The sequence below is a fragment of the Heloderma suspectum genome, chromosome 5, assembly GCF_057233095.1.
Source record: "Heloderma suspectum isolate Gila_16-S chromosome 5, 16-S_ref, whole genome shotgun sequence".
Classification (NCBI taxonomy): Eukaryota; Metazoa; Chordata; class Lepidosauria; order Squamata; family Helodermatidae; genus Heloderma; species Heloderma suspectum.
In genome coordinates this window covers 115,140,944-115,429,301 of record NC_139462.1, presented here as the reverse complement: position 1 = coordinate 115,429,301, position 288,358 = coordinate 115,140,944, and the positions used below count along the sequence as shown (strand labels likewise).

General features: G+C 45.0%; 1 long non-coding RNA gene across 1 annotated transcript in view; it reads left to right on the top strand.

The window, feature by feature from the left end:
* The first annotated feature begins 278,634 nt into the window (after window positions 1-278,634).
* LOC146344285 (uncharacterized) overlaps window positions 278,635-288,358 on the top strand; it is a 14,935-nt gene continuing 5,211 nt past the window's right edge. The window contains exons 1-3 of the long non-coding RNA XR_014792604.1: window positions 278,635-278,663; window positions 286,448-286,648; window positions 287,689-287,727. This is a non-coding gene — a long non-coding RNA (uncharacterized LOC146344285). The remainder of the gene's footprint in view (window positions 278,664-286,447; window positions 286,649-287,688; window positions 287,728-288,358) is intronic.

Here is a 288,358-nt window from a genome sequence, read left to right as displayed (position 1 = left end):
AGGAGAAAGCTGTGGTTTCAGTGCATGTAAGAAATTATCAAGTCATTAAATGATTTGGCTTGTTCCAGGGGTGGAACTGTAACTGAAGAAGAAAGTAGGTGCCACAGTTTAAATGAAGACTCCACTATCAATCCAACATAATCCAGAGACTAGTACAATGTGCCACAAGCATAAAACAAGATCTAGAAATATGAACAAAGCCAATAATGCAAGCACATGATCTCATCCATAGACCACACATCAAATCACAAAACATATAACATGCATATGAAGGAATTATCAAGGAATTAAATATTTGTAAAAGGAGTAACCAGCTAGAAAAATTACCCATTTTACTGATTGACTGCACTAGTGAAATTTAATTTTCTAAACTTTTATTGTTTACTGTTAACCAGGCATAAGTAAAAGTTTACATATGTATGCTAGGTAAGATGGACCTTTAAAATATTTAGGTAGGCCAGGGTAAGGTTACTGATTGGATAGAGGCTTCTAAGCATGTTCAGCCTAGGATAGCCAGTTGCCAAAAAAGAGGGCATGTCATGTGGCACCACTGAAAAAGAAGATGAAAGCGGGCACCAATCTATATAGAATATGTGTATGTTAATTTATATGTATATATGAAAATCTGCAAATAATTACCAGTATTTAAATTTCACAGAAGATAAACCAATTAATTTCTCATCCAAACCATTTCTCATCCAACCCCTCAATCAAATTAAATTCATGATAAATAGGGTTTACATTGCAATTCACTTCTGGTAGGTGAAGTGGGATACTTACCATGAGATGAGAACCCAAGGTGGTTGGCCAATTGGTCTACCTTTCTTTCTTTTTTTAATGTAATAAAGCCAGACAAAGGCAAGACCCTGCAGCAGCTGAGCTGAGTTGCCTGTTAAGCAGCACAAATTGAGACTTCAAATGTCTCTGGGTAGTGAAGGAAGGGAAATCACATTGTTTCCATTTCCTTTACAGGGACAATTACACAGAAAAAGAAATGGCTGCTCATATGACCAGGCTACAGGGGCGACAATTTCTTTTTCTAAACAATTGCCCCTGTAAAGGAAATGGAAAGAACATAAATAGTCAAACTTACAGTAGAGGCTAGAGATTACCTGAAATAGCTTTTGCCATTTCAGGTAAGTTTTGATTTCTTTTTTTAAAGGATCACCAATTTTCACAGCCCTTTTAATAAAATGATGAATTAGTTAAAAGAAATACAGATCCGCTGTAAGTGGCTGGAGGCATGGCCTTTAAGGTTCACCATGGGCTGACCACAGGGGTGATATTAAATGAAAAATTAAATGAATGCAGTTTTAAAATCTAGTAAGTCAGGCCCCCTCCATATGTCAGTGTAGTGAGGGAGCCACTTTACTAGGCAACATGGCAATGTTTGACAGGCCAGAATCATGTGGGTGGGGTCAATCAGAAACACTCTGCTGTTGACCAGCCAGGGAGGGACAGTGACAATGGGGGAGAAAAGACTGCACACAATCGATCCTGCACACCAATTTCTGGACTTACTGTGGCAACATCACAGTCTCTGGGAATCCATCTGAAGACTTCATGGCTGCCATGACAGCCAGCGGGAGCGTTGCCCACTCCTGGATTAGGTAATGGGCTGGATGAGGGCCAATAAACTGAAATTGAATACTGACATGATGAAGTGTGGGAACTGGGTGCGCCACCTGTTCAAGATATGGTTACACTCCATCTGAGAGAGCAGCTATGTAGCATGGGGTACTCCTTGATCTAGCATTTTCACAGCTAGCCTTAGTGCTAGGTGTGCCTTTGGCTGATTTGCCAGCCACAAATGTTCCTGGACAGGAATAGTGGTTCATACTCTGGTAACCTCCTGATTGGATTACTGTGATGCATTATACATGGAGCTGCCCTTGAAGATGTCCCGGAAGCTTGAGCTAGTACAGAATGTCACTGCCAATTGGTAACCAATACAGCCAGATGGAATCATTTTAAACTGATTCTGAAAGGGCTGCACTGGCTGTCTCTTGGTTTCTGGGCCCAATTCAGGGTGCTTGTGCTTGCCTTTAAAGCCCTAAACAGCTTGGGACCCAAATATGTGCAGGGGTGCCTGTCCCGATATCAACCTGCTCATTATTTAAGATCATCAGGAAAGGCTCTTCTTTAACTACCTTGGGTACATTATGTGACAGCCTTCTCTGCTGTGGCACCCTGATTATGGAATACTCTCCCTGTGGAGGTGTGACTGTTGCAAATATTGCAGTCATTTGGGCCTCTGCTCAGAACCCAGGCATTTTAATTTTAACTAGCTGTTCTGTTGTATTTGCTACCTTCTCTGCTTGATTATGATTATGCTGTTTTAGTATTTCTATTGCATTTTGTCTTGTTTTAATTATCTTTTTGTTCACTGACCACCAGGATGAAGGATGTTTTAATAGATAAATTAAACAGATAAATAGATAAACGTGAGATGATGGCCTCCATGTTATTATGAAATGTTCCCCGAATTACATTTAAACCATCTGTGATCTCTGTGCCTTTTGTTGTTGTTCAGTCGTTCAGTCATGTCCGACTCTTCATGACCCCATGGACCATAGCACGCCAGGCCTTCCTGTCCTGCACTGTCTCCCAGAGCGTGCTCAAGTTCATATTCATTGCATTGGTGATGCTATCTAGCCATCCCATCCTCTCCCTCTGTGCCTTTGTTGTTCAGTCGTTCAGTCGTGTCCGACTCTTCGTGACCCCATGGACCATAGCACGCCAGGCCTTCCTGTCCTGCGCTCTCTCCCGGAGCGTGCTCAAGTTCATATTCATTGCATCCGTGATGCTATCTAGCCATCTCATCCTCTGCCGTCCCCTTCTCCTTTTGCCTTCAGTCTTTCCCAGCATCAGGGTCTTTTCCAGGGAGTTTTCTCTTCGCATTAGGTGGCCAAAATATTGGAGCTTCAGCTTCATTATCTGTCCTTCCAATGAGCACTCAGGGTTGATTTCCTTTAGGATGGACTGATTTGACCTCCTTGCGTAAGACTCATAAGAGTCTTCTCCAGCATCACAGTTCGAAAGCATCAATTCTTCGGCGCTCAGCCTTCCTTATAGTCCAGCTCTCACAGCCATACATTACTACTGGGAAAACCATAGCTTTGGTTAGATGGACCTTTGTCGGCAAGGTGATGTCTCTGCTTCTTACTATGCTGTCTAGGTTGGCCATAGCTTTCCTCCCAAGGAGCAAGCGTCTTTTAATTTCATGGCTACAGTCACCGTCTGCGGTGATCTTGGAGCCCAAGAAAGAAAAATCTGTCACTGCTTCCATTTCTTCCCCTTCTATATGCCAGGAAGTGATGGGGCCAGATGCCATGATCTTCGTTTTTTTAATGTTGAGTTTCAAACCAGCTTTTGCACTCTCCTCTTTCACCCTCAACAAGAGGCTCTTGAGATCCTCTTCGCTTTCTGCCATTAGGGTGGTATCGTCTGCATATCGGAGGTTGTTGATAATTCTCCCAGCAATCTTAATTCCGACCTCTGATTCATCCAACCCGGCATTTCTCATGATGTACTCTGCATATCAGTTAAATAAGCAGGGTGACAATATGCAGCCTTGTCGTACTCCTTTCCCAATTTTGAACCAATCGGTTGTTCCATGTCTGGTTCTGACTGTTGCTTCTTGACCCTCGTACAGGTTTCTCAGGAGACAGGTAAGGTGGTCTGGTACTCCCATCACTTTGAGAATTTGCCACAGTTTGTTGTGATCCACACAATCAAAGGCTTTAGCGTAGTCAATGAAGCAGAAATAGACGTTTTTCTGGAATTCTCTTGCTTTCTCCATGATGCAGCGAATGTTGGCGATTTGATCTCTAGTTCCTCTGCCTCTTCGAAACCCAGCTTGTACTTCCGGTAGTTCTCGGTTCGCATACTGCTGAAGCCTAGCTTGTAGGATTTTGAGCATCACCTTGCTGGCATGTGAAATGAGCGCAATTGTGCGGTAGTTTGAACACTCTTTGGCATTGCCCTTCTTTGGAACTGGAATGTAAACTGACCTTTTCCAGTCTTGTGGCCACTATTGAGTGTTCCAGATTTGTTGGCATATTGAATGCAGCACTTTAACAGCATCATCTTTTAGGATTTTAAATAGCTCGGCTGGAATACTGTCATCTCCGCTAGCTTTGTTGTTACTAATGCTTCCTAAGGCCCACTTGACTTCACTCTCGAGGATGTCCGGCTCAAGTTCAGTGACCGCACTATCATGGCTATCAGGGACATTCAGATCTTTCCTGTATAGTTCTTCTGTGTATTCTTTCCACCTCTTCTTAATCTCATCTGCTTCTGTTAGGTCCCTGCCTTCTTTGTCCTTTATCATGCCCGTCTTTGCACAAAACATTCCCTTGAGATCTCCAATTTTCTTGAAAAGATCTCTAGTCTTTCCCATTCTGTTGTTTTCCTCGATTTCTTTGCATTGTTCATTTAAGAAGGCCTTCTTGTCTCTCCTTGCTATTCTCTGGAACTCTGCATTCAGTTGGGTATATCTTCCCCTTTCTCCCTTGCTTTTCGCTTCCCTTCTTTCGTGAGCTACTTGTAAAGCCTCATCAGACAGCCACTTTGCTTTCTTGCATTTCTTTTTCTTTGGGATGGATTTCGTTGCTGCCTCCTGAACAATGTTACGGACCTCCGTCCATAGTTCCTCAGGCACTCTGTCTATCAGGTCTAATCCCTGAAATCTATTCCTCACCTCCACTCAATTTAAGCCAAAATTTTGCAAGAAGCAGCTCATGATCTGAGCCACAGTCAGCTCCAGGTCTTGTTTTTACTGACTGTATGGAGCTTCTCCATCTTTGGTTGCAAAGGACATAATCAATCTGATTTTGATATTGACCATCTGGTGACGTCCATGTGTAGAGTCGCCTCTTGTGCTGTTGGAAAAGAGTGTTTGCTATGATCAGCATGTTCTCTTGGCAAAACTATATTAGCTTTTGTCCTGCTTCATTTTGTACACCAAGGCCATGCCTGCCTGTTATCCCGGTGATTTCTTGACTTCCATCTTTTTTTGGTGTTAGTTCTAGAAGGTGTTGTAGGTCTTCATAGAACCGATCAACCTCAGCTTCTTCGGCCTCAGTGGTTGGGGCATAGACTTGAATTACTGTGATGTTGAATGGTTTGCCTTGGATTCGTACTGAGATCATTCTATCATTTTTAAGATTGTACCCCAGTACTGCTTTTCCCACCCTTTTGTTGACTATGAGTGCTACTCCATTTCTTCTAAGGGATTCTTGCCCACAATAGTAGATATGATGGTCACCTGAATTAAATTCGCCCATGCCTGTCCATTTGAGTTCGCTGATTCCCAAGATGTCGATGTTCAATCTTGCCATCTCATATTTGACCACCTCCAGCTTACCTTGATTCATTGATCTGACATTCCAGGTTCTTAAACAATATTGTTCTTTACAGCATCGGATTTTCTTTTCACCACCAGACACATCCACAGCTGAGTGTCCTTTCGGGTTTGGCCCAGCCGCTTCACTCTTTCTGGCGCTACTTGGAAATACCCTCTGCTCTTCCCCAGTAGCATATTGGACACCTTCCGACCTGAGGGGCTCATCTTCCGGCGTCATCTCTTTTAGCCTTGTGATACGTTCCATGGGGTTTTCTTGGCAAGAATACTGGAGTGGGTTGCCATTTCCTTCTCCAGTGGACCACATTTTGTCAGAACTCTCTGCCATGACCTGTCCATCTTGGGTGGCCCTGCACGGCATAGCTTATGGCTTCACTGAGTTACGCAAGCCCCTTCGCCACAACAAGGCAGTGATCCATGAAGGGGTCTGTGCCTTTATGTGGTAGGAATTGGGAGTGGGGATTCCTCTGTTCCCATCTAGCAGAACAGGTGCTACTAATAAAAATGGGCGTGGGGGGAACAGTCAGGTTTATCAGAATAAACATATTTTGTGATCATAGCCAAGTGGGAATAATTTTCTCACAGAAACCCAATATTTTAACCCCAAATTCAGGCTGTACAACCTAGTCCTGTTTTTGTCTTTTAAGACTAAATACCCATCTTCTTCTGAACCATATTATACAATGCATCTTTCATAAAAGATACTTTGAAACGCCCCTGAAACAAACCAATATTTATTATTCTGGTATTCCAAGTGGGTTTGTTTGCTATAATGCAAACGTGCCTGAAGGCAAAAAAGAATCTGATGCAACCTCCATCAAAGACCTAATAGTTTGTCTCCAGGGTTCAGATGTCTCCAGTCACACTGTTAGCTGAGGATAAAATGACATGAAGTCTTTGGTGTGCTTTGGGGGACAGTGAGCTTTGAAAAGGTATATTTTTCATGCTTTGAAAGTTTTAAGGTGTGAAAGACTTGATACATAAAACGGCATTCTTCTCGGGGGATATGCATGAACGCAACACTAGAATTTTACCCTCTGTTTTTCCTAGGCTTTTCTAGATAAACTGAAAACAGTCTGCAAACATTTACAATCACTTATCACCACAACGTGCCACCAGGAGTAGCCATAGGAGACTACTGCAGTACCACAATAATTGCTTTTTAATTCGCTGTGTCTGTCATTTCAAAACTCGGTCCCAGGACATGATAGTGTGCCATGAGAAATTAAATATTTAAGGATGCTTGCTTGCTCCCAGCACCCATCCACAGATAACACTGTCCACTGTGTCTCTGTAACATCTACTGTGTGGCCTCGACTCCTTCTAGAGAGCCTCTGCTGCAGGAAGGGGGGCAGTCATTAGGTGTGATTGGAGGCATTTCTACATGAGGCATTTACCGTGCCCATCATCCTTACCCACTCACAGTTGTTTATGGGTTCTTTAGACAATGTCGTGACCCTCCAGTTTCGCTTCTGTGTCTAAACAGCATTTTCAGCTAGTGTTTTTGGAGCAGGGGGAAACTCTGTATTTAATTGTAAAAGTGAAAGAAAATGCTTTTTTCACTTGTGTGTTTATGCTATTCCACTATACCACAGGGCTGTCTAGAGGATATGTCATGGAAAAAGCAGGAAAGGAAAAGCCCTTCGTGTAGTGCTCAGATCTCAATTCCGCAACGAAACCGAAAGTAGATACAGCCAATTAACATCTGATTAACAGCCTTGTGTAAAAAAGTTCAGAATCATTGGATCACTCCTGATGCAGAGACACAGCAGAATTACCCACCTCCAAGAGGCCACCTCTTTCAACTCTGCATGAGTCCCTGGTTTGGGCTTATCTCTATCCAAACTGGGAGGTCTGTTCAGAATAGTAAGTCATGCACAGACGTGGGTGAACTCTCCCAAACCCATTCTGAATTGTCTTGGAAATAGTACAATTTAACATACACACCACACACACAGCTCAGAGGAGTTATATCTTCTTTTGTTTTTGAGACTTTGAGCCCTTGCTGCCAGACCCTCCCCACAAAACCCACTTCTCCCTTTCCTTCACTTACCTGGCAAGCAGTTGCAGTGAGAGGAGCCATAGAAGGTGTATGAAGATGCTCCATCCTTCTCCATCACCCTGACACCCCTGTGTTGGGGTGACAGAAAGGGGGAAACCCTCCCTCTTCTTCTTTCCCCATGTGTTATGCGTGCTGCTCCCACCACTTCCACTTGCCTGGGAAGGAAAGGGAAAGGTGAAAGTACTGTGAGTGGTAGAAGGCTGGCAGAGATGGTGGGGAGTGGAAGGGACAGGTGGTGGACGTGGCAGTTCTTCTCCAGTTTGGATGAAAATTCGAGCCTGAGAAATATTCAGGGGCTTGAAAATCTCTCCTCTCCATTTGGAGAAGTTCACCAGCATCTCTGCTCATGCAGAAACTAGGGCCAGGTTCCTCTGGAAGTGGATGTACTTGAAAGTAGAGTGTGAGGTTTCCATTCACTTTTAATTCATTAAAAAATGTGTCTCAGTTATCAGATGCCTGAAAAACTCTGCCCTAGCTAATTAAAAGAGAGAGAATGCTAGAAATGTTACTCTTTCATTTACTAAAGTGGGGAAATGGATGCTTGCTTATATTAGTCACAGCTGGATCACAGACAATCCTGTTACTGTCTCTCTAATATTCAGATACCATTAGCATCCACTGGCTAATGTGAAACTGATAATAAATGGGAAAAGCAGAGAAAAGCCACCATAAGGGAGAAAGACATTTTATTTGCAAGTCTTTACTGCTTGACTTGATTTAACCTGAACTAAACTGTGGGTAGCTTAATGTTTTTCCATGAATTATTTATCATCAGTGGTACATGGGCATGGCAGTGATTCAAGATCAGTGGAAAATAAATAGAGAATACCAGTTATCAGGTGATAATTTATCAAGATGTGCTTGTCCACCTCTCAGTAAGTCAATCATCCAGTCTAGAGAATGGGTTATATACAACCATTGTGCTGCACCTGATGTATGATAAGATGTTCTGTACCACTTGGTAGGATGTTATAGTCGACAAAGCTACATTGGATTGAGAAAGCTCACTCTGAGACAGTTTGGTCACCTGTATGTACTCTATGTAGTGTCTCACCAGTGGTGAGAATTTGCTTCTTGTTTCTGTAGAGCTCTGCTCAGGTGCACAGATAGGTGATAACATTCTTCTCTATGCATGGCATGATGTTACACATCTGGCTTACCAAGTGATAAATTGAACATTGTGGCAAGTTACCACCAGCAAATTGTTGTATTCATCCAATGGCAATTAGAGTTGCGCTATATCAGGGGTGAGGAACCTCTTCCATGTCTGAGGGCTGAATTTAATTTTGGAGAAGCTCCTGGGGGCGACAGTCCAGTGGTAGATGTGGCCTAAAAGCAAAGGGGATAGATTCAAAGGCAAAGGGGTGGGCCAAAATACATATGGTAGCTTAAAGCTGTTACTACCAGTAACTAAGGATAGGTATGCCTACTTTTTAGGATGGGGGAAAAACTATGCAAAAACTGGGAAACCACCAAACCAACTATGGTTGGGGAAAAGAGGGTGGGGACAGAGGAAGGGGTGGGACCATCTGGGGAACTCTGGGACCACAGGAAGGCCAGATTTGGTCCTCAGCTCTGAGGTTACCCACCACTGAACTATATGATTAAAAGATTCAGATGATGTAGCATTTTCAGGCTGTAGGTGGAGTATTGAATATTTGAAAGGCTTCCCCCATTTTTTAAAAAACATTTTTTCTCCAGGTTAGAAAGTAGTGATATGGTCTTAATATGTGGAAAGGTCTGTGGACTAAATAAGCACTTGTGGTGGTGGTGGGTTAATCTTACCTTTCTGTGCTGTTTCCTCCCTTTGCTACTGCTTCAGTGCCCATTAATCTCATTCTCACTCAATCAGGGATCCTAGAGTGGAAGTGCTCACATCACACTACGTAGCCAGTCAGTTCGGACTCTTTGCTGACTTTATTAAGGGCAAATGAAAGTCATTAGAATGACAGCAATGCTTCCTAAACAGGTCACATGGGCACAAACAATCAGGAATACTTGTTCTTAAATTAAACCACAGTTCCAAAAGCATGGTTTTCAACAGTCCTAATAAACTGTAAATAGTAACTCCAGGAATTTTCTGCTCTTCTTATTTGCCACAGAACATCTGTATCCCCTAAGCTGGCTCTTCTGCATTGTACTTTTCATACACCATTTGAAAGAAGCTGCCTTATCTATTCTTCCATTTCACCCACCCAGTAATGCAGTAGCAGTGCAGTAAAAAGTGCTAGTATTAGGTGACCCATCAGCTGTTATCCAGCCTTCATCCAGAATCCAGCCCTACCTATCCATAGAAGTTTCATTTGCTAAGACTGAATTGGCATATTCTGCTATAAAATGAGCTCCATTTGTCAAGAAGCATTTACTATAAATTAGCTGAGGGACAGCTTTTCAGAAACCAAAGACCTTTATTATTCCTCATTACTTCCTGTTCCACCTGATCTAATCACATCTGCATAGTATGAAATTGGCCTTACTCTCATTATCCCTGTTTGTATTATGATATTCTTGGTAAAACTGTATTTTAGCAATGTCACTTCAGTACCTGGCAATGTTTACAACTACCTATGCCTTCTTAATTCAACATTCTAACATTGTATTTCAGAGGATGTAAGAACTGAAGTAACAAAAACATAAGGATTGCCATACTCAGTTGAACCAATGTCCGCCTGCTCCAGCATTCTGTTTCCAATTTCCATCAGTGGCCAACAAAAGCCCTTAAAAGCTTACAAGTGATGGCCAGCTAAGGATGCCACAGGCATTTGATCAGGGATGCTCTCACAGGCGAGCACCCCTGAGAAAAGGCTTGCAAGCAGGATCAGGGCTTGCAGGCTTTGCTTTCTCTGCTTTTGTAAGCCACTTCCCCTTTCTCCTGTCCCAAGCCCTCTTCACCCTGAAACTTACTTTGGAGCTGGGAAAGGCAGAGGTGACCGTGGCAGAGGTACCTTTACGCACTTCCATGCCCTAGTGAAGCATCTTTTCCTGCCAGGGACTGGACTGGGATTACACTTCCCAGCACTCCTGGATGAAATTTGTGCCCTGAAGTCATGGTCCTCAGTGGAAATTGCACACAAGAGTATCATTTCCCCACCAGAGTGAGCTGGGAGGTAGGGCAAAGATACTGTATTGGGGATTGGGAGAACCCAAAGGCATTGCCTCCACTGCCACCTTCCTTTTCCACAAAGTCTGTTCCTGGGCTATGGGGAAAGGGCAAGGGCCTTTTTAATGTATTTAATTCTGACAACCAGAATCTTGCAAAGCATATTTTAAGCTGCTATGTGCAATCTTAGGTATGTTTAATCAAAAGCAAAACTAGCAGGTTCAAGCATTATGAAAACACTGGACTTGCAAACTAGGAATGTTCACGTCTACATTCCAGGGATGGAGTAATTAATCTGTTACCAGGCACAGTCTGATCCTTACATTACTACAGGAAACATGGACCAGGGCAGTTTGTTTTGGAATTCACAAAGACCCAGTTCCTAAATCATTCCATCCTAGTAGATTCTGAAGTTTGAATTAATTCATGTTAAACAACGCCAACTTGCTGCAAAGACCAATCCTGTGCATGTTTACTTATAAGTACAGGATTTACTCACCCCCTCTTTTATCATGAGACTTGTCTGCCATTGTCTCATGATGAAATGGGCATGGGTTGCACTGCCTTTCTGCTCCCAGTCAGTTTCCCCCTCTGCAACCTCCATCTATCGACCTTGTTGTCCCCTGTCCCCATGCCACCTTTACAGCCTGTTGCTACTAATGCATTCAACTCTGTCAAAACCAGGTGCAAGCATACCAGTAAAGCATGGGGTTAGAGTGCAGCTAAGTGGCCACTGTTCCAGTAGTGTCCTGAGCTCCAGTGTTGTCCCCAGTCTACAGAGGAAGAGGACTGGAGCTGAAAGAACAAGGGAAAGTGTGGGTGAATGTTGGATGTGGGCAAAATATCTGGGACTGTAGAATGTATTTACTATTTACATATTGTGGAAGTTAAGACAGGCACCTTAACTTACATGTTTTAGAGTGCAATCCTATGCATGTTTAGAGAGAAAGAAGTCCTACAATTCCCAGCATGCCCCAGACAGGGTGTTTGAATTAGGTGCATTTTTTCTATTTTAGGGTTTAACATGGCAGGCATATTTTTATACAGAAGCTCCTGCCAACAAAATTGGGTTGGGATTACGTCAGTTTGGATTCTTCTAGCAGTCCTGTTTAATAAAGTCCAAGTAATGAGATATGTCTCCTCTACTGAGAGAGGACATGGCCTGTTTGTTAAGGTCAAACATAATTACAAGTTTATATTTGTGACTCTTACACCTTACTGCATGATTGAAGGTATGTTATTTCAAAGTAGCGTTGTCTTGGGGGAAAGGGACATGTTAATGCAGTGGATACTTAATTAAATTTGACACTAGAACCCATAGATTTCTTCACCACTTTTCTCTAGCTAATCACTTGATTAAAACATCAACATTACCTTTAAGATGTCATGCATTCACATTTGGTTTTTATGATGTGTACACACTGAAATGTATTTCCTATTTACATATTGTGGGAATTGTAGGACTTTTTTCTGTTTAAATATGCATCAGATTGCACCCTAAAACATGCAATTTAAGGTGCCTGTCTTAACTTCCACAATATGTAAATAGGAAATACATTCCTGCATTGAGCAGCGGGTTGGACTCGATGGTCTTATAGGCCCCTTCCAACCCTACTATTCTACTATATGATTCTACGAAATAAAAATCAAGAAGTGCACCTCTGTTTATGCACTTGTTCACAACAGAAGACTAACCCCCATTTCCAAAAGTGCAGGTATGTATCTTGCATCAAAATACCTGCCCAGGCACTTGCCATTAATAGAAATTAAGTGTGGACTTTGAACCCTGGTCGAAGTCCAACACTTTACTCAGTACCTCACACTGGCTCTTTATGTAGAGTCAATCATGATGTTCATCACTGGACATTCCAAAACAGTGTCTTATGCTGAAACTACCCTAAACCCAGGGGTCTGAATGCCATTTTTGCCCCCAGTGGGCCACGTACCACAAGGCACCCACAAAAAATAAATAGCTGTTTTACCAATTCAATGGCAAACCTATACGATGCTCCACAAAGGTCAATTTTAACTTGTCCTGAAGCTAAATTTGTTCCTTTTAGCACACCCTAGTGCTAAAGCCACCATTTTTAAAGCCTTTTTTGTTGACTTTTTTCCTGGCAAATTGGGGGGGGGGGTGTTCACTGGGGGGCAGGGCCACATGTAGGCCATGGGCTGCGTGTTGCCCACCCTAACCCTAAACCCATGGCTACCATCAGAACAGAAGCTTCATGTCTTCTCCTCTACTTTGTAATGTTCAGGCCCTCATATGTTGTTATTGATGAACTTCTTCCCACGCTCCACATCATTGGTTGCCTCTGGTAAGGGCAGGGAGACATACAATATTGTAACATCAGAACACCAGGTAAGTTATGCGAAGTATTACAGAGGGGTGGGGGCGGAGTGACACACAAGTACCTTTTTTTTTTTTACAGCAGCAGTGTATGTCAGATAATACGAGCTTCCAGCCTTTGCGCATGGGACTGGTGGAAAAGGTCTGCCAAGGAAAGCCATTTGCAAACTTCCAGCAAGTGAAATATGCATATTTTAATGCTGAAGAATTAAATGTGAAAAGTGACATCATTCCAAAAGCATTTAAGTCAGTTACTTTAGTTCTTGGGAAATAATAACTTGCGTGCCAACAAATCATGGAAGTTTTATGTGCCTCTTTAATTTGGAGCTGGGGGGAGGGACCCCAGCTATGATTCTATGGCATTTTAATACATAATACAGTCAGCAAGGTCCTTTGGAGAGGGATGTGCTTGAGAACAGTCCTCCCACACAACATGTGCATTTTTGTGTTCATTCTTCCTACAAAGCCTACAAAACATAGGCAATAGTTAGCTAATGTGCTATTTACTAACATATTTTTGCCAGATGTTTTGGGGGCTTGATACTAATGGCAGTTTCCACCTCTCCTTGAACCCCTTAAGATTTTTTTTAAGCCCTTCATATTTATGAAAAGAAATCAAGTTTAGAAATATTACATTTGGCAACTTCTCTTTTTCTGCCAGTGCATCATGATGGTGCTGGGAGCACTGCAAATCCTCAAACCATGCTCATGCCTTCAAACTTGAACAAGACCTTTCCTTTTAAGGGAAAAATCTATGTCTGCAATGCAATGAGTTGTTGCTTTTAAATGAGACCCCTGTGCCAATTTGGACTCTGCAAAATAATTTTTGAAAGCAAACCTTAATTCCTAACTAAAATAAATATCTCAATAGAAGAATAGAAGCCACAAAAAGATTTTTAATGGATATCAGTTGAGTGTCATATGCAGTCATACCCCTGTGTTTGGAGTAGACAGTTTGGGTGAAAACCAGTGCTCTGGAGATACACAGCAGTGGCAATTTCATTTTGACATTTTTAGAACATGTAAAGTATCTCAACTGCAATTTTGGAGGTATCCAGGATATAGCATCATAAAAAACAATCCTGAAGAATTGCTGGACTATAATGATTTATTGAAGATCTCATGAGGAATTAATGAAGAGAATAAAATCATCATAAAACCAGAGCAACTGCATGGGAAACACAAAGAGTTTTAGTTTGAGATTAAAACACACACAACACACACACTGAAAAAGGAGGCCCAGTGTCTAAGGGCACTATTACTACCACATGAAAGCACAGAGGGGTTGCCTTAGGGCTCAGTGGGGTCCTTCTCCCTCCTTCCCCCCTACTTGGCATGCATGCTGGCCATTACACATCTGGAAGGAAATTCAATTCAAGTTTTGAGTTTGCATAAATTTCCTGCTACAATTGGGTTGGAGATGGAATGCTGGATGGGAGCACAAGGAATGCACTGGCCTCCTATTGAGGGTAATGGCTCATACACTGTGCCTACGACCTGCCTGTGGGAACACTTTGAGGAGGAGAGGGAGGGAGGGAGGAAGACTCGGTTGACCCCTATGGTGACGCCTTCATGCTTGTGTCAGGCTGGATTTTGCCCCATGTTGTTTTGAAGATGTAAAAGCTTCAGCTTGCCCAAAGAAAAAGCAAAACCAGACTGCTAGTGTTATGCAAATTGAAGAGCTGCAAAACCTTCCATTTTCTTTTTGCAGATGTTTCAGCATCACTAAATTGTGACCTTCTATGATCAGGGCATTTATCAGCAAAAGTGGATATGCAGTTTTTGCGAGGGTAGGTTTTTGTTTTAATTGCACCACACACATATTTATACACATTCAACTCTTCGTTAAATTAAATATTCGGAGGATATAAGGAGAAGTGACATAATTATGCATGATTCCCATTTAAAATATTCATCTGCTTACTAAAGTCCACTCTGCCATGCTGATGCTCAAATTTGTTCCCCAACCACTATCCATCCTGCTTGCTGTTGTGCAAGACTATTGCTTGCATTATTATAATTGCTTTCACATTAAGGCTACTGCTGGCCAATTTTCAACTGACTTCTAATGCAATCCTAAACATGTTTACTTGAAGTAAGGCCTAGATTTCAGCACATAACATGTATGTTTGAACCGAACATATTTCAGTTTAAGGCTTGTTTATATCATATCATGTTTAACTGGATTTTGGGGAGAGAAAGAACTTGAGATTTTTAAAAAAATGGATGTGGGAGAAAACAAAACTGACAGATTTGTCCATCCAAGCCCACAGCTTTCAGTACTTTCCTCCTAAAAGTCTGGGTTTGCATCCCTGTATATTCAACCACACTCCTCATCTTTAACAGTTATATGGTAGGCAGGTACCCCATGGTCCTCTCTATGCTGAGAATAGCTGTATCTTGAATTTGGCTGGTGCAGATGGATGAGAATTTTATTTCAGGTCATTTAGATAAGAATTACTGAAATTCACAAATGTCTTCGTATTCAGGGGGAAACTTGGGATTATAAAAAACTGAATGCAGGAAAAAGTGAAGCTGACAGGTTCACCCATTCCTACTATTCTTATACTAATATTATTATTTGATAGAACAATGTATGATAGACCAGTTGGGTGACTCCTATGCATTATGTTTCCTAGGTTTTTAACCCCCTTATGTATAATTTCTTTGGAAGTGATGTCATTTTCTTCTAATTTCTATGATTAACTGAATCAGAAGTTGGAAAGATATTTTTTTTAATTTCCTTTCTGATTAATAATGAATGACACGTAGGAATTAGATAGTAGGAAGTAGTTGCTTCTGCCATCTGCTGCATATGGGAACAGAAGAAAGATATTAGACTTCAAATTAGGGATTGCTTCATAGAATGTAAAAGATGAAAAGAAACCAGGCTGATCACTTGGACAGTATTAGCAATGTCTATCAATCACCCTCTTCTGAGAAAAACTCAAAGTACCAGGAGGTCCAGCTGATGCACAACTGAAATTGTCTGTGTAGGAAGTAGAAAGCAGGTAACTAATATAGATAGATTCTAGATCACTGTTCTTAATTTCTTTGCAGTTTATTTAGTTGCACCAGCCAGGCAATGGGTTGCATTTCCTGCATTTCCATCAGCCACCACTAAGGGCGCAATCCTATGGAGACAGTCGGCAGCCTCCAAAGTCAGAGACTGGTGAGTATCCAATGCAGGGTGGCCATAGCACAGAGGCAATCCTCGCCTCCGTGTTCCAGCTGCCTTGCATTTTGGGCTGGATTTATTTTTATTTTATTTATTAAATGTCTTAATCGGCCCTCTGGACAGTCACCCAGCCACTCTGGGCGATGTACATCAATACAAACAGTTTTAAAACAATAAAATTTTACATTAAAACATCATATTTCCAAAAATACCCTAACCCACCCCAAATGTCTGCCTGAACAACCACATTTTTAATGCGTGACAGAAGCTCATTAAAGAGGGAACATGGCGGAATTCCCTAGGGAGGGAGTTGCACAGAGTGGGGGCCACCACAGAGAAGGCCCTCTCCCTCATCCTCACCAGCCTAGCTGTCCTGACTGATGGAACAGAGAGAAGGCCATCCAAGGCTGATCTTGTTAAGCGGCTTGTCTGGTGCTGCTGGAGGCGCTCCTTGAGATAGGCTGGGCTGGAACCATATAGGGTTTTAAAGGTCAAAACCAACACCTTGAATTTGCCATGGAAAACAACTGGTAACCAGTGCAACTCCTTCAGCACCAGAGTGATGTGATCTCGCCGGCGGCTGCCTTTAAAAAGGCGAGCCGCCGCATTCTGCACCAGCTGAAGCTTCCGAACCGTCTTCAAGGGTAACCCCACGTAGAGTGCATTACAGTAGTCTAGAGAAGAGGAGACCAGGGCATGTACTACCGATGGGAGCAGATGGTCAGGAAGGAAGGGGCGCAGCCGCCGTATCAGATGGAATTGGTACAGCGCTGTCCGGCTCACAGCTGACACCTGAGCCTCCATGGACAGCTGGGAGTCCAAAATGACCCCCAGGCTGTGAACCTGGTCTTTCAAGGGTAGCCATACCCCATTCAACACCAGGTCAACATCCCCCAACCTCCTCTTGTCTCCCACCAAAAGTACCTCGGTCTTGTCAGGGTTCAGCTTCAGCCTATTCCTCCCCATCCAGCCACTCACCGTCTCCAGACATTTGGACAGGGATTCTATGGCCAACCTTGGTGAAGATTTGAACAAGAGGTAGAGCTACGTGTCATCCGCGTATTGATGACATTGCACCCCAAACCTCCTGATGATAGCCCCCAGTGGCTTCACCTAGATGTTAAATAGCATCGGGTAGAGGATGGAACCCTGTGGCACCCCACAGGTGAGCAGCCACGGGTCCGAAGTCTCGTCTCCCAGAGATTTCTCTCTGGTACCTGCCAGAGAGGAAGGACCAGAACCACTGTAATATGGTCTCCAATGCCCAACCCCTCCAGGCAGTCCAGGAGGATACCGTGGTCAACAGTATCAAAAGCCGCTGAGAGGTTGAGGAGAACAAGGAAGGAGCATTTGCCTTTATCCAAAGCCCTCCTCATATCATCCACCAAGGCGACCAAGGCCATTTCTGTCCCATGCCCAGGCTTGAAGCCTGATTGAAATGGATCTAGATAATCGGGTTCTTCCAAGTGTGCCTTCAACTGCATTGCCACCACCCGCTCAATCACCTTGCTCAAAAATAGCAGATTCAAAACTGGGCGCAAGTTGTTCAAAACTTGGGGATCCAAGGAGGGCTTTTTTAAAAAAGCAGTCTTATCACTGCCTCCTTGAGAGCTGATGGCATCACTCCCTCCTCAAGAGAGGCATTCACCACCGCCTTGATCCCCTCACCCAGCCTTTCTCTGCAGCTCATAATGAGCCAAATTGGGCAAGCGTCAAGTAAGCAGGTGGTCGGCCTTACAGATGAAAGCACCTTGTCCACTTCATCAGAAGGAAGAAGCTGGAACCGATCCCACAAAACCGTTTTGCCACAGACCGCCTCTTGCTCACTAACTGTATCCACAGCGCATGGAATAACACTCCTAATCCAATTGATTTTATCTTAGGGATGTCAGAGAATTCCGCCACTGATCTCGGTGAGGCCGAATGTCAGTGCATTCAGCCCCCCAAACTCCGTGGCGGAACGGCCTGCCACCCCCCTGCCCCCCACAGATCCCCCCCGGGACGAGACTTACCTGGGGCAGATGTTCCGGACAGCAGCGGCTCCAGCGGTGGCTTTGGCGGAGGTGGCGGCCGGTCCACCACTGCCACCATTTGCAGTCTGTTCCCCCCCCCCAATTCGAGATAGGCTACATAAAGACTTACGTAGCCTATCATGTCTGGGTTAAAAAAAAACAAAACCGTACGCAAATGGCGGCGGCTATGGCCGCCGCCATTTGTGTTCCCTATTTTTGGTTGTCTTAGTCTACGTAAATATTTACATAGACTAAGACGGCAAAAATAAGGGGAAACGCAAATAGCGTAGCGGACGCTATTTGCGTTCCCCCTTATTTTCGCTGTCTTAGTCTACGTAAATATTTACGTAGACTAAGACGGTGAAAATAAGGGGGAACGCAAATAGCATCCACTACGCTATTTGTGTTCCCCCTCGTACTAAGACAGCCAAAAATAAGGAATGCAAATGGCGGCCGCCGTAGCCGCTGCCATTTGCGTACGCCATTTTTTTTTTTTTTACCCAGCACCAGCCAGTCCGCGGCTGGAAATCCGGCTGCGGACGGCCCTGGCCTGGCCGGCTGCTCTGCGAAGTTGCCGCAGAGCAGAGCCGGCCGTCGAGGATTCCGGGGGGAGGGACGGAGCGCCTGCCCCCTTCCAGCAGACTCCACCACCAGAACAAGGTAAGGGATTTGTACATCCCTAAAGAGACAGCTCTAGCCCATGTCTGATCATCTTCGGAGCGAGACTTCCACCAACGGCGCTCTAGCTGTCTCACCTCCTGTTTCAGAGCTCATAACTGCGGATTGAACCATAGTGCAGTTCGAACCTTGTTCAGGGGGAGAGGGCGTTTCAGAGCCACCCGATCTAATGCCCCAGTGATTGCGGCATTCCAGCCACCCACCGGGGTCTTGACTGAGTGGCCATTTGCGTGCTCCAGATAATCCCCAAGCGTGTTCAGGAATCCATTCGAATCCATAAGATGCCTGGGGCGGATCATTTTAATGGGTCCTCCACCCCTGCAGAGGGGTTGTGGAACCGAGAAGTCCAACATCACCAGATAATGATCTGACCATGACAAGGGGGTGGTGGATATACCCCCAACTTCCAGATCACTCCCCACTTCCCCAGAAACAAACACAAGGTCTAGTGCATAACCAGCTACATGGGTGGGCCCAGTTGGAATAGGGTGCAGCTCCCAAGAGGCCATGGTCTCCATGAAGTCCCGAGGTGCCCCCGTGAGGATGGCCTCTGAATGTACATTGAAGTCCCCCAACACCAATAAGTTAGGGGACTGCATATGCACATCAGAGACCACCTCAGGCACCTTGGCCAGGGAGCCAGTTGTGCAGTGGAGTGGGAGGTACACGAGCAGAATCCCCAGACTGCCCTTCATGGGATGGCCCAGTTTGGCTGTCTAGCCATGGCTTAGGGGAGGGAAGGAGGCCGCATGGTGCAATGTGGCTTCCGTGGTCTCCTCCTCACCCCTGGGACCACCCCATTTTCTCCATCTCTGTGCTCCGTTTCTGAGCATGGAGACATAGCTGGCACGGAGAGAACCGCACCAGCTACAAGGGGGCAGGGAGTGCGGTTTCTGGGAACTGCATTTGGAGCCTTGGCTCCAACCTCGGTTCCCAAACCGAAACATCCTATGGGCCTCTAGTCGGTGTCTAGTAACCATAGGATTGCTCCCTCCACTTTGTTAGTCATATAACAACTGCAGCTCTGGACCATCACATTTTAAAAATAGGTTGCTACTTACAAAGTGTGTGTGTAGTAGGGATGGCAGAGAATTCCGCCACGGATTTCAGTGAGGCCGAATGCACTCGCATTCAGCCCCCCAAAATCCGTGGTGGAATGGCCTGCCCCCCCACCCCCCGCAGATTCCCCCCGGCGAAGCTTACCTGGGGTGGATGTTCTGGCGTCGGCAGCTCCGGCAGCAGCTCCGGCGGTGGCTGGTCTTTCGACCGGCTGCCACAGCCGCCATTTGCGTCTCCTGTTTGCCATGATAGGCTACATAAGTATTTACGTAGCCTATCACGGCAAGCAAAAAAACAACAACAACAGCATACGCAAATGGCAGCGGCTACGGCGGCTGCCATTTGTGTTCCCTATTTTTTGCCGTTTTAGCCTACATAAATATTTACGTAGGCTATTGCGGCGAAAAAAAGGGGAACGCAAATAGCGTAGTGGGCAATATTTGCGTTCCCCTTTTTTCCCCACTGTAATAGCCTACGTAAATATTTACTTAGGCTAAAATGGTGAAAAACAGGGAATGCAAATGGCGGCCGCCATAGCCGCCGCCATTTGTGTATGCTGTAGTTGTTGTTTTTTGCCTGCTGTGATAGGCTATGTAAATACTTACGTAGCCTATCACGGCAGCTATAGCGGCTGCCATTTGTGTCCGCACCAGCCAGTCCATGGCCAGAACTCCGGCTGCGGACGGCCCCGGACGGCTGCTCTGCGGAGCCGCTGCGGAGCGGAGCCAGCCAGGCAGGATTCCGGGGGGGGAGGAACGGATCGCCTCCCCTCCCGTCGAGGATTCCAGGGGGAGGGACGGAGCGACTCCTCCCCCACCGCGAATCACATCTGCGAAAAGGTAAGTGACTTTCGTACATCCCTAGTGTGTAGGGGGTGTTTTTATACATAACATATATCTTGCCAATCTGTATTTATTCAGCAATTGCTCTGGGAATTCTCCTGAGAATCGAAAGTAAAACTGCCAAGCTCATACTCCCCTTATACAAATCTATGGTGCGACCACACGTGGAATACTGTGTACAGTCCTGGTCACCTAAAAAAGGATGTTGTAGAGTTGAAAAAAGGGCAGAAAGGGGCAGCTAAAATGATGAAGGGGCTGGAGCAACTTCCCTGTGAGGGAAAGGTACAACGTCTGGGACTGTTTAGCTTAGAGAAAAGACAAATAAGGGGAGACATGACAGAGGTGTACAAAATGATGCATGGTGTGGTGAAAGTGGATAGGGTGACATTTTTCTCCCTTTCTCATAATACTAGAATCTGGGATCATCCCATGAAGCTGATTGGTCGGAGCTTCAGTACAGATAAAAGTACTTCTTCACACAGCACATAGTTAAACTATGGATTTCATTACCACAAGATATAATGATGGCCACCAATTTAGATGTCTTTAAAAGAGGATTGGACAAATTCATGGAGAATAAGGCTATCAATGGATACTAGTCCTGATGGCTATATGCTACCTCCAGTATCAGAGTCACTGGAGAACATGAGTAGGAGGATGCTATTGCACTCAGGTCCTACTTGTGGGTTTCCCATAGGAAATGTTGAATAAAATGTCGGGCTACATGGACCCTTGATCCAGCAGGGCACCTCTTATGTTCTTAGTTTTCCTCAAAAGCTCACTGCTGCTCACAGAGTCCACCTGGACCACGGGATTATGGAGTCATGAAATAAACACAGATACAATTAGAGATGGGTGGACTTCTCCCAGCTTGCCTTGAAATGGGCTCCTTTCCTAAGAGCTCTCTAAAATCCCTGAAAGACACAGCCCTCTGCTATAAGACCTATGCACACCTTTGCTCTCTTTCCTTTTCCTGAAGAGCCCTCATGGCCTTTCCAACCTGCTTGTGAACAGCCCTGCACCTTCACTTTGCCCAGAAGGTACCTCACAGCAGGAGGTGGCCAGACCAGAGGCAAAGGGGAAGGCTGCTCCTCAGGCCGTCTTTAGGCTAGGGATGTCAGAGAATTTCACCACGAATCTTGGGGAGGCCGAACGCCAGCGCATTCGGCCCCCCGATATCGGTGGCAAAACGGTCTGCCCCCCGCCCCTCCCCCCGGGACGGGACTTACCTTGTGTGAATGTCCTTGGAGGCGGCGGCTCCGGTGGCGGTTCGGCAGCGGTTTGGTGGTGGTGGCTGCAGCGGCCGGTCTTCCGACCACCTGCCGCCGCCACCATTTCCAGTAAAAAAAAAAACACCAAAAAAACGTGATAGGCTACGTAAACATTTACGTATCCTATCATGGCTAGATTTTTAAAAAAATACCATGATAGGCTACGTAAATGTTTATGTAGCCTATCACGGCTGAGTAAAAAAACCAAAACCAAACCACACATACGCAAATGGTGGTGCCCATGGGCGCCGGCATTTGTGTTCCATATTTTGGCACATGTAGTCTACATAAACATTTACGTAGACTACGGAGAAAATAAGGGGAACGCAAATAGCGTTCCCCTTATTTTTGCCATAGTACGTAAATGTTTACGTAGACTACACGTGCCAAAATAAGGAACGCAAATGGCGGCGCCCATGGGCGCCGCCATTTGCATATGCATGGTTTTTTTTTTCCCACTCAGCCGTGATAGGCTATGTAAACATTTATGTAGCCTATCACGGCTGACTGCAGGGACAAATCTTGGGCGAATATTCCTGGCGGCGGCGGCTCTGGCGGCGGTTTGGCGGCGGTTTGGCGGCGGTTCGGAGGTGACGGCGGTGGTTGCAGCGGCCGGTCTTCTGACCAGCTGCCGCCGCCGCCATTTCCAGTAAAAAAAAAACAAAACACCAAAAAAAGTGATAGGCTACGTAAACATTTAGATTTTTTAAAAAAATACTGTGATAGGCTACGTAAATGTTTATGTAGCCTATCATGGCTGAGTAAAAAAAACAAAAACAAACCACACATATGCAAATGGTGGGGCCCATGGGTGCCGCCATTTGTGTACGCATGGGTTGTTGTTGTTTTTTTACTCAGCCGTGATAGGCTACATAAACATTTACGTAGCCTATCATGGCTGACTGCAGGGACGCAAACGGCGGCGGCTATGGCCGTCGCCATTTGCGGACCCGGCCAGCCAGGATTCGGGGGGGAGGGACAGAGCGCCTCCCCCCCGGCCAGAATTTCATGGGGAGGGACAGCGCACCTCCCCCCCACCTCGAATCACATTTCGTTAAAAGGTAAGTGACTTTCGTACATCCCTAGTGAGAACATGCTTCTCCCAGCCTGCCAAACAGTTGTTAATGTTGGGAATACTGCAACAGCATCTGCAAGTTACCAGAAAGGGGCAATGTTGCAGTTAGTTAGTTCATGGGAATTTTGACCACAGCTTGCCTTAGGATCTGTATAACCTACAATGTGCTTTCCTGTGATCTCTTCCTTTTGCTCCTCCCTTTCCTCCCGCACCCCAACTTCCACCACTGCTGGGAGCATGTGTTTGCTCTCTCGCTCCTGCCAGTGTAATGGAACACAAAATGGACTGAACCAACTCTTTTTTGAAACTCTATGCTGTACCTGCATTTTATATGTAAGAATATTTGTGTGAGCAAACTATTTTACCCTTTCTTCACTAAAGTATGGTGTGGTCTCCTTGTATTGTTATAAGATAGCCTGTGTGCACATAGGACTGTTAAACGCTCATTCTGCTTTGCCTTTTTGTTTTTCTCTGCTAATTGCCTTTCTAACAGGAGGCATCATTAAATAATCCCATCAGTAAAGTGGATTTGTTTTGGCAGACTGGAGGAGTGTTATATAAAGGGGGAGGAAGGCACACATGGATGAGTCAGAATACATTCCTCCCCCATACATTAATGCTCCCTCCAACCCACTGATCTGCTATTTGGTGGGCTAGGAGGAGCACAAGCTGCAGGAGAAAGGAAAGTACTAGGATCTCTCATCATATTTACATCTGGGCTCATTCAATGAAGCTGAATGGTAGGAGATTCAAGAGCAAGACAGACAAAAAAATTCTTGAAAACAGTTTCATGTGGAGAATCAGTTATATCCCTTCCACATTCAGAAGGTGTCTTACACTCATAGAAGGGCTGTTTTTCAGTTCGTGCTAAATCATTACTTAAGAAAAGTGAAACTAAATCCAAAGCTGTTTTTCCAGTGGTGCAGTTTTGCAAGACACAGAAGCATAAGTGCTCCTAATTGAACCTATCTACTATGACATGGTGGTTGCTTTTGTGCAAGTCTTTGCTGGCCAGCATTATTTTCCTTTTGCCCATTGTTCTTTGGATCCAGCCCAATATCTTGTACACACTGGACTATCTACAGATTCAGCTGTCCCTTCTCTGGGGCAATTCCCATGTTTGTGGCAGTGAAAAAAAAAAGTGCTACACACCAATTGCAGCTGTATATGTGGAGATCCTGGTTCATGCAAAGCATTTTCTGAATAAAGTGCATCATATGACGGTGAAAGTGATGGTGTAAACTGATCCTTCCTTAGTGGACATCTTGTGTCTAGAACACCTTGTCATGTGGTATAATAGGGAGCACAACTTACATAGGGACGGCAACTGCAGGAGGACGCATGGCATCCTAATATGTCAGCCCTTATTTTAAAACTATATTCTAGTCCATATGGATTCTAAGTCCTACCTCAAACCATTGGTCCTACCTCTAAACCATTCTGATTTAGTCCAGCTGAGGTGAAGGTCCCTTCAAAAAATGGCCTTTTTCATACAAACCTCTCAGATAGGTTCCATTTTGCTGGCTCTTCAGATATTTACCAATTGACAAATCTGAACTGTAAAAACAAGCTTTTAGACATTGAACAAAGTCCAAGGGAAAGAAAGCTCTATCCATAACAAATGTTGGCATCAGCTTATCTATACATTCTTAAGCATAAAGAGCATTAAACTGCTTTTAAAGGAATCTGGATCTGCAAGCTTTCTTGTTTAGCTCAAGGATATATCCAAATATCAATCTTACATTGTGACCCCAGACACAAATGCATTTCAAATGGGCTTTAAATTTATTTGATAGAACACTGCCCTTAAGAAAACTAACACTGTCATTAAAGAGTAACATTAATGGTACACTGACAGATTAATACGTGGTGGCAGGAGCTGGAGAGCATTATGGAAGGTCTACTGCAGTGGCTCCCGAACTGTGAGCCACTACTCGTCCTTGAATCATTAAGCCATTAAAGTAGAAGTATCCACCTCTTCGTGCCCTTCACAGTGAGGAGGCCCTGCAAAGCATCAATCTTCCCTTTTGTGTGCCATTATAAATATGCTGATGAATGGACCCAGCTTCACACATTTTGGAATATTATTTATTTAGTTAGTTTCTATACCACCCAATAGCTGAAGCTCTCTGGGAGGTTCACACACACAAAAAAGAAAGAATAGCCCTTAGTTTGATACAGCAAAGCCTTCAAGCAAAGTTAGAATCATAGAATCGTAGGGTTGGAAGGGGCCTACCAGGCCATCAAGTCCAACCCCTTGCTCAATGCAGGAATCAAAGTCAGAGCATCCCCGACAGATGGCTGTCCAGTCTCGTCTTGAATGCCTCCAGTGTGGGAGAGCTCACTACCTCCCTAGGTAATTGGTTCCATTGTCGTATTGCTCTAACAGTCAGAAAGTTTTTCCTGATGTTCAGCCGGAATCTGGCTTCCTGCAACTTGAGCCCATTATTCCGTGTCCTGCACTCTGGGATGATCGAGAAGAGATCCTGGCCTTCCTCTCTGTGACAACCTTTCAAGTACTTGAAGAGCGCTATCATATCTCCCCTCAGTCTTCTCTTCTCAAGGCTAAACATGCCCAGTTCCTTCAGTCTCTCTTCAAAGGGCTTTAGTTAGGCACATGTCAGAGTTTTACACATTCGCCCACCTTGTCAGAGTGAAACCAAAGCCACCAGCAGCCATAGGCACAGCTCCTGCCATGGTGCTCATAGTCCCCTGAGGGAGAAGTCTTTCCACTCCATTTCCCTGAGCAAGGGACTGCCCCACAACAGGAGAGAGGGGCAGCTGTATAACTTGCTCCTTCAGACTGCCCAGTGGCTTCAAACTGTATCAACAAGGCTATCTGTTTGTTAGGGAAGTCTGTCACCCTGTGACTGAAGATGGTACTGCGGCCTCCAAACACATGGACACATTAAAATTAATTAAAATTAATTGATGCATTAAAGAATAATAACCCTGAGGTGCACACCTAGGGTGCTCATAGTATGCATATGAAGTTTCAGGCAGCTAGGTTGTATGGCCTTGGAGCTATAGGACAGACAGACAGCCATTCTCTATTATTATAGACAGGTGAATGGACCCAGATTTGCACAGGTTGGAATAGCCCTTACTTTGTTATAGTAAATCCTTCAAGAAAAGTTATGCAGCTGTCAGAGTTGAACACACTGTGCCTGGCTGCTGGCTCCCCAAGCATGTCCCCTGTTATGGATGATGTATCCTGTAGCCCCCTGAAAGAGGGGTCTCCCCACTCCATTCCCCTGAGAGAGGCTTCCCCACAGCAGGGGAGAGGGCAGTTATATAGCTCTGTCCCCCAGACTACTCCACCCCCCCCCCCACACACACACACACACACACTTCAAACTGTTTCTACTGCAAAGCTATGTACTGGTCAGAGAAGTCTGCCATGTAGTAACATTTCCACATAGCCCAATGTTATCACTTGATTTTACTCAAAGTGAAATGTGGAGAGAATCTGTGGGTTCTTCCTCAGGCAAAATAGCTGAGGAATTTCAAAGAAATGCAAGGGTGTCCACAAGAGTAATGAAATTTCTCAGAGGGACTTAATATATCCCTAGCATCAATAAAAGTTATCATCTATAGGAAGTAGTTGAGATGAGCCAAGACCAAGAGTTGTTCCCGGGCCATCAAGGGATGAAGCCAGACATCAGGCCTGGAGAGCAAGTCAGAAGCAAGACAGAAGTTAGGACCCAAGAGCAAGTCGAGATTGAAGGACAAACCATATGGCAATAATAACCAATGAATACAGGAACACACCAATGCTTGGGAAGACTCTGTTGCTCAGGCAAGGCTTGATGGGAATAGGAAGCTCTCTTATACTACTTCACTGCCTACATAGATCCTTCAGTTTAGAGTTTAATGGTTCACCACTAGGGAAGTGCGAACCCCCCCGGGTTTTCTGGGCATGTGCCTAGCCCCTGCCCCCACTCACTGGTCCCCAGACCATGCTCAAGCCCCTCCCACACTTGCGAGCAGCCCGCACTCACCCCAGCGGCCTCGTCGAGTTCCGCTGTCACCATTTTTTGAAAAATAAAATGGCAATCGCAAAAATGCTCATTTTTGTGAATGTGCATATTTGCATACGTGTGAAAATGCACATTTTTGCAAAAATGCACATATTTGCACATACGCAAATATGTACATTTTTGCAATTGCCATTTTATTTAAAAAAAAAATGGCAACTGCAGAGCTCGCTGAAGCCACCAGGGTTAGTGCGGACCACTGCCAAGCAGGAGGTAAGCAGGGGCAGGGGCTCGGCAAGTGGGGCTTGGGGGTGTGGGTGGGGGGGTGTTCTGCCAGATTCCCGGATGGAATTGGACATCTGTGCCATCCCTACTCACCACATGGGAAAGCTCCACACAACTCCACAGAGGATCAGTTCCAGTCCTGGCAAGTCCTGATACAATTCAAGAAAAGTGGGATTTATCTCCCAGGAGATGGCAAATATATTTCTTGGTGGGTCTCCTTGGGCAGGGCATTCCATCCGTGGGTGCCACCACAGAAGAAAAAGACAAACATTTAGGGATATACGAAAGTGACTTGCCTTTTGCGGATTATGTTGATGGTGGGGGGGGAGGTGTTCCGTCCCTTCCCCCAGAATCCTGGCCGGGGGGGAGGCGCTCCGTTCCTCCCCCCGGAATCCTTGAACGGCCAGCTGTGCTCCGCGGCAGCTCCGTGGAACAGCCAGCGAGGCCTGGCCCGGCCCGGCCAGAGCCGTCCGCAGCCGGATTTCCGGCCGCGGAGAGCTCTGGGTAAAAAAACACAAAAAACGGCGTACGCAAATGGTGTCTACGGCCGCCGCCAAGGGGAATGCAAATAGTGTAGCGGGCGCTATTTGCGTCCCTTTTTGATTCCCCGTTTTAGCCTACGTAAATCTTTACATAGGCTAAAACGGTGAATCAAAAGGGGACGCAAATAGCGCCCGCTACGCTATTTGCATTCCCCTTGATTTTCACCATCATAGTCTACGTAAATATTTACGTAGATTAAGATGGCCAAAAAGAAGGAACGCAAATGGCGGCGGCCGTAGCTGCCACCATTTGCATACACAGTGTTTTTTTTTTTAAACCCACCCAACCATGATAGGCTACGTAAAGATTTACGTAGCCTATCACATCTTTTTTTTTTTTTAAAACCTAGCCATGATAGGCTATGTAAATCTTTACGTAGCCTATCACGTCTTTTTTTTTTATATATACAAGACTGGTGATGGCGGCGGCGGCAGACGGTCGGAAGACCGGAGCCGCTGCCGCCGCCCGGAAGGTCCACCCCAGGTGAGTCTCGTCCCGGGGGGGATCTGCGGCAGGGCGGTGGGGTGGCAGGCCATTCCGCCACCGAGTTCGGGGGGCCGAATGCACTGGCATTCGGCTTCACCAAGATCCGTGGCGGAATTCTTTGACATCCCTACAAACATTGCACAAATCCTCAAAGCACAAACATTGACATACTAAATAAAATAAGCCAAATAAATAACACTTGTCCTGTGTTAATGTTAATATTAAACATGTTCTTCTTGCACAAATTACATGTTATTTTAACATGTTTTTATATCAGATACCTCATTGTTTCAAAGCATATTGAAACAACTTGTATAATTACTAAATATTTCTGACAAAAAAATTTCTAACCAAGATTCATCCATGACGTTAAACGTTTAAGTGGAGCCCAATATTTTACCTTATCAATCAGTCCATTATGTTATTACCTGCATATTGACTTGACTCCAATATTTTGTGTATGCATCATTTTAAAAAATAATTTGTTCCTTTGGGATACCATAGGCCCATTTAATTACTTGTAATAATAATCACTCTGTTAATTATTATAATTACATATAATAATAGTCAGTGTGTAGAATCAGTGGGCTATCCAGCAATATAGGTGCTCTTCAGAAATAATTGCATAAGTGTAATACATATGGGGGCACATAATGTCCTTCCCTTGGTAAATGGCATCCCTGGGTTATTAAATATGGGTTTGTAAATAACATATATGGATTAGTGAAAAACATATTCATGACTGGCTGTAAGATTAACACAGAATACCAACAGTTTAGCAGAAATCCGCTAACCTAATAAGTAGTGAACTAAGATTTACAAATTGGGAAGTAATGGCTCCTTCACAGCTGCTATATTCTGTTGCAGCAAACTGTGCCAAATATTAGCCTTCATCCCCATCAAACTTACCCCATGGGAGTTCTATAGAAATGAAACTATTATCATGAACATATGGCCTGCTATCCCAACTTTTCCCTCAATGTCCCTTATCTATCATTATATCTACCATTTATTCCACATTTCAGACCTTTCTTCTTTTCTTGAACCAAATATTGCTTCCCCTTACTATTTAATTTTCTTTGTATTTGCCATCTCTCAACTTCTTGTGCTCATTTTATTTCTTCATCTGCATTCCTCCCCATCTGCTCCAACAACTTTTATTTCAACAGTTCTCAGATCTTTTACTTAGAGAAATTTCTTTTATTTTACTATCTAATCTGCTTTCTCCAATCATTAATTTTTCAGCTAATCTGAATCTAACAAACCATCCTTCCAATGCTTTCCAGTTCCTTTGTCTTATTTCCTTTCCCTGTCTATTTCCTACAAAATCTTACCCTAAGCTATCTTCAGTTCACAATAATAGCTAGGTTTTCATCCCCCCCCCCCCCATTTTGCTGTTCATTAGCAGCCTGGAACTAGAGATGAAAAGTCCATTTGAAATCCATTGTTTCCAGAAATAATTCCCTAGTAAATTATGGGAGTGTTTTTTCCCCAAAATTATTTTCCCCTTTCCCCAAACAACCCTTATATCTTCAACAATTTGCACAGCAACTGTGATAGCAATCCTTCACATAAATCAGCCCACTGCCAACTTGTTCTAGCTAAGGAAGAATTAAGAAACTCTCTTATGTCATATTGCTATTAAGACTGAAACAAATTTTCTCCAGGTACTTTTTTTTTTTTTACTTCAAATCAGTAATGGGGGGCCTTAACCCTCTTCCCTGAAAAAAACCCTTAAGCCTACATTTTTGTGGTTGTTCCTATTGTTCACAGAAACAAACACACATACACATTGCTGCTATTATAGTCTCTATTTTTCCCTGTTTTTCATTCTTTCTCAAGTGATCCCAGGCAATTAGGGATTATGAACTAGACATGATGACACCACATTGCAATGTACTCAGTCAGATTTGGCTATGTGCTAAGAGTACAAAAGGCAAATAAAGCCCATTGTGAGTGAGGGCAATGCTTGTTACATAGGACACATGGGTGATCGTGGCCAATCAGGGATCAGAAAACAACATGTTTTTAGTCATGTTGCAATAATCCCTGAAACTCCTGAACTCCTGAAAAGTGGAGAGATCCTTCACTCTCTCCACTCCTGAAAAGTGGAGAGATCCTTCAATTCTAAAGAAGATTTTTGTGAAGTGAGTTCCTTGTGTCAGCGAAGCCCTGTTTTTTGTCCTTCTGATTGTCCTGCTTCTCCTCTTGTACCACCATTTTAAGTTACACTCTTGCTAGACTGTCAATACTACCAGTTCTAATGAAATATGCAAAATGTCTGTGGGTGCTTGCTTCCGCACATATGGATGCATAGCTGATCATCTGCGAACCACAGATTCAGTGGGCCAAATTGTCGCTAGTTAGATCAGCGGGGAAGAGGAAGCTACTATTGTGCCAAAAAAGCTTCAGTAGCTCTAAACATCCAAAAGAAGCACCCTATGAGCAATATGTGGGAATGCCCTTAATTTAAGGAATAAAGCCTCATACAGTGAACATTTGGAAGTTGGATTCTCACCTAGTTAAAGAATTTTAGTTGGTTAAACATCTGCTTTTAATAAAGTATATTTGCATATTACCCAACCCCCAATAAAGGTGCCTTTTTGACATATTGCAAGAAGAGCAGATGTCGCTTGTAGACATAGCTAAGGAACATTTGATGTGCCTATGTCAGTTCCCCCTTCAGTACAGGCACACATAGATATGCTGCCTTCATTTTAATGGATGAGGAAGCCCTCATACGGGTGGAAGCTCCATGTGAACGCAGAGCCTTCTGGGCATAAGAAATTTCAGGATCAACGTGGCTTTCTCTGTCATTCCTTATGAATTGTACGAGCACTTTGTATAGTTTCCACATATTTTTTAATGTCCAGTGCTTTTTGATATATTTCCGTGCATGCCAATTATTTTATGCCCTGTGGTTATGACTGATTCTCCTGTAGTGTAGAACCTTGCAAACTGAGAGCGACTTCAATAAAATCAATGGGGCACTGACTTCAGTGACATAAGAACTGGACTTACAATTTTCAAACTACACGTTCATTTTATGGCTGTCATGTAAAACAACAACAGCCCAGATCTGTGGTATATTCTCTACTTTAAACTTTTTTTATTTTACTTATAGTGCAAAAAGTGGAAAGTTCAAGAGACCTAATTAATGCTGGTAATTCCTCTGGAACAAATGGCTACAGGGGTTCTTCTGCTAATTAATGGTATAATAATGGAGTTAATGTTTAGACCTAGGATTCCAGTCCTACATATACTTTTGTGGGAATACGCCTCACTAAATGCAGTGCGGTTCACTTCTGAATAACTTGCACAGAATTGCACAGAGTGTTAAAAGCACTTCACATACACCGTCTCGGTAATTTGTACAACTCTCCTGTAAGAGAGAACATACTTATTCTCCTCATATGGTGCTGGGAGAATAGTAGCTTCCCTAAGACCTGCTAGTGATCTGTGATTGAGGTGAGATTTGAACTGGGAGCTTCTCCCTTACTCACAGTCTTAATGATTCCATTACACGGTTTATCCTTCCTCATCGTACATACAAAACACCCACATCTTATCTAAGTCTACCTCAACCAGCTCCAAGGACATTTTTTACCTCTGTCCTTTACTAACTAATTAGGACCATTGTATACAGTATACAGTCTTTAGAAGCATTATTTTCTTCAGATGCTGGAGAGAGAATTGAACTATAAGAATGAAGACTGAAAGAATGCCAAACCCCATTACCACTTTGCCACTTTACCGAAAGAATGTAAAACAGAAATCCAAACACCTTTTCCTTGTTGCTACACTACTACCAATCAGAGCAGAGCAAACAAGGGTAAGAATATGAATAATGTACAAAAGAATTTTAAAGAAAATACCTTTAGGCTAGAAAACTGAGACTAATCAGGGTATTGTTTTTCATGAAAGGAAGGCTTTCTTTGAAGTATTTAAGCTACTTCCTTATGATTCCCTTGTCTGTGTTTTGTGTTCATAACATTTATTCAGTTAAACTTAGTTATTCTTGTATTTATCTACTCTTTATCCTCCCTCCCTCTCCCACTAAGCCATGACCCCCCCACACACCCCTTTTCTATTCATGCATGTTCAGTTTTCTCAAGTTGATTTATCTCTTCAGAAGATTTCTCAGTTTAATGCAGTGGGCATTAATCCATTTCTTCTGGTATGTCTATTGCTGCTGGGAAATGTGTCTCATGTGGAGATTTTTCTCATTTTTGAACAATATTTTCCATTCATGGAACATCAAGACTGATTTTCAAACACAGCCTAACCACTGAGTTAGATTGCTATAAATGTTAAACCTTTATCAAATAAATATTTAGATATGTAGATAGTTTGACGGAGGGGAATGAACTATGGTAGATTAGTTAGGATTTCTGGAGACCTCCTGGACTCTTGTACATTTTTGCAAAAAAGGAAGTTCATACTTAAGGCTTTTCAGAAATTTAAATATTTATTCAAATTTCTACTACCCTTATGATGGTAGAGGAAAACCTAAACCACTTGGGTTTTTTTGCTTTCCAGAATGAAAGACAACTAAGCAGGAACATCATGGAGATATATAAAATATGCATGGTGTGAAGAAAGTAGACACATTTCTCTCTCTCTCTCTCTCTCTCTCTCTCTCTCATTATGCTTATAACTCAGGGAAACCCACTGAAATTGATTGGCAGTAGATTCAGGAGACACAAAATAAAGTCCTTACATAACTGGATACATGCTGGCAAACTTCTCTAAGTTCAGGCTGGGAGAAAAACTTTGGGAGCTCATAAAAGACCACCTCAAAGAGGAGGAAGACTTTCAAGCCCCCAAGTTCTTAAAATTCTTAAAAATCTGGGTCAGAGTAGAATTGCCACCTTTACTACCTCATCCCCATCATCCTTTGTCACTAGCCATCCCCCCTGCCCCAGCATTGTTCCCTCCCTCTAAGCAGCAGGAACAGCACTGATGATACGTGGGGTAAAGAGGGTTTCCCCACTTCCTCCTTCTTTGTCACCCTTACATGCCTAGCAATTGCATCAGGGCACAAAACTTGCTGGACCATGGGAGAGGAAGTTCTCCATAGAGCTAGAATGTGCCTTTGTTTCTTCATACACAAGTTTTGTTTTCTTGTGTTGACTGTAAACTTGTGTAGAAATAACTCATCGTAATTTGCACACAAAGCTATTACACTACAGAACTGTAACGACTTCATGTTCATTTCCAAAGTTATCTGATCTTGGTTACAGGAAATTAAGGGCAGTAAAGAGTCAGTATACCTTTAAAGCCTGTAAGGTCGCTTATTCACCTGGGTGTAATTCCTGTTTACTGCTGATGCACCAGGCAAAGTAGTTGTGTGCAAACCTGTGGTACTGTAGTCCACATTTGCACAATGTACTTTTAACTAAGGATGTTGGAGAAATCCACAACGGATTAAAATGAGTTTAGATTTCTATAAATCCAACCTGAGTATTCCACAGTGGGCTGCCTTTTTGAGTTGTGTGGAATCCATGGCCTTGCAGCACACTTTTTTTTAATTTGGGGGGGGATTTGCTCTAATGCACACTTGTGCAAGTGGAATACCATTCTCATACATCCCTTAAAAAAATCCAATTCCATCAATGGGTGGATGACAAAAGACGCTCTCACCTATTGGTATTTACCCAAGGACCAATATAACTTCTTTCAGAGTGATCCCCACAGATCACTCTAAAAGAAGTTATATTGGTCCTTGGGTAAATACCAATAGGTGAGAGCGGAGGACAGGAAGGCCTGGCGTGCTATGGTCCATGGGGTCACAAAGAGTCGGATACGACTTAACGACTGAACAACAACAACAAAATACAGAGCAGGTTGATATTTGAGGACGCACCTCTGCCTATATATGCCTGCCCAAGGACTGAGATCTGTTGGAGGGGCTCTCCTCTGCATCCCACCAGTGCGAGACATACACTATGGTGGGAGAGGGCTTTCTCTGCTGTGGCACCCCGGTTGTGGAAAGCCCTCCCCTTGGAGACCCAACTGGTGCAGTTGTTGGTTTCATTTAGGTGCCAAGTTAAAACATGGCTTTTCACCAAAGCCTCTTAGGGCTAAATGCATTTCCTAAAGTAGCACACTGTTTTAACTGTTTTATTGTTTTAGATTTTAATTAGTATTAGTGTATTTAATGATTTAATATGTTTTAGTTGTTTACATTATTTATTGTTTTATACTGTTTAACTTGATTTTATCTGTACGCTGCCCTGAGATCTTAATGATATAGGGCAGAATACAAATGTTTTAAATAAATAAACGAATAAATAAATAAATAAATAACCAATAGGAGGGGGTCCTGCGAGGTGGCCACATGTTATTGTCCAGAGGCTGTGGCCAGCAAATAACAATAACAGGCCAGATAATAGCACTGTTAGGGAGCAGTTGGAGCTGGAGACAGGCAAAGAAGAGTCTGGGAGAAGAAGATGACAGAGGACAGAAGGCTGAAGGAAGAATAGCCAGAAGATGGGAAGAAGACTTAACACCTAAAGAGAACCTAGATAGAGAAGGGCTGGAAGAAAGTATGTGGTGACAGAGTTTCAGAAGAGCTGTAATTAAAGAAGCTTCAGCAAGCATGCAGCTGAAGATCTGAAAAGTCAGCAGTCTTCAGTGTGGTGGCCCTGACTCAGCTGAAAACTTCTCTTCAGAAAGAAGCCCTCATTTTAGCTATACATCCATCAGGCCAAAGAGGAGCAGAGCAATATCTCAGTCCAGAAACCACCTCTGTTCTGTAAGTACAGGCTGGGGTGGAGTGAGATGGGAGAACCAGGCCCTTGATTTAAATAGGGGGTTAACTAAATAAAGGTTACTTGGCAAAGTGTAAACAAGGCAGAACATCTCAAGTCATAACATTTTGTCTTACAGCGACATATCTGTGCAATCAATCAATAAATCTATTTGTACATATGTTAATCCACATATAAGAAATATATTATTTTTGTTCTTGTTTAAGTTGTCTCAGTTGTGGGTCAATCTCACATCTAGACTGTATTAACCAGACTATCACAAAACAATGTGAAATCAAGGGAGTTCATTTGGATGTATGTTGGTGGCAGCCAGAACTTATTAGCAAGGTGAAGTTAAAGCTCTCTGTATGTATTTATATAGTTTTTGCCACAGTCTTGGTAGCACTAGGTGAAATTATAGGAACACCAAGCCAAACCTTCCACACACCCCTTAGAACAGTGCCATATCATAAGGTAGCATCATGCTGGGGGCTCTAGCGGTTGTTCCAAGGCAGACACTGTGGGGGGGAAATCACCACCACTGGTCACAGTCGGTACTCTGCTGCCACCACTGCTTGTGGCTGGGGTAAAAAGAAACTGAAAAAAGATAACCAGTAAGTCCCTACTCCAAAATGTATAAAAAACATTTCCTGAAATTTGCAAGGAAGTTTCACACACACCATTCTGCACAGACCCAAAATTTGAGCCCAATTTCTCATATTCTGTACTTCAGACTGCAGGCTGGCTTTCACAGGATTGAATGTTCCTCCATATTGAAAACAACAACAACTCCTGTACATAGAAAACAAGCATGTCAGAGAACATGTGATCTGTATTATCCATTTTTGCATACATTCAGAGCCTAGGCACGTCGGGAAGTACATACCAAGGTCCTTATGCAGAAATTATGATTAACGTATGGAGCTTAGGACCGGGCCCTCTCCTCATGGACATTTGTATCCAGTTTGACCGTTTGCGTTAGGTCTCTGGTCAAAACTTTTGATACTGATTCTAGATTTTATTTTTTGTCGTATCATGGAAGGGCTAGTGTTTCCCTTCAGGATCAGGGCCTCTGGTGTTCAAACAAAGTAGGCAGTACTGCCTCAGTGGATATTCCCAAGCGAAGAGTGCAACCCTATCCATGTTTAGACAGAAAAAAAGGCCTACACTTCCCAGCATGCCCCAACCAGTGTAGGCCTTTTCTCTGTCTAAACATGCATAGGATTGTACCCTAAGGCATCAAACTTGAGGAATGACATGGACACAAACTGGGAATACCAACCGATGTCACTTCCAAGAAGGCAGCCCAAGCAAGGAAAGGAAAGAAAGGAAAGGAAAGAAGTAACAGGGCCTGCAGAGATAAGGAGCAGGGGGAGGACTACAAATTTGGGGGACTGAGGCACGAACAAGACAAGGTTTGGTATCTGAGTTGCACACAGAATACATTTCACTGTACTGCGAAATTTCACTGGTAGGAAGCAATGAAGGAAAGTAATTATAGAGGATGGGTAAGGACAAGCAGAAGGTTAGTGAAGCTGCTTAAGTCCCAGAAAAACCTGAAGCTTTCAATGGACAGTGTGACTTGGGGAACAAGGCTCCAGTTACTTCTCATAAAGGTTTGTCTGGACAAGCCCACATTGTACAGTGGAACTCTAGCCACCACACTCTGGGCAGTTTAAAAATATCTCACTCACTGAAACCATAGCGGTTACAGACTCAATTGTTGCAAGAACTGAGGTGGGTGAAGGCAATTGGTTTTCCTGCATTCACCTAGATATTTGCCATTTCTGCACTCACTGTATATACTTTATTTTGTATCTTGCTGCAGAACTGCTGTTCTATAACTACCAATGGGCAAACCTCAGACTCTGTTCTGAACCAATATTTACAAACTTCCTTGGTGAATGTTCAGAAAAAGCTCATCTAATCTCTCAAGAGTTTTCTCCCAGATCATATTGTGGGCAGATCTGTGGACACAGTGCCGTGCACAGGTACATTATCACGTTGCACCCTGGGAATTGTAGCTTGGTGATGGCTACTATTTTAAAACCACAAGGCACAAAATACAATTTAATATTTGTAGTAACCTTTTTATGCCTGTTGATACATTTGGCAATTTGAGAAACTGTCTTGAGTACCATAACAAAATGGCTGCTTTTGGAAGCATGGCTCACTACAAAGGACAAGGAACCTGCCCAAAGTAACCTGTCCCTTTTCCTTTTTCCACCTTCTTTTTCTTGGTGGCTTGGCATGAAGTAGAGGAAAGCATTGGCCAGAAGCTGCCTACCATCTTTATTTCCTAATACTGTGTCTGAGCCCATTGTCCAGAGGCATTAACAGGAGATGAGGATGACAGTGGCTGGAGGCCCTCACTTTGCTTTGAAGCAATCTTACCTGCCAGTAAGAAAATTTCTTAGTTTTGTTTTTAAAAAAATAAAAAGTGGGAGGCATAGGGCACCAAGAAATGTGCCCCCGTGGGCACCATGATTCCTATCCCCAATTTAATGTATTGTTCTATCATTGCTTGGTTGTTGTAAAATACATGCATGCCTTGTGTATGAGATTTTTAAATTTGTAATGCTGGCCACATGTGTAAGTGTAATAACTGTAAGTGTTTTTGGAGCATGGTATTGCTTTCAAAATACCATGCCAATTTAAAATATCCATCTAGAACATACAAACATAAGATGAGCCATGTTGGATCAGACCAAGGGTCCATCCAACATTCTGTTCACATGGTGGTAGGGATGTTGGAGAAATCCTCCACGGACCCCAGTGAGGCCAGATTCTATTGAATCCGGCCCCCTGAAGTCTGTGGAGGATCGGATCTCCTACCTCCTCCTCTGTCGCGAAGTCCTCACAGGCGGATCCTGCCTGCTGCCGGCTCTGAAGACCCAGCGATACGGCCACCATTGCCGTATCGCTGGCTGGACTGACTAACTGCAGACGCAAATGGCATCCAGCATAGCCAAATACTCCATTTGAGTCCCTGTTCCTTTGCGTGATAGACTACGTAAAGATTTATGTAGCCTATCACGTCAAAGAGCAGGGACGCAAATGGCGTATTTGGCTACGCTGGAGGCCATTTGCGTCCGCAGTTAGTCAATCCAGCCAGCGATACGGCAATGGCGGCCGTATCGCTGGGGCTTCAGAGCCGGCTGGTGGCTCTGTGGAATCGCCAGCCGGTGAGGATTCAGGGGGGGGGAGAAATGGATCGCCTTCCACCTCCGGCGGACCCCCCACGGATGACGAGGTAAGGGATTCGTACATTTCTACACAGTAAATCAGGACCCCACAAGCAGGACAAGAGTGCAACAGCACTCTCCCATCCATGATCCCCACAACTGGTGTACCTACGCTCACTGCCTCTGGTATTGGAGGTAGCATCTAGCCATCAAGACTAGTAGCCATTGATAGCCTTTTCCTCCAGGAATTTGTCTTACCCCCTTTTAAAGCCATCCAAATTGGTGGCCATCACTACATCCTGTGGTAGCGAATTCCATCGTTTAACTATGCACAGTGTGAAGAAGTACTCCTTTTATCTGTCCTGAATCTCCCACCAATCAGCTTCATAGGATGACCCCGGGTTCTAGGATTTTGAGAAAGGGAGAAAAATGTCTCCCTATCCACATCCTTCACACCATGCATCATTTTGTACACTGCTATCATGTCTCCACTTGCCCTCCTTTTTTCTAAGCTAAACCATTCCAGCTGTTGTAACCTTCTCTCATAGGGGAGATGCTCCAGCCCCTTGATCATTTCATTTGCCCTTTTCTAACCTTTTTCCAGCTCTACAGTATCTTTTTTTTAGGTGTGGTGACCAGAACTGTACACAGTATTCCAAGTGTGGTCGCACCAAAGATTTGTATAAGGGCAGTATGATATTGGCAGTTTTATTCTCAGTTCCTTTTCTAATTGTGCCAAATAAGGAGTTCTTTTTTTTTTCCTTTTTTTTTTTTTTACAGCAGCTGCACACTGGGTTGACATTTTCATTGAGCTGTCCACCACAACACCGAGATCTCTTTCTTGGTTGGTCACCACTAGCTCATATCTCATCAGGTTATATTTGAAGTTGGGATTTTTTGCCCCAACATGCATCACTTTACACTTGCTTACATTCAACCATATTTGCCATTTAGATGCCCATTCTCCCAGTTCGGAGAGATCCTTTTTGGACCTCTTCACAATCCCTTTTTGTTTTAACCACCCAAAATAATTTGGTGTCATTGTCAAACTTGGCCATTTCACGGCTCACTCCTAATTCCAGATCATTTATGAACAGGTTGAAAAGCATAGGTCCTAATATAGATCCTTGTGGGACCCCGGTATTTACTTCCCTCCATTAGGAGAATTTACCATTTATTCCTAGGGATGGCGGAGAATTCCGCCACGGATTTCAGTGAGGCCGAATGCACTGGCATTCGGCCCCCTGAAATCCGTGGTGGAACGGCCTGCCCCCCCGCGGATTCCACCCAGGACGAATCTTACCTGGGGCAGATGTTCCGGATGGCGGCGGCTCCGGCGGCGGCGGTAGCAGCAGCGGCTGGTCTTTCGACCGGCTGCCGCGGCCGCCATTTGCATCCTGGTCTTTGCCATGATAGGCTATGTAAGTATTTACGTAGCCTATCATGGCAAGCCAAGAAAAAAAAATAATAACAAAAAACGGCGTACGCAAATGGTGACAGCTGCCATTTACGTTCCCTATTTTTCACTGTTTTAGCCTACAGAAATATTTACATAGGCTATTACCGTGAAAAAAAAGGGGAACGCAAATAGCATAGTGAGTGCTATTTGTGTTCCTTTTTTCCCCGCTGTTTTAGCCTACGTAAATATTTACGTAAGCTATTATGGCGAAAAAAAGGGAACGCCAATAGCGCCCACTACGCTATTTGTGTTCCCCTTTTTTTTCACTGTAATAGCCTATGTAAATATTTATGTAGGCTAAAATGGTGAAAAATAGGGAATGCAAATGGCAGCCGCTGTAGCCGCCGCCATTTGTGTACACTGGTGTGTGTTTTTTGCCCAGCCGTGATAGGCTACATAAATACTTACCTAGCCTATCACAGCAGCCTGGCTGGATGCAAATGCGGCCGCTACGGCAGCCGCCATTTGTGTCTGCAGCAGCCCGTCCGCAGCTGGAAGTCTGGCTGCGGACGGCCCTGGCCGGCTGCTCCGTGGAGCCACTGTGGAGCGCAGCTGGCCGGGCAGGATTCCAGGTGGGAGGACCGGATCGCCTCCCCCCACATCAAGGATTCTGGGGGGAGGGACGGAGCGCCTCCCCCGCCACGAATCAATTCCGCGAAAAGGTAAGTGATTTTCGTACATCCCTATTTATTCCTACTCTCTGCTTTCTGTTCTTTAACCAGTTACAGATCCATAAGTGGATCTGTTCTCTTATTCCATGACTGCTAAGTTTGCTCAGGAGCCTTTGGTGAAGGACTTTGTCAAAAGCCTTTTGGAAGTCCAAGCAAAAATGTCTACTGGATCACTCCTGTCTACATATTTATTGACACTGTCAAAGAATTCTAAAAGGTTAGTTGGACAGAACTTACCTTTGTAGAAGCCATGTTGATTCTTTTTCAGCAGGGCTTGTCTTTCTATATGCTTACTAATTTTATCTTTAATAACACCTTCAAGCAATTTATCCGGAACAGACTTTAAGCTAACTGGCCTGTAATTTCCCATGTCCCCCTGGATCCCTTTTTGAAAACTGGTGTTACATTAGCCATCTTCCAGTCCTTTGGTGTAGAGGCTGATCTTAGGGACATGTTGCATAGTTTGGTTAGAAGATCAGCAATTTCATATTTGAGTTCTTTGAGAACTCTAGGATGGATACCATCTGGGCCCAGTGATTTATTTGCTTTCAATATATCAATAAGGCTGAGAACTTCATCTTTTGTCTCCACTATTTGCCTCAGTTCCGCAGAACTATTTGCCTCCTTCCTGAAAGCTAGAGATGTACGGATTCCCCACCGTCCGTTCCAGTGGGGAATCCGCGGGGGGGGGGGGATCCGTTCCTTCCCCCAGGAATCCTCGTGGAGTGGCTCTGCTCCACGAGGATTCTGCAGAGCTGAGGGCCACTGCTTACCTGAATCAACTGGAGCCCTTCGCCTCAGCGCCGATAGCCATTAAAAAAAAAAAAGCAATCCGCAGAATGTCTCCATAGACTTATATGCAAAATAGAGCTGTGAATCTTGCATATAAGTTTATGTAGACTTATACGCAAGATTCACAGCTCTATTTTGCATAAAATAGAGCTGTGAATCTTGCATATAAGTCTATGTGTCCATTAATAAAATTAAAGATTAAAAAATGGCAATCGGCAGGATGTCTCCATAGACTTATACGCAAAATAGAGCTGTGAATCTTGCATATAAGTCTATGTAGACTTATACGCAAGATTCACAGCTTTATTTTGCGTAAAATAAAGCTGTGAATCTTGTGTATAAGTCTATGTGTCCATAGGCTTACACGCAAGATTCATGGCTCTATTTTGCGTATAAGCCTATAGGGACATCCTGCCGATTGCCTTTTTTTTTTAACGGTGATCGGCGCAGAGGCGAATGGCTCCCAGTGCAACAAGTAGCCATTCCGTCCCGCACAGAATCCTCCAGGAGAGGAGGTAAGTGGGGCCGATCCGCCGTGGATTCCTGAGGCTGGATTCTTTCTGTTCAACTAATTTGAATCTGTGGTGGATTTCTCTAACACCCTTACTGAAAACATCCGTTCAGGCACAGGTATCTGTCTTATATCTTCAGCAGTGAAGACAGATGGAAAGAATTTGTTGAGCTTCTTTGCAATCTCCTTGTCCTCCTTCAGTACTCCTTTAACTCCATTGTCATTCAATTGTCCAACTGCCTCCCTAGTTGGTTTTCCTGCTTCTGATATATTTAAAGAATTCTTTACTGTTGGCCTTGATGTTGTTAGCAATATGCTCTTGAAAATGCTTTTTTACATCTCTTATTGTATGCTTGCATTGCTTTAATGCAAGCTTGTGCTCCCCTTTGTTTTCCTCACTTGGGCAAAACGTCCATTTTCTGAAGGAAGCTCTCTTTTCTCTAATAGCTTCCTTGACCCTGCTTGTTAACCATGCTGGTGACATCTTGGACTTGGTGCTTCCTTTCCTAACCTCTGGTATACTTTTTAGCTGGGCTTCTATTATTGTGGTTTTGAGAAGTCTCCAAGCATTTTGAAGGGATTTAAACCTCTTGACTCCCCTTTTTCAAATTCCTTTTCACCAGTTTTAGAGAGGTTTCCTCTTTTGAAGTCAAATGTGACTCTGTTGGACTTCCTGGACAATTTTCCACATAAATATATGTTAAATCTGACAGCAGTATGGTCACTGTTTCCAACTGGTTCAACAACATTTGTTGTTGAACAAATGAAGCAAGTGGAATTCCACAGCAATCCAAGAGTGCATTATTCAAAGTAAGGGTTAACTTTTAATAACATATGCGCATGGGTCTAGAAAAGCAGATGGTTTGAGCACCTAGTCTGCTAAACATTTATTGTGCATACACAGAATTTCATTTAACATTATGGGGTGAAGAACAAGTTCTGTGGGAAATGGCACTTGATTCTTAATATAACAGATCATTACAAGTGAGACTAATTTGTACATCTAACCAGCACCAGGACTTCACTATCTGTAACAATTGTCACTATCAGTAAAAATTGCTTATTTTTCTTTAAACTACTCCCCCTGCCACCCCCCGTCACCCCCCCCACACACACACACATCAATTATTCAATGGAGCATATAATGGTTTTTCATGCAAATAAACTGTCCATGAAAAATAGTGCTGTGCTGTAGGAACTAAGGATTTATATTGCAACTACGATTGCAAAAAGTACAAATGCTGTTGTCTGCCTCGTTCACACTTCATTCATATTTAAATTCAAATCAGGTTTGTAGCACATTTTCCATTAAGAGGAGCAGTTTGTGGTTCCTAAGGAGTCAAACAGGAAATGTTAAGATTCATGTACTGATCTAGGCAGACAATTTGATTATGCTGCTCACATAGCCAGAGAAGCTTTTCAGTAAGTTGCTGGTAATTCAGCTGAACGTTTTAACTACAAAGATGGTAAGCATCTTAAGTAATGAGACTTTTTCCTCCACAACTGTCTCTTATATAAGCTTGAGACAACTGGTTGAAGAAATCAGTTAGCATAGAAAATATAGTTGACCATATTGGATGAAACAGAGTCTGTGAGATAAAGTAATTGTAAACTGAGATTGCTACATCTCAGTGTAATCATAGTGTCCGGAGGTTGAAAGGAACTACTAAGCCATCTAGTCTAGCTGCCTGCTATGAGAGTGGATCATCTGCCCACCATAGATCAATCATGCACAGTGTTACATAGATCTCATTTAGAACAGCAGCCAACACTCCAGCAGATACAAGCCATTTGGTGGAATTGGGAGTACTTCAATGAGCCTCATTTGAGGAAAGAGGGTTTTGTAATAGGCAGGAAAACAAATCTCACCATGGGACAATCCACATATGCAATTTAATGGAGAGTGCACAGGATATTCCTCCTTCACACACTTTAATAATCTTTTGGTTGCAGGGGTCCAAGTGGCAGTCAGGAATGCTTCTATTCTTGCAGAAAGAGCAGCATGCAAAGCAGATATGCCTTAGTCAGTTTAATGTATGGAAAATGTTCATATCCATTTTACATATGGACATTTCCCTAAAGTTGTTTTTGCACCTTATCGGATCCCTGGTGTGCACATGGGGAAAGTATTGTTGCTGTTTGGCATTTAATTAAACTAATATTCTGAAAGTCCTCAGTAGGGTTGCCAGGTCTCCTGCTGTTCAGACGCTGAGACTCAAGGGAGTCTGGGTGTTAAAAGGTGGGAGATCAGAGTTGGAGCCCAGTAGGATAGGGGGAAGCACCAGGCTTTGCTTGGTGCCTCAGGGCTGGGATGTGATATACATGGGCTGGAGTGAATCATAAAAGCTCTTAAGCCACGAAGAAAATAGCCTGACCACTTGGATTCTGTCCCCTTACTCTGAGATTTTGCTCCTTCTTCTGTAGGGATGTGCAAATCGGCAAAACTCTAGCTCCTTGAGGTTCTCCAAATTCCGTCTTGAAGCTCATTCTGACTTGTGCCCATATCAGATTGTGAGCTTTCTTTTTTTCTCTTTGCACAAAAACGTGTGCATATTTTCAAGCACATTTTTCCAAATGTACACATTGATAGTGCACATTTTTTAAACATACCCATTTTTATCCCATTGATTAAAGTGTGTTTGTGATTGTGTCATTTTTCAAAATTACGTTTTTTTTAAATGTATGCATTTTTTACACATTTTTTTAAATCTATGAATTGCATAACAAGCTTGGAAATGTATCAACCAACCACAGATTGCATTCAGTTCTGGGAGGTGCAAGCTGGGTACATTCTGGACAAAAAGGCATTGAAACACATTTTTCATACATTCCTATTCCCCTGGAAAACCTGGAAGAAGACTGAAACCTTACATTAGGGGCTGGCAATGTGAGGCCTATGGGCACACCTGCATGTGCCGCGACCCCCCGGTGCACCCTTCCAACCCCTCACAACCCCCTCCTCTCACCTGCTCTCTCCTCTGCAGCAGCTGCAAGGGTGGCAGGGAAGGGTCATGGCAGGAAGGAAATTTAGGGTGGGAGGAGCAAATGAGTGCAGAGGCAGTGGGAAGGACAATTTGAATGGGGGAGGAAGGAGGAGGTGGAGGTGAGTGCCGCTGTGGCACCAGCAGGAGGAAGGTGTGACAGTGGCAGTAGAAAGGGCAGTTTCAAGCAGGGGAGGATGGAGGAAGTGGAAGTGAGCACAGTGGCAGTGGGCAGGAAGGCTTGCATTGGTGGGAACGCCATTTTGGGTGAGAGAGGAAGGAGGACATGGCGAGGTGGATGCAAAAGGAACTCTGGAGAAGGAAGAGAAAGGGAGGCAAGAAAAGAGAAAATGCAAGCAAGTGGAGCAAGAAGAGAGATTCCCCAAAATAAATGCCCATGGGCCCAAATGCCATGGGACAATGTGCCCTTGGCCCCGGAAAAAAATGACAAATGTATCCGTGTAGCCAAAAAAGTTGCCTACCTCTGTTCTACATGCTTTGGGCTCAGGGACTCCCTAAATCCATAAGGCATTTAGTCTGAACTGAAGTCTACTTGTCTACAGTTACAGATGGGCGAGAAATTTATTGAGTTTGGAATCTATGTGAGAATATCCAATTTGCAGCTCCCGAGACTGAACGCAGAATGGAACGCATCTTGCTAACGAAATCCAAACATTTTGAAGGCTTACAGTGCGTTGGGAGGGGAGGTTGCATAAAAATGTGTATGTTTCAAATGTGTTCACCAGGAATGCATACATCTGAAAATGCGCACAAAACTTCTTGTTTTCAATGGGGGAAATGTGTACATTTAAGAAACATGTACAAGTAATGTGTACCTTTAAAAAAAGGTTCACGGTCTGTTGTGGACCTGAGTCAGAAGGAGGTTGGCAGTGGAAAAACAAGAACCTCAAGGAGATTGAGTTTGGCAAATTTGCCCACCCCTACCTAGAGTGCAGAAGGAGGTTCTGCGCACACATCCTGAGTAGTCTCAATATTTACTTTGTTTGGAAGCCTTGGTTCATACAAACATTCAAAGTATGTTTGGGGCTGGGGGCATGTTCCTTCGCCCACTCTACGTAGAGCCGGCATTCCAGTGTTGCGTGTGAACCAGTGTTCAGTCAACTTAAAGGCAAAATAACACTGGAATAATTTCTTCACAATATTTCTTTCCTGAACATGTAAAATCAGTATTAAGATCCCAAATGTACCTTTGAAACCATTGACTTTAAATATTTTAAATCTGATTTATCCAGCCATAGTCATTGCTCAACATAGTTTAATTCCGGAGAAGCAAAAGCAAAACAAAAGCCATCAACCTTTGAGTTGTTAGTGATCCAACATTTATTTTGTCTGACAATCCATGAGGTAAAAGAAACACTAATAATCCAGTGTGGCAAATGGAACATAATCATGTTCTGTGTTCCATATTGGAAGGAAGACAAAGGCAGACAACCAGCCCTACACAAACCATCTCACTGACCTTAGGCAGGGTCATGAATAAAGAGATTCTGACCTCAGATGTGCTCATGTTCAGCTGTTTGGTGGACCTATCTGGTAAACTGCTTTGGTTATTTAAAGAAGGGAAGTGAGATGTAAAATTTACCAATAACTAAAATCAAGTTTGTTTTACTGGATATCTCTTGCAGAATTGCCATAGCAAAAGTCATACCTGACACAGTGCCTCTCTTGGCATGAACCTACCTATTTACTATGCTCAGCATCTAAGGCCCTCCTTCAGGTTCCTCCTCCAAGGGAGGCTTGGAAGATGGCAACGAGAAGGCCTTCTCGGTGGTGGCTCCCTAATTATGGAATGATTGCCCCGATGAGGTCTGCCTGGTGCCAACATTGTTATGTTTTCACTGCCAGGTTAAGACCCTTGTCTCAGACATTTAGCAGCATACGGTTAGGTTTAATCAGATCCTGGACTTTTCTTATTGTTTGTTAAAAAAAAAAAAGGATATATGTGTGTCTGTGCTGCCTGTCTATACATTAGTATGTAAATGGTTTTTACACTTTGTATAATGTATTTTTAATGGTTTTTAATCTTTGTAAACCACCCAGAGAACTTCAGCTATTGGGTGGTATAGAAATGTAATAAATGAATGAATTTGACTATTGATCCAATTATATGTCTGTAGTTGAAGATTTGGCTAGTTATTTGAGATAAATGTGTGAATTTAGTTACTTGTGCAGCATCAGGCCATGTTTACTTACCTGAATCTTACTATTCTTTACAGAGGCCCTTCTCCGACAACACTCTCCAAGTGAAGCAAGGTGAGTGGCTACTAGGGAAAGGGTTTTCTCAGTGACACCCCAACTGTGAAACAGCCTTTGCAGAGAGGTTTGCCTGGCACCTTCTTTATGGATTTTTCCGTGCCAGGTGAAGACCAGGGCCAGGTCTACACCTCATGTCATATCGCTACGAACCCATCACAGTGACGCTATATCCCTCTTGCACATTTATACCTTGTAGCGCACACATCTGTTACAGTATTTTGGATAATACAGAATAAAAAGCAGAAAATAATACTAGAAAAGTGGTATACAGAATACGTAATGTGCCCCAACAGTTATCACTGCACTTCAATACCGATAAAAAGCAGTAGTGTCGATCCAGCCCATGTTACTTATCAGAGCCTTTTAAATAATGGATGAACTAAAAATCTGGGTTTTCAATTACTGATCTGTTTTCTTGTACATGAGTTATTTTTTATTATTTATTTTAAACCTTTTTAGCCTGCTCTTCAGCCCCCAAAGGCTCCCAGGGCAGCATCAGTTTGCACTCTGAAAGGCATGGCACAAAGGAAAACTTTTGGGAGGGAGGAGGAAGGAAGGAAACTCAGGCTCTAGATTCTTACAAAGTTCAGCAGATCTTGAAGCTGGATCTGGCTGGGCATAATGGAAAGTCTTCTTCTTGTAGCCTCAGTGGTGGCAGTTAGTAGTTCAGATGCCTGTCTGCTTCTTCCTCTCACTCTGATATTTTTTGTGCTGCTAACCTGACTTTATATTTTCCTCCACTGGTTAAAAAAAATGCTGTGATCTATTTTTATAATACTGTATTTTAATGTTGTATTTTGTTCTTTTTATTTCTGAGAGCTGCCCAGATGGGGTATATTATTAGGTGGCCTATTCAAATATAGTAAATAAAATAAATACTTCTTTTGGCTTTCCATGCTCTTCCCACTTTCTCCTCTTACTGACCTTGCTCTCTTCTTGCTCTCACTTCGCAGGAGCATTAATTCTTCCAACCATCCTTTCCTAGCCAGACAACAAAAACCTCTTTCTGGGCCAAATTTTCAAAATGTCAAAAAGGTCCTGAAAGAGACGGAATGAGTGAGGTGAATGCCACTTTCACATTTCAGGGAAGGGTGATCTAGCTTCTTATCAATTTCCATTTTCAAAAAAACACTTCATAGATCCAAGTGGATGCTAGTCCTCAGGAGCTTAACTCTGCCTGTCTTTAAGGTGCCACAGAACACTGTTCTTGGTTTTGCTGCAACAGAATATCATGCTGTCCATGTGGAATTTGTTAATAAGACTAGCAAAACTTCTCATGGGGGTTCTGTGCATCAGAAATGTATTTGAAGATTCCTGTTCAGGCGAAATGTGAGAAATTTCAGGAGAAGCCAAATGAGTTTCAGTAAGCTAGCAACACTGGGGCTGGAGTGTTCAGACATCCTGAGATTCAGATACAACTCCAGTAGCAGGCAAAAAAATAGAAAGATGGTTGTGTTGCTACATTTCCATAGTCATGCTGGTGGTGATTATATGATTATTACTACACTTTGTGCAACCTTGTGCAACTTTGGATCTTGTTGCTATCTGCTGTTCTGAGGCACCAACCCCCTTTGTGAGGAAAAAATAAAAAGTTACCAGGGCCCCATCTACATGGCACCGCTTTTACCCCCCACCCCATCACAACTACTCAGCAATTCAGCTTCTAACTGGCATCCCCCACAATACACTCATGATTTACTGCGCACTTCCCTAACAGACCTCTTTTTTTGCCGTTATACTTAAACGTGCAGCTGTGCAGTCCCGTGAGCATGGGGGTGCAACACTTCATTAGTTGTTTTGTAATTTAGGGGTTCTGTTGTGTCTTTCCCTCCCCCATTAGTTAGAAATTGGTTGTTCTGTGCTCCTTCATTTCCACACCATCTGTTTGTCAGTTCCCCAGCCCGAGACTCTCACGATGGTTCGCACTCAAAAGCATGAGCGGTACGTGCCCACCTGTCACTCCGAAATGGTGGCTGGAGTGAAGATGATCCTCCCCCAAGACACCCCCCTCCCCAGGCCTTGAGCACTGAGTCCGAAAGCAACCATTGCGAAGCTATGAAGCTGCAAAAATGTGCGAAGGTGTGATTAAATAACTGAAAACACCTCTCTGTGCCTCTGTAACTGTGCAGCTGCAAAGGGACGAGGGGGGAGTAAAGGGGCGTCACGGAGCGACACAAACACTACGCAAACCTACAACACACCCACTGCAAATGCGAAGTCCGTTCAGGGAAGGGACAGACAGCCGCGGGGAAACCCGCAGCAACCCCCCAAAATCGCAGCAAAATGCCACCTTGGAAATCTGCAGTTTCCAGGAGAAAACCATGGATGGCTGCAAAGTGGCAACTGCGTAATCTCAGATGTCCCAGAGTAAAAGGCTCATGTAGATGGGGCCCACCTAATTTGTTTTACAATTGTTATTTAAAGAATTCTGTTATTTTGGAGATTACACTATGACATCATACTTATAGCTCTTTTAATCAGGAATGTTTAGCTTTCCTTGTGTCCATTCTCTACATTTTTCAGTACGCTGTAAAATGTGAACATGCAGCTCAATCAAAATGAAGGAATCTGAAATATTTTGTAAAGCTTTGAAAGCTTAGAGAGCTTAAATGAGTATAGAAATCCTCCCTCCCAAATGTAAATGTAAATGAAATGGATTATATTGCTCTGGAATTCACAAAAAGAGAAAGTGCTCCAGCAGATTTTATTTCCAGATTTAAAAGGCTGATTTTCAGATTGAAAAAAAGCCAATTTCATTTTTTGTTTTTGTTTTAACAATTCAGAAGACTTTTCCTGAAGGGCCCTTTTCCACAGAGCTGAAATCATTAATTAACAGCTTGCTGCAGCTTGATGTTTAAGGTACCTTACATAGTTTCAGAAGAGTTCAGAGAATGCCTCACAAAGCATGTTATTTTTTAAAGTTACATGATATTATACTCAAAATCTTTTAAATGTTATTTTTTAATGTGAACTTACCAGGCAGTTTATATTCCTAAACACACGTACTGCACATGCTGCTTCTCTAAAAAAATTTCCCCACAAGTGCTGCATTTTGGAATTCCTTAATTTCGAAATATGGAGTGCACAGCTTTCCTAGATCTCCTAACTTCCTGCTCAGTTTCCCAACAAACATGGCTGCCAGAAAAGGAGCCTACCGGTGGGCAGCTGAGAACAGACTGAGCAGATCCCCCTCTCTCTGCTTCGTAAAAAAAAAAAGCCTCAGCACCCCGCTCCTACCATCACAAAGCTGACTCACTCTATTACTATTGTTACTGTTATTGTTATTATTCCTTGTGCAAGTCTGTTCTTCTGGAATGCCACTTACATACATTTATATTTTTTTCAAATGACAATGACAAAGTTGAGTAGGCAATTTCAGTACTGTGTTCCAGGAGTACAGCAGCAAAGGAAACAAAGAATTAAGTGGCTGCTAATTCCATAAGAACTCAGAGGATATCGTACCAGTTTCCTTTTTAAAGCCCTGAGCAGATCCGCCTTTTCCTCAGCAGCACACATAACGGCTATGTAAAAAAAAAAAAAAATGGTCCCCCCCCAACACCATCACAAAACTGTCTCATACAATTTAATTTTTTTAAAAAATTATCTATAGTCCTTGCACAAGCCTGTTCTTCTGGAATACCACTAATACACACACACACACACACACACACACAGCACCAAAGCAAACTATAACGTTCAGCAAGTGATTTCAGACTGTTGCTAAACACAATGCATTCTGGATGAGGGCTAATAAACTGAAACTTAATCCAGACATTATACTGAGATGCTGTTTGTGGGTGGTTCTGCTGACCAGATGGAGGGTACTCAACCTGTTCTGGACGGGGTTGCACTTCCCCGAAGGAGCTGTTTCATAGCTTGCGGGTCGTCCTGGGCCCCATCTTTGTCAGTTGAGGCTCAAGTAGCCTCAGAGGCACAGAGTGCCTTCTACCAGCTTTGGTTGGTGGCCCATCTACGCCCCTATCTGGACAGGAGTAACCTGGCTTCCGTTGTCTATGCTGTGGTAACTTCCAAGTTAGATTACTGCAATGTGCTGCATGTGGGGCTGCTGTTGAAGATGGTTCGGATGCTGCAGCTTGTGCAAAATGTGGCAGCCAGACTGATATCGAGGACCAGAAGGTCTGAACATATAAGAGCAATTCTGGCCTGCCTGCACTGGCTGCCTATATACTTCCGAACCCAATTCAAAGTCTGGTTTTGACCTATAAAGCTCTACATGCCTCAGAACCACAGTACCTAACAGAATGCCTCTCCTGGCATGAACTGACTCGTACACTATACTCTGCATCTAAGGCCCTCCTCCTGGAGCCTCCTCTGAAGGAGGCTTGGAGGGTGGCAACAAGGGAGAGGGCCTTTTTGATGGTGGCTTCCCATTTATGGAATAATCTCCCTGACGAGGCCTGCCTGGCTCCAACATTGTCATCTTTTTGGCACCAGGTTAAAACTGCCCTCTTCTCTCAGGCATTTGGCAGCGTATAATGAGTCTCTTGATTGTCTCTGGCTGATTGTTTTAAACTATTTTAGAAATATGTTGTTGTTGTGTGTGTTGTTTTATGTCATTATGTGAATGGTTTTTATATTTTATATAATGTATTTTAATGGTTTTCAATTTTTGTGAACTGCCCAGAGAACTTTGGTTATGGGGCAGTATAGAAATATAATAAATGAAATGAAATGAATTCTGGGAGTAAAGCCACAAAAGACACAATTAATGGGGAAAGCAATCCTGCAGCCACTAGACAGTGTCTAGAGGGCCATAGGGTTTCTCAGTTCCTGGGAGCCGTTGGTTCCCAGAAATCAAGCTCCTCGCCCCCTCGTAGTCAACGCGGTTCTCACTGCACTGACAGCTTCTCCATGCTTGCAAATGGAGCATGGAGAGGGCAAAAAAGGGGTAGTCCCTCCAAGTTCGGAGGCTGGCAACTATCTTCATAGAATGGCGCCCTAAGTGGCTGCTAGTGCTCTTTTGAAGAGCTCAAAGGAGTTGCAGGACATGACTCTAGGACAGGAAATAGACAGCAGGCAACCAGGAAAGGAGGGGCACCTGTACGACCTCACACACCTTCCCCTCCCACCCTGCTTCCGTTCCACATTGTCCTGTCCACACCATCAAACAAAATGTGCTCTTTCCCTCCTTAACAGATTTGCTGCATTAGGCAAAAAGTCGGCAGAACTGCTGGGAAAACACGGGCAGATTACAAAAGGACAGTGATGTGGATCACCTATGATTGTGCATGAATGTGCCATCATAATTCCTCAGTAAATCCTCATCTGGAAAAGCCCTCATTTAAATGTGTGCCTTTATATCCAAAATATTAAAGGCACAATTCAATATGTGTGCTCTCACTCGTTCTCTGCCTCCTATGTGCTGCTCCCTCCCACTGGGCCTCCTTCCCCAACAGCTTCCCTCCCATATATCAGGCATGGACTGGATCATGTCTGTAGCATCTAAGCATGCTATTTGCATCTAAAATGATTGAGTTATTATGTATAGTTCAGAATTAGCTGCCATTACTACATTCTAACCGCTGAAGAGTTTTGTCTGATTTTCAGACTTACTTCCAATTTACAATTCCTAACAGGAGTTGGGTCATGTCTTGTGAAAGTGCCACTACAGCTTAGTTCTAATGCAAACTGATTTATCTCTACATCTTAGGACGAGAATATTTCAGATGCCTACACTCAGTTTGTACCATTTTCTCTCATTTTCTCCACTTAAAAGAGTTGTTGAGCCTCAATTTAACATTTCAGTGCATCTACACAAAATGGATGTAATAGCAAATCAGTGAGGTTTTGTTGTCTGATAACTGGTTGGATGAATGTCATTTGAAATTTTGCCTACAGTGCAGGCTGAGGACGGCGTAGCTATTTATCTTATTGTCTCTTTTTAAAAACCAGCTCTTATATTTTATCGTAAGGGATTTAACAAAGTGTTTGCTTTCCTTCCATTCAGAATATTATACATAGGCTTTCATTCCATGTGAATGAGCAGTTGCACTGGCAAGAACAGGATCTTCTGTCTTGCCTTCAAGGAAGGCAAGCTAGGGCTAAAACAGTCATTACCTTTAATCCATATCTAGCTAGGGTTGGGCCCCTAGAAGTCCTAGGCGAGTTCTAAAGAGACAGCCTAGACATCACTTTTGTCACAGGTTTTGATCTTCCTGTGATGAGTTTCCCATCTCCCAGTTCACCAGTTGTATCATGGAGGAGAACTCAACCTGTGAATTGGCGCCATCATGCAATGAATTTTCCCCGTCCTGATCCGTCTCAGTGGTGGCCAACTGACATATCCACATCTGAAGCAAATTTTAATGAACATCCAGATATGGCGGGATATTTCAGCAGTAAAAGGGCTTAGAAGAAGTCATCACCTTTCACTTAAGTTACATGTAGTGATGCTTCTTCTACACACAGTTGATGATGGCCATTCAGGTGTGCTTCCATTTGAAAGTGATGCAGTGCAGATAGGTCAGACCTGCATTCAGAAATACATTTGAACGCGCTGAGTTCCTGATCAAACAAGTGATTGCAAGTGCAAAAAGATACCTTCTTGTGCAGATCTCCTTCTCTGGATCGGGGCATCAGTTAGGTAGTTCTGTGAATAATATGGCTAGTCAGCGGGGAGAGAAATCTGTAGCCATGGCATTTTGTGAATGCTTTTGTCAGAAGGCTAAGTAAGACAAAATTTATTCAAATGAATAAAAGAAAAGAAAAAGTAATATATAAATTTCAGCAACGATGATCCCCAGGCATGTCCCCTACGTTATGCAACAAATACCATTTCCCTCTAAGCTGAATCACTCTGAGCATTCTTAAATCTACCTTACCATTCCTTGGTTTTCCTCCTTGATCAAATTTCAGGCAGGAGTGCCATTTCAGAATTTGTAATGAGGGAAGTGATTTCAATAAGATGCCTAATTACTGTGCAAGAACCACATTAAAAGGTATTGAAGATTAAATTGTTAAAGAGCAAGAGCATTCATAATATATATGTGATATCCAATAGTCACCTTAAAAAATGTCCAGCGGGGGAGTGGGGTATGCTTTTGACATGGTTAGCTCTGTTTAAATAAGATCATATAATAGCTTATAACAATAGTGACTATGGGCCTGAACCAGTCTCTCCTGAATATGTACAGTCTTCCCATGAATGCAGCTATTTGTGAATGGAAGGGGAGAGGATTTCTCTGTGGACCAGCACACAGTAGCGGGAGGGAGGGATCATTTCCCTCAGAGTAGAACCAGTGCTCTCTTCAGTGGTTGTTAATTCACTGGCTTGATTTACAGGGTGGGATGGTGCAAAAGGGATTTCCCTGGACCCTGTGTGTGGGCAAAAGCACTTAAGCGCTCTGCCAGATAGGTGATGGTTTCCTGAGGCAGAGTGATTCATGTAGGGAGACCCTAATAGTCCAAAGAAAGAGATAGGGGAGGAGTAAAAGGAGAAAAGGAACACTTCCATCAAGGAGTTTCTTTGTGTACTCCCTGAGGGAGCTCCTCCTTAGCCCTTTATTTTGGGCTTGGGCCTGGCAGTACTACATGGCTGTTCCTATCAGGCTGGTTGGATGTGGTTGGGATAAGGCTCTTCATTTGGTTCCAGCGGGATGCACTATTTACTCCATAGCAGCTCTCACTCAGTCTTCTCAGCTGTCTTCTCCTTTCTGCTGCTAGCTGCACTCCCTTTCTCATCTTCCCCAGGAAGGAAAGGATTGAGAGGTTAAGGGCAGGCAGCAGCCCCACTCCTTGCTTTCCTTCCTCTGTAGCACTTCTGGTCACCATGGCCAATTCCACCCCTGAGTTCCCAAAACATAAAATCAACCATACAGGATATCTCAGCTCATCCAACCAGTGGAAAGGGGATGCTTCCACTCTGGGCCCCACACAAAAGGGTTGATGGGGGCAGGATCAGTAGCTAAGGAGGACAGTTCAGCACTAAGATGCTACATTCCCTCCCCTTAGCACTGGAATCAAGGGTTGACTTACACATTCTAGAGAATGCATTGGCATTTTGTTGGATTTTGGTAGACCATACTGGTTCAGTGGCAAAGACATGTGACTGCAAAGCTAGATACCAGCAATAGTGGAAAGTGATGATGGCTGGCTTTATGGCAAGGGCCTCCTTTTCAGCTGTAGGAAAATGACACTGGGGGGAGGGCGGGTTGCAGTTTTTCACGAGTGACAGTGATGAGGCATTTCCACTGCTCTACCATCTACTGGGTCAAGACAGCTCCTGGCCATGAGTGCAAGGCATCATCTTAGTGTTATATACATTTTGGATCTTTGTAAGGCTTGTTTGCAGATCCTGGTATGCTTGCTCCATTAGAAAGTTTATTCCCCCCAAAAACAAAAACGAACCTCCAAAAGTTCAGCTAAAACCCTCAAAATGCTAGATTGGTTATTTGGGCAAGTCATAGGAAGCTCATATATCCCTAGTCTTTAAGAGAGCAGTCCTATGGTCCCTGAGAGAGCATCCCAGGGACCATAGGATTGCTCATAAAATCCTTCCTCTCTGACCTCAGAAGGGGGAGTTGGAGAACTGACACCCTCCCCTTCCCTCTCGCAGCTGATGCAGAGAACTGCGCCTGCTGCCTCTCCAAGGTCAGAAAAGGGAACCAGTGGATGGGGAGGGGAGGAGACTGGGGAGGGGAGGATATGGGTTAGACTGAGCCTCTTCCAGCCTCTTTCCCTCCTCCTTCAAAGTGCCCTCACTAGATGGGCTAAAAAGCATCTAGCAAAATCTGCAGGGCAGGAGGACAGGGAGGGGAAGATTGCCTCCTCTGCTCTTCCTGCCCTGCATTGGATGATTGGACGTCTCTGAGTTTAGGGGCTTCCAATCACTGGGGGCACAATCAATACTATTGCCCTCTAAGCTTTTACTGCTTGACTAGTCCTTCCATCTGTGGATGAGAGTGGGAGGCCTAAACTGCATGGACCCCCATTGAATTGAGGAGTACACACTACACATGGGATGTAAATGATGGCTCCTGATCCATTCTCAATAGGGACCCCTTCCCACAAGAATAATGGGAACTGGGTTACAAATACTTCATGGGTAATAGGAGAACCAATGGATCCTAGTCATGAGGGGCAGGGGCACTTCAGAGGATATTCTTTGGTTATTCTTCATTTATATGAAGAATGCTCAGGCACTGAAATGAATATATCCATAACTGAAGCAGGGGAACCAAGGCTGCCTTCCTGGGATGCAGCCAGAAGCTGGCATTGAGGACAGGTATGGAAAAACTGGGCCAACACCTCATCATGAAATAAAGACCAAAAGAAACAAAAGCAGAGTAATTGTTTTTCTCATGGGAGTTGCTCAGCATAGGTGTTGCTGTAACCCACTGGTATATTTTTCTTTAAGAATTCTGAGGGAATATTCCTGCAAGTGCTCAGTAAAGGAATGAGACATGGAGTGGCCACCATTTTAGGCAGTTACCAGAATTGCAGTGTAGAAGAAACTTGCTTTCTCCTCCCTGTAAGACCATGAACCCATGAGACAGGGCTGTTTAACAAAGTTCCTGTGTTGCTGGATCCTAGGTATGTACGAAAGTCACTTACCTTTCTGCGGATTCTGTTCATGGTGGGGGGGGAGGCGTTCCGTTCCTCCCCCCAGAATCCTCAACGGGGGGGAGGCGAAACCTTGATGGCTGGCTCTGCTCCGCGGCGGCTCCACGGAGCAGCCAGCCAGACCCAGGCCAGGGCCGTCCGCAGCCGGATTTCTGGCCGCGGAGGGCTCTGGGTAAAAAAAACCACGCGTACACAAATGGCGGCGGCTATGGCCGCCACCATTTGCATTCCTTATTTTTCGCCGTCTTAGTCTACGTCAATATTTACGTAGACTAAGACGAAGAAAAGAAAGGCGAACGCAAATAGCGTAGTGGGCGTGTATTGTTTTGTTTTTTAAACCCAGACGTGATAGGCTACATAAGTCTTTATGTAGCCTATCACGTCTATGGGGGGGGGGGAGAAAAAGACCACACTGCAAATGGCGGCGGCAACAGCCGGTCAGAAGATCAGCCACCGCCGAAGCCACCACTGAAGCCCCCTCCATCCAGAACATCCGCCCCAGGTAAGTCTCGTCCTGGGGGGGGGGATCTGCGGGGGGCGGGGGGGTGGCAGGCCGTTCCTCGATGGATTTCGGGGGGCCGAATGCACTAGCATTTGGCCTCACCGAGATCCATCGCAGAATTCTCTGACATCCCTACTGGATTCTGATCCAATTTTGAGAAGATTGATGCAGTGCTGGAGTGAATGGAATAGAGACCGTCTTCTTTCTTTGGCCAGCAGAAAAAATCAAGCTTCAGAGAGAAGTTTTATTTATATTTTTGTTGTGGACTCAAGCTGAAAAAAAAGACAGAACTTGTGGAGGGCTGTGCTCTGTTTTATGGTTTTGGTGGGTTGTGCATGTAAAATTATTAGATGTGCATTATCATCGTTTTAATTAAGATATTAAAATATATGTTAATTGTCCCAGTACAAAGCCTTTGGTGTGAGCCCCTTTAGAGACCCTGAAGAAAAAGTGTGACCTAGATAAGATACCATGAAGGGCTCACTATTTGGGCGGCCCCACCTCTGTCCTCCAAGGAGCCTCCCCATTGCATGGAACCACGCTTTGCTGCAATTCAGTGCCTACTGTTCTGCCAGCCAGTCATGGGTCAGCTTCTTAAGATTTGCAGTGACGTAGTCCCCTTCCCTCAGTGGGCATTCTTGCTGAAAGTGCCCCAGGTGACCAGACGTGTAATTTGGCTCCTTAGCAGGGCCAATGTTCTGTTCGAGGTTTCAGCTGCGAGGCCGCTCCCAGGAGTGATATAAGTAATAAATAAAAATAAAAAGTTGCTTTCAAAATGTCAGCAGTTTGATTTTCTTATTTTCCTTTTGCTGAGAGGGGTTGAGCTTCAATAACAATGTGAACGTTGGGATTTCATTACTCTTTGCTATAGAAACCTTTCTAGCTCAAGGCGTCTTGCTGTATAAATAAAAAAAGGACCACAGGAAGGAAGGAACGGGCCGCCTCTAATTTGTATGTTGGAGAGTCATTCAGTGTGTGGTCTAATAGGAAGAAAATCAATTGCTTTCTTTATGGAGAGCTGCTTTGAAGAACAGTGTCTGAAGAGCTCAGTAGTTCACAAGTTTATCTAGCTGGCAGCAAATACACTGAAAAGAACACAGTTGCTGATTTGAATTGCTGAGTGCTTTGTGTTTCATGTACGTTGAGCACTTCCTAGGAGGAAAAAGTACAAGGAGATCTGGCTTTGCTTCTTGCTGTCTTAGACAGCAGGTAAGCCTCAGGACAAATGTTTAAAGTATGAATGCTAATGTAAAGGGTCCCATATATAATTATTTGAGTTTGGGACATTTCCACATAATATAGTCATAAACACCCTTGGTGAGGAAATTACAACTAGGACTCAGCTCTCTGTGTGTGTGCATGCATGTGTGCTGTCTTTCCCAAAGTTTTCATAAGAAGCACAAAATAATTGCCCTTTTTCAGTAATCTTTCAAGGGGTCCAGCAAAGCAGAGATCTTTGGCAACTGGACCATATTAAAATGTAATAGATAAATAAAGTAGTGATGCATTTCCTCCCCTAATCCATTCAGAGTGAGTGCTGTGCAATTGCCTTATTATGCCTTCTCCATCCCACCACTGTCACTGGCACGTTTAGTGGGAACCCGGGAGAGGGCCTTCTCAGTGGCTGCTCCACAGCTGTGGAACACCCTTCCCAGGGAGGCTAGGATAGCTCCCTCCTTGATGTATTTCCGGAGGCAGGCCAAAACATTCTTGTTCCAGCAGGCCTTTGGGACATAGCTGGAACTTGGGGGTAAGCTGCTAAAATGCTGTTTTAAAATGTTGTTTTAATGTTTTAATATAATTTTAATTGTATTGTTTAATTATATTTTAACTTTTGTATATTTTCATATGTTTTAATTTTTGTAAGCCACCTTGTGTCCCAGTACTGGGGAAAAGGGGTATAAGTAAATATAACAACAACAACAACAACAACCACAATTCTGTGCAGGGTAGGGATGTACGAAAGGCACTTTCGCAGATTATGTTTATGGTTGGGGGGAGGCGCTCCATTCCTCCCCCCCCCCCCGAATCCTGGCCGACCGGCTGTGCTCCGCAGAGATTCTGTGGAGCCGCCGGCCGGCTCCGCCAGCAGCCGGACATCCAGCCGCTGGCTAGCAGAGACGCAAATGGCGGCGGCCGTAGCTGCCGCCGTTTGCATCCCTGCAGTCACCCATGATTGGCTATGTAAATGTTTACGTAGCCTATCACAGCTGACTTAAAAAAAAACCAAAAACACGTGCGTATGCAAATGTTTGTTTGTTTGTTTTTAACTGGAAATGGCGGCGGCGGCAGCTGGTCGAAAGACTGGCCACTGCAGCCACCGCCGCCGCCGAACCGCCACCAGAGCCGCCGCCGGAGCCGCCGCCACCAGGAAGATCCGCCCAAGGTAAGTCTCGTCCTGGGGGGTGGCGGGGGGGGTGGCGAGCCATTCCACCACCGATTTCGGGGGGCCGAATGCGCTGGCAGTCGGCCTCCCCGAGATCCGTGGCGGAATTTTCGTACATTCCTAGTACAGGGCTGAACAAAGCCTTCCCCCTGCACCACCTTTGTTGGGCCTTTCTTCCCAATAAAAAGTGTGCAGGTGGGAGACAGACATTCGTGGGGGGGACACATTCTTGGTGGCTGAAGTTGCTTAACATTCAGGAGGGAGATATAATTAGTCACATAGGTGGTCCAAAGGTTTTTGTTTTCCAATTTTTTAAAATGTTCTTTTAATGTTGGTTAAATGTAAAGGCCGATGCAAGTGGCTAGGAAGCCTGGCTACCACTCCACTGTGCGTTTTCAAACTGGGGCTGGGTAACATTCTTGAGAAGGATTCTACATGATGACATAGTGTTGTTTCCAGGGGCATTGTATGGGGGGGGGGAAGATGGCTGCCCCATAAGACCATTGCTGCACAGCCAAATGTTGTTAGCTCTATGGGCCTGCGATGTTATCATGCTTACTGTGTGGTCCCTGATTGACTAGTTTCATGTAATGAGAAGAAAGAAACTCTTAAAAATGGTGCCAAAGCAGCAGGAGACTGGGGCTATGAGCAGGTGTGCAAAAATGTGAAAGGTAACAATGGTATGGATTTGGGAGGAAATTTTCAAAATCCTCTGAAGTGCATTTTTCACCCCCAAAATGTTCACCAGCAAAAATCCAGCACTTATGATTCATAACATAAGACCATAGAATCTGTCTTCATTCATTTTGCCTTGCTCACAAAAAATAAAAATCTAGCTAATTCTTTATCATGTTTTCCCCAGAATCTAGTCATTTTTCCTGTCTGTTACAAGTTGTGCCCAAAGTCCTGCAGCCAAAGTAACAGTATGGAGGTTTTTGTGTTCATTGCATAGTTGACTCACTTGACATATCTAGTTTTCTAGAGAAAGTGTGCTTACCTTGTCCTGCCTCCTCCTGATTCCATCTTCTCTCTTTTCTAAGAGAAAAAGGACATCCTTTATTTATATCTATCTGTCTGTCTGTCTATCTATCTATCCTGCCCTATAGCTGAAGCTCACTGGGTAGTTCCTTTGGATGTTCAGTGATTCAAACCACCAAAGCTGAAATGTAATGACTTCGTGCTTGGTTATGAAGCACTGGGTGGGTATGGATGGTCTCTCCTTAGCATTTATGTGAAATAAAATTAAACACTTGACACTGAATGGGATAAGCTAGGAGTTTTCAATCTGTATTCCAGGAAACCTGCAATATCCTGGAAGCATAGCAGGGGCTCCTCTATGAGAAGATCAGTAATGGCAAACAAGCTTTCCTGAAAGCCCATGTGCCCACTATTGGCCAATGTGCAGATGCAAGGGCATACTGGGTGTGTTCCAGGCCATGTTTTCTGTTCGCATGATTCAAGAGGGAGGCCCAGCAGGCCTGGCTAGTGTGCTGTGTACACTGAATGTGGGCCATGCATGCCCAGTGGAGTAGTGGTAAATTTTGAAGTGGACATGTTTATCATGACAGTCCCCATAGTCAAACCCCGAAAGAGTGCCCAACATTGCAGACAGCTCTGTTGATCCCCACCAACAAATCAATTCTAGGAGTTTTCATCTGCTAAGAGTAAGTTGTTTGTAAAGCTCATCGGTCTTAATTGTCCATATTGTACCCCAAACTACTTTACACTACAACAACTAATAATATACTGTTTCTGGGAAAATCCATTTTCCCCTAGCTACTGTGAGGATTACAGCTAAACAGTTTACAGAGGGATCTGTTTAGGATTACAGAGGGAACAGGGAATTCTGAGGGAGGAAGATAGCAGATGACATCAGCATCCCTGCTAATTAAAAAAATGCCAGCGCTGCATCCATGAAGCCCTGGCTCCATTACACTGTTGAACATGCCCCAGAATTTTCTGCAATATGGAGGGGTTGCAAGGCAGATGCACAGGGTTTTCTCTGCATACATGGCAGTGTTGAAAGTGTTCCCTGTTAGAAGAATGTTTGAAAACCACTGGGTAAGGTAATGCTTAGCTTCTCTGCTATGGATGTATTATTGGTTATTTTAGTTAGAGAGAGGTACGAAGGCATTCTTGTGAAATTTTGCTAGTGTTATTGAAACTCCTTTGGTTTTCCTTGAAATTCCTCAGATATTTTTGCTTGAGTAGGAATGCCCAAATGTGCTTCACATTTCACCTTGGCTAGATTTCATTGGTAACTCTAAATTTTAATCAGCTGTGTTCTGTTTATCCATTTTAAAAGGGGTTGAAAAGACAACAGTACTTCCCATCCTAAAACAAAGCATAGTATGCTCATTGAAGAGAATGCATGATTGTATGGTTTTTAAAGTAGAAAGGGACGAGTCAGGAGCTGGCCATTTCATTTTGAAGAGATCACGAGACTGACACCATCTGGTTGTCATCAGTATATATCCACCACCAGCACTAGCCATGCAGTTAAGGACCTTGAAAAATCCTTCAGATGATCTTGTCAGCTCTGTAATTAAGAAGTTATGCACTCTAAAGGGAGTACTACATATTCAATGTCCATGTATCCAGGCATAAGGAGAGAAATATCATTTCCTAACGAAGGACAGGACAGAATTATTTACGAAATGGAAATGTTGCCCTGCTGTAGTTGAGTTACAATAGTTGGTCCAGTTCACATGACATGAGGGTGGTTAATAAGCCACAGTGGCATGCTGGCCCATTTCCCTAATTACCCTCACTGGGCATGGGTTGTCATGACATGCAAGCCTGGTGAGGGGGTAGCTAGAGTTGTTAACAAACCACCCAGCAACCCTACAACAGCAGATGGGTCCTGGGTGGTTTGTTAACCACCCCAGCCACCCACCCTCACTGGATTTGAACATCATGACAACCCGCAAAATGAGTGGGCATGCGATTGGCACATGCTTGGGTGGTTAAAAAGTCACCCTGGGCTACTAATCACCCTGGTGTTGTGTGAACCTGGTTAGTGCTGTTATATGACTGAAGAAAATTCTGTAGCCATGACTGTTTGGTAAAATTAATCTCTGGTATGATCTAATTATTCTTGATAGTCTCTTCTCCCCCCCCCCAACTCCCCCCCACCATGAAGAATACTTACATTACATTATGGCAGCAAGACTGAGAAAGAAAGATTGGAATTGTGTTCACCAAAAGTTCCTAAAATGTTTCTTACACAGTTGCTTTGAGATGAAATGATGGCCTTCTTTCCCTTCCATTCAATTTGCTTCCCTATTGTTTTTTTTAATCCAAGGGACTCCAGGCATCATATTGGGAAAGTGGAAAAGGATATCTTAGAAGGAGATCACCTCTCAGGTAATGTACCTATACACTGTCATGACTCATGCCAGAGACACATTACAGGGACTGGAAAAAGGATTAAACAAATTCATTGGTCCATCAATTGCTATTAACCATGTTCAGAGCAGCATATATCTAGGGATGGCAGAGAATTCCGCCACGGATTTTGGGGAGGCTGAATGCCAGCGCATTTGGCCCCCCGAAATCTGTGGTGGAACGGTCTGCCACCCCCCCGCCCCCCCGCGGATCTCCCTGGGACAAGACTTACCTGGGGTGGATCTTCTAGGTGGCGGCAGCTCCAGCGGCGGCTCCAGTGGCAGTTTGGCGGCGGTTCGGCAGCGGTGGCTGCGGCGGCCGGTCTTCCGACCGGCTGCCACCACTGCCATTTCCTGTGTAAAAAAAAAAAAAAGACGTGATAGGCTATGTAAAGATTTACGTAGCCTATCATGGCTAGTTTAAAAAAAAAAGTGATAGGCTACATAAATCTTTACATAGCTTATCACGTCTGACTTAAAAAACAAACAAATGTGTGTACGCAAATGGCGGCGGCTACAGCTGCCGCCATTTGCGTTCCTTATTTTGGCCTGTCTTAGTCTACGTAAATATTTACGTAGACTAAGACAGCGAAAATAAGGGGAATGCAAATAGCGTCCGCTATGCTATTTGTGTTCCCCTTATTTTCGCCATCTTAGTCTACGTAAATATTTACGTAGACTAAGACTGGCCAAAATAAGGAACGCAAATGGCGGCAGCCGTAGCCACCGCCATTTGCGTACGCGCATGTTTGTTTTTTAAAGTCAGACGTGATAGGCTACGTAAAGATTTACCTAGCATATCATGAGTGACTACAGGGACGCAAACGGCGACAGCTACGGCCGCCTCCATTTGCGTCCCTGCTAGCCAGCGGCCGGATGTCCGGCTGCTGGCAGAGCCAGCCGGCGGCTCTGCAGAATCCCTGTGGAGCACAGCCAGCCGGCCGGGATTCTGGGGGGAGGGACGGAGCGCCTCCCCCCCCCAGCGGAACCCGGCGGAGCCAGGTAAGGCCAATTTCATACATCCCTACATATATCAGATGCTGAATAAAACAACAACCGGGGACAGTGATTGCTTTCATGCCCTGCTGGTGGACTACCTGGAGGCATCTGGCTGGCAACTGTTGGAAACACGATGCTTGACTAGATGGAACGCTGTGGTGATCCAGAAGAGCTCTTCATATATTCTAAATGGATCCTCCATATTCAATATTTATGTAGCTTATCACGGCTAAAGTGGGAACGCAAATGGTGTCCCCTACTCAGGACACCATTTGCGTTCGCACCAGCCTGGCAGCGGCTGGAGGCCCCGCTGTGGGTTGGCCCAGCCGGCGGCTCCGCAGCCTGGCCGCAGAGTGGAGCCGGCCGGGCAGGATTTCAGGGGGGAGGAACGGATCGTCTCCCCCTGTCGAGGATTCCAGGGGGAGGAATGGATCAGCTCCCCCCACCTGCAGAACCCAGCGGAGCCAGGTAAGTGGGGTTTTGTACACCCCTAGCTTAAAGTATTTTGCTGAAAGAGTGAATTTCAAAGATGCTCACTTCAAAGGTGTTCGTAAGAACTAGTGCTATTAACTAGTGAGAAATAAATGCCCTAGTGGGGAGGTTAGCACATCCACATACCTCTTCTCCCTTCAGATTTCTACTTCTGTCTTCTCTTTCTGTCCCCTGCCCTATAGATGTACACCAAGAAAAACAAGTGCATGATGCATGAATTCCACTTACTAACAGATTTTCATTCATTCATCCAGAGTTAGTACCTGAAATCACTCTTCCCTCCCCATTCCTTTTCCCTTTTTATCTTGTCTATTAGGTGGTAAACAATACTTTTAAATTGTAAACCACCTCAAGTGCATTGGCAGAGAGATAATGTATAAATGTAGTAAGCAAATAAATAAGAGTTTATCTAATCAGTGTAATTAGTTTTGTTATCTTTGTTATCCACCTCACTCAGCAATGCTGACTTGTACTAGCTCACAAAACTGCATACACAGTGAGGTCACCCATCACTCTCAAGAAGATTTGGTGGGGAATAAACTGGTTTTCTCAGTCTGGATTTCTCAGAACCCCAACTATGTGAAATATCTTTTCTGTTGTGGTAATGTTAACAACTTTCTCCATTGTGGTAATGTTAACTAAGCAAGTAGCATCTCCCCCTTTCTAGAGACCTGGGGCCGATCTACATTGCGCCTGCCATTGCAACAAATTCAGTGTCCTGTCAGGTTAAACGCTCTCGCATTAAAATGTGATTATCCACACTCAGCCATTTTCCCTGTTGCGGTGCTTCATTGAAAGTGTGAGCTCGGCTCACACTTGAGCGCTGTGCTGTTTTCCTGCTCTTAAAGACGGAGGCTCTCATTGGAGGATCAGAAACTCTTTCTGTTTTTGCTGATTCCACGCCCACCATGCTCACAGCTCTCGATGGCCCGATGTCATCTTCCAGCTATTGATCACATAGCTTCCTCAGCACTCAATGTTTCGTCAGCAACAAGCAAAGAGCTGGATGTGCGCGCACTTGTCTGGTCTTGGAAGCTAAGCAGAGTCGGCCCCAGTCAGTAGCTGGATGGGGGACCACCTGGGAATCAGGCTTCCTGCACTGATGAGACTACGTTTCACCCCCTCCTATCCCCTATTTTGGATTTTTTAAAAAAATTAAGGCATTATCTTCGAAGATTTGTGGCTTCTCCATGATCCCCCCCCCCCATTGAGGCACGATCTTCAAAGATTCAGAAATTCGAAGATTTGGAGATTCAAAAATTCGAATTTTCGAATCTTCGAAGATTTGAAGCTTCGAATCTTCGGATTTTCGAATCTTCGAAGATCATGCCTGAATTAGAAAAAAAATCATGGAGAAGCCACAATAGGAGGGGGATAAAACTTAGTCTCATTTGAAGGGATAGAACAACCCCCTGCTTAGTGCAGGAAGCCTGATTCCCAGGCAGTCGCCCATCCAACTACTGACCAGGGCTGACCCTGCTTAGCTTCCGAGACCAGACAAGCACGCGCACATCCAGCCCTTTGCTTGTTGCTGAGGAAATGGGGGCTGCTGAGGAAGCTATGTGATCAGTAGCCAGAAGAAGACATGGGGCTGTCGAGAGCTGTGATTGGACAGGAGGGAAATACAAACACCGCCGTATATGAACAGGCAGGGGAGGGGACTATGACCAGATATGGTAGCAAAGGCAGAAAATCAGAGCACATTAAGGGGAAATACCGGGATATCAGGGTTTTGAAAGTGGGAGCACGGATGTGGGGAATTCTGGTTCCTATTTGAGGCGGGTACTGCGTAGTGTGAAAGACGGGCAGTGAAACCTCATTGGAAGCGAAAAAACCTGTAAGTGTAGATCGGCCGCTGGAGTCAGCAGGTCTTATGTTTTAGTAAGTGCCTTTGCCATTTTGTTTATCATTCCCTCTGATGGTGAACTCAGGTGGTTGAGTGCTGACAGGATTGGAGCCAAGTGAGGCCACTGAGAAACAAGAGTGATATATCAGCAGGCTCAGGTGAACCCTAGTAGTTCTGAATGAACCTCAGGTCCATTTGGAGTCTACTCAGAGTAGAGCTTTTTGTGTACTGGCTCCCTCCCTGTGCAATTCCCTACTGGTTGATGTCAAGTAGGTGCCAACATTGCTTTGTTTTCCACATCTGTGAAATACATTTTTATTTAAACAAGCTTTTCCTGACTAGCCAAGGTTTTATTGGTATAACTCGATTTGAAATACTTTTATTCTTTTGTATTTTGATTCTTCTTTCTTTAGTATTCATAGCTCAGAAATATTTTTTTAGATCTAGAGCAGTTCATAAATTTTGCAAATAAATACCCTGGGGCATGCAGAAATGTAAAATATTTTAAAAAACCCAAATGTGAATCCCTCCCCCCACCAGCTTAATGAGGATAAAGCATACTCGGTGGCCTTCAGGAACCATGGAATGTATGTTTTGTTTGTTGAAAGTGTTTGTTGAAAATTGATCTGTTTGACCCTCTTACAGTTTATAGTATCCTTAGGGATGACGGAGAATTTCTCCCTGAAACTTTGGGGGGCCGAGTGCACCCCCCCGCCCCCCGCACCCCCCCCGGATGGGACTTACCTTTGCCGAATGTCCCGCCCGGCGGCGGGTCCGGCCGGCGGTTCAGCGGGTGTTCGTGCGGGGCGGGAGAGGCAGCCGGTCTTTCGACTGGCTGCCGCCGCCGCCATTCCAATCAAAGGAAAAAAAAAACACCCCCGTGATAGGCTACGTGACGATTAACGTAGCCTATCACGGCTAGATTTGCAAAGTCAGCCGTGATAGGCTACGTAAATCGTCACGTAGCCTATCACGGGTGACTTAAAAAAAAAAAAAGCGCGTACGGATAATGGCGGCCCCCATAGGGAGCCGCCATTCCCATTCCTTATTTGGTCGCTGTAGTCTACGAAAAGATTTACGTAGACTATGGCGAAAATAAGGGTAACGCTATTTGCATTGCCCTTATTTTCGCCGTAGTCTACGTAAATCTTTACGTAGACTACAGCGACCAAATAAGGAACGCGAATAGCGGCTCCCTATGGGGGGCGCCATTAGCGTACGCGCTTCTTCTTTTTTTTTAAGTCACCCGTGATAGGCTACGTGACGATTAACGTAGCCTATCACGGCTGACTTTGCAGATCTAGCCGTGATAGGCTACGTTAATCGTCACGTAGCCTATCACAGGGGCGCTTTTTTTAAAAAAAACAAAACTTTGGAGTTCGCGGCCGGGCGAGGCGGGAAGCCTCCTCCCCGGCCTGAATTTCGGCCGGGCGAGGCGGGAAGTCTCCCCCCCAGCCTGAATTTCGGCCGGGGCGAGGCGGGAAGCCTCCCCTCTGGCCTGAACTTTGCGGGGGGAGCAGCGAAGCGCCTCCGCCCCACCGCGAACAAGCTTCGACGACAGGTAAGTGACTTTCGTCCACCCCTAAGTATCCTGGACAAGGGCATGGCCAGCTGGCACCCTAACCATGAACACTGCTATTAGGGGGTGAGGTGACACTGCAACATTTTGTTGCAGTTCCCACTTGTTTCCCTTAAGTCTGACATGTGTATATAGGGGCAGCGGGGCAGGGGTTATTGCACAGTTTGATCCAGCAGTTCAGTTTGCCTTTGAAACTGAAATGTTCTGCCTTTCTCTTGAAGTGTTGCCTTATCCATGGTTTTACCACTCCATTATTGCTCAGACTCTTAGAAGGAAACAGGAAGAAAGAGCCCCCAAGGAAGATGAGGATCTTAGGCTTCTTTCCACTGATTTTACAGGTCTCTTACCCACCTGCTATGAAGTGGAGAGGTGAAGTGGGAGTGGCAAAGTTTGTGGTGTTCCAGACACTGAGGCTAGTTTAGGACAAGCCTGGGCACAATCCACAAATCAAGTAGTATTGTGTTGACACTCATACCAGGCAATAAAATGTCCGCAACAAACAGCAAGGAATGCAGACTGCAAGGTAGAAAAAAAATCACATCATAGCTGAAGAAATGTATTTGTACCAGTTCAGTTTACTGACAAAGGAAAATGTCAGGACAATGTGTCAAGGTTGGATGACCTAATTCTTTGCATTTCCAGCAAGTACACCTTGCACTGTATCTGTTACTATGTTCAGTCTGAACTCAGGGAAAGACGGAAATGTACCCAGGAAATTGGCAATTAAACAAGGTGTCTCTTTCACATGTTTATATGATTAATCAATAATCACTTGAAGTCTTCTGGGTGGAGTTTGTATTTTGCCACTTGAGGGCATCCTACCATTATATTCTGTAATAGAGCTCCACTTCCCAATTTCCATAAAAAAATAATTGGCCTCTTCCGGAAAGAGGTAAAGGGCCAGAATTGCAGATGCAGCTCAGGAAATTATAATGTGCCATGATAAATGGGTATTTCCTAGAAAAACAGATCTCAGAAAACTGGATGGCAAGAAATAATAAATCAACAGCCAAAAATAAATGGCAGATATAGGAGACAGGAGCTTATGTCAAAACCAAAATAGACTTTTAGAAATGGGCAGTGATTACACAGAGGAGACAGATGACATTGTGCTTTGTCTGTATGGCCAAAGTTGTGTCAAACGTGTGTGCGTGCGCATGTGTATACCTCTGTATTTATTAAATATGCACAACAGTTTCCTTTTATTACTTGTAGGGATGCTGGAGAAATTTGAGATGAACTAAAATGAGCTCGGATTTCTAAGAATCCAACCTGCGGAATCTGCTGTGGAGCAACCCCCTCAGGCCGCGTGGAGCCCATGGACATTTGGATTTTTTTTTTACTTTCCCAAAATTTACTCATATAAATTCAAAGGAAAATATGTAAGTTTCTGCTGAGGAAGTGTTGAATGGAATGGGGGACAGTACGGTAATGTTACATACTAAGGTAAATTATGTAAATACTTGCAGAAATACTTATGTAATTATTTGCGTATTTTTCCAAAAAATAATATTTGCAGCTGTCTGTGACCAGTGACAGAACAAAAGGCACCTGATAATCCGTGAAACACTGATGGAGCGGATTTTACACAGTCCGTACATCCCTAATTACTTGTCCTGTAGTTGAGTGTTAGAACAATTTAATCTACTACTGTGGACAAGAGGACCACAGAAGAAATGGAGTAGCCTTCATAATTAATAACAAAGTGGCTAAAGCAGTGCTTGGAAACAATCCAAAAAACGATAGAATTATCTCAATTCGAATTCAGGATAAGCCATTTAACATCACAGTGCTCCAAATATACACCCCAACCACAGATGCTGAAGGAGCAGAAGTACATCAGTTCTATGAGCATCTGCAGCACCTACTGGATAATACACCAAAAAGAGATGTTATTTTAATTACAGGAGACTGGAATGCTAAGGTGGGTAGTCAAATGACACCTGCAATTGCAGGCAAGCATGGTCTGGAAGAACAAAATGAAGCAGGACATAGGCTGATAGAATTTTGCCAAGACAACTCACTGTGCATAACAAACACTCTCTTCCAACAACCTAAAAGATGAGACTTTATACATGGACTTCACCAGATGGTCAACACTGAAATCAGATTGACTACATCCTTTGGCAGACATCTATACAGTCGGTAAAAACAAGACCTGGAGCTGACTGTAGTTCAGATCACAAACTTCTTATTGCACAATTTAGAATCAGACTAAAGAGAATAAGGAAGACCCACAGATCAGTTAGATACGAGCTCACTAATATTCCTAATGAATATGCAGTGGAGGTGAAGAATAGCTTTAAGGGACTAGATTTAGTAGATAGGGTCCCGGAAGAACTATGGACAGAAGTTCGCAACATTGTTCAGGAAGCGGCAACAAAAAACATCCCAAAGAAAAAGAAAACCAAGAAGGCAAGATGGCTGCCTGCTGAGACACTGAAGTAGCCCAAGAAAGAGGGAAAGCAAAAGGCGACAGTGATAGGGGGAGATATGCCCAATTAAATGCAAAATTCCAGAGGTGAGCCAGAAGAGATAAGGAATTATTTTTAAACAAGCAATGCACGGAAGTGGAAGAAGATAATAGAACAGGAAGGACAAGAGACCTCTTCCAGAAAATTAGAAACATCGGAGGTAAATTCCAGGCAAAAATGGGTATGATCAAAAACAAAGATGGCAAGGACCTAACAGAAGGTGAAGAGATCAAGAAAAGGTGGCAAGAATATATGGAAGATCTGTATAGGAAGGATAATAATATTGGGGATAGATTTGATGGTGTGGCAGTGAGTTAGAGCCAGACATCCTGAAGAGTGAGGTTGAATGGGCCTTAAGAAGCATTGCTAATAACAAGGCAGCAGGAGACGATGGTAACCCAGCTGAACTGTTTAAAATCTTGCAAGATGATGCTGTCAAGGTGATGCATCATGCATGCCATATGCCAGCAAATTTGGAAAACACAAGAATGGCCACCAGATTGGAAAAAATCAACTTATATCGCCATACCAAAAAAGGGAAACACTAAAGAATGTTCAAATGATTGAACAGTGGCACTTATTTCACATGCCAGTAAGGTAATGCTCAAGATCTTGCAAGGCAGACTCCAGGAATTCATGGAACGAGAATTGCCAGGTGTACAAGCTGGGTTTAGAAAAGGCAAAGGAACTAGAGACCAAATTGCCAATATCTGTTGGATAATGGAGATAGGGATGGGGGAGAATTTCTCCCCGAAACTTCGGGGGGCCGAGCACCAACGCATTCAGTCCTCCGAAGATTGATCGGGGAGAAATTCTCTGCCCCCCCGCCCCCCGCCCCCCGGGATGGGACTTACCTTTCACGAATGTCCCTCCCGGCGGCGGGTCCCGGCGGCGGTTCGGCAGGTCTTCGTCAGGGGCGGGGGCGGCAGCCAGTCTTTCAACCGGCTGCCGCCGCCCCCATTACAAGAAAGGCAAAAAAAAAACAACAACTAGATTTGCAAAGTCAGCCGTGATAGGCTACGTTAATCGTCACGTAGGCTATCACGGGTGACTTAAAAAAAAAAAAAAAGCACGTACGGCTAATGGCGGCCCCCATAGGGAGCCGCCATTCGCGTTCCTTATTTGGTCGCTGTAGTCTACGTAAAGATTTACGTAGACTACGGCGAAAATAAGGGCAACGCAAACAGCGTTCCCTTATTTTCGCCGTAGTCTACGTAAAGATTTACGTAGACTACAGCGACCAAATAAGGAACACAAATGGCGGCTCCCTATGGGGGCCGCCATTTGCGTACGCGCTTTTTTTTTTCAAAGTCACCCGTGATAGGCTACGTGATGATAAACGTAGCCTATCACGGCTGACTTTGCAGATCTAGCCGTGATAGGCTACGTAAATCGTTACGTAGCCTATCACGGGGCTTTTTTTTTTTTTACTTTTCTTTTGAAGTTCGCAGCCGGGGAGATGGGGCGCTTCTCCCCGGCCTGATTTTCGGCCGGGCAAGGGGGGAAGACTCCCCCCGGCCTGAATTTCGGCCGGGCAAGGCGGGAAGCCTCCCCCCCGGCCTGAACTTCGGGGGGAGAAGCGAAGCGCCTCCCCCCCACCACGAAGCAAGCTGCGAGACCAGGTAAGTGACTTTCGTACATCTCTAAATGGAGAAAGCCAGGGAGTTTCAGAAAAACATCTATTTCTGTTTTATTGACTATTCTAAAGCCTTTGACTGTGTGGATCATCACAAATTGTGGCAAGTTCTTGGTGGTATGGGGATACCAAGTCATCTTGTCTGCCTCCTGAGGAATCTGTATAATGACAAAGTAGCAACGGTAAGAATAGACCAAGGAACAACGGACTGGTTTAAGATTGGGAAAGGAGTACGGCAGGGTTGCATACTCTCACCTTACCTATTCAACCTGTACGCAGAACACATCATGCAACGTGCTGGGCTTCATGAATCCAAGGCTGGAGTTAAAATCGCTGGAAGAAACATTAACAATCTCAGACATGCAGATGATACTACTTTGATGGCTGAAAGCGAGGAGGAGCTGAGGAGGAACCTTATGACGAAGGTGAAAGGAGAAAGTGCAAAAGCTGGGCTGCAGTTAAACCTCAAAAAACCCAAGATTATGGCAACCAGCTTGATTGATAACTGGCAAATAGAGGGAGAAAACGTGGAGACAGTGACAGACTTTGTCTTTCTAGGAGGAAAGATTACTGCAGATGCTGACTGCAGCCAGGAAATCAGAAGACGTTTACTTCTTGGGAGGAGAGCAATGACCAATCTTGATAAAATAGTGAAGAGCAGAGACATCACACTGACAACAAAGGTCCACATAGTTAAAGCAATGGTATTCCCCATAGTAACCTATGGCTGCAAGAGCTGGACCATAAGGAAGGCTGAGCGAAGGAAGATAGATGCTTTTGAACTGTGGTGTTGGAGGAAAATTCTGAGAGTGCCTTGGACTGCAAGAAGATCAAACCAGTCCATACTCCAGGAAATAAAGCCAGACTGCTCACTTGAGAGAATGATATTAAAGGCAAAACACATAATGAGAAGACAGGATACCCTGGAGAAGATGCTGATGCTAGAGAAAGTGGAAGGCAAAAGGAAGAGGGGCCGACCAAGGGCAAAATGGATGGATGATATTCTGGAGGTGACAGACTCGACCTTGGGGGAGCTGGGGGTGGCGATGGCCAACAGGAAGCTCTGGCGTGGGCTGGTCCATGAAGTCACGAAGAGTCGGAAGCGACTGAATGAATAAACAACAAAGTATGAGTAGAGGAACCAGATAAAGCTGATGCTGTGAGGAGACCACCATGAAAAGTGTTCGTAGTATTGTCAGATACTTTTTGGCTTCCTTTAAAATCCTTGAGATGTTTAGCTTAAAGAGGAAGACGAACATCTTGTTTTAGGCATCACTTCAATGACAACTGTCTAGATCAAGCCTGATTTCTTAGTCTTAAGTATCAGTTTTCATAGGATTACACCCCAGATAGCTTCTTGGCATTTACCCTAGAGACATGGTTCTCATTAGGGATGGACGAAAGGGACTTACCTGGTCCGGCAGCTTGCTTCACGGTGGGGGGGAGGCGCCTCGGTTCTCCCCCCGAAGTTCAGGTGAGGGGGGGGAGGTGCCCCGCCTCGCCCGGCCGAAATTCAGGCCGGGGGGGAGGCACCCCATCCCTTGCCACCGAAATTCAGGCCAGGGAGGAGCGCCCCGACTCCCCGGCCACGAAAAAATAAAGTAAAAAAAAACTGTGATAGGCTACGTAACGATTTACGTAGTCTATCACAGCTAGATTTCCAAAGTCAGCCATGATAGGCTACGTGACGATTTACGTAGCCTATCACGGCTGACTTTGGAAATCTAGCCATGATAGGCTATGTAAATTGTTACGTAGCCTATCACGGGTGTGTGTTTGTTTGTTTTTTACTTTCCTTTTTTATTTTGCAATGGCGGCGGCGGCAGCCAGTCAGAAGACCAGCCGCCGCCACCGCCCCTGCCGAAACGCCGCCGGGACCCGCCGCTGAGAGGGACATTCGCACGAGGTAAGTCCCATCCCGGGGGGGGCGGGGGGCCAGCGGAGAATTTCACCACCAATTTTGGGGGGGGCGAATGCGTTGGCATTCAGCCTCCCAGAGATTCGTGGAGAAATTTTCCACCATCCCTAGTTCTCATGCACTGTCAAGTTGAAACGAAATTTTAAAATTCTGAATTTGAGATACTTTAATTATTTTTATATTTCACTGGCACTCCAGTCCTTAACAAACTGGCCACAAACCAGCACAGAGTTAAGGCCAAAGACTGATCCTAAGTATGCCTGATAGTGTGCTGGATTTAGGCCATTGCATAAGAGTCTGTTCTACTCAAATGACTGCAGTTCCAGGTAAAGTGCTTAGGGTTGTTGTCTTCATGTAAGAGCAAGGTCTGTTTTTTTTTTGTTTAGGGGTTTCCATATAATGCTTTCTGTACTCACAGAACTTGAGTACAACATCCTGTGCCTTGGGTCAGTTGTGTACAGCAAACAGGTATTTATATGACCAAAAAATACGAACTGCCCCTGCAAAATTGTATGGCTGTGCAGGGATCCCCTGACCCACCTCAGAGGCTGCTTCGGAGGTGGGCCCAACTTGCTCTAGGCTGCTTTGGGTCCAACCCGACCTGCTCTGGGGCCAAAGTGGGATTCGGGTGGCTGAAGTGGGCTCTTCCCCCTTCCTGACATGACATATGAACCCCTTGCGCCTTACCTGGACCTTTGGGGTGCACGCTGTTAGCCATTTTGGCGATTTCCTCTATTTCTGGAAACTGAATCCTGTGCAAATGGCAGCTGTAAGGCCATCATCTACGCAACTTTATAGGCATAAATGCCTGTAATGTTGCATAGATGACGGTTGTAAGGCTGCCATTTGTGCAGGATTCAATTTCCAGAAATAGAGAAAGTTGCAATGGGGACTGCCTCAAAGAAGCCAATGGATGCCACCATGCGTCCTGAGGGTCCAGGTACAGAGCAGGGGGCTCGCACGGCGGGGGGGGGGGGGCTCAGCTAGGTGGAGGAGCAGTGGGGCTTCCGGATTGCTCCAAAGCATGCCAAAGCGCTTGGGAGAGACCTGACCCACTTTGGGCGCGGCCCGAATCACCCTGCTTCAGCTCAGAATTTGACTCTGGAGCTGCTGCTGAAGTGGTACACAGCCCTAGTAAATGGCAGAGTTGGATGGATGATTCTACTGTGGGTCCATGTCAATTTCACATGTGTTTGTTCACAAGTTTGTTCTATCCTGCTTCTGAATCAATCATTTTTTTTAAAAAAAAAAATGTATTACCACAAAATATGTATTTTTGTACACATTTCACCCTAAAGTATTTTTGTATGCATTCCATCCTAAATGTGCATTTTTGTATGCATTGTGGTATGTTTTTTAGAGTCAAGAACTGTATCATAAAACTTTGGAGAAGTGAAAGAATGGTGTCCCAATCTGCATGTTAGTCCAGGAAGTGCAAATCAGGTCAATTTGATTAAAAATGCAGACCAAGCAAAATCCTTGAGTCTCCCTAGTAAATAAAGACGATTGGAGCATCTGCAAGACAATAGTGGCTTCTCTAAGACCACCTAGTGAGTACATGGCACAGATTAGATTTGAAACAAATGTCACTGCTCTTTGCCCACAGTCTCAGCTATTATAAGGTACTAGGTTTTGCATGCAAGCAACATTTGTTTCTCATGGAAAACCTTGAAGAAACAGACAATATAAGATTATTCCATGTGATCCTAGCCCACAGTATACACAAGCAAACACCAGGAAGTATACCATATTCCTTTAATTTAAATCAGCCTGAGGTGTTTGAACAATGTATTTGCATTCCTCTTTGCATTTTCCCTCAAAGTGGGTCACAAAATGCATGCCATCTGTTTATTTACCCACATATAGAACCTCTCAAAGAGAGCATACACACACACACTTGGCATGAAGGCTTCTATGTGAGTAATCTGCTTGCCTTAACAGTCATCTTAACCTTTCATTCCTGAGGGTTTTAAAAAATCCTTTTCCTTACTATCCCCACTGACTTATTCTAAAGCGAATGGAGCTAAAACCTACATGTGTGTATACCGCCTTTGCAGTTGATATAGTGTCCATGCCTTTTGATGTTAGCTATTCATACCAGGCTATACAGACAATCTCATCTATGGTCAGGACTTGAAGAGGATCCCAAATTGGTGACACGAGGATCATCACTTGGGGGATACAGACTGTGTTCCACCACCCAGATCTATCAAAGGAGGGAACTGCAGGAAGGACAATGTAGACTGAGAAGCCTGACTATACCACTAGACCAAAACAGGTGGCTCATCATCAGGCTAGCTTGCAGGCCTAAGTAATTGGTGGACTTTGCTCTTGCTGTTTTTTGATGATTGTTGTTGTTGTTGTTCAGTCGTTCAGTCGTGCCCGACTCTTCGTCACCCCATGGACCATAGCACGCCAGGCCTTCCTGTCCTGCGCTCTCTCCCGGAGTGTGCTCAAGTTCATATTCATTGCATCGGTGATGCTATTCTTTGATGATTACATGCTGCCTTTACCTTGCCTAATCCCCTTTTCAACTAAACAGGTGCCAGGCCTGAATCCTGACAAGACTAGATACAAATTTGGGATTGGTGGTTGACAACTGAAATTAAAACCTGACTTTCTAAATTGCTTGTTGATTCCCAAATGTATATCTAAATTTTAGCACTGCCAGCATTAATCACATGGCAAACATCTATTTAGTTTCAGCCATTTGATTAAAAAAACACACAGAGAGAATTTATACAATGCAAGGAATTAGCCCTCTCTTTGAAAACCGCATGAAATTCTGGGTCAGTTTAAGTCAGTGTCTGTGTTATTCCCCAGTATGACTGAACTGCATGCCATGGAACCCTTAATTCACCAATAAATAAATAAAATAACTCCATCTGGAAAAGTATGAAAATGCTTTTGAAATTTCTTTTCGCAGCAGTTCTACCACTAACAGAAATGTTTACCTAATATTGCTGCATACTTTTGTCTCTTCCTTCAATACCAATGATTCTATACTTCAGAGAAAAGGAAAAAGAAACACCTGACACACAACATCTGTGAATGTGAAGTGTGGATGCATGAATGGGGCGTGGATGTGGCTTTCGCCCTGCCCCTTATTGGCTTTGGCCCCACTCGCCACTGGCATGTGGCCTCCAGAAGGTTGCCCGCAAGGGAATGTGCCCCTTGGGGAGAAAAATATTCTCCACCCCGATCTAAACAAATATTGGGTCTGCTCATGAAGTAAGCACCTGCAGCAATCTCAGTAGATCCACTGACGGACATTTCCAGCCTCCTGCTCGACAGTTAGCCTGGCCTTGCCAGCAAATCTCCAAATTACACACACACACACACTTGTAAAGGGCACAATCCACTGAAAAAATTTCCAGCATGAGAATGCTTTTGAAATTAGCCTATTGCTAATTTCAGTGGGGCAGAAGCAGAATAAGATCCGAGACTGGCTTAAGACACTTTTCTGCCTGAGGTGAAGGACAAGATGCCAGGGCCAGCCTTACCACTGCACACAATGAAGCAGCTGCCTCAGGCATCACATGCTGGGGGGCAGCAATGGCAGTCCCCCAACTAGTCCTAAGCCCCCTGGCTATTCCCCTGTCCTGGAGGACAGAATTGTGTGTGCCCCACACAGCCTGCTCTGCACCCGCTAAACTAGCCAGCTGCCCTCAGGTATAGTGAAGGACACTATCCTGTACCCAGCGTTGAAATAAGAGTCAACGGCTAGTCCAATCAGCTTCCGTATGTGGATTTGGGGGCCGGTGTGTGTGTGTGCCATCATGCCCTTTGCCTCAGGCAGCAAAATGTCTGCAAAATGCACCACCCCATCCAATGTCCGGAAGCTGACCAGAACGTCAACTGAATCTTACTTCAGCAGTGGCGATGGGACAGCACCCTCCACTGCACCAGAAGGCAGCAGACGAGCTGAGGGGGCTCCGGGCAGGCTGCATGCCACTTGCCACACATAGCTCTCTCCTCAAACACGTTGCTGCCACTCTCCACCCCCGGCATTTGCTGCCTGAGGCAGGTGCCTTATTCTGGCTAATGGTACAGCTGGCCCTGGTCAGAACATCCCTGTAGGTAGTTCCAGTGGCACTGCCAGGGTTGAGGGGGCCCTGGGCAAGATGCTGTCCTTGATGGTGCCCAGATCTGCTACCTGAGGCAGCATCTTCCCTGTGCCTCTGCTTCTGACCCCTCTGTATTTTTAGGGCCTTTTGAAGTTTGTCTTTTGTCTGCAATTCTTTGCAAGTATAGCCTAGGTGGCATCTGCAACAATACCAGAAGGCTGTCAGAGAAATGCATTTTGTCAAGTAGCTATTGTTCTGAGCCTTTTTCCCAGTGTGTTGTCGTGACTTCTTTAATCTGTCAGGACTGCAACTCCTTTTTGAGATCTGAAAGCAGGTCTCTGCCATAAAATGTCTGGGATCAGTTCCCTTTGCTGTGTAGCCATTTGTCTCCTTTCTTTCATTTGTTAGTTTCAGACAAGGAAATGCCTGTCACATTCTTGTTCAAAACATGGATAAACATGCAAGTTGTTGAGAGTTTTTTTTTTAAATAACCACACAAAGATGTGAAATTGGAGAGATCGACTAGCGTTCCTTTGTGACGTACATAGAATAGTTTGTGCTGAAGGTTATGAGGAACAAATTTTTTAAGAGGCATTTAGAGACTGGCCCAAGTGACTTTTGTGCCTTTTAAATCTGGTCTTGCAAAAACATTTATGGCACACTGAACTTCTGAGCTAACACACATGTTTATATGCTTTGACTACATTCCATTTCAGGCTCATGGACCTCATTCTCAATTATCAATCACTGGAAGTTTGTACATAAAAATATTAGGTATGAGCCAACCAAAGTTAAATGCTTGTACATTTCATTGATTTCAAAGGGAGAGATTTAAACACAGAGGTGCCTGCTCAGTAAAATCACCCTTAGACATGATGGTGGCAGGACTTTCCTTGTTCAAAGGGCTGCCCTGTTCACATATAGAGCAAGGACTGGGGTCTCATTCTAACATCGAAAGGGGTGCTTGGGTTAGCAAACCTGGCGACACCCCTGCCTGATTTCCCACAGTGCATTGCCTGAACTCCTTTTTTCACCCAGCCCAGCTTTGATGCCAGAAGTCGTCTGGACTGCGAGAAAAGGTGCCTGGGCAATGGACTGTGGGCAGATGTGGAATGCAAGAGAAGAGGTCCGCTGCCTTTATGACTTCCACTCCATGCTTTATACGTGAAAGGGCCAGAGATGTGAACAAACAAGTGTAGCTGCTGCTGCCACATCTGGTTTGGCCCATAAAAACTATTGATTGATTTGATTTTAACCCAGCTATTCAACAAGTTCTCAGGGCGGGTTGTGACCATGACTTTTTCAAACAGCTCTTGGATTAGGGAGACTACTCCCCTTTGAGTGTGACATCTTTCAGGGCTTCTTCACTCAGAGTTTTTATCCTGCTGTTGAGATGGCTGTCTCATGGAAGTTTGCGGGCTCTTTAGATGATGCTGTTACCCTCCAGGACGTCTCCTACCATTTCCCCCAGCCTATCCTGTGTTTTCCCCAAACACAAATGATGTGGTATTTTTTCCAGCCCACAGAACAGGAGTGCCATGACCGTCCTGTGAAATTCTCCCATAGTGGAAGAAACCGCTCTGTCTGGGCAGCCGTGGGCTATGCTCTCTCCATGCTTGCCATGTGCTTGAGCACATTCCTCGATTGGAGGGAGAAGAGGGTAAAATGCCTCCCTGCAATGAAGGGAGACAGATCTGATCCCCTACCCCACCAAGCTCAGAATCAACAAGTTCAGTGAGGCTTACTCCCATGTAAGTGTGCCAAGGCTTGCAGACTTACAGCACAATCTTATGGCTGCTCAGAAGTAAGTTGTAGCTTTCCTGGGAGCTGCGAGGAAACAGTACAGCACAAGTTAAGAGATGAAAACAAGACTCCCCCCCCCACACACACACCGCTCCTTTGCATATATGCCAGGGAAGGAGGGAGGTGCTGCTTTGATTCCCTCTGCCTTTAAAGTCACTAGAAGGGCTTCTGACTTCCCTCCTGCTGCGGAGGAGTGGAGGGACAGGCGCAGCCATCAGTCATGTTACAGGAACCAGTGATCAGCCTTCTGTCCTGATTTTGCCATGCAGCCATGAAAAGGTACAGACTGGAGGGAAGCGCTATGAGAGATGCCTATATACAGGGCCAGTCTAAATCCCAGAAAGGATCCAGAATCAAAAGGATCGGTTTGTAGTGGGATAAATGCCAGGTGTGAGGAGAGTCCCAGTCTCTGATAAAGAAAAGAGGGTTATGCATGATTTCTTGCCTCCTTCTTCCCCCTTTAAAAAGGGTTTGCTTACATGCCCTTGGATGAGTAGGAAGGATCATGCAATGCCCATCTCATGAAATGACGTGAGGAAAATGACTAAGGTGAGGAAAAGCTTGGGCACCCACCACAGAACCATGTTTCTTAGGTGAGGCTTAGATATACTTTTTCTGACATAGAAATTAATCCCTACCTTACCCCCAAAGTGTGAATTTTGCACAGCATTCCTGGCAGTACAAATGTATTTTCTGTGGAGGATGTATGTGTCAGGGTACTTATACATGCAGCAAATTTCCAATCTGTACACCTACAGTTAGAAATATACTTTCAGCATCATTGAAATGCTGAAATGTGTACTTTTATGCATGCAGATCAATTTCTTTGCTTTGAAAATAACACATTACTCCTTTCCCCCTTTCCTGGTATGTCTTGTGACCTGCTTGTGCAGCCCATACTGTCTGCAATATCAACCAGGGGCATTTCCGCCTCCACCGATTCCCTTCTGCTCCACCAGTTCATTTCCACAAGTGGTGAGTCCTCCTGCCAATTCCCACTGCTTACATAAGGAAAATTTAGCGCTTCCTAGAAGAAGCTCCCAAACAAGCAGAAACGATTGTTTCTGGAAGGAGGCAGGTCAGTGGGGCTCCCTTATGCAAGCTTTGCCAATCTGCAAAGCTTTTCCACTTGTTTCAGATTGCCTCTGGAAGTGCTATGGGTATGGCTAAAATCCTGCAACTTTACCAGTGCTTTCTGCTTCTGTTTTAAATGCAGGATCATGACAAGATCCCTTTCAAAGTGCTTCCCTTCCACTGCCACCCCTTTCCCCCCTTATCTGCTTTGTTCTATGGCCAGTAGATGGCGATGTGGTCAAGCTCCTCTTATTGTGCGACTTATTTTTATGAGGAAACTCAATGCGCTGTTATTTGGTAGCTCATTATCTCCGATCTATTTAAAAACAGGATAAAGGTCATTTAGCACGGGAGATGCCCTGGAGATTGACGATGTCATGTAAAAGATCCACAAACTTCCTTGAGTAACCAATCTCATTAACAGGATAAAAGCCCCATGTGGAGAAGTCCTCAATCTCGCTAGTGAAAGAGGTGGGCGCTGCTCACAGAAAGGACTCTGCAGCAAACAGGACAATTGGAAGGATGTAAGCACCCCATTGGATACTGCCCAGTATTCTTGTGTGTTGTAAATAACAACAGCAGCATCATAACAAGCACCGCTCTATTCTAATTCATGATCCTCCCTTATGCAGCATCTTGTACTTAACATGGTAAAATTACACTCCATATTTATCCCACTATATATTCTTGGATTAAGGTATTTAAGATGTATCAAACAGAGAGTTTATGAATTCAGGTTTGTGAATTCAAGCTTGATCAAGAGAAGCAATTCCATAAATGGGAACATAGGATGCTGCCGTATAATAAGTCAGAGCATTGGTCCATGAAGCTCAATACTATCCACACCGATTGGCAGCTCTCTAGGGTTTGAGACAGGACTGTTTCCCAAACCTACATGGAGATGCTGGGGATTGAATCTGGGACCTTCTGCATGTGAGGCATGTGCTCTACCACAGAGCTATGGCCCCTGTCCCAAATATTTGTTTATTACATTTGTTTATTGTACATTTGTATGAGGTAGGTTAGGCTGGAAGGCAATGACTTCCTCCAGGCTAGCTGATGAATTTCATGGCTGAACAGGTTACCCAAGTCCAAACTATATCCAGTGTGATCAGAACACTACAATGGGTTCATCCGTCAAGTGTCACTACAAGTTTCCTTGTGTCAAGAGAATGTTTAAGCTCTTCCAAAGTATATCCAAGCTGAAATAAAGATGCCTTGGCAAGTGGCTTTCATTATGTAGCATCCCAGGGTTCCCTATGGATCCTAAGGTGTGGCATCTAAAGAAACAGAAGCATCTGTGATAAACAGAAGGCTGCAGCATGGATTTTGCCACACCATCACTCAATAGAACTAGGTTGTGGGATCATAATGGAGAGAACTATTTCCGTCTGATTTGAAGCAAGCAGAAAGAGGACAGCAACATTATTACAATCATAGGGTTGTTTCCAATGTTAATCTAACTTAAGTCCCATTCATGTCAATTGGTCTACTCTAAGTAGGATTGACATTGGATACAACCCATAACCTACAATAAACCATGAACTTAGACTATTACAATTACTTAAGCTTTCTTACAATGAATACTCATACACTCAAGTTAACAAGTGAGTCTGCAGCTGAAATGGATTTAAACATTTGCAATTAATGTGAATTAGACAGGAAATGACCTGGAAGTGATGGATAAATTCAAGCAACGATTAGTTCAAGCAATTCAAAACAGAGAGGCAGACATAAAACAGACAGGAGAGGGAGCGGAAGGGGTGAAGGGAGATGCCACTACAATGAATAACAGAGAGACCACCAGAGTGCCCTCTCCCAGTTTGACAGATCTCCCTTTATAGCTTTCCTGTGTGTTGAATCATCCGTCTTTTAATGGTATCTTCCCAAATATGGATACAGCTCTTCAAATTGAAATCACACTCTAATCAGCTTTCATCACATTTCCATCACACCCCTCACATAGACAGAAGGTCAAGTAGACATTATGCTTCTCGATAGCAGATTATTCTCTGTCTCACTCTCTATAAATCATTTTCCTAACCAATTTCCATCCTTATAAATAGCTTCCACAAGGGCAACTATTTTAAAAATAGACTTCATTTTCTAGCACAGACCTTAATTTCATAACCACTTTCTCTAATTCTGAATAACAGCTCAGAAGACAAAATAATTTTCTACGCCTAAAGCTAAATACTCCAGCTGGAAATTAATTGGCGAGATCTGTAGCTAGAGATTCCCTCCTCAGATTTAAACACACCTGGCTAGTCCTGCAGTATGAGTTAAGGACTACAATATAGGTATTAAGCTCAGAGGAAGTTTTCCCATGAAATTCACTAGGTATATACTTTAAAAAAAAACACAAAACACTGATTGACTACCACAGGAAATCAAGCTATCTCTACATTAAAGCTTTTCCCAAAGCTTACTACTTCAGTCAGGGACGTTTTTGAAATGAGAATGAAATGCAGCTGGTAAATGATACTAAGTAGGTTTCTAAATGTGTTTAGAAATTCATCTGCAGAAAGCTTAACAGTAATTGTTTCCCAGAAGTCTTCAAGTATCTTACAATTTAAAAAAGGATCTTATACCTGGGAATTATCTAAGAGAAACAAGTTGCTCAGAGTCCAGAAATGGTGAAAGTCATGGCCCTTTAAAGAGGCACAAGAGAGTTTTAGTACATTGTGAAAAGAGGTTGCTGAACTATTGCAGAAATGAGAGACAATTCTGGATATATACATACATACATACATACAGCACTGTAGTTGGTTCTTAAACTTTTCCTCTTGTAAGGCAAGCTAGTTTGTTTGGGTGTGATCAGTGTCCTCCTAGCCCTATTCACACACCACTCATGTGAGTATGTATCCACGGTGAAAGGGCAGTGGGGCCACAATTCAGCCCTACCCACAAAGCTATGCCACTCCTTCTGCCCTGCCATTACTGTCACCGTGTTTAGCATAACTTCTGCAGCCTCCTATACTTGTGGAGGCTCCTTGGGTGATTTAGGGCACAATCCTATGCATGTTTGGACAGAAAAAGTCCTACAGCTCCCAGCAAGCCCCAGCCAGCTATGCTGGCTGCGGCATGCTGGAAGTTGTAGGACTTTTTTCTGTCTAAACATGCATAGGATTGCACCCTTAGAACCCTAACTTTGCGGGTTTCTAAATCAGAGAGGAGCCTCCATGTGTACAGGAAGTGTCCGTTATTATGGAGAACACAGTAATGGTGAGAGGACTGGCACAACTTTGGGGGCGGGCCAGGTGTGCAGTCTTGCTCCTCCTTTCCCATGGAGAGCCTACTCATGGGAGTAATGCATGATCAGGGCTACTCTCTGTTTTAAGAATAGCAGTGCCAGGGCATACATGTATGTACATCACTTGATTTCTGCACATTTGTATGGGATTGTGCCCCAAGCTGAGTGTTGAGGCCGGGAGAGGAATGTTAGCAACATTGCCAGGCAACAGAGATGGTTTAAATTGTTGTGAACCATCCAGAGAGCTTAGGCTATTAGCGTCCTGCTCTAGACTGAGCCTTGGCTCTTTGCGAGCAAACACAGGGAGCAATGCAATAGGATAGTCAAAATCCAGGCAGAAGTCAGAAGAACACGGGCAGGCAACAGCAGGAGCAGTCAAGGTAACATGCAAGAGGTCAAACTAGGGATGTCAGAGAATTCCGCCACGGATCTCGGTGAGGCCGAATGCCAGTGCATTCGGCCCCCCAAACTCCATGGCGGAACGGCCTGCCCCCCCACCCTCCCGTGGATCCCCCCCTGGGACGAGATTTACCTGGGGCGGATCTTACAGGCGGCGGCAGCTACGGCAGCAGCTTCTGTGGCACCGGCTGCAGCAGCTGGTTTTCCGACTGGCCGCCGCCACCATTTCTACTCTTGTTAAAAAAAAATTTAAAAAAGGAGACGTGATAGGCTACGTAAAGATTTACGTAGCCTATCATGGCTAGGTTAAAAAAAAAAAAACACGACGTGATAGGCTACATAAATCTTTACATAGCCTATCATGGCTGTGTGGGTTTAAAAAACAACAACAACCGCGTACGCAAATGGCGGCAGCTACAGCCGCCGCCATTTGCGTTCCTTATTTTTCACCATCTGAATCTACGTAAATATTTACGTAGACTATGACGGTGAAAATAAAGGGGAACGCAAATAGCGTAGCGGGCGCCATTTGCGTCCCCTTTTGATTCGCTGTTTTAGCCTACGTAAATCTTTACGTAGAGCCATTTTACGGGCGCCATTTGCGGCCGTAAAGCTGGTAGATTAGCCTAAATGCAGCCATTTATGGCCACAGGCAGGACACGAATGCAACAGCACCCTCCCACCCATGTTCCCCAGCAACTGGTGTACTACATAGGCTCACTGCTTCTGGTATTGGAGGTAGCACATAGCCATCAAGACTAGTAGCCATTGATAGCCTTTTCCTCCAGGAATTTGTCCAACACTCTTTTAAAGCCATCCAAATTGGTGGCCATCACTACATCCTGTGGTAGTGAATTCCATAGTTTAACTATGCGCTGTGTGAAGAAGTACTTTCTTTTATCTAATCTGTCCTGAATCTCCCACGAATCAAGCTTCATGGGATGACACGGGTTCTAGTATTATGAGAAAGGGAGAAAAATGTCTCCCTATCCACATTCTCCACACCATGCATAATTTTGTATACCTCTGTAATGTGTCCCCTTACCCTCGATTTTCCATGCTAAACCATCCCAGCTGTTGTAACCTTCTCTCACAGGGGAGATGCTCCAGCCCCTTGATCATTTTAGTTGCCCTTTTCTGCCCTTTTTCCAGCTCTATAATATTTTTTTTTAGGTGTGGTGACCAGAACTGGACATAGTATTCCAAGTGTGGTCGCATCATAGATTTGTATAAGGGCAGTATGATGTTGGAAGTTTTATTCTCAATCTCTTTTCTAATTATGACTAACATGGAGTTTGCCATCTTCACTGAGCTGTCCACCACTAGGGATGGTGGAGAATTCCACCACAGATCTCGGTGAGGCCGAATGCCAGCGCATTCGCCCCCCCCAAACCTGTGGCGGAACAAAGCCCCCCGCCCCCCCACCCCATGAAAGGCGCACGAAATGGAGCACTCACCTGCTGCTGTTTGCGCTGCTCTGCGAATGGCGGCCATGTCTGCGGCCGTCATTCGCTTCACCATTTTAGCCGTGATAGGCTATGTAAATACTTATATAGCCTATCACATCTAACGCAGGGACACCATTTGCATCCCTGCGGAGCCTATCATGGCAAAAAAAAAAGGGAACGCAAATGGCGGCGGCTACGGCAGCTACCATTTGCGTTCCCTTTTTCGCCGTGATAGGCTACATAAATATTTACATAGCCTATCACAGTAAAAAAGGGAACGCAAATGGCGGCCACCATAGCTGCCGCCATTTGCGTTCCCTTTTTTTTTTGCCGTGATAGGCTAAATAAATATTTACGTAGCCTATCACGGCAAAAAAAAGGGACGCAAATGGTGGCAGCTACGGCGGCCGCCATTTGCATCCCTGTGCAGCCCAGCAGCAGCCAGTAGGGATGTACGAAAGTCACTTACCTGTTTGCGGATTCTGTTTGCGATGGGGGGTGTGCTCCGTCCCTCCCCCCGGAATCCTCGACAGGGGGGGAGGCAATCCAGTCCTCCCCCCGGGATCCTCAATGGCCGACTCCGCTCCGCGGCCAGGCCACGAAGCAGCTGGCCAGGGCCATCCACAGTGGGATTTCCGGCTGCGGACGGGCTGGTGCAAATGCAAATGGCGGCCGCTGTAGTGGCCGCCATTTGCATCCAGCCAGGCAGCTGTGATAGGCTACATAAGAATTTACGTAGCCTATCACGGCTAACCCCTAAAAAACAACAACAACCAGCGTACGAAAATGGCGGCAGCTACGGCAGCCGCCATTTGCGTTCCCTATTTTTCACCGTTCTAGCCTACGTAAATATTTACATAGGCAATTATGGTGAAAAAAAGGGAACCGCAAATAGAGCCCACTGTACGTAGGCTAGAACGGTGAAAAATAAGGAACGCAAATGGCGGCCGCTGTAGCCACTGCCATTTGCGTACACTGGGTTTTGGGGGTTTTTTTTAGGGGTTAGCTGTGATAGGCTACGTAAATTCTTATGTAGTCTATCACGGCTTGAAGGACAGCAATGGCGGCCACAGCAGCCCGGCTGTGGCCGGCCAGGAGACCAGCCGCTGCTGCCACCGCCGGAACGGCTGCCGCCGAATCTGCCGCATCCGACCCAGGTAAGTTCCATCCCGGGGGATTCCGCGGGGGGGGCAGGGGGGCAGGAGGCCGTTCCGCCACAGATCCTGTGGGGCCGGATTCGAAAGAATCCGGCCTCACTGGAATCCGTGGTGGAATTCTCTGCCGTCCCTAGCAGCCAGATGTTGCTGCAGGCTGCCCCGGCCGGCGGCTCCGTGGAGTCGCTGCGGAGCGGAGCTGACCATTGGGGATTTCGGGGGGAGGGACGGAGCGCCTCCCCCCCCACGGATGTACGAAACAAACCAGGTAAGTCGTTTCGTATGTCCCTATCCACCACAACCCCAAGATCTCTTTCCTGGCCAGTCACTGCTAGCTCAGTATTGCAAATATTTGAAAGACAGTGGAAATCGTGACTGTTCCCAATATCAAGAAAGATACAAGAAAGGCATATAGATATGTCAACTCACTTTCAAATTATATTTTAGATAATGCTTGTTTATGTGGTCCAATGTTGCAACAAAAGTTATGCTATGAATGATTAAAGTAAATAAATGAGGTGCGAGGTGTGGTTTGATGCGTAGTGGCTCTTCGCAGTACAAATGAAAGATCTGTAATTCACACTCACGTCAGAACTGTCAAAAAGTTTTTAAAAATCATCTAAGTAAGGTGGCTAGATTCTGAGCTGCTGCAATTGTTTGTCAGCATGGGATGATGTCAGTTGTTTGATAATGTTTTAATTTGTTAAATATTTTACTAATATGAGTGGGTCATGTGTAATTCTTATTTATTTGCATTTTAACTAATTCTACTTGCTTTCACATTATTGCATTTATAGTACTACTTCTCTTTGCTGGTCTTGCGACCGTAATAAACTATTACTTACGCACTCACTCACTCACTCACTCACTCACTGTGGCTTATTTCCCCTTCTGTGATCATGCGATCCAGGTCGCAGAGCTGAACTGCAGAAACTTTTTTAATGAGGTTTCTCTATTTTCTCTGAGGTTCACTGCAGTCTCCACATTAACAGGGGTGGGGTGGGGTGGGGTGGGGTGGGGGGTGGGGAATGGATTTTCCCGGCAACAAAATATTGTTGTGAGCTGTCCCTGTTGTAAATTAATGTGAAGTATTTTGTGGTGGCTTAGTTGTGAATGGGCAGTTAAGACCCATTAGCCTTACAAAAGACCTGCCCTGGTGCACATGAAAGCTGCTAGAACTGGTTTGTTGATATGGATCATCACAGGTGCCTGAATTTTGGGACTCTCCTTGGGGCTATGAGGGTTGCCACAATGAGCATCTGCACTTCAACATTTACCATGACACCACAAAGCAAAGATGAATTTCTCAAACCATATTGATACAGCAGCAGACCCAAAGATGCCCCTCAGTAGCTTCTTTGGCTCACAGATGGGCTGTTTTACACTTCACTCTAGAGCGTTGCATGAGCAAAATGAAACCAAATCTAATGATGTGATTCCGTTTATGCAAGAGGCTTGAGAACTGCTACAGAACCTATTTATTTAGCACTGCTGAGCTCTTCCATTAGCACTTGTGCAAGCATTTGCAAAACAGCTTTAGTGGCTATTTTCCTTCTGCTCTTTGAGTCCAGCCACTGTTCGTCTTTCCTCTTCTCCTTTGTCCTCCTCCTTGTTCTTATCATTTGTTTGTTTTTCAAACATACAAAGAACTGTATATGGTTAAAAACCAAGACAAGGCCTTCTTCCGGCTCACAATGTCTTTAATAGTACAACAGGTTCTGATAAAATGGCCAGATTTTCCTTCGTTGCCGTTGAGAATTTTGCCACAGTTCTGTAATATAATGATTTTCACAGCAGCGCATGCTGCGGTTCATAAGGCTCAGCTGAATGAAATTCATATCAGATGGGTCTGAAGAATAAAAGGATCAATCAGCATTTGCTCCATGTGAAGTGACCTTTAAAACATAACGCAAGACTATATTCCCTATGCAACACTTCGGGATAATTGCAAAAGATTCAGACACTGACAGCTCACCTTGAGGCAGACATTTGGGAGGCAGTGAAAATAGTGGTTATCATATTGAATGAGGGTTTGGGACGGTCCCTACTAAAATGGTTAAGGAGAGCAATTGGAAAAGAAGCTCACCAGGTTGCTCAGAGCATAATAACAGTTTCTGGAACAGACAGAGCACAGTGAAGTACAATATGATATGTACATAAGGGCGCAATCCTATCCAGATAGGTGGCCACCCCCGAACTCGGAGGTGACCGCCTATCCAATGCAGGGCAGGAGAAGCACGAGGGGATCGTTCCATCTGCACTTCTCCTGCCCTGCATTTTTGGCTAGACAGCCAACTGCGGCTGTGTAGCCGTGGGAGGACTGAGCAGGCTGTACGACACATTGGATGAGTCGTACACGCGTTTCCGCCCTCCCTGGCCCAGAATGCTCCCCGGAACGCCCCTTTTTGACCACCTCACACTTCTCTTGAGAGTGAGGAGGATGGGACTGTTCTGTGCTGCTTCAGAGGCAGCATGGAAGTCGGGGGAGGTTGGTTCTCTGGGAACCAACCTCGGAGCGCGGGGTCCGAGGTCGGTTCCTGGGAAACCAGATATCCTATGGCTGTCTAGCCACTCTCCAGCAGCCATGGGATTGCTCCCTAAGCTAGTGTAGCATAGTGGCTACCAGGAAGTTTCCCCCCTGTTCAAATTTTACCTTAGCTCCAGATGTATGTTTGTGGACAGCCAACCCGGTACTCCCTCAGCCTCTGTCCAACATCTGCAATACAGGGATAACAATATCCTACACTTTCTGGTTGTGTTCATTAATGTGATACTTTTGGAATATTTAAAAAGCAGTATATAAACGCTAAGGTTTAGGGCTAGGCAGAAACTACTCACCCTTTTCTGAACATTTTTGGCAATGTCAAAAATGTCTCCCATTTATTCTGTGATAATTAGCTACACTTCAGCAAAGGAGAACACATCATGCAACGTGCTGGGCTTGATGAAGCCAAGGCTGGAGTTAAAATTGCTGGAAGAAACATTAACAATCTCAGATATGCAGATGATACCACTTTGATGGCTGAAAGTAGGGTTGGCGGAGAATTTCTCCCCGAAACTTCGGGGGGCTGAGCGCCAACGTGTTCGGCCCCCCGAACAAGTTTCGGGGAGAAATTCTCTGCACCCCCCCACCCCCCGCACCCCCCCCAGGACGGGACTTACCTTTGCCGAATGTCCCTCCCGGCGGCGGGTCCCGGCGGCGGTTCGTCGGGTCTTCGTCAGGGGCAGGGGCGGCAGCCGATCTTTCGACCGGCTGCCGCTGCTGCCATTCCAATAAAACTAAAAAAAAAAAAAACGCCCCCGTGATAGGCTACGTGACGATTAACGTAGCCTATCACGGCTAGATTTGCAAAGTCAGCTGTGATAGGCTACGTAAATCGTCACGTAGCCTATCATGGGTGACTTAAAAAAAAAAAGCGCGTACGAATAATGGCGGCCCCCATAGGGAGCCGCCATTTGCATTCCTTATTTGGTCGCTGTAGTCTACATAAAGATTATGTAGACTACGGCGAAAATAAGGGCAACGCTAGTTGCGTTGCCCTTATTTTCGCCGTAGTCTACGTAAACATTTACGTAGACTACAGCGACCAAATAAGGAACGCGAATGGCGGCTCCCTATGGGGGCCGCCATTATCCGTACGCGCTTTTTTTTTTAAAGTCACCCGTGATAGGCTATGTGACGATTTACGTAGTGGCTGACTTTGCAGATCTAGCCATGATAGGCTACGTTAATCGTCACGTAGCCTATCACGGGGGCGTTTTTTTTTTAACTTTTAATTTCGCGGCCGGGCGAGGCGAGGCGCCTCCTCCCCGGCCTGAATTTCGGCCGGGCGAGGCGGGAAGCCTCCCCCCCGGCCTGAACTTCAGGGGGAGAGCAGCGAAGCACCTCACCCCCACCGCGAAAACCTGCAAGACCAGGTAAGTGGGTTTCGTGCACCCCTAGCTGAAAGTGAGGAGGAGCTGAGGAACCTTATGATGAAGGTGAAAGAAGAAAGTGCAAAAGCTGGCTTGTAGTTAAACCTCAAAAAAACCAAGATTATGTAGGGATGTCGGAGAATTTCTCCACGAATCTCTGGGAGGCCGAATGCCAACGCATTCGGGCCCCCGAAATTGGTGGGGAAATTCTCTGACACCCCCCACCCCCCCCAGGATGGGACTTACCTCTGTCAAATGTCCCTCTGGGCGGTGGGTCCCGGGGGTGGTTCGGCGGCGGTTCGGCGGCGGCGGCCGGTCTTCCGACCGGCTGCCGCCGCCACCATTTCCAAGTAAAGTTAAAAAAAACCCAACAACACATGATAGGCTACGTAAAGATTTACGTAGCCTATCATGGCTAGATTTTCAAAGTCAGCCATGATAGGCTACGTAAATCTTTACATAGCCTATCATGGCTGACTTTGAAAAAAAAAAGCACGTACGCAAATGGCGGCGCCCATGGGCGCCGCCATTTGCATTCCTTATTTGGGCACGGGTAGTCTACGTAAAGATTTACGTAGACTATGGCGAAAATAAGGGCAACTCAAATAGTGTTGCCCTTATTTTTGCCGTAGTCTATGTAAATCTTTACGTAGACTACCCATGCCCAAATAAGGAATGCAAATGGAGGCGCCGTTGGGCGCTGCCATTTGCGTACGCACTTTTTTTTTTTCAAAGTCAGCCATGATAGGCTATGTAAAGATTTACATAGCCTATCATGGCTGACTTTGAAAATCTAGCCGTGATAGGCTACGTAAATCTTTACGTAGCCTATCACGGTTTTTTTTTTTTACTTTATTTTTTTCTTTTGCGGCCGGGGAGACGGGGTGCTCCCCCCCGGCCAGAATTTCAGCAGGGAGGGGTGGGACGCCTCCCCACCCGCCAAGAATTTCGGGGGGAGAAATGGAACGCCTCCCCCCCCCCCAAAAAAAAGCTGCAGGACCAGGTAAGGGACTTTCGTCCAGCCCTAAGATTATGGCAATCAGCTTGATTGATAACTGGCAAATAGAAGGAGAAAACGTGGTGGCAGTGACAGACTTTGTCTTTCTAGGTGCAAAGATTACTGCAGACGCTGACTGCAGCCAGGAAATCAGAAGACGTGTACTTCTTGGGAGGAGAGCAATGACAAATCTTGATAAAATAGTGAAGAGCAGAGACATCACACTGACAACAAAGGTCCGCATAGTTAAAGCAATGGTATTCCCCGTAGTAACCTATGGCTGCAAGAGCTGGACCATAAGGAAGGCTGAGTGAAGGAAGACAGATGCTTTTGAACTGTGGTGTTGGAGGAAAATTCTGAGAGTGCCTTGGACTGCAAGAAGATCAAACCAGTCCATACTCCAGGAAATAAAGCCAGACTGCTCACTTGAGGGAATGATATTAAAGGCAAAACTGAAGTACTTTGGCCACATAATGAGATGACAGGATACCCTGGAGAAAGTGGAAGGCAAAAGGAAGAGGGGCCGACCAAGGGCAAGGTGGATGGATGATATTCTGGAGGTGACAGGCTTGACCTTGGGGGATCTGGGGGTGGCGACGGCCAACAGGAAGCTCTGGCGTGGGCTGGTCCATGAAGTCAAGAAGAGTTGGAAGCGACTGACCAAATAAACAACAACAACAATTAGCTACATAGCGTTTCCATGTCGACACTTTCAGAAAAGGTGTTGTTCCAGATGTATACCTCAGCCACAGTTCAATTTGGCCTTAGGATCAGAAAACAGAGGGTATTCTTAAAAGAAAAGGAATGTAGCTAGGTTAATTCAAAGCTCAATTCAGATCCCGTCATGGTCCCTCCTGGCTGATTTTTGCCTCCAAAGGTGTTGCTTACCGCAAATTGCACCTTTGGTAGCAAATCATAGCCGGTGTGGGTCCCCAGTCCATCTTGGGAACATGTTCCAGATGGGCCCCCAAAGCTGGTGGTTCTCCAAAAGAAAAGGATCCAGGGGGCCACCTACACGACAACGGAAGGAGCAGTGCATCAGGGAAAATCTCTGCATTTTCAGGAAATTGGCTTTGGTCCATCTGGGACACATGCAGCCAAACAAGCGGAGTATACCATAGATAAACCCCACTTTTCATGGGTCACACAGCGTTTGGAATCAATATACCTCCGGGTTGGGTGGGCGGAGTAGAACTGAATATCATCCAACCAATGAGACAGGCTTGTTATCCCCCCCTGTCCAGACTCCCCCCCCCACTACTACATTATTATGAATGGAGAGTAACTAATTCACAATTCTGAAGGCTAGAAACAGTGCCATAGTGCTTTTAAGAATGACAAAAGGGAGGCTAGATACTTGCTCCACATGAGAGTACCCCACCAGCATAAGTAAGTCCCATTCCAGCAAACAATCCAGGAGTTATAGCTCCAACTCCCCTTTATCCTTCTCTTGTCATTTTTCCCTGCTCACAATGACAGGCTTCTTTGCTCCTGTGATCCCGATACTGCAGTAGATCTGTAATTACTGTAATAAAGCCCTAATGTGCATTTGTTTAATACCAAAGGAAAGAGCATAAGCTCCTTGTTCACTCACTTTTCCATGAAGAAACCAACATCTGAAATTCTCCAGTACATCATCTGAAGGCTCCCCATGAGAGCACTGTGCCACCCCCCAATTTCATCCCATTCCAGCCAGCAAACTGTCACAGAGTTATAGCTCCCACCCCCTTTTCCCCATTCTGTGCACTTTTCCATGAAGAAGCCAAAATCCCAGATTATCCAATGCAGCATCTGAAGGCTTTTCATGAGAGCATCCCATCACCCCAGTTTCACCCCATTCCAGCAAACTGTCACGGAGTTATAGCTTCCAACACATTTTTACTGCAAGCATCAGGGCAGTGAAGTAACACAAACATCAGAGAAGCAACAAAGTAATGCAAGGATCAGACATGTGCTGAAATCAGGCAAATATCAGAGAAGTGAAGTAATGCAAACATCAGAGAAGCACATAATGACAGCTCTCAATGCGGAAAGGGAGGGTAGTTACTCCCACAGGCGAAAAGGAAGTGCAGTGTGATTCTGAAAGCTTGAAAGAGCGCAATAGTGCTTTGATGAGTTGGAAAGGCCGGCTAGTTATCCCAGTTAATCTCCCTGGGGTAGTAGTGCCAATTTGGAAAATGAGCAAATGGGTGGATGGGAATTGACCATGTCACTGTCAGGGCATAGCCAGATCACAACGGCACACACAGGAGTTAATGCGGAGGAATGTGGCACATTGTAGAGGAAGTGCCTGGGAGCTGCTTTAACAACAACAACGAAAAGGAGTAAAATGACTTTTTAAGTCATTTCAAGATGAGGCTTTTCAAGATGGAAGCTGCTGGTCAGCAGCACACTGGTCATGTGCTGTGAACAACCTCAAAATGCTCCCAATCCACAGGAAATCCCTTGTGAAGACAGCCCCCAGGTTAACCACATGTGTTCAAACATATGACTAAGGGCCAAAGTAGATATTATTTTGTTGCAGAGTTAACACTCGGGCCAATGGGAGGGTTCTTTTTTCCTACAGCAAATTTCTGTGTGGGGGACAGTTTTTGTCAGGATCACTGCAGAGAAGTGGAAGGGTTAAAGTTCCCCTCCCCACACGCTGTGCTCACAATGACAGTTAGGAAGGCCCCATACTTACTTATTTTTTTGTAAAATATGGTTGCTAACCATGCAATAAAAGTAACATTTAATGGGACTAATTCAGCAGTAGCTAGCATTTACAGAGCAACATAAACAAAAAGACCCAAGGAGCCTATTGTCTAAATTTAAACAGTGAACAACAGAATTAAGCTATAGGTTATAGATGGCAAAATAAAATTTACTTAGGGCACAATCCTATGCATGTTTAGACAGAGAAAAGGCCTACAACTTCCAGCATTCCCCAGCCAGATTTTCTGGCTGGGGAATGCTGGAAATTGTAGGCCTTTTCTCTGCCTAAACTTGCATAGGATTGTACTGTTACTTACTTTTATCCATCACTGATAACCTAACATTTATAATATCATAAATGGGAAGCCTTCTTAATTTGGAGTGATTTCCCTGTGTGCATGATACAAGAGACATGACCAGCACAGGATCACTTCTCATAAAATTCAACATATATTTAGATTTTTGCTGCAACTGTACTTATAAACACAAACTGTACTTATAAATACAAACGTTTTGATAAAAAGTCATCCCATGAAAAATCATACCACTATGAAGGTCACAATCTTTACATGTGGGTAACCACAGGTACTGAAAGTTATTTGTATGCAAAGTTAGTTGTATGCATACATTAGAGCTGTTATCAAACATTCAGACAAGACAAGAAAGCGCAGCTGTGTTTAAGAAAGCAGGCCTCTCAGAGACAAGCAATTCTGTTAGGTAAACTTCGCACATTCAACCAGTTTATTCTAAGTTCTCTTTGTTGTAAAACATTGAGGAATGAATGTTGTGTCCAAGAAAATCAGAGCTGGAGGGACGGCTGATGCAGTAGATTTATTGAATGGAAACTGCCTGATAAAAATGATGGTTCAAACAATGGATCAGAGAGCTGAGTTATGGAGCAGGTCCAACCCCACCATATTTTCTCCAGATCTGTGGGAAAAAATTAGATATTTGAGAATCCAGATGTACTTGTAAAACAACAGACAGATACAAAATACAAAACCAGGAATCCCATAAATCATGGACGAGCATCTTGTTTATTTCTCTCAGGATGTTACAGATACCAAAGAGAGGTCATAAAGAACACCAGAAGGAAAAGTAACACGACCAGGCACTAAAAGCTGCAGAAGGTAGCAAAGGAGAAAATGTCATGTCAGATCACAATCATATACATATCATAGCCTAATAACATAGAATCAAGTATCATGGGGCTTTTCACAAAACAACTACTCAGGCAGTCTCAGATGCAAAATCCATCAGCTGTGAATCTAATAAGAGGGCCCTGTACACATTTATACTTAAACTATACACTATCCTGCTCCTTCAGCCCAACTTACAAAGCATGCAGGGGCAGAGTTGCATCCAGCCCCAGATGAGAGCAGGGCTTAGCTGGGCACTTTAACCCCAGCTTCCGCCCTCATCCACCTCTTTTACAGTTTGCTTCCATGCTGAGTAGACTCTAGAAGGGAAACAGATTATATACAATATATATATAAATGTTTTTAATGCATTATTATATAGATAGATGGCTTTTCCCCCCTAAAGACAGAATTTGGGTTAATTTGGAGCAATTTATTTTATCACAGTCCTGGTTAATTTATTCAGTCTACTATTCTGTAATTTCATGTCAGAGCCAGTGTGGTGTAGTGGCTAGAGTGCTGGACTGGGAGCCGGGAGATCCGGGTTCTAGTCTCCACTCGGCCATGGAAGCTCACTGGGTGACTTTGGGCCAGTCACAGACTCTCAGCCCAACCCACCTCACAGGGATGTTGTTGTGAGGATAAAATGGAAAGAAGGATTACATATGCTGCCTTGGGTTCCTTAAGGAGGAAAAAAGGTAGGATATAAACTAACTAACTAACTAAATAAATAAAAGACTGCAGCAGAAACAACAGAGTCTGGTGGCAACTTAAAAACTAACAGATTTACTATGGCATGAGTTTTCATGGACTATAGCCCATTTGATCAGATTCATCTTTGGTCCAAAATAACTCATGCCACAGTAACTCTGTTAGTCTTTATAGTGTTTATAAGGAAAAGATTGGGGCCGAAGGGCTGGTTCCCATATGCACAATCATCACTTGATGGCTGAAATATCAAATGATGATTTAGATGTCTGAAAGAGCCACCACAGATACACTGCTACAACACTTTGGGCCCTATCTATCTATCTATCTATCTATCTATTTATTTATTACATTTGTATCTCACCCTATATCATTAAGATCTCAGGTCGGCGTACAGATAAAATCAATTTAAACAGTATAAAACAATAAATAATTTAAACACCTAAACAACATATTAAACCATTAAACAAGCTAATATCAATTAAAATATAAAACAATAAAACAGTTAAAACAGTGTGCTACTTTAGGAAATGCATTTAGCCCTCAAAGGCTTTGGTAAAAAGCCATGTTTTTACTTGGTGCTGAAATGAAATCAATGTCTGCACTAATCGGGCCTCCAAGGGAAGGGCATTCCACAACCGGGGTGCCACAGCAAAGAAGGCCCTCTCCCACATCCCACCATAGTGTACATCTTGCACTGGTGGGAGAGGACCACCTTTACCTGTACCAGCCTGCCTGCATTGTGAAGTTATGAAGAGAGACCCTTCGCTCTTGCCCATCTCCAAAGGTGATTAGGTTGTTGCATAGAAGGGACAGAGCCTTTTCAGTTGTGGCACTGCACCTCTGAAATGAGTTTCCATTAGGGGTTCATCAGGAATGCTCTGAAGGCCCAGATGTTTTTGGTAGCATTTTCTTAATTTGTAGGCTGCTTGTTTATTTGTAAATGCTGTTTATATGCCATTTTATTGTTTTTATTGTCTTTTCCCTTGTATACCACCTTGAGAGAGTCCCTTCCTTAAAAGTAATTATAAATAAATAATGGCAGGGATGAGACCATTGGGTGTGGCTCCTCTCTCACCCTTACACAGTGTTAATTGTGTGAGCTAAGAATCCCTAAATAGGACTATGCAGTTGCTAGTCATTAAGGAAATCTGCCCTCCGATTTCCTAAAAGTTTTCTTCTCCCACAAAAGTAGCTTCTATTTTCAGCCTCATATTCAGGGTGCTTTAGAATTTCCTTTGAAATTTCCTTTCTTTTGATGCTGTTTTTGAGCTTAACTCGCCATTGCAAGGTGGCAAGGGTACTGCGTGTAATATTATTTCTGTTACATATTTCTCCATCACTCTGCAGCCTCCCCAGCTGCCCACACTTCCTTATCTGAAAATGTCCCATGGGAGGAGTTACCTCATGATGTCTTCCCCTGGGCTGTAATTGAAATGCAGGAAGCCAGGGAAGCTGCAGACTGCTGGAGAGATGATTGTACAATTTATTTATTTATTTGGTGCATTTATATACCACTGGATAAAATCTCTCAGCAGTTCAGAATACAATGAAAGACAGGACATTCACACATACAACTCGGCCATCACAAGAACCCTGCACACCAACCACCCATGAGAATGTCACCAAAATGTTCTTTTCCTTTGATTTCGGTTCTCTCAAATGAGAATGGTAAAAAAAAAAAAAAATGAAAATGTACAAGCCACCCTGCAGGAATCGGTCTGGGTTTGCATGACATGACAACCCACTGTGGCTTGTCACCCACAATGGGTTGTCATGCCACGCGAACGCAGTCAGTATGTTCCAGGTAATGTCCAGTGATGTGAAAGTTGTGTCCATGCATGGTATTTGATGTGGGATGGCCTATTCACAGAAGCAAAGCATTAACTGATTCCACAAACATCAAGTGATAAACATGTATGTATGACAAACCAGCCTCAAATGCCTAGCAATCAAGCTTAGAGAACCCAAGTGATGCACATGCATGTGTGAAACAGTCCTCAGATGCAAATCAGGCTCCGGATCAGCAGACATTGCTGGCCTTTATGAAAAGAAAAGCAATGCTAAAAACTCCCTGAAGAAAGCAACATTTTCTAAGGAATGTCCAAAATAATGAGAGAATAAATCAGTGAGAACTGAATGCTTGAGCACTATACCAATAACAGACATTGTAAATTGACAGTCTCTATCTCCTAAGAGACTTCTTGGGGCAAGATGATTGGTTGGTGAGATTAGACCAGAGGGATATCTCTCTGTCCTACAAGTGAAAGAATGTCAAAGGTTCCTCTGAGCTTTGCTGGGAAGGGGATCATTTGGCAGGGCTCCAGACTACCATTTGGCCTCTTGTCAGCTCCATGGTACCAGCCTTCTGTGAGCTAGGGCTCAAAATAATAGCCTGTTTAGACAACATGCTGATTGTGGTGGAGAACAGAGAGCTGTTAGCAGAGCAAGCTGTTTTGGTCAAAAGAACTGGAGAGAGCCAACAGTTCCTTGAAACTTTGGCCCCCACCCAACGACTTAATTCAGTTCCTGGGATGTACAGAGCAGAGGTCTGTCTGCCCCGAGAGACTTCTAGCCCATTACAGAATAGCTAGTAAACAATCAACAAAAGACAATATACTTTTAGATGGTGCAAGTTATCTCTCCTGGGGAATTGAGTGGATATAATAGAATTATTGTTAGATCACCCTGGCAAATCCCTAAAGATGGGAACTCTCTTCATGTTTTGCAGTTTTGGGTACAAGCAATTGAGTTTCCCTTTTAGGATCTTTTCACTGGAAGCCATCAGTGACAATTTCTTTATTTTAGTTCATTATTCTTTTATTATATTCATATACTAAGATCTTGAATGGTATTTTTATGTTGAATCAATAAAACTGCTGTATACAGTAGAGCCCCACAATTAATTTCCACTTAGTTTCTTAGACTCAACATTACTCACTCATCCCATATGTATTTTTGTTGCTCTCTGATTTCTGCCAGCTCCCCAAAAGTGCCTAGCTTTCCTCCATCCTCCTTGGAGTAGTTAGGGCTTTGAAAATAGTCATGACAGACGTGCACACTTGCACCCCTTTAATACATTTTAAAAATCAGACAGTTAAGCCAGGTCTCTGTGCCTTTAAATGAGAGGTTGAGGAGATACGCAATATTGCTAGAATCTGAACTAAAATGTGAAATAATTTCCTATTTGTTGGTTTATTTGTTTTATTCTGTTTTTATTAGATCAGTATTTTGTATTTTAATACATTATTTTAGCTTATTTTTAATTATTGTAAGTCTCCTTGGTAAGTCTCCAATTACTGTAAGTCTCCAATTACAAAGTAGAAAGATGGGGTAAAATTACCACAACAAATAAATTAATTAATCAAAATCTTTTGGAAAATCCTACCTGCATCATGATTACATATTTGCTTATGTAGCCAAGTGTCCCACACTTTTTATGTCACTTTCAGCAAGGTGAAGAATTGTGGATATAACAGGGAAAGGCTTTTTGAATTGACAATGTGATCAAATGTTGCTTTTGAAATTTAAATGTCAGGAATATATTTAAGGAAATCTAAATTTTAAGTACTCTTAAAATTATTGGCTCAAATTACATTAAGTATCAACATCCAGGTTTAAGACCTTTAAAATAAACATGTCCAATATTATCCATAATTTTGAATGCTGAATAACGAACTACTAAAGACAGCTGCGAAGTTCCTCTTCAGCTGAGGGTCTAAGAAGAAGCTCTGCATAGCTTTGACCTTAGCTTTGACCTAACTGATCTGTCAAGGACAATGGTGAGGAGGACCAGATCCCCTCCAGCACTCAGTTACTTGTGTACAGCTCCCATTTATTTCCATGTGGTTTGTTCAGGAGGGATCTCAAAGGAGATTGTGCCCAGGGACAATAGAATTTTGCATGAAATGGATGTAGAAAAGTGACTGTTGTCATTCTTAATTTCTTTCTTTTCAAAACACATCTGCAGTGACAGATACTGCCTTTGGGCAAGGTCTTGCTATCCTAATTTTTAACCAGAGTAACAGGGTCTTTTCTATAAATTCCAGTTTTATCCTTTACATAAATCAAGGTTGCCACCTTTTGTGTTGCCCTTTCATAGTGACAGCTGTGATTCTGTAAACTTGCAGGGATGGAGTCCCCACCCCCTCCACACACTATGACCCTTGTGTGCTTCTCTCTTTTTCTTTAAAAAAAAACCCTAGCAAAGCTAGAATCTGAGCTCCATTTTTTGTCACTCTTTTTGTCACTATAGCATGACCAAGAAATGGACTTTAGGATAGGGATGGCAGAGAATTCTGCCACGGATCTCGGGGAGGCCGAATGCCAGTGCATTCGGCCCCCTGAAATCTGTGGCAGAATGGCCTGCCCCACCGCCCCACCGCGGATCCCCCCGGGACGAGACTTACCTGGGGTGGATCTTCTGGGCAGCGGCAGCTCCGGCAGCAGCGGCTGGTCTTCCGACCGGCTGCCGCTGCCGCCATTTCAATTTTCTTTTTTTTACATAGATGTGATAGGCTACGTAAGTTTTTACGTAGCCTAAAACGTCTGGGTAAAAAAAAAAAAAGGCGTGCCGCATACGCAAATGGCAGTGACTATGGCCGGCCGCCGCCATTTGCATACACTTTTTTTTTTTTTTACACAGACATTTTAGGCTACGTAAAAACTTATGTAGCCTAAAACGACTGGGTTAAAAAAAAAAAAAAAGGCATATGCAAATGGCGGCGGCTATGGCCACCACCATTTGCGTTCCTTATTTTGGGCTGTCTTAGTCTACGTAAATAATTACGTAGACTAAGACGGCGAAAATAAGGGGAACGCAAATAGCGTCCGCTACGCTATTTGCATTCCCCTTATTTTTGCTGTCATAGTCTACGTAAATATTTACGTAGATTAAGACGGCCAAAAAGAAGGAATGCAAATGGCGGCTGTAGCCACCGCCATTTGCGTATGTGGGTTTTTTGTTTTTTGTTTTTTTACCCAGAGCCCTCTGTGGCCAGAAATCCAGCTGCAGACAGCTCTGACCTGGCTGGGCCTGGCTGGCTGCTCCGCGGAGCTGCTGCGGAGCACAGCCGGCCGTGGAGGATTCTGGGGGGGAGGAACGGAGCGCCTCCCCCCCGTCCAGGATTCCAGGGGGAGGGACGGAACACCTCCCGCCCCACCATCAACATAATCCGCGAAAGGTAAGTGATTTTTGTACATCCCTACTTTAGGATGGGATGTGTCAATTCTCAATGCCTCTCATTATTATTTTTTAATTATTATTTGATTTGTATCCCACCTTTCTACCAAGAGAACAGCCACCAAAGGTAGCTTACAGTCATAAATAAAACATGATTAAAACAATAATAAATCAAATACATTAAAATACAAGTTCTGTGGGATAAGGTAAATGAGATGTAATGTGGAACACTGTTGAGCATGGACAAAACTTGTCTCTCCTGGAGACATTGGACCATCAGGGACCGGAGACAAGTTGAGCTCCTAGCCCAGTAATAGGTGGCCAGGTGCTCCTACTTTACAGAAGACACTCCTTTCTTTGGAGGACTGCAAGGACAGTCCTCTCTTTGAAGGTGTCCTCAATTAGGGCTGTCACGTTTAAAGAAAAAGAAATATGAAAAGGGAGAGCAGCAGGGGCCTTGAAGTTGCCCATCAACAGCACCTAGACAGCAGAGACTAAGCAGACATACAGCTCACCTGGTCACAGGGACCACCCTACCCAAGAGTGTCCCTACAGCACATTTATATTCTGAATGTTGTTCTGCTATAGAAGCAAGCAGCCGCCACTCACACTTCCAAGGAAAAATAAAGAGCTGAACTTGTGGCTGGCGTTGTAGTGGTGGGGAAATCTCTGCCACTGACATTGGTGGTTGGATCCCACTGATAGGGATGCTTTAGTGTGTAACTGCTCAACACATTTCTCTGCAGAGTACACAGAGACTTTTTGCAACTCCGCATGTGTACTTGTAATATCCAGGCCTAACCACTACTCCCACTCTTCTTGTTTATTTATTTATCCGAACTTTCTGCTAGTGCCATACGTTTTATTAAAGCTGAATCTCATCATGCTATTGTTATTATTTTTCAGACAGGGGAATGACTCCCACACATTATTGTCATCTAGGGATGTACGAAAGTCACTTACCTTTTCGAAGGGTGACATTTGCGGTGGGGGGGAGGCGCTCCGTCCCTTCCCCTGAAATTCTCTCCGGCCAGCTCCACTCCACGGCGATTCTACGGAGCTGCCGGCCGGGGCTGCCCACGGCCGCCCGCAGCCGGACATCCAGCTGCTGGGCAGCCTGCACAGGGATGCAAATGGCAGCTGCCATAGCCACCATTTGAATCCCTGTATTTTGCCATGATAGTCTACGTAAATATTTACGTAGCCTATCATGGCAACCCCCCCTCCAAAAAAACAGCGAACGCAAATGGCAGCGGCTATGGCAGCCACCATTTGTGTTCCTTTTTTTTTGGCCGTGATAGGCTACGTAAATATTTACATAGCCTATCACGGCAAAAAAAAGGGAACGCAAATGGCGGCCGCCGTAGCCGCCGCCATTTGCGTTCCCTTTTTTTTGCTGTGATAGGCTACGTAAATACTTATGCAGCCTATCACGGCTTCCGCAGGGACGCAAATGGCGTCCCTGCGTTAGCCGTGATAGGCTACATAAGTATTTACGTAGTCTATCACGGCTATAATGAAGAAGCGAGTGGCGGCCACGCCAGTCGCAAAGCAGCGCAAACGGCAGCAGGTAGGTGTCCCGTTTCGCGTGCCTTTCGCGGGGTGGGGGGTTGGGGGGCTTTGTTCCGCCACACATTTTGGGAGGCCGAATGCACTGGCATTCGGCTTCACCGAGATCCGTGGCGGAATTCTCTGACATCCCTACTGTCATCCCTGCATACATTCACATGTCTGTCCTGAAAACGGATTCCCTGGAAGATAGGAGATAAAGTTACCTATGTGCTTTCCATTTTAGTAATGTCGGATAAAGTGTTGTGGGGCTTTGTGATGTAAAATCTTAAACTCAGAGTGAAAGTACACATTACCTTTAATATGTAGCATGCAGCCATCTCAATTATTTATTCCTACTCAAAAGTAAGAGCAGGAGACCTGATACAGAAAAAAGTAGGAGGGGTTCATGCTTTGTCTCCGCTGTGGTTCCAACCTGGATTTGCCCCCCTGAACCTGCAGTTTGCATAGGAAATAAAGCCTCCATTTATCCCACAGTGGGAGCAAAGGGTTAAACCCCCACCCTCCCACACTAGGGCCCCAATCTGGATTGGCACTTACTTTTGAGTAGGAAAAAATAACTGATGTAGCTGCATGCTATGTGTTAATGGTCACATGTAGTTTGACCCCAAAACATTTAGCTGCCGGGTAGAAGATTGCCTAGAAGCCCTGTACATTACCGTGAGCTTTCAAAAAGAAGAGTAGAATTCAAGTAACATTAAAATAGGCCATACTTGTGTACAAAAAGGCCACAGTACAATCAAGTTTTCAATCAGGTTCTCATTTGGATGCCTCCGGCTTCAAATCTCTGCCATCAGTATTTCCCAAGATACTACACTTAGAAGTGAGGTTAGGAATATTTTAGCCACCATATTGAATGAGGGCAGCCATCTTGAAATTAGACTACATGGGAAATTGACAACATCACTTTCCAAGGTCAGTAGAACCAATACAACATGAGTCAAAAAAGAAAAAAACATGAGTCAGAAATGAGTGAATACCACATGAGTCAGAAAATATTTTTTGCACATGGCATCTATGCCAGCCCCCAGCCTATCAATCTCTTTGATTAACAGAAAACCCAAATGTTGTTAATGTTGTTAACTGAGTTTGAGTGAACATGGAAACCCCTTATCACAACATGTTAAACCAAGGATGTTTTAAATTGAATTTGAGTATGTTTTGATAAGACCATGGATGACATTCTCTGATCAGGAAATTGAAAATGAGAAACTCAAAGGAAAAAGAAAGGAAGAAATATCCTAAATAATAATGAATCAGTGCCAACAGACATTATGGGCCCAATCTAGATTGGGGAGCCACTGTCAGCAATGTCTTTTGAAAAATAGTGATCTATTTTCTTTATGGTTCAATATTTTGTAATAGAAATTGTAGGTATTAGGGTGGGGGGTGGGGATGATTCAGGTCAGGCCCATAGTAGGAGGGAAAGGGTGAAAGTCTCCTAACCTTCATGCTAGGAACCCATCTGCATTGGGTCCCCTGCTGTTACTCTAGAGTACAAATGCTAGGTATGTATTGAGCTGCTAGGTATGTATTTACAGTACTCTCTGCTTTGGCCCTCACACGCTATTTAGAAGGGTAAGAATTTACCTAGAGGCACCTCAACATACGTTCTTAAAACACACATTTATTCTAGCAAAGAAATTCTGCTAGAGGTCGCTTATGCTTGTGGTACATCAATACCACATCCTTTATTTTATTTTTCTTTAAATCAGACACATCCTCTATGTACATTACGTGTTAATCATATGCAATGCCAGTAACACTGGCTACTAACCAGTAATTTTGCATAATTATGTTTGAGCAAAGCATTGTGGTAAGACTACAATACAGTGAGTATATATAAGAAAAAGCGCTCTCCACAGGGATGATTTGTGCAAGCATTGTTTAAATGAATGGGAGCTGCACAAGAGGGAGGTCTGCAAAGTACAGAATCAAGGAGAAGGCATATAAGTAATACCACAGACTTTTACTTTGAGGATTGAATTCCAATATAAAATATTGGAATTCAAATATAAAAAGATAACATGATACTTCTACCAAATTTTGAGACTATAAATCAGCAATACGTTGCATTCCCCAGCATGTCTTTTCACATATTGGTAGCTATTAAAGAGTTAATAAAGCCTTGAAATAAAAGGGCCCTATATGGACTCGCTTTTAGTCATCAATCATGAATGTTTTGCCTTGGAAGCCAGCCCAGCTCCAGCTGTTTCTTGCTTCTTCCCCCGCCCATGGCTTTAGCCGGCTTCAGCTCAGCTCTTGAATTCAACTTCCCAGAGTCAGGACATTTCCCGATGCAAAGTGCATGGCTGACGATAAGAGGCTACTCTTATCCATACATCACCAGGCGTCTGTCAGAAACGTGCAAATATCCTTAAGCTGCAAAGCACAATTGACTTTCTTTTTATTCTCACATATATTCCTTAGGGCTGAAATACAGACTTCATCCTGCTAGTCATACCAACTCTCTGATAATTTCTGTATCATATACATTACTAGTTAAAGGCCTATGAAATTTCTGCAGGGGCCATACAAAGATGGGGGGGTGCAGCGAGGGGGGCAGGCAGGATACAACTCGCCTATGGTGAGGCTTAAACCATGTCAGACTCAAAGCAGTGGGCAGTGCCTTTTATATAGGAGCATTCAAGTTGCTTCCTAGAAGGTCCCAACCAGCTCAAATATTCCCACCATCCCAGCCTTCATTTCTGTCACTGTTATTACTATCACTGCTGCAGCAGGAAGATGTTAACACAGAGATATGTATATGTGCAAAACTGGTGTATAAAAATCTACCCACTGCAGTGGCAAGTGGCAGTCATAGGTATGAAAAAGAAAACTGGGCCATGGGCTTTGGGAGCATTCAATCTACTCCCTAGAAGGTCCACTATAAGGGCCGTGCCATCCTGGATGTGCTCCAGTAGAGAGAATCAGCTAAGGAGGAGGCTGAATATTCCCTATCCAAGATGGCTCCTACAAGAACTAAATTTTGTGGACTGCTAGGATCAAATGGAGTACAAGAGATTCTGAGAGTCATCCTTCAGTACTTAATCCACTAGGCAGCCTTCATGGGCTTTCAGTTTTCTAAGGGTGCTTCCAGATGAGGGTTTATCATGCAGTCACCTTGCTTCATCATTCACATAATTTTGTGGGGTCCAGATGTTGTCATCTTCCACTTGTAACCCTTCTGTGTTTTCCCACTGCTTCCACCTTTTTTCTTTCCACAAAAAATCCATGAAGGAGAAAAAAATGGAATAACTGCACAATGTTTTTTGATTGATAGCACTGGGAGCCATCCATCTGGAAACATACCCAGACATCAGCTGCAGTTGCAGTCTCAGTGTCTCTCTCTCTCTCTCTCTCTCTCATATATACATACATATATATATATATATATATATATATATATATATATAGGCTTGTGGGAAGAGTTGCAGGGGGAAAGTTGTGGGCAGGGAAAGGGTTAAGGAATGGCCACACCCAGCTTCTAGACAATCACCCCTCCCCCCAAATTGTGGTCTTTTTCTGATAAAACTGACCATCGAGGTTTTGTTTAATGTTTTTGCAATGAATATGTAGTTACAACTTGGGAATTTTTTGAAGGATTAGATCAATTTAAAGATTTGTCTGTCTAAACAGAACTCCCAAGTCCCTATTCAGCATACCACTGAAAGCCAACCTGCATGTTATGTTACTCACGTATCATGTAGCTGAGGCTTGTCTTACATTTTACTCTCTCCCAACTCATTTTTTTCCCAAAACGTCACCCCCTCCACCCACAAGAAGGTTACAAAAAGAGAAGAAGCATCTATTGACTTTAATGGAGACTCCCCCCCCCTTTTTAAAGATTTGGGAGGTGGGAAATGGGGGGGGATAAAAGGTTGGGGGGAAGGTTTAAGCCTCCTCTCCTGGACTGTCATGGTCCCAATTCGAATCAGGACTGCACATATTTACACAAAAGAAAAATGACAAGCCTCAGCTACACATGATGTGATTAGCATAATGTGTAATTTGTCCCTGAATTCCAGATGGTCGGAAGAGACAACAGGGAAACGGTTGCCCTCATACCTGGTGTGTGTGCTTCCCAGAGGTATCTAGTAAATTCCTGTGGCAAAGCGGATGATGGACTAGATCATGGGCAGGCAACTTTGGCAGGTCCAGGGGCCATTTTTGCTCCAGCTGTACCTGTGGGCTGCACTCAGCTGGATGCCATGGAGTTAGTGAGGTACCCCACAAAAAAGCAACAGAAGAGTAACAGAAACACCAGTTTGCTGCCGGAATTCAGCAGCAAACCACTCTGTTTAACCACTACAAGGGTTAAATTTAGCTTGTTTTTGAAAGGGCCAAGCTTAGTTTGTAAGCAAGACAAATTTGGCCCTTGTGGTAGCCACTATGGATGCTGCTGTTGTTGTTGTTGTTTAAAAATAAATAAAAATGGTGGGCACCAGAGGGTGGTAGGGGCCACATGCAACCTGTGGCCCAAGCATTGCCCGTGCCTGGACTAGATGGACCCTGGGTCTGATCCAGCAGGTCTTTTGTATTCTTAATCAGCAGAGAGGCTTAAAGATGTTCATTGGCTTGGTCAGTGCTTATACTCCTCTTCCCTTCATCTGTCGACATGCTTCATTCAAGGCTCATGCTGATGTAATTCATCTGTCTTTCATGAGTAACATGAACATAAACCCTGTGTGAGTCAAGTGAAGCAGAAGTGTCTGGGTCAAAAGCTGGGCCAGTCATGGAACGTAGATCTCAAATTCCCATCCCGTACAAGTCAAGAAAAGGGCAGGTGGTGTTCCTAAAAGCTACCCAAATGGTCCCCCAGTCTGCCAATGGAACTGGCATTGAACAGATTCCAGCCACAATCTTCATAAAAAGAGAAACAACTTTAGTATTCAAGGTCAGCCAACATATATGGCAGACAAGAATGTCAGGAGAGAAAGCTGGTTCCCGCGTACCGCTTCACATAGCAGGGATTTAGAGGCTGAGGATGCTCCAGCATCAGAGCTCTCCACATCGGGAATTAGGAATGCTGTGCCCGGCTTCAGCCCTATACATACTTGCCTGGGAGTAAGGCCCATTGATTCAATGGGGCTTATTCCTGCGTAGACATGTATGGGATTGCACTGTAAATAGCTTCTTGTTTATTTTGTAAGTTCTAAAACTATTTTAACCAAATATACGAGCTCTTTTCCTCTCTCAGGAATTATTTAATCAACAAATTAGTAAGAGGATTAATTAGCTGATTATCACAACTTATTTTAACTCCCCAGACTAACTAATTGTGACATTTGTTCGTTCTAGGAATATGCCAGGATTGTTATTAGAAGAAATACAAACCATTTAAAGTAAACAACAGTTTTGGCAGTTCAACGATCCTGTAACACTGTTCAACTCAAGTTAAATGTTCCATGTAAAACAATGGTTTGCAGAAGCCAGCATTGTCCCCAAATACTCATTTGGTATTGTCCGTCTGCTCCATGGAAATTATGACAAATCACACTAACACTTTACAATTAGACTCCTAGGGCATCTCTACACCAGCTTAAAATCCTGCATTTAAAATGGGTCTTTCTGCTTCCATTTTAAATGCAGGATCACAACTGACTCCTTTTAGACGTGCTCCCTTTCCCCCCTCCCTTTCCCCCTCCTTCTCCCTGTAGATCTCGCTCCTCTTTTCCCGCTTTAACTCTTTTGACGAGGGAACTCAAGTGGAACACAACTGGGTAATTTGATAGCTCATTATCTGCAATCTATTTAAAAACGGAACAAAGGGCATTTAGTGCAGGAGGGTAAAGAGCCTGCAAACTTCCATAAAGGAGCAATCTCAATCACAGGATAAAAGCCCGGTGTGAAGGAGCCCCTAGAAAACAGTCACTTGAAATTTGCAATATTATTAACTATGTAGGAAAGTATTCTTACATGTTTGTTTGTTTGTTTTGATCTTGGGTGAAATTGTAACAATGGGGCGAGGGAATCCTCTATATCTAATACACACACACACACACACACACACACACAATTTCCATTGGTTACAGTTTATTCTGTTTTATCTGTTGACAGTGAGAGAGCAATAAACATGAACACTGGGAAAAGATCAAACTAAATTGTCCATGTTGCCAAACTGCCCTCCACCCATCATAACACACATTGATTGAAACAAAATCCAACTTTAGGACATTCCTGAATAAGAATATAAACACACACAATATTGTTTCCAATGCACTCTTTTAATTGTGTATCACTAATGTTGGGAAGGGCAGGAAACTGCAGAGGCTATGGCCTTAAAGTGAATGAAAGAGAAAGGAAAAGAAATTGGAGATTCAAAAAGTGTCTTCCACTTCCAACATGCAGTAAGTGTATGTGTTGGGAACATCATAAAGAATGAGCACTGGAAAAAAGTCACACTGAAAAAGCAGACTTTCCCATTTGTGTTTAGGCAGGAGAGATGTCTGTAGGGAAGGGGGTCAAAATTCTAAGCAAGGCTTATTAAAGGCATGTTCTTGAATATATTCAAGTTTAAATTCCCCCTTCCCAAAGTAATGTACTTTAAGGCTGTGATTCTATACATGCTTACCTGGAAGTTAGGCCCTTGAAAAAAAACAGGACTTACTTCTGAGTAGACATGTATAGGATTGCACTGTAAGAGTATATGCTAGGGTTACTTTTTACAAAAGCCATATAATAAAAACTATAGCACAGGTCAAACACTTGTCTCTCCTTTTTAAAGGCAAATTGGTTTGTGTCATTGAGATGTCTACCAAATACATAGGCCTTTTAACCCTCCCTAATTCCCACTGCCTCCCCCACCCCAGAAGAAAAATATATTCATCTATCACTTTTCATGAAGAATGGTTTGTTGCAACATGGATAATGCATTCCCATTTCCTTACCTATTTTGGAATACAATGGTCTTCTGATGAACTTCCAAAATCCATATTAGGAGACCTTTCGAGAGCAATCCTATGGCCGCTTGACAGCGGCTAGATGCCCATAATATCTGGTTTTCCAGGAACTGACCTCTCAGAGCCCACGCTCCAAGGTCAGTTCCTGGAAAAACAACCTCCCCCCACTTCCATGCTGTCTTGGGGGCAGCGCGGAACAGCCCCGTGCTCCGTGCTTGGAAGAGGAGCATGGAGCGGCCAAAAAGGGGAGTTCTGAGGCGGGGAGGGCAGAAATGCCAGTATGACAGATCCTATGTGTTGTGCAGCAGCCTCCACCTCACTCCGCCTTCCCGTGGCTAAACAGCCAAAATCGGCTGTCTAGCTGAAAATGCAAGGCAGGAGGAGCGAGTTTGGAGGTGGCCGCCTATCTGAATAGGATTGCGCCCTTCTTTGGCCAACTGAAAAATGTGCAAGTTTTTAAGATCTCCAGATCTGTTCAACAAGTAAGATGTTACAAAAAGCTCATGGGGTGGGGGGAGAGAATGAGAGAGAGAGAGAGAGAGAGAGGACTGACTTGATGATAATGTCATGAAGCCTAAGTCTTGATGACAGTTGTGAAGAGGCTGCAGTTTTTCAAACTAGGCTTGTAAAAGTTTTTGTATAAACCTGTTGGTATGCTGGTCAGCTTTTACTATGACCAGAAATAGGACACAAGAGTGATTGCTGACTTTGGCTTCAGGCAGCGACAATAAAGAAAATATTACATGAATCAAAATGTTATTGGCTCTGTGATTGTTCTGTTGAATATTTATTTTAACAGAAATTTTGGATGTAAATGGAACTTATATCTTTGTTGTTTGTTTTTATGTTGGTGTGATTTTATTTTTTGGAAATTGCAAAGGCCTGGGGACTGGTCAATAAACTGTACTTCTCTGTGAATATTTGTGGAAAAGTCTGCTACAGAAAAAATAAATGAACTAGCTAAATACATAAATACATATAATTAAAAGAGCAGTCATGAAAATTCTGAAGAAGTGTTCCTTCTCTTCTCTATGTGTTAAAGCAAGAGGTCTCTGTTTTATTATTTTAGAAGTTACCATGAAGATGTGTGCGTGCTTGCATGTGTGCGTGTGTGTGTGTGTGTGATCACCATATTCACAGTCTCATTGAGATAACATTTATTATTATAAAAGTATCACGGCACTGGAAATCAGAGGTAAAAAAATTATTACGAGGTTTATGAGAATAACCTGAATCTCAAATGAATACATTGAACAGAAAAGTGAATTTATTATCAACTGTATAAAGACAGGAGTTCTCTGAATATTTAACAGACTGTGATAGAAAAGGGTTTTTTACCTTAATATTTAATCCATAAAGCAAGTCAACATGCAAGATCTACCTGTTTCATGATATCTGTAATATATGGATTATTCACAGATGCAGCCAAGTACATGAAGAATTTTCTACTGAATTCAAGCACAAAAAAGCCCCGTTTTATGGGGAAAGGCCATTAAAAAAAAACCTGGCAATTTGTCATCCTTAGTTTCTGTACCAGTTTTGATGTTTGTGATTCTATATCATAATGGGTACAATCCAGCCAGAGTTAGGCTTCAGTTCTATATCCATTTACCTATGATTAAGCCCAAATGAAATCAGTGTGACTTGCTTTTGAGTCAACATATATAGGATTGTGTTGCTAAGCACTTTTAATCCCCTTTATTTCAGTGGGAGACATTGCAGCATAAGCTTTGCTACTGAATATTGATGTGTTTTGAACTTTTATTCTTCTAATGTTCTGTTGTAAGCCAGCTCGAGTAATTTTTTTAGAGAAAAGTGGGATATATTTTTAAAATAAATAAGGAAGTAATCCTATCACCCCTAGACTGTGATGACTGTGATGAGGTTGAGCCAATAAACATAGTTTGAAGATGGTTTGTTTAGCAAAACAGAGTGTGTGCTAATTAAGGTTTGCCGTTAGGTCTGAATTTATTAACCATGACTTAACCATGATAAACCGTGGGTTAGGGTATTGCTCCACTTCAAGGGGATGCTGAACCATGGAGATAACCATGAATTTATGAATTCAGTTAATATGAGCCCTGAGCAGATGGGAAATATCTGCAAGTGTTGGTTATTAAAAGTTCCATCTTCAACTATTTGAAGGGCTGCCACAAAGATGGTGGAACAAATTTGTTTTCTTGCCCAGAGGGCAGGACCTGAACCAACCATTTCAAGTTACAAGAAAAGGGGTTTTGACTGTACATTAGGCAGAACTTTCTCATGGTATGAGCTATTTGAAAAGGGAACAGGCTGCCACAGACCTGAGGCACTTTGGGAGAAGCTTTGGAACTGCAGATGTGGCACGTTTCACTATATCGAATATGATCCCCCTGTTTAGCTGGTGCACAGCCTACAGCTTTGACCATACAGGTTACATTAATAGATATCACTTCCCCACGTCATTCTATTGGTCTCACGATATGCGTGGATTGGTATGATCACTGGCCCCGCAGGAAGACTGGAAGGAAGGCCAATGAGAACAAGGAGTGCTGCTGCCAAAGAGCAAATGGGGAGAGGGCCCCTTTCTACCCCCTGTAATCAGGCTCCAATGGCAGAATAAGCAAAGAGATAGCGACTTGCCCATGAGCTACACGGTTGAGGTAGGATTTGAACCCAGGCCCTGTTGTCTAGCTACCATGCCATTGTCCCATTCTAGCTGGGCCGAGAGCCTACGCAACGCTTGGCAAGTCTGGTTAAAGCAATCTGGAAAAGCAGCAGGTAAAGGCAAACAGCGACAAGGAGCAGAAAACACTGAGAGCTACTCCAGCTGGAGAACCAAAGGCCAGCCAGCAGCTGGACCAAATGAGCCCTTCCTTATATCCTCACGCTGAGCATGCTGACTGCTAGAACCTCCCGCTTCCCATGTGAGGCTACGAGGGATTTCAAGGGCTTGCAGCAGCGCATGAGTTGCACCTTCCATCTTCTCCAACAGGAACCAGCCTCAGCTGGTTAATGTGTTGAGTCAGGCCTTGTCTACCCACGCAGCAGCATGAGTTGGTGAAGTCCTTGATGGGAATTATTTAATACTGGTGCCTTCTGTTAGAAAGGCAGTTAGCAGAGAGAGGGGGCGGGGGAAACAAGGCACAACAGAATTTGTGTTTACCAGTCCCACATGCACTCAAGGCTAAAAAGGAGACCACACCCTTCTTTAGTGAAGAAAAGGTAAAATAGTTTATTCACAATATTCTTGCATAAAAATGCAGGTACAGCACATAGTTTCAAACAAGAAAGTTCAGTCTGTTTTGTGTTCTCTAACACTGGCACTGGTAAGAGAGCAAACAGTGTTCCCAGCAATTACTTGGGCGGGGGGCAGGAGCAAAAAGAAGAAATCACAGGAAACCACACTGTAGGCTATAGCGGTCCTAAGGCTAGCTGTGGTCTAAATTCCCATGAATTTAGACCGCACTGCCCCCTTCCATCACCTTGCAGATGAGGTTGCAGTATTCCCAACAGTCCTGAGGTGGCAGAGTGGACAGTATTGCTTCATATTGTAGATTTCATCCTCAGATACATAAGCCCCCTGACAGACAAAAACTACTATAGCAGGGAGACTGTTTCCAGCCTAGCCTTCTGTCTGTTGTCATAGTGTTCTACTTGTAGGATTGTGTTTTGAATGTACAGCAGCATTCAAAATGTAACCCCACTGCAGCCAGAAGTGGTATAATCGATTTCTACCACCTAGAAATTTCTACCAGTTTTCTCACTTCATTTTGTTGTGTGTGGGTGTGAATCCTGATATTGGCTCCTCAGCTGAAAGGCCTGTGCTGCAGCTTTTGGGGTCAGAGTGTGGAAATTCCTTCTCCCTCTCAGATTGGCCTATGGGACATTCCCCCCCCCCCTTACAATCTAGGTCTGATAGATTGGGGAAGGGCTGTAAGACCCCTTGGAGAGATAATCCTGGCTCATGACCTTTATCAGAGAAGTCATGGGGGACTGCATCACGACAGCCACATTGGCTCTCAGTATGTAACACTGGCATAGGGAGCCGAGGCAGTTTGTGCTGTAGAACTCCCTGCAGTGGTGACTCATGCAACATACAGTAATATGGGAAACCATTTGTGCATCTGCTTCCATTGGGAATGATATTCAACAGCTGCCTTGGAGAAAGGGGGAGGTGGAAGAATGAATCTTTTTCTGATCCCCACTCCACCATTATCTTCTCTCCATCCACAATTTTCAGTGATCACTGGTTAAGCATATGCTGTTTTCTATTTATTCTGTGGGGCTATTAGGTATACTAACACATGAACCTACCCATGGTACTCTAGCCAGTATGCTGGAGAGGTAAGTCATGAAGTTATAGATCCTTTGCACAGAAGCCAGACATATGGCAACCACCTGCCAAGGTTGGGATTTGGCAGAGAGAAACAAAGAGAGACATGTTCAGCTACCGCAACAAGATCTTTTTAAAAATATTATGGTTACCTTGTGGCTTGTAAAACTATTGAAGGCTTGAACAGTGCCCTACACTAAATACTTTGTCCATTTCCCAGGGATTTTTAAAATGACTTTCTTATGACATCAAAAGAATTGTTTGCCATGTTTTGTGCTGTTTCTTCTGTGCTATGTTAGCTGAACAACCAAATAGGATGTTTTTTATTTTATTTTTTTATTTACAATATTTATATACCGTTCCTCACCTCATCACAAGATTTTGGAGCAGCGAATGGCAGAAATCAAAGAATAAAATACGATGTTAAAACAATTAAAACATTTTAAAAGAAACAAATTCTGAATTTGATAAACTTGGTCACTCAAGGAAGGCCTCTCGAAATAACCATGTCTTCAGGAGCTGCTAGAAGCAACATAACGTTGGTGCCTGCCTGACCTCCAAAGGCAGGAAGTTCCACAGGAAGGGGGCCATCACACCGAAGGCTCTTTTCCTGGTGGATTCCAGCCAAGACAGGGGTCCATGTGGAAACACAAGGAGCATGCCCTTTGATGACCTCAGTGACCAGACAGGTCGGTAAGGAAAGAGGCGCTCTCTCAGGTATCCTGGTCCCAAGCTGTTTAGGGATTTGTCCACTAGTACTAATACCTTAAACCTGACCTGGGAGCAAATAGGCAGCCAGTGCAGTTCCCTCAGCAAAGGAGTTGCATGATGAAAAGGGGCAGCTCCTGGCAACAGCTGTTCTGCTGCATTCTGCACTAGCTCCAGCTTCCGGACCAGCCTTAAGGGCAGCCCCACATAGAGTGCATTGTAGTAATCCAGTCTCGAGGTTACTAATGCCTAAACCACCGTGGCCAAGCTATCCCTGCCCAGGAGAGGCTGCAGCCGGAGAACCAGCTGAAGCTGGCAAAAGGCACTCTGAGCCGCCGTTGCCAATTGGGCCTCCAATGACAATGTTGTATCTAGGCTTTCCGAGGGATAGCAACCCCATCCAGAACAGGCAACAAGCGTATCTCCTGGACCCAGGAACCTCTCACCCACAGGGCTTCCATCTTGCCAGGATTCAGCTTCAGTTTACTGGCCTTCATCCAGCCCATTATTGAATCTCGGCACTGATCCAGGACTTGCACAGCCTCTCCTGATTCAGATGTCACAGGCAGATAGAGCTGCGTGTCATCAGCATACTGATGGCACCAAATCCCCTAATGACCACATGTTGGTTTTATGTTGCCTTTTGTGATAAACCCTGAAAAGCAAGGGGAAAGATGCTTTCCCTTTGTCTTATCTCTATCCACTGTCAGTTGACCATTCCTTTATGCAGCCATGAGCTTGTAAACTGCCCTTGATTCAGAAGATTCTACACCCAAGAGGACGCACGAAGGTGTCTTACGCCGAGGCAGACCATGGGTCCACCTAGGTCAGTGCTCAGGACTCTGACTGGCCATGGCTCTCAATGGTTTCTGACTTTCTCAGCCTTACCTCGAGATGCTAGGGAGTCGTAGATCACATGCTTTGCATGAACAAGATCCCAAGTTCAGTCCTTGGCACCTCCAGTTAAAAGGATCTCAAATAACAATCCTGGGAAAGCCCCTACCTGAGACCCTGGAAAGCCGCTGCCAGAGTGGCCTGGCTCCACCTAAGACAGCACCATAGGTAACCTGGGCTACTATTATTGGGTACCGAATAATACTACCCATTAATCTGGAGATAACGGGTAGCATCCAATGTTAATCCTACTTCAAGTGGACCCATTAAAATGAATGGGGCATAAGTTAGTCACGATTAACTTAAGTCCCATTCATTTCAGTGGGTGTACTTGAAGTACGACTAACATTGGATGCTGCCCATTATCTCCAGATTACAAATGGACTTAAGACTGAGAGATACTTGCCTAAGGCCATGCAGTGAGTTTGTGGCAGAAGTGGAAACTGAACCTGGAAGTTCCCAGCTCACAGTTAAACTCTTATGTGCGATACAATACCAGTTCAGTGAACACCATGGGACTTACTTCCATGTGTGCATGCTGCAAATTGGGATGGACGATTGAAAATCATTTTCATTTATGCAACCAGCATTTTTTTTAAGCCTTTCCTTAGAATGCCTGAGCTCAGAAGATGGCACTAGGGAATAAAGCTCAGTAGTAAATCAAACACGTACGACATTATAAAGCGTTCTCTATTACAAAGTCTTTCAAGTGTAATTTGCTTCATGAAGTAAGTCTCTGCATTATCAGTACTTCACGTGCTGTAACTTAGCCATTCCAGATTGTTTTATCTGGGTAGTTTTACACATATGGCAGCGATACATGTTTGAGCAAGAACAGAACTGGGCAATAGGATCTCATTAATCATGCAATTTTGACTGTGTCACCTGCACTTTGTTTGGTCATCTGTTTCCTCAGTACACGAAACCTTTGAGCAGCTTCAAAGACCTGCCACTTTTCTTCACTTTTCAAAACATTGATTTCCCACAAACATGATTCCTTTCTCTTCCTCCCAAATTCCAGTTTGGCTTTCCTCCTGCTGCCCCCAGATCATTAATTTGAATGTGAAAATAGGGGACTTTCAACCTGCACTGTTCCACTGGTCTCAACTCACCTGGTCTAGGAAGATTGTTCTGCATTAGTGGAAATATAAGACGCAGTTTTGTGCTTTCATAAGTTATGCTGTCCTCAGGGCAAGGCAATGTAAATCATTCGATGTCCCAGTCGAAATTATATCCTTATTTGTTTTAGCGATTCAAATTAAACATAAGTCGACATTTCATATTAACATTTGTTTGTTCATCACTTTAAAGCCTTGGAGGAGCTTGGGCCCAGGTTATTTTAAGGAACACCTTCTTCCATATGAAGCCCCTGACATCTTTAGGTCATCTGGTAAGCACCTGCTATGGATGCCCCCTCTATCTGAGGCTTAGGTATCCCCCCAGAAAACAGCCTTTGTTGTCATGGCGCCTTCACTGTGAAATACTCCCCTGCTGCTGCTGAGCCCTGCCTGCCTAAACATTCTTGCCTTTAGGAGGCAGGTGAAGGAGGCGTTTCTGCTTTGCTGGCCTTTGGGAAGCAAAGTGTTGAACATCATTTTCTGTGCTCACTATTCTGTTGTTGTTGCTTTAAAAAAAATTCACACAGCTGATACATTTTAAATGCATTTTCATATTTTGAATGTTTTACCCATTTTTTGATGCTTGGTCAGGTTGGGGACCTCTTGCATCCCAAAATGTGGGATTAAAAGGTAAAAAAATAAACATATGCCAAACGTTTCAGAGAGGCAGGTCACCATTGTTACTCGTGCCCACTTGCACTACAGAGTTTGATTTTGTTTTGCATGCGAGAGTACTCAAACCTCTGTTGTCTTTGTAATATTTGTATTAATTTGTGTGAACTGCCCAGAGATCTTCGGCTATTGAGCAGTGTAGAAATGAAATAAATAAATAAATTATGCACCACTAGAGAAGCGACTGGAAAGAGAGTCCCACGACAGGCAGAAAAACCACAGATCCTGCTCAGCACAGACAGCAAATGCTCCCCAAGGAGCTTCACCTTCAGCCAACTTGCAGCTTCCTGTCTCTCTCTGTTTCCCTGTTCAGACCCCAGAATGAGCTCCAAATCGTTTCTCTCCTGCTCTCACTAGCTCTCATGTTCTGAGGGCTGTGTCTGTCTAGGAACATGGAGGTTCTTGTGTCATCCCTGTCCCCTCTCAGGCCCTGCTTTTCGGCAAAACCGTCACAATAGACCCATTCACAAGTATGGCTCAAACTCAAGTATGATTATTTCATTCTATAGATATGGCGATAAGGCTGGCAATAGCTACACTCCAACCCTCTTGATGGGCGGAAGGCAGTCAGCATGTGGAGAGGCCAGGGAGTTTGCAAGTAAGGGTGATGGATGAACAAGGGAAGGAAAATGGAGGCAGCACATTGGTCAGCCTACCTTCTTCCTTCTTCCTCTGAGAGACAGGTGTCTGATCATGTTGTCTTCCCTTAAGCATGTCCACTAGGCCAGGCCTCCGTATCAAGCTGCTTCTGCTCTGGATGCAAGTAGCTTATATGGGGGAAAACAAGTGGGTACCTGGATATTCCCAGGGCAGGAATATATCGTCATCGTGAGGTAATACTGTGTCTAAGAAGCAAGAGAGAGAAGAAAGAGTGAGGAAATAACTTGGACTGGCCTATTTCTTCCTCTCCACCTCTCACTATCTCTTGTCATGTCATGGGAAGCGTCTGCATGTCAACTTCCTATTCTCCATGTATGGAGGCCACAAGTGACCACACTACCAAGCCACATTTTGAATCTCTGGCAGAGATGGGACTTGAACCCAGGCCTTCCACTCCAAAATCTAATAGTTATCAAGTGAGGGTATGCCCCCAAACAAAAGTTCCACCATACCCCCTCGAAATGAGGGGAAGCATTTTCTCAGAATGGATTGTGGTGGTTTCTAGACCAGTTCTGGAAATAGCATCAGAGGCAAGCCTAGTGCATCCTGGGCACATCTTCAGGCCAGGCCACGCTCAGCTCGTATGTTCCAAGGGTGGTGATAGGACAGTCTGTCTGGATACTTTGGGTGTGTTCACTTGTTGCTGCATCTATCTGGGGCAAAAAAAGATAAGCGGAACGTACAACAAGCAGGCAAAGTGTTGCAATGTAGAGTGCTCAGTGTTCAGCCAGCCAGCCAGCCGTGCCTTCTTTCAGAATACTCAGTTTCACTCCTTCCTCCTCCCCATTTTCTACTTACCCCCACAACCCACTCTGTGACCACTGAGCATGTGCAGTCACCACTGGGGTGCTGGGGTGTTTTTTCTTTTGCCCCTTTAGGTTCCCCCGCTATTTTTCCTACTTCTGCAAACCTCAGGGTTTCCCTGAGAATGTTGATGCCTCCCTCTTGTCTCACATTAGCCCCACTGTGGCTGCATTACTGTCATCACTCAGCTCCTGAGTTCACCATGTGGCTGTGCCTGTAATATATATGAATGTTTGAAACAACAGCCTCTTATCTGTCACATATATGATGAACACATGTGATGGTGGGGAGGTGTCATGGTGACAGCATGCTCTGCTGTGACTCACATGAGTTCACTGTAAGCTCTAAAAAGACGTCCACGTGTACAAATAAATGTGTGGAAGGCTTTCTCTGTATAGTCAGGAGGGCAATCTACATTACAACTTTAAACTGGTTTCAAACCGGTTTATCTAAAGGGATCCTGCAGTTTCATGAGGGTACTGAGAATTCTTTGCTAGAGACCCCTGTCCCCTGCCCAAGCGGCCCCTCTTCCTAGAGCTACAATTCCCAGAATTCCTATATTTGGTAGCCATAATCACGGAAAACAGGTGTGAAACCAGTTTAAAGTTGTAATGTAGATTGCCCCAGGAAGTGTGTAAAAGCAGGGCTTCTGCTCACCCCACCCCTACACCCTTATTGTAAATGCAACAAATACCTGAAAAGTGCACATCCTTCCCTAAATAGCCAGAAGTTCTAACAGCCATAACCAACTAATCCTGTAGACTCTATGGATGTATAATCTGAGTACAGGAAAGAGAGAGAAAATCCAAGTGAAGACATAATAAAGCATCCTGAGATGTTCCTTCTAGTCTTTGAACTCTTCTGAATGTGCATTACTTCTGGACAGTAATTGCTTGAGAAGTATCCTTGTAGTAGAACTCTTTGATCATTATCATCAAGGACTTTATCAGCAAGACTAGCGTTCCTATTACAAATGACTAACCTAGAAAGGAGACACAATGGCAATGGAACCAGCTCACACTTATTATAATTATTTTAATATGTCTTGCTTCATGCTCTCATTTTGTATTCCTTTTCTTAAAAAATAGTTTATAGGAGGGGGATGGAGGAAAGGGTAATAGGGACAGTACATAGCTTAAAGCAGTAATACTAATTCAATATAACTTCCTGGAACGTATGTGGTGCACAATTTAAAAAAAATTCCTTTAGAGAGCAATCCTAAGCTCTTTGAGCCCTTGTTGTCTCTTGCCAACAGGGCAGAAGTCAGTAGGAGGAGGGGCTTTGAGCAGAAAATAATGGAAGAAAACTAACCCTCCTGTTGCCAGTGGACCAACAGCCCCTCCCACCAGCACAGCCCCACCACACACGTTTTCCCCACTTCCCAAGGTTGGAGTTCCACGGTGGCTGGGATGCGGTGGGGATCTGCAGTCGGATTACCTTCTCCAAGTTTGGAACTCTGTCTCCAGCCTAGGGAAGGGAGAGTGACAGCATCCTAAGCCCCTGGGACTATGGATCCTGGAAAAATTTGAGACAGATTAAAATGAGCTCGGATTTCTAAGAATCTGACCTGCGGAATCTACTGTGGAGTATCCCCCTCAGGCTGTGCAGAGTCCGTGGACTTGACTTTCAGATGATTTTTTACTTTCCTGAAATTTACGCATATAAATCTGTAGAAAAATATGTAAGTTTCTTCTGAGGAAACGTTGAATGGGATGGAGGACAATACACTAAATGTTACATACTGAGGTAAATTATGTAAATACTTACATAAATACTTATGTAAATATTTACATAATTATTTCCGTATTTTTCAGCATGAAGATAAAATATTCACATCTGTCTGTGAGTGGACGACGGAACAAAAGGCGCCTGACAATCCGCAGAACACAGATGGAGCGGATTTTACACAGTCCGTACATCCCAACCTGGGACAATGTCTAGGGGCCACAGAGCTGTGGTGCTATAATTGGAAATTTGGACAGAAAAATAAGATGCAAACTACCGAATAGAGTATTTGCAATTTCTGAATTAAACATCAATGAAAATTTGCAAATATTGATTGATCTCATTATAGTAAATTGAATAATTGGATACTGTTATTTAGGCATGCTTCAATTCTGATGCGGCTTATCTGTCTGTCAATCTATCTATCTACATAGGTAGATTTTGTGGGGTCAGGTGGGACCACATCGCAATTCTGAAAGGAAGCTCAAGGCACAGGAAAATGGACAGAGTTGTTTAAGGAAGGGAGACCTTTGGGTTGCTAAAAGTGGTAGAGTTGGACAAGTGAAGGTCCTGGGCAGGGATATATTTGGATATTGGGGCAGAAATGGGGTAGGGGGAATTTCACAGGCTATGGAGGGCTTTAGAAGATGAGATGTTTCTGCCAGATATGGAAACAGAAAGCCAATGCAGAGATTTATGGAAAGAAAGATTCCATATGCATAGGTTATCTAGTCTAAATCCCAACGTTGACAAAGGGCTCTTTATATCTAAGCCTTCACTTAGAGGTTCAGTCAGGGCCAGAAATATTGGAACAAGGATAGCTGTTTTGGCAGTTGGCCTCTGCACACCACCACATTGAAGTTGAAAGGAAATACACCCAGATGGGAGCGAAGTCAGGACTTCCAGCTGTAATTCAAGGGGGTTGACAAAAGTGGGGCACTAACCATTCAAGAAGTACAGCCAGTGGCATACACACACACCCATTGTTGGTGGCTCATAAGTAATGGAACAAACCAACATCATTTCAAACTTAAGCATCGCCTTTAATACCTGGATGAAAATCCTTTGCAGTCAATGACTGCCTGAAGTCTGGAACCCATGGACATGACCAAGTGCTGAGTGTCCTCCCTCGAGATGCTTTGCCAGGCCTTTACTGCAGCTGCCTTCAGCTGCTGCTTGTTTGTGGGTCTTTCTGCCTCCAGTCTTGTCTTCACTAAGTGGAAAACATGCTCTATTGGGTTGAGATCAGGTGACTGACTTGGCCATTGAAGAACATCCCACTTCTTTGCCTTCAGAAACTCTTGGGTAGCTTTTGCTGTATGTTTTCGGTCATTATCCATCTGCAATATGAAGAGGCGTCCTATCAGTTTGGCGGCATTCGGTTGAATCTGGGCAGAAAGTATAGCCCTACACACTTCAGAATTCATCCTGCTGCTTTTATCAGCAGTCAGGTCATCAATAAACACCAGTGACCCGGTTCCATTGGCAGCCATACATGCCCATGCCATAACACTGCCTCTCCACCATGTTTGACAGATGATGTGGCATGCTTTGGATCATGAGCTGTTCCTTTCCTTCTCCATACTTTTCTCTTCCCATCATTCTAGTACAAGTTAATCTTGGTCTCATCAGTCCAAAGAATCTTATTCCAGAACTGGGCAGGCTTTTTTGAGTGTTTGCTGGCAAAGGCTAATCTGGCCTGTCTGTTCTTGAGCATTACCAGTGGTTTGCACCTTGTTGTGAAGCCTCTGTATGTACATTCATAAAGCTGACTCTTGACTGTAGATGTTGACAATGACATGCCTATCTCCCCAAGAGCATTCTTGACTGGGCTAGATATTGTGAAAGGGTTCCTCTTCACCATGAGCAGAATTCTGCGGTCATCCACTTTAGTTGTCTTCCGTGGTCTTCTAGGCCTTTTGCTGTTGCTGAGCTTGCCAGTTAATTCCTTCTTTTTCAGGATGTTCCAAACTGTTGTGTTGGCCACTCCCACTGTTTTTGCTATCTCTCTGATGGGTTTATTTTGTTTCCTCAGCCTAATGATGGTCTCCTTCACTCTCATGGACACCTCTTTGGACCTCATGTTGGGAGTTCCAGTGAACAGCCACCAAATGCAAATGTAACACACAGAACCACCTCCAGGCCTTTTATCTGCTTGATTGGTCATGGGGTGCCCAGGAAACAGGCCACACCTGGCCATGCAGCTGCTTGTCAGCCATTCGTTCCATTACTTATGAGCCACCAACGATGGGGGGGGGGTGTGCATACCGCTGGCTGTCCTTCCTGAATGGTTAGTGCCCCACTTTTGTCCCTTGAATTACAGCTGAAAGTCCTGACTTCGCTCCCATCTGGGTGTGTTTCCTTTCAACTTCAATGTGGTGGTGTATGGAGGCCAACTGCCAAAACAGTTATTGTTGTTCCAGTACTTCTGGCCCTGACTGTATATTACCCAGTCACTTCTCAGGATCCTTCCCAAAGAAGAAGGTTCCACATCTTCCGTAGACAATTTACAGTGCTATCCTATGCAAGCCTACTTAGATTTAAAACCCACTGAGTTCAATTGGACTTGCTCCCAGTTACAGGTGTATAGGATTGCAGCCTTAATGCTATTTGCCACCTAGTCTTCCAATCACCATACTTTTCCTTAACATACAACCTAAATTTGAGTTCTTTTATGTTTTCACATCATCTTGTGAAAACATCAAATAAGTGTTCATGGCGTAGTGGAAATGGCATGGAAATGTCCAGTTCATCGCATGAACTAGGTCCTAAGAATAGCAGCTGCTACATGTGGTGCCCCCCGTTCCAATAATTATGCCCCCACATTACAGTAGTCAATTCTAGACGTTACCAGAATATGGATAACTGTAGCCAGGCTATCTCTGCCCAGGACTGGCCACGGCTGGCATAGCATCTGAAGCTGAAGGAACTGGCACTTTAGAAATTAAAAACCAGTTATCACTGTTAAGAATTATAAATTTACTACTTGAGAGAAAAGGGAATGTTTGTTCTATAGAAAGGACATATAAAAATGTAATTAAAAATTAAAACATACTGGATCAACTTTTTAAAATTTGGAATCTACTATAGTTATATGATATTATATTACAAACTATTATAACAAATAATAGTAAAAACAACAACAGGACAATACATTAAACAGAAATGTAACAGTGCCACAAATCATTTAAGCCAGACATCACACACAAAAATCAAATTACCAATAGGTGCAACTAAGAGAGCAATCCTATGGCTGTTAGACACTGTCTAGAGGGCCATAGGATATGCTCATTTCCAGGAACTGACCTCGGAGTCCGCGCTCTGAGGTCGGTTCCTGGAAAACTGACTGCCTCCCTCATCCGTGCTGCCTCAGAGGCAGCGCGGAGAAGCCCCGTCCTCCATGCTCGCAAGAGGAACACGGAGTGACTGAAAAGGGGCAGGGCTGGGGGTGTTCTGGGGTGGGGAGAGCGGAGCTGCGCATACGACACATCCAATGTGACATATGGCAGCTTCCTCTCCCGGTCGGCTCCTCGCCGCTAGACAGCTGAAAATGGCTGTCTAGCGAAAAATAGCAAGGCAGTTGAGGTGCGCGGAGGGAACGATCCCCCCGTGCCTCTCCTGCCTTGCTTTGGATCGGCGGTCACCTCCGAGGTCGGAGACAGCTGCCTACCTAGTTAGGATTGCACCCTAAACTTGACACAAAAGATAAACAAAGCACAACAAATTAATACAGTAGTATAAACTTTCCATCATCTCATACAAACAGCAAAGCTCATCCACAATGTAGATCACACCTGACCTGTTATAAAAAACAGGTACTGAATGCAAGGATGGCCACTGCCCATATTTCTTTTACCAAACTTTATAGGGGAGGAACAAGTGGAGATGAAGATTGTCAGCAGCCACCCGTCCCCTGCACCATGCAGTTAGACCCTCAGACAGAACAGAGTAGAACTAGACCTACAGCTGAATACAGCCAGAGTTGTGAGGATTACTTTTTTGTAAGTATTTCTTCATTCATCATTATCTATTGCCTCTTTAGCTTTCTTGTCTTTTTAGTCCAAACCTTGTAACATTTTCAGCTCACTGGCTTGCTCATTATTGCCTGCATATTTTTAGGTTTCAGATTTCACAGAATGACCTGGACCTCATACAACTAGTGCTGGTGGGGGAGAAGTATTTGGTTTTAAACTAAATATAACTTGTCTGTGTCTTTAGTAGTACATTTTAATGTGTTCCCGTCAGTTTTCAAACATAAGTGGGATGAGAAAATGAATTTATATAGTCAAATAATAGATCTGTTTAATTATTAACAAGAGAGGGAAGCCAAGAGCAAAGCAAGCAAACAAATCGAAATACCATTATGTGCTTAAAGTAGAGCCTAAGCGTTATTCTGGGTGGCGTTATGCTTGATTCTGAGAACTTAAGTCAGAATGTTTTAGCTTTGTATCTATCTCACACCCTGCAACATATGCAAAAACAACAGCAAAGCTTATAGCTTTAGTAGGAACTAGTGAGGGAAAAGTGGCCACATGTTCTGTTTATTCACACCTCTGAGAATTTCTGTCACCCAAACCTAAATACATTGCCTGAAATCTCAAGATACACACACACACACACACGCACACGCACAGAGAGAGAGAGAGTCCTGTCCACATAATGCCTTATGAAAGGTCCTTAGCTAAGGGAAACATTTGGACTAAGAATACAAATACACAGTCATGTTACGATGTTTCAATCAGTATTTACTATGAATCTATGATTAACATTTTGTAATTGCATTTGCAACACACATAAAAGCCACTTTTGCATGTTCATTAATTGAACCCCAAAAGATGCATATTTGGGGGCCATGCAATGCAGTAATATGGTGTTGATGGTTTCAACACCAAAGTGTTGAAAACGCAATGTGTGCAGGTCCTGCCCTCAACAATGGAGAGGTTGCTGGGCAGTAGGGTAATGCCCCAGTGATCCTTGTCACAGGTTGCTACTCAGTGCAGCTTAACAAACTTTAACTTCTTCCTCTAACACAGTACTTTAAAATACTCTTATCAGTTATGATCTGATTGTTCTGTGCTGCTCTGGATAAAAATTCTAATGCACGTATTGTATCTTGTGATCATTGCTGCACGATACGGAAATCTGCTAGCTGAAGTTTAATTTATTTTTATTTTATTATTTTTAATTCTATTTATTTGCATTTCACTGAGACCATGGCTGCATAGCATGATTTGTGGCATAGAAAAATGCAGGCCTCAATTTTATTTCCTAAACCCTGGAGGTTTGCAAATCATATTTAAATGTTTACCACAGAACTAAGAAGGAATGCATATTTGCATAATTATAAATATTATATTTACTCTTTTTAATAATGATTTCATTTTAAAATATCTGAATTAATTATATACTAAAGTAAAAAGCTAACTTTCAATACTTGCTTTCCTTTGTATGTAATCTCTCCTTCCTGGCATCATATATTGATTTCCCATTGTAAAGTGCAATCTGTGACTGCACTTTGCAAGCAGTTCTCTCACACATTTCGATTAAGTGGGACAATGTGGTTGTGTTTTCCATTTGCACCTGAAAGAAGAACTAACGTGACTGAAGAAATCATTATTCTTCGCAGGTGGTGGCGATGCAGTTGAAGGCACACTTGGAAGGAGCTGATTATCTAGATCCATCTCGATCGGGCTTCAGACCTGGGCATGGGACAGAAACAGCCTTGGTCGCTTTGGTGGATGATATGAGGAGGGCTTTGGATAGGGGTGAATGCTCCTTCCTTGTTCTCCTCAGTCTCTCAGCGGCTTTTGATACTGTTGACCATGGTATCCTCTTGGACCGCCTGGAGGGGTTGGGCATTGGAGACATCGTATTATGGTGGTTCCGGGCCTTCCTCTCTGGCAGGCACCAGAGGGTAGCACTGGGAGAGGAGGTTTCAGACCCGTGGCTGCTGACTTGTGGGGTGCCACAGGGTTCCATCCTCTCCCTGATGCTATTTAACATCTACGAGAAGCCACTGGGGGCTATCATCAGGAGGTTTGGGGTGCGGTGTCATCAGTATGCGGATGACACACAGCTCTACCTCTCGTTCAAATCTTCACCAGTGTTGGCTGTAGAATCCCTGTCTAAATGTCTGGAGACAGCGAGTGGCTGGATGGGGAGGAATAACCTGATGCTGAACCCTGATAAGACCAAGGTACTTTTGGTGGGAGACAAGAGTGGGTTGGGGGATGTTGACCTGGTGTTGAATGGGATACGGCTATCATTGAAAGACCAGATCCGCAGCCTGGGGGTCATTTTAGACTCTCAGCTGTCCATGGAGGCTCAGGTGTCAGCCGTGAGCTGGGCAGCATTGTATCAACTCCATCTAATACGGCGCCTGTGCCCCTACCTTCCTGAACATCTGCTCCCATCACATAGGGATGGCAGAGAATTTCTCCCCGAATCTTCGGGGGGCCGAGCGCCAACGCATTCGGCCCCCCGAAATGGGCAGTGAAATTCTCTGCCACCCCCCCGCAACCCCCCTGGGATGGGACTTACCTTTGGCGAATGTCCCTCCCGGCGGCGGGTCCTGGCGGCGGTTCGTCGGCCTTTCATCGGGGGCGGCAGCCGGTCTTCCGACCGGCTGCCGCCGCCGCCATTACAAAGTGTAAAAAACAAAACAAAACCCGTGATAGGCTATGTAACGATTAACGTAGCCTATCACGGCTAGATTTCCAAAGTCAGCCGTGATAGGCTACGTAAATCGTTACGTAGCCTATCACGGGTGACTTTGAAAAAAAAAAAAAAGCGCGTACGCAAATGGCGGCGCTCTATGGGCGCCGCCATTTGCGTTCCTTATTTGGTCCCGGTAGTCTACGTAAATCTTTTTTACGTAGATTTACGTAAAATCTACGGGTGAGGCAGGAAGCCTCCCCCCCGGCCTGAATTTCGGCCGGGCGAGGCGGGACGCCTCCTCCCCCTTCGCCTGAACTTCGGGGGGAGAAGCGAAGAGCCTCCCCCCCACCGCGAAGCACCCCTGGGAAAAGGTAAGTGACTTTCGTACATCCCTACCCATCAGTAGTACATGCCCTGGTCTCCTCTCGTCTAGACTACTGTAATTTGCTCTACGTGGGGTTACCCTTGAAGACGGTTCAGAAGCTGCAGCTGGTGCACAATGCGGTGGCTCGCCTGATTAAAGGCAGCTGCCAGCGTGATCACATCACTCCGGTGCTGAAGGTGTTGCACTGGCTACCAGTTGTTTTCCAGGCCAAATTCAAGGTGTTGGTTTTTTGACCTTTAAAATCCTATATGGCTGTGGCCCGGCCTATCTCAAGGAGCACCTCCAGCAACACCAGACAGGCCACTCAACAAGATCAGCCTTGGATGGCCTTCCCTTTGTCCCATCAGCCAGGACAGCTAGGCTGGTGAGGATGAAGGAGAGGGCATTCTGTGGTGGCCCCCACTCTGTGGAACTCCCTCCCTAGGGAACTCCACCATGGCCCCTCTTTAATGAGCTTCTTCCACACACTGAAAATTTGGTTATTCAGGCAGGCATTTGGGGTGGGTTAGGGTATTTTTAAATAATGTTTATCGTGTAATTTTACTGTTTTAAATTGTACTGGTGTACGTCGCCCAGAGTGGCTGGGTGACCGGCCAGGTGGGCGATTAAGAAATTTAATAAATAAATAAATAAATAAAGTCTACAAATGGAATAAGGGAGACAGAGTGGCAGATCAAATTTCAGTAGCTTAAGTATCATGATTCATCGCCATCTTTTATTACATATTCCACACATATCACTATACAAAGTCCCATAGAAAAAGTAATGGAGACCTGGCACTACCTGCAGATAAAATATGGTGACTCTAGTCAAAAGTCTTTGTCTGTTCCACAGTAAGTGGAGGTGGATTGGTATTTTTGTCTAATTAATGAAATTCTAAGTTTTGACACATTACTGAAAAAAGATGGCACTACTGAAAACTATAGAATTCAGCAAACTGGGCCTCAGTGAGTGCTTCAGAAAAAGGTTGTTTTGGCAACTTTGAATAATCTCCGGCGGTGAAACTTTTAGTTAATGCTGCGTGATGCTGACCACACAAACACTTTTTAAAATCACAAATTACATCTGTGTGACAGAGGCCTCTTGGTAGGATGACAGTAGGGTTACAGTCACCCTAGGGACCAAACCACCCATTATTCCCTCCCCCATGTTTTTTTACTCTAGAATAAGCACATCCAGATCAGGATTCTATCATGGGGCACAGGGGAGACTTTAACTCTTTCCACACACACTGAGTTCCTGATCTGGATCAGTTGCTCCTGTGCCTGCAGTTTGTATTGCCAAATAGTGACCCATCTGCTTTAACGTTTCACTATTAGGCAATCTAAACTGCAGATTTGGATGGTTTGGGTCTGGGAGGGGGCACAGTTATCTGTTTAAGCAAAATGGAACACTCATGAGACACATGCTTTGAAAGACACAGATGACATGTCTTGTATTCAGCAATGGAACTCTGCCAGGATACAAATATGATCATTATAATTTACATTCCTCAGTTCCTCATGAGAATGTGAACTTGCTCTTAATAAACTCTCCATCCATATGAACAATGCACTTCACTGTTTGCCTGGAATTTGTGCTTGTCTGCATGTCTGTATATCTGTTTCCGAAACTCTTGAACCCTAGAGGTTTGGGGTGGGAGCCTTTACCCCAAAGAGTAGCCAGCCACAACTTTCTTGTTTATTTAATGCATTTCTAAGCTGCTTTTCAAGACTATAGTCTTCCCAAGCAGGCTTACAATATAGAACATACCATTTTATATCAATATAAAAATTTCATAAAGCCATAAGTTAATTTAAGTTAAACAAATTTTAGAATGAACCAATAACAAAACTGACATATATACACAAATGTCTTCTCTTATTCAGTTGTCCCTAAATCCCAAGGAAAACAAATAGTACCATCATGCTGTTAGTGGAATATACCTTTTGTAAAAAATCAACCAGTTTTCACAATGCAGCGTGCAAGCTTTCAGGTTAGACAGATCTCTTCATCACATGCTGCAAATGTTCTTAACATATGTTCTCAACATATGCTCCAACTATTCTCATTTACAAGAGACAGTCTTGGCTTCCTGGTACTTTGTCCTGGTAAATTGTCCCTGTTGTTTCCACATATTTGCCTTTTGCGAGATGCCTTGGTTCCTTACCAAATTTCATGCCGTAGTTTCATGCAAACTAGTATTGTGAAAAGCATTGGTGTTTCAATGTTTGGACCTGTGTGAACCTTTGATCTTGCATTAATTAGCAGCACTTATTCAGGCTCTTTGTAGCAAGGGGAACACATTGGTCACTGTAACTACCAGCCTCTATTTACTGGGCAAGGCCTTATCCAGGCTTTGTTCAGCAGGGTTTTTTTAAATGTGCAACCAGACACAAAATGTGCAGCTACAGAAGAACATTTGTGCAGTTCAAGATTCAAGTCATCCAAAAGTTGTATTATCTTAGGTGATATAAAAAGTAAAGTAGTCCTACTCTTCTCTAGAACCCCAAAGCTTCATCGCCTCAAACACACCCTCACAGACTCCAATGCTACTCTTCACAGAGTGTTTGTCAGTGTTTCCAAGATGAAGAAAAGCATACCAGATTTGGGACCCCTTTGAGGACACGTTTCCTGGCAAGTCATTAGAAGTTGTCAGTATTTATGATAATGGCACTGATGACAGAAAATATCTGACATTACATGCTTAAGAGGAACTGCTGTTCTGTGTTTGTGCATCTGCTTCCCCCCATCTGCTCTTCTTGGTTTTTCTATGTCCCTGACTCCCAATAACTTTGTTGAAGTTTGTGATGCCTTTTGTGTGAAGCTTGTATACAACAGTATTCTATACTATTGCTGTCAAATACTTATTCCTGCATTTCCCTCTGCCCCCACTGTTTACTCCCTCCCCTCACTGCTATGTCTACAGTACCTGCAGCTTGGGATAGCACTTTATGCATCTGATGAAGTGGACTGTAGTCCATGAAAGCTTACACCATAATAAATTTGGTGCCACTCATTGTGGGAAAATGTTTTGAACTCCTGGTAATATATTGTTAAACAAATTGTGCCTTTCCAGTAGATATTTCAACCACAAGGACAAACACCTTCTGGGCTTTTGAGGGTGCTTCCAGATGGAGGGCTCCTAGCACTACACATTAGAAGGCATTGATCAGCAGTTCTGTGTTTTGTTTTGTTTTTCTTCAACAAATTTTTTTTGTAAGAAAAAGATGGAAGAAGCAGTGGGAAAACACTGGAGGGTTGCAAATGGAAGCCCCGCCGCCCTGTAAAATTCTGTGAATGTTGGTAGGTTGATGGTGCTATAAAAGCCTCATCTGAAAACACCCTAAATGCTTTTCTACATGAGGCATGTATTGTGTGCTCATCATTCTCTTTTCATAGTTGTTTATAGGTTCTTAAGATGATGATGTGACCCTCCAGTTTCGCTTCTGTTTGTAAACAGCACTTTCTGTGAGGGGTTTTTAGCTCAGGGAAAATGGGGTATTACTTCTGATGGTGAAAGAAAACACTGTTTCTACTATTCTGCTATACCACAGTGCCACCTAGAGGTTAATAGCAGAAAAGCAGGAAAGGAAACACTCCTCGTGTAGTGCTCTAATCTCAATTCTACAATGGAACTGAAAGTAGATGCAGTGGATTAACAGCCTCATGTAGAAAAGGTCTAAATCTGTACAGAACAGATTATTGCAGAATAAATTAATACAACAAGCGAAATAGAACCTTCAGAAATGTGTAATAATGGGGGATGGGAGTGTGAAGCAGGCTGGGGCAATGATACTGAGTGTACGAATATGGGTGATACAAGCATATCCCTGTTTTCATCTATGAAATTGGGAAGGCATGTTGCACAAGCACCCTCATTAGTTCTTCCCATGACCCAGGAGTGTGTCCTACCATTGAAAACTGGTTGCAGGGCTCAGCCTGATTAGCCTTGGCTCCAATTAAAATGTGGATGTTCTTGCCTGGAAGATCTGTTGCAGAGGCTGCATTGAGAAATTCAGTGATGCAAGAGTTCACTTTCTGGTTGTTGTTGCTTTGTAATTCTTTCCCACGTTTGCAACACATTTGGAAAAAGCATAATAAGCTTTCGAGAACTGCCAAGTAAACCTACTAATTATTTTTCCAACCTGTAATTTATTAAGAATTTTCATTCTTCTCAATAATAATAATAAACAATAACAAATGAAAGAGAGGATTGGAGTTAAAATTAGAACAAAAAACTTTAAAAGTATTTCAGAACAGATAAATTATTCCTTTGGGTGATACAAAATGATCAGGGACAAAATCGGTTTCTAATTATTAATTTCTGTTGCTGTTGTTACTGTCATGGGCTTCTGTGGAATAATTACATTTGATTATCCTTCAGAATGGTTATAATTCATATCTAGGTTGTTTCGCAGTTCTCACTTTCTCTGGCTGGCCTTGCCTATGCACAGACCTCTTTACCAATGAAATGTTTAAATTCACATGAGAGCAAGTGGAGGAGTATCCTTGAAATTTAATTCTCAAATACCTAAATACTAGAATATCTCGGGGGTGTCTGTTCCTTATAGCCTTGAGCCTATAACTACAGCATTGAAGGCTCTTGCCCCACTATCCAATGATCCCCTTCAGCAGTGGCGCAAAATGTCCCACTGCCTTAGGCAGGAGGACACATACTGCCCCTGCCCCTTCCCTCTTCCTGGATGACATATTGGGCAGGCAGCATCTCTGGAGAGCCTCCCAGGCCTAAATGCGGTAGTTCGAGGGGTCCTTCCTCAAAGCACATCACTGTGAGGCAGCCCAGGAGACTGCCTGTATTGGCAGTCTACAGGGACACCTCACAGTGATGTGCTTTGAGGAAGGACCCCTCGAACTACCGCATTTAGGCCTGGGAGGCTGTCTATGCCCACCCAACCTCTCATCCGAGAGCCTCTCCCAGAGCATTGGGCATTGGCCTCTCTGGAGAGGCCCCCTGCTCACCTGATGTCTCAGTCTGGGAGAGTCCCCCCAGTGAGTGATAGGGTGGGCAGCCTCTCCGGATGGGCATGTCAGCCACTTTGTGCAGCCGACACAGATTTCTAGAGAGGCCACTTACCCACCCAGTCTCTCACTATGGGAGATTCCTCAAAGCAAGAGATCACGGGGGCAGGCAGGAGAGCGGGTGGCCTCTCCAGAGATCCTGCCTGCCCAGTCTCTCACTCTGAGTCTTCTCCGAAAGTGAGAGATCGGGCGGGAAGCCTCTCTGGAGAGCAAACCCACTCGCCTGTCCAGTGTCCACCCACCTGATTTCTCACTTTGAGGGCGGGCGAATGGCCCCTGTAGGAAGACATGTCAGCTACACAAAGCAGTTGGAGCTCCTCTCCAGAGAGGCTGCCCACCCTCTCTCTCGTTCAGGGGACACCCCCAGATGGAGAAGTCAGGAAGGCAAGTGTTGTCTCCAGAGAGATGGGGAGGGTGGCTGCTCCTCCAAGGCACCCTGCTTACTGCTGTATCTGTTTTGAAATACTTTGAAAGTTTTCAGCATTTGCGGCAGCAGGCAAGCAGGTCTTGTGCAGTGCTGACAGTGCCTTGGCCCAGTGAAAGGGTCTGGGAAGGCTTAATACCTTCACTGAGGCTGAGCACTGAAGCTAAGTATCTGACCAGTGCCATGGGAGACCCATGTAAGTTGCTCTGAGCTGTCCAGTGGAATAGTGGGATACGATTATAACAAATAAAGTGACACTCAGAGTCTCTGGGTTTACAGTTTGGAGCTCCATTTGTTGTACTTGCATTAACGTACTCCTTGACTCCTAATGCTTTAATTGCTTGTGTTAAGAATAGGATTTCTAAATGATCCTGCATTCAAGAAATAAATCTTCTGTGAGATGTTCACATTAGCGTTTCATGTTTCTCACCCCGCGTTGCATCTGTTATTTAATCTGCTGAAAGTCAGGGGGAAGCATAGACCTATAAAGCAATGGGGTGATGAACAGTGGGTCCTAATGGAGTTATAAATTGAGAGTAATTGGTTTACGTGATTGTTATTAAATCTCATTTCAGCTGGTTAATGGGATTTTGTTTGGCAAGGGAACAGAGCTGATGTTATCAGATAATTTTCTTTTGAAATCGGCTTAAATTTTACTCTTTTGGATCTAGAGATTCTAAATAAGTATGAGAGCTTGCTGCTGCTCAAATACTAAAGTGAAAAAAGAAGCCATCAACACTGGGAAATCATAGAAGTGCCAGTAAAGTAGCGTCAGTTTTTCATTTTGTTTTCACACCATTTCACAACACATGAAGCAGATTCCAAAGAGGGCCAGTCAGGGCTCTCCAACCAGCCTAACAATGCATCGAAGATGCAAACCCCATCTTGCAATGGCTTAAATGGCTTCAAATACTGCATAATGAACAAATAAATTGCCTTTCATGAAAACCAGATTTGGCAGGAATGTAAGAGCATCAAGTTAAATAAGCAAACTGGGGCATAGTGGGGCTTCTACTCAATTTGTTGCTTTTCCAAGCGTAATTGTTCTTCCACAGGCATGGTGAAGCTGAAGATTCAGTTCAGCATTCATGCTTATGCTTGTTTGGGGTTTGTTCTGGTTGTTGCCAAATTTCACATTTAAATTATTAATCTATTCAGGCAATTAAAATTCTTCATTCCCAAATGTTGTGTTATATAGCATTTAATTAACACCAGTTATTGCTAATTAAGACTATGCTTGGTTGTGCCAGTTGCCTGAGAACGGAGGTCTGGTTCATAGCTGCCTCTCCATCTCTTGATGTTTGCAACATCAGTTAATCTCTGGCCCATGTGAATGGGCCAGCCTAGATTAAGAGCACAGGTAGAACCCTAATATAACACCCAATGTCACTGTTCGAAGGAGTTGGCTCACTTGTTTCAGCCTGTCATCTAACGTAAAGTTAAGCAGTTGGGAAAGATCTACATTGCAAATTGTCATCACTTGCTTAGGCTGGATGGCCCGTAATGGGCTGGATGAGAGCCAATAAACTTAGACTTGATCCAGACAAGATGGAGATACTTGTTGTGGGTGGTCTGTCTGTCTAGTTCAACTTGGTATTCAACCTGTTGCACTCTCCCTAAAGGTGCAGGTTTGTAACTTGGGCGTGCTCTTTGACCCATCATTGTCACTAGAGGCACAGGTGGCTTTGATGGGTCTGAGCATGTTTATCAGCGTAGCCTAATATATCAACTGTGACACTATCTGGACAGAAATGGTGTTGCGACAATTATTCATGCTCTAGTAACCTCCCATTTGGATTATTGCAATGTGTTATATGGGGGACTGCCTTTGAAAATGGTCCAGACATTTTGGTTAGTCCAAAACAGAACAGCTAAATTGCTAACCAGGACTGGCCGATGTGATCATATTATACCAGTGGTTCTTCATCTGCATTGGCTGCCGGTCCATTTCTGGGACCAATTCAAAGTGCTGGTTTTGACCTTTAAAGCCTTAAATTGCTTGGGCCCATGTTACCTGAAGGAATGTATTCTCCCACAGTACCTACCTGGACATTACGATCACCATCTGAGGCCCTCCTCCAGGTGCCCCCAACAAATGAGGTGAGGCAGGTGGTTATGAGAGAGAGAGAGAGAGAGAGAGAGAGTCTTATCACTGGTGGCACCCTGCTTGTGGAATGGTCTCCCCAGAGCCTGGCACTTACTTTATGGTCTTTTTGGCACCAAGGGAACACCTTTTTATTTTCCCAGGCGTTGTAAGCAGTGATTTTAGTGTTTTCAGTACTCTATTCTCCTGCTGGTTTTAATTTGGTTTTATGTGCTGGAATGGTTTTATCCTTTGCTGCTGGTTTCATTTTGATTTTATTCTGCTCTGTCTTTGTTGCTTTAGTGTTCGTATTATGTTTTTAATGTAACGTACATTACAACCAGAGAACATAGGTTACTGGGTGGCTTTAAAGTACAGTAAATAAACAAAAAGCCTCCCTACACACTTGCAAATCCTGGAGACTGTAGTTTGCTGAAGGTCTGAGATGAGAGTTCTCTATGAAGGTTTCATGTTCCTCCTGCACAACAGAGTTACAATTCCTAGAATTCCCTGAGAAAGAATTACTATTAAATTAGTCTATGCCATAGGCTATGAGTTGTATCCAAGGCCACATTCACACAAGGACACTCACACCAGGGAAATTCCCTACCTCTTTCTCCCCACTGTAGTTCTGGCACCCCACCCCCAAACGTTCTCCAGTGTATCCCCCAATAGGCCAATACCCATCCAAGCAGCCTCTGCCTGACTTCCCCTGATTCACTGCAGCACCTGGCCACATCACAGGGTTTTTCTCCAGGTCCTCCAACCTGCAGGAGAGGCTTTGTGGGTGCCTGGGGCACAGTGGGGAGAAGGGAGTGGGGAATTCCTTTTGCATGCGCATCCTTGCACAAGCACTGCCCTGGCCACAAGCCTTTGCCCATAATGTAGATGTGGCCTGAAAAATGATTGATTGATTGATTGATTATCTAGAGAAGCAATAAAGAACCAGTGAGTCATAGTTCAAACGTTGCCCCAGATCTCAGGATCTGACTTGAAGTTTCAGGGCTCTAGGTTTTTTTTTTTTCCCCTCAAGGTTTCCAAGAGAGGTATTAAGACATCTGGATAAGCAGCCACAATCAAGGGGGCATGCTATTTTTTGCTTGGCATAGACGGTTTTGCTATTCACTTCACTGCCCCATCTCCATCATGAACCATCTCTGGGGGGATCTTCAGCGTGTTGGAGATTTTCATGAAACGCAGATTTTCATGGAATCGGCTTTGGTCTGTCACGGACACGCAAAGCAAGATAAGCTGAGTGTAGCATACCTTTAAAACCTGGTTTTCGGGGTCACACAGTGCTTGAAAGAAACATACTTGTGGGTAGGGTGGGAGGGAGTGGAACTGGACGTCATCAAACTGGAGGGGCTCCTCAGCCAATGAGAGAGGCTTGTTTCCTGGCCCATGTCCAGGCTCCCCCCTGCTACTACGTTATTATCAATGGAGAGCAGCTCATTTTTCCCCATGTGTGCAGATTCCCTTGAAGAAGCCAAAATCCCAGATTCTTGAGTCGAGTATCTGAAGGCTCCCTCTGAAAGCATCCCAGCCACCCCCAATTTAGAAGGCCTTCATTTTCACCATTTGACACTTATAAAGAATCATAGCTAGGCAGAAAGGAGAACAAATCTTTTAATTAGAAATTAATATTGGTTTTCTTTTCATTTGTTCGGAGTCACTATTGGTAAAGGCTGCCTCCCATAATTCATGTTTTAATTAGATCAGATGGTTGAATTTCTCCCTCCTACTGTGCTAGCATGCTTTTAATAATGAATAAACATTCATAATGTAATTTGAATGAGCACCACATAATGTCCAGGATGGGGATATTAAAGAAAATTCTAGTGCTTAAGTTGCTGTTCTTGCGTACAAAATGTATAATGTTAATTCCATATGATGAGCATTATTTGTAACTGAACTAAAATAAAGAGACTGGGATCATTAAATCTGTGGTGAGGATGCATACTTACTTTTTGGTAAGGTCTCTGGAATTATTAAACAACTGTTGGTTTTTGTGTTGAAAAAAAAATCTATACACATTATGTCAAATGTTTCAAATTATAATGTTTCACTTCACAGAAAACTATGTTTTAAATAACATGAAACTTGGGATGCAAACAAGTTGTTTCTTTAATCCCATACTGTTTATCATAGCATTTGTCTCCTTCCTATCTTCCCTGCATTCTCCATTTGTTGCCCTCCATTCCCCTTCTTCTACAGTGGTCCTTTAGGGGCAAACTTCTGAAAAACAAATCAGGAAGGGCTTTTGCAGGCAGCTCTACGGATACAATACCCAGTTATAGAGTAAAGAAGACCTTGGAGAGCCATTACAAATGGGGTTGCCTTGAAATCCAAAATTCTGAAATCTGGGTGCAATCTAGGAGCACAACTCAGAGCAGGTCTTGGGGTGGAGTAAGGTTATAGACTCTTCTAGGGAGAGATCACAATATTTCTTGGTAGGTCTCAGGGCAAAGCACAGCAGAAATCCTACACTGACTGATTTGACCAAAGATAAAAAAGAAAATTGGCTGGGATTGGGGGGGGGGGCTTTACCCTTGCTTGCTGGCAACTGTCTTGGAAAAACAACACACCAGTGCATTTCCTTTCTGGCTGGCTGGCAGCCCCAACTGCCAGTCAGGCAGTTATTCAAACATGGGCCAGGGCAATGTTCCTGTATAAGGCAGCCTGATTTGTTCATATTAATTTCTCCTAAAGTTCAGGGCTGTATCCCCTCCAGTTTTAACAAATATAAAAATTCTTCACTAAGACTGCCTGTATAAACTGTGCAAATACATCAAATCTGATTAAAGTAGAAACACAGGAAGCTTCCTTCTACTGCGCCAGGCCCTGGGTCCATCTAGCCCAGAATTGTTGACACTGACTGGCAGCGGCTCTCCAGGGTTTCAGGCAGGATTCTTTCCTAGCCGTCCCTGGAGATGCTGGGGATTGAACCCGGGACCTTCTGCATTCGAAGCATGTGCTCTACCACTGAGCCACAGCCCCTCCCCTTGCTTCTAGGCCACAAAGTCCGAGAATTGGGCAAAAGTCCTCTGTTGTTGCTTTCCTACACTTGAGCAAAATTATAGCATACACAATCCTGCTGAAGACTTTCCCAGTGAACAGCCAATGTGGTTGGAGGATGTCCCTCAGCTCATATTTCTGCAAATTCTCATGGGTCTACACTTCTATAGCATGCATATGATTTTAAAAATGTGTTACCACTATGTCTAGATCTATATGAAAGATATAAACTGTGTAAATCAGAAAAGGATGGTATGTGATAGTTGATGATGTGTAATACCTGTGCTGGAGATTAAAACATCTGCCCACATAGCTCTTCTTACATAAACGCACTTATTTTGAAGTGCAGAATCATTCCTTTGGGAACTTTAAAGTTGAAAAGCAGCTATAAATCCAAATACTAAATAATTTTATTTTATTGACAACCTCCCTAGAATGAGATGGAAAGATGAGATAGAGGGGTATTTTCTGCATATTGGAGACACTGAACCCCCAAACCTCAAATGACCTCCCCCAGTGATCTCATGTAGATGTTAAATAGCATGGGATACAAGGCAGAACCCTGAAGGTCACCACAGGCCAATGGCCAAGGTGTAAAACATGCGTCCGCCAGCACTACCTTCTGAAATCAGCCCTCTAATAGGGGTGTACGAAACCCCACTTACCTGGCTCCGCTGGGGTCTGCAGGTAGGGGGAGGCAATCCGTTCCTCCCCCCAGAATCCTTGATGGGGGGGAGGTGATGCATTCCTCCCCCCCAGAATCCTCAACGGGGGGGAGGTGATCCGGTCCTCCCCCCCCTGAATTCTGCCCGGCTGGCTCCACTCCGTGGCCAGTCCACAGAGCTGCCGGCCAGGCCGACCCGCAGCAGGGCCTCCACCTGCTGCTGGGCTGCTGCGGCCGCAAATGGCGTCCTGCGTAGGGGACGCAATTTGCGTCCCTACGGTAGCCCATGATGGGCTACATATATATTTACGTAGCCTATCATGGCTAAAGTGGGAATGCAAATGGTGTAGGGGATGCCATTTGCGTCCCTGTTTTAGCCGTGATAAGCTACATAAATATATACGTAGCCTATCACAGGCTAGCATAGGGATGCAAACAGCAGATGGTACGATGGCCGCCATTTGCGGCCGCAGCAGCCTGGCAGCGGCCAAAGCCACCGCCACTGCCACTTCATCCGCTGCCGGAGCCGCCGCCGGAGCCACCGCCGCATCCGCCACCAGGTAGGTCCATCCTGGGGGGATTCCACGGGGTGGCGGGGGGGGGAGGTTGTTCCTCCACGGACTCCAGGGGGCCGGATTCTAAAGAATCCGGCCTCACTGGAGTCCGTGGCAGAATTGTCCACCATCCCTAGGAAGGAACAAAGCCACCAGAACAGTGTATAGCCAAGTCCCATCCCTGCAAGCCAGTCCAGAAGGATATAATGTATGATGCTACTGAAAACCACTGAGACATCCAGCAGAACCAACCAACAGGGATGCATTCCCTCAGTCATTCCTGGGGGCTGTCTCCATCTCCACAACAACGGAAGGAGAAGTGAAGGGAGGCTTACCTGGATTTTTTCAAGGAATTGGCTTTGGTGCACTGTAATCCACACAGGGCTCCACGAGTGAATGCACTGCTCCAGTATAAGCTGCTTCACAGAATGTACTTCCAGGTGGGGTTGGGGGTTTGCAGTAAATGTCATCAGACTGGCAGGGGCTGCTCAACCAATAAGAAAGCCTCCCCCCCCATCCAGGCTGTCCTTTTTCCTTCCCCATAAAGTGATGGATGGAAGCTTAGCCTCATTGGCCACAATGGGAGTTACTTCTGAGGAGATGCTTTCCCCAAGCTATGCCCAATTCCGGCAATTGTTTTTTATTTCTTCCCCCTCTAAAACCGCTATCTCAATTTGTCACTGTCGCGAGATAACGCTAATGTGCGATAGTGACATATTGAGAGATATGGGGCATGGCTGTTGCTGGACAAATGTGTGATAGTGACCTAGTGACATTGAAAACCACTTTGTAGGTGTGCTTTTTTTAAACTTCTTCCTTTCTGGATGGGAGATTTCTTTCATGTTTCTATGCCTCTATCACACATTTGCTCTATCACGCCTATACGCTATCGCCCCGAATAGTGGCCTGGTAAGGTAGTGAGATAGGAGATATAGGAATTGCTGGACAAATGTGAGATAGTGACATACTGAGCAGGATAGGGAGGAGGTCTAAGCACTGCCAACCAAAGTGCTGTTTCGGTTTACCACTTGCCTTTTAAAAAAAAAGAAGTTAGAGACTGCCTGGTTCTGTGACAACCAGCCCTGAAATGGCAGAAACAGTGGGGAAACACAGGTGGGGGAAACACTGGGGAAACACCCCTTGACTGGGGGTCAGTGAGGCGAAAGACACACCCATGGGCAGGGCTATCATGCTGGAGTAAATGCGGAGGGTGGTGCACACCACAACAGAAGTGCAGACAAGCTGAATTAAGGAAAACAATCGCACTAGGAGAACCAGTTTTTTGGCGGGAAACTCCAGAGCGGCTGCTGGATGGTCATGACATCATGTATCTCTAACAATGTCCAAATGCAGCCAGCTTGGAGTAAGCCGCTCGCGGAGACACCCCCGTGGTGGAGTAGGTCAGTCAGCAAGGAGACCAAAGTTGTCTCAGTCCCCAAACTGGGCCTAAAGCCAGATTGAAATTGATCTAGATAGTCAGGTCCATACAGAAAAACCTGGAGGCGAGAAGCCACCGCATGCTTGAGCACCTTGCCCAAGAATGGAATATTAGAAACTGGCTGGAAATTCTGCAGTATGGCTGGATTAAAGGCAGAGGGTGGTTTTGTTTTGTTTTTTAATGGTCTGACCACATCCTCTTTCAAACATGCAGGGACCACCCCTTCCTGCAATGAAGCATTTACCACTCCCACCATCCATTCCCTCCACCTACTTGGCCAGTCCACCTATGGCCAGGATGGCCAAAGGTTGAGTACACAGGTAGTTGGCCTCACCTCTCCCAGAATCCTGCCCACATCCTCAGGTTCCACAAATTGAAGAACATCCAATTTAACTGGACATGCTGGTGCCAAAGGTATGTCTACTCATACAGCTCTAGCTAGCATCTAAGTCAGAATGGATATGAACAATATCTGAAAAATACCTTGCAATTACCTACAGCAGGATACAAGGTCTTTGAAACCTTGTGAGCCAAGGCTTAAAAGACCTCTAACTACTTGGAACAGCTTTGCTGGCCAGTGTTGGGTGGAAAGAATGGTGGTGGTTCTTAGGTGCCATCACCGCCACAGAGTAGGCTTTAATATGAGCTCTAACTTATGTTCAGTCATACTTGTCATGAGTCTTCCTGTATCATCACTCTAAGAGTTTCATTGCTGTTGAAGGAATAAACTCCTAATGGGGTATTATGCCTGCGAATATCATGTGACAACCAATGGGAAACATGAAGCCTCAGGTTTCTCAACCTCATCTCAGGTTTGGGAACGAGTCGAAGCAGATGGACTCCGAATTGGTCCAAGCCAAATCAGGCCATTTTCCAAAGTGCCGAGTTGAAGCTGAGGGTCAGTGCACACCTCCACTGTCAAATATGAAATACCATTCCATGTCAAATACAGAACACTGTCAAATATTAGATATATCACTGGGTATCAAATGCAGATACCAAATGTTCAGAGGTTATGCAGCAAATATTTGAACAATCGATGAATAACTAGAGAATATTCTTAGGAGAACTGCAGGGAGCAACTCAGGTTCAGTTCAATATCAACACAGAACTTCATCTCCTTGATCTACATCTGTTCCAGTTCAGAGCTACAATTCAGAGTTTTAGATTTAAGTTATAAAGCCATGTATCATTAGATGTTTGGTTATGTAAAAACTCTTCCTCCTTCTACCATTATAGTGTTACATTGTTCAGAGACCTACAGCAGGAGCCTGATGAAAGAATATTTCTTTGAAAAAACTTCAACTGTAGATCCTTACTTGCTTCAACAGACATAGTTTTTTTTTAATCTTTCAGACATCTTGGGTGACCCATGAAGTTTTGACTGAAGTAGTGGGTGGGGAAGAGAGAGATAATGTGGGGAGAGCAATGACGTCTTCAGAGAATAACTGGAAAAGCCGATAGGAAAGCCAGAAAGGCACAGCAACATCCACCCCCACCCCATAATGGCAAGAATCTCTGCGGCTCTGTTGAAGTTCATGCTAATGTCTCCTTATATGAGTGAATGGCTGATCATGGGTTGGGACTGCTTGCATGCTGGGGAAAGCTTGACTGTGTGGACCAGCTTCAACATACCAGCATTCCTCCCAGTAGAGATGAAGATCTTTGTGTTCCTCATAGCATTCACTATCAGGATAAACATCATAGGTATATTGCCAAATATTAGAAAGTCTGCAAGGAGCATGATAAAATAATCAATTCCTTTCCCCTGATCTCCATTCACAAGTGCAACTTCATATTTAAAATATAATGAATGAATAATCCCAGACTAAGCCCAGTGATGGCTTGTCTACTCCCCTATTTTCCTGCTGTCATGATTTTACATGTTATTCTGTGGCAGCCATGCAAATCAATTAGGATGGGAAATCACAACTTTCCCAGCAATGCATGTCAGTGTTGCTTAAGGAAGAAAGCATCATTCCCAGAATTCCATATCTCTGCGTTCATCCCTGGAGGGTGGAGGAGGAGGAGGGTCTTTCAGGCGGTTAACACATCAGCATGGAACAGGAGAGCAACAAATAAAGATTAGAATGCGGTAAATGTATTGTCTCCATCTTTTCATCTCCTACTCAGCATTCTGCTTTGTAGATGTTTAATTACGAGCGTTACCAATGAAGAATGGGGATATACCTGCTGACTTGCTGCAACTGATGCCACGATCAGCAGGTGTTCAAGGAAGCTGTGAAAAAAAAAAAGACAGAATTCCCAGATTTGGGGAAGAAAATCCATTGGGCTTGGGGTTCTTTTCTTTTCCTAGGGGTATTTAGTAGCAGTTAGGTAGAGGATGAGCCATTCAGAGCTGAAACAGGTTTGTTTCTTTCTTTAGACCTTGATCCAAAGGACTGCTTTGCACCATGGATAGCTGCTTTAGAGTTCTGACTGGTTCTGACCGAAACCTGGATTCACTGCCCCAATGACATCAGAGCCACCAGCCTCCACTGATTCCATGTTGTACCCAAGGAAGGGCTGGACTTGTGTCCCTGAAACAGCAACTCCAACCCTCCCTATGCCACATCACACATGTTTTTTTCAAAACAGAGGGGAGTTTCTGAAGCCGCTTGTGGTATGCCATGGGTGTCTGACATTGAAACAAAAACATTAAAAACCTCATTGGCCATAACTGCCCCTAAAGTAGTGATTTGGGTCCCAGATTCTTTGTTTACTGACTGCTTTCTTCTTCAGTGCACAGACTGTAAACTCCTCAGGGCAGGGTCTTCCCTTTTAGGGGTCTCTATAAAGCATCTGGCCCCATCACTTCCTGGCATATAGAAGGGGAAGAAATGGAAGCAGTGACAGATTTTATTTTCTTGGGCTCCAAGATCACTGCAGATGGTGACTGTAGCCATGAAATTAAAAGATGCTTGCTCTTGGGAGGAAAGCTATGGCAAACCTAGACAGCATAGTAAGAAGCAGAGACATCACCTTGCCAACAAAGGTCCGTCTAATCAAAGCTATGGTTTTCCCAGTAGTAATGTATGGCTGTGAGAGCTGGACTATAAGGAAGGCTGAGCGCCGAAGAATTGATGCTTTCGAACTGTGGTGCTGGAGAAGACTCTTACGAGTCCCCTGGACTGCGAGGAGGTCAAATCAGTCCATCCTAAAGAAAATCAACCCTTACTGCTCATTGGAAGGACAGATACTGAAGCTGAAGCTCAAATATTTTGGCCACCTAATGCGAAGAGAAAAGTCACTGGAAAAGACCCTGATGCTGGGAAAGATTGAAGGCAAAAGGAGAAGGGGACGGCAGAGGATGAGATGACTGGATAGCGTCACCGATGCAATGAATATGAACTTGAGCACGCTCCGGGAGAGTGCGCAGGACAGGAAGGCCTGGCGTGCTATGGTCCATGGGGTCACGAAGAGTCGGACACGACTGAACGACTGAACAACAACATAAAGCATCATTTTCATCAGTGTTGTAGTAGCAGTAGCCAAGATAAATGAGCTATGAATTAGGTAAATTGCAGTTCGAATCTCACGAACAAATCACCTGTTTCTTTGGTAAGGGTTATATTTATTGTCACTCTTAACCATCCATATGAGCTAAACAAAAATGTGTTTCATGAAATCAATAAGCTGTTCTTCAAATAAGAGAACATTTCCTTTTTAGAGGGTTAATAAAACATAGTTGTGCAACTGGCTGCCTGTTTCATAAATGAAAAAAATGTGAAAATTAAAATCATACTAGCTGGAAACAACCTGGTTCTCATTACATGCCATGGCTCACTGTGGGTTATTTAAGCCTCAGTGAGCCACAGTGTATGGAGGGCGCAATTTGAATATGCAACCCCTGACTCGGGGCGGGGGGGTTGTGTTGAATGAACCTGGTCATTGGCGGTTATGCGAGGGTTAAGCAAGCCGAGGGTTATGTTTAACCCTCACATAACCCCCCAGTGGCCAGGTTTGGATGACATGGCACCCACCCACCCCAATCGGGGGTCGAGTATTCAAAATGGCAGCTGACACACACTGTAGCTCATTGGGGTTAAATAACCCATGATGGGTTGTCATGTCATGTGAACCAGTCCATTGTGTCATATGTTTTTGTGGAAAAGTCTTTTTACTTGAGGGAATCATAAAGATCCATTTTGCGTGTATAACTGTTTTAAAAGTGGAAGCTTATCTAACCACTGTGGGTCCTCTCTCTGCCATATTAAAAAGATGGAAATGGATAGGTTGATTCTGGATAATTTTGCATTTCACTATGAATGTGTCAGGCATCGGATCTTCAACTAAGGATACTGGCAGTGATGCTCAAGCCTCTGACATTCTGTGCCACCATCGCAGCGTGCCAGAAAGGAGCCACTCCAGTCAAGGTCCACAGTATCTTGGTCAAAACCTGCTGAAATCTGCATTCCAGTATTGGGCATGGCCAGAGCCACCAAAGTTGGTGGAGTTATGGATATGACACTTACTGTTGTTCAGTATGCAATGGGGGAGAAAAGACATTTGCATCCAAGCATTCCGTTACCCAAACTTGTGCAAGATTCCCTCTGTCAGCTTTCTAGTTGCGTGACAGAGCAGGACGGAGTAAATAATATCAATAACATGGAGCAGGGTTGATGAGGAGTGTGGCCTAGGGAGAAGGGGAATTTGGTGCATGGGCCGGAAGTTCCCCAGCCCTGTGCTAGACTGCTTCAATTGTTTGCTATGACCGTTTTCCACTGCACTTCTGTAGATTGAGGTACTACCTGCAGCCCACTGACACAGCCATTGTCAAGTGACATAAGGAGCCAATGAGGTTTCACTTGAACCTAGGAAGGCTCAAAGTCTGGCCTGTCTCCTCACTGTGAATATCTTGTCTCTTTAGAACAGGGGTGGACAACATGCAGGCCCCACCCTACCCCACTGAGGCACCTGCTACCCATGAAATTGGGGGGATTTGTGGGGCAGAATGGTACCCGTAGTGACTATGGAGCATCTAAAGGGTCAAAACTAGCTTATTTGCAAGCTAAATCTGACCCTTTTAGCACTGCATAGCTGCTACGGAGTGCCCAAAGAGTCAAATTTAGCTTGCAAATAAGATGCTTTTGACCCTTTGGGTGCTCAATAGCTGCTACTAACACCATTTCCAATTTTTATTTCATCTTTATTTATTTATTTTCAGCAGCACCAGGTGGAAAGTCCACGGGGGTGCCAAGGGGGCAAAATCCAAGTGGACAACCCCTGCTTTAGAAAAAACAAAAACAAGTTGCTATCAGACTGGCCCCTGGTTTAGAAAAACAAAAACAAGTTGCTATCAGACTGGCCTTCTCTGCTGACCTGCTTCTCAGTTGATTAGCTCACTTACACACCCCTCTGTTTACTCAGTGCCAGCCTTACCTCTCCTCCCCTGGCTCATCTATTTGGCAACGAGTTGCCCCATGCTGAACTGACCAGGACATGGCCATATCTCCCCAATCCTGACAGTGCTAGCCCTGTATCTGGAAATGGAGAAGCATTTTCTGAGAGCCATTCCCAGTTAAATAACTATGATTCTAGGGATTCCTTTTATGACGTACCTTGTTCTATTATTACAGGTAGACAGAAGAGTTTGCAATGCTGTAATGGGCTAGGAGTGAAATATGCGTTGCAGGAGGCAATTAAGGCACAAGGTGATTTGCATAATCTTCCGCTTGTCTGCAGAGGCAGGTTCAAGCTCCAATCTACCTTCCATACCATCATAATTAAGTGTATGGGCTCTTCCCAAGATTTGCCATATGCCATCCTTCCTGTTTATTACGGCAGTGCAAACTATAAAACTATTCTATTCATGAAGCCTTCAAATCAAGAATGGCACTCGTTACTTTCTTGCCATCTGTTTAATCAACACACTGATTAGGGAAGGACTTAGAAAGTGCATAATGCGAGTAGCGGTAGTGCTTGCCAGCGGGGTTGGTAGAACCGTGGTGCTTCGTCAACTGATAAGAGATGCCAGTCAGCTGGTAGACAGGCGGAGCGCCACCAGTAAGTACTATAATGCTACAGAAGGGCAGGGAAAGGCTACGAGAATCTGCAGAGATTACTTCTCATGACTTCCAACTTCAAGACAGCCACGTCCTGGATGTTCCACCACAGAACTGTGTATATTCCATTCTAAAACCTCAGAATTCTGTATCTGGACAATCCAAAGAAAAGCCAGATTTTGTGGATCAGAGCCCTTTGCATAGCTGGTCTTATTTTGTATAATTCACTCTATAATGCTATGCCTTTCTGCAAAATCGTTCCGCTAGTCATGAGGAAGGACAGGGGGCCATGTGGAGACTGAGGGCAAGTCCTTGTTTCAGAAACACTTGTTTCTGAAAGGGGCAGGTCACGGCCCTTCCAGAAATGAGTGCTTCTGCTCGCTTCAGGGCTTGCCCCTGGAAGCACTGCATCCTAGCCGCCAGCAGTAGGGGCTGCACACAAACCAGGACCAGCAGGGCCTGTCTGTGGGGAAGGCCCCCGTTGAATCCTGCCCAATAGGTGGGCCCTCAAGCCACTGGAAATCTTATGCAGCCCCCACGTAGCTTCTGAAATGTCAGCAGGCAATGCCCATATATTTTCAAACACATCTTTACAGCCCAGCCTGGAAGGTCCAAGTCACACACAATATGGTGGGCAGGTTTTATTTTTTAATTTTTAAAATCCAGGCTCACCCACAGGGGTCATATTGCTCCACTACTGAAAGCACTTCGTCGGGTGCCAGTTTGTTCTTAGTGTTGACCAGCTACAGGGACACGTGAGAGAGAGAAATGAATAAAACTATGTCAATAAATATCCCACAGAAATTAAACAGTCACGCAACCAAACAAAAGTAAACAGTGACAGGTGCAGCAGATAAAACCATTTTTAAAAAGAAGAAAAATGATAAGAGGAGGGTTACTTCCCTGGTGGTCCAGGTAGATACGCCACTCTATCCACACCTCTCATGTTTATGAGAGCAACGAATAGTTACTGGACTCTAATCCCAGCTACCTTTGCTTATCCTTCCTACCCAGCTACCATAGTTACTGGACTCTAATAGTTACTGGACTCTAATCCCAGCTACCTTTACTTATCCTTCCTTTGCTTATCCTTCCTTATCTCTCCTGATCCTCTCCCTTCTCCATGTTTGCTATTTTGAGCCCCCTTTATAGGCAGGGCAGGGGCCATAACCAAAAGTCCCTCTTTCCAAACCTAAGCTCCAACCTGCTCAGGACAGTCAAAGCCTGATGAAGCAAAAGGCATCAAAATCCAGGCAATCCTCTCCCTGCCTGAAGAATACTCTTTCCTGTGATGGGTGTGCCTAGACTTGGTATAATATCTGCATTGAGTCCTTAAACTTCCTATCATAAAAGCATAGAAGCATAGAAGCATAGGGCTGGTCACAACCTGCCACCAAGTCAACATACTCCGGGTTACCCCTTTGCACATAAGCTTCCCTGGGTCCCCTGTACATCATGAGTCTTGCTGCAGGTCCAAAGTAATGGATCTAGCTTGATTAAAACGTGATAGTGCCACCACGGGACAGATAAACATTGCTTTGGAAGGCAGGTTTGTGTCAGGGTGGGAGTCCACTATGTTCAGTTGATTTATTCCAAAGTTAGGGTGCTAAAGATAAAAGCTCTGCTTATTGCTCAAAACAAGTTGATTCGCTCTTGATTCTTTTTATTACTTCTTCTGCATTGACTATGAATCTCTCTGAACATTTTAAAAAGCCTACACCCACCTTTCCCAAGTGTGGCCAAGGGTGAAGGAGAAGGCAATGGGGGCAAATTGCTCAAGGGGCCCACAAGGCTGAGGGGCCCAAATATATGAGTTCATATTACTAAGGTTAGTGGACCAACGAGGTTGTGCCCATTGTGTTCTGTCTCTTCAAGGTGCAAGCCAGCATGAACAAGCCATGAGAGGGAACTGGAAAAAACAGTTTATACAGGCTAAGCCTGTATAATTTCTTCAAAGGCCAGAACAATCCTGGGTCTAGATGGAACTAGAGGCAATTCGTAGGTAAGTTGTACTTGTTTCTTTTCTTCCAATCCAAATTTTTCTGCCCTGGGTTTTCCCAATGAGTCGTAATAATAATAAATAGTTCAGGTTTTGGAAGAAGTCTAATGCATGCTGCTGTTCTCCCATACAAAATAGCACCTATCCAATCTTTCACCTTTGACTGTAAGGGCGGGGGATTTACAGATCCAAATAGGATGCCTGCGCTCCTACAATTTCCTGCAGAGAAGCAGGAGCGCTGCAGTGCTTCCTTGCTTAAGGGCTGTAATTTGGGTCATGCAACAGCCTTGAGTGGGAGGGAAGAGGACTAGGCCCCAACGCTGCATTTTGCTCCTGAGAGGAAACAAAAGCAGGATATACATGTAATACATAAAAACACAGTAAATAAGAAAGCCCGGTTGCGTCTCTGCATTGGTTGCATCAGGCGAATGCACCTCAAGTGAGCTGAGAGAGCAATCCCGTGGCCCCTGGAGGAGCATCCCAGGAATCATAGGATTGCTTGGATTCCCCCTCCAAGGTTGGGGTCAGCGCACCAGTCTCGGAAGGGGGAGTGAGGGATCTGACCCCCGACCCCACCCCCTCACAGTTAGCATGGAGACAGCTGCACCAGCTGTCTCACAAGGTCAGAAAATCGACCTCAGAGAGGGGAAAGGGGGCCTTCTAGTGTGCAGGAAGGGGAGGAGACCAGCGAGGCCAGGGGAGAAGACTGGAGAGGCCAGTTATCTGGAGCCTCCTCCCCTCCCAAAATGCCCTCACTAGGCTGGTCTAGCAAAAAACCCAAAAATGGGAGGATGGGAAGCCAATGATCATCTCTGCCACTCCTCCTGCCCTGCTGGTTTCAGCCTGGCAGGGCATAGGAATCTTGGAAGCCTTCAAGCTCAGGGGCTTCCAAGTAGTGAGAGCACGGCCCATAGGACTGTGCCCTGAAACTGGTAAAGGCTCACCTAAGATCTACCACAGGGCAAGAAAGGCATGGCCATTTTATCATTCTTTCAGGAGAACGTTAGCTTGTGAGGCAGATTCTTTTGATAACTTAATTGATATCTTTGCCAAAATGAAAGCAAGGAAGAAACCATTCAAGCAGGCTACCTGTTAACTACTGTAGTAATAAGGCATTTGTATTATGTCGACGTTTGATTAGTTTTGAAGACTGGTATTGTTTATAGATACTATGATGATGTGTGATTTCCTGACATTTTAAGATATTCCTTTTGCATTCCATTAAAGTAGATTTGCCTATCTAGTGAATTCATGGTTATTAATGAATTGATCATCATTAATACTACATATTAAATTATACAATGCAGTTATTATGTTGATATTCCATGTACTTAAATACGGGCTGTTATCTACTGAAGCACTGGAGAGTGGAGGGGGTGCAAGAGAAGGATCCCAAGACTGTTTTGCCCAAGGTTACCTCTGTGCACACAAGTTTATTCATCCCCTTTCTGGGAAGGACTGTCATGTTCTATGGAAGCCTCTTGGCAGACATTAATGCCAGCTGCTTATACTGTGTTTTACAATTTTATTATTGTAAGAGCTTTCTCACAATAAAAGGCAGATCCACAATGGTTGCCTTTACCACACTGAGACCACAGTATGATTTTAATTAGAGGTTAGCAAAAGTGTTTCTCTTTAAATAAAATGGAAACACAGGTAGTTGTTAGTTGTTGCAAGTTAATTTCAAGTCTAAACCCCCCAAACCCCTATTTTAAGTAAAAACGGTTCAGAATCTATTTCTTCTGGTTAGCACCGACTACCAAGGCAAACAGTTTTTTTTTAATTCAAAGCAGCAGGAAACATTATGAAACCAATACAGTGCAAGCAGCTGGTCTGCGTTTCCACATTTTTGAAAAAAAAATTAAAAAAGGAAAAGCTCTCTTTTAAAATGTCAGGGAGTTTTCAAGAGCAACGACTGTTCTGCCTGGCTTTTCCTGTAGTTATGTTTGACATTTCAAAACAGTTATAATTGATTCTGTGACTGACTGACTACCTGTCAAGGCTGAAGTGTATTCTGTTTCTAAGTAATGTTGCCTCTATTGATATCATTTGCCCCTCATGCCGTTATCATGCGTGCTTTGTGCTTGCATATCCTCTTGCAATTAGTGATGACTAAAATCACTAGAGAGGCTGAGCTTTGGCTGAGTGTCATTGAGGAGTAAACATCTTTTGTTTTCATGAACCTTGTCCTTGCACAGACTTAACATACATACATACATATACATACATTTATTTTACATAGTTCTATCTGTGCACATGGTACTTTAGAGAGGAATGTAACAAAAACAGCTAGTCCCTGTTTCAAGGCACTTTCAGTCAACTCCCAAGGACCAGACTTCAGGAGAAGATCACCACGCTTTGCTCACAGTGTTCTCAGGTGGTAGGATGGGAAAAGGCCTGTCTCTCAGAGCCTGTGCCGGTCGGAATAGGCTACAGTCATTTCTGACTAGAATTTATCCAATTCACATCTCCCACAAACAGGGGCGTTGTTGTTGCTAAGTTCTTAAAAGATCCAGAGCACAGGCCCATAACACAAATTTGTGCATGTATATATATATATATAATCTCACTGAGTCTAAACACACCTCTAATGTGTGTGTGTGGTGTGTGTGTGTGGTGTGCTTGCATGTGTGTATAGATTACATACATACATACATACATACTTAAGAAGTGTGCACTGACCCCCCCACCCCACTTCAACTCAGACCCGGATTCAGTGTTTTGGAAAACATCCTGCTTCTGCTCTGGCCAATTTGTAATCGGACCACTTCAGCTCAGCACCAAACCTGAGTCAAAATGAGTCTTTATGCCTCCTGTTGACTACCATGGGAAATTAGAAGAAAAAAATGTAACTTTTTTCTCTTGGTCAGAACAGGATGATAATTTCAGGCATAGTAGCCCCCTAGAAGGGGATTACACCTGTCCAATGTCAGAAAAATAGGTGCAGGGTTTATATTTTGATTTTCTTTTAAAGGGAACTGCCAATAACATTTTTATTACTTGGAAGAATTGGAGAAAAATTTCAGGATTCATTGCCCCATCAGAGATCATGTCTGCCAAATTTCAGAATGATATCCATAAGGGCTTTTGTGCAAGGGTGGCCTTGACATTTTGAGGTCTCAAAAGAGGACATACTTATCTCCCTATTTTACTTGTGGACCATTGTTCTGAAAATTACAGATAGCCTAAAGTTGTCTCTAAGTAAGAGACCAGCAACATTTCAGAAGGAGAGGTGCAGCAGTTCATGTGGAAGGAGAGTTCTCCAATTTGGAGGAGGGAGTGATTTGCTTTCCCTTCCCTTCACCCCCTCCCCAATATTTTTTTGGTAAATCTGTATGAAAATGCACAGGTCATTGGAAGAAACCTGCAAAGTTTCTGAAGGATATGCATGCATGCAAATTTAGAATTATTAGAATTTATTTACATTTCACCAGCAGCAGGGGAACATGGGTGGGAAGGTGCTATTGCACTCATGTCCTGCTTGCGGGTTTCCCGTAGTGATGTATGAATCCCTCTTACCAGTCCGCTGCCGGGGTCTGCTGGGGGGAGAGGCGATCTGTCCCTCCCCCCCCCCGAATCCTCCCCAGCCATCTCCGCTCCGCAGCAAGGCTGCGGAGCTGCTGGCCAGTTCCGGCCGCAGCCGGACTTCCGGCCGCGGCCAGGCCCCTGCAGCTGCAAATGGCGGCCGTCGTAGCGGCCACCATTTGTGTGCCTGCATTAGGCCGTGATAGGCTACGTAAGTAAGCAAATGGCGTAGCGGCTGCCATTTGCGTCCCTGCCTTTTGCCGTGATAGACTACGTAAATACTTATGTAGCCTATCATGGCCTAATGCAGGCACGCAAATGGCAGCTGCTACGAAGGCCACCATTTGCGGCCGCAGCGGCCAGAAGATGACCTGGAGCCGCTGCTGCAGCCGCTGCCACAGCCACCGCCATCAGGTAGGTCCATCCCAGGGGGGATTTCGGGGGGTGGCGGGGGGGGGAGTCTGTGGCAGATTTCTCGAACAACCCTAGTTTCCCGTGGGCATCTGGTTGGCCACTGTGTGAACAGAATGCTGGACTAGATGGACCTTGGTCTGATGCAGCACGACTCTTCTTATGTTCTTAAATATAGAGTGCCTCTGAGCATATACAGAATGCTTTTCTTTCACCACCGAACACTTACATTCTCCCCCTACCAATTCTATTACCGTCCATGCAACCATCCCTCCTCATCCTACCATCCTCCAGCAACTCTTCATAAAAACAGATCTCTTGTTTTGTGCAACTCACCTCTACTTTCTCCTTGTCATGCACAAGTTCTCACTGTATCTTCTTCCCCATAACTTCATTTGTGCCAAGACTTCACCAGGATTCAGCCAATGAGTCTATTTTCAAAACTAGGGCTAAGTTATGGAGAAACTCTGAGCATGTACTAAGTGCCTTTCCTTCACCACTGAAGCTAGAGTTCATGCAAACCCTCCCTGCCCCCATTGACAAAACATGCATAGGACTGAGCTGAAAGGGTAGCCGATTCATTAGCCGGAACTGGGTAGGCACTGTATTAAGCCTGTAATACCATGCTCACAGGATTTATTTCTGAATAAACATGCAGAACATCAAGGTGCAAACCTCTCTGCAAAAGTAACTTGTGCTGGAATCCTATGCACGCTTTCCTGAAGGTAAGCCTCATTAAACATAATGGGCTTTCTGAGTAGGCGTATGTAGGATTGCATAAATGAGCAGTATTTATCTCCCCTCCACTTAAAAAACAAATCAATAACGCTTATTTCTATTAAAGCTTTCTGTTCATGGGAACATAGGAAGCTGCCTTATACTGAGTCAGACCCTGGGTCCATCTAGCCCCGTATTGTTGACAATGACTGGCAGCAGAGGCTCTCCAGAGTTTCAGGGAGGATTCTTACCCGGCCTACCTGGAGATGCTGGGGATTGAACCTGGAACCTTTTACATGCCAAGCATGTAGAGATATATGAAAGTCACTTACCTGTTCACGGATTATGTTGATGGGGGGGCGTTCCGTTCCTCCCCCCCGGAATCCTCTGAGGCCAGCTGTGCTCCGCGGCAGCTCCGCAGAGCAGCCGGCCCGGCCCGGCCAGGCCAGAACCGTCCACAGCCGGATTTCCGGCCGCGGAGAGCTCTGGGTAAAAAAAAACAAACAAACGCGTACGCAAATGGCGGCAGCTACGGCCGCCGCCATTTGCATTCCTTATTTTTGCCCTCTTAATCTACGTAACTATTTACGTAGACTATGACAGCGAAAATCAAGGGGAATGCAAATAGCGTAGCGGGCGCTATTTGCGTCCCTTTTTGATTCCCCGTTTTAGCCTACATAAATATTTACGTAGGCTAAAATGGGGAATCAAAAAGGGACGCAAATAGCGCCCACTATGCTATTTGCATTCCCCTTGATTTTCACTGTCATAGTCTACATAAATATTTACGTAGATTAAGAGGGCAAAAATAAGGAACGCAAATGGCAGCGGCCGTAGCTGCCGCCATTTGCGTATGCAGTAATTTTTTTTTTTAACCCACCCAACCATGATAGGCTACGTAAAGATTTACGTAGCCTATCACGTTGTGTGTGTTTTTTAAACCTAGTCATGATAGGCTACGTAAATCTTTACATAACCTATCACGTCTTTCTTTTTCTTTCTTTCTTTTTTTTTTACCAGAGTGGAAATGGTGGTGGCCGGTCAGAAGACCAGCCGCCGCTGCCGCCGCCACCCGGAAGATCCACCCCAGGTATGTCTCGTCCCAGGGGGGATCCGTGGGGGGGGGGGCGGGGGGGCAGGCCATTCCGCCACGGAGTTCAGGGGGCCGAATGCACTGGCATTCGGCCTCACCGAGATCCGTGGTGGAATTCTCTGACATCCCTACAAGGATGTGCTCTTGCCCACCGAAGAGAATTTTCATTAAGAATTCCCCAAGATATACTCTGGATGGAATAAAGAAGAGAAAGAAAGAACAGGATAGGGGAGAGAAGAAGAAAAGAAGGATAGGGGAGAGAAGAAAAAGAAGAAGAAAAGAAGGATAGGGGAGAGAAAAAGAAAAGAATGGTGATTGGAAATGGGGGTGGGGAGAATTCCCTAAGCCAAGTGGCTCCTTTCAGAGAGGTAATACTTCAGATGAATTTAGGAGGCTGTGGAGGCTTTGTAAGGATTGCACGTACTAAAATTAGGTGGCTGAGGGCTTTTTCTAGCTATTTTTAAACTGTAGAACCTATTTAAAAGCCTCAGCAGTTCCTCAATCATGATGCCACATAGTCCTAACCCTCCCTTTGGAATAATTTGAGTCCTACAGCTTTAGAAGATATTAAAGTGGAGGGAGAGAAAGAAGTTTGTAGAGGCTGATTGGATCCTTTGCTGTACTGAAGCTACTAAACTTCTGTAGAAACCAAAGGTTCCAGTGTGGAGCAGTAAAATCAGATGCTGTGTGAAATACCAATATTTCACATGGAGCTCTTTGTGCCTTCCATCTCCCTCTTCAAAATTTCATTGCAAGCAAGCTCCCAACACTGGGCATGTAAGAGCAGAAAAGTAAGGAGAGAGAGGTTTTTTGCACCTCAAACAACAACAACAACAACAACAAAACCAACAAAAACCCTACACCAGAGATTAGGGATAGTGACCTCCTAATGGTCACCTGAAACACCTTCTGATTAGAATCTCTAATCCCATTTGTGACATGACAGTTTTTACTTTTTGTTTTAGTCTCTTTTTTAATATATTTTTATTTATTTTATATGAATGAAATAAACAGTACCAAAATTACCAACAACCTCATCAATGCTTCAATTTCCCAGCAATACAATATTCTGATGAGGACACCACAATAACAAAAAGAGAAGAAAAAAGAAAGAGAAAAAAACAAAGGGAAAAGGGAGGAGGAAGGGAAGCAAAGAAATTTTGTGTGTGGGGAAAAAAAGCTCACAATCCAATACAGACATGTCTCAGAATGAGCTCTGAGGCGGAAATGGCAGAATTTTGATAAGCTCGAGTTTTGCTGAGTTGCACATCCCTATCCTTTAGTGACTAACATTTATATACAGTATGGGTCTGATGGACAGCTGTCATGGGGAAAGGAATAAGGAGTCTTTTCAGTCTGGTAATGCATAGAAATTTGTCTTACACTAGGAATCCCCCCTGGGCATGGTGCATGGTGAGTATTGCATATGTATTTAGTTCACCCATTGCCATTCCACCTGGGCCCTTTAAAATAATTTCAAAGTACACTGTTCAACCCCAAAGGGAATACTCCTCTTCCTCTGACCTCATTGGTGAAAATTGCTTTTATAAATTCACTTTGCTTCAGGCAAGGCAAGCTCGGCTTTCCAACTTGGGAAAGAAGTCTCAAAGAAGGAAAAACAGGCACCAGCCTAAAATGCCCATAGCTTCATTTCTCTGGGTTAAAGTGAATGCCAGAATTCCTACCTTGCAGAATCCAAACCAGCGCATATCTATGTCAGGAGAAGTTTCACATACTGGAATTCTGGCAGTCATGTGAATTCTGAGAGGAAAAGATCCTCCTTGCCAGGGTCTCTCTGAATTGGCAGCAGCATAGCTGAATCAAAGACTACACAGGTAGGTTAAGCCCGGAAGATGGAGGGAGAAATCCTATGGCCACTAGACACCATCTAGAGGGCCATGGGACCTTTTAGTTACTGGGAACTAAGGTTGGAGCCAGGGCTCCAAACACAGTTCCTAGAAACAGCACTCTCTCTCCCCTCGTAGCCAGTGCAGTTCTCTCTGCGCCAGCTACTTCTCGCATTCAGAAACGGAGCACGGCGGAGACCAGGAAAAGGCAGTGGTCCCAGGAGTGGGGAGAGGAGGAGACCACGGAAGCTGCTTTATGCAGTTTCTTACATTCTGCATGGCCTCCTTCCCTCCCCCTCCCCAAAGCCATGGCTAGACAGCCAAAACTGGCCATCTAGCCAAAAATGCAGGGTGGCCAGAGCATGGAGGTGAGGATCTCCTCCGTGCTACATCCGCCTTGCATTGGACAGTTGGCAGCCTCTGACTTCAGAGGCTGCCAACTCTCTCCATAGGATTGTGTCCTAAAGGCAGGAAAACCCATCTACAACAGGATTTGAAGGGATTTACCTACTTGTTAGAGTAAGTAATAAGGAGCAGACAGGATTTAGAGCAGATAACTTCAGAAAAGGGGCTAACTGAAAGAGCAGGCCAAGAAAATATGTGTACATTGGCAAAACGCTGCAGAAAAGCAAGTGCAATGTGGTTGCATGTGGAATTACATCGAGATTCTTTTCAATGGTGTTTTACAGATGTGCACATGCACTCCTGCACATGGGTGAAACACACGCACACCACCATGTGCCTCCTTTACTGGTTACCAATGTGCAAGGACATTAGCCTGAGATGGACACGCTGGCATTATTCCCAGGGAGACTCAAGAAAGATGACAGCTCCAGACAAAGTGGCTTTTAAACTGTAAGGCGGGGGGAACCACTCCACTGCCTTGTTAGTCCATTTTCTCTCTCCAAATAGTGCAAAATGCTTCACCCTGCACACTCCTGGGTTCCATCAGCCCTGTTTGTGGGGCTGTCTGAAATTGCAAAGTCAGGCTGAGCCCAAAATGGGGTAACAAGGGTTCAGTGCACTCACATCCAGGGTGCCTGGGGAGCAGTCTGACCCGGAACAAAGTCCAAATACCGGAAGTGAAATAATGGCACATTGCTATCTCATTGGTGCTGCTCTGAACTTTTTTAAAAAATAAATCAGATAATCAGAATTCAAACATCTGGGGAGGAATTTGGATGGTGAGAATTTCATCAGCGTTTCTATCCAATATGAAGTTTTGAGCTCACACATCAAATATTATTACAGAGATTGAATGCTCAGATATTCAGTGAATGTTCAAGAACAATATTCAAAGCAGAGGATTTTAAGCAATGCTGAGAAAGCAGATTTGTTTCAGTACTAACTTCACCAATTCTACACAAGTGGAAAACCTGTTAGCATTTAGCAATTTAGGTCCTATGTGACATAACTGTGCACTGCTATGCACATCCAGTAGGAGCCAGTAGCATATGATTAGCCATATTCTTGAGCAAAGAGACAAGAACTGAAACTGGTAACATTAGTAGCGATTTGGATTTATCTGTAAACCTGCAATGCCTTTTGCACTGTATTTAAATATAAATGCAACGTTATTCATGCAAAGTTTTATTTTAATACCTGGAAACTTTTGATTGTCAGGACTGACTCCATGCCAAATCTCATTCATGATGAATTCAGTTCTGCTCTAGCAATAGTTACAAGGCAAAAAAGATATGGCACACCCTGACTGCTGTCATCCAGCCATTCCCAGACATCAAGTAGCAAAGAAGTGAGACAGCCTTCGGCCTCTGCCTCACTGTTAACACACAATTTAAATGCATTACATCAGGAAGAAGTCAAACAACTAACAGTATCTGCCTCTGGAAGATTACATGTTACCTGAAATACAAAACTTATGATGAACTATCACTTCCTGAATAAAGACAATCTGCTGTCATCTTTAGGCAGAAAAATACTTCATTTGTTTGTTGCCATTCACTACCTTAAAAAACAAAAAAAGAGGCCCATCATAGTTCAGTCATAAAAACTGATGAAATTGCTTGGATCTGACATTTTGTATTGTATGAGGATGAGGTGGGGAAGGAAAGGGAGGGAAAAGGAAATCAAAGTGTTTTGTTGTTTGTGAGATGGCCGCTTCAGTAGAAGAAAGGTCAAGTAAATGTCTTTTTCCTCCCACAGTTCTGACTCAGTGCATCTCATAAGAGAAAGAGAGAGAGAGAGAGAGAGAGAGAGATGTAAATGGGGAAAGTGTGTTTATTTGTTTTAATCTGCAGGCCCAGGCCACATGAGCCACATTTGCCCTCCTGATCTAACCACATCTGCTTTGGACTAACAGCAGATTCACATACTCCATTTATAGTTGCTACCACAAAGCCTAAACTTCCTAGAGAAACCTGCATTGAACAGGGGTTGGACTTGATGGTCTTACAGGCCCCTTCCAACCCTACTGTTCTATGGTTCTATGAACCTCACAAGGACTGCAAAGCTATGCCCATTTTCCTGGGACTAAGCCCCAATGGGACTTACTTCTGAGTAGCCAATTTCTATCCTCCTAAAGTACCTGTATTTATCCAGAACAATTTCTTAATGCAGATCCCTCTTTCTCATGAGTTTTTAAAGTGAAAATTGCACACATTTTAAAATGAGAATTGTACATGTATATATATGTATTGCGTGTGATTTAGAATATTGTTATGGCTGCTGGCTGACCCTATCTTTTGTCAGGCAGATTGCTTGATAACGGCCTAGAAAAACTGGATGATGTCTGTGCAAGGGGAACTCATGGTTAGGGATAGCAGGACATCTTTCTTGAGTGTTTTAAATGGGAGAGGCTAGCACAGCTTGGAAAGTGATTCACCTCTTCACCCACCTCCCCAGCTAAGGTGAAGGGGTAGATGTAAAGTATGTGAATGAAAAGTAATAAAAGAAGCAAGGTACAATGCTATGCATGTTTACACAGAAAGAAGTCCTACAAGTCCCTGCAAAAGTGCTGCAACATGGAGGGGGGGAATGCTGGGAGTTGTAGGACTTTTCTCTAAACGTCCTATGTCTACACACATGTAGGATTGTGCCTGCAGTGTTTCAAGATAGAGGCCTTTGAGGCCTGGGGTGCCACTCCTGGGGATCTACTCCGGGATTCATTCATAACCAGTCAGAACTCTAGAGGAGCTATCTAACGTGCTTCAGGACGTTGGATAGCTTCTTTAGAGTTCTGACTGGTTCTGACTGAAACCCGGAGTGGATTCGCTGCCCTACTGACATCGGCGCCACCAGCCTCCATTGTGTGAGGGGGTTAATCTACTGCCTGGGAAGATCTGTATGCTGCTTGCCTTTACCTACAGTTTACGTGCGCGTGCGTGCGTGTAGATATAGATATAGATATGTATATATGGCTGCAATAAGATATACACTTATCCATAGGGCCTACATGAGTTGTTGTTGTTGTTCAGTCATTAAGTCATGTCCAACTCTTCGTGACCCCATGGACCATAGCACGCCAGGCCTTCCTGTCCTCCGCTCTCTCCCGGCCTTTAGGGCTTTCTTCACCATAACACCTCCATAAGAAGAATGTAGCAACACTGCAGTTCATTGTGGGAAATTAAAATGGCCGCTCCAGGACCCAGCTGCCAGATGCGGATTGGAACACTGCTGCTGTTGCTGTCACCAATCCCACCAGAACCCACCAATAAAGGAGGCTATCAAGGAGCCCTTTGCCAAAGGCCCCCTCAAACCTGGAGTAGGGAGAATTTTCTTCAATTCACATTTTAATGCAAATTTACTTAATTTCACATTTTTGAACCTGAAATTTAGTTATCCTTCAAAATTCACACTTCTTGGAATTTTTCAATGGAGTTCTCTAATTTAAAATGCATTTATTAAGAAGTGCACAGAAAAATGTGCATACTAGTGAAAATAACATTAAAATTAGGGATGCACGAAAGTCACTTACCTTTCGCAGATTATGTTGATGGTGGTCCCTCCCCCCGGAATCCTGGATGGCCGGCTGTGCTCCGCAGGGATTCTGCGGAGCTGCCAGCTGGCTCCACCAGCAGCCGGGCATCCGGCCGCTGGCTAGCAGGGATGCAAATGGCGGCGGCTGTAGCCGCCGCCGTTTGCCTCCCTGCAGTCAGCCGTGATAGGCTACGTAAATGTTTACGTAGCCTATCACAACTGACTTAAAAACAAACAAACGCGCGTACGCAAATGGCGGCGGCCACGGACGCTACGCTATTTGCATTCCCCTTATTTTTGCCATCTTAGTCTACGTGAATCTTGACGTAGACTAAGACGTGCCATTTGCGTATGCGCGTGTGTGTTTTTTTTTTAAGTCAGCCGTGATAGGCTACGTAAACATTTACATAGCCTATCATGGTTTTTTTTTTAAACCTAGCCATGATAGGGTACGTAAATTTTTACGTAGCCTATCACGTCTTTTTTTTTTTTTTTAACTGGAAATGGCGACAGCGGCAGCCAGTCGGAAGACCAGCCGCCGCACCGCCGCCGGAGCCGCCGCCGCCGCCAGGAAGATCCGCCCCAGGTAAGTCTCGTCCCGGGGGGGTGGGGGGGATGACCTTTCCGCCACTGATTTCGGGGGCGAGATCCCCGAGATCCATGGCAGAATTCTCTGACATCCCTAATTAAAATGCATTATATTAAGAAAAATTTTTGGCAAAATATGTTTATATTAGACATTAGATTTTTTCTGATCTTAAGCTTGGTTCATCCTGAACTTTGAGATTTATTTTTTTAAAACATTTTCATGAAAATTCACAAAGAAATGTTTTTCAAAAATAAATCTCAAAGTAGGGATGTGCGAACTCACCTCCGTCTGGGTTCTCCGGACTCTGGCCCAGTCCCTGCCTCCACTTGCTGGTCCTCGGACCGTGCTCGAGCCCCTCCCACTCTCGGTGAGCGGCCTGCACTCACCTCAGCGGCCTCATCAAGCTCCACAGTCACAATTTCTAAAAAAAATAAAATGGCGATTGCAAAAATGCACATGTTTTTGTATGTGCAAAAATGCACATTTTTGTGAATACGCATATTCTCGTGTGTGAAATGCACATTTTTCTGAAGGCGCACATCAGTGTGTGTACAAAATGTGAATTTTTTTGTAAAATACACATTTTCGCGCATACACAAAATGTGTATTCACAAATTGCGTATTTCGCATATGTGAATATGTGCAGTCACAAAATGCGAATGTTTGCATGTGTACACATCTGCGCGTTGTTGTGATCACCATTTTATTTCTCAGAAAATGGTGACCACAAAGTTCAACAAGGCTGCCGGGGTGAGTGCAGTCCATTCACCGGGCATGGACAGGGGGTGAGCAGGGGCCGGGGCTCGGCAAGCAGGGCTCAGGGTTGCAGGCAGGAGCAGGTCCGCCGGATTCCTGGACTGAATCGGGCTCCCATGTGATCCCTATCTCAAAGTTCAGGATGAGCCAAACTTAAGACTGGAAAAATTCTCAGTGTTCAGGATGGACCAAATTTAAGACTGGAAAAAATGAGACCACACTTAAGATTGGAAAAACTGAAATGCACAGATTCACCCATCCCTAGGAAAGTTATCCTATGGAAGGAGCCTTAGGTCCCAGGGCATAGTCAGAAGTAGGGATGTACAAAAGTCATTTACCTTGAACGAAATTTTATTCGCGGTGGGGGGGAGGCACTCCATCCCTCCCCCCGAAATTCTGGCGGGGGGGAGGCGCTCCGTCCCTCCCCCCCAAAATTCTGGCCGGGAGGGAGGCGCTCCGTCCCTCCACCCCCGAATCCTGGCCAGCCGGGACGCAAATGGCAGCGGCCGTAGCCACCGCCGTTTGCATCCCGGCAGTCAGCCGTGATAAGCTACATAAATGTTTATGTAGCCTATCACGGCTGAGTAAAAAAACAAAAACCAAAACTGTGCATACGCAAATGGCGACGCCCATGGGCGCCGCCATTTGTGTACGCACGGTTTGTTTGTTTGTTTTTTACTCAGCCGTGATAGGCTACATAAACATTTACGTTTACATAAACATCTACATAAACATTTAGATTTTTTAAAAATCTAGCCGTGATAGGCTACGTAAATCTTTACATAGCCTATCACGTTTTTTGGGTGTTTTTTTTTTTTACTGGAAATGGCGGTGGTGGCAGCCGGTCGAAAGACCGGCTGCCACAGCCGCCGCTGCCGCACCGCCGCTGAACTGCTGCCGGAGCTGCTGCCGCCAGGAGGATTCGCCCAAGGTAAGTCCTGTCCCGGGGGGGGCGGGGGGCAGACCGTTTTGCCACCGATTTTGGGGGCATTTGGCCTCCCTGAGATTCGTGGCGAAATTCTCTGACATCCCTAGTCAGAAGGAACATGAGGCAGCCACCTTGCTGAAGCTAAGCAGGTCTGGGTCTGGTCAGTGCTTGGAGGGGAGACTACCTGGGAAACACATGTACCCACCTTGAGTTCCACCATGGAAGAAAGGTGGAATATAGATGATGATGATGATGATAATGCAAAATTTCAGCCCATCTGGAATTTCAGACACCTGAAGAAACAGCCATATACAATCCATTTGATCACACAATGTCAGGGATGGCGGAGAATTTCTCCCCGAATCTTTGGGGGGCTGAGTGCCAACGCATTCGGCCCCCCGAAATCAGCGGTGAAATTCTCCACCCCCCCGCCACCCTCCCGCCACTCCCCGGGATGGGACTTACCGTAGCCGAATGTCCCTCCCGGCGGCGGGTCCCGGCGGTGGTTCGGCAGGCTTTCGGCGGGGGCGGCAGCCGGTCTTTTGACCAGCTGCCGCCGCCGCCATTACAGCTGAAGTAAAAAAACAACAACAACCCCGTGATAGGCTACGTAACGATTAATGTAGCCTATCACGGCTAGATCTCCAAAGTCAGCCATGATAGGCTACGTTAATCGTTACGTAGCCTATCACAGGTGACTTTGAAGAAAAAAAAAGCACGTACGCAAATGGCGGCCCCCATGGGGCGCTGCCATTTGTGTTCCTTATTTGGTCCCGGTAGTCTATGTAAAGATTTACGTAGACTATGGCGAAAATAAGGGCAACGCAAATAGCGTTGCCCTTATTTTTCCTGTAGTCTACGTAAATTTTTACATAGACTACCGGGACCAAATAAGGAACGCAAATGGCAGCGCCCCATGGGGGCCGCCATTTGCGTACGCGCTTTTTTTTTTCAATGTCAGCCGTGATAGGCTACGTAACGATTAATGTAGCCTATCACGGCTGACTTTGCAAATCTAGCCGTGATAGGCTGTGTAAATCGTTACATAGCCTATCACGGGGTCTTTTTTTTTTTTTTACTTTCATAGTTCACAGCCGGGGAGACGGGGCGCTTCTCCCCGGCCTGAATTTCGGCCGGGCGAGGCGGAAAGCCTCCCCCCCGGCCTGAATTTCAGCCAGGCGAGGCGGGACGACTCCCCCCCTTGCCTGAACTTCGGGGGGAGAAGCAAAGCGCCTCCCCCCCACCGCGAAGCAAGCTGCGAGACCAGGTAAGTGACTTTCGTACATCCCTACACAATGTATAGCATTCCTAGTGGTCTCCCAACTAAGCATTGATCAAGTCCACTTAGGGAGCAATCCTACGGGGATAGGCGGCCACCGCTGAACTCTGAGGTGACTGCCTATCCAATTCAGGCCAGGAGAAGCACAGAGAGGATTGTCCCCTCTGCACTTCAGCCACCATGCATTTGCAGCTAGACAGCCGATTTTGGCTGTCTAGCCACAGGAAGGTGGAGTGGGGGAAGAAGCTGCTGGACGACATGTTGAATGTGTCATATCGGCATTTCCGCCTTCCCCACCTGGGAACACACCCCGTTTTCACCTCTCCGCGCTCCTCTTCTGAGTGCAGAGCATGGAGCCATTCCAAGCTGCCTGTGAGGCATTGTGCGGGGGGGGGGGGAGGTTGGTTCTCAGGGAACCGACCTCGGAGTGCGGGCTCTGAGATCGGTTCCTGGAAACCGACATATCCTAGGGCCGTCTAGCCACTGACTAGCAGCCATAGGATTTCTCCCTTAGTTAGCTTCAGTAATGCATGCTACAGTATCAGATGTTCCCAGACCATTCTTTGGCCAATTCTCAAACACTATCAGTTACAGATAATCCCCTTGACATGTTCTAAAGATCTGTTTACATGTGCATGATAAGCCCATAAGAAGTAATGTTCTTAAGAGAAAGAGAATAATGTATCTGTGCCTAGAAATTGTTGCATTTCTGTGAGAAGCTGTGATCTGTGAAGCATGCATTTAGCAGAATGGAGGTGTGTGAACTTGGGAAAAAAGCATTTGGGGTAAGGAGAATGTATATAACATTTGATATGCTTTTCATAAGAATTTAGAACATTATAATGGCAATTCAAAGGATCTCTTAAAAATAGATTAAATAAAACATGGAGCCTCAGGCCTAGCCATAACAGCAAGTTGAACAGAACTAAAGCAGAAAGCAAACATCAAAAATTGCTATCTAACCCAGGCTTTATATCTGCCACATTTTCCACTAGTTCTGCTCCATTGCTTTCTAGGTACAATGATTTTGCTCATCTTTCCTTGGGAAATGCTGATGAATTTGGCTCACACAGCTATATTTTGGGATATTGTGAAAAATGTAATCTGCAAAGAAAAAAACCAGGATGTTCTGTGTGTTTTTAAATTCCCCCATAAGCTTTTATTTCAGCCATACAGAATCCATTTCAGTTCCAACATTGTTTTTCATGGCCAGTAGAGCCCTTCATTCATTCCTCCACCTTGCTGCCTCATTACCCAGCCACTCACAAAATATTTTGTTTGTTTCATTAAAAAAAACCCTCTGTTTACATACTCAAAGCATTGTACAATCAGTTTATTAAAACATATTAGGAACCCCTTCAAATATCACATGCTAACAGGAAAGAAGCTAACCGGCTTAACATATCCCAGGAAAAGTCCTCAGAGACTTCTGGGGTTATACAAGCTGGCAGAAGAAATACAACAATTTTCTTAGGACAGCCTCTCTGGGAAAAGGGTTCCATGGGGGTGATGCTATTTCCAAAGAAGACTTTCTCTGAGTTCTCATCAAGCTACATGGCTTGGGAACCCAATACCTCAAGGACTGCCTCTCCCCATATGAGGCTATGCAGTCCCTGAGGTCGGCTTCAGTTGCCTTTCTCTCTGGGCCCCCTCTGAGAAGATCTTGGGGGGTTGCAGTTTGGAAACAGGACTATTCTATGATAGCCACATTTATGGAACATTCTCTCGAAGAAAGCTCACCTGGTGCCAACACCGCCATCTTTTCAGCACCAGGTGAAGATGTACTTATTTTCCTGGGCATTTGGATGGTAGCTATAGCCCAATTGTTGTGGGCTGATTTTGTGGTGTTCATTTGGTGGGCGGGAAAGATTTCACATAAAGTGGATGAACACTTTTCGTATTGTTTTTACATTATGTTTTATGGTGTTATTCGTATTTGTTATTTATTTATTTAGTGTATGGCACGCATTGCCAGGGAGTCTACAATGTTTTTACACAGTAGATGTTCTGGTTCATATTTGTATTATTGTGTGAATCATGGTTTGTACTGATTTTGGGAGGTTTTCTGTTATATTAATTATGGATTTTTGCATTTTTCTGCGTAAGACACTTTGAGATTTTTTTTGCAGTGGGAAGTGACATCATCATCATCATCATCATCATCACGCAACCACCACCACCTAACATTTCAAAAGTATCTCCCTGGCTGACCTCAACTGTTGGGGAGAATTGTAGGGGAGAATTAACTCCCTTGGGTTGCAGCAGGACCCACCCAGGACGTTTAAGACATGGTAATCAAAGTATTTTACTTCAAGGAAGACCATCCTCACTAAAGCATTGAAGCACTGAGTGCAACTCAATGAAGGGAGGTGCAGTGTCACACATCCGGAGGACGTCAGGTTGGGGAAGGCTGATTTAGTGATTCATTTCATCCCAGTGTGCCCCTCTGAACCTGCCTTTCTCTCATTCGGATGCAGCCTGTCCAGATTGCTTTGTTTAAAAGGGCGGGGGAATCATTGAACTCTGCATAAAGTATAGATTAAGCCTTAGTTACTCTACTAGTAGACCAGCTCAGTAGAAGAAGCTGTAGCTGCCCTAATTCCCAGTGGTGAAGAAAATTCTGCTGTCTGTTCAGCTGGCTGTGGGTGATTTACCCAATTGCTGCATGTGGTCTTAGCTAATGGATTGTGAAGGGCCCTATTCAGTAGCAGAGTACCTACCCCCCCCCCCGATTTGATCCACTATAGTAAGTCCTCCACTGTAGGATGCGAAGCACAAGCAGAGAAATCACTGGAGACAGTTTCTTTTTTCATGGCATCAGAATCCAACAGTTCACAGATGAAAATGGTGTTTCAACCATTCAAAGCACCCCTCAGCAGCTGCCACATGTGCCTTAATGTTCATGCGCACCAGACACAAGATGCATTTACCAATCCACTTGGGGATTTAACTGCTGGAGGTCCAAATGAAAACACGAGCAATTCACAATAATAATAGTATTTTAGCAAGGCATCCCCAACAAGGCAAAAGTAGGAACCAAATTGGGGCAATAATTTTCCAGAAAATAAGGCCCAGATAGAACATATGGTGGTATCCGTACATACACATAGATGTCTTTAAAAAGAATTAATCTTGCTCTTTATGATTGCTAGAAATTTGATTTAATTAAATGGAACAGCCATGAGGAATATGTATCTCAATACCAGTTTCTGGAGGACAAACAAAACAAAGCTGTTGTCTGCTGCCCTACTTGTGTGATTTCTAGAAGCATAATAATTGTAGTGTCGTGGCCAGCACTGGGCAGCAGGGTCTGAGAGCTGACAATTGAATTTCCCATAATTCCCCAATATAGCATCACTCTGGGTTATTGTGGGAAATTAAAATGGCAGTTCCTGGACTCAACTGCCTGGTGCTGATTGGAACACTGCTCCTGCTTTGTTGTTGCCACCACCAGGTAAGCCACCAAACCCACCATTGATGAAGACGCCACTACCCCTGGGAGCCCTTTGCCAAAGGCTCCCTAAAACTTGGAGTAGGGATGGAGGAAATGTTTGTTCGCTTTACCTTTTAATGTGAACTTACCAAATTTCACACTTTCAAATGTATATGCAAACTCAAATGCAGTTATCCTTCAAATTTCGCAGTTCACCGAATTTTGCAGTGAAGTTTCTCCAATTACAAAATGTGTACAAAATGCACATATTAGGGGAAAGTGCACACAAAAATGTGTGTATTCGTGAAAATAGCATTAAAATGCATTGTATATGGGGAAATTGCTTGTAAAAATGTGTATATTAGGCAAAAGCGCATACAAAAATGCATGTATTACTAGGGTATATTCATCTTCTATATGAACACTGTGGGGGCATTTTCAAATAGAATGCAGTACTATTCTCCTCCTTTTCCTTCTTTCGATTCCAGATGTTAGGACCTATTAAATAAATTGTAGGGAAAGGTACAAAATTAATTTCAGTTCACTTTTGACCAGAATTTACCTAATTTTCACCTCACAGAACTGAATGCAGACTCAAACACTATCTGTGGCCTGAAGTCTGTACATTTCTGAGCATGTGATTCACACAACAAAAATGCATTCAATACATGCATATGCTTGAAAAATGTGCACAAGCACATTTCAGTCAATGGGAGACAAATGTGTATATTTTAAAAATGTGAACAACTGATGTGTACATTTGGAATAATCTGTACAAAAATACACACAAATTTTTGAGTGAAAAGAAAAAAAATGCTGCCCAATACAGACATGAATTGGAACAAGCTTTTTGTTGGAAATCAGGGAACTTCACCAAACTTAGGTTTTGCTCATTTGCCCATCCCTTATGAATTGTTGCCAGTTTGGCTAGCCTTCCTCAAAAGAAAGCAAACAGAATGAATAACTTATTTCAACACTATTTTCAAGGAATGAGTACAAGGAAGGGCCAACATACTAGTACTCTATTGTTGTTGTATTTTAATTGGTTTTTAATTGTGCTTATTGCTAGTTGTTGTTTTTCTCAGTGATTGTAAGCCACCTGGAGTGCCAGTTTTGGTAGAAAGGTATAGTACAAATCAAATCAAATAAATAAATATATTTAAAATTAGTCTTGGTCTTTTTCCCCACAACTGATTTACATGTGAGATGTAGGGCAAAACTACTTCATATTGAAATATTAGATGATTGATGAGGGGCCAGGTTTTATAGAGGCGGTACAGTTAAGACACTGTGGCCAAGGTAACATTCAACTACATACAAAATTCAACATGTAGAATTCCATGTGATATTACCTTTCAGTAGATCAAAGAAGACAGCAATAAGGATGAGGAGAGGGAGTGCTTCTTGATGAGTGTGTACTGTGTATGCTAAATAGGAAATTTAGCATATGCATTTTGCTCTTGCATCATTGCACTAAGCTCCTTATTCTGAACAAACTGAACCTCTGGAGGCCAGTCAGTGTGCACTGTGCTGAATTTAAGTCCAAGACACACATTTTATTCAATGTTAATTTTAAAAGTCCACTGTACAGAAGTGCAATGCGCCACATTCTCAGAGCCCTGCCTGCAGTACCAAGCCACACAATGTTAACTGGGAAGGCGCATTTCTTGCTTATGCAGTAGTGTCCCCAAGTGTTTCTCTTTTCCTAGGCATTTGGATAGTTTGACGGCCCAGATTTGGTGGTTGCTTTTGTTGTTCACTTCTGTGCTGGATGAGGGATGGTAAATGTCCTTAAGTCATCTTTTAGATGGATACATTTGTAATTTGTATGATTTTAAAGACTGTTATTATTGTATTTTGTATTGGGGGGGTTAATTATTATTTCTTTGCAAATTGACGCCTTTTGGTGAAGCAATACATACCTGTAATAAACGAATGTTACTGAATATCCTCCCTTTTGTGCAGACCTGTGTATACACTTGCCCATGTTCTCACGGGCACGCGTTCACTAAACCAAAAGGACCTTTAGACATTGGTCATAGAGTGTCTATGGCTAAGAGAAGACTCCACCCAAGAATCCATATACACACCAGATGTAAGGAAAATCTACTGGGCACACATGTATTGATTACAAAGATGGTTTTAAAATGCACACATTGATTTGGGGGGAATTAACTTGGTAGAGTAATTCAATCTAGACATAAGCATGATACTAATGATGAACCTGCAAACCTGCCATGAGAACTGTACTCTTTACAGGGAAATGTGCTACATTCTTGGCAAGGCTGGTTCTGTAACCCAAAATGAGACTGTGGATATCCATGAACAGTCAATTCTACGAGGGGAGGAGTAGATTGGGTGACAGTACAAGAAGAGGGGGATTGGGTATGCAAGCATGGGAATATGAAAAGGAAGGGGGTAGAAGGAAAGGTGAGCATTTGGGAGTGGGTTGGAAGGTGCAGACTGAAGGGAAGCTAAGCTAATGGGGAGGGGTTATGATCCGGCTTAACCCAGCCTTTACTTACTATAACTTACAAAGCTATGGGCAGGGGTCTACTTAGAGCTTGTAGCACACACACCCATGGAATTTTACCAGTTTTTCTGGTGTCTCTGGCCAATGAAAACCTTTAACACACCCATGGGCCAAGACAACTTTTCTGGAGAGTTTGTCTTGAACATGGGAGCAGGGACTCTGAGAAGGGAACACCAGAGATGCACTGCAAATAGGGGCCTCAGACGTGATCATTGCCACCAAGGCAGGCTGCACCAAGTGAGATTAGAGACAAATTACCTGAACACACACACACACACACACACACACACTTACATGCTTAGTCAGAAAGCAGGGTAGAGGGGGTGGAGGATATAAGGAGCTCTTGTAGAACGCCAAGAGCCCCTTGCTGCTAAGAAAACTAACTTTTTATACCTTAAAAAAAGAACTGATGTCACAACCACTATGACACTCCAGCTAAAGACTTACAAAACTTGCCTAGGTGCTGGAAATGGCTGTACTAGAGAGCCAGTGTGGTGTAGTGGTGAGAGTGCTGGACTGGGAGCCAGGAGATCCAGGTTCTAGTCCCCACTCAGCCATGGAAGCTCACTGGGTGACTTTAGGCCAGTCACAGACTCTCAGCCCAACCTACCTCACAGGGTTGTTGTTATGAGGATAAAATGGAGAGGAGGAGGAATGTAAGCCACCTTAGGTTCCTTGCAAGAAGAAAAAAGGTGGGATATAAATGAAATAAATAAATAAATACTTGTCCCAAGATAAAGGACTTGATCGCCCTGCCTGCCAAAGCTATTCCTTACACAAAAGAAATACTTTACAAAGATGGCTGTCTCAACGATGCACATCAAGGAAAACTATTCATTACACTTTGCAATATTCTGAAGAGAACTTACTCTATATGTGAGACATGCCTAACTTGCTCAGTTTTACCCCCCTCTCCTGCTTAGGGACAAGTGCACATTTTTAATTCGAATCTGATTGAGCCCAATCTAGCCTTGCATACGTGACATAGCTGCTTAGGCGTTGTCTACATTTTTCCCGCCTCACCAAGGTCAGGGATACAAGATACCAGCTGACTGTTCTCCTGCCAAGATGGGATCTGTTTGGTTCACTGTAAAACGGAGCAACTTGCGAACACTGACGGACCAACTCAAGGCACAATCTTATGCATGTTTAGACAGAAAAACGTCCTATACCTCCCAGAATTCCTCAGCCGGCCATGTTTCCTTTACTGTTTCCTGTAGGAGTTGATGGCAACTACTTACTTATATGGGAGAAAGTAAAGGATACAGCTGGAGGAACTCTTGTGTAAGGGCTACATCCCATCTCCTGCTCCTGGTGACCCCAGTATGTGGGGCAGGGAGCAGTACTTCCTTCCCTCCCAATGGCTCCAGACTGCAGTCTGCTTATTTTGCACCCAAACACTCAGTGGAAACCGCTGCTGATAATCAAACCTGCTCCTTCCTACATAGCTCCACCCCTTCAGCATCACCTGGTTCAGATGTATATTCCCAGCATGGTGAACTGTAGTTCAGAAAGCCAGTAAGGAATATCAATCCTACATACTCTCCCCTCCACTTCTCTCTTCATAGGCACACTAAACTAGTTTCCTGTTATATCAAAAATAGGGCAGTGTGCTTTAATGTTACTATCCTGGGAAAAATCCTGGATAGTAAACTGACGTTAAACCACAGTTCCTTATTCTGGATCTAACCAGGATCAGCACACTGATTTTGGGAAGAGGGGAGGGGCAAGCAGGGAGCATGAGAGCCCAGTGCTGGTTCCTGGCTTGCTCTGTGGTTTATAGCAGAGCCTTCCCCAACTTGGTGGCCACCAGATGTTTGGAGTGCAAGTCCCATCAGCCTCAACCAATGGTCATAGATGATGTGTCTCTGCCCTAGTTTGCATACGTAGAAGGGACAGACAGACGGATGAATGACCAGGATTTTCTTTCTTCTTACTCGTCCTGTCTCTGAAGGGTTAGCGGAAACAACTTTTAGGAGCAAAAAAATAAAAGACTCTTACTATTAAACAGAACTGCTTTGTTTGAGTTTATAGTGAAATCAGTGGTTCTGATCAGAAAGATCCTGTGTGGCCTGGCCTTATCAGTAATATAACTGGTGGTAGATATAGGGTTGTTTCCACCTATTTTCTCCCCCTTAAAGCAACAAAAGAAGCAAACTTTTCTTGCAAGCTATACATTAAAGAATGTATTAGACATGCTAGTAGGGGAACAAAATGTAATTATCCCACCCAGCCCTTTTTAAAAACTGTTCACATCAGTGGTTTCAAATGGGGATGGGGATTCAGCAAAGTTTGAGCTGGTTGAGCTTCCAACTTGTGTCTATATCAGATTGCTTTGGTTGTTGGTTTTTCTACACAAAAATGTGCGTGTATTTTCATGTGCATTTTCCCAAATGCATGTGTCAAATGTACACATTTTTCTCCCATTGACTGAAGCGTGTTTGTGCACATTTTTCAAATGTACACATTCTTCCTGTGCATTTTCCAAATGTATGCATTTATCAAATACGTCTGTTCTGTTGCAAGCTCAAAAATGTGTAGACTTCATACCACAGATTGTGTTTTGAGTCTGTGTTCTGTTCCAGGAAGAAGCCAATTTCTCACCCATCCCTAGTTTCAAAACACTTTTAGGAAAGCTGTCTATATGAACTTGTCTGTTGGGGAAGCTCCTCATATCTTCAAAGGAACACCTGCTCATTGCAGAGAATTCTAGGGAATGTTCTAGGGTAAATACTCAGTTCCTGGGCTTGATAGCCTAGAACACCCAGAACACAAATCCCTGTGTCTGCGTAATGCAGGGAAAAGTTGGTAGTAGTGGGCAAATTGTCTTTCAGGGACGCTTATCTGCCAGTGATAAGTTTTCAACGAACCCCTAGAGAACTCCACAATACCAGTTTGAAAAGCATTGATTCAGGTCTCTGAGAATAACTGCTCATATGGCAGAAAGAGGCCACCTTCATCATCAAATATCTGAGGCACAGGGCCATGGGGGGCCAGGGTCTACAATGGTGTAATCCTATACATGTTTACTCAAAAGTAAGTCCCACTGAGTTCAATGGGACTTCCTCCCAGGTAAGTGTGAATAGGACTGATGACTAAATTCCACAAACAATCATGGAACATCTTGACTTCTAAACTCATAATGACGTTCTCTACTTAACTGACTTTTCTTTTTTACTTCAAACAGATTTATTAACAAAATTTGAAGAGCTTAATCATTTTCAAAGTAAAAATGTTGCCTCTGGGAGATGAATGCTTTCGGTTTGGAGCCAGACCTGTCTTGTGTGTGTTCCAGACACCATAGCTCTTGATAGTCTGGTGGGAATTCTTCTCAACATGCCGTTTTTATTATACTTAGGAATTACTGGATCAAATGTTGATGCAAACCCTCATCCTAAAAAAATAATTAAGAATGGATTTTTTAAAAGAAAAAAACTTTTTAAAATTTTACTGAAACCATTTGTTTTTCATTTTGCACGTTTCAGGTTTCACATTGTTCTGTTTCCTCACACACACACACACACACACACACACGCTGCTGCCACCGCCGCCTTTTGCTTTGATCTTGGCAGCTTCCATGTCAAGTTTTGTGAATGGGTTTTCCTAGTGCAGAAAAAAAGCAACTACCTTACTTTTGCATTCACATATAAGATGATAGGAGACAGCCCTTGAGGGCTGGAGGAAATAAAGACTGTTGAATACGCTCACCTGATTCTTCCAAATTACTTCTGATGGTCTGGATTCTTTGGGGCAATTCATGCAATGTAGCAACAATTTAGTTTAAAGGAGTTCATTGCTGTCCACAGGATTGCTCCTGAGGTGAGTTTAGACACTCATCAAGGCAGTGAAAGTTTTCATGTTGCAGAAGAGGCAGAGATCTGACACACACCTGCTCACGGCCAGTGAGTTTCAGTGGGCAAGGAGGGGAGGAGACCAGAGAGGCTGGGATACGAGCTATCCTGAGCCTCTTCCAGCCTCCTCCCCTCCAAAGCACCCTTGCTAGACAGGCAAAAAAGCCCGCCTAGTGAAACATGCAAGGTGAGAGGGCAGGGAGGTGAAGATCGCCTCCTCCACTCCGCATGGGATAATTGGAAGCCTCTGCATTCAGGGGCTTCCAGTCATCGAGGGCGCAATCGATAGGGTCGTACCCTAAGTGTCTGAACCAAACTGGTGCCATCATCACTGCAATGATGTAACGGCATATCAACACACCAAGTAATCATCCTGATCTTCCTGCAGAGGTTGTGCCAAAAACAGAGACCATCACATGTCCCCGAAGTTATGAAGTTAATGAACGGATTATACATTTAGGTTGAGAGACATAGTTTTAAGGGCAATTCTTTTCTGTTTGCTAAGAGGTCAGACAAAATGTTTCCAGATCAGAAACTAAGTATGGTGCTAGGGGTGGGGAATGGGGGTGTAATAGGAACAAAAGAAGGAACCATCGACTGGGATGAAGAACTGTAGTAATTTGAGAAAAAGGCTTAACTGAGGCAATGGAGTGGCCCAGAGCACCGAAGAAGCAGAGGTTCACTGAGAAACAATATATATCTAAGAGAAATTAAACCTATAAATTACGCCTTGGCATACAAATGGAGCAATCAGTGAAGAAATTCCTAACTGACCACCAATTGATGAGACAATCATGCATCTGTGGTTGCTTACTGAGTCTCTTAACAACCAAAGTTGAAACCCTTCAGAGAGCTATTTCTATAGGCTGGTGAACTAATAGAATACTTTGTCTATATTGTCTGTGTAAAGTAAACTAGAGCTCGCTGCAGAGTTAGTTGAACTATACCACCTCATGCACTTACTATAACACAGGGAGGTTAGGAAAACAATAAGAGAAGCATCTTGGAACATTAAGGTGATTCTCTAAGGGATTAATTTTTCTAAGGGGAAATGAGTGTTAATGAAATAGGGAAGAAACACTCAAGATGGAGGACATATTGTTTAACACACACCCCTCTGAGAACTCCCCAAGATGCCAGACTCATCCAAGATTTCAAACGATGAGCTTTCCAAATAAGATAATTACTACAGCCTAGCATTGACTACGCTAAAGCCTTTGATTGTGTGGATCACAACAAACTGTGGCAAATTCTTAAAGTGATGGGAGTACCAGACCACCTTACCTGTCTCCTGAGAAACCTGTACGAGGGTCAAGAAGCAACAGTAAGAACCGGACATGGAACAACTGATTGGTTCAAAATTGGGAAAGGAGTACGACAAGGCTGCATATTGTCACCCTGCTTATTTAACTTATATGCAGAGTACATCATGAGAAACGCCGGGTTGGATGAATCACAGGTCGGAATTAAGATTGCCGGGAGAATTATCAACCACCTCCGATATGCAGACGATACCACCCTAATGGCAGAAAGCGAAGAGGATCTCAAGAGCCTCTTGTTGAGGGTGAAAGAGGAGAGTGCAAAAGCTGGTTTGAAACTCAACATTAAAAAAACTCAGATCATGACATCTGGCCCCATCACTTCCTGGCATATAGAAGGGGAAGAAATGGAAGCAGTGACAGATTTTACTTTCTTGGGCTCCAAGATCACTGCAGACGGTGACTGTAGCCATGAAATTAAAAGACGCTTGCTCCTTGGGAGGAAAGCTATGGCCAACCTAGACAGCATAGTAAGAAGCAGAGACATCACCTTGCCGACAAAGGTCCGTCTAATCAAAGCTATGGTTTTCCCAGGAGCAATGTATGGCTGTGAGAGCTGGACTATAAGGAAGGCTGAGCGCCGAAGAATTGATGCTTTCGAACTGTGGTGCTGGAGAAGACTCTTACGAGTCCCTTGGACTGCAAGGAGGTCAAATCATTCAATCCTAAAGGAAGTCAACCCTGAGTGCTCACTGGAAGGACAGATACTGAAGCTGAAGCTCAAATATTTTGGCCACCTAATGCGAAGAGAAAACTCTCTGGAAAAGACCCTGATGATGCTGGGAAAGACTGAAGGCAAAAGGAGAAGGGGACGGCAGAGGATGAGATGGCTAGATAGCATCACGGATGCAATGAATATGAACTTGAGCACGCTCCGGGAGAGAGCGCAGGACAGGAAGGCCTGGCGTGCTATGGTCCATGGGGTCACGAAGAGTCGGACACGACTGAACGACTGAGCAACAACAACAAGCATCCCTAATAGTCCATTTATTTACCCTTGATTTCCCTAGAAAATCTACAGTGCTGATTAAAAGCAGAATGGACAAGTGTAAAATTCCTTAGCTTGGTAGTAGACCATAAGAATATTGAGCCTAGGTTCTGGGTTTGAGCCTGGTCTAGCGCTAAGAAACACCCCTGACTGAAATCCTGGGAAGCAATACCAGTCTGAGGAGCCAGGGGCAGCATAGGGAACCAGTGATCTCACTCAGGCCATGACAGCTCATCGTTTTTTGAGAGCTAGCATAGTGTAGCGGAGAGGGTGCTGGATGTGGACAAAGAATACTTGAGTTCAGATTCCTGCTTTGCCATGAAAGTCATTTGATAGTCTTGGGCAAATAACTATTTCTTCTTCTAACTCACTTCCTGGGTCTGATGTGGGGACATAATGAGATAAACTAAAGTGTGCCATCCTGAGGATTGCAAATGTGTGTGTGTGTGTGTGTGTGTGTGTGAGAGAGAGAGAGAGAGAGAGAGAGAGAGAGAGGTAGTTGCTTAAGTCCCAATCTATCTGTCTTTTCCTGGGAGAGATACCTTTATAAAATGGAACAACTAGCTAATTTTAGAACCCGGAGTCGATAAAGGGCCTTTGGATAGCCATGTGTACTATTACTTCAGCTGTGAAGTACACAATTTATTCCTCTTCTCCCCGCATCCGACCCTCTCCATTCCATGCTTTACAGCTACTTCTACATTCCTCATATATGAGAATATTTTTTAAATGCCCTACTTGCCAACCCTGATTTAAAAAAGAGAAAGAAATACTCCGAGCATGTGCAGTTCCACATTTTAGATTCACTTAAATCATAGCACCATCATGACTAAAGGAATAAAATGGAGGTTGCTTCTGCTGCCTTGATCCTAAACACATTAAGTTGGGAATAAGCAACTTTTTATTGTGGCAAAGGATAATATATTTTCAAAGTAAAAATAATAGAAGCAGCAGCTGTAACCGGGGGGGGGGGGGCATGTTTCCACCAGCTATTTACTCTGAGCCAGCTGCGTGTTGAGGTCATGGCCATCCAGCAGCTACCCTGGAGCTTATCAGGGAAAACCGGATTTCCTGAGACTGCTTAAAGTCCAATTCTTTTCCTCAAGTCGGGTTTTTCCTGGTATAGTTGCTGTGTGCCCCAACCCCCGCATTTAGCTCGGGTATGCTAGCCCTGCCCAGGGGGGTACCTTTCCCCATGACCCCAGTCCCCAAGTGTTTCCTCTCACTGTGCTGAATGAGGCTTGCCCTCTCAATGACCACAGAAATAACAGAGAAGCCCCTCAATTGACACGGCACATATCAAAGTCCAATTCCTTAAATGTGATTAAGCGCGATCTCAAGGCTCGGATTCATTGCCTTAGGAAGTAACTACTTCACAGCTTCCGTATAGAGATCCTGTGCGTTAAAATGGGGGCAGGTTTCTGTCTCTTTCCCACATTGGTGTCTCCTCAGAAGTAACTCCCATTGTGGTCAATGAGGTCCTGCGGGTTAAAATGGGGGGTGCTTTCCCTCTTTGTGTCCTCCCCACCCTTTCCCAGCACAAGCTTAGGTGTGTCTACTTGGAAGTAACTCCCATTGTGCTCAATGAGGCTTGCTCCTGAAATGCAGGTGAACCTGGACTTTCAGGGGAAAGGAGAAAGGGGGGGAGAGATGGGGGAAGCCTCTCTTATTGGTTGAGCAGCCCCTGCCAGTGAGATGACATTCCCCTCCAACCTCCAACCCCACCAGGAAGTATGTTCTGTGAAGCGATTTCTACTGGTTCGGAGAACCTGCTCATGGAACACCGCTCACAGCAAAGCAAATTCCTTTTTAAAAATCTGGTATGCCTCCATTAGCTTCTCCTTCCATTGTTGTGGAAACACAGCCCAGGAACATGCCTGGCCAGCCACCCGCAGACTATAAAATGTTTTTAAAAGAAAAAAGGATAAAGGGTGCTGCCATGACCGGTGTTCGTGCCAGTGTGCTCCAGCATGCTCATGCTGCTCTGTGGGTGGCCACTGGGGGGCTGAGCTGTGGGGCCGTGGATCACAGCCCCAGGGCTCAGCTCTCACTGCACCACTGACTTTATTTGAGTGCCAGTACAATACTGGATCCACTTGTACCAGTGAAATAAATGAAGAGCCTCAATGTTCAAGATGTCTCTGAATTAGAGCATTAGGCTTCATCCAGATGGTATCTTATTTCAACTGCTCCTTTCTTTACAGTGCCAAATTGAAAGTGCTGGAAGCACCATCATAAACAAAAAACATTATGTGGGATTTTGTTCAACTAGTCCACCATTTGAAGAGTGTCCGCTCTGCCTGTGCCAACAAGGATGAGCCTGAAATATCAGCCCAATTCTCACTTGGTTTAGGTGGTGTGCTTAGTAGACAGAATTAGCATTCTTGCAACCAGACAAATCCATCTGATAGTGCCCTACTGTCTCCACACAGGAACTGATCTGGGTCTTGGGTTCAAGGCACATGGCAACTAGGGAGCCAATCTGGTATACTGGACTGAGTTTTGGAGTTTCACTGAAGAGACATGGTTTCAAAACCCTTCTGACCACAAAGCTCACTGGCTAACCTTAGGCTAGTCAACTATCTCTCAGCTAGCCCAACTCCCACAGATGTTTTGAGGATAAAGAGGTATAACCTCACTGATGCTGTCTAGAGTTGGACACAAGTAAGTAAATATGGAGAACTCCCACAGACTCCCTGCCTGTCCACATGGTAGATGCAGCCAATTACAAGATTATGGCAGAGAAAGAATATAATGGCCTTTATAATACTGGCTTACCAACATGTCTGGTTATGTTCTAAAACTGAAGCAGGAAGCACAGGCAACTCCCAGGCATATAAGTTCTCATATAATTGTAGGAACATTTTGCGTCCTGTTATCAAACCATAAACAGGGACAAGCCATAGTGTTTAGCCTCTCACATTTGAAATATTTGGTCAGTGCATGCAGTTTGGACATGGTCTTTGGTTTGCCCTTTTCCAGAGTTCAGAATTCCTCTGGAGGTTTGAATCAGGCCCACCTCTGTCTCAGACCAAAGTGTTTAGGATTTTCCATGACCTTTTTTTTTGTTTTGTTGGGGGAGGGTTCCTTCGGGTTTTTTTTCTTTTGAAGTCTGCCAAAGTCCACGGTTTCAAAATGACTATAAACAAACCGACCGAAACCAGATACGTCAAAATGGAATAACCTCCCCAGTTCCCACACAGAGAAACCATTGGGTGTGCCAAGTGTGAGGAGTTTCTGTCAAAACGACGAATTAGGGAGTCTTTTAAAATCATTGATTCCAGGAATATGAAAAAAATGCAAAAATAAAAACAAGCTTTGGTGTGGGTCTCTTTGGTGAGCCAGCAACATAATATACATCAGTAGCGCTTGAAAATAATATTGGAGCTGTTTCTAACACTCACACTGGACTATTTTTCATCACTTTCAGGTCCCTCTGTCAGAACACAGAATCCCTATCTCTTATCAGCATGGATCTTGTAATGTATCTTGCACAGAGAGCAGAGGGGGCGGGGAAGAAGAATGTGGTTCTTATCTCAACCGGTGATAGAAAAACCAATAAATCTCCTAGCAAAAGCTGTGAGTGAGTTATGAGGTCCTCGCCCTTTTATTTATACAGTGTATTTTTCTTTTTGTAAGAATGATGGTGTTGATTTAAAGCATGTATCTGGAATGGGGGGTGGAGAGAGAGAAAGTGAAGTTGGAGGGTTTATCTTTGGTACAGTTTTATTTTTAATTTTCAATTTTCAGGAGGAAGAAAAACAACTCTTCATTATTTGAGGAAATGAAAATAGATTCTGAGAGGAAGGAGTATCGATAGCATAGTGCAGAAGACATGCTTTGCATGCAGATGGTCCCAGGTTCAGCCAATGGCATCTCATGTTAAATGAGGCTCAGGGCTAGAAAAGGCGTTGATGCATCTGCTAGCCAAAATAAAAAATACAGAGCTTTCACCAACAGTCAGGTCCAGAATGGTAACTTCATATGTTCATTTGAAAGGAAATCTATATCTCTTGTGCCACATAGACATCAAAATGGCATTGAATGTTGTCCACACAATTTCTAGCCTACTCAGGAGAGGTGACTTAACCCCCTCCCTCCCCGGCACACACACGCCTTTAACCATACATAGTTCTTCAAGTCTTCTACAGTTGCTACATGGGGCACATTTCCATGCAGGAAGGATTCAGTGTGGAAATTGTCATATGGGAGGATGACACGTTTTTGTATTTTGCTGTGTGCACATGTAACAAAAAACACATTTGTATCATCTAACAGCATTGACTGCACGCTCAATGCTTTCCATTACCACGGAGAAATTTTTAAAGACTTTAAGCTATTCTTGGGCTACAGGAAGTGTATACAGGGGAAGTGATCTCACTGTTTCTTAATATATGGCTCTGGAACAGATGATCTAGTTAACTCTTATTTTAAGAGAGATTCATTTTCATGGGTTGGATTATTGCTTATGCTTATTCCAGATTTTTAGACATTGACAGAGGGAGAGAAATGGCCACCAGTATTTGCATGTATCATTTCATCTACACATGTGCAAACATAACATTCTAGGAACCCAAAAGAACAGCTACGTCCAATGCAATTCAATAAATGGCTACTCAGAACCCCACAGATAAACCCCATAGATCTCAATGGGACTTACTTCTAGGTAAGCATGAATGTCTCAGCCTTTGCATATTTTCAGCTGGAAATGGTAGTTAGAACGTATTCAAGCACAAAAGTTGAAGTGTAAATATGTGGCAAACAATCCATCTGCATGTTATGATTTTGTGATTCAACAACATCCTCACCTTCTCTGCAGGCACCTTACAAGCATCACTGCATTGTGCCACTTTTCTTTACAGAACACCAGATTCAAGTAGCAAAGCACAGCCAGTGTCCTTTTGCAGAAATGTGTAATGTTTTCAGTGCTTAATGCATAAACAGAATGATGGTTTTGGCAATGATATTCTAGGCCTTGGCATTAGCACCACAAGCTACACAAGCTGCTCCGGGATCAAGGATTCCACACCAAATAGGAGAGGAGGCGGATGTTCACTGGCAGAATGAGAATGTGGATCAGGTCACAACAATTCATGCCTTAATCATGTCACATTTAGATTACTGTGATGTGCTCAACATGGGGCTTCCCTTGAAGAGTGTCCAGAAACTTCAACTAGTGCAAAATGTGGTGTCAGATTTTTTTTGTCTGATATGCATTTTAAAGACCATATAATGCCAGTCTTGAAACAGCTGCATTGGCTTCAAAATTGTTTCCAAGCCCAATTCAAGGTGTTGATTCCTACCTAAAAAGACCTAAATGGCTTGGGGCCAGGGCATCTGAAAGACCACATCCTCCACTATGAGCCTGCCTGAAATCAACATTCATCTGAGTCCCTGTTGTGTGTCCCATCCCCTACCGAGGTGAGATTGTTGGGCACTCATAACAGGGCCTTTTGCATAGCAGCACCCCAGTTGTGGCATTCACTACAAAAACATTGCATCGTTTTTGTTGTACATTACTATGCCGGCTCTGGGGCTGCGGTGGCTTAGTGGTTAAGACGCTGAACTGCAGACTGGAAAGTCGGCAGGTCAGCAGTTCGAGACCCGAGTGCTGCGTGACGGAGTGAGCTCCCGTCTTCAGTCCCAGCTCCTGCCAACCTAGCAGTTCGAAAGCAAGAAATTGCAAGTAGATAAATAGGTATCGCCTCGGCAGGAAAGGTAACAGCGTTCCGTACACCTCAGTGTTCAGTCATGCCGGCCACATGACCACGGAAGCGTCTTCGGACAGCACTGGCTCTTCGGCTTAGAAACGGGGATGAGCACCGCACCCTAGAGTCGGACACGACTGGTTGGGGACACCTTTACCTTTATGCTGGCTCTAGGATTATGGGAGTTGTAGTCCAACACATCTGGAGAGCACCAGGTTGGTGGCAGGGATGTGTGTATGTGTCTATACACTATGTCTCGTGCTGTTACATTGTCAATTAAAAATACAAACATGTTTAAAATCATTTGGCCTGATCCAAGTGTGCAACAGCTGGGGCCATTCCTGTGGAGCTCTCTTCAAAAAGTAGCAATTGCACCAATCAGCAGTCTGGTGAGGAGGGATGGATGGATGTGGAGTAGCTCTAGCCTTCCGCTTCCCCACCTGGATGCACTTGTTGCTTTTTAAAAGAGGGTTCAGGCCCAGCGGTTGGACTGGGGAGAGGAATCCTGTGCGTAGTACGTGTTTTTCAAGGAGTTCCTTATTCAGTCAGGGATCCATGCAGGTAAGTCTGCTAATAGGACTGGGACAACTGGTTTCAGACTGCCCTTGTTTTTCCAACTTATATGTATCTTTTGTGAGAAATCAGAGCTTCCCTTGCCTTTTCAGCAAGGACTCTTACAGAACAGTGACTGAGGTGGCGAAATTATAGGAACGCTGGAAGAATGATGATTCTGTTAGACAAAATCCTTTTGTTTTAAATAAATGCATTTTTTCCATGAAGAAATCAGACACCTTGTTGGTGTTTTTCTTATGGTAAACAAAGGGTCACTGAAAGGAAACAGGCTAGATGAAAGATCACCATGGTAGTAAATTACTTCCATCTGCAAACACTGTAAATCGTGTAGACATAAAAAGAGAAGTTATGGTAAGAGCTCTGGAGTGTCGTGTCTTCGGATTCAAAAATGTTCATCTTCCAAGGACTTTATTCTTCTGCCAAGATTAAGAAACACGAAGTCATGACTCAGGAACTGGACCATGTCAGATGAATTGTACCATGGTAATGCACTTCTTCCTCTCCTACTATCTCTTTCATCTTATGAAGCAACTGTTTCAGGAATCTTGAAAAATTCAATATGATTTCTTTCGTGTTGTTACTTCCTCACGTAACTATTAAAACTGCTTCAAAGCCAGACTGGGGTGTTCTCCTAATGATATTGTATGGCACATGGGAAAATGGGAGCTCTGACAACCAAATGCATACACCTTAATCTTTGTGCCATCATGGTAACTTGCCAAAAGAGATGGTGAGGCATGACCAGTGCTGAACCCCCAAGGCGGTAAACTGGCTCAGCTACTGTCAGGAGATGCAAGTCACTGGGGGTCTACTTTACACCAGCGTAAATCTCAAATCTGAGTCGCTTTGTTCAGTTTGAGCCACTTCTTCCTTGAGTGAGGTCAGGTTGCCCTCAGATTCTGCTTGACTATCTGACTACATATTCCACCTGATCAGAGCTCGCTTTGCCAGACTAACCCTTAAGATATTAAAACCCTTGCAGATATTAAACAAATAGCTATCCTTCAGAAAATTGTTATCTTAGTCTGGAGCAGCAAAAGCAACAGACTTGTGGTACCTTAGACTAAACAGTGTGGCATAAGCCTTTGTGGATTCGAGCCCATTTCATCAGATGCGTAAGTTGTTATCTTCAGTTGGCAGGGTGTGTGTGTGTTTGTAAATATATACACACACACATATGAGTATACAGAAAAGAATGAGGCCAAATGACAAGGACATGCAAAACGTACAGTCTGTGACAATTCTATGTAAAGTTTAAGATAAGCAAACTGACCATTCACAACAGCAGTAACAGGTGTTAACAGAGTCATCCCAGCTTTGTTTTGCTAAGTAACACCTATAGTGGAACAGGAAACCATTGTCTTGATTCTAGCCTTATGGAACAAAACCAGATGTTAACTTGGTCCCTGTTACAGGACCCTATAACATCAACATTACAGGACCCGATAACATCAGCCATGACATCAGGGTCTCATTTGCCTACTCCTCTTCCAGCGTTATATATGTTATCACCTGCCAGCAGTGCCCTTCTACATGAGACAAACAGGTCAGTCTCTAAGCAAAAGTAGAAGTGGACATAAATGTGATGTCAGAAATGGCAATATTTTTTTAAAAAACCAATGGGAGAACATTCAGTCTCCGAGGACCAGGGTCAGCATCAATGGTCAGCATGGTTGGGCACGTGTCCAGGGCCCACACCTTAGCAGGGAACCCACTGATGAGAGCCTCCAGGACCTGCTCCTCTTCTTCACCATCGCAACCTGCTTGTTCATCTGCCTCTTGCTTTGGCCCCAACGATGGTGGTGGTAGAAGGAGGAACAGTAGATGCCACTGCTTGCTTGTTCACTGGTTCTCTGCCTAGCAAGCAAGGAGGTGATAGGAATGAGGAGAAGCAGCAGCAGAAGCTGGTGACAACGGCAGTGAAAAAATAAACTTACTAAGGGAGGGGTTCATTAAGGGTATCTTGCCCAAGGTCCCTCCAAAACCTGGAGCTGGCACTGCCCAGCACACTCTACTGCTGATGTAGAAGTTGCCCTTCCCCAACAATGGAAGTTCAGAAGGTGGAAATGCTGAATTAGAGCTAATCAAGATGCTTGATTCTAAGGGTGCAATCCTATGCATGTTTAGACAGAGAAAAGTCCTAGAACTCCTGGCTGGGGCATGCCAGGAGTTGTAGGCCTTTTCTCTGTCTAAACATGCATAGGATTGCACCCTTATTTATTTAACCTTGAATCAAGACAATGGTTTCCTGTCCTGCTACAAGTGTTAATTAACATAGTGCAGCTGAGATGATGATGTTATCACAAATTACTGCTGTTGCAAATGGTCACTTTGTTTATATTAAACTTTACATAGAATTGCCAAGACAGTACTTTTGCATTTGATTGCCCCTTGGCCAGGTTTCCCCCCACCCTCTTTTCTCTGCACCTATCTAAGAATACAGGTTTATTGTGTCTACACAGTTTACAATGTGGCAGATAACACTTCGTGCATCTACTAAAGTGGACTCTAGTCCAGGAAAACTTATGCAGCAATAAAATCTGTTCATCTTTAACAGGACTCTAAATAATATTAATTTATGTTTTTGTTTTGTGAAAGTTTTGCCCACCCCACCTTGTGAAGAGGCATAACTGGCTTTACAGTAACCTCCATAGTATTTCCCTGCCTCCTTATCTGAATGCATTAATGTAGTACATTAAGGACGCAATCCTATGCGTGTTTATGCAGGAAAAAGTCCTACAACTCCCAGCATTCCTCTGCCACCATGCTGGCGGAGGAATGCTGGGAGTTGCAGAACTTTTTTCTGGCTAAACATGCATAGGATTGTGCCCTGAAGCTGCAATCCTATACACACTTACCCGAGAGTAAGTCCCATTGTACTCAATGGCCTTACTTCTGAGCAGACATGCCTGGGATTGCACTGTAACTCTAATAATCCTGTTTCATTCCAAACTGTCAGAGAATATTCTTAGCATTAGACAATTCCCCCTTGGACACCCCATTTTTGATTACTAGGAACACTGACAATATTGCATATGTGGAACTTTTCACAGTGTTATGCCATACCGTGACCCTTATGCATTTTTTACAAGGACTAGAAACAAAGAATGTAAATGATTTATAGGAGAAAGAGTGCTTCATATACTTCTAATGTAATATGTGCCCCTGCTTTGCAAGTTGTAAGAAGTTTCAGGTCTGTCTTTCACTGGATAAATACCTTTCTGAGGTGATAGCACTGGAGATGGATGGTGTTTTTGTCATATCTGGATGTGGATTTGCTTTTTTACAAGTACACAAGCTGAGCAGGATAGAGGAGACAGTGACCCAGACAGGCAGGAGGAATCATGAAACAGCATCAGTCCCTCAAAAGCAACAGCATAGCCATGCAGCTCCGCAAGACACCTTTCTCTTTCTTTGCCCAAATCCATATTGCAAAATTATTCCCTTCAGCTCGCACCAGTGGAAGTATGGTCTGAAACATTCCAGTGGTTTGGAGTAGTCACCAGCCATTAAAAGCCATCGATCGGTTTGCATGATCAAAATAGCTCACTGCTTAAATGAGCCATGGTGGGCTGTGGTGTGTGCTGCTGGATGGGATTTCAATATTCAACACCCAGCCACAGCTTGTCGTGTCATGTGAACCTGGGCAGCAGGGGTTGTGCAAGGGTTAAAGAGGGTACCCTCGCACAACCCCCACTGCCCGGGTTCACATGACACGACAAGCTGTGGCCAGGCACTGAATATTCAAAATGGTCAACAACCCACGCCACAGCCCACCATGTCTTAAAGAAGCCACCATGGGGTGCTCAATCATGCGAACCAGCCCACTGAACAACCACCTTCAGTTATCAAGTCAAAGAAGAGCTTAGAGAGGATATCAAAACTTTATTCTGTGCAACAGAACAGTTTGCCCCATAACAGTATTTTTGAACTGTTATGCAGGATGTATGCAGGATGACATCTCTTAGAAGCCATTTTAAAATCTGTCAAATTAAAGTTAGACTTATTTGAATAAATGCTTCCATGGGCTGATCCTATTGGCACAATAGCCAGAACTCCAGAAGTACATTTAAGGTTGGAAGGGCTCAGGATGATCCAACATTACATTAAAGATTACATTCAAAAGGGATCCCAGTTGCACTGAAAATAAACATTTCGCGAATGTTATAGAACTTGAAGCTCACTGTACAGGGCTCTGCCCCTTTCACTGTCGGCTAGGAATATGTCTCCCTTTCTCTCTCTCCATGCATTAGTGATCTGCTCAGCTGCTTCCTTCCCAGCTAAGCTCTGCTCCCAAGTCACAGCAAGCAAGATGCTGTGGCCGGTTGCTGTGTCCTAGCTGCACCTCTCTCTCTCCTTTATGGATTAGCCTGGACTACATTAGCAGGTTTGTTTATTGCTCAGTCTTAGAAGGAGGAGCTCTAGTCCCCTCTGTTCTTCCCCACCCTACTCTGGGGAGAATGTCAGAAAGAAGCAGAACAGAAGGAGCTGGGAAGCAGAAAGAGTGACGTGTGTGTGTGTGTGGTTATTAGAAGTGGATCTCATGTTGCAGGTTGGGGTGAAAGTTGGCTCCTACCATTCTATACCACAAGCCTCCCTATAGCTTGAAGCCTTTGGCCTAGTTCAGATACCTCATTGGTGGGCAACCCATACACATGGTGCTGGAGTAGGTGCATCCCGTCCATCTAAGCTAAGTGTGTGGTAGGTGCTCCACATGAGTTCATACTCAAAGACTGACCAATTTGCGTAGTTCTTCCCCCTCAAAAAGGAAGGGATGTTTGTGTGACTCAGGCCTTCTGATGCACAGAGCACCAATGCCATCCCTTACATTATCTGCACAGAGGAGGGTCACACACACTCCTCCACCACATACAGACTCTTGCCACCCAGGTATGGTGACTGAACCAGGCTTCCTCACCCTTCCCCAGCTTATAGAGCCTCCAGGTCCTGGCCACCTCATCATTACATACCAGTCAAGAGAACACTCCCAACAGATATGGGGTGCTTCCAGATAGACAGCTCCTAGCACTACCAGTCAAAAGACATTGGGTAGCTATTCAGTCTTTTCCTCCTTAACCGAAAGAAAAAAGATGGAAGAAGTGGTGGGAAAACACAGCAGGGTTACAAGTGAAAGATGCTCTTGTATGGACCCCCCCCCCCCACAAAAAAATTATTTGAATGAGGCAGACAATTGCACAACAAAAACCTCATCTGGAAGCACCCATAGATCATCATATTGTCCTACAATATAACTGTACCTTGCCCAGAAAATTTTCTGTTACAGTTTTACCAATGCTACTAAATTATATCTAGCTAACATATGTCCTCTCTGGAGACATTGAGTCTTGATTTCTCAACTGCACTTGACTGAAAACCTTAGGCTTCCATTATCAGTCAATATTTAATCAGCTTTTCTCACCTATACCAAATTGCATCCTTCACATCTCCATGGGTTCTGTACAGTGTTGGCCTGTGATTGTTAGCCCTTCTTTCATAGAGCACTACTATTTTATTTCTTGCCTTTCGGTACATCTTGCCTATATTTCTTGCCTATTTTGTTTCTTGCCTTTCTTTCAGTACATCTGATTTTCTTCTCTCAAATCTATTCCAGTTCGTTCCTTGTTTTTTCAACCTTGTTTAATTTGGGCAGGAGTACCTGGTAATTGTTCATTTGATTAATATACTTGTTTGGGTTTTTATTAGCTTTGAGCAGTTGTTGCTCATTATTTGCAATAGGAGTGGCCAAACTGTTACAAATGTTCAGGCCTGCCTTTATGCTTTCCTAAAAGAATACAGCCTGATCCTACATACAAGTCTGCATAGGGGATTGCATATATCATTAGTAACAGATTAATCAACTAACAGTGTAATCCTATAGATGTCTATTCAGAAGTAAGTCCCATTGAATCCATGGGACTTACTCCCAGGTAATTGTTTATAGGACTGCAGCATAAAGCTTGCATTGCTTAATGGTGGGGGTCAATGTAATTAGTAAAAGCAAATGTTAACCTGCTGCGGTTGCAGGTTAAGGACACACATTTGATGCTATCTAGGACCAGCTATGCTATTGTACTAAGGAAGGAAAAATAAAATATTAGCACAGGCTTTGCCTTCTAGTAACATGTGGTAGATTTCATTCATTAATGTGTAAGTTACCATGTACCTCCTTTAATATTTCAAAAATGGTTTGATGATATGCAAATAGATTTAAATTTAATGGGATAGTTGGTCAATCAATTCAAAGGCAGATGATGAATCAATTTAAGTGAGAGCTCTAATTACTGTTTTTTAAAAACAAGCAAACATACATTCTGTATGTTCATACTACTAATACATACAGGGGAGGGAAGTTTCCCTTTTCTTTTTTATTGTCTACAGACCTAAAAAACCCCACATCAAACAAACATACTGTATTCTAATAAAGGAAAAGCTGTTCTGTTTTCCTTTCAACTGAAGCTTTGTCTCTGTACACAGAAAGAACAAAAATGTTTATTTATACATGTGGCTCCTTCGATTTGTTGCTCCAAAAGGGCTGCACACAAGAGTTTAGATTTCAGAGGATATCAGGCTGCACATGCTGCAGATAATGATGATAGGTAAAATTTCTCTTTGGCACGTGTCCATGCAGCCTGAAGATATTAACAGGAGGACCATCGAGAGAAATTGCCATATATAAATATATATATATATATATATATATATATTCCTTCACCAATACCAACATCATTGTTTTAGAGTGGCCTGGGTCCATGTTTAAGAATTGCCTTCCAACGAAAAGGGCCCCCAGGAGTTTGCTTTGATTCTGACTTTGATGAGAACTCTCCAGGCCTCCCAAGAAGACAGTGGAAGACAACAAAAAGGCCAAATTCTAGAACGGAGCAAAACTAATTTCCCTCTATCCAAAGCTAGTCAGAGAGGAGAATTCTGGTACAGCAAATTGCCCCTATAATGCACTTGCCATTGCAATGTGATGCCAGCATCTCACCAACCACTGGCCATAAGCAGCAGCACAATGTCCAGAGGAAGCCCACTGTTGCTGAAGAAGAGGAGGGCTCATGGTGTATGGCTTCCACTGTACACAGAATTGGGAATGGAGACCCCACCTCTAGTATAGGCAGAATGAGCAGGTGCCCAAGTGTTCAAAGACGGTTGCCCATGTGTCCTGCTTTACGTAGGAGAATGCTCTTTTTGAAGGCCTATTAGAGGACAGTCCTCTGTTTGAAGGGGTCCTCTATTTCAAGAAGTTTCTGGCCCAAGCTCACTTTAAACATAAAGAACCATAAGAAGGGAGAGCCAGCAGGGGCCTTGAAGTTGCCCATCCACAGTTAGCACCTGGGCAGCAGACCAAGCAAGGCACACAGGTCACCTAGTCAGTCTTCCTCACCAAGGCGAGACGTCTTGTATTTCTATTTAAGTTGTCATCATTCTTTCTAAATGTGCCCCTCCACAAAAACATTAGTATATGCAAATTGTATGTAAATCTGTGCCCTCTTCTGTCCTATTTTTGATGATGTGTTAGTGGTACCTTGGTCCAACCCTCTATTGGGCCCATGATGCAAGAGCTGGGGGTGTAGACTGCCAAGCATCCAGAGACTTAGAACCCGGTGGGAGCAGGGAATGCCACCTGGCCAGTCAAGGGAATAGCCTGGCTGTGCTTGGTGCCTCAGGACAACGCCTAATGTACATGCAATGTCAAGTGAATTGCAAATGCTCTCAACTAACTCGAAAATACAGTGCACATTTGATAGCAGAGGCTAGGGTTGTTTCTTCACTCATAACAGTTGCCACTTATCCTCTTTATCTCCTGCCAGGCCTATTCCACCCCAACCTCAAACATCATAGAAACACACTTTCCCATGAGAACTGACCCTCCCTTCCAGGCCCAAAAGGAGCATCCCAGTCTTTACTATTCAAATGATTGTGTGCAACTGTGGGTGCAACAGACCATTGTCCAGGGCTTGGACATTCCATTGTATTATCCCTGCCAGAGTTGTTTACCTGTCTGAGGGCAGGGAAGAGCAAAATGGGAGCAAAGCAGCTGTGTGCCAGAGCACACCGCTCACTCATGATTTATTAAGCCATGATTCCTGGTTTAAAGTGATCTGTGAATGCAGCCAGTATGGTCTTGTGAAATCTGCTACCATTAGTGATCACCATTAGCTTAGATAGATTAGTCATGAATACAGAGGCAGTATGTATACCCATGAATTACAGGTTCTGTGGACAGGAGAAGACCTGTCTTAACTTTCATGCCTTACTTCTGGACTTCCGGGACTGTCCCATTGGAAACTACATGATAGACTAGGCAGGCACTGCACTGATCCAACAAGACAATTAGGTTTATGTGTAGTTAAAAGAAGACATTAGATACTTTTAACAGCACATCTCTACTGAAAGTAAGTCCCATTGAATTCAATGGAGCTTATAGGTATAGGATTGCAGCCTTAGTTTACTTACTGGTAAATCAGTATTATTTCTGCTAGCATCTGTCTCAGTGTGTAGAAATATGCCCTTTATTTTCTTCAAAAACAAATAAAATAGATATGGACCATGAAATGTTTCCAGTATATGTTTTCCTCGCCAAATATCTCACATGTTCTGCTGGTGGTAGAATGATTGAAACTGATCTGTTCTCCAAACGCTGTTGGGCTGATGTCTCCCTGCATTTAAAAGAGGAGGTTAGATTCCTTCCATAATGATGTTATCTGATTTATGGCAATACCTACTGTGATGAACATTAAGCACCAACTTCCCACCTGACCGTTGCAAACAGCTGCAGAGGAGTAACTAAACCAGCAATCTAATTCCAGCATGTGGGAGGTCAATGCAAGATCTGTCTATCTTATCTCTCTACTGATTTGCATGAATGCACTCCTCTCCCTCCTCCACCGCCTTCCTGCTGCCCTTGGACGAAGAGCTTCCCAAGCACGATAAGTCACTCTTGCATCACTTCATTTTTTAAAAAAGTTATCAGACTTCTGCAACTCATTTAGCTCTTGACTTATTTTAGGCAAGAAGTGCTTAAAGCAGACCCAGATCTTACAGCTTATGCATTCCCAATATAGTCACACTGTCTCATTATAATAATAATGTCACTGGGAACCACGATTATGGAATTTACTTGTGGCATAATATGGGAATACAGGCTGGAATCCAAGGACCTACATCTAAGGGCTTGGATGGGCCCAGTGGGATTTTTTTCCCACATTTTCTTTGAACAGCCTATTCCTATGGCATATACAGCTTTTGAAAGTCCCTCCAAGGTCCAACTACATGTGATGCAGAAGACACATGGATCTCTCAATGAATGGTGTGTGTGTGTGTGTTTAACGCAGCCACTGGGGTTCCAAATTTGATGGGAGCCATGACAGGGGAGGAGAGGTGCTTAACCATTTCCCCCTGGTTGCTTTTCTCGCCCCAAACTGCTTTTCAACCTGTGGGGCCCAATTATCTTTTACTCTGCAGTTAGGAAAGCAGTTGGGGCACTTTTTTGTTGGCAAACAGCTCACAGAATAAGGGTTGTGCACCCCCCGCCTTCCTCTGATGCTCCAGTAAAAACTTGGAGCCCTCATTTGCTGCTGCCTTACAGTTTTTTGTTTCTTCATTTGTTTTTAAAGGAAGATACTTCACAGGTCTCTTCATATGTCATGTTTGGCCCTCAGCTTCATAAGAGGCTTGCCACATGGAACAGGGGGATGCAATTTAATAACTATAAGTCGAAACCTCCCTTGTGCCTATGGAGCCCATTGTGTGGTCCCTAAGACCCCTAGTACGTATAGTGATATATGCCTGTTGATGTATGCCTATAAGGGAGTCCTACTATCTGACGTACAAAATCACTGGGAAAGTAATCCCATCCCTACCCCAAATTGAGTTCTACCAGCAGAGTTGCCAAATTCATCTCAAGTGAGTCCCCAATACTGGCCCATAGACTTTCAACAGGGCAGGCCTAAGACATTTTGCTGCCTGAGGCAGAGGAACAAATGGCCCTCCCCTGCAAGGCTAATGGATGCGCGCATGCGTGCATGTGCACACACACACACACAGTCAAAGTGCATAATACCCTAATCCTGTTGTTATTTTGGCACCCGAGCCAGAAAATCTCACAAGCACCTCTCTCCCTTCCTGGCAGTGAAAACACAACAATACTAAATTAATTAACTGAGACTTTGCTGTTCTTTCATGACACTCAAAATCGACTGCCTGAGATGGCCGCCTTACTCTGCCTAATCGTAGGGCCAGCCTTGGCTTTCAAGGTTGAATAAATGGCATGTTTCTAAACTGTTCAGGTGCCACGGGACCTTGTTGAATGGATTTCAGTTGAACTTCATGCTCAATTATACATATGATTATGACTTATCATCGAGTTCAGTAAATTAAAATCTAAGGGTCAGTTCATACAGTCTGGAAAAGTAAGAGATTAAGTTTTTCCTGCTCTGCACCACTTTAGGCTGCAGGTGTGAAATCCACATATTTTAATGCTTTCCCACAAAAGTGTTCTGCAGATCAAAAGGAAGCATATCAGAGAGAAGGGTGAGGCTAAATTCTTCTCCATGCTGTGAGTTTTATAAATGAGGGTAGATTCTTTTGTAAGAGAGCATCAAACATGCCAAAACCCCACCTGCAGCCTGACGTTTTACCGCTTGATCCTACTGATTGTACAGATTTGCTCTGAATCTGGATGACAAGCTAAATCTAATTTGAATCAACAATTGTGAGAGGAGTGGATCCAGATTAAATCAAGAAATAAAAAATAATAAAAATAAATACAATAAAACCAATGATAAAACACAACAAAAGAATGTTTTGAAAGCAGTAACAATAATTTCAAATAATTGCAAAAGAGATCAATACCCAGGCATGAAACATGAAAAAATATGATTGCAAAATGCAGCATCAAACATATCACCAAAAATAAAACAAGCGTCAAACTCAAAGTGATGGGGTAGTGTTTATTCATCTGTCTGCCCTGTTCTGGATGATATTCTGGAGGTGGCGGACTTGACCTTGGGGTTGCTGGGGGTGGCGACGGCCGACAGGAAGCTCTGGCGTGGGCTGGTCCATGAAGTCACGAAGAGTCGGAAGCGACTGACCGAATAAACAACAACAACTGCCCTGTTCATGAAAAAAGTGTAGGATGTGGGGTCTGATATTTTGCCTCAAGACAGGTGTGAGGTAAGTGGACCTGAGCAACCTCCTTCTCCTTCCATACTTCCCCACGTATTGCTATAGGCACTTTTCTCCCAGCCCAGTTCAATTCTAGCATTGCAGCTGGGCTGGTAGAAAAGTGTTTAGGTAACCAAAGGCCGAAGGGCAATAAGGTGGGGAAGAATGCAGGTCCCTCATCCATGTAGTCCTTTCGGTGTAAAGGAGGGCATCTTCGCCTTCTCCTTTATACATGAGCATGGAGAGCAGATAAATAATTTTTTAAAAAACATGGCTGCCCCTCTCACATCTTGTTTTGGCCCTAAGACACTGCATCTTTAGCTGTTGATAGCAGGGAGTTCTTTTTCATGGAGGGACATTCAAAAATAGCATCCCTGCCCCCCCACACACACACACACACTGCAGCTTGAGCTGGCACTGTCTCCTCTGTCACCTCATTCTGCTGCCTATGTGAACCAGGCCTCTTAGAGAAAGGAAGAAAGAAGCTTCTGCTTGTAGAATTATCTTGCCTTGCAGGTGTTATGAAGGCACAAGAGTGCTCCTCATGTATTGTTCAGAGAACCTCTACCCATGGGGTCCAAATAGGATACAGGGCATGTGTTTAGAGCCCAAATGCATTGGGATGGATGAGGGTAGTCCCTTGCACAGAAGTTCCTATAGATGCAGGGAAGTGGGAATGAAGCCATCAGGTCCAATCCTGATCACCATCCATGCATACAGTTGCACCCACCCTGACCATCTGTGCACGGATAGTGATTTGTCCAAGGTAATTTGAATCCAAGGAAGAGATGGAACTTGAATCCAACTCTCTCAGATCCAAGATCAACTTTAAGTACTTAGCAATGCCTGGAGTGCTATGGTCCATGGGGTCACGAAGAGTCGGACACAACTGAACGACTTAACAACAACAACAACAATGATCATCCCAACCCAATTTGATTTTTTTTTCTTTTTAGTTTCGGAAAAGGGAGATAAGAAATAAATAACAGTGAAAGGTAGTGCTATGTTATATTGCTCTGCACCACATTCTGAAAACACAGGCAACCAGAATTGCTTCCAGGATTATTATTTTTTAAACCACAGGAAAAAAAGCATCTCCTTCAAAAGCTTGCAGTCCAGAAGCCAATAACAACAACAAACACCAGGGTAGAGACATATAGAAACAAAGTATAAAAGCATAAATGTGACGTAAGATTAGAAAATCCATATTAACAATCATGAGTAATTGATGTCTGGTCGTTCAGCAGAATTGTATGTGGTAATTAATCTCCCTAATTAAACTTTTGTTTCTTCATTTTCATGGAAGACAAGTGTATTACATAGCATTTAAACAATCGAAAGCTCTCAAATATGTGATTTCATGAGGTCCAGGAAATGCTTGGAATTGACTTTTTAGATGTTCTAGGCTTAGCTTGGCCTGACTTTCCTTGAAATACACTATTTCATAGCATATCATTACAAGTTATAGATCAAATTCTAGACCACCTTATATCCACACTGAAAATCCCTGGCATTGTTTTCCTTCTTTTGGTGTTTTATCAACTTCTTGAAGTCATATATCTACTTTAGTTTTGCAAGTTGCAGAGAGAAACAGTATGGGCACAATCTTGCCTGAGTTAAGTACTTCTAAGTCCCATTGATTGAACAAGATAGACATACTCTTCTCTCTAGTTCTCTCCTACTGAAATCAATGGGATCCTAAAAGTACTTAATTTTGGCTGGGTTGTGCCCTCCATTTTTATTTTGTAAGAAATTCAAGGGGCAGAGAAATCATATGGAGACAGGGGAAAGAGAATTTGTGGCATAAGAACCACCACATCCAAACACTGACCAGGGCAGAAAGTGGGATTGCCACTAGGGAGGTATGAAAAATTCCTTTCAGTTTGTTTTTGACCAGAATTTACCTGATTTGCACTTCCCAGAACCAAATGCAGACCCAAATGCAATCTGCAGTTGAAGTCCATACATTTCTGAGCTTGCAATGCAATTGATTAAATAAACAAAAAAAATGTAAATTTTAAATATGAACATGAAAAAATTGTACTTTTGAAAAATGCACACAAATACATTTTAATCAATGGGAAATATACATACATTTAAGACGTGCAAAAAAATTGATGTGTACATTTGGAAAAATATGCACAAAAACACATGAATTCTCATGCAAAAAGAAAAATCAAAGCTCACAGTCTGATATAGACATGAATCGGAAGAAGCTTCAAGGGAGAATTTGGGGGACCTCGACGAGCTGGAGTGTTGCTGACTCACACATCCCTAGTTGTGGCTTTTTGGTGTCCGCGGCTGATTTTTAAATTTTATTTTCCCTCCTGTTGTTTCCAATGAGAGAGAAAATAATTCAGGAACTTGCCAGAGGAACAGGAGGGCTTTGGATGCAGAAGATCCAAGGCCATCTCCAATCTGTCCCAACACCAACTCCCAGCATGGTCCTTTTCAGAGCCCTGACAGCAGAGGAGGAATGGCAGCAGAACTTTCCACCACCCTCACAGGAAGACTCCCAACAGTGGACTTCCCTTTCCACCCACAAAGAGGGAGACTTGCAGTATCCTATGGCATGCTCTAGGGACACCCTCACAGGGACCATGGGATTATACCCTAAAAGATGTAAACATGGCCATAAAGGAGTTTTCCCATAATCAGAGATGCAAAATAGAGAGAAGAACCCAAATTAATAATTGGAGAACCTAGTGAAGAAATGTGCAACTAACACCTTGGCCCCAATCCAGAGGAAGTTAATCACACTTAAGTCCCCTTGAAATCAATGAGACAAATCTTGAGACTTATTGTAATAATTTACTGACCACATCTTGGAGAAAATAATATATTATTTTCCCCTTAATGTACAAATATCTTCTTGGAACAAACCACTTATATGTGAGTCATTCTCAACGGAAACATTCAGCTGAGTTCAGTAGTTGTTATGATGAGCTTTCCAAGCAAAGAATAATCTAACATTCAACTTCACAGCATTCCTGTCTTCTGAAAGTACTGAAAGTTAAGTTCTGAAAGTTAAGTTGAGGGATGAATTACACTAGAGGCCAATCTACTTATCTGTGAAATTCAAAAATGGGTTGATAGTCATAATGTTTGTATGAACAAAGGCTATGGATTTCAATATACGTGTTAGTCAATTCACACTGAAAGGCTCTTTGCCCAAATGGGATACAATTGGATCCACCACCTTCCCTTGAATTATGTCAGCATAGAAGATATTGGACTTGAGTGCCTTTTCGCATGGCCCAATCACTTCACCCAAGCCTGATCATCTGCAGCAAAGATTTCTCATTTGAGAACTATTGACTTTGGTCTATCAGAGGCTCAGTTCACCAGATTTCAGAATTTGCATTTCATCTATCTACAGGAGGTGAAATTATTTCTGATGTCACTATTTGGTAATAACATAAATATTAGATATAATATTTAATAAATATATAATATTTATGTTATTACTAAATAGTAACATCAGAAATAATTTCACTTCCATAGACGGATGAAATGCAAATTCCAAAATCTGGTGAAATATATATATATATATATATATATATATATATATATATTCATCATTTGCCCTGCTTTCTGAGACTGTCTTTAACACAGGTATTTTATATCTTACCATTCTTTTTCACTGGTCTTTCTTTCCACCCCTACCCCTCCCTTCATGTTTTAGCTTTACAGAATACCAACAAAAAGACAGGTTGCTGCCAGCCTGAGGAACTTGCAGTCTAAAATTTGGCACAGGGAGGCAATAGATGGAAGGAAGGGATGTGACAATGAATGGGGGAAATGTGCTTCCCATTCAGGTACATGTATGATGTACATAAGCTTTGTTTTAGTGGAGACTGAGGTTGTGCCAAAGGTTTAATAGAGGGATTGGAAGGCAGAGAAAGAGGCAGCTTCACACTGGCATTCTAAGCAGTACGTTCAAGGCATAAGGGGCAGCAAATGAGAATGGGCAGAGCAGGTTAAAGGAGCAGGAGACCTTCACATGGCTGAAGGTGGTAAAGCTGGTAGAAGCAAAAATCATGGGCAGAGATACATTGAGGTATTAGGTGACAAGTTAAGATATGGAGGACTTTGAAAACAAGGAATTTGTGCTGGATCTCTCAGGAGACAGGAAGCCAGAATTTAAAGATGTCCTAAGTGCACAGTTAGGGGGAGCAGCAAAAGGACTGACCAGCTTGGTAAGCATGTACATCAGGTGATGGTAACTCAGAGCTGAATGTGTCAATTTGTTCTTTGAAAAACAAAGGCCTATTCAGGCCTATTCTATTTTACAGTTTAGTGGTGGGGGGTGGGCACAAGCCTGCGCCTGTTAGCTCAGGCCCCCTCCATCACCATTCTCATTTGCCTTCACATGTTGAGTGCAAACTCCGTGTAGGGTCCTCTATGCAGTGTAGAACACTGATTTTCCAGTGTGTTCTAGAACACACTGGGAGCCTACACAGATACAGAAGGCTGCCTGCTACAGATATTTGCCCACAACTTGTGGAGACAGACGGGAATGGCGACAGAGGTGGGCAAAGCTAGCATGCTCATGTTCACACCCACACACACTGGCATGGAGGTAAATAAAAACATCAAACTATATACTAAAAGAAATAGGGCTATTTATGTTTGAAGTGATATGAAGGTTCTGTGGCATTTTATCCACTGTGAAACATTTGTACATGTTCATGCATATTGCTTCTACCAACACTACATATGATTTATTTATTTATTTATTTCGTTTCTATACCGCCCAATAGCCAAAGCTCTCCAGGCATTTCACAAAAATTAAAAGCAAAAAAGCACACAGTAAAACAATATAAAATATAAAAACATTAAAACCACAATATAACAATACAACCAGAATAAAACCAGAATAAAACCTAGGAGCAATGCAGATATTTAAAATACAGTTTTAAAACAGCAAAGCTAAAAGTCTAGAAAGCTAAAATGCTAAAATGCCTGGGAAAATAAAAAGGTCTTCACCTGGCACCGGAAGGAATACAATGTAGGTGCCAGGCGATACTCAATAGGGAGGTCATTCCACAGCCGGGGTGCCAAAGCAGAAAAGGCCCTCCTCCAAGTAGCCACCTGCCTCACTTCCTTTGGCAGGGTCTCATGGAGAAGGGCCGCTGAGGATGATCTTAAGGTCCAGGCAGGAACACATGGGAGGAGGCGATCCTTCAGATAACCTGGCCCCATGCCGTTAAGGGCTTTGAATGTTAATACCAGCACTTTGAATCGGGCCCAGAAACGGACTGGCAGCCAGTGCAGCTGGAAAAGTACTGGCATAATATGAGCTTGTTGGCTAGTCCCTGTTAACAATCTTGCTGCCCGATTTTGGACCAGCTGAAGTTTCTGGACCATTTTCAAAGGCAGCCCCACATATAACGCATTGCAGTAATCCAGACAAGAAGTTATCAGAGCATGGATAACTGTAGCTAGGCTATCTCTGTCCAGTTAAGGGCATAATTGGCTTAAGGCCATAATTGGCCTTTATCAGCCTAAGTTGATAAAAAGTGCTCCATGCCACTGAGTTCACCTGTGCTTCAAGTGACAGTTCTGGGTCCAAGAGCACCTCCAAACTACGAATGTGATCCTTTAGGGGGAGTGCACCCCCCTCCAGAACAGGTTGAATATCACCTAGCCAGGCAGATGAACCACCCACTAACAGTACCTGTGTCTTGTCTGGATTGAGTTTCAGTTTATTGGCCCGCATCCAGTCCATTACCATGCCCAGACACTGATTCAGAACAGCCACTGCCTCAACTGGGATTGATGAGAAAGAGAGGTAGAGCTGGGTGTCATCCGCATATTGATGGCACCTCAGCCCACACCTGTCGAGCACCCCTGCTGCCTTCTGAAATCCTCAAGTAGCCAGAATCAACACACAGATGATAGGGCTCTTTTTCAAGGCTTTATTTCCATTCAACCTAATGACGCTTACAGATGCTAATTGCATGACTTAAGAGAGCTGCCTACCAGGGGGCTCTAGCCTTAGGGAATCAGTTGGTCTCCATTTGGAGGGTAAAGGCAGGAAGCCTCTGAACTTAAGGGCTAGGAGGCGAAAGTCCATCCCTTTCCCGTGGGGCATCAGGGTGCAGCTGTTGATGTCACGCCAAGCGGGCTGAGCGCCTCCTCTCGGTGCCCTCCATCTCCTGCTTGTCCCTACGCTGGCGCCTAGCATCCCGAAGCTGCAGTTGTCCCTCCCCCTGCCTGCCAGGGTCACTACTACTCTCATGAATGTGAGCAGGGAGAGGCTCTTCCTCCAGTGGCGCCTCTGAACAGTGTGCAGGTTCCTCTCCCACGGTTTCTATCTCTTCCTCAGAATCAGAACTGCTTTGGGGCTCAATGGGCTCCGATCCAACCCTGACAACACCTCCGGATAACCTCCCCCAGCGGTTTCATATAGATGTTGAACAGCATGGGGGATAAAATAGAGCCCTGTGGAACCCCATGCCATAGTTGTAGGGATGGACGAAAGTCCCTTACCTGGTCCCGCAGCTTGCTTCGCGGTGGGGGGGAGGCGCTCCGTCCCTCCCTCAAAAATTCTGGGCGGTGGGGAGGTGCCCCATCCCTCCCTGCTGAAATTCTGGCCGGGGGGGAGTGCCCCGCCTCTCCGGCCGCGAAAGTTCTTCTCCTGCCAGGACGCAAATGGCGGCAGCCGTAGCCGCTGCCGTTTGCGTCCCTGTCCTGCAGTCAGCTGTGATAGGCTACGTAAATCTTTACATAGCCTATCACAGCTGACTTTGAAGAAGAAAAAAAAAGCGCATATGCAAATGGCGGCGCCCATGGGAGCCGCCATTTGCGTACGTGCTTTTTTTCCCCCCCAAAGTCAGCCGTGATAGGCTACGTAAACATTTACGTAGCCTATCATGGTGTTTTTTTAAAATCTAGCCGTGATAGGCTACGTAAATCTTTACGTAGCCTATCACGTTTGTTGTTGGGGGTTTTTTTACTTGGAAATGGTGGCGGCGGCAGCAGGTCAGAAGACCGGCTGCCACCGCCGAACCGCCGCTGGGAGCCGCTGCTGCCAGGGACATTTGACCAAGGTAAATCCCATCCCGGGGGGGGCGGGGGGGCGGACCGTTTCTCCACCAATTTTGGGGGGCCGAATGTGTTGACGTTCGGCCTCCCGGAGATTCGTGGAGAAATTCTCCGACATCCCTACATAGTTGCCATGGCACAGATAGGGGTGGACGAAAGTCACTTACCTTTTGTCGAAGCTTGTTCGCGGTGGGGGGGAGGCGCTTCGCTGCTCCCCGCGCGAAGTTCAGGCCGGGGTGGAGGCTTCCCGCCTCGCCCGGCCGAAATTCAGGCCAGGGAGGAGGCTTCCCGTCTCGCCCGGCCGCGAACTCGAAAGTTTAAAAAAAAAAATGCCCCCATGATAGGCTACGTGATGATTAACGTAGCCTATCACAGCTAGATCTGCAAAGTCAGCCGTGATAGGCTACGTTAATCGTCACGTAGCCTATCACGGGTGACTTTTAAAAAAAAAAAGCGCGTACGCTAATGGCGGCCCCCATAGGGAGCCGCCATTCGCGTTCCTTATTTGGTCGCTGTAGTCTACGTAAATCTTTACGTAGACTACGGCGACCAAATAAGGAACGGCAATGGCGGCTCCCTATGGGGGCCGCCATTATCCGTACGCACTTTTTTTTTTTAAGTCACCCGTGATAGGCTACGTGACGATTTACGTAGCCTATCACGGCTGACTTTGCACATCTAGCCATGATAGGCTACGTTAATCGTCACGTAGCCTATCACGGGGGCGTTTTTTTTTTTTCTTTTATTGGAATGGCAGCGGCGGCAGCCGGTCAAAAGACCGGCTGCCGCTCCCGCCCCGCACAAACACCCGCCGAACCGCCGGCCGGACCCGCCGCCGGGAGGGACATTCGGCGAAGGTAAGTCCCGTCCCAGGGGGGGTGCGGGGGGCAGGGGGGTGCGGAGGATTTCTCCCCGAAACATGTTCGGGGGGCCGAACACCTTGGCGCTCGGCCCCCCGAAGTTTCAGGGAGAAATTCTCCGCCATCCCTAGGCACAGAGCAATAATCCCCCAGCACCACCTTCTGGAATCAGCCATCTAAGCAGGAGCGGAACCACTGCAGTGCAGTGCCTCCAACTCCCAACCCAGATAACCTATCCAGAACGATACCATGGTCGATGGTATCAAAAGCCCCTGAGAGGTCCAGAATCAACAGGGTTGCACTCCCCCTGTCCCTCTCCTGGCAGAGGTCATCCTACAGGGCAACCAAGGCAGTTTCCGTTCCAAAATCAGGCCTGAAGCCCAAGTGAAATGGATCTAGATAATCCGTTTCATTCAAGAGTGCCTGGAGCTGTCCTGCAACCACCCGTTCAAGCTCCTTGCCCTGGAAGGGGATGTTGGCCACTGGCCTATAATTGTTAACATTCTCCGGGTCCAGGTTAGGCTATTTCAGGAGTGGTCTGATTACCACCTCTTTTAAAGCAGCTGGCACCACTCCCTCTCTCAGGGAGGAATTTACAACCTCCTGGACCCAGCCAGACATCCCCTCCTTGTTTGATGTAATAAGCCTTGAAGAGCAAGGGCCAAGCACACAAGTGGTCGATCAGGCTTCACCAAGCACCTGGTCCGCATCCTCAGGCCTCAATAACTGAAACTAATCCAATAAAACTGGACCAGATGGTGCTCTGAATGCCTCTACCAATGGAACTGCATTAATGGTGGTGTCCAATTCATGACGAATCTGAGTGACTTTATCTTCAAAGTGCCGTGCAAACTTGTCACAGCATGCAACCGAGGGTTCCACAGTCCCGCTCCCTGGCCCAGAATGTAACAGGCTGTTAACCACTTGGAAAAGCTCCGCTGGACTACACTGAGAAGATGGAAAAGAACTGTCTCTTTGCCACCCTCACCGCTACAGAGTAGGCTCGATAGTGAGCTCTTACCTGTGTTCAGTCGGACTCAGCAAGAGTTTTCCTCCAGCTGTGTTCTAGCCGTCTCCCCTCTTGCTTCATTGCCCTTAGCTCAGGTGAGCTGGCCGGGCTCTGCTCAGGGGAAGAGGGCGCTTGGGCACGATCGTGTCAACTGCCCGAGTTATCTCTGCATTCCACAGAGCGACCCGGGCTTCGACAGGAGCACCAGCCATACCAGCAGGAAAATCCCCCAGAACCCTCTGGAATCCATCAGAATTCATTAGCCTCTGGGGGGCAGACCATTTTAATAGCACCCCCACCCTTGCAGAGGGGGAAGGCTGCCAGGAGTCTAAACTTCAGCAGGAAGTGATCTGACCATGACAAAGGAATGTTAATTCCTCCACTTTCAGATCACCATCCTCCTGCCCAGTCAAGAAAACCAGATCAAGCATTGTCCTTCCTTTTACATGTGTTGGGCCGATGACATGTTGGGACAGCCCCATGGTTGTCATGGCTGCCATGAAGTCCTGAGCCACTCCAGATACAGCAGCCTCAGCATGGAAGTTGAGATCCCCCAGGACCATCATCCTAGGGGTCCTCAACACCAAGTCCAAGACCACCTCCGTCAGCTCAGGCAGGGAGTCTGATGGGCAGCAGAATGGGCGGTACACCAACAGAATCCCTAATCTGTCCCAGGTACCCAACACAAGGTACAGACACTCAAGATCTGCACTCGAATGAGCAGGAAGCCTAGAGTGAGGGCTTGAATTCCTATAGACCATGGCAACCCACCCTCCCCGACCCTCGAGTCGGTGTTGGTGCTGCCCGAGTACCAAAGAGGGCACAGCTGGGAGAGAGTGACCCCTCCCAGTTCCCCCACCCAGGTCTCAGTAATATATACCGGGTCAACCCCCTCATCCTCAATGAAATTGTGGATGAGAGAGCTTTTATTTTGGGCTGACCTGGCATTCAGCAGCAGCAGCAGCAGATCCGAGGGCAAGCTGATAAGGCTGCCAGGAACCATCAGGTTGGGGGAAGAACCAAAACAGGGGACAGCCACAAGGTGCCTAGCCCCTCTTCTCCTCAGCTGGCCTGTTAATCCCCCAACACCGTACCTCCCCCTACCCGGGACCACAGTTATGGTGGCACCTCCTTGACCCCCTGAGTTGCTCAATGGACTTCCCAGGCACATATAGAAATGTTAAAATATAAAATGTAAAACAATATAAAAGAGAGAGCAACAGCTAAGAAGGGGCAGAGAAGATCTGCATTTGCCCCTTTCTTCCTGGTCTTTAAAGCTGCTGCCCTTTGCTGCTGCTAGCTGTTCCTAGTAACTGGTTGCTGGCATCTCTGGGGAGGCGGCGGGCGGGTCTTCGTGTGCTCCTCCATGCGTCTCCGAGTGCCCCCGCTCTGAAATACCTGTAAGGAGAGGAGGGGCTGGTCAGCTGATGGTAGTAGCAGCCAGTGGGAGAGGCCACAGCAACCAGGCTTGTGATGACAGGCCCCACCCCAAACTCACTCCAACTCCAAATAAGTATACTGACCACCATATTCTGCAAAGGTAGAGCCAACAGGCCTTGTCATTGTCTAAGCATGGCTATTCTTCTGTCCTCAGCTTCTTCAAGATTCATCCTAGCTCGGTTCAGGCATTCTCCGTGTGTAGCTTTTAAAATGCTGTTGCTTATAAAAATAACACCAGTTAGGGCGCAATCCTATGGCCACTAGACAGTGTCTAGACAGCCATAGGATTTTTTGTTTTCTCTAACCGAGCTCAGAGCCAGCACTCCAAGGTTGGTTCCCAGAAACGTGACTCCCCTCCCCCTCCCCCGCTGCCTCATAGACGGCACAGTTCATCCCTGGCTCCATGCTCATAAGAACAGCATGGAGTGGCTGAAAAGGTGGCATTCCTGGAGGTGGGGAGAGGACAGTGGAAGCGCCATTGTGACGCTTCCTATGTGCCATCCAGCCTCCCCTCTCCCCACTGCTCTGGCTAGACAGCCGAAATCGGCCATCTAGCGGCAAATGCAGGGTGGCCGAAGTACGGAGGAGAAGATCCCCTCTGCGTTCTGCCTGCCCTGCATTGGACAGTCAAGTTCGGAGCCGGCTATCCCCATAGGATTGCACCCTTAAGCTAATAACATGAAACATGGCATCTCTTGATCTACTTGTTGAGGTCTATGAATGTGCCAAGTCTCAATCCCATCCAATAAAATTGCTACAGATACAGAAAGTTAAAAAGTGCTGAAAATTAATACATTTACCCTCTTTATGCTATGCACATAGTATACCTCAACTTCAGTAAAGCTTTCGACAGAGTGCCCCATGATATCCTGATTAGCAAACTAGCTAAAAGTGGGCCAGATGAAACAACGATTAGGTGGATCCACAGTTGGCTGCAGAATCGGACTCAAAGAGTGCTTATCAATGGGATATTCTCCAACTGGGGAGAGGTAACGTGCGGGGTACCGCAGAGCTCAGTCCTGGGCCCAGTGCTCTTCAACATTTGTATTAATGACTTGGTGAGGAGGTGCAGGAATGCTTATCAAATTTGCAGATGACACAAAATTGGACGGAATAGCTAATACCCTGGAAGACAGAAACAAAATTCAAAGTGATCTTGTTAGGCTAGAGCGCTGGGCAGAAAACAACAGAATGAAATTTAATAGGGATAAATGCCAAGTTCTGCACCTAGAAAAAGAAACCAAATGCACAGTTACAAGATGGGGGATACTTGGCTCAACAATACTACAAGCAAGAAGGATCTTCGAATTGTTGTTGATCACACGCTGAATATGAGCCAACAATGGGATGTGGCTGTAAAAAAGGCAAATGCTATTTTGGGCTGCATTAATAGAAATACAGCTTCCAAATCACGTAAAGTACGAGTTCCCCTCTACTCAGCACTGGTTAGGCCTCATCTGGAGTACTGCGTCCAGTTCTGGGCACCACACTTTAAAAAGGATGCAGACAAACTGGAGAGGGTTCAGAGGAGGGCAATAAAGATGATCAGGGAACTGGAAACAAAGCCCGATGAGGAGAGACGGAAAGAACTGGGCATGTTTATTGTTTACCCTTGAGAAGAGAAGGCTGAGGGGAGACAGGATAGTGCTCTTCAAGCACTTGAAAGGTTGTCACAGAGAGGAAGGCCAGGATCATCCCAGAGCGCAGGACACGGAATAATGGGCTCAAGTGACAGGAAGTAGGGATGTACGAAAGTCACTTACCTTTTCGCAGCTTGGCTTCGCGGTGGGGGGGAGGCGCTTCACTTTTCCCCCCGAAGTTCAGGCGAAGGCGGGGAGGCTTCCCGCCTCGCCCGGTCGAAATTCAGGCCGGGGGGGAGGCTTCCCGCCTCGCCCGGCCGAAATTCAGGCCGGGGGGGGAGGCTTCCCAACTCGCCCGGCTGAAATTCAGGCTGGGGAGAAGCGCCCCGTCTCCCCGGCTGCGAAACAAAAAGTAAAAAAAAAAAAAGACCCCGTGATAGGCTATGTGACGATTTACGTAGCTTATCACGGCTAGATTTCCAAAGTCAGCTGTGATAGGCTACATAAATTGTCACATAGCCTATCACGGCTGACTTTGAAAAAAAAAAAAAGGCGCCAATGGGCCGCCACCATTTGCGTACGCACTTTTTTTTTTTTCAAAGTCACCCGTGATAGGCTACGTGAAGATTTACATAGCCTATCACAGCTGACTTTGGAAATCTAGCCGTGATAGGCTACGTAAATCGTTACGTAGACTATGCACGGGTGTGTGTTGTTGTTTTTTTTACTTTAGTTTTTTTTTTTTTTGCAATGGCGGCGGCAGCAGCCGGTCGGGAGACCGGCCCCCGCCCCCGCCCGTGCCAAACCGCCACCGGGACCCACCACCAGGAGGGACATTCACCAAAGGTAAGTTCCGTCCCGGGGGGGCGGGGGGGCGGAGAATTTCACCACCGATTTCGGGGGGCCGAATGCGTTGGCGCTCGGCCCCCCGAAGATTCAGGGAGGAATTCTCCGCCATCCCTAACAGGAAGCCAGATTCTGGCTGAACATCAGGGAAAACGTCCTGACTATTAGAGCAATACGACAATGGAACCAATTCCCTAGGGAGGTGGTGGGCTCTCCCACACTGGTGGCATTCAAGATGAAGCTGGACAGCCACTTGTCAGGGGTGCTTTGACCTGGATTCCTGCACTGAGCAGAGGGTTGGACTCTATGGTCTTATAGGCCCCCTCCAAACCTACTATTCTATGATTCTATGATTTACTCTGATTCTTAAACAGGGTATCATATATGTCTGACAAATTTGGGTGACAGCTAGTGATGTACTTTATTCAAACATGTCAAGGACGGGACTTGTTCATTGGTTGATATTGTAGTACAAATTGCTATGCTTGAAAAATGACTGAAGTGCCATCAGTTTGCTTTATTTATATCCCTGCTTGCAAACTCCCCAGGTGTATGGTCTGGCCATTGTTAGAAACATAATGATGGTCTCGTTGGACATTTAGTCAGATCCACAAGGCCTTTCTTATGTTCTTGTATTATTAGATCACCTAGAATAAATGTAATGAATACATGCTTGGCTACTCCTTCACAGCTCAACACAATTATCGCTCCTTTTGGAAACCATAATACTGTAGAGCTAAAAACAAAAGGAAAACATATGTGTTTATCTGTGAAGTTTGCTTTGAAATTAACCCAAATTCTGTTTTGCAAATGTGATGGTATTTGTTTTTCCAAAACTGGCAACACTTTTGCAAACTTGTTTTGGAATTAATAGTATAGCATATGCTTCTGTCAGAACCGCATCAACAAAACAGTATTTATAGTGCACATGATGCTTTCCTGACACACCACAGCTGAGGCCTGACTGAGACTGTAGCCTCAAGTGAATATAAAGCAAACCAGAATGAGTATGCTTCTTAATGATTCACAACTTTAAATTCTCTCTTGGCAGAGTCAAAAAACTTTCCTTATCTTTCTCTAGGCTATGCATTGATATATATTGCAAAAAGGAAAGTTGTTTTTTTTTAAGAGACGTTGTGGGTGACCAAGCTGCAATTCAAAACATCACCAGTATTTGATTGCATCTGCTTGTTATTTTTCTTAATGTTAATTGTTTCCAGAATGTTTGTTTGGAAATTTGTTAGCTGGTGCATCATACACAAAAATGTGACCTGCCAAGCATGCTGCTCTAATATTTGGCAGTGAAACCAATGGTGTTTAGTCCAGTGCCACTTAACATAGCCAGTTGTTCACGCAAGCACGAAGAAAGGTGGTTATTCTCTGTGCCCATTTCTTTCCTTCACATGCAAGACCATGAAATGAATTGCAGGAGTTGTTTATGATGGCAATCTTTCCTATTTGTTGTGGTTCTTTTCCCTCTTTCTTCTTTACACATATATATCAGGCCTATGACCTGCTATGACCTAGCAGGAGAGGTCCACATCAGAGCTTCATTCTGGAGTGCCAACGTGGTCCACAATGTGTCTGCGGACTCCTCTCCTGGCACCCGCCAGGCTCCCTGCCTGTCCTGATTTTTATTTTATTTCTTGAAATGTTAACATTATTTTTAACTGGGAGGCTGCAAAGTGAACTGCCACCTTCCAGCAATATCTTTATTTGGATTCAGAAGAGCGGCAAGTTACTTTTATTTTACTCTCACTTCTGGGGAATAAGTGTTTGGTGACCAGCCACACCCTTGTGGCAGCCATTTGGTGAGAGGACCCAAGACACTCTACCAAATCACAAATATGCCCACCAATCCAAAATGGCTGGGGAACCCTGGCTTAACTAAACCACTCCAACCATCCCATAGCAGTTCCTTCTATAACCCAGGGCAGGTTCCCCTCTGCTCTCACCACAGAAAATTCCCCCACTACTGCCAAAACCAAAACATCCAGGCCACCACCTCATCTCATCCTGATGAGCCCTTCATAGTCCTTAACTCCCATCATCCATTACCAAGAAAGACAACGAATATTCACAACTTAACCAAACTTGCCCTTTGGGCGGGTCGCCTACGTATCAGACCCTGAGGCTCAGGGCAGTGCTTGGTGAGTCAGAGCTAGAGCCTGATGGCATTTGATTATTATTATTATTATTATTATTATTATTATTATTATTATTATTATTAAATTTATTAATCGCCCATCTGGCTGGTCACCCAGCCACTCTGGGCGATGTACAACACACAATAAAAACAGTTTAAAACAATAAAATTCTACAATAAAAACATTTTCTAAAATACCCTAACCCACCCCAAACGCCTGCCTGAACAACAGCGTTTTTAATGCATGACGGAAGCTCATTAAAGAGGGGGCATGACGGAGTTCCCTAGGGAGGGAGTTCCACAGAGTGGGGGCCACCACAGAAAAGGCCCTCTCCCTCGTCCCCACCAGTCTAGCTGTCCTGGCTGATGGGACAGAGAGAAGGCCATCCGAGGCTGATTTTGTTAAGCGGCCTGTCTGGTGCTGCTGGAGGCGCTCCTTAAGATAGGCTGGGCCGGAACCATATAGGGTTTTAAAGGTCAAAACCAACACCTTGAATTTGGCCCGGAAAACAACTGGTAACCAGTGCAACTCCTTCAGCACTGGAGTGATGTGATCTCGCCGGCGGCTGCCTTTAATCAGGCGAGCCGCCGCGTTCTGTACCAGCTGCAGTTTCCGAACCGTCTTCAAGGGTAACCCCATGTAGAGCGCATTACAGTAGTCTAAACGAGAGGAGACCAGGGCATGTACTACCGATGGGAGCAGATGGTCGGGAAGGAAGGGGCGCAGCCGCCGTATCAGATGGAGTTGATACAGTGCTGTCCGGCTCACAGCTGACACCTGAGCCTCCATGGACAGCTGGGAGTCCAAAATGACCCCCAGGCTGCGGACCTGGTCTTTCAAGGGTAGCCGTACCCCATTCAACACCAGGTCAACATCCCCCAGCCTCCCCTTGTCTCCCACCAAAAGTACCTCGGTCTTGTCAGGGTTCAGCTTCAGCCTATTCCTCCCCATCCAGCCACTCACCGTCTCCAGACATTTGGACAGGGATTCTACGGCCAACCTTGGTGAAGATTTAAACGAGAGGCAGAGCTGCGTGTCATCCGCATATTGATGACACTGCACCCCAAACCTCCTGATGATAGCCCCCAGCGGCTTCACATAGATGTTAAATAGCATCGGGGAGAGGATGGAACCCTGTGGCACCCCACAAGTAAGTGGCCACAGGTCCGAAACCTCCTCTCCCAGTGCTACCCTCTGGTACCTGCCGGAGAGGAAGGACCGGAACCACCGCAATACGGTGTCCCCAATGCCCAACCCCTCCAGGCGGTCCAGGAGGATACCGTGGTCAACGGTATCGAAAGCCGCTGAGAGGTCGAGGAGAACAAGGAAGGAGCATTCACCCCTATCCAGAGCCTTCCTCATATCATCTACCAAGGCGACCAAGGCCATTTCTGTCCCATGCCCAGGCCTGAAGCCCGACTGAAATGGGTCTAGATAATCAGTTTCTTCCAAGTGTGCCTTCAACTGCACCGCCACCACCCGCTCAATCACCTTGCCCAAAAATAGCAGATTTGAGACTGGGCGAAAGTTGTTCAAAACTTGAGGATCCAAGGAGGGCTTCTTTAAGAGCGGTCTTATCACTGCCTCCTTGAGGGCTGATGGCATCACTCCCTCCTCAAGGGAGGCATTCACCACCGCCTTGATCTCCTCACCCAGTCTCTCTCTGCAGCTCATAATGAGTCAAGATGGGCAAGGATCAAGTTATTAGGTGGTCGGCTGTACCGATGAAAGCACCTTGTCCACTTCATCAGGAGGAAGAAGCTGGAACCGATCCCACATAACCGGTTTGCCACAGGCCGCCTCTTGCTCACTAACTGTATCCACAGCATGCAGAGTAACACACCTAATCTGATCAATTTTATCTGCAAAGTGCCTTGCCAAGGCCTCACAGGAGGCCTTAGAATGCTCCAGTGGTTCCGGAAGCCACAGGACCGACCAGGCTCCGGACCACTTGGAACAGCCTCCTGGGACAGCACTCTGCAGACGCGATGGAGGCAGCATAATATTCCTTTTTTGCTGCCTTCACCGCCACATGATAGGCTGAAGATACAGCTCTAGCCCGTGTCTGATCGTCTTTGGAGCGAGACTTCTGCCACTGGCGCTCTAGCCGTCTCACCTCCTGTTTCAGAGCTCGTAACCGCGGATTGAACCATGGTGCAGTCTGAGCCCTGTTCAGGGGGAGAGGGCGTTTCGGAGCCACCTAATCTAATGCCCCAGTGATTGCGGCATTCCAGCCACCCACCAGGGTCTTGACCGAGTGGCCGTTGGCATGCCCCAGAGAATCCCCAAGCGCGTTCAGGAATCCATTTGGATCCATAAGACGCCTGGGGCGGACCATTTTAATGGGTCCTCCACCCCTGCGGAGGGGTTGTGGAACCGAGAAGTCCAACGTCACCAGATAGTGATCTGACCATGATAAGGGGGTGGTGGATATACCCCCGACTTCCAGATCACTCCCCGCTTCTCCAGAAACAAACACAAGGTCTAGTGCATGACCGGCTACATGGGTGGGCCCAGTTAGAATATGGTGCAGCTCCCAGGAGGCCATGGTCTCCATGAAGTCCCGAGGTGCTCCTGTAAGGATGGCCTCCGAATGTACGTTGAAGTCCCCCAACACCAATAAGTTAGGGGACTGCACACTCACATCAGAGACCACCTCAAGCACCTCGGCCAGGGAGTCAGTCGTGCAGCGGGGTGGACGGTACACGAGCAGAATCCCCAGACTGCCCTTCGGGCCCAACCTCCAGTACATGCACTAAGCAACCTTGGTCTCCCGGAGAGGGGGTCTGGTGAAGACCAAGGACTCTCGGTAGATAACAGCCACTCCCCCTCCCCGATCCCCAGCCCTCGTCTGCTGTGCATACGAAAATCCAGCTGGACACATGGCTGCAAGGGTTGGAGCAGCAGCCTCGGCCAGCCAGGTCTCCGTAATACATGCCAGGTCTGCACCCTCATCCAGGATCATGTCATGGATGAGGGAGGTTTTCTGGGTAACAGACCTGGCATTGCAGAGCAGCAAACGAAGGCCAGAAGATGGGGTCACGCCTCCCCCAGCATCCTTTGGCTCTGGACAGGCCCGGAGCAGGGGACAGATACTACACATCTCTCCCTTGTTCCCCTTACCTGCCATGGCCTGCCCCTAGCACTCCGCCAGCACCTGCCGCCCAGCCTCGGTATCTTCTGGCCCCCAACACTCTCCCCACTGCCTCCATCAGGTGGACACATGCCCCCTCGCTCCCGCCTATCAGGCAGGCTACCCACCCCTAAAACCTAGGGGTGCACGAAAGTCCCTTACCTGTCCTCGAAGCTTTTCGCGGTGGGGGGGAGGCGCTTCGCTGCTCACCCCGTGAAGTTCAGGTCAGGGGGGGAGGCTTCCAGCCTTGCCCGGCTGAAATTCAGGCCGGGGGGGAGGCTTCCCGCCTCGCCCGGCCAAAATTCAGGCCGGGGGGGAGGCGCCTTGCCTCGCCCGGCCAAAATTCAGGCCAGGGGGGAGGCGCCTCACCTCGCCTGGCCGCGAACTAAAAAGTTAAAAAAAAATGCCCCCGTGATAGGCTACGTGACGATTAACGTAGCCTATCATGGCTAGATCTGCAAAGTCAGCCATGATAGGCTACGTAAATCGTCACGTAGCCTATCACGGGTGACTTAAAAAAAAATAATAAAGCGCGTATGCAAATGGCGGCCCCCATAGGGAGCCGTCATTCACGTTCCTTATTTGGTCGCTGTAGTCTACGTAAATCTTTACGTAGACTACGGCGCAAATAAGGAACGCAAATGGCGGCTCCCTATGGGGGCCGCCATTATCCGTACGCGCTTTTTTTTTTCCCACGGGGGCGTGTTTTTTTTTCTTTTATTGGAATGGCAGCGGCAGCGGCAGCCGGTCAAAAGACCGGCTGCCACTCCTGCCCCGGACGAAGACCCACCAAACCGCCGGCCGGACCCGCCGCCGGGAGGGACATTCGGCTAAGGTAAGTCCTGTCCCGGGGGGGGTGTGGAGAATTTCTCCCCGAAACTTGTTCGGGGGGCCGAACACGTTGGCGCTCGGCCCCCCGAAGTTTTGAGGAGAAATTCTCTGCCATCTCTACTAAAACCACAACAAAATCCCCCAAGAAAAAGAAAACACACACACACACACAAAACAATTAAAAATCTCCTTAAAAATAATGCCAGGCCAGAGTCCACAGGGAAGGCCAGGTGGTGGTGGTGGTGGTGGCGGCAGTGGCGGCAGTGGCGGCAGTGGCGGCAGTGGCGGCAGTGGCGGCAGCAGGCGCGCCTCTTCCCCGGTGGTGGTGGTGGTGGCCTCTCCTGCAGGCCCTGGCTCTCCCAGGCCACCTCAGCCAGCCAGTTTATGTAGCACCTCCAGGGAGGGCAGGTGGAGCAGCACAGCTGGCTCGGTACCTGGGGGCCTGGTCCTGCAGGGACTGGCGGTCTGCCAGGCAGAAGTCTCCAGGGAAGGCCTGGTGGTGGTGGTGGCAGCGGCGACGGCGGCAGCAGTGGCTACGGCGGCGGCAGCAGCGGCAGCAGCAGGCCCAGTAGCAGCAGGCCCGCCTCTTCCCCGGTGGTGGTGATGGCCTCTCCTGCAGGCCCTGTCTCTCTCTGATAAATCAGAGGTCCTACCTGAAGCCATGTACCAAGTGGTGGGAGCAGGCAGGAACAGCAGCAAGTCAAGTCCTGAGGGTAAGTGGGTAGGAGTACGAGCTCCATAGCAAAATCTCTGAGTTCACTTAGGGAGCTAGTTATTATTGGGGAAGGCACGAGATAGACACTTGATGCAACAGCCAGCTCCTTTACTTCTGCCCCCTCACTCAGAGATGTAGCTCCTTCCCCAGAGACCCTGAAAGGAGGCGAAAACTCTGAAGCTATGTGTGAAACCATGAGATAGTTATAAAATTACTGTTCATAATGCAACACATATCTTTTATACGTTTAAGTTTGACATAGAATTGTCACAGACAATACCTCTTCCATGTCATGGCCACTGGACCCCTCAGTTTCTATTTCTCACCCCCACCCCCTCTATCCCTTCATATATACACAACTGAGGATAACACTATAAGCATCTGGTAAAGTCAACTCTAGTCCACGAAAGCTTTTGCCATAATAAATCCTTCTTTAAAAGACCAGAAGAATCTTTGTTGGTTTTGCTCAGTTTCATTTGTAAGAAAAAGAAGTAATGAGTCTCCATGTGATATTACATTACTGTCTCATGCATGTTGTGGAAAGGCAATGAACCATCTGCCTCCAAGCAGATCTTCAAAAAGCTCCCCCCCACCACCAATTGCATGTGCTCCAAGTCTGAGAAGCCTGTGTGCTGAGGTGATGCCAACTTCCTAAGAGACACTCGCCATGCATTAGGAGGTCAGGCATTTCTGGGCTGGGGACTGGTATCTGGAGAATAATGTGGCCTGAGAAAACACAGAAGTTGGCATCCTCACACGAAGCTAAGAACAGCCACCATCAGCAGATACTTCTGTTGCCTTATCAAGCAAAAGAAATTTGAGATGGAGCAATAGATGAATATTCAGCACAGCAGTAATTGGGGTAGAAGGACTCAAAATCTGAAGCACTTTTGCACCTTCCAGATCAGCATAATGCTACACAAGCCTTGAATATTAGGGCCAAACTACACATGATTGTCTTATTTACCTCAGTGTGTTTGTGGACCCAAAACAGATAAGGACAATGGTGCTCCAGGAGAGGGGGATTTAAACTTTCCCCCCTGATATTTTCATCCTGAAATTCCACCCAGCCACCCTGGGGTAAAAAAAAAAAAAATGCTTTCATTGACTCCAATGGAGGTGTCTTTCTTTTTTTACTCTCCCTTGAGAGCTTGGTGGGACTTTGGGACAAAAACGGGAAGGGGGAAGGGGGAGAAAGCTTAAATCCCCCCTATCAGAGCATCATGCTCTTGATCCAAATTGGGGCCATGCACACTTACACTGTGGTAAATAAGCCTATTATGCATAGCTCTGCTATGTGTGATTTGAAAAACACATACTTTGGCCTTCATTGGATATAATCAGGTCTATAATGAGGTCAAATGCTTCAATACAACTGCTAATAGGCCTGGCTGCCACAATTATGAGTTATTTCCTGATTTGGGGGGAAAACCACTCAGCTTTTTTCTGAGCCAGTTTGATTCAAGCGGGGCGGGGGTGGGAGGCATGGGCAGAGCTTGCTAGTTCAGATTTCAGCTAATGTGTCCACATTGTCAGTGCTTCTCTATCATCTTATCAACCAATGACTGGGTATAGATAAATGGTTTTGATCAATTATGGTCCTTGTTTTCATAGCACAAGCCAGCAGAAAGAGATATGGGAATGGATAGTGGATAGTTTATATCATGAAAAATGTAAAATTATACATTCTTATCTGGCCCATTAACTGAAAGCCTGAATGTTTGGGTTCATTTGTTTCCATTTTTATCAAGCATATAACAGACTTAGGGAATCAAGCTTGCTGCGAAGTTTATATTTTAATTACAGAAAAAGCAGCCTGATTTCCCTATGATTATCTCTGTAATTTTTGCTTATATGCTGTGTCTGAACAGACTATTTACCTCCTGCCAAAACACCTCACTGTACAGACAATTTACTTAATGTGATTTGCATAAGTTTTCAGCATATGCAAATCAATCAAATATGTATTATTCATGATAATCTGCTTTGGAAAATATTGTTTTCAGATCGGTCCTTTGTTGATCCACTGGATGCCACATCCATTTACAAAACATTAATTGTGACAGTCTTTGTAGGGGAGAGCATTCTTCAGTTTATTGTGACTGAAGAATTACTTAGACAGAAATTACATAAAATAACACACACATAGGGTGTTTTATTTACTCCTTCCTCCAGTCAAATGTGATCTGGGCAACATGCAATAAAATTGGCACTTAGACTGATTTTATTTTTAGCTCATTTTAAATGTATATACTTCCTTTCCAACTGCGTTGCTCCAGGCAGTTCACAGTAATAAAAGGAACAATATACAATTAGAGAAAAAAATAAAATAAAACAGCAATTGACAACTTATAAAATGATGAAGAGGAATAGCTAAGAAATGCTTTTCGGCTGCGTCGAAAGAGCTATGCTTTACCCAATGGCAAGTACCAGCAAGAGCCCTGGGTTGGAGAACTCATCCTCTAAGCCTAGACTTGGGTATGATGCACTAGTCCTAGGCTGGGCCATCTACTTATAGAGGGTGAGTGCATCATTTGCTGCCTTTCCATATGAGAACTGAGTTCTGACCATGGAGTTCTGAGCGTGCTGTTCTGTATTCTGCCAAGAAAGCTGTGGCAGAGTGGAAAAGCTGGTACATGTCCAGGCCAGACTAACAAGCACTTGGATCCAAAGGACTATGCGCAGTATTCTGTGCATGCAACAGAGCTTTCCCAACCCTGCCCGCCCCCCTTCCCATCACATTCCTTGTGTTCCCCTCAGAGCTGCTCCTGAGGGTCAGGAAACCCTTCAGAATGGCACACAATATGGTGCAGGGGGCTGCAAGTAGCAGGGGAAACCAAAGAGCATCTCCACACACACACATGCACCAGATGGAGTGTCTTCCATTCTGCAAGTGGATGTCTGGCCTTGAAAAATGGGTCTTCCTCTTGTTCCTTTTCCCCAGTTTCCCCTTCCATTGTGTCTTGTCATTTTGTTTTGTAAGCTTGCTGGTAGGGCCTGTCTTCATTTTCCTGAAGTGAGCCACTTTGGGAGACAATAACGGTCTGAAAAGCAAGATAAAAATTCAATATTCAAATAAATGTATTACTACTACTACTACTACTACTACGGCCAGTATGTATCCACTACACAGAATGTGAAAACATCTCATTTTATCATATCAGCGTGTCTAAAATTCAGTATCAGAAATTAAATGGTGCAATCATGAATACATTATTGGGTCATTAACATTCACAACAGGTCCAATCAAGCTGGCTTGATGTAATAAATGCAAATGAATACGTTCTGTTACATCCATTTGAAAACAAATTATTAAACTGTTCACAGAATTGTTGAGCAGATTTACCAGAAATATGCAACCACTGCCTCAGGCTGCAATCAGCTGCCTGGGTTTGGGAGCTACGTGGCACTAACCTGGCTGGGTGGCTGGCACTGGTGGTGCTGCTTCTGGGCTGCCACCACAGCTCCACCGGTTGCATGATCACCAAGGCAGTCCAGCATGACTGCAACCCGTGAGCTGCTACGCTCTGCTTCTCCTTCCTCTTCCTAATGTTTACATTTTGCCTGCCCACTGCGCACAAGTAAAAATCTTCCTCCTCCATGCATGCCAATGAGATTTGAATACTTGACCGGTCCAGAGGTGGAGCTGAGATGCCCAGTTGGGCCAAAGTCTGAAACCTGGGAAACCTACGCAGAGAAGGCTGGCCAAGCAGTATGTACCAAGGTGTTGATCCTAATCGGAGAATAAGATATGCATGCACATTTTTTAGAGAGTTGCTACTCAAAGAGGAAAGAGCCCACCCTATAAAGTTAATCAAACCAATACACATGTTAATGCAATGATAATTTTGGATTATAGTTTTGACAAAAAAACACATCTGTACTTGAAAGCTGATGTAGTGGAGTGACTTAAGATCTAGTTCCCAGGGCCAGCATTCACTGTGAGCTGCTCCAGTCACTTTTCACTGTTCCTGGCTCTGATACCAAAGGTGAGCTAGAATAGAGAATGGTGTCTGGAGCACTGGAGTGAGGGAAGGCAGCATGTGAGATGTGCAGGGTACAGCATTCCTCACCCATGTGCCCCCTCTGTGGTATTATATGTGAATGGGCTGATATGAGCAAAGAAAAACATGTCCATCACCACCATCACATCTAAAAGGTAAAGGTAAATGTGTCCCCAACCAGTTGTGTCTGACTCTAGGGTGCGGTGCTCATCCCCGTTTCTAAGCTGAAGAGCCAGCGCTGTCCGAAGACGCTTCCGTGGTCATGTGGCCGGCATGACTGAACACCGAGGTGCACATCTAGTTTGGCCCTAATAACGAAATACTTGGTCCCAGCTGAGAATGATACCCTTCGGATGCAATCCTATGCACATTTACTTCCAAGTGGACAACTGATTACTTTACAAGGCTATTGTAAGCATAACTGAGAAGTGTGTTGAAAAAACTAAAATGTGCTGTATAAATGCTAAGCGTTGTTATACGTCCTTTCTGTTTCAGATAGGGATGTATGAGAACTGTGTTTCAGTTCATTTTTGACCCAGTTCGCACCTTCCAGACCACACTAACGCAATCTACGGTCAAAGTCTGTATGTTTCCAGGCTTGCAAATTGATTCACAAACAATTGTGCTTGACAGTATGTACACATTTGAAAAATGAGTACTTTTGAAAAATGCACACAAAAACTTTAATCAATTAGAAGAATGCATGCATTTCAAATACGTGTGTGGTTGTTACGTACATTTGGAACAATACGCACAAAAATACGCACGGATTTTCATGCAAAAAGAAAAAACAAAGCTCACAGTCTGATACAGGCTTGAGTCGGAACGAGCTTCAAGGTGGGAGCTGGAGAACTTCTGCGAGCTTGAGTTTTGCTGATTCGCACATCCCTAGTTTCAGATTTCTTATTTAGATTTGTCTTTCTAATGGTGATCATATGCTCATCATTCTAATCAAGGATTCTAAACAAAATTAAAAGTACATTGACAACCTACATTCAGAATGACCTTTCTTCCTTGCCTCTTGCACTCCTATTGGCTCTGTGTTCCATTCTTAACCTTGGTGAAGAAGGGAGATACAAGCTCAGGTGCTCCAGAAAACAGAATTTATTGTGCTCGACACGGTAGCCTTTTGATCTTTTGTTCTTACTTCTGAATACTGGCAAACGCTATAGTTGAAGTCTGTTGCTTTCACAATAGACTTCAACTTTAGCGTTTGCCAGTATACAGAAGTAAGAACATTGTGTATTTAGAACAAGAGATCAAATGGCTTGTATAAGCTCCTGAGGAAGGGAGCATTCCGAAACGTGTCAAGCACAATAAATTCTATTTTCTTGAGCGCCAGAGCTTGTCTCTCCCTTCTTCACCATCATTCACAGTGCTCTTTCCCTCTTCACTTCTGCATTCTTATCCTTACCTACCCGTTCCTCCCTCTGTTACCCAAGCTATTATAAAAATGTAGATTATAAGTCCCATGGCGCAGGGACCGTACGTTCTTATGTTATGCAGTAACATCACATGTACACTGATTAACACCCTAATTGTTGTAGTTTATGCACTTCTAGCAAATCTCCAGGCAGGATCCAACTTACCCTGGAAAACCTACGCAAGCTTGCCTGTGCGCCGCTTCATCAAAATATAGATAATTCAGAGAAGTCACTTACAACCTTCATTTTTTCATCAAATCAATAAGGTCGAGTGTTAGATGCTTAGAGCTGCCCCTGACATGTGATTGATTTCAGTTCTTATCACTCGTTTCCAAACAGTTTGTCAGAGAGCTAGAGATAGGTGAAAAATTAATTAAATACCACAAGCATGTCAAGCATTGTACAAGCCTTAAGTGGAAAGGAGCTTACAAAATTCCTGGTCCCTCAAGTATTGTAGAAAATAATGTAAGATAAAAATTTAACTGAGAAAGGTCTAAGTGTTAGTAATGATTACTTTAGCTCTAAATATGACATGGGAAGGGAGATTGGTTTAAGAAGGTTGGTTATAACAGAGTTGGCTAAAAAAATCTGTAGAAGCTCCGCTACAAGCATGCAGATATATAACTGTAAACCTGAAGACTGGCCACTGCATGCGTGAGCTGACTCTACTAAAAAAAGAGCAATCAGGTAGGGATGTACGAAAGTTCCACCACGGATCTCGGGGAGGCCAAATGCCAGCGCATTCGGCCCCCTGAAATTGGTGGCGGAACGGTCTGCCCCCCGCCGGCCCCCGGGACGGGACTTGGGCGGATCTTCCTGGCGGCAGCGGCTCCGGTGGCAGCTCCGGCGGTGGCTGTGGCGGTGGTGCGGCGGCAGCAGCTGCGGCAGCCGGTCTTCCAACCAGCTGCCGCCGCCGCCATTTCCAGGTTAAAACAAAAACAAAAAAAGTGATAGGCTATGTAAAGATTTACGTAGCCTATCACGGCTAGATTTAAAAAAAACACCGTGATAGGCTACGTAAATGTTTACGTAGCCTATCACGTCTGAGTAAAAAAACCCTAAAAACGCGCGTACGCAAATGGTGGCGGCCATGGCCGCCACCATTTGTGTTCCTTATTTTGGCACGTCTTAGTCTACGTAAACATTTACGTAGACTAAGACGGCGAAAATAAGGGGAACGCAAATAGCGTAGACGCTACACTATTTGCGTTCCCCTTATTTTTGCCGTCTTAGTCTACGTAAATGTTTACGTAGACTAAGACGTGCCAAAATAAGGAACGCAAATTTGCGTATGCGTGTTGTTGTTTTTAAAAAATCAGCCGTGATAGGCTATGTAAACATTTACATAGCCAATCACAGCTGACTGCAGGGACGCAAACGGCGGTGGCTACGGCCGCCGCCATTTGCATCCCTGCTAGCCAGTGGCCGGATGTCCGGCTGCTGGCAGAGCCGGCTGGCGGCTCCGCAGAATCGCTGCGGAGCACAGCCGGCCGGCCAGGATTCCGGGGGGGGGGAGGAACGGAGCGCCTCCCCCCCCGGCCAGGATTCCGGGGGGAAGGACAGAAGGCCTCCCCCCCCACCATCAGCATAATCCCCGAAAGGTAAGTGATTTTCGTACATCCCTACAATCAGGCACAGTCATCATATGAAGATGCATACGCGAACCAAGGCAGACGAATTCAGATAAACACAAGTAACACTGAGGGGAAAGGAATGACAGGGCTTATGCGCACAACCATGTAGTCCTGACACTAACGTAAATCTGTGCCATCGTGTTTCTGAATTAATGTTCAATTTTTAAAAAAAATTTCACAAACATTTGCATTTACATATGTATTTAAAGATTCCCCCCAAATACTAATTTCTAAACATATTTTCTCTTAAAATAAGTTTTGCCAAATGCTCCCCCCCCCCAAGTACCCATTTTAAAATGTATTTTAATAATGGTTTTTGAACCAAAACCTAGTCCACAAGATGTGGGAAGTGCGAAAACCACTGGATAACTGACGGCACAATCCTAGGCACGTTCAGACCAAAAAAAGCACTACAACTCCCAGCATTCCCTAGCCAGTAGTGGCGAATGCTGGGAGTAGTAGGAGTTTTTTCTGTTTAAACATGCCTAGGATTGCACCTTAAACCTATTAATTTAAAACAGATGAAATATGTAGTACCTGCGGAATATTTTGATTCAGTATTATATTTATCAGTTGCAGCACTACCAACCTGTCCCCTTCTATAAACAGGCATTTCTGCTCATTTGGGGGCTTGCCTCCCAAAGTGCTAAGCTGCGGTTCTGCCAGCGGTAGGAGCCGCTGGCAGACCAGAAGTGGTGGGGCTGGCTGTGTGCAGACCAGCTCTGCCAGCAGCTGGCAGAGTTGGATTCTGCCCACAGAATTTAGAATCGGAGGAATTCATACGACCCACCCCTATGCATTCCCCCAACAGCAAGCACACACACAGGCAAAGTTATTGCCCTACTCCATCCCACCCCAAGAGCAAACACACACTCATAGACAAGCCCAGCTCTACCCCCCAAAGCAAACACACACAAACGCACATAGACAAGGAAAACTATCCCCCCAAAAGCAAGCAAGCTCCCAGACTGGTAAAGCTCCCCCACCCCACCCCAAACTTTCAATGGAGGGTCCATTTTCTTTTGTTTCCTTTTATTAAAAAAAAAACAACATTTCCGCTAGCTGGGCACACTGTGAAGGAGAACTCTGGCCTTTGGCTGCCCCAGCCACATCCTCTCCTCTGGGAAGAATGTTCTGGAATTTGTGGGGCCCAAAAGCATGCTGAGGAAGGAAAGGAAGAGGGCCGGGGGGCTAGAACTTTCCTTTCAGCCCCGCAAGTTTTAAAAAAAAGTGTTTGATTTTGGAAGGGGCAGGCTGCTTCGTTGGGGCCATATTGCCAGCGCCAACTTTAGACTGATTGGAGGGGGGGGGTACTTTAAATGCATATGATTTTGTACAAACTGTTCCGATGAACCCCCACCCCATCTGGCCCAGCCCGGCCCATCACATTTTCCAAGATTGTGTGAGGGGAGCTGTGGGGGCATTGCAGGCTAGCTCCCCCTCCCCACTGATGCATCTGGCAGCCATACACATGCACACTGTTCACATGCACGTGGAGCCCCTTCTAACATACTCTGAACACATAAACAGTGCTTGGCATGCCAACTAGGCACATCAGTGGAGGGACAAATGGCCCCCCAGTTCATCTCACACTATTTATTTATTTATTTATTTATTTATTTAATATCCCACCTTTCTTCCATGGTGGAACTCAAGGTGGCTACATATAGTTCCCAGGTGGTTCTCCCTCCAAGCACTGACCAGACCCAGACCTGCTTAGCTTCAGCAAGGTGACACCTGGTGGCTGCCTCATGTGCCTTCAGGCCATGCCTGGGACAATGTTATCTGAACCCCTCTATTTTGATCATAGAATTATTATGACCACTCTGTGCAAGGCTTTCTTTTCTTTTCTTTTGTATATGAAGTGCAAAGAAGAGGCTCTTAATTTTAACCTGTGCATTATAGGGAATGTTAAAAGAAACTCAAGCCAACCCTCCTTCCCCAATTCTTGCTTTAACTTTTCCCATTCTGTTCAATGGTTGGAATAAGTCACCAAATATATTTTGTCTCTTTTCTTTTATTGAGTGTCATACACCAAAGTGACTACTCACCCAGGAGCTGTAGTAGAGATATAGTATGGCAATTGTTGTTAACTTCCCAGTTTATATCAGCCCGATATTCCTCTGTTGTATTATTTCAGCAGAAATAGTAAGTGAAGAGGTGCAGTTTGCACAGACCTTTATGCACTTAAGGTACAAAAAAGCAGTCTAGAGGCCTTGGAAAGCAAACCCCCACTGAGCAAAATCTGCTAAAGCCTACTGAAAATCTACACAGGAACAAAAAATAGATTTTGAAAATTTTGTATTTAGAGCAATGCGTAGTGAGCTATCCTTTATATATTGTGAAATACTGGGTGACTGGAAGTTAATGTCACAGATTCTCTCCAGAGGTACTTCTGATCACTCCGGTCCAGTGAAATGCAGTCATATATAGAGTAAGCCTGTAGAACTTGTGACCCATACCTTTTAACATTGCACACCTAATAACAGGGACACACTCGTAACATCTACTCTCATACCAAGGATCACTGCCCAAGTCCCCCACACACAGTGGAGGCTGGTGGCTCCAATGTCAGTGGGGTGGTGAATCCGCTCTGGGTTTCAGTCAGAACCAATCAGAGCGCTAAAGGAACTATCCGGATAGCTTCTTTAGACCTCTGACTGGAACCCAGAGCCGATTCACCGCTGCACTGACATTGGACCCACCAGCCTCCACTACCCCCCCCCACACACACACACGCACGCACACGCACCAGCCATTGCTGAAGGCTCAATTCCTTCTGCATTCTTTTTTGTTATTTATTTACTCTGCAGTAGAGTACATAAATAACATGAGAGAGTGCAGTGGACAATGGAATTTATACTTTAGATCAGCTAATAGGTTTGGATGATGAATTCATTTTCATTATTGCAGATTAGATATTGTTTATCATCTAGTACTAGTTGGCAGTATATTCAGCTTCAGCATTTGTTGGAGTCTATATATGGCCCATCAGTGATGAGTACTTCAGCCTCTCCTGCATTGATGGAGGAATTAATTGGTTCCTTACAGAAAGCTAAGCCCACAATAGCTGTCTATAAAAGTTTCCTGGAATGTAGCAAAGTAGATGTTCAGAAGGTCAGAGATGAATGGAATAAGGAACTAGAATGCTCTATACAGTTAAATCAATGGAAAGTTGCCAGAGGGTGTGATCCTATGTCCGGTAGTCAGTGGCTAGATGGCCATAGGATACATCAGTTTCCAGGAACCAACCTCGGAGCCCGTGCTCCGAGGTCAGTTCCTGAAGAACTGACCTTCCCCCTCTCCCACTCTGCCTCACAGGCAGCTCAGAACAGCCCCATGCTCTGGGCTCGGAAGGCGGAGTGGTGAAAACGGGGTATTCTGGCGGGTGTTCCAGGACAGGGAAGGCAGAAATGCTGGCACCAACACATCCAACGTGTCATCCGCCAGCCTCCTCCCACGCTCCGCCTTCCCGCGGCTAGACAGCTGCAGTTGGCTGTCTAGCTGCAAATGCAGGGTGGCTGAAGCACGGATGATCCCCTCTGCGCTTCTCCTGCCCTGCATTAGATAGGCAGTCGCCTCCGAGTTTGGAGGTGACCACCTATCTCCATAGGATTGCGCTCTTAGCTTCCAAATGTACAATTCCCATAGATTTAAAATTGAGATTGATTCAACAAAAATTGATGTTTTGTGTATACTGGGCACCACAGAGGCTTGCTAAGAAGAAGCAAGTGATGTGGGGATTAACAGAAGGACAGCAGAAGTGGTTACTGAGAGCCTTTACAGTTGCAAAGAGACTTATACTTCAAGCTTGGAAGCGAAACACCCACCACCGATTACTCAGTGGACTGAAGATCTTACTGCTCTTGCTATGTTTGAGCATATCTCCTACAACCATCAAAGTCATAGGGATGCTTATTTAAATATATGGACTGCTTATATTAAAGCGTATATTTGAAATGAAAATGTTAATCCTTTTTCTCCCTCTCCTTTTGTTTTCTTTTTCTTTCTTTTCCCCATAGGTAATGATTACTATATATTGAGACATTTCATGATATGATTGTTCCCCCTTCCTTTCCCCCACACTTTGTGGGGGGGCTTTGTGGGGGTTGTTTGTTGTTGTGTTACAAATAAATCAATTTTAAAAAATACTCTGCAGTAGAATTCCAAGTAGTTTACTCCAGTATGCTCTAAGTGCGACTGCCCTTAAAAAGTGTTTAGAAACTGCAACTGGTGCAGAATGAGGCAGCCAGATTGCTATCTGATCTATGTTTTTTAGACATTACACTGGGCTTATTTATTGATTTGTTTTTATTTAATTACATGTACATCCCGCCTTTCTTCCACTGTGGAACTCAAGGTGGCTCCATGCAGTTCCCAGATGGTCTCCCCTCCAAGCACTGACCAAACTCAGACCTGCTTAGCTTGAGCAAGGTGGCTACCTCATATGCCTTCAGACCACACCCTTATGCAACTGCACTGGGTTCCAATTGGTTTTGGGGTCCAGTTCAAGGTTCTGGTGCTTGCCTATAATGCCTTAAATGTCTTAGGGCCAGGATATCTGAAAGACCCCCTCCTCCTGTGTAAACCTGCTCATAGGTGGAGACCTTGGTATATGTCCCACCACCAAAAGAGGCTTAAGTTGATGAGAATATCTAAGACAGGGCCTCTTCTATGGCAACACCCTGGTTTTGGAATTCCCTTACAAAGGAGGTGAGATTAACCCCATCTGCTTTTGGGGCAGGCAGTAAAAACATTTGTATTCCATTTGGTTTTTAATCATTTTTAATATATAATCTAAGGTTTTAACTCTGCTCCTCTGGATTTTAAGATTTAATTTGTGTGTTTTTTAATGTTGTTTGGTTTGTTCTGTTTTGTAATCCATTTTATGGGCCATTGTTAGGGCCCAAAAGCAGTATTAAAATGATTAAATAAATGGACAAATGATCTGTCCTGCACTGATTTAAAAGCCAAGGAGGTGTTTGTACTTTTGGATAAAAATAGGGTTCCAACAGTTCAAATTATATCTCTCATACTGCAGTGTGTGGTGCCTTAGATCTAAACTAGTGTATGGGACGTACATTTATATGCTTATTAACAAGGGCTAAGATGTCATCCCCCCCCCCCAATATTCATTTCCAAAAGACAGGAGAAGGTGAGAGAAACGAGAAAAAAATAAGTCTAGCAATTCACAGTAACAGCATTTTAACAAGGCAAGGATGGGGAACCTCAAGCTGGGTGAAGCCCAGGTGTTCGTTCCTCATCTGGCCTACAAGCTTCTTTTACTGTTATCCTCATCAGTGATCAGAGGAAAGAGGGTATTTCAAGGCAATTAAAGGACAGAGCTGTGCTTTGCAGGCCTAAGAGCTGACGCATAGGATTGAGGCGTCCATTTTGAAAGCATAAGAGCTGTTGCACTGAGCATTACTCTTGAATAGACTTTCAGAGAACTGAGCTGTGTTCTGAATGCTTGGTGGGAAAATGTCCACATTCCTCAGAATTACATCTCACCCTGGACACTTTGCTTTTTCTTTCCTTGGCTCCACCCCCTGCCCTTAGTCCCATCCACTGCTGGAATGCTCCATGATACCTTTCACAAATTGGAATTCAGCTCCTGGGCTGAAAAAGATTGCATACCTCTGCTCTAAGGGGAAAAATGGGACAAAGAGGCAGGACAATGTTTTACAGGGACCAGAAAACTAGGACAGTCGCTAATAAATAGGAAGATTTAAACATCCCACAAGCCATGGACTTCGGTCTGCTGGGTGACAGGATCAACCCCCTCCTTGCTCACTAATCTACAGAGCTTTTGTGTCATTTATTTCATTCATATTTCAGTTAGAATAACTGGATTTTTGCTAACCTGGGCTAGATCTAAACTAGTGTTTTTCATCAGTATTGAAGTGCACAGATAACTGTTGGGGCACATTACGTATTCTGGATACCGCTTTTCTAGCGTTACTTCCTGCTTTTTATTCTATATTATCTAAAATACTGCAGCAGTTGTCACTGTGTGTGCTGTGAGGTATAAAAGTGCAAGAGGGATATGGCATCATCATGATGGGATTGTATCAATAGGACACAAGGTGTAGATCCGAGTTCAGCTGTGCTGTGCTGTGCTGTTTAACTTCAAGCAACATATAATCCTCAACTTGTATCATTGTAACGTGTCCTGTGGAAATGTATTATCTCTGAAACCCAACATTCTTTTAAACAAAATTGCTAACCAAATTTCCTTCCAGATAATTCAAATTGTTACATTTGCAAATTGACTTGGATTTTGCCCCCTGCTCATAACTAACAGGTTGTGAAGATGGAGAGGGTATGTTGTTTAGTCGTTAAGTCATGTCCGACTCTTCGTGACCCCATGGACGATAGCACGCCAGGCCTTCCTGTCCTCCCTCTCTCCTGGAGTGTGCTCAAGTTCATGTTCATTGCATTGGTGATGCTATCTAGCCTTCTCATCCTCTGCCATCCCCTTCTCCTTTTGCCTTCAGTCTTTCCCAGCATCAGGGTCTTTTCCAGTGGCTTTTCTCTTCGCATTAGGTAGGGATGTCAGAGAATTCCGCCACGGATCTCCATGAGGCTGAATGCCAGTGCATTCAGCCCCCTGAACTCCGTGGCGGAATGGCCTGCCACCCCTCTCGCCCCCACGGCAGCTCCAGCGGCGGCTTCAGCGGAGGCGGCGGCTGCTCTTCTGACCGGCTGCCGCCACTGCCATTTGCAGTCTGTCCCCCCCCCCCGCATTCGTGATAGGCTACGTAAACACTTATATAGCCTATCACGTCTCGCTTAAAAAAAAAAAATGCGTACGCAAATGGCGGTGGCTACGGCCGCCACCATTTGCGTTCCTTATTTTTGGCCGACTTAGTCTACGTAAATATTTACGTAGACTAAGACAGCCAAAAATAAGGAACGCAAATGGTGGCGGCCGTAGCCGCTGCCATTTGCGTACGCATTTTTTTTTTTAAGCGAGACGTGATAGGCTACGTAAGCCTTTACGTAGCCTATCACGGCTGACTACAGGGACACAAACAGCGGCGGCTACGGCCGCCGCCATTTGCGTCCCTGCTAGCCAGCGGCCGGATGTCCGGCTGCTGGCAGAGCCGGCCGGTGGCTCCGTGGAATCCCCGCGGAGCGGAGCCGGCCGGCCAGGATTCCGGGGGGAGGGACGGGGCGCCTCCCCCCCCAGTGGAGCCCGGCGGAGCCAGGTAAGGGGGGTTTCGTACATCCCTAGCATTAGGTGGCCAAAATATTTGAGCTTCGGAGAGGGTATGGCTTGTTCCTAAAACAACGCAGCAGTGGCTGAGGATAGTGAGTGTTGTAGCTTAACCTACACAATTGCGGGTGGAAACAGACACTCCTGGCATCAAGATGCAAGATGTGAAGTGTGCATTTCAAACAAGCCCATAGGGAAGGAGGGAGAGGCCTGACCGGGAGGCTGTTGGGTTCAGGAGGAAATCAGACCCCTTGAGCCGATCAAACATTGGGTCAGTCTGCACAATCAAACAACCCACTGTGGCTTATTTAAAGCAGCGGCACGCATAGGCCTAATCATCTGCCCAAGCACGGCTTGTCATGTCATCCAGACCCAGGCGGCATGGCTTGTTTGAGGGGGAAACAATCCTCAAATAAGCCAGCAACGCGCTCCATCCTGACTTCTTGTGACAAACTCAGCCGTGAATTTCTCTACAGCAATTGCAAGAAGTGCCACAAGCAACCTAATTTTTTGTTATGGTTGTTATGGCTTTCCAAGGTTGTATTTACTGTTGTATGTTTTAATTTGGTCATGGTGTGCATTTTCTGAATTTTTTGTGAATGGCCTTGGCTGGCTTCGGACTGGTAGTGGGCATGAACAGGACTGCGGCCTTTATCAGTGAATGTAAATAGAGACTGAACTTCCTGTTTCAACACTGCCCATTGTTGGCCCTTCTTTTTCCATAATTCCCAGTCCTTAAAGACAAGCAGCAATATTGCCCTGGTTCTTTAAAACACACACACACAACCCTCACAGAGCTAAATTTCAGAGACCTGCACCATGGGTTGTTGTTTGTTCTTTCTTTCTTTCATAATCTTTTTAGCCACTGAAAAGCATTCCATATCCTGGAGCAAAACCGAAACTTCTGCTGAAGGTTACAGTTCACGAAACCCATCCGTCTCTCATTGGAAAGTCTTAGGAGAGAAAATGCTTCCTAATGCTACCCTGCAGCAGGAGAGAAGCTATAACGCAGGGACGCAGATGACATGGAAGGAGTAAGAGCAGGAAATGAGTAATCAAAATCATATGTAAAAAGTGCGGGTGGGGGGGAGGGTTGTTTGATTTAATTAGAATCACTTTACTAGATCAGGAGATCTGAACACCAGGGAATCTGGTTCCAGATCGAGGTCTAAAATGTGTATTGCAGGCCTATCTCTAAATGCACTGGATATTGCTTGAGATACTAGAGATGGAAGTACAGTGTTGCAGGGCTGGGCACTTGTGGTTTTCCAGGTGTTTCGGCCTACAGCTCCCACCAGCCCTAGTCAGCATAGCCAGTGGTAAGGGATGACAGGGGTTATATACCAAAACATCTAGAGGCCACAAGTTCCCCGACACCGATTTATAGGCTAGTGAAGTATCTTTCAACAGTAGCTTATTATTGTGCATGTTGGTGCATCTAAAGGCTGCTGAAAACCAGCAGTGGTAAAACCGTAGGCAGTAACTCCTGGTCCTTGTGTTGAAAAGGCGAAAGAACACTTTACTTTGCAGCCCTTCTTGCCAGCACTGAAAGATCTCAGAACTATGAATGATCACAACTTTTGTCTTTTTACACAGTTTTTCAACAGACTTGAGTTGCACCAACACCCATCATAAAAAAAATAAGCCACCAGTTACCTATCTAAAAACCATATGACAGGACAAATTCTCAAAATGTGGCTTGAAATGTGATTTGGATGAATGCACGTGAAGTGCGTGGTGGGGGTTTGTGCAATGAAAATCTTTGACAGATGCCACTTGTACGCATGTAGGCTGTCCTTTGTACCAGATATGCAGCTCTGGGGCTAGCAGGGCATCTGATGTCAGGGGTGGAGTCCACTCCCTCCTCCACATATACTCTGAATGTATGGAGTCAACATCTTGCGTTTTGTATATAGGTGGGTTATAAATTGAATAAGTAAACAAATAAATAATGACACCTGCGGGCTTTTCTATATGAAGCTTTTAACCCACACCTTTACCAAAGCTTCTGCTTCAGGATTCTTTGAGAGATTAAGATCGGCTCCTTTTTCCATGTGTTTTTTTTTTTTCTTCAGGGTTTTTCTTTCTCTGCCTTTCTATATGTTTCTTTATACAACCACTAGGTGGTGCTGTGATATAGTGGAATTGCACAATTACACCAGATTTCTACAGTGTTAAAGAGGCCATTCAGAAAAAAAAAATACCACACATTTCTCAGTTAGGAAAACAAACCGCAATAATGGTCACAAAGCACGGGGGAGGTCCTGGAGGAGGAAGACATCGTGTAAAGCTGCTAGCAGCCTTGCTAGTCTAATCTGATGAATGGCAACCATGCAGATGCAGAAGCAGGGCAACAGTTCAAACTACGTCTCATTGTTAATTGCAAATGTCTCATTATTAATTACAAATGAAGTAAGTTTCTGGATAAGTGTCTGACTAATAATATGAGTATTATCAGCAATTAAAATTTGCATTATAAGCTTGTTATTTATGAGCATCATCCGCCTCACTAATCAGATTAAATGGCAAATGAGTCCAAGAAATGTGAGGGTAAAGAAGTAAATGGCACTAAGGAGCAGCTGCTTCTTTCATGAGGGGAAAAGAGCGCCAAGTAGTATGGAATTGGCCTTGGTTGTCCTGATGGATGACCTTCAGGAGAGGGACAGGGGGAATGCAACCCCGTTACTTCTTCTTGATCTCTCAAGAAGGCAGCCAGAGCAGTTCATTTAACACAGGTGTTATATGCCCATAGCTAGGTGTCCCAATCTGCATTCTGCACTAGCTGCAGCTTCCGAGCCACGCACAAGGGCAGCCCCACACAGAGCACATTGCAATAGTCTAATCGTGAGGTTACCAGTGCATGGATCACCATGGCCGGCTATCCCTATCCAGGAATGGGTGTAGTTGTTGGCATACCAACTGGATTTGGTAATGGGTGCTCTGGGCCACCGAGGCCACCTGGGCCTCCAGTGACAAAGATGGATCCAAGGCCACCCCCAAACTACAGACCTGCTCCTTAAGAGGGAGTGCAACCCCATCCAGAACAGGCAAACACCCCAATTCCCAGACCTGGGAACTACCAACCCATAGGGTCTCTGTCTTATTGGGATTCAGCTTCATTTTATTGGCCCTCATCCAAGCCATAACTGCATCCAGGCACCGGTTCAGAAGAACATGCACGGCCTCTCCCAATTCAGAGGTTATAGAGAAATAGAGCTGGGTGTCATCAGCATACTGGTGACACCTTGCCCCAAATCTCCTAATGACCACTCCCAAAGGCTTCATATAGATAGGTTTCATATAGACTATGCCTCGCCCCACAGTTCAGCTGCCATGGAGGCAAGGCATAGTCCCCCAGTGCTGTTCTCTGGAACCGACTGCACAAGTACGAGTCGAACTGCTGTAGAACACTGCCTCCAACTCCCAACTCACGGAGGCGGCTCAGGAACATACCATGGTCAACAGTATCAAAGGCCTCTGAGAGATCAAAAAGAAGTTTCTGGACAGCCTAGCCATGGTAATCTATGCGCTGGTAACCTCACAGTTAGACTACTGCAATGCGCTCTATGTGGGGCTGCCCTTGTGCGTGATTCAGATGCTGCAGCTAGTGCAGAAAGCAGCAGCTATGGTGCTCACTGGGACACCCAGCTATGCTCACAAAACACCTGTGTTAAAAGAACTGCTCTGGCTGCCTAACAAGCTACCGAGCCACACACAAGGTTATGTTATTAACATATAAAACCCTAAACAACTTGGGACCAGGATATCTAGCAGACCGCCTTCCCTTATATATTAAGATCATCAGAGGAGGCCTTACTGGTCATTCCAAAATGAAAGGAATGTCACCATGAAGAACCCCGATGGAGGGCCTTCTCTGTAGTGGCACCCACCCTCTGCAAAACCATCCCACATGCAGTTCAGGAGGCAGAAAATGTGGCATCTTTCAAGCGCCTCCTAAAAATGCACCTTTTCACACAGGCTTTCCCTGGGTTGTAACTGCTGTTGTATTTTACGTTGGTTTTACATGCTACTTTTAAACTTTTAACACCTTATATTACGTTTTATCATGTTGTATTTATGGTTTTAATTGTTGTGAACTTCCTAGAAAGCCTTGGCTGTTGGGCAGTATATAAATGTAATAAATAAATAAATAAAGGTAAAATAAAAACAACACAAATGTTTGGTGAGAGGAGAAGGGGGGGGGTTGGAGGTCTGCATAAAATATACTTTTGAAGCAAATATTGAAATCAGAGACCATTAAGCTGCACAGCCTAATTATGTTGTTTGCAAAACATGTTCCTGTTACTTGGCACTGAGGGAAGTCATTATCTCCTCATCATGCCTTGGTCTGCTCTGCCTTGTGTACCCCATGTTTTGCTTTTACCTCATGGATGGCTAACTTACAGTTATCCCACCTTTTTCCTGTTTCCTGTGAATGAGGAGTGAGTAGGGATGTCAGAGAATTCCACCACGGATCTCGGTGAGGCCGAATGCCAGTGCCAGTGCATTCGGCCCCCCGAGATCCATGGCAGAACGAAGCCCCCCTGCCCCCCACCCCATGAAATGGGCCCAGAACAGAGCACCTACCTGCTGCTGTCCGCGCTGATTTGCAGTTGTCACCATTCTTGCGAACGTTCTTGCGAATGTTGCGAGATGCAGCCACCAACCATTCGCTTCATCCATGTAGCCATGATAGGCTACGTAAATACTTACATAGCCTATCACAGCTAATGCAGGGACGCCATTTGCGTCCCTGCGGAAGCCGTGATAGGCTATGTAAGTATATATGTAGCCTATCACGGCAAAATTAAGGGAACACAAATGGCGGCGGCTATGGCGGCTGCCATTTGCATTCCTTTTTTTTTGCTGTAATAGTCTATGTAAATATTTACGTAGGCTAAAACGGCGGGAAAAAAGGGAATGCGAATGGCAGCTGCCGTAGCCGCCGACATTTGTGTAGGGATGTCAGAGAATTCCACCACAGATCTCGGTGAGGCCGAATGCCAGTGCATTCGGCTCGCTGAACTCCGTGGCGGAATGATCTGCCACCCCCCCGCCGATCCCCCCCAGGAAGAGAATTACTTGGGACGGATGTTCCGGACGGCGGCAGCTCCAGCGGCGGCGGCTGGTCTTCCAACCGGCTGCCACCGCCGTCACCATTTGCAGTCTGTCCCCCCCCCCATTCGTGATAGGCTACGTAAAGACTTACGTAGCCTATCACGTCTGGGTTAAAAAAAAAAAACGCATACGCAAATGGCGGCTATGGCCGCCACCATTTCCATTCCTTATGTTTGGCCATCTTAGTCTACGTAAATATTTACTTAGACTAAGACAGCAAAAATAAGGGGGAAAGCAAATAGCGTAGCGTCTGCTACGCTATTTGCGTTCCCCTTTCTTGTCTTCATCTTAGTCTACATAAATATTTACGTAGACTAAGACGGCCAAAAATAAGGAACGCAAATGGCGGCGGCCATAGCCGCTGCCATTTGCATACGCGTTTTGTTTTTTATTTTTAACCCAGTCGTGATAGGCTACGTAAGTCTTTACATAGCCTATCACGGCTGAATTCAGGGACGCAAATGGCGGTGGCTACAGCCGCCGCCATTTGCGTCCCTGCTAGGGGTGGACGAAAGTCCCTTACCTGTCGTCGAAGGACGTTCGCGGTGGGGAGGCGCTTCGCTGCTCCCCCCGCGAAGTTCAGACCGGGGGGGGAGGTTTCCCGCCTCGCCCCGGCCGAAATTCAGGCCGGGGAGGAGGCTTCCCGCCTCGCCCGGCCGAAATTCAGGCCGGGGAGGAGGCTTCCCGCCTCGCCCGGCCGCGAACGCGAAAGTTTAAAAAAAAAAAACGCCCCCTGATAGGCTACGTGACGATTCACGTAGCCTATCATGGCTAGATCTGCAAAGTCAGCCGTGATAGGCTACGTCAATCGTCATGTAGCCTATCATGGGTGACTTTAAAAAAAAAAAAAGTGCGTACGCTAATGGCGGCCCCCATAGGGAGCCGCCATTCGCGTTCCTTATTTAGTCGCTGTAGTCTACGTAAATCTTTACGTAGACTACAGCGACCAAATAAGGAACGGGAATGGCGGCTCCCTATGGGGGCCGCCATTATCCGTACGCGCTTTTTTTTTTTAAAGTCACCCGTGATAGGCTACGTGACGATTGACGTAGCCTATCACGGCTGACTTTGCAAATCTAGCCGTGATAGGCTACGTCAATCGTCACATAGCCTATCAGGGGGTGTTTTTTTTTTCTTTTATTGCAATGGCGGCGGTGGCAGCTGGTCGAAAGACCGGCTGCCGCTCCCGCCCCGCTCAAACACCCGCTGAACCGCTGGCCGGACCCGCCGCCGGGAGGGACATTCGGCGAAGGTAAGTCCCGTCCCGGGGGGGGGTGCGGGGGGCGGGGGGGAGTTTGGAGGATTTCTTCCCGAAACTTGTTCGGGGGGCTGAACACGTTGGCACTCGGCCCTCCGAAGTTTCGGGGAGAAATTCTCCGCCATCCCTAGTCCCTGCTAGCCAGCGGCCGGATGTCCGGTTGCTGGCGGAGCCAGCCAGTGGCTCCGCGGAATCCCCGTGGAGCGGAGCCGGCTGGCCAGGATTCCGGGGGGAGGGACGGAGCGCCTCCCCCCCCCCAGCAGAACCCGGTGGGGCCTGGTAAGCGGGGTTTTGTACATCCCTACATTTGTGTTTGCTGTTTTGTTTTTTGCCATGATAGGCTATGTAAATATTTACATAGCCTATCACGACTGAATTCAGGGACGCAAATGGCGGTGGCTACGGCAGCCACCATTTGAGTCCCTGGAGGCTGCCCAGCGGCCGGATCTCTGGCTGCGGGTGGCCCTGGCCGGCAGCTCCGCGGAATATCCATGGAGCAGAGCCAGCCGGAGAGAATTTCGGGGGGAGGGACAGAGCGCCTCACTTTCGTACATCCCTAGGAGTGAGCAGTGAAGTCACCAAGTTTGCCAATGACACCAAATTATTTAGGGTGGTTAAAACAAAAAGGGATTGTAAAGAACTCCAGAAGAATCTCTCCAAACTGGGAGTATGGGCTTCTAAATGGCAAATGTGGTTCAGTGTAAGCAAGTGTAAAGTGATGCACATTGGGGCAAAAAATCCCAACTTCAAGTATAAGTTGATGGGATCTGAGCTAGTGGTGACTGACCAAAAAAGAGATCTTGGGGTCATGGTGGACAGTTCAATGAAAATGTCAGCCCAGTGTGTGGGCTGCTGTAAAAAAGGCAAACTCCCTGCTGGGTATAATTAGGAAAGGAATTGAGAATAAAATAGTCAATATCATACTGCCCTTATACAAATCTATGGTGTGACCACACTTAGAACACTGTGTACATTGTTGGTCACTGCACCTAAAAATAGATATTGTAGAGCTGGAAAAAGTGCAGAAAAGGGCAACTGAAATGATCAAGGGGCTGGCGCAACTCCCCGGTTAGGGCAGATTACAACAGCTGGGATTGTTTAGCCTGGAAAAAAGGAGAGTAAAGGGAGACATAATAGAGCTGTACAAAATTATGTATGGTGTGGAGAATGTGGATAGGGGGACATTTTTCTTCCTCCTTCAAAATACTAGAACCCAAGGGGGTCATCCCATGAAGCTGATTGGTGGGAGATTCTGGACAGATTAAAGGAAGTACTTCTTCACACAGCACATAGTCAAACGATGGAATTCGCTGCCACAAGATGTAATTTTAAAGCCAATTTGGATGGCTTTAAAAGGGGGTTACACAAATTGCTGGAGGAGAAGGCTCTTGGTGGCTACTAGTGCAGATGGCTATATGCTACCTCTAGTATCACAGGCAGTATGCCTATGTATACTAGTTGCTGGGGAACATAGGTGAGAGGGTACTGTTGCATTCATGCCTTGATTGTGGCTTTCCCGCAGGCAGATGATTGGCCACTGTGTGACCAGAATGCTGGACTAGATGGACCCTTCGTCTGATCCATCATGGCTCTTCTTATGTTCCTATGTCATCTCCAAATTGGTCATCACCACCTGCTCAAAGTTGCACATATGCATATAGAAAATTTAAATCTACAAAACTAGAAAAACTACCCTAACTCAACCAACCTGTTCCATAAAACAGAACTTCTGAAAAGGGCAATTAGCCACAATTCTCACACAAACCATGGGATTTTTTTTCAACCTCAGTTTTTGACCATAGGAATAGAATTTATTCAGTCTGATTATATCACAAGGCATCTTTCATCTTAAAGTTGTTGTTTGTTTGCTTTAATGTGGCTGGCGTTAGGTTTGTAGGAGCGGAGTTTAAACATTAGGTGGATTTATTTGTTTCATTCATGTCATTTCTAGGGATGTACGAATCCCTTACCTGGCTCTGCGCAGGGGCATCCGCGGTGGGAGGGAGGTGCTCCGTCCCTCCCCCCGGAATTCTCAACGGGGGGAGGCGCTCCGTCCCTCCCCCTGGAAACCTGCCTGGCCGGCTCCACTCCGCGGCCAAGCCACGGAGCCACCAGCCAGCTCCGGCCGCCCACAGCCGGACATCTGGCTGCTGGGCAGCCCTGCAGGGACGCAAATGGCGGCTGTCATAGCCGCTGCCATTTGCGTCCCTGTAGTGAGCCGTGATAGGCTACGTAAATATTTACATAGCCTATCACGGCAGGGGGGGAAAAAACCCAGCGTATGCGACTGGCTATTGAGACGATGAAGTGAATGGCGGTCGCAGGATGGCCGCCATTCACAAAGCAGCGCAGACGGAAGCAGGTAAGTGCTCCGTTTTGTGCGCCTTTCATGGGGTGGGGGCGGCGGGGACTTCGTCCCACACGCCTTTCGTGGGGTGGGGGGTGGGGGCTTCGTTCCGCGATGGATTTCGGGGGGCCGAATGCACTGGCATTTGGCCTCACCGAGATCCGTCGAGGAATTCTCTGACATCCCTAGTCATTTCACTACTGTGCATGTGTGTCTGTGTTGTTTTTTTGTCTTGGAACTGCATGATGAGAACAGCAAAAATAGTCTAAAATACATAATAGATAAATTATGGCTGCTCTGAATAATATATTAAATTTTGCAGAAGAAACTGGCCATTTCAGTGGGGTAGATGTTTTTCCCCAGAACATGTTTACCTTTTCTGATCCTCTGAGGTTCTGTTTCTCCGAGGTTCTGCAGCACAATTTCCCCCAACTCCTGCTGATTCTTCCATTTTGGATTCTCAGGTGATTTCATTTGGTTAGGAATCATACACTAAGGCCACAATCCTATGCGTGTTTAGACAGAAAGAAGTCCTACAACTCCCAGCATTCCCCAGACAGCTGGCTGGGCATAGGATTGCAGCCTAAGGGGATGATGTCACAATGCTACACAGCCAATTAAATCTGGCTATGTGATAAAGTCACTTAAGGCAAGTGAAGGCAATGTAAATGAACAAGTATCAAAGCGAACATTTTTGCAGGGAGTGGTGTAAAACTGCTGAAGGGGGTGGGCGTTTTTCAGCATGACTGAAAATGTTCACAAAAGAATCTGAGTAGTTTCAGCACAGTCAGCTCATCATGAATAAATAATGTCTAAGATAATTACATTTTTCCAGTAATATTTAGCTTTCTCATCCTTCTCAAATCTATAGGCACAATAATATTTTATTCCCCCCAAAGAAAGGAAGAACTGTATTAAATCACAACATCAGACAAAGAAGACATCATTAGAATATCAGAAGAGTGGGAAACTGGCAAAGCACCAAAATCACATGAAAGGTATTTAAATTCATTTTTCTTATTTTAGCTGACAGCTCGGATGGGGCATCATTCAGTGGGAAGATCTGGAGGGGAATTCAGCCCAATCTCTTCTATTTTAAGTTGTCAAAATACAGATAATTTAATTCACATTGAGGCTTATCTTGATCTAAAAATATGTAACTGAGGAAAGAATTCAGGCCCTTGGTCGATCCAAGTATTACCGACTAGTTTTAGCTGTATAACATTTCACTGCTTGACCACGAGCCTGCACTTCATTAAGATCAGGTTGTTGAACATGTGACTTCTTCCAGTAATGGTATCCCATATGCCAACAACAAAGGGAAAAGGAGAACAGGACCAAAGCACAGCCTCCTGGGAAAAGCCCCTTCCAAAGTTCGCCAGACGGTAATTTCAGGGTAACTAATATATTATTGATCAGCGTTATTTCATCATTTTGTTTGTTGAGGTGACAGAAGAATACCACCAACCTTCTTGCCTGCCATAGTCAGGTATTGTAGCATACATATCACAGGGTGCACACACACAGGTATATTTTAAAAAGAAAGCTGTTCTGGAACTGCTCTCATCCTACTTTGGTCAGACATAAAAACTTCCCTCCAGGATGGAGCTCAGAAGAAACTGTGCTGCTAGTTTCCAGCAGAAGCTGGATGATCGGTTGGCTCTTGTGACATTAAGAAACTACACACACACATGTACACTCACACACACACACACATTTCATGGTGTGTGTGTGTTTTCTTTTAAAAACCAATAATTAAAAAACACACCATTTAAAAAAATCTAAAATTGAAAGACACTTGAAAAATTAAAAAAAAAAAGAGCGCTAACACTAACAGTTCACCCGAAGCATGTTGGGAGGTGTGAGGGGGAGGGCATGATGACAAAAAGGAGATCAATAAAACCATTCCAAAAATGCCCCCCGCACTCTTTTGCACAGCCATTATTTCCCCATGAAAATAGAGGGAGGGGGACATTTCAGCTACTTTGGGGGACAAGTGAAATGGTAAGGTCAAAGTGCTCTTACATTTTTTAAAAAATATGAAGCGTCCTAGAGCATTTTCCTTTTCTTTTTGTTTTTCTTTCTTTGAGATTTCTTTTGAAAGTCTTGCCACTCAAAGAGCAACTCAGCTGGCCAGAGCCATCTGGGGACAGAATGCCCCTGGGAACTAGGCTGCTATCTCAGAGTGTCATTCCCAGGGGCTTGCTTGCTTGCTTGCTTGCTTGCTTTCTTTCTTTCTTTCTTTCTTTATTGCATTTATACCCTGCCTTTTTTCCTCTTGCAAGGAACCCAAGGCAGCTTACATTATCCTCCTCCTCTCCATTTTATCCTCACAACAACAACCCTGTGAGGTGGGTTGGGCTGAGAGTCTGTGACTGGCCCAAAGTCACCCAGTGAGCTTCCATGGCCGAGCGGGGACTAGAACCCGGATCTCCCAGCTCCTAGTCCAACACTCTTGCCACTACACCACACTGGCTCTCTTGGGGCCATTCTTGGGGTGCAGGGGTGGGGGGAGAGAGAAGGCTGCCTCGTGGGTTTTTTTTTTTACTTAAAGAAAGAAAACCCCTCTCTGCTGTATCATATTTTTAAAAAGATAACAGCTCCCCCCACCCCCAACACTCTGGGGGTGGGGGGGAGGATTGGCAAACTGTAGCCCCACCAACGACGTTTAACTTCAACTCCCATCAGCCCCAGCTAGCATGACCAATTGTTGACATGATGGGAGTTGTAGTCAACAACATTTGGAGGGGCGCAGTTGCCCACCCTTATTTTACAATTACACACACACACACACACACACACACACACTGAATTGCTCTTCAGGGAGTGTTTTACCATGAAATCTAAAACATGCTGGGCCAAATACTTTGCCCAGCTTTAGACATCAGCACTGAATTCTGAGGCAAGTACAAGTGCCCTTTGAGCAGCAAAGGGGCAGGGCAGGGGGAGCCAAGTACATGCCGCACCAGAAAAAAAACCCTTACCCTGCTCCCGCTCCTTCATCGGTGCACCTGCTCCTGTTTGTTTGGAAGTATGTATCTACACACCCACACTGGAGATACAGCAGAATAATAATTTGGAAATTAAAAGGCAATTGCAGCAGACACAAGCTCACTAGACATAGTTGGGCCAGAAGAGTATAGAAAGCTGGAAATACTCCAGTTTTTCAAGCTACTTTAACAATAGGGCTATTGACCAATCAAAGAACTTGGCTGATTTCTATTTAATCTGCCTTTTGATCAATTAATTTTTCAAGAGCATATTACCAAACTCTCACTATAAGTGCCTTTCTCATATATTGAATGAAATATGATTAACTTAAAATTTAGTAAACGAAAACTTCCACTCATTGAAAGGCCACCGTTAACTATTTCCTTTTTCTTTCCCTGTAAGACACCAACGCCAGAGAGTAATACACTAGCACTCACAAAGCTAAGCAGATGTGTCTCTAAATCACAGTACCCCTCACTAATTTATCAGGTAAAGCTTTAGTTAGTTAATCTACCAGTAAAACCAACTGAAGCTTGCAGTCCCAGTTAACAATCAGGTCTTCATTGCTGCTCTGTAAGGATCCCGGCATCATCTTTTTCCCCCCGCTGGTATTTTATTTCCCTCAAGCTACGGATTGCATAAAGCCACTCCTAGCAAAATTTCCACTTCATATCTTTTCCTTTAGCTTGTTCCATGTTGTGCTAGCCTTATAAATAATGAAGAGACAATGGTGGACCTAAAATTAGATCTTAGCAGCTCTAGTTTGGCTTGCAAACATGATGTATTGTCCTCTGCTCAGTTGCACTCGTTCCTTTGAGCTAAGCAAGGTCCAAACATAGAGGGCTCTTGCTGTTTGGGCTAAAGGTAATGTTGGTTCTCTATGAGCATGGTTTACAAATGTGGAGACAGCCTGAGGAACGTATGCTACTTTCCCCGGCTTTTCACCTCTCTGGATTGATATGGCCCTTTCCGTTCCCAGTGTCAACAGAAACTACGTTCCCTTGCAATCACGGTTTGTAAACCTAGCCAAACTAGATTTGACAAGGGCAGCCATTTCACTGGTCATGTGTCTGCCCTTTTCACATATAAAACAGCTAGTAAGGTCTAATGTTTACATCAAAAGGGGAGGGTGAGGGGAACAGAGCCCTCTCCTCTTTTCTGCTTTACCTCCCCACACTATGTTGCTTCTGGCACTTTACACTTTTCAGTGTATCACAGTAACGATAGTGTGAAATACCGCTGCTGCAGGCCCCCGCTACTGGCCACCCCCTTCCCTTCCCCTCTGTGAATGAAACTGCTCAGTCAAGTGCAATGGATATGCATGACATATTTCCGAGTAGGCATGTGTAGCAAACATCTCCCTTCATGTGCTCCCTCTTAGGGGAAGTCGGGTGAATTAGAGTACTTGAATGAAATTGCTGTGGACAGACAAACTCCCCGCCCCCCCCCGCCAGAACTCTCTGCTCTACTGTGCTTTGTTAAATCAACAGGAGACACCGAGTTACTTCTGCCCCAGCTCTGCATTCCATGCTCAGTCAAGTGAAATGGATGAGAATGAGGGGAGGTTGGGACGATCGCTTTTTGAGCTTGTAGAAATGCGCAGTTCCACACTCCTGTATATGCGCACATCAGCTCTTAAAATCAATAAAGCTCTACATTCCTGAGCGTCTCCTTTTTTTAGTTCTCTGCTCCCCATGCCCACACCCATGCAGCTTGGAATCAACAGGCTCCACCCCCTCGCTTGCATGCAATAGAGGAGTTACTTCCAAGTAGACATACTAATATCCTCCCTGCCACTCCTTTCTCTCCCTCTGTTGGTGGCAACACCCCTGATCCCGGTGAAGTACTGCAAAGGTGCACAACAACGCTCCTCCAGAAAAGCGATATTGTGGATGACTGAGCAGCAGCAGTGATCGTCATCATCATCATCATCATGGTCCTGGTGGGATTAGGGGTCATTTGGGGGCCATTAGCTCTTAAAATCGATAAAGCTCTGCCTACCTGAGAATCGGGGAGGGGAAGGGCATTGCAGGAATGAGTGTAAAACTATGATGCTAAGTGGAATTTTGTTTTTGATTTTGTTTTTGTTTTTACAAAGGGAATCCAAAAGCAACCTGCTGACTTTCTCAGGAGTAAGTCTCACTGGGAAAAAATTAGGGATGTACGAAAGTCACTTACCTTTCCACAGATTATGTTCATGGGGGGGGAGGCGTTCCGTCCCTCCCCCAGGAATCCTCGACGGGGGGGAGGCGATCCAGTCCTCCCCCCTGGAATCCTGCCCGGCTGGCTGTGCTCCACCGTGGCTCCGCAGAGCAGCCGGCCAGGCCCAGGCCAGGGCCGTCCGCAGCTGGATTTCCGGCCGCAGAGGGCTCTCGGTAAAAAACACACAAAAAAAGTGTACGCAAATGGTGGCTACGGCCACCGCCATTTGCGTTCCTTATTTTTCGCTGTCTTAGTCTATGTAAATATTTATGTAGACTATTACGGCGAAAATAAAGGGGAACGCAAATAGCGTAGTAGGCGCTATTTGTGTCCCTTTTTGATTCGCCATTTTAGCCTACGTAAATATTTACGTAGACTATGACAGCGAAAATAAAGGGGAACACAAATAGTGTAGTGGGCGCTATTTGCGTCCCTTTTTGATTCGCTGTTTTAGCCTACGTAAAGATTTACGTAGGCTAAAACGGCGAATCAAAAAGGGACGCAAATAGCGCCCGCTACACTATTTGCATTCCCCTTTATTTTCGCTGTAATAGTCTACATAAATATTTACGTAGACTAAGACAGCGAAAAATAAGGGACGCAAATGGCGGCGGCTGTAGCTGCTGTCATTTGCGTACACGTGTTGTTGATTTTTTAGCCAGACGTGATAGGCTACGTAAGTCTTTATGTAGCCTATCACATCTCTGTAAAAACAAAAACAAAAAAAAGACAAGACTGTAAATGGCAGCGGCGGCAGCTGGCTGGAAGACCAGCCGCCGCAGCCGCCGCAGCCACTGCTGCAGCTGCCACCGCCCAGAACATCCGCCCCAGGTAAGTCTCATCCTGGGGGGGATCCGCGGGGGGGTGGGGGGGCAGGCCGTTCTGCCACAGATTTCAGGGGGCCGAATGCACTGGCATTCGGCCTCACCGAGATCTGTGGCAGAATTCTCTGCCATCCCTAGAAAAAATGTGATTTACTTCTGAATAGACATGGTTATCCATGCCAGTTCATTGTTCCTTGAGGCAAAGAAAGTAAAAGGGAGAAAGGAGAGAACAGGCCCCATTCATATTCAAAGGTGTGCAGATAGGGAGAAGCCAAAGGTTAACTCCTTCCATTCCTTCCCTCTCCTGTTGTTTGAGGCTCTCTGCCATTCTCATCCCACCCCGTGCAGGCAGTGAACTGCAAAAGAGAATGATATACTTCCAAGTACGGATGCATAGTTTTAAAATGGCAGGCTTGAGGCTTGCTCTTCACCACTCCCACTCCCCACTCCTGCTCTCAGTAAATATTATAACAACAGGCAGAGGAATTCTCCCGACCCCTCTGCTCTTGTACTCGGCAAAATACAATTTGAAGTTACTTCCAGGTAGACATGATTCTGCTCTCCCTGCGCCCCCTCCCCCTGGCCACTTTCCCTTCTGCCAATCAGTGCTGCTCCAGCAGCCCACAGTGGGAGCAGTTCAGCTCACACAGACCCTGAAAATGCTGTGAAAGCACCAGAAGGGAATAATCTGTCAGAAAAGGAGTTTCAGAAAAACTGAATTTTAGAGCTAGAAACAGCATACTGGCTACAGAGAAGGACATGTGTCATCTGACATTATAGCGCAGTAGAACCAGTGTACAGCCCCTTGTAGATCAGGCCCAGATTGTGCAAAAGAAGCTTAAACATTGTAATGTACATTACAGCTAGAAAACTGTTTCACTTGTATGACTTTATATCTAATATGTCCTTACCATAAAAATAAATAAATACCTGTAGTACTGGATATGTTCATGTCATCCTCTCCGTCTATAACACTAATCCAGTAAAAGCAGCTCTAAGCTCCACCAAAAAAGATTGAAGGCAAAAGGAGAAGGGAACGGCAGAGGATGAGATGGCTAGATAGCATCACCAATGCAATGAATATGAACTTGAGCACGCTCCGGGAGAGAGCGGAGGACAGGAAGGCCTGGTGTGCTGTGGTCCATGGGGTCACGAAGAGTCGGACACGACTGAACGACTGAACAAAAACAATCAACAAATTTAATTAGTAGCATTTATTTGGGAGCAGGGTAAATGCCTAAGGTTATATTAAAAATTGCAGAGTTGCTGGATAAGGCTATAATGCAGAAAACTGTTGCTATTTCATGGCCACAATCTAACACATTGTCAGAAAGGTGCTCAGTGAAATAACAAGCCAACTATATTTTATTTATCATTAAATTTTATCACTCAGTACCTTCCACTGTTCAGCTAAAATCACAATTAGGGATGTACGAAAGTCACTTACCTTGTTGCAGATGTGATTCGCAGTGGGCGGGGAGGCGCTCTGTCCCTCCCCCCAGAATCCTCCCTGGCTGGACCCGCAGAGCCGCCAGCCAGGGCCATCCGCAGCCAAAGTTCTGGCCGCAGACGGGCTGCTGCGGACACAAATGGCGGCCGCCATAGCAGCCGGCATTTGCATCCTGCGAGACTGCTGTGATAGGCTATGTAAGTATTTACGTAGCCTATCATGGCAAAGAGCAGGGACTCAAATGGCGGCTGCTACGCCGTTTGCGCTGCTGCTCTTTCCGTGATATGCTACGTAAATACTTACGTAGCCTATCACGGCAGCCTCTCAGGATGCAAATTGCGGCCGCAGCAGCCGGTCAAAAGACCAGCCACTGCCGGAGCCCTAGGTCAATTTCGTTCTAGGGCTATTCCACGAGGTGGCAGGGGGTGGGAGGCCATTCCGCCATGTGTTTCGAATGCACTGGCATTCGGCCTCACTGAAATCCATGGTGGAATTCTCCGCCATCCTTAATCACAATAGAGAAAACACAAGTGAGTCAAGATTCTTCTGTTTCTGCTCCCAGATCTTGGCTGGATCTATACTTACTGCCTTTTTCCACTTCCAATGAGGTTTCACTGCCTGCCTTTCACACTACGCAGTACCCGCCTCGAATTGGAACTGGAATTTCCCACTTCCATGCTCCCGCTTTCAATACCCGAATATCCCGGTATTTCCTCGTAATGTGCTCTGATTTTCTGCCTTCGCTACCATATCCGGTTGTAGTCCTCTCCCCCACCTGTCCATACACGACGGTGTTTGTATTTCCCTCCTGTCTAATCACAGCTCTCGACGGCCCCATGTCTTCTTCCAGCTACTGATCGCATAGCTTCCTCAGCAGCCCCCATTTCCTCAGCAACAAGCCAAGGGCTGGATGTGCACGCGCTTGTCTGATCTCGGAAGCTAAGCGGGGTCTGCCCCAGTCAGTAGCTGGATGGGCAACCACCTGGGAATCAGGCTTCCTGCACTGAGCAGGGGGTTATTCTATCCCCTCAAATGAGATTAAGTTTTATCCCCTCCTATCCCCCGCTCCGGGTGTGTGTTTTTTAAATTCAGGCGTTATCCTCACAGAATCAGGGCTTCTCCACGATGTTTTTTTTCCTAATTCAGGCATGATCTTCGAAGATTCAAAGTTGTGAAGCTTCGAAGATCATGCCTGAATTAGGAAAAAAAAAACATCCCGGAGAAGCCCCAATTCTGCGAGGATAACGCCTTAATTTAACAAAAAACATCTGGAGTGGGGGATAGGAGGGGCTAAAACTTAGTCTCATTTGAAGGGATAGAACAACCCCCTGCTCAATGCAGGAAGCCTGATTCCCAGGCGGTCGCCCATCCAACTATGGAAGGACAAGACTCTCCAGTGGTGGTGACCTGCAAGGTGTGTGCAATGTTTGTTTTCTTGCCTGAGAACAACATGGCCTACACCTGCAACAAGTGCAAGTTGATCACGCTGCTGGAGGAAAAAGTAAGTGGACTGGAGCGGCGACTGTCAACCCTCCGGGGAATAAGAGAACACGAAGAGTTCTTGGACAGAATGGGGGAACTACAGCAGCAAAGGGCAGACCAGAAGCTTGAAGAGCAACAGCAAGATGAGGCAGAAGTGGGAAATGCTGAGGAGAAGAAAAATGGAGTAGAGGATACTCCTTGGAAAACGGTGACAGTTAGGAGAAGAAGAACTAGACGCCACTCTGCACCAGTGGAAGCGGTGGAGCTGTGGAACCGATTCCAGGTACTTGCAGATGAGACTGGAGGACAGCCTGCAGAGGAAGAATCACAGGGGAACCTGCATGAGAGTGAGCAAGAGGCTAAAGGTCAGTCAAACAGAGGCGATGAAACCCAGGCCTACAAGAAGAAGAAGAGAAGAGTGGTAGTAGTGGGAGACTCCTTGCTGCGTGGGATCGAGACCCAAGTATGTCGCGAAGACCCGTGGACTCGCCAGGTATGTTGTCTCCCGGGAGGACAGATTAGAGACGTGACTGAAAGGTTGCCTGCACTCATAAAGCCCACTGACAGGTATCCCTTTCTTCTCATCCATGTGGGAACAAATGATACCGCCAAGCGGAGCTACGAAGAGATCACGTCAGACTTTGAAGCTTTGGGAAGGAAACTCAAGAACTTTGGGGCCCAGATAGTTTTCTCATCCATCCTTCCAGTAGTTAGAAGAGGGATAGAAAGGGAACGAAAAATACTCCGGGTGAATGACTGGCTACGAAGGTGGTGCTGACGAGAGAGATTTGGATTCTGGGACCACGGGCTATACTTCCTGGAAGATGGGCTGTTGGCTAGGGATGGGTTGCACCTCACAAAGGCTGGGAAGAATATGTTTGGACACAGCATGAAGAACTTCATCAGGAGGGCTTTAAACTGAATCCTACGGGGAAGGGAGATGTAATGTTGGGGGTAACAATGGACGTAGGCGCATGCACTGCAATGGAGAGAACAGCGCTGATAGCGCCCAATAATAGTCTTCAGACACATGTAGGAAGAAAGCCAGACTATGAAGCACATGGTCTTCAATGTCTATATACTAATGCCCAGAGTATGGGAAACAAACAGAATGAACTTGAACTCTTAATACAGGAGGGAAATTATGACTTGATAGGTATAACTGAGACTTGGTGGGATGACTCTCATGACTGGAATACAGCAGTTGAAGGATATAACTTGTTCAAAAAGAACAGGAGGAACAGAAAGGGAGGCGGGGTTGCACTGTATGTAAAAAATACATATCTCTGCACAGAAATACAGGAGGAGGAGCTTGGTAGCGCCATCGAGAGCATCTGGGTTGAAATAAATGGAGCAAAGAATAAAAGGAACCTGGTGGTCGGAGTCTACTACCGGCCACCCAATCAAGGAGAAGCCAAGGATGAAACTTTTGAAAAGCAAATAGCCAATGTTTTAAGGAAGCATGATGTAGTAGTAATGGGGGACTTCAATTTCCCCGATATTTGTTGGGAGACAAATTCTGCAAAACATGGCCCCTCCAGGAAATTCCTGACTTGTGTGGCGGATAACTTCCTCCTACAGAAAGTAGAGGAAGGAACTAGAGGATCGGCTATCCTTGACTTGATCCTAACCAGCAGAGATGACTTAGTGGATAAAGTAGCAGTTACAGGAACTCTGGGGGAAAGCGACCATGTTGTACTTGAGTTCTTGGTTCTAAGGGAAGCAAAAGCCGAGTGTACTCAAACGCGTACCCTGGATTTTAGGAAAGCTGATTTTAATAAACTCAGAACAATGATCAGTAAGGTCCCATGGCAAACAATGCTAGCGAGAAAAGGAGTCCAAGATGGGTGGGAACTTTTAAAAAAGGAAATTCTCAAGGCACAATCACAAACAATTCCAACAAGAAGAAAAGGTGGAAGACAACAGAAGAAGCCAATGTGGCTTCACAAAAAGCTTAGGGATGACCTGAAAACAAAAAAGGACACATATAAGAAGTGGAAAGAAGGCCAAGTAACAAAGGAAGAGTACAGGCAGGTAGCACAGAATTGCAGGGATGGCGTCAGGAAGGCTAAAGCGGAGAACGAGGTGAGGTTAGCGAGGGATGCTAAAAACAACAAAAAGGCTTTCTTCAGCTACGTGCATAGTAAAAGGCAGAGGAAAGAAATGGTTGTTCAGCTATTAAATAAGGATGGCAAAATGATAACAGATGACAAAGAAAAGGCAGAGGTGCTCAATTCCTACTTTGGCTCAGTCTTCTCCCAAAAGAGGGTCTATGACCCCCCTGGCAAAGGCGAAGTACAGGCTGAAGGGGCAGGATTGCAGCTTGAGATCGACAGGCATATGGTCAAGGAACACCTCATTACTTTGAATGAGTTCAAATCTCCAGGGCCAGATGAACTGCATCCTAGAGTAATAAAGGAACTGGCAGAAGAACTCTCAGAACCGCTGTCTATTCTCTTTGAGAAATCATGGAGGACCGGGGAAGTGCCAGATGACTGGAGGAGGGCTAACGTTGTCCCTATCTTCAAAAAGGGTAAAAAGGAGGAACCTGGGAACTACAGACCAGTCAGTCTGACATCAATCCCTGGGAAAATTCTGGAGCAGATCATAAAGCAATCCATCTGGAAGCACCTTGACAACAATGCCGTGATTACTCGAAGCCAACATGGATTTGTCAAAAACAAGTCCTGCCAGACAAATCTGATCTCATTTTTTGATCAAGTCACCTCCCTTGTAGACCGTGGGAATGCTGTAGACATCATATACCTCGACTTCAGCAAAGCTTTCGACAAAGTGCCCCATGATATCCTGATGAGCAAACTTGCTCGAAGTGGGCTAGATGAAACAACGATCATGTGGATCCACAGTTGGCTACAGAATCGGACTCAAAGAGTGCTTCTCAATGGGACCTTCTCAAGCTGGGGAGAGGTAACGAGCGGGGTACCGCAGGGCTCAGTCCTGGGCCCAGTGCTCTTCAACATTTTTATTAATGACTTGGAGGAGGAGGTGCAGGGAATGCTGATCAAATTTGCAGATGACACAAAATTGGGAGGGATAGCTAATACTTTGGAAGACAGAAACAAAATTCAAAGTGATCTGGATAGACTGGAGTGCTGGGCAGAAAACAACAGAATGGCATTTAATAGGGACAAATGCCAAGTTCTGCACCTAGGAAAAAGAAACCAAATGCACAGTTACAAGATGGGGGATACGTGGCTCAACCACACTACGAGCGAGAAGGATCTTGGAATTGTCGTCGATCACAAGCTGAATATGAGCCAACAATGTGATGTGGCTGCAAAAAAGGCAAATGCTATTTTGGGCTGCATTAATAGAAGCATCGCTTCCAAATCCCGGGAAGTACTAGTTCCCCTCTACTCAGCACTGGTTAGGCCTCATCTGGAGTACTGTGTCCAGTTCTGGGCACCACACTTTAAGAAGGATGCAGACAAGCTGGAGAGGGTTCAAAGGAGGGCAACAAAGATGATCAGGGGACTGGAAACAAAGTCCTATGAAGAGAGACTGAAAGAACTGGGCATGTTTAGCCTTGAGAAGAGAAGACTGAGGGGAGATATGATAGCACTCTTCAAGTACTTGAAAGGTTGTCACAGAGAAGAAGGCCAGGATCTCTTCTTGATCATCCCAGAGTGCAGGACACGGAATAATGGGCTCAAGTTACAGGAAGCCAGATTCCGGCTGAACATCAGGAAAAACTTCCTGAGTGTCAGAGCAATACGGCAATGGAACCAATTACCTGGGGAGGTGGTGGGCTCTCCCACACTGGAGGCCTTTAAGACGAGGCTGGACAGCCATTTGTCAGGGATGCTCTGACTTGGATTCCTGCATTGAGCAGGGGGTTGGACTCGATGGCCTTGTAGGCCCCTTCCAACCCTACTATTCTATGATTCTATATGATTCTATGATTCTAACTACTGACCGGGGCCGAGCCTGCTTAGCATCTGAGATCAGACAAGCACGCGCAGGAAAACAGCAGGAAAATAGCACAGCGCTCGAGTGTGAACCGAGGTCGTGCATTCGATGAAGCACTGCAGCAGGGAAAATAGGTGAGTGTGAATAATCACGTTTTAATGCGAGAGCATTTAACCCAATGGGACACCGAATTCACTGCGATGGTGGGCACAGTGTAGATCAGCCCCTTGTGTGAGATGGGTGGGGAGGTGTATCACCCTCACCAAAAAGCATGTTCTACCTACACAAGGGAGACTGCATGCCATCACGTTACAGGAGACGGGTGCATCTCTCCCATCTTTGCATGAGAACCAGAAGAGCCCACAGAAGAAGCATGAGTCACACACACTTCCGCTTTTGCTGCTTTACGTGAAGTCCAAAGCCACAAGTCTTCAGCATATTATATTATTTTTGCTACACCTAGATTAAACTTTGAACGTAACACCTACGTCTGTTTTTTAAAACTCTGGAATTAGTTCTTATTTGAAATGCCTCCTGTTCTTACGGAGCGGGTGCTGCTCAATGACTTCAAAGTAAGTCAGTGATGTCATGCATTGCTTTTGAAATCAACGTCATGTGCATCTGTTTCCTTCACCAGTATCCAGGACATAATAGAAGCAAAATCAGTGGCATTTCAGAAGTTTTTTTTTTTTAAGGGCTCGACAATCTGTATAATAACAAGTTTGAAAATTCAAAATGATTCACTATAAAATCTAGTCTATAATTTAAGTGAACTTAGCCAACCTGGAACTACTGGGTGTTTTTTTTTTTAAAAAAAAGAGTAACTGAAAAGGGCTTGTGGTTGAAAACTTGGGCGGACGTTCAGGGGATCCAGTTTCTATTTTGGTTTGTTCCACAGATTTCCCATATGGCTATGGGAAAGCTAAGCAGAACTTGACTTTCATTGGAGGCAAGTGGCTGCTCTTCACATGCGGTTTTGAGTTTAGTCCCATATACAGCCAACCCTTCAGCTCCCTTTCTCCATTGGAACTTTTTAAAAAGGGAGAAGCCCTTAAGATAAAGGTTCTCTAAGTCACACTGCAAAACCAAGGCAGACTTTTTAAAAAATCATGTGTTTTTTTTTTACCATGATCCAACATACTATTAGCCTAATCCAGAACAGCATTAGCAGAAAGATTTGCTGCACTAGCAGAGCCCTGCTGCCTTTTCCTGTTGCAAAAGTACTAACAGACCTTCTGATGAAGTGGACAGTGTCAACAAAAGCATATGCCAGAAAAACACATTTGTTCGTCTTTAAAGTGCCGCAAGAATCTTTGGTTTTTTGCTGCTGCTGCTGCTGCTGCAACAGACTAACACAGCTATCCACCTGGAATTTGTAAACCTACGATCTGCGAGCAGTTGCACAAGAGGAATTTTATTTGGATTCTCTCCTTACGCTCAGTTTGGATTTTGGTTCCTAGGAGTTGTGATAGTGGAATGACACCACTGGATACAACCCGAGTACGCTCCACACTACAATATTAGTAGGGATCAGTCGCTAAGCCACCCTGGGAAAGCTTTTGAAAGGCAAGATAAAATAAATATTTTAAATAAATTAAATAAACCAATAGTACAATACCCCTAGAACTGCATTTATGCCAGGTCTCTCCTCAGAAGAGGGTCTCTCCTCAGCCACAACCGCCCTTTGCAAATGTGGGATGTGGCTCCCTGTAAGCCTCCACAGTCCCTGACTATAAATGGGGCTGGATGGGCGAAGGGCGAGTGTACTAAATTCAGATTGGCTCGGAACGAAGCCTAGCTGTTTCCTTAGTGTGGGGGGAAGTAGCTCAGCTTATTTCCAAATCCCGGTATGAACCATTGAGAGCTCATCCATCACTAGAAACAACAGAACCATTTGGACCAAGTAGAGGAGATGCTTGCTCCAAAAGATGCATGCTAGGGCAAATGGTCTAGTCATAGAGTTGACAGCAATCAGCAAGCATTTTAGTGAGAGTTGATGTTTAATATTACAATATTTTCAGGGGAGCTACTACTGCTGCCTGAGGTGGAGATTCCCTGTGCTTCAGGCTGTGTGGCTGGAAGAGTGGCTGGGGAACCTGGCATCTCCTCACTGTAGCCAACCTCTCTTCCACCAAGAGTATAACTTCCTGAGCGGTAAGGGACCACTTCGTGATGTGGCTCTTTCAAACCCAAAGCTCAGTCCTCCTCCCCAGCCTTCTCTACACCGGCTCCTGAGAAAAGTCTTTTGCAATTGGGATGGGGGTGAAGGAGAGACGGGCCCGCAACAAGGACAGCTTCCCGTGCCAAAGAGGTGTGCGCACTCTCGGGAGTGCTGCTGCCTCCATGTGATGGCGCAGGTGTTGCCACGCACTCCCCCAGCCAGTCTGTTGCAGCAGCAGCAGCAGCAAAACCACCACATGCTGCAGCCCTTCCCTGCCATCTCCTGTTCAGCTTGCTGGCACTGGGTCAAGAGGCATGAGAGCTGCTGCCCCATCTTTGTGGATAGGGGGTGGTAGGTAGGCGAGCTTGCCAGATTGCCACTGAGTTCTGTCTTGCTTGCTTCTGCCATGAGTCCGGAAACTCCCTGTCTGCATCTGCTACTAATTGTAAGGCTGCAATACAATAGACAGATGAACATTAAGAAAGACACTGTAAATTTCTCCCCAACCAAAGCAAGAGTGGGAATAACTCTCGGATCAGACTATTCCAGGCATAAACATAGAGGAAGGGTGTGCGCGGATGGAAAGATAGACAGACACATGGGCCCCAGTATTTTTCAAAGGCCCCTTCTCCCAAAGTTTAGCTCCCATACTGAAGGGACTGAGATTAAGAATTATGAAATATATATCATCTTCCAGGGACAAGGAATTGTGACCCTCCTAGGAAAAAGTTCAGCTGCTAGATTCCAAACCAATGCAGGTCAGACAATACAAATCTAGAAAATAAAATTGCTAAGCATAAACGGAAAGAAGAAACTGTGCTTTTAATTTGCACACACAGGCGAGTGAGCACAGAACCAAACATTGTCTTTCTCCAAAGAGCTGTGGTGTGAAATGACGAACAACTTGTGGCATCTCTTTATTGTACTCCACGCATCCGACATCCCCACAGTTGCCAGTGACTGGAGGTTCTTGTGTTCAAGCTTTTGTGTACGAGGCTATTAATCAGCTGTTAATCCACTGTATCTACTTTCAGTTTCATCACAGAATTGAGATCCAAGCAGTACAAGAGGAGCATTTCCTTTTCTGCTTTTCTGCTATATAATCTCTAGGTAGCACTGTGGTATAGCGGAATAGTGCAAACGCACATGAGGAAATTGCACTTTCTTTTGTTTTCACAATTATATCCTGCAAAAGACTCACCGAAAGTGCTGGTTAGACACAGAAGCAAAACTGGATGGACATGACATCCTCTAAAGGACCTGTAAACAACCATGGGTAGGGAATGATGAGCACACGATAAATGCCTCATGCAGAAAAGCCCAAAGACCTATTGGAGTGGTGGCTACTTTTACTAGAATATGTCTGAGTTGGAGACTGGAGACTTAAGTACCCATTTTCCCCTGTTCTTGCTCTCTGCCCAAGACTTTAATAATGGTATGCTGTTTCTAGATGTGAAGGTTCAGGGGGGGAAATAGGATTTACTTCTGAGTAAGCATACATAAGATTGGACTGTTAGTAATAGCTTCTTGATATCCTACCCATGGTGAATGGCTGGCCAGACCATAATTTGCCCAGTTAAATGGTGGCACCCCTACTGCAAATTGACACATCTGATCTGAAAGTATGCCATAGGAATAACTGGGCCAGAAGCTGGGAGCTTTAAAAACTATTTAGGACGCAATCCTATTCAGATAGGTGGCCGCCTCCGAACTCGGGCTTCTCCGAACAGGGCAGGAGAAGCACAGGGGAGGGGGTCGCTCTCTCCTTGCTTCTCCTGCCCTGCATTTTCATCTAGACAGTCGATTGTAGCTGTCTAGCTGAGGGAGGGCTGAGCAGGGGAGGAGGCTACTGCACAACACATTGGATGTGTGGTACAGGCATTTCCACCCTCTCTGCCCCAGAACGCCCCCAGACACGCCCCTTTTTGGCCACTCCATGCTCCTCTTCTGAGCGCAGAGGATGGGGCTGTTCCATGCTGCCTTGGAGGCAGTGTGGAATTGGGGGGAGGTCGGTTCCTGGAAAACTAGATATCCTATGGCCAACTAGCTGCTGTCTAGTGGCCATAGGATTGCTCCCTTAGAGAATAATTGGTTTATATTTTGATGTGATCACAGCTCTTATTCCATTCTTATGTCTGCATTGGCAACATTTTTGTTCTTTCCAAATAACATTAACTTGTTAATAAGTGATAATTGGCCATCTTTGCTGATGGCAAAATCATTTAAGGAGGTTGAAACAAAAAGGAACAGCAATGGAGTCCAAAAGGATCTCTCCAAACTGAGGCAACGGGCCTTCAAAAGTAGGGATGTACGAAAATCCCCTTACCTGGCTCCGCCAGGTTCCGCTCGGGGGGGAAGCGCTCCGTCCCTCCCCTCGGAATCCTGGCCCGCCAGCTCCACTCTGCGAGGATTTCGCGGAGCCGCCGGCAGGCTCCGCCAGCAGCCGGACATCCGGCCGCTGGCTAGCAGGGACGCAAATGGCGGGGGCTGTAGCCGCCGCCGTTTGCGTCCCTGCAGTCAGCCGTGATAGGCTATGTAAATGTTTACGTAGCCTATCACGGCTGATTTAAAAGAAAAAAAATGTGCATACACAAATGGCGGTGCCCATGGGCGCCGCCATTTGCGTTCCTTATTTTGGCACGTCTTAGTCTACGTAAACATTTACGTAGACTAAGACGGCGAAAATAAGGGGAACGCAAATAGCGTAGATGCTACGCTATTTGCGTTCCCCTTATTTTCGCCGTCTTAGTCTACGTAAATGTTTACGTAGACTAAGACGTGCCAAAATAAGGAACGCAAATGGCGGCACCCATGGGCACCGCCATTTGCGTACGCGCTTTTTTTTTCTTTTAAATCAGCCGTGATAGGCTACGTAAACATTTATGTAGCCTATCACATATGGTTTTTTTTTTAACCTGGAAATGGCGGCGGCAGCAGCCGGTCGGAAGACCGGCCGCCGCAGCCGCCGCAGCCGCCGCCACCGCACCGCCTTCGAACTGCCGCCAAACCGCCGCCGGAGCTGCCGCTGCCAGGAAGATCCGCCCAACGTAAGTCCCATCCCGGGGGGGGCGGGGGGGCAGACCGTTCCACCACCGATTTCGGGGGGCCAAATGCGCTGGCATTCGGCCTCCCCGAGATCCGTGGCAGAATTCTCTGACATCCCTAGCAGATGCGGTTCAAGATAAGCAAGTGTAACGTCATGCGCACTGGGGCAAAATACCCTAGCTTCACATATATGTTAATGGTGTCTCCACTGGCAGGGAATGACCAGGGGGCTGTCTTCACAAGCAATTTGCTGCGAAGTTAAAGCAGTTTGAGGTCCTTCATGATAGATAACATCGTCACCAATCTGCTGCCAACCAGCTGCTTCCCCCTTGAAAAGCCGCATTTTCTGAAACTCCTTTTACTCTGACTTTTTAACTTAGAGCGGCTCCCAGATGGTTTTGCCACACTGTACCATGCCCCCCCCCCACGACATTAAATCCTGGGCATGCCTTAATGACCTGGCAGTGATGTGGTCTAGGGAGTGGGACACCCTATTCCCTCTTGTTTCCCCAGTTGCAGTAGTTTTCCCCATATCCCCCCTTCTGTGCATGTTTATGCCGAAGTAAGAAATAAATTTGTACATGTTTACCCACAAGTAAGAAATAAATCTCTCTCCCCCACAGTGAATCTTTAACATATTATAATGCTGAATGGGACTCTCTGTAAAGCATTCCCCTTCTGTACGTGCTTACGCAGAAGTAAGAAATAAATCTCGCTCCCCCACAATGAATCTTTAACAGATCTCAGTGCATAAATAGCAACGGTAAATCGCTAAAGCATTAAAGGGTTTAAAGGGTTAAAGGCTAACTTTGGTAACTCGCTATGAAGCACTCTTTCGCTTCTCCATGAAACTGCTATCTCGATGCTGTGCTTCTTTGACATTCTGTACTTTCTCTGTTGTTATGTAAAGTCTCAGTAGCGATCATTCAAGATCACAGGACCTTCTCATCTCAGTGCGAGTAGGGAGGGAGAAGGAAAAAGGGGGGTAGGAAGGGGGTTGGAAGCAATAATCTCTATGGCAGAAATGGGGCAAAATTGAGAGGCTGGGTTGCTTTCATTGGAAGCCTTTAGACGGTGCACTCCAAAATCAGGGATTTTGGCTTCTCAAGGCAAAAGTGCACACATTGGGGAAAAAGGGGGGGAGGATAATATAGTAGCAGAAGGGAGCCTTCAGAATTGTTAATTAGTTGCTCTTCATTCATAATAAGGATAGTAGCAGGGGGGAGCCTGGACAGGGGCAGGAAACAAGCCTCTCTTATTGGTTGAGCAGCCCCTGACAGTTTGATGATGTTCAGTTCTACTCGCCCTACCCCACCCAGAAGTATGTTCCTTTCAAGCACTGTGTGACCCCATAGAACCGGATTTTAAGATCCCCCCCCCCAAATAGGGATCCTGGGGTTGTGGCAGAGCAGATAGCTTGATGAAAACATTGACCCAGTATGCAGCTGCTGTGAGAAAGGCTTTTTCTATGCTGGAGATCATTAAGAAAGGAATCAAAAATTCCACTTAGAATACTGTGTACAGTTCTGGTCACCGTATCTCAAAAAAGGATTCAGTAGAGCTGGGAAAAGTGCAGAAAAAGGGCAACCAAAATGATCAAGGGGCCGGAGCAACTCCTCTATGAATAAAAGGTACAATGTTTGTAGCTTTTTAGCTTAGAAAAATGCAAGTAAACGGAGACATGATAGACGTGTATGAAATTATGCATGGTATGGAGAAAATGGATAGGGAGACATTTTTCTCCTTTTTTCCTAATACTAGAACCTGGGATCATCCAAGAAAGCTGAATGGTGGGAGGTTCAGCACAGATAAAAGGGAGGACTTCTTCACACACCGTAATTACACTATGGAACTCACTACCACAATATATGGTGATAGACACCAAATTAGATGGCTTTAAAAGGTTGGACAAATTCATGGAGGAAAGAGCTATCAATGGCTACTAGTCATGATCGCTACATACCTCCATCAGAATCAGAGGCAGTCTGACACTATGTACAACAGTTGCTGGGGAACATGGGGGGGGGTGCTGTTGCTCTCACATCCTCCTTGTGGGCTTCCCACAGGCATCTGCTTGGCCACTGTGGGAACAGAATGCTGGATCAGATAGTGCTTTGGTCTGATCCAGCATGGCTTTTCTTATGTTCGTATGAAATACGCTATTTTTACTTAGTTGAACAGTTTCTGTGGTAACGGTAAGCTTTTGATTTTACTTCTTTTAGTGCATTTTAAGTTTCCCTTATTTACAACATGGAAAACTTCTTTTTAAGGATATCTATATCTGTGTGTGTGTGTGTTTCCAGGAACATTGACAAACAAAAGAATTGCTCAAACCAGTGATGAAGGGAGTGCCTTGGGGGCTGCTTGAATTCATGCTCAGCTGCCAGTTTCATTCCATCAAACGTTAAAAGCGTCCTGGCGTTGAATCCTGTCTCGCACCTTCTTCAATGCAAGAACCATCTTGGCAGCTCTGTTTCACCTGGGAAATCCTTCGCCAGCTGGCATTGCAAATGCTGCACCATCCTCAAATGCCATTTGCTCCCACATATATGGCGCAATCATATCTGTTGTGTTGTCAGTTATGTTACTATATTTTTCCTTTCCACAAGCAACACTTGTGGAAAGAGATTATGTGTGTGTGGGGGGGGGTATGTATCATACATACCCACACACATACACTCACTCACACATGCCCACACGCACGCACACGCACACACACACACACACACACACACACGTGTATATTTGGAAAGATGTTAAAATATGGAACGATGTTTAAAGAGTAACAAATGTCTGTCGTGTGAGAAAGTGCTAAATCATTTCAGCAGGTCTGGTATAAGCCTTCTGAGAAAAGTGTTATTAATAAACATAATTTTAATCTCAACAAAGAAGTGCACAGCATGCCATGCAACAGTGAGCACATAAATTTCTTCCCAAATGATAATTTAAAATCTGGATCTGTCTTGTTAACTTAATACATCTTCATAGAGTAATCTCCATGTTTACATGGGGAAATTGCTGCCTTTTCCTAACTCAGTCCAATTCAGGTGTTGCCTGCACGCAGAGAAACTCCAAGTCTGGGCATGATCCAGCCAACATTTTTTTAAAAATTACTGTAATGAGTTTTATATGTGGCTCTCCTATATAGCAGTCCATTTACTAGCTGCTTTAGAGCTGGCTGATTTTACTGACTTTAATACTAGACCAAATAGTTGCGTTATGAGCTTTAGGGCGCAATCCTCTGCATGTTTAGACAGAATAAAAAGTCCTACAACTCCCAGCATGCCCCAGCCAGTATGGCTAGCTGTCTAAACATGCACAGGATTGCTCCCTTAGGCTGCAATCCTATACTCACTTACCTAGGAGTAATTTCCATTGATTCCAATTGGGCGTATGTCCGAGTAGACATGGTCAGGGCCCAGCACTTCTCAGGGACATTCCCTTACATATGGACCTCCTTGCTTTTTTTAAGATCTGCCAGAGAGGACTTGTTCTTGGTTTCATCTCCTCACAAAGTGAAATGCCACGGAATCTGGGACAGGACATCCTTAGTGGTGGTTGTAGTAGTGGTGGTGGACACAGCCAGGCAGCTGTTCAGTTATGACAGCCTTCCCCAGCCTTGTGCCCTCCTAGTGTTTTGGACTTCAATTCCCATCTCCCCCAGCCAGCTTGAACAATGGTAGGGAGTGCTGGGAATTGCAGCCGGAAAGATCTGGAGGGCACCTGGTTTGGGAATGCTGAGTTGCAGAGTAAAAACCTCTCCAGATTTTTCTCCTCACTGAATATGTATGCTAGGAAAAGCTTCATTTCTAATTCTCTTGTAGCAAATAAAAGCCACAGGAGCCCAGTGAAAAAACAACTTGGCAACCTTGTGGAGACAGTAGAGATACTTCAGGATGAGAGGCAAAATATTTCAGGTTGGAGCCAGACTTAGTCATACTTACTTTAGTCCCATTGAAATCAATGGGAGAAGTATGTCATTACTAAATGTCTACTCTAAGATCTGCTCTAAACATGACTATCCCTATATCTTTTTCTGATTGAAGTTCTGTTTTTTTGTGGCAGTGGTCTGAGAAAAAAGGAGGGGCCATATCACAGCCTTCATCTCATTTTTCTCCCCACTCCAATTGCAAATTAAGTGAGATTGAGATACAATCAACAATATAGGGCAAAAGAGCAGTTCAATTCAAAATTATAGCTAGCACTGAGTCTAACCTGTGAGTGGCGATGACACTGAACCAGGCAGCAGAATTAATTGTAGGCTCTGTTCAATGAATCCTCTAAGCCGGTGAGCTTCAAGGATTATTAATTCAATAACAACATGTTCAGAGAGGTTTGCATTTAGTGCCGCTTCACATTACAGAGAAGGCACATTGTGAGTTCTTTGGCTATGGCTGAGAGGAAGCAACTTGGAATGGGAAAATGTCATATTGGAATGTTTCAGTTCCAAATATCTGGGGAATCAGAAGGTAACAGGGAAGCTAATTTTGGAGACTCCATTTTGGGGAGGCAGCACAGCTCAGACTGAGAAAGACATCTACCTAAGACTCTGGAGAGTGGTTGCCAGTCAGAATAAGATAATTCTGGGGACTGGGATAGACTAATGGTCTGTCTCAGGATAAGGCAGCTACAGGTTATTAGAATGTGGTTAGTCTCAAAAATACAGGATAGAAATGGAATCCATATGTCAAAGGGTGCTTTCAGACCAATGGCTTGTCCTACTACCAATCAGATGGCATTGTGCAGCTATTCCACCTTTTTCTCCATAACAGGTTTTCTGCTGTAAGAAAAAAGGGGGAAGAAGTGGTGGGGGTACACGGGAGGATTATGAGCAGAAGACAACAATGCCTGCCTTCCCCACAATAAAATTCCAAGAATGAGGCAGGGGAATGGTGCAATAAAAGCCTCATCTGGAAGGACGCCAACACCAAACTTCTCGTCCTTCCTCCTCTTACCATGCCTACCTTATCCACTGACAAACCCTACTGAACAGGCACGAAGCATTGGCTTTACCTTTAACTCCTCTCTCTCCTTTATTCTCCATATCCAGATTGTTGCCGAGCCATATCACTTCTCTCTTTACAACACTGCAAAAATATGGTCCCTCCTCCCTGTCCCCTTGGCAGAAACTCAGGTCCCTGCCTTGGTCATCTCTTGACTAGATTATTGCAGTCTTCTTCTCTCTGCTCTTCCATTGTCTCACCTTGGTCATCTCACATCTATCTAGCACTCTCTTGCCAAAAGCATTCGACTCTCTTGTTGATCTGATCATGTTGTGCATGTACCCTTAAATCTGTAGACTGGCTTTCCGGATGCTCCTGGCTTCAGCACAAACTCCTTTCCCTTACCCTCAAAGCCCTCCATGACTGCCCCACCCCAATACATATCTCTCTGCTCTTATGTTCTGATACATCCCTACCCACAATCTTCGCTAATCGAGCTCCAGCGCCTTCCACTGCCTTATGGTGTCCTGCTCCCTCAAAAGGTCTTACCTGTTCTCCCTTGCCACCCAGTATGCTGGGAACTTCTTCCCAGAATGCCTGTGCGATGCCAGCTCTTGCTTACTTCAAATTCCTCCTCAAGTCAAAACCCACCTTTTGGGGGAAGCCTTTGGCAGAGCCCCTTAGTCCCAATGCCCTAACCATAACAAACACATGCCACTCAAACAACTATATCTGGCTTCCCTGCTTACCCCGGCCTCCACTTCCTGCTCCTTCCTCTATTGTTTCCCATGTCAAATTTTAGATTAAAAAAAATACAATCAGCGGATTATATGCTATACAAAGAAAGTGATACTTATTGGATCAGCCATCATAATAATATTTAATTGCTCTACTGATTTTTATCATATGGTAAAATACAGATAAAAAGACCTTGGAACATAAGGTCCCTTCACAAAGTACACACTTTATGTCTCCCTGCCCAGCCCCCTAATCACAATATCGCAGATTTTTAGCCACTGGACCAGATATTAACATCCATGAGACTTGATTCTTTCCAAAGTCTGGCAATACATTTTTTGTAATTTGCTGTCATTTGCATTTTGGGGGCTGTCATTTGCATTTTGGAAAAAAAAGTTATCTCAAAATGTTGAAGTGTACATAATTGATATACTGGGCAAAATCCAAGAGAGAGTTAAATGTGCTAAAGCCTATTTAAATCAAGACATTTATGCACATGTAACTTTGTGTTGAATGTGGTGTGAGCATCAAATGCAAATATTAAAATATCTGGAAAATGTTCAGTATGTTTTCAGGCACCAAGATATCTATCTAAAGAATATTAGGCTTCAGAATCTACAAGGATACATTTTGGAAGAAAATTAATTTCACGTCTACCTATAAAGCTCTCAATTTACGTATTTGCATAGGAACTGCAAAAACTCATACTAATAAAGCTGAATCCCAAGAAGAGAACTCAGCAACATCAAAGCAAAACCCCTGCCCCACAGTCTACAATGTATATCAGTACAATATGGGAACATAAAATTATTTTCCTGGGAAACAGTAATTCCTCTTTATTTCCTTGCAGATGTAAGAAGTTACTCAGTGTTATAGCTGTCTTTGGATTGCTGTGGTTTATCAGGTGAACCGTCCTCATGGTTTAAACTAATCTGCCTGAATTTTTCTGTTCATTTCAACTGCTGTTGAACATTTTTGATTTGACAAGTTAATGCCATCCCACCAGAAAATATATGTTCTTTCCAATAACAAATGTTTTCCATATTAACAACATAGAGAACTTCAAGGGGTGAGGTTATCTTGAGATAATCGCACCCTTAGGGGATCACAAGCACATACATCATGATAATCCAATCTCAAATGTTAACTTCCTAATTGCAAGTATGCCACTGCCAATTGTAAATACATATTTTCTCTTTAATGACTGCAAAAAAGATGAATAAAATAGAATACGTAGTGATCTTAGTCATCCATCATTTACCAGAAAAGCCTCATTTGTAAAACTGAACATGCACGAGGCCAAATTTGGAATTGTACAGGGAGAAAAAGAATGTAGCCTTTTAATTACTATATGCAGATCTCAAAACAGTTTAGCATTACAGAATTCTCACTTTTTATGCTTCATGACAACCCTCCTTTCTCAGGCTGCAGCAATCACAGGTCTATCAGCTGCCTATCATCCCCTCTTTGTCATTCCCCCTTGAACTGAACACTTCCCGTTACCCTTGCTCCCATCTTCCTTCGCTCTCCTGCCCTATGTCAAATGTTACGGCATAAGCACATTTGGCAGGGACCTGCCTTTCTGTTCCTTAAGCATGAGGCATATTAATGGTGCCATATTAATAACTAATGCAGTTTAAAGGGTTGTGGGGTTTCACCCTTCTCTGCTTTCTTTTCCCAACCGGTTTTCTTCCACCCCAGCAACCACACAGAGAAAAACGCCTCAGTCTTTTCCACTGAACTCCAGTCTCCCCAGTGGCACTGCCAGCATTTAAAAACAACAACTGAGAAACAAAAAAAGGTGGAAGTAAGTTTCCTTCCCGTACTCTGCTCTTAGAAGTGCTGCCAGTGGGGAGGAAGGGAAACATAACCAGAAACCTCTTTTGCTGCTAGCTGGGGCATCAACAACAGTAAAATGTGGGTGTGGGGGGTCCGTTCCAGCACATTCTCATGGTCGCATTCTTACTTGAGACTTGCAGGAGCTCCTGTCATGCTGCCTATGTTAGTGCTACACTGAGCAAACCTATATGAATGTTCACACATTATTATTTATTATTATTTATTTCATTTCTCTACTGCCCAATAGCCAAAGCTCTCTGGGAGGTTCACAACAATTCACAACACAAAATTCAGCTTGAAATTTAAATAGACAAAATGCAAAAACAATTTAGGGTGCAATCCTATCTGTATAGTTGCCAGCCTCCAAAATCGGAGGCTGATGACTATCCTATGCAGGGTTTCTGGAGCACGGAGGGGATCCTCTCCTCTGTGCTCCAGCCACCCTACAGTTTTGCCTAGATGAGTGATTTCGCCTGTCTAGATGTGACTTCGAGGAGCGGGAGGGAAGGGGCCTGGATGCCCAATACAAAGCTATGTAAAGCAGCTTCCATGGTCTCTTCCCCTCCCCACTACCAGGACCCCTTTCCCGTCTCTGCATTCCGTTTTCAAGCACAGAGTCGTAGCCAGCACGGAGAGAACTGCACTGGCTACGAGGGGGCAGGGAGCACAGTTTCTGGGAACCTGGTTCAGAACCCTGGCTCTTATTTATTTATTTATTTATTTGAAACATTTCTATCCCGCCTCATATCAGAGATTAAGATCTCAGGGCGGCATACAGATAAAATCAATGTAAACAGTACAAAACAATACATAATTTAAACACCTAAAAACATATTAAACTATTAAACAAGCTAAAACCAGTTAAAATCTAAAACAATAAAACAGTTAAAACAATGTGCTAGGGAATGCATTTAGCCCTCAAAAGCTTTGGTAAAAAGCCATGTTTTTTACTTGGTGCCGAAATGAGACCAATCTCTGTGCCAATCAGGCCTCCAAGGGGAGGGCATTCCACATTCCACAGCCACAGCAGAGAAAGCTCTCTCCCACATCCCACCATACTGTATGTCTCGTACTGGTGGGATGGAGAGGAGGGCCCCTCCAACAGATCTCAGTTCCCAGGCAGGCATATATAGGGAGAGGTGCTCCCTCAAATCTTGAGGTCCCAAGCTGCTTAGGGCTTTAAATGCCATCACGAAAACTAAGGATGTACAAAAGTCACTTACCTTTTTAAAGGATGACATTCAGAGTGGGGGGGAGATGCTCCATCCCTCCCCCTGAAATTCTCTCCACCCGGCTCCTCTCTGCAGAGATTCGGCTGAGCCGCCGGCTGGGGCCACCCACAGCCAGACGTCTGGCTGCTGGGCAGCCTGCAGGGATACAAATGGCGGCTGCCGTAGCCGCCGCCATTTGCGTCCCTGTATTTTGCCGTGATAGGCTATTTAAATATTTACATAGCCTATCATAGCAAAAAAACCCACAGCAAAGGCAAATGGCAGCGCCATTTGCGTTCCCTTTCTTTTGCCGTTTTAGTAGGGATATACGAAATTTCCCTTACCTGTCTCCGCTGGGTTCCACTGGGGGGGGGAGGCGCTCCGTCCCTCCCCCTGGAATCCCCCCCCGAATCCTCACCGGCCGGCTCTGCTCCGCGGGGATTCCCATAAATAAAGTTGTAAATCTTTTCGTAGCCTATCACTTCTGACTTAAAAACAACAACAACAACGTGCATACACAAATGGCGGCGGCCATGGCCGCCGCCATTTGCGTTCCTTATTTTGGCCCATCTTAGTCTACGTAAATATTTACGGAGACTAAGACGGGCCAAAATAGGGAACGCAAATGGCGGCGGCCATAGCCGCCGCCATTTGCATACGCGCGTTTGTTTGGTTTTTTTAAGTCAGGCGTAATAGGCTACGTAAAGATTTACATAGCCTATCACATTGGTGTTTTGTTTTGTTTTAACCTAGCCATGATAGGCTACGTAAATCTTTAGGTAGCCTATCACATCTTTTTTTTTTTTTTAACATTGGAAATGGTGGCGGCAGCAGCCGGTCGGAAGACCGGCCACCGCAGCCGCTGCCGAACCACCGCCGGAGCCGCCACCGGAGTGGCCGCCGCCTGGAACATCCGCCCCAGGTAAGTCTCGTCCCGGGGGGATCTGTGGGAGGGCAGGGGGGTGGCAGGCCATTCCGACACGGAGTTTGGGGGGCCGAATGCACTGGCATTCAGCCTCACCGAGATCCGTGGCGGAATTCTCTGCCATTCCTACGTTTTAGCCTACGTAAATATTTATGTAGGTTAAAACGGCCAAAAAAAAGGGAACGCAAATGGCGGCCGCCGTAGCCACCGCCATTTGCATTCCCTTAGTTTTGCCATGATAGGCTAAGTAAATACTTACGTAGCCTATCACGGCTTCTGCAGGGACGCAAATGGCATCCCTGTGTTAGCCGTGATAGGCTACATAAGTATTTACGTAGCCTATCATGGCTATATGGAAGAAGCGAATGGCGGCCGCAGATGCAGCCGCCATTCACAAGTCAGCAGCAAGTAGGTGCTCTGTTCCGGGCCCATTTCATGGGGGGGGCAGGGGGCTTCGTTCCGCCACGGACTTCGGGGGGCCGAATGCACTGGCATTCGGCCTCACCAAGATCCGTGGCGGAATTCTCTGACATCCCTACAAAAACATTGAATTCCGACCGGAAGCGTATTGGCAGCCAGTGCAATTCCTTTAAAACCGGTGTTATATAGTTTTTATGAGGTGTTCTGTTCAGCAGTCTAGCTGCTGCATTTTGCACTACCTGCAACTTCTGAGTCATCCTCAAGGGCAGCCCCACATGAAGTGCATTGCAATAGTCTAATCAGGAAGTTACCAGTGCATGAACTACTGTGGTTAGGTTATCCCCAGAAACTGAACAATCCTATGGCCCCCTAGATAGTGTCTAGTGGCCACAGAATTGCTCCCTCTAACAACTAAAAATAATTTCAGTAAAATATCCAGGCCTCAGCTGGAATATACTTTAGTACAAGTATGCCAAAGATCTTGTACCTCATATGAAGGCCTTTAATTATTGTAGATGCACAAGAATTGTCAGATATATCACAACACTGCATTGTTTTTCAAGTTCTCTGTAGCATCGCTTTAGCACACAGACTGCCCATTGGTTCCTTATGGCCTGGCTATACATTATTCCAGGTTAGGCCTGTATATTTGCCTATGCAACAGTCAGAATCTGTATTTGCTGTGGTGTCCTAGACTTGCCCCAGGTTCTCCTGCTGGTTTGTTCCTCTGCAACCCCCCACCTACCCATTTATCAGCTTCCCCATCTGCTAGGTTGGGGCCTGTCTACATGGGAGGTTTTCTCCAATGCTATTGTGGCTTAAAGCTGTTAAGGACACATGACATCGTGGCCACTCTGCAGCCACCCCGGAGTTTACCTGTGGGGAAGCCGTATTTTTGCAGAGTACTTTTACTCCCTTGTTTTTCTTTAATTTGGCTCCCCTGTGGTTTAGCTGCTGTATGCCCATCCCTCTACTTTAAATTCAGTATGATCGGGGTGTTCCTAGGGGTGTGTCTTTCACCTAGCCGTGCCCTCGGTAACCTAGGTAACTAAAGTAACTCACCTGCCTTTCCAACACATCAAAGCACTAGAGCGCTCTTTCGAGGCTTCAGAATTGCCCTGCACTTCTTTTTCACCAATGGGAGTAATTAGCCTCATTGATTATGCACTTCTCTGATGTTTGTGTTACTGCATTTCCCCAATGTTGTGTTAAATCGCTTCCCCAGTGTTGTGTAAAGTCACTTCGCTGATGCATAAGAGCTTTATCATAGTAGTAGTGTGGCAAGGTCTGTGCCTTCAGTAACCCAGGTCACTAAAGTAACTCACCTGCCTTTCCAGTACATCAAAGCCCTAGAGCGCTCTTTCGAGCCTGCACTCCCATTTCGCCAGTGGGAGTAATTAGCCTCAGTGATTATGCACTTCTCTGATGTTTGCATTACTTCTCTTCCCCGATGTTATGCAAAGTTGCTTTTCTGATGCATAAGAGCTTTATTGGATCTGGCAAGGACTCAGGATCACAGGAGCCTGGCATTATGAGCAGGGAGAAAATGCCCAGAGAAGGAGAAAAGGGGTGTTGAAGCTATAACTCCTCAACAGTTTGCTGAAATGGGGCGAATTGGGGGGGGTGCTCTCAGGGGGAACCTTCACATGCTGAACTTGAGAATCAAGGATTTTGGCTTCTTCAGGCAAAAGTGCACACATTGGGGAAAAGGGAGGGAGAGGAATAACTCCATGACAGTTTTCTGGAATGGGGTGAAATTGGGGGTGGATGGGCTGCTCTCAGTGGGAGCCTTCAGATGCTGCACTAGAGAATAAGGGATTTTGGCTTCTTTGGGGAAATCTGCACACATTAGGAAAAATGGGGTGGGAACAATAACTCTGCGACATTTTGCTGGCATGGAGCAAAATTGGGGTGGTGGGCTACTCTCATAGGAAGCCTTCAGATGCTGTACTGGATAATTAGGTTGTTTCTAGAGAATTGTGAATTAGTTACTCTCCATTCAAAATAATGTAGTAGTAGGAAGGAGCCTGGACATGGGCCAGGGAACAAGCCTCTCTCATTGGTTGAGCAGCCCCTGCCCAGTTGATGCCGTTCAGTTCTACTCCCCCCACCCAACTGAGAAGTATAGTCCTTTCAATCACCGTGTGACCCGTGAAAACCAGATTTTAAAGGTACAGTACACTAGGCTTTTCTTGCTTCATGTGTCCTTGACGGACCAAAGCCGAATCCATGAAAATCTGGAAAATACTGCAATGCACTTCTCATTCCATTGCCGTGAAGATCTTAGGGATGTACGAAAGTCACTTACCTGGTCTCGCAGCTTGCTTTGCGGTGGGGGGGAGGCGCTTCGCTTCTCCCCCCGAAGTTCAGGCCGGGAGGGGAGGCTTCCCGCCTCGCCCGGCCGAAATTCAGGCCGGGGAGAAGCGCCCCGTCTCCCCGGCCGCGAACTTCAAAAGAAAAGAAAAAAAAGCCCCGTGATAGGCTACGTAACGATTTACGTAGCCTATCACAGCTAGATCTGCAAAGTCAGCCGTGATAGGCTACGTTAATCGTCACGTAGCCTATCACGGGTGACTTTAAAAAAAAAAAAGCGCGTACACAAATGGCGGCCCCCATAGGGAGCCGCCATTCGCGTTCCTTATTTGGTCCCTGTAGTCTACGTAAATCTTTACGTAGACTACAGGGACCAAATAAGGAACGCGAAAGGTGGCTCCCTATGGGGGCCGCCATTAGCGTACGCGCTTTTTTTTTTCTTTCAAAGTCACCCGTGATAGGCTACGTGACGATTAACGTAGCCTATCACGGCTGACTTTGCAAATCTAGCCATGATAGGCTACGTTAATCGTTACATAGCCTATCACAGGGGCGTTTTGGTTTTTTTTTACTTTTCTTGTAATGGCAGCGGCGGCAGCCGGTCGAAAGACTGGCTGCCGCCCCCGCCCCTGACGAAGACCTGCCGAACCGCCGCCGGGACCCTCCGACGGGAGCAACATTCGTGAAAGGTAAGTCCCATCCCGGGGGGGGGGGGGCGGAGAATTTCTCCCCGAACAACCTTCGGAGGACCGAACGCGTTGGCACTCGGCCCCCCGAAGTTTCAGGGAGAAATTCTCCCCCATCCCTAGAAGATCTCCCCCGGGTTTCTAGCATCGTATTCTCATTCTGGCTCCTCCGAACTACAGCCTTTGAATGGACTTCCATCCTGGCTCAAATCCCCACCTCCTGTTCTCTTCACTTGACTCTGCTGCCAATACAGTTACCGATCAATTGGGGCGGGGGGGGGGGAGTCACCTGGCCTGATTTGTTAAATTGTCTTCATTCCATGCAGGTATACATTGAACACATGTCCATCCTGGGGCGAGGAAAGTGTTTCAGTGTGTGGATCACTTGTCCCCCACACACACACACACACACAAGCACACATACAAAATTCAATTTGTCACCTGCTCCCAGCTGTTATTTCTCAGGCCTCCCCAATGGAGCAGGTGAGCAGTGGTAAGGAGCTTGCTGGGCTGCGTACGACACTGGCAAGATTCAGGCACACCTCATTGGGATGCTTCTTCCCCCACAACGGCAGCACCACACCCAAGGGAAAGAGCAGAAGGGGGGGGCCAGAGACGACGAGGAGACGTTTTCTGGTGGGCTTGCCCCCCCTCACCACCACCTGGGTTTATCCCAGCCAGTTACAGCTGGCAACAGCACAGCCAGGCCCACGGCAAAAAGGAGAGGCAGCAGGTGGCAGCAGCAGGTCAGGGACACAGTGTCACATGGGACGTGTGTGTGTGGAGGGGGGGCACTCTCTGTCCCAGTCTAGGCTTAGTCTTGTTGTCCACATGCTTGATTTCCTGGCCGTATCATGTATGTGCCTGGCTTGATCTGTAGTCGGTGGCTTGGGTCATTTTCTTAAGTGATCTGCTCTGGATATATTTGAGTCCTCTGCCCTGGATTCAGTTTGCATATGTGTGCCTAAGGCTATGTAGTGAATTCACGGTAGTTCAGTCTCGTAGCCAGTATGCTCTACCATCCTAGTGTCTACACATTTTGTAATTCAGTGTTTGGCTGGCTCCTGGGTTGGCCGACTGGGTTGCATTTCTTTTTGACTCCCCCTTTGACTTTCTGAAGGGTTTCTTACAGGTTGGATAGCTGTGAAATTTCATACCTTGGGTCTCCAGCTAAGGAAACAGTCTGCGACAGCCTTCTATATCAAGTCGCCTGGCAACTTTTGGTAAGTTTTCATTTTAAAATGAAAAAGTCAGAACACTTTAAATTATAAAATTGATATAATGACATCCCTGTCCTTAGTCACTAAATGCTTGCTAAGTTACTCCCCACCCCAAAATCCTTACACGGCTTGAGAATATCCAAAAGATGTTTGCTCGCTACATCATCAAATGAGCCTACCATGGATGAGCCCGACCTCATCTGATCTCAGAAGCTAAGCAGGGCCAACCCTGGTTAGTACTTGGATGGGACACCACCAGGGAATCAGGCTTCCTGCATTGAGCAGGGGGTTGGACTCGGTGGTCTTATAGGCCCCTTCCAACCCTATGATTCTATGAACTCTATGAGATGTTGGAATGGCAGGCTGCATTTTCCTAAATGTATCCTGGCCTGATTGAGATTAATTATGTAGTCACGATGTTGTGTACAGGTAAGTATTGACAGCTAAATCTTGCCAGACCAAATCAGTTAATCTGGCAGCTACATAATTAATCCCTAGATTCTTTGGTTTCTTAACCAAAAATAAGTCATAGCTTTGCTTTCTTTGGCACACCCACTAGAAATTCTAACAATGGAGTAGCATGCCATTGTCTGGCTCCATATTTCAGGATGACTAATGTCAGGTATGAATACTCTACTGGTGGTTTTTCACAGAAATGACACTGTTTGGAGGTGAATTAGGTTAACAATAAGGACATGAAAAAGTGAAGTTTAGGGACAAGATTACAGAGAGGTACAGAAGCCCTAACTAAATACGATCCCTGGGGAAAATATGACTAAATATGATCCCTGGGGAAGGAAACGGCAACCCACCCCAGTATTCTTGCTGTGGAAACTAAATGGATCAGTACAACCAGAGATATGTCGGTATACCATCGGAAGATGAGACTCCCAGATCAGAAGATGGTCAAAATGCTACTGGGGAGGAACAGAGGATAAGTTCAACTAGCCCCAGATGTGATGATGCAGCTAGCTCAAAGCCGAAAGGATGGCTAGCAGCCGATGGTGGTGGTGGTGAACGAGGAATCCAATGTTCTACAGATCAACACACCATAGGAACCTGGAATGTAAGATCTATGAACCAGGGCAAATTGGATGTGGTTATTGGGGAGATGTCAAGATTAAATATAGACATTTTGGGTGTCAGTGAACTGAAATGGACTGGAATGGGCCACTTCACATCAAATGACCACCAGATCTACTACTGTGGACAAGAGGACCACAGAAGAAATGGAGTAGCCTTCATAATTAATAATAAAGTGGCTAAAGCCGTGCTTGGATACAATCCAAAAAATGACAGAATGGTCTCAATTCGAATTCAGGGTAAGCCATTTAACATCACAGTGATCCAAATATACGCCCTAGCCACAGATGCTGAAGAAGCAGAAGTAGATCAGTTCTGTGAGGATCCACATCACCAACTGGATAATACACCAAAAAAAGATGTTATTTTCATTACAGGAGACTGGAATGCTAAGGTGGGTAGTCAAACGACACCTGCAATTGCAGGCAAGCATGGTCTGGGAGAACAAAATGAAGCAGGACATAGGCTGATAGAATTTTGCCAAGACAACTCACTGTGCATAACAAACACTCTCTTCCAACAGCCTAAGAGATGACTTTATACATGGACTTCACCAGACGGTTGACACCAAAATCAGATTGACTACATTCTTTGTAGCCAAAGGTGTCGGACATCTATGCAGTTGTTGGTAAGAACAAGACCTGGAGCTGATTGTAGTTCAGATCTAGGGATGGCGGAGAATTCCGCCACGGATTCCAGTGAGGCCGAATGCTCTGCCATTTGGCCCCCCGGAATCTGTGGCAGGACGGCCTCCTGCCCCCCCGCCCGCCCTGAGGAACCCCCCAGGACAGCACTTACCGGGTCAGATGCGGCGGCAGATGAGGTGGCGGATGTGGTGGTGGATGCGGCGGCGGAAGGTGTGGTGGCGGAAGGTGCGGTGGCAGAAGGTGCGGCGGCGGTGGAATGTGCGGCGGGGTGGCGGCAGGTGCGGCAGCAGCGGGGGCGGCGGAAGGTGTGGCTTGGGCAGCAGGGGCAGCGGGGGCAGCAGGTGCGGCAGCGGGGGCGGCAGTGGCGGGGGCGGCAGTTGCAGCGGCGGGTGCAGGGGCGGTAGGGGCGGCGGCAGGGGCAGCGGCAGCTGGTCTCCTGGCTGGGCGCAGCATACGCAAATGGCAGCGGCTACAGCAGCCGCCATTTGCATTCACTATTTTTAGCCATTGTAGCCTATGTAAATATTTACGTAGGCTAGAATGGCGAAAAATAGCGAACGCAAATGGCGGCCGCCATAGCCGCTGCCATTTGCGTACACGTTGTTGTTTTTTACTTTGCCGTGATAGGCTACGTAAATATTTATGTAGCCTATCACGGTTAAGTACAGGGACACAAACAGCGGTGGCTACAGCCGCCGCCATTTGCGTCCCTGCTGCCTAGCGGCCAGATGTCCGGCTGCAGGCGGAGCCGGCCTGCGGCTCCACAGAATCCCCGCAGAGTGGAGCCAGCCGAGCAGGATTCCGAGGGGAGGGACAGAGTGCCTCCCCCCCATCGAGGATTCTGGGGGGAGGGACGGAGCGCCTCCCCCCCACCGCGAAGCAGATCCGCGAAATGGTAAGTGATTTTTATACATCCCTATTCAGATCACGAACTTCTTATTGCACAATTTAGAATCAGACTAAAGAGAATAGGGAAGACCCACAGATCAGTTAGATATGAGCTCACTAATGTTCCTCATGAATATGCAGTGGAGGTGAAGAATAGATTTAAGGGACTAGATTTAGTAGATAGGGTCCCGGAAGAACTATGGACTAGGGGTGGAGGAAAGTCCCTTACCTGTCCTCGAAGGACGTTCGCGGTGGGGGGGAGGTGCTTCGCGGCTCCCCCCGAGAAGTTCAGGCCGGGGGGGGAGGCTTCCCGCCTCGCCCCGGCCGAAATTCAGGCCAGGGGGGAGGCTTCCCGCCTCGCCCCGGCCGAAATTCAGGCCGGGGAGGAGGCTTCCCGCCTCGCCCGGCCGTGAACGCGAAAGTTTAAAAAAAAAAAACGCCCCATGATAGGCTACGTGACGATTAACGTAGCCTATCACGGCTAGATCTGCAAAGTCAGCCGTGATAGGCTACGTCAATCGTCACGTAGCCTATCACGGGTGACTTTAAAAAAAAAAAAAGCGCGTACGCTAATGGCGGCCCCCATAGGGAGCCGCCATTCGCGTTCCTTATTTAGTCGCTGTAGTCTACGTAAATCTTTACGTAGACTACGGCGAAAATAAGGGCAACGCAAATAGCCCCGCTAAATAGCCCCGCTATTTGCGTTGCCCTTATTTTCGCCGTAGTCTACGTAAAGATTTACGTAGACTACAGCGACCAAATAAGGAACGCGAATGGCGGCTCCCTATGGGGGCCGCCATTTGCGTATGCGCTTTTTTTTTTTAAAGTCACCCGTGGTAGGCTACGTGACGATTTACGTAGCCTATCACGGCTGACTTTGCAGATCTAGCCGTGATAGGCTACGTTAATCGTCACGTAGCCTATCACGGGGGCGTTTTTTTTTTTTTAACTTCTAATTTCGCGGCCGGGCAAGGCGAGGCGCCTCCTCCCTGGCCTGAATTTCGGCCGGGCGGGAGGCGGGAAGCCTTCCCCCCGGCCTGAATTTCAGACGGGCAACGCGGGAAGCCTCCCCCCCCGGCCTGAACTTCGGGGGGAGAGCAGCGAAGTGCCTCCCCCCCACTGCGAAAAGCTGCAAGACCAGGTAAGTGGGTTTCGTGCACCCCTAGATTTGATGGTGTGGTCAGTGAGTTAGAGCCAGACATCCTGAAGAGTGAGGTTGAATGGACCTTAAGAAGCATTGCTAATAACAAGGCAGCAGGAGATGACGGTATCCCAGCTGAACTGTTTAAAATCTTGCAAGATGATGCTGTCAAGGTGATGCATGCCATATGCCAGCAAATTTGGAAAACACAAGAATGGCCACCAGATTGGAAAAAATCAACTTATATCCCCATACCAAAAAAGGGAAGCACCAAAGAATGTTCAAACTATCGAACAGTGGCACTTATTTCACATGCCAGTAAAGTAATGCTCAAGATCTTGCAAGGTAGACTCCAGCAATTCATGGAACGAGAATTGCCAGATGTACAAGCTGGGTTTAGAAAAGGCAGAGGAACTAGAGACCAAATTGCCAATATCCGGTGGATAATGGAGAAAGCCAGGGAGTTTCAGGAAAACATCTATTTCTGTTTTATTGACTATTCTAAAGCCTTGGACTGTGTGGATCATCACAAATTGTGGCAAGTTCTTGGTGGTATGGGGATACCAAGTCATCTTGTCTGCCTCCTGAGGAATCTGTATAATGAGCAAGTAGCAACGGTAAGGACAGACCACGGAACAACGGACTGGTTTAAGATTGGGAAAGGAGTACGGCAGGGTTGTATACTCTCACCCTACCTATTCAACCTGTACACAGAACACATCATGCGATGTGCTGGGCTTGATGAAGCTAGGGATGGCGGAGAATTTCTCCCCGAAACTTCGGGGGGCCAAGCGCCAACGTGTTCGGCCCCCCGAACAAGTTTCGGGGAGAAATCCTCCGCACCCCCCCACCCCCCGCGCCCCCCCCCCGGGACGGGACTTACCTTCCCTGAATGTCCCTCCCGGCGGCGGGTCTGGCTGGCGGTTCGTCCGGTGTTCGAGCGGGGTGGGAGCGGCAGCCGGTCTTTCGACCAGCTGCCGCCCCCGCCATTGCAATGAAAGAAAAAAAAAAAACACACGTCCCCTGATAGGCTACGTGACGTTGTTTGTTTTTTTTTTTTACTTTCGTGTTCGCGGCCGGGCGAGGCGGGAAGCCTCCTCCCCGGCCTGAATTTCGGCCGGGCGAGGCGGGAAGCCTCCCCCCCCCGGCCTGAATTTCGGCCGGGCGAGGCGGGAAGCCTCCCCCCCCCGGCCTGAACTTCGCGGGGGGAGCAGCGAAGCGCTCCCCCCCACCGCGAACAAGCTGCGAGAAAAGGTAAGTGACTTTCGTCCACCCCTAGATGAAGCCAAGGCTGGAGTTAAAATCGCTGGAAGAAACATCAACAATCTCAGATATGCAGATGATACCATTTTGATGGCTGAAAGCGAGGAGGAGCTGAGGAACTTCATGACGAAGGTGAAAGAAGAAAGTGCAAAAGCTGAGTTGCAGTTAAACCTCAAAAAACCCAAGATTATGGCAACCAGCTTGATTGATAACTGGCAAATAGAGGGAGAAAACGTGGAGGCAGTGACAGACTTTGTCTTTCTAGGCGCAAAGATTACTGCAGACGCTGACTACAGCCAGGAAATCAGAAGACGTTTACTCCTTGGGAGGAGAGCAATGACCAATCTTGATAAAATAGTGAAGAGCAGAGACATCACACTGACAACAAAGGTCCGCAGAGTAAAAGCAATGGTATTCCCCGTAGTAACCTATGGCTGCGAGAGCTGGATCATAGGGAAGGCTGAACAAAGGAAGATAGATGCTTTTGAACTGTGGTGCTGGAGGAAAATTCTGAGAGTGCCTTGGACTGCAAGAAGATCAAACCAGTCCATACTCCAGGAAATAAAGCTGTACTGCTCACTTGAGGGAAGGATATTAAAGGCAAAACTGAAGTACTTTGGCCACGTAATGAGATGACAGGATACCCTGGAGAAGATGCTGATGCTAGGGAAAGTGGAAGGCAAAAGGAAGAGGGGCCGACCAAGGGCAAGGTGGATGGATGATATTCTGGAGGTGACGGACTCGACCTTGGGGGAGCTGGGGGTGGCGACGGCCGACAGGAAGCTCTGGCGTGGGCTGGTCCATGAAGTCACGAAGAGTTGGAAGCGACTGACCGAATAAACAACAATAACAACAAACAGAAGCCCTGTCTGCAAACCTGATTGTGGTCTGAACTCTCCATAAAAACTGCCCATGACTCTTTTAAGTACTTTCCCACTAATATGAGAGGTGATCGCTCCTTTTTTAAACAAATAAAAGCAACAATCTTAGAGTTGCATTTGGGGTTCTTTGGAACTGATATTTGAATTTGATTTTTAGGCACTAATGACAAAAGATTTGATGTCAATTAAATCTTAGTTTTGCTGAGACCAAGAATATAAAGTTAATGACAAAATGGTCTATAGGTGGTTGTATTGGGAAAGTGATTCTGAATAATAAAGAAAGCTAGATTAGAAGCCATTTTGGAGATCAGTGTAAAAATTGCAGATTGCTATATAAGTTGCAAACTCCAGTCTCCTTTTTGCATAATTTATAAAGCTTGTAACAGCAAATATCAGATACAATATAAATCTATGTACATGCAAACTAGAAGCATTTCAACTGAGTTTACATCTATACAAGCCCTATTTGTGGGTTGTTCTCCATGCATTCATTCCATGCATGGAAGAGGGGTGGGTCCGCTGCCACTGCACATGCGTAGGGTCTCCACTTTGCCCAATGTATGGAGATCAAGGGGTGGAGCCAGCAGGTGTGGCAATACTGGGGGCAGGCCCAGTGCATGCAGCCCCACTCCTCACCACCACCATGCATGGCATGAAGACGTGGAGGGCAGCGTGTGAACAGGGCCAGAGTCTATATAGAATTTAGTTTGATTTGTTTTTTTCTTGAACAACAGGCATTTACAGTGTCTGTGTCATGTGTGTTTTTCCCATCCACTAGGGATCTCTGTGAGGTTGTAAAATACATGAAACTTTCAAAACCAAATGGGCCGGAAATACTGCAATACTTAATGAGAACACTCCCGTTAAATATTCATAGAGAATGATGTAATCCAAGACTATGTCAAAAACAGAAAGCAAACACCAAAACCTGGATTCATTTTTAAAAGGAAAAACATACCAGCCATTTTCAAAAGCATTGTTGGGAGAAAGCTGCGCTCTTTGTGGGTGTTTCTTTGCAAGTATTCATGATCTCTTTACAACTTGTTTTATGCATTTAGAAAGGATTTGTTTTTATTCTCAATAGTACAATTTTCAGCAAAAGAAATTATCCTCACTCTGGAGATTATAAAACTATGCATCCCCATTTTAAAATAGAATACTGTTTCATACTCCCTTCCCTGCACAATAGGATGTGTGAGGCGCAGCCATTTACAGAGAGAGTGCTGGTGACTTATAGCATTTTTGTGATACCCATTTAATGGCATATACACAATTTCAGTATGGGAACAGCCAGGATCCCAGATTGAAAGTTCTTGTCTTTACAGTTTACAGACAAGTTTCAGGTGGGAGATCCCTCAATACCATAGTTCCTTTGTGCTAGCCTGCCACAAAACTCCGACCTGTCACAGTTACTGGCTACATGCCACATTGCTCAGTCATGATTCAGTGAGGTTCAAGTGCCTTGCACACATGACTATACACAAGCAATGGCAACACATGCCAATGTAAGTGCAGGTTTCATACCATTTCCTTATATGATCCAGGCCTGGGGAACATGATCAAAGTAAAATCACAAAATATATTTCTTGCCAATCAAAATCAATACTACATGTCCTAGGCCTACAAAAATAGGAAACCTATGAAACTGTGTATTATCTATCCTATCAAGTCTTCATGTATGTATGTTTCATTGAAATATGTGGGAGAAAAATCACATTCCAGAAACTCATGGGTGTAGCAAGCAACCCTTTTCTCTCATGGAAAGTTTTTGGAGCAAGTCTTCCCAGCTCCCCAGTAGAGAAAGCAACTGTATACTTGTGTGCTATCACTGAAGCCTTTTCACGCCTCACCTGGCCATAGCAATTCAGTTCAATGACTCCCTTGTACACCATATTGCTGGGTGTCGGAGTGTGTTTCACACCATGTCAGTCATGCACTAATTTGACAAATTATTTCAAATTAAAATAGCCAGGATTCCTTTGAGGAAATCTAAAACCAAAGCACAAAGCAGGCATTTCTCTGGCTTCCCAGAATTCATGTTGTTTTTAAATCCTAAGCAATGCTACTTTCATTACAAATGGCAATCAAATCATCCAGAGACTCAAGCATGGCTTGACCTGCCTTCTAGGAGGAAAGTACACTCACAGCACTTTATAAAACATTAGAGGACATTATGACTTTTAGAAAAGTTGACAGATCTGGGCTGTTGCTGCTGCATTCAAACCTTGAAAGAACAGTGAAAAGAATGTCCTTTATAGCATGTATGCTATTGGTTGGATCTGTATTTTCCAGATTAGTAGAATGTAGGTGGCCTGGTATGTATAATGCAGAGCCCACAAACTAACAAGCTCTCCATCTTTCTGCTGAGATGTGCCAGAAAACCTCACTCCAACTGTCTTCATCTACTCTAATAATGCAGCTACTGCATGTATATTTGTGTGATACTTCCCAAGGCTATGCTCCACACACCCACCCCTGACTTAAGCCTGCTCAAGGGGATCGAAGTCCCCCAGCCTGCGGGAACAGACACACACTGGAGGGTAAGGGATTGCCCTCAAGAAGAAAGTGGGGATAGTGTCAGATAGGGGGTAGGTCCAACCAGTCCAGGGCCAAACACGACCTTACAACTGGGACACAGGCCTGCTGTCTCTCATTCTTGTAACATCCAATGCACAAACAGGGCATCATGCTATGCCTCTTCTTGCCTCCACCTCACATCTTTGGCTGGCAATTGTCTGGAGAGATGGACAGATGCTGCAAAAAAGGAGCGCATAACTAGACAGAGAGGAGTGGAGTTTCCATGCCTCCTGTAAACTTTATTTTGGCCATCATCCCTCACTTGACAACAACCATGCCACACAAAAGAGCCTGTAGGTCACCTCATTAAGGGCCATTCTGGTCCTGCTTTTACAATGTTAGTTTCTTGCTGCTCCATTCCTACTGCTACAGCTGTCTGTAGTTCACAGCTGTTTCCTCTGGGCCTCACAACTTGCCCAGTTTCCCCCATTTCCCCATAATTCCTATGTGCACTAAACCTATTTTCTGCATCCGGTGGCACAACTGTGCCCCACCCACAGTCATTACTACTATTCTGCCAAGTAGTTCTCAGAATGCATTTGCACATATAGACAGGCAAATCCTATATGTACTGTTCCTTTTGGGGGCACAGAAGAATGGCTAAGCACAGAGTAGGGGATGGCTAACATATGCACATACATCACATCATTTCTCTTCCCTTGATGACCAGCAGCTGAGCTGTGAGGTGACTTCATGGAACTCATCATTTGCAGTGCTTTTCCAACTGTGGGTGTTTGATTTGTGGTAACTCATTCATGCATGCATGCTGCCCCTTGATCCCACAGCAATCAAAGTGATAATTAAGCATGAGTGAACCGGTCCTACATTTTCATATTATTTTATTCAATTTACAACTTTTTTGGTTGGAAGTTTTTAGATGCTGAAGCATTTTTATTTATTTTTTACTGTTAGTACAATAAGGTCCCACAGCCCAGTACTCCGAGTGCTTAATGCATAAAGAGGAGGTCCCCACCTAGAATTTATCTTCATAAAAGAGAACGAGTAACTGCTGTGTGCCTTTAATAGATCCCACTGCATTATTTTCACGTTTCAAAGGCAGAATCCAGAACGAAACTGCCAAATTAAAATTCATCATAAATTTGATACTGTGGAACTCGGACTTAACAAATCTTGGGAATGATTGGCTAGCACACCACAGAAAGCAATTGTCCATCTCTGGGTGTTTATGAACACTATTGATCCTGTTATATCTATTAATTGACAGCAGCCAGTAGAGAGGAGTGGGTCACACCGAAGCTGATTGACTCTTGAATCCATTTGATGGGATTCTGTATTAATTTGTGCTCTGCGTGGTCAGGTGACACACCTAGTGCTGACTCCTGCACTGGTGGGTTGCTGGAGGGGACAGCAGACAAAGGGTAGGTGATTCGGGAAGGCTGTGGCTTGCAAGGTCTCGATCCTTTTCCTGTGTGTTTTTTAAAACTTAAATGAAATGCTGAGCCCTTAAACTTGCTATATTTAGTGAACTGCTCTTTAAGGCCTAAAGCCTGAGCCTAAACTGAGCCCAATCTGAAGCTAGCCTGCACTTTTTCCTGCTTTAAGCAGACTTATTCCCCCTTTCTAAACTTGGAGTTACTTTAAAATATGCAGCTGAGGTTCTTTTCAACCAATCAGTGATCACTGTTAACGCAAGGCCTGTAAGTTGTAGCCAGGTTCTCCCTGATATTTAGGTCTCTCTCCTGTTATTTTGTAAGGGGTTAACCCTCTGGGATTTAGCTGTGCCCTTGTTTTGGCTTCAGCTGCTATTTATCAACTTTAAATTGTTACCTGAGATACTTTAGTAGATAATTAAGTAAACCTTTCCCTTGCACAGTTGCTTAACTCACTTGTTTGCTGATGCTTCCTCACTGGGGCTCCTCACACTCAGAGGGCTCACCTTGACAGGCCTTCATGAATTATTTCTATCACATGCATTTGTGTACAGGTTTGTGGAGGTATTTAACCGCACTTTCTGAATATGAAAATGCCGTTTATAAACAGGCAACTCTGTTAACAAGTCAAAGAATAATCAAATAAACTCTTCAATACCTACCATGAAGTCCGCTCAGCATTAACATTGACATTGTTAGGATTAGGAGAATCTCCAACTAATTCTCAAGTTGCTTTATTTAATTTTCATTGCTCCCATCTTTCATGATCACCCATGATGCATTTCATGTCAGCTGGGTTTAAATGTCCGGGATTAAGAAGCCTAGCAAAAAAGTCTCCTATTTCAAACTCTTATTTCAGGTAAATAGGCATATAAAAGAACTACATAACTATTCTAATAACAAATTCAACTGAAGAATACTTTTCAACACCGAATTGCATTTCACACTCAGACTTTAACAATTGCATAGAAAGAGAAAAACATTTCCCAAAGCCGTAGCCTGCATATATTGTGTCCATTAGAATAACCCCTGGAGTACACATCAAGGGAGTTAGCAGACATTAGTACTGAGCATTTTGTTTGTTTCAGATCAAGAAAATGGAGATCTGTAAAGCTGACCTTGCTGTCCATTAATTTATTTTCACCTCATGCAGCACAGTACAATGATCACACATGTGATTATAAACTCTCTAGAGAGGTGGAAAGCCCTTAAGGGTGCCATCCATTTCAAGAAGAGAGTCTGGGGAGAGGGAATCAGCTAGAGGAAATACATGATGCATATCTGGGATAAGTGGGCTGCAGGAAGCCCAGGGGGCTGCCCTTTAACCTTCTGAGTGGCTGTGAGCTGACCAGGTGCTTCTGAGAGCTCCAACTGGATTGGGGGGGGGGGTGGCCTGAGTACTGCCAGCAGCTGAGTGGGCGGGAAGCTTCAGTCTGTTTCCCGCCTCCCAGCTGAGCAGAACAGAGCAGAGCAAGCTGCTCCAGCTGGTCCAGGGACTACAGAAGCAGGCAAGCTCCCAGAGAGCGAGCGACCAGAGCGAACGAACAGGGGGAGCAAACAGGAGTTGGCCAGGGGAGTTGCAGTGGTTGAAGAGACAAAGGAGTAGGGATGTACGAAAGTGACTTACCTTTCACGGATTATGTTGATGGTGGGGGGGAGGCGTTCCGTCCCTCCCCCCAGAATCCTGGCCAGGGGGGGAGGCGCTCCGTTCTTCCCCCCGGAATCCTCGAACGGCCGGCTGTGCTCCGTGGCAGCTCTGCGGAGCAGCTGGCCAGGCCCGGCCCAGCCAGGCCAGAGCCGTCCACAGTCAGATTTCTGGCCGTGGAGGGCTCTGGGTAAAAAACAACAACCAACCGCGTACGCAAATGGCGGTGGCTACGGCCGCCGCCATTTGCGTTCTTTATTTTGGCCCGTCTTGGTCTACGTAAATATTTACATAGACTAAGACAGCCAAAATAAGGGGAACGCAAATAGCGTCCGCTATGCTATTTGCGTTCCCCTTATTTTTGCCATTTTAGTCTACGTAAATATTTACATAGACTAAGACGGGCCAAAATAAGGAACGCAAATGGTGGCGGCCGTAGTCGCCGCCATTTGCGTACGAGCGTGTGTTGTTTTTTTAAGTCAGACGTGGTAGGCTACGTAATGATTTACATAGCCTATCACGGCTGACTACAGGGACGCAAATGGCGGCGGCTATGGCCACTGCCATTTGTGTCCCTGCTAGCCAGCGGCTGGATGTCTGGCTGCTGGTGGAGCCGGCCAGCGGCTCCGCAGAATCCCTGCGGAGCACAGCTGGCTGGCCAGGATTCTGGGGGGGAGGCGCAGAGCGCCTCCCCCCCAGCGAGGATTCCGGGGGGAGGGACGGAGCACCTCCCCCCCCCAGCGGAACCCGGCAGAGCCAGGTAAGGCCAATTTCGTACATTCCTAGCTGCTGGAAGAAAAAGTAAGTGGACTGGAGCAGCGACTGTTGACCCTCCGGGGAATAAGAGAACATGAAGAGTTCTTGGACAGAATGGGGGAACTACAGCAGCAAAGGGAAGACCAGAAGCTTGAAGAGCAACAGCAAGATGAGGCAGTGGGAAATGCTGAGGTGAAGAAAAATGGAGTAGAGGATACTCCTTGGAAAAGCGTGACAATTAGGAGAAGAAGAACTCGACACCACTCTGCACCAGTGGAAGCAGTGGAGCTGTGGAACTGATTCCAGGTACTTGCAGATGAGACTGGAGGACAGTCTGCAGAGGAAGAATCACAGGGGAACCTACATGAGGGTGAGCAAGAGGCTGAAGGTCAGTCAAACACAGGTGATGAAACCCAGGCCTACAACAACAAGAAGAGAAGAGTGGTAGTAGTGGGAGACTCCTTGCTGCGTGGGATCGAGACCCAAGTATGTCACAAAGACCTGTGGACTCGCCAGGTATGTTGTCTCCTGGCACACACTTCTTCGTGTGTGAAGACAAATTAGAGACGTGACTGAAAGGTTGCCTGCACTCATAAAGCCTACTGACAGGTGTCCCTTTCTTCTCATCCATGTGGGAACAAATGATACCGCCAAGCGGAGCTACGAAGAAATCACGTCAGACTTTGAAACTTTGGGAAGGAAACTCAAGAACTTGGGGCCCAGATAGTTTTCTCATCCATCCTTCCAGTAGTTAGAAGAGGGACAGAAAGGGAAAGAAAAATACTCCGGGTGAATGACTGGCTATGAAGGTGGTGCCAACGAGAGAGATTTGGATTCTGGGACCACAGGCTATACTTCCTGGAAGATGGGCTGTTGGCAAGGGACGGGTTGCACCTCACAAAGGATGGGAAGAATGTGTTTGGCCACAGCATGAAGAACTTCATCAGGGGGGCTTTAAACTGAATCCTATGGGGAAGGGAGATGTAATGTTGGGGGTAACAATGGACGTAGGTTCATGCACTGCAACGGAGAGAACAGCTCTGATAGCACCCAATAATAGTCTTCAGACACATGTAGGAAGAAAGCCAGACTATGAAGCACATGGTCTTCAATGTCTATATACTAATGCCCAGAGTATGGCAAACAAACAGAACAAACTTGAACTCTTAATACAGCAGGGAAATTATGACTTGATCGGTATAACTGAGACTTGGTGGGATGACTCTCATGACTGGAATACAGCAATTGAAGGATATAACTTGTTCAAAAAGAACAGGAGGAACAGAAAGGGAGATGGGGTTGCACTGTATGTGAAAAATACATATCTCTGCACAGAAATACCGGAGGATGAGCTTGGTAGCCCCATCGAGAGCATCTGGATCAAAATAAATGGAGCAAAGAATAAAAGGAACCTGGTGGTCGGAGTCTACTACCGGCCACCCAACCAAGGAGAAGACGAGGATGAAACTTTTGAAAAGCAAATAGCCAATGTTTCAACGAAGCATGATGTGGTAGTAATGGGGGACTTCAATTCCCCCGATATTTGTTGGGAGACAAATTCTGCAAAACATGGCCCCTCCAGGAAATTCCTGACTTGTGTGGCGGATAACTTCCTCCTACAGAAAGTAGAGGAAGGAACTAGAGGATCGGCTATCCTTGACTTGATCCTAACCAACAGAGATGACTTAGTGGATAAAGTAGCAGTTACAGGAACTCTGGGGGAAAGCGACCATGTTGCATTTGAGTTCTTGGTTCTAAGGGAAGCAAAAGCTGAGTGTAGTCAAACGCGTACCCTAGATTTTAGGAAAGCCAATTTTAATAAACTCAGAACAATGATCAGTAACGTCCCATGGCAAGCGGCGCTAACGAGAAAAGGAGTCCAAGATGGGTGGGAGCTTTTAAAAAAGGAAATTCTCAAGGCACAATCACAAACAATTCCAACAAGAAGAAAAGGTGGAAGACAACAGAAGAAGCCAATGTGGCTTCACAAAAAGCTTAGGGATGACCTGAAAACAAAAAAGGACACATATAGGAAGTGGAAAGAAGGCCAAGTAACAAAGGAAGAGTACAGGCAGGTAGCACAGAATTGCAGGGATGGCGTCAGGAAGGCTAAAGCTGAGAACGAGCTGAGGTTAGCGAGGGATGCTAAAAACAACAAAAAGGCTTTCTTCAGCTATGTGCATAGTAAAAGGCAGAGGAAATAAATGGTTGTTCAGCTATTAAATAAGGATGGCAAAACGATAACAGATGACAAAGAATAGGCAGAGGTGCTCAATTCCTACTTTGGCTCAGTCTTCTCCCAAATGACCCCCCTGTCAAAGGCGAAGTGCAGGCTGAAGGGGCAGGATTGCAGCTTGAAATCGATAGGCATATGGTCAAGGAACACCTAATTCTTTTGAATGAGTTCAGATCTCCAGGGCCAGATGAACTGCATCCTAGAGTAATAAAGGAACTGGCAGAAGAACTCTCAGAACCGCTGTCTATTCTCTTTGAGAAATCGTGGAGGACAGGGGAAGTGCCAGATGACTGGAGGAGGGCTAATGTTGTCCCTATCTTCAAAAAGGATAAAAAGGAGGAACCTGGGAACTACAGACCAGTCAGTCTGACATCAATCCCTGGATAAATTCTGGAGCAGATGATAAAGCAATTCATCTGGAAGCACCTTGAAAACAATGCCGTGATTACTTGAAGCCAACATGGATTTGTCAAAAACAAGTCCTGCCAGACAAATCTGATCTCATTTTTTGATCAAGTAACCTCCCTTGTAGACCGTGGGAATGCTACAGACATCATATACCTCGAATTCAGCAAAGCTTTCGACAAAGTGCCCCATGATATCCTGATGAGCAAACTAGCTCAAAGTGGGCTAGATGAAACAACGATCCGGTGGATCCACAGTTGGCTACAGAATCGGACTCAAAGAGTGCTTATCAATGGGACCTTCTCAAACTGGGGAGAGGTAACGATTGGGGTACCGCAGGGCTCAGTCCTGGGACCAGTGCTCTTCAACATTTTTATTAATGACTTGGAGGAGGAGGTGCAGGGAATACTGATCAAATTTGCAGATGACACAAAATTGGGTGGGACAGCTAATACTTTGGAAGACAGAAACAAAATTCAAAGTGATCTGGATAGACTGGAGCGCTGGGCAGAAAACAGAATGACATTTAATAGGGATAAATGCCAAGTTCTGCACCTAGGAAAAAGAAACCAAATGCACAGTTACAAGATGGGGGATACATGGCTCAACAACACTACAAGGGAGAAAGATCTTGGAATTGTTGTCGATCACAAGCTGAATATGAGCCAACAATGTGATGTGGCTGCAAAAAAGGCAAATGCTATTTTGGGCTGCATTCATAGAAGCATAGTTTCCAAATCCCGGGAAGTACTAGTTCCCCTCTACTCAGCACTGGTTAGGCCTCATCTGGAGTACTGTGTCCAGTTCTGGGCACCACACTTTAAGAAGGATGCAGACAAACTGGAGAGGGTTCAGAGGAGGGCAACAAAGATGATTAGGGGACTGGAAACAAAGCCCTATGAAGAGAGACTGAAAGAACTGGGCATGTTTAGCCTTGAGAAGAGAAGACTTAGGGGAGATATGATAGTACTTGAAGGGTTGTCACAGAGACGAAGGCCAGGATCTCTTCTCGATCATCCCAGAGTGCAGGACACGGAATAATGGGCTCAAGTGACAGGAAGCCAGATTCTGGCTGAACATCAGGAAAAACTTCCTGACTGTTAGAGCAATAAGTAGGGATGTATGAAAGTGACTTACCTTTCGCGGATTATGTTGATGGTGGGGGGGAGGCGTTCCGTCCCTCCCCCCAGAATCCTGGCCGGGGGGGAGGCGCTCCGTTCCTCCCCCCGGAATCCTTGAACAGCCGGCTGTGCTCCGCGGCAGCTCCGTGGAGCAGCCGGCCAGGCCTGGCCCGGCCAGGCCAGTGCCGTCTGCAGCTGGATTTCCGACTGTGGAGGGCTGTAGGTAGGTTAAAAAAAAAAAACACCGCGTACGCAAATGGTGGCGGCTACGGCCGCCACCATTTGCGTTCCTTCTTTTTGGCCGTCTTAATCTACGTAAATATTTATGTAGACTATGATGGCGAAAATAAAGGGGAACGCAAATAGCGTAGCGGGTGCTATTTGTGTCCCTTTTTCATTCACCATTTTAGCCTACGTAAATCTTTACGTAGGCTAAAATGGCGAATCAAAAGGGGACACAAATAGCGGCCGCTACGCTATTTGCATTCCCCTTTATTTTCGCCGTTATAGTCTACGTAAATATTTACATAGATTAAGATGGTAAAAAGAAGGAACACAAATGGCGGCGGCCGTAGCTGCCGCCATTTGCATACGCGGTTTTTTTTTTTAAACCCACCCAACCATGATAGGCTACGTAAAGATTTACGTAGCCTATCACGTCTTTTTTTTCTTTTTTTTTAAACCTAGCCATGATAGGCTACATAAATCTTTACGTAGCCTATCGCGTCTTTTTTTTTTTTACACAAGCCTGGAAATGGCGGCGGCGGCCGGTCGGAAGACTGGCCGCCGCCGGAGCCACCGCTGCCCGGAAGATCCGCCCCAGGTGAGTCTCGTCCCAGGGAGGATCCGCAGGGGGGCGGGGGGGGGCAGGCCGTTCCGCCACAGAGTTCAGGGGGCCAAATGCACTGGCATTCGGCCTCACCGAGATCCGTGGCGGAATTCTCTGACATCCCTAGCAATATGACAATGGAACCAATGACCTAGGGAGGTGGTGTGCTCTCCCACACTGGAGGCGTTGAAGACGAGGCTGGACAGCCATCTGTCAGGGATGCTCTGACTTGGATTCCTGCATTGAGCAGGGGGTTGTACTCGATGGCCTTGTAGGCCCCTTCCAACCCTACTATTCTATGATTCTATAAACTCTACAGTTTCTAACAAAAAAGCAAAGAGAAGCTGACTTTTTCTTGAAGACTGCACAACTGGGGATGTCGTTCTAGTTCTTGGGCAATGGCAAGATGTATTTGTTTCTTCCTGTGATTTTATATTATAAAAATATTACTTTACCATGTCATGGCACCTCGTTGAAAGAACTCCCTGTTCATGTCTATTCATCTGCTGCCTGTTTTGATTGCTGTTAAGAACCTAGTAAAACTTTTGTTATTGCTACTGTTTTAAACTTCTGGTGATTTGTGTTAGATATATTTTCATATGGATTTTCTTCTATATATTGTATTACATTTTTAAATATGCCATATTTGGAATCAGTTTAAATTTTGGAATGCTCTTCAAAGGCAGCCTGATATATATCATATAGTAAGATTACTGTAGTACTGCTCTGTTCAATCATGCAGTACAAAGTTCTAAGGTACTGTTTTATTTCCTATTCCAGGAGACCAAACATTCAAAACATTTCTGCTTGGGGATTAGACAAGCTGTAATCCTTGGAACCTGCTTTCCGTGCCAGAGTTCAGCTATGCAACACATGAAGTAACAGCAGAATGCTTCTGAGATGTTACTAACTACATTTATTCACCAATGAGTAACCGCAGTTCATCCCCACACATCTGCAATTAAAAAGCAGAGATTCCAGGTCAGAAAATATGGCGTTGTGGTTATTCTGTTTTCATTAATTTTGATATTTTATCTTTGTGTTTTCAAAAAAATCAAATGTGGGCTCCTTGAAGACCTCCTGGTGGAAAGTCAGTGTGGATTAAAAAATATATATCAGTGGCATTAAATAACATTCTTGCTGCCCTAGTAGCCAATTATTGACTCCAAAATAGGTTAGTATGTATATTCCAGCTGTCCCCATATATCAGGAATTAACCTGGTTTGCTGATACCTGTCCTGCTAAATCACTGCCCTTGTTTTGTACCTATTTTTGGATTTCGGGATGCCATGTTAACATTTTGTTACTGTCAGTTGCTAAAGTTGTCAGTCTTCAGAGTTTGGCCCCCTCCCCAGGGTCTCTAGCATTTAAATGTCTTGCCGTGTAAACCAAACAAATGGGTGATGGACTTGACTTCATAGGAATGTTCATGGAAACGCACATACATGAACAGTAAGATGGCAGGCTGTGCACAGCCTGCCAATTCACATAAGGCAGCTGCTGAGGTATATTCTGAATAGTTGATAAGATCTTATGTACAATAAATCTGCAATCCCATTCATGTGTACTGAACTCAGTGGGGCTTACTACTGAGCAAGAAATGCATAGGATTGCACTGTATTTTTTAAAGGATATCTTTAACCAAAAAAATAAACACCAACCTGTCTACTACTGCAGATTATACAGCAGGCAGAACAGATCCTTCAACGATGTTTAAGAGTAGGGAGGGCAATCCTCAGTGTGATAACAGTGTTAAAACGATGTCTTATTTTTTATGTATGAAATGTTGGAGTGTACAACCTCTAAACCAGTGGTAGGCAAGCTTTTTGGGCCATGGGCACATTTGGCAATTTGATAAACTGCCCTGGGCACCACCACAAAATGGCTGCCATGGGAGGCATGGCAAAGGGTAAGTAATCTGCCCAAAGGGCTTGAATACAAGGCAGAAGTGCAATCTGAGCCAAAACACACTAAACCACTTCTTTGAACAGACTAAACAACTACTTTGAACTCCTTTTCAGCATCAACAGAAACGTATTTCACTGCCATCCCAGCTGCAGGTAAGGAAATAGGTTTTTTTTTTTTTAAGGTGGGAGGGGTAGGGCGTCTTGGTGGGCACCAAGAAAGGTATCCAGGGCCCTCTTTTGATGACAATGGAAGGAGAAGCTAATGGAGGAGTACCAGATTTTTTAAAAGGAAGCAGCTTTGCTGCGATGTGGTCCATGCAAGGCTCCACAAGCAGGTTCTCTGGAGCAGTAAAAATCACTTCACAGAACATACTTCCCGGTGGGGGTAGGGGTTAGAGTGAATGTCATCTGACTGGCAGGGGCTGCTCCACCAATAAGAGAGGCTTCCCCCCTCCCCCTCCCTTTCTCCTGATGCACCTGCATTTCAGGAGCAAGCCTCATTGAGCACAACGGGAGTTACTTCCAAGTAGACATACATATGCTTGTGCTGGGAAAGAGAGCAGTAAACACAAAGATGGAAACCAGCCCCCATTTTAACCCTCAGGTTCTCTATAACAAAGGGTGGAAGTAGTTACTTCCTAAGGCAATAAACCAACAAAGGAGAATCGAAGCCTCGAGATCGTGCTGTGCCATGTCAATTGCGGGAGATCTCTGTAAGTTCTGTGGGCATTCAGTGGGAGGAAACACCCCTTCACCAGGGTCATGGTGAAAGGCACACCCCTGG